The 288,358-nt window shown below is 30.5% G+C and overlaps 11 protein-coding genes and 6 long non-coding RNA genes across 25 annotated transcripts; 9 read left to right on the forward strand and 8 right to left on the reverse strand.

Annotated features, from left to right (window-relative positions):
* Positions 1–22,183: 22,183 nt before the first annotated feature.
* LOC139905186 (uncharacterized) lies at positions 22,184–24,818 on the forward strand. The gene is made up of 2 exons (XR_011779746.1): positions 22,184–23,406; positions 23,490–24,818. It is a non-coding gene; the product is annotated as an uncharacterized lncRNA (long non-coding RNA).
* ENGase (cytosolic endo-beta-N-acetylglucosaminidase) lies at positions 24,816–237,050 on the reverse strand. Of its 3 annotated transcripts, XM_040709689.2 has the most exons (7): positions 237,040–237,050; positions 76,238–76,335; positions 61,694–61,853; positions 45,597–45,781; positions 28,001–28,197; positions 25,699–26,267; positions 24,816–25,215 (listed from the first exon to the last, which is right to left on the reverse strand). In XM_040709689.2, the coding sequence occupies exons 3-7, from the start codon at positions 61,843–61,845 to the stop codon at positions 24,861–24,863; spliced, it is 1,458 nt and encodes a 485-aa protein (XP_040565623.1). In that variant the 5' UTR covers positions 61,846–61,853; positions 76,238–76,335; positions 237,040–237,050; the 3' UTR covers positions 24,816–24,860. The 3 variants fall into 3 exon arrangements, with proteins under 3 accessions (XP_040565623.1, XP_040565625.1, XP_040565624.1); XM_040709691.2 differs by lacking the exons at positions 76,238–76,335; positions 237,040–237,050 and adding an exon at positions 61,936–62,489; XM_040709690.2 differs by lacking the exons at positions 76,238–76,335; positions 237,040–237,050 and adding an exon at positions 61,940–62,175.
* On the forward strand, positions 47,133–47,881 carry LOC139905185 (uncharacterized). Its single transcript, XR_011779745.1, has 2 exons — positions 47,133–47,395; positions 47,702–47,881. It is a non-coding gene; the product is annotated as an uncharacterized lncRNA (long non-coding RNA).
* LOC139905184 (uncharacterized) lies at positions 48,582–49,765 on the forward strand. The gene is made up of 3 exons (XR_011779744.1): positions 48,582–49,172; positions 49,225–49,364; positions 49,427–49,765. It is a non-coding gene; the product is annotated as an uncharacterized lncRNA (long non-coding RNA).
* On the forward strand, positions 63,288–75,586 carry LOC139905187 (uncharacterized). The gene is made up of 2 exons (XR_011779747.1): positions 63,288–67,337; positions 67,413–75,586. It is a non-coding gene; the product is annotated as an uncharacterized lncRNA (long non-coding RNA).
* LOC121115616 (RNA-binding protein 45) lies at positions 77,877–81,219 on the reverse strand. 3 transcript variants are annotated; one of them, XM_071887740.1, is made up of 3 exons: positions 81,052–81,219; positions 78,523–80,214; positions 77,877–78,147 (listed from the first exon to the last, which is right to left on the reverse strand). In XM_071887740.1, exon 2 carries the CDS (start codon positions 80,162–80,164, stop codon positions 78,563–78,565), a length of 1,602 nt encoding a protein of 533 aa, XP_071743841.1. In that variant the 5' UTR covers positions 80,165–80,214; positions 81,052–81,219; the 3' UTR covers positions 77,877–78,147; positions 78,523–78,562. The 3 variants fall into 3 exon arrangements, with proteins under 3 accessions (XP_071743841.1, XP_040565628.1, XP_040565626.1); XM_040709694.2 differs by having other exon boundaries at positions 80,883–81,200; XM_040709692.2 differs by having other exon boundaries at positions 77,877–80,214; positions 80,883–81,219.
* LOC121115618 (uncharacterized) lies at positions 82,024–83,547 on the forward strand. Its single transcript, XR_005863626.2, has 2 exons — positions 82,024–82,594; positions 82,730–83,547. It is a non-coding gene; the product is annotated as an uncharacterized lncRNA (long non-coding RNA).
* Positions 84,260–85,417, forward strand: LOC121115620 (coiled-coil domain-containing protein 124). Its single transcript, XM_040709700.2, has 3 exons — positions 84,260–84,643; positions 84,786–85,078; positions 85,141–85,417. Exons 1-3 carry the CDS (start codon positions 84,494–84,496, stop codon positions 85,340–85,342), a joined length of 645 nt encoding a protein of 214 aa, XP_040565634.1. The 5' UTR covers positions 84,260–84,493; the 3' UTR covers positions 85,343–85,417.
* Positions 85,757–103,036, reverse strand: LOC121115619 (uncharacterized). The gene is made up of 6 exons (XM_040709699.2): positions 102,865–103,036; positions 95,164–95,443; positions 94,925–95,107; positions 93,980–94,123; positions 86,753–86,922; positions 85,757–86,191 (listed from the first exon to the last, which is right to left on the reverse strand). The coding sequence occupies exons 2-6, from the start codon at positions 95,408–95,410 to the stop codon at positions 85,871–85,873; spliced, it is 1,065 nt and encodes a 354-aa protein (XP_040565633.1). The 5' UTR covers positions 95,411–95,443; positions 102,865–103,036; the 3' UTR covers positions 85,757–85,870.
* Positions 120,616–134,243, forward strand: LOC121115621 (uncharacterized). Its single transcript, XM_040709701.2, has 3 exons — positions 120,616–120,786; positions 126,035–126,307; positions 133,709–134,243. Exons 1-3 carry the CDS (start codon positions 120,690–120,692, stop codon positions 133,924–133,926), a joined length of 588 nt encoding a protein of 195 aa, XP_040565635.1. The 5' UTR covers positions 120,616–120,689; the 3' UTR covers positions 133,927–134,243.
* On the reverse strand, positions 139,518–140,671 carry LOC121115623 (uncharacterized). The gene is made up of 2 exons (XM_040709702.2): positions 139,922–140,671; positions 139,518–139,865 (listed from the first exon to the last, which is right to left on the reverse strand). The coding sequence occupies exons 1-2, from the start codon at positions 140,594–140,596 to the stop codon at positions 139,635–139,637; spliced, it is 906 nt and encodes a 301-aa protein (XP_040565636.1). The 5' UTR covers positions 140,597–140,671; the 3' UTR covers positions 139,518–139,634.
* On the forward strand, positions 160,725–161,765 carry LOC121116310 (uncharacterized). Its single transcript, XR_005863814.1, has 2 exons — positions 160,725–160,808; positions 160,866–161,765. It is a non-coding gene; the product is annotated as an uncharacterized lncRNA (long non-coding RNA).
* On the reverse strand, positions 162,531–165,435 carry LOC121115624 (piggyBac transposable element-derived protein 4). 2 transcript variants are annotated; one of them, XM_040709703.2, is made up of 2 exons: positions 165,251–165,435; positions 162,531–164,891 (listed from the first exon to the last, which is right to left on the reverse strand). In XM_040709703.2, the coding sequence occupies exon 2, from the start codon at positions 164,874–164,876 to the stop codon at positions 163,098–163,100; it is 1,779 nt and encodes a 592-aa protein (XP_040565637.1). In that variant the 5' UTR covers positions 164,877–164,891; positions 165,251–165,435; the 3' UTR covers positions 162,531–163,097. The 2 variants fall into 2 exon arrangements, with proteins under 2 accessions (XP_040565637.1, XP_040565638.1); XM_040709704.2 differs by lacking the exon at positions 165,251–165,435 and adding an exon at positions 165,011–165,231.
* Positions 166,386–168,828, reverse strand: waw (Translation factor waclaw). Its single transcript, XM_040709706.2, has 5 exons — positions 168,329–168,828; positions 167,717–168,263; positions 167,314–167,657; positions 166,929–167,261; positions 166,386–166,869 (listed from the first exon to the last, which is right to left on the reverse strand). Exons 1-5 carry the CDS (start codon positions 168,605–168,607, stop codon positions 166,462–166,464), a joined length of 1,911 nt encoding a protein of 636 aa, XP_040565640.1. The 5' UTR covers positions 168,608–168,828; the 3' UTR covers positions 166,386–166,461.
* LOC121115626 (uncharacterized) lies at positions 169,260–172,145 on the reverse strand. The gene is made up of 9 exons (XM_040709707.2): positions 172,127–172,145; positions 171,453–171,547; positions 170,998–171,393; positions 170,591–170,941; positions 170,333–170,517; positions 170,167–170,277; positions 169,870–170,106; positions 169,638–169,807; positions 169,260–169,554 (listed from the first exon to the last, which is right to left on the reverse strand). Exons 2-9 carry the CDS (start codon positions 171,522–171,524, stop codon positions 169,367–169,369), a joined length of 1,710 nt encoding a protein of 569 aa, XP_040565641.1. The 5' UTR covers positions 171,525–171,547; positions 172,127–172,145; the 3' UTR covers positions 169,260–169,366.
* On the forward strand, positions 173,493–194,289 carry LOC121115628 (uncharacterized). Of its 4 annotated transcripts, none has more exons than XR_011779741.1 (5): positions 173,493–174,025; positions 183,968–184,178; positions 190,740–190,849; positions 190,962–191,043; positions 191,109–194,289. XR_011779741.1 is itself a non-coding variant. In XM_040709709.2 (5 exons), exons 1-5 carry the CDS (start codon positions 177,529–177,531, stop codon positions 191,221–191,223), a joined length of 552 nt encoding a protein of 183 aa, XP_040565643.1. In that variant the 5' UTR covers positions 175,693–177,528; the 3' UTR covers positions 191,224–191,389. The 4 variants fall into 4 exon arrangements, 2 of the variants coding, with proteins under 2 accessions (XP_040565643.1, XP_040565642.1); XR_011779742.1 differs by having other exon boundaries at positions 173,493–173,806; positions 191,109–191,389; XM_040709709.2 differs by lacking the exon at positions 173,493–174,025 and adding an exon at positions 175,693–177,562 and having other exon boundaries at positions 191,109–191,389.
* On the reverse strand, positions 214,609–222,996 carry LOC121115630 (uncharacterized). The gene is made up of 6 exons (XM_040709710.2): positions 222,746–222,996; positions 221,635–222,033; positions 221,372–221,579; positions 216,199–216,973; positions 215,654–216,138; positions 214,609–215,588 (listed from the first exon to the last, which is right to left on the reverse strand). Exons 2-6 carry the CDS (start codon positions 222,029–222,031, stop codon positions 215,228–215,230), a joined length of 2,226 nt encoding a protein of 741 aa, XP_040565644.1. The 5' UTR covers positions 222,032–222,033; positions 222,746–222,996; the 3' UTR covers positions 214,609–215,227.
* Positions 237,051–288,358: the final 51,308 nt, after the last annotated feature.

Genomic DNA, 288,358 nt, shown 5'->3' on the forward strand with positions numbered 1-288,358 from the left:
GTGGATTTTTTAAGATATAATTTCCCCATTATTTTAAATTATGTTGATAAATTTTATTCTTAAGAAACTTGCAGGGTATTTGTAACCTATAATAATCAAATTATTCTAGTTTAGCTCTTATTTAGAGGATAAAAATATAGGTTTTACTTATCCAACTATATATTCATTAAAAGTAAAGTAATAATATTTCAAATTTTCTTGCAAAATCATTCTGAATTGTCATCAATAGCTATAAATAATTCAGTTTCATGAAAATTAGTAAGTTTATCTTGACCTTACAAGGAAGGGTTAGTCATCCTCATTGAAGAAATCAATTATAAATGGGAGGCTTTGAAACACACTCTCTCGAGCTAATATTTTACCAAAATTATATTTTATACATATACACAACTTATACCGATAACTTATTTTCAAAATGCGAAAAAGTTTATCAAACGATCCCCTACCCCCTATAGGTTAGTGTGCATAAACAGCGGATTATTACCTTACTACAATATAGTATTTTTTCTTCTTCTCTGAAGCTGATTATGTAACATCATGGAACAGTCATATTTCATTTATTGTTGACACATATTATTTATTGCCTTTATTACTTGGCTTTCTACTTTGTTCTTCAAAACTGGGGACGAGGGAGAGGGGGGGACGACGACGACAATATTGAGTACATATTAAAAAAATATCTAAAATTATATTATAATGGAGGTTAAAGGGCATGTTTCTATGCAATTTTTATTATAGGTTATTAATAAGAAATTGTATCAAAATTTATCTGCTTTCCTACAATATTTTATTGGTTAGATGTCATCTTCTCCAAAAGTAATTACTGTTGGCCACAAGAATCAGCACCTGGGCATAAGACCATAACATGTCAAACTTGATGCTATGAAAACCTCACCGATTTATGCCCTCCAAACTTGTGGCCCCTATTATCCGGACTGCTCGCCAATGGGATATGTGACTACATGGAGAACCTGCAAGGCCCTCTACTGTTCTGAAGGCTTCCGTAGAGAAGGAATGGGTTTATATGTACAATGACTATGTCATCAAAGTGTGCAAAGCCTTCAAATTCAGACTGGAGACTAAATTGGTTGCAGAAGGAGAACAGTTTTAGAAATAATTGTTCTTAATATAGGGTAAAATATAATTTGAAGAATACTCCTTATACTTTGTATGTACATGTTGCTCTTGATGAAGATGATTTAAATCTTACTATCAAAAATGGTACGATTTGCTTACATACACTGTAGGATATCAAACCCATAGTTAATAACACATTACACGCAACAAAAATAGGAGTTTTTGTAAACGGATCTTTACATTCTATAGATTATATTATTGATTTTTTTTTTTTTTTTTTTTTTTGTACTAAGTCACAATAATAGTATTCACATATTTCAGATTCCAAGAAATAATCAAATTTCAATGACTTAATTTGCATTGGTATCGACGATATTTTTTTCTTTTGATTTTTTGTAGCTAGGGGGGGGGGGGGTTAAGTTGGTAAAAATTTTAATTCAATAAATATAGTCTCCATATTCTTAGGAGTACCCTTCAGAACACAACGAAATCAATTCTTTCTTCTTTCCATCAAAAGACGATCATAGTATAGCTGACTTACATCTATAATACAATAAAAACGTAAAGATTTTATGCTTTTTTTATATATTCCTTTCTCAATAAATACAGAAACATATCCTCCAATCTAGTCTTTAATGTACGAGAAATAAATATACTAGCGTTCTTCCATAAAAAATGAATGATTGATGGATAAAAGTTGAGAGACAGAGGGAAGGGAAATAAGCAAATCCAACAAATAATGTAGTAGAAGGGGTTAATTAATATAACCTATTTATAATATGCACCTTATGAATGAGTAGCTATTTGTTTATGCAGGGGAATGTCAATGTTATTTTCTTGAGTTTATGTATTATAGGGGGAGAGAGGGAATTCTTTTGAAGTTGTTACCTGAATGAGGGATGGTACTCCCTGCATTAATATATGTTTTTATTTCCAAAACCTGCCCTTATTAATCCTTTAATCTTTTTTTATTTTCACTACGCAAACACAAAGCCAATCTCCAAAGCAGTATTCTCATAGATTAAGGAATACCTTTTGGGGAAAGAATATCTTGCCTTAGATTAGACTACAGGTACATTTTGACATTCTTTATTTTCCCATTGACCCGGAGCGTGAGGACTTGTACTTGTAACCCGAAAAACCCAGAGCATAAGGGTTTAGACTTTACCTGAAAAATGAAAAGTTGCACTCAAATACAGCTCTGAATATTGGATCTAATTCATCTTGACTCTTTTGTTTTATTATTCTTAGTATTTACTATTTAGAATGAGTAATTACAAATTATATATGGAATGTGAAAAGGATCTAGAATGAAGATACAAAATAATTAATGAAAACTATGAATATAAGTAGATATGAGTATAATATTAAAAATATATCTTAATATTTGGTTTGTTATATTAATTGTACTATGTAGGTTTTATTGATAATAACTTCAACAAAAAAGTGTAGCGGTATCATTAATCAGCACTCATTTAAGTTGTGCGTACAAATTTCGCAGTAAAAAAGGTCTTGTCAGGAATGATTCACATTATGACTGTTGATTTAAACATTGCAATGCTGTTTTCGACCATACCATAAAAAACTGAAGTGAAGTGCCTTATGTAATAATCAACTATTTTTGATCACTAGAATTTAGAAAAAAAACTTTTAATTGAGAGATAAGAGTGTTGGTACTTTCAAAGTGATTTGGACAGAGTGTTGCTATTTTGTGCACACTATGAGTGAGACAAGTGACATGCAATAACAATAGAAAATGTTGTTTAAGGTTTTTGACTGCTTTTACATATTAAGGTGTTCAATCGATAATGAAAACCTTCAGTGTCTCGCCACAGACATCTGAGACAAAAACGTTGATAATTATTTCCATTTCTATAAAAATTTTACTGGGTATATTATAGGTAGCTTAATTATTTTAAGTATATTTATTCCCAGAGTCATTTTATCTACTATGAATTGTTTTATTGTCAGCTTTCTTAACATCCTCCAAATTTATTAAATTATTGCAACCTATCAACACTGCAGTAATAGATTGTAATTTCGTCTAACTCAAGAAGACTGTCATCTCCTAAAAGTCCTTTCTTAATTTTTTACAAAACTACTATACTTTGGGAATCCATTGACTTTGTGATGGCGTAGGAGGAGGAATGGCTTTTCCATTATAAAGTTCCACAAATATCACAAAATTTGGACGACTATCAGTATTGATTTGGACAATGCAGGACACATACATTTTGTTCATAACTGATATAAAATTAATATTTATATAATGAAACATAATTATTATATTTATATGATCTTCTTAAATGCATAATATGCTATTTAAAGTAAGTTAGATTTATTAATAAGAAAAATAAGTAATATTGGAATTGAGGGTATAATATATTTAAATAATTAAACTATATATAATCATGTATACTAAAAATACAAGGAAAATAAGTCTGCCAAGGGTAACTACATAAGAATATCTATTCAGTGTGTAGTGCAAATAAATATATTAGCAGTTTGGTCTTCAAATTGATTGATTAATTGGATGGATCTCCTAGTATATCAACCTGTATCCACCACTTGTTCCTTTGAATTTGATTTATTTGGATCTAGATAATATTATTCTCTAGGCGGTGGATTGGAACCTCTATATTTTTGTACCTAAAGTTTAAAAAAACTATAATACTTAGCAAATTTGAATCGATCATTTAAATCGTCTTTGACATTAAATAACTTTTGAATGTACATCAATCCCCGAACCGGTTTTATTATTGTTATTATCTTCCATTGTACATACATGGAGAGTCAACTAGAAATGACACTTGAGTAAAATCAAGTTATTGAGAAATCCCCCTTTAATTTATTTTCTAAATAAATATTAAGGCCCAATAAGTTTATAGACATATTAGTCCATTATAGGATTTATGTTCAAATTTGAGGGATAAGATGAGATACTTAAGAATATTATCTATAATAAAGAGCCTTCCATTAATTAATATGACTTTAATGGGCCATGTTATGGTTTTTTAAATATAATATGTTTTATTCATAAAATAAAATATTGGTTAAAATTTATTAAAACGGAGTTGTCATAAAAATAAAGCGAGTTGATATGAACTAGCTTTATTATAGGAGTAAAATATTATTATTTATTATTATCTCTGCGTTATACACTATTATTATTGAGTTAAATTATCAGCAACAACATTTTTTCCGCCTCCTATTTGATATTTGAAGGGAAAATATATTTTTTGCAAAATGGGATGCAATTGTAAATTAGGAACTCAAGAAGCTTGTTAAAGAAAAGGTCCCTGCTCTATGTGCTTTCTTTCCTATTGGACATTTTTTTGAGTGAATAAAAAAGATCATAGACTTTATATTGAAGGCAAGTATCTCAAACATGTGTACCAAATCAATTTTTCTTTCTTGATGGGAATGTCCAAATGTAATCTTGGTCGTTTCCCTACTCATTATCTGTAAAATTGCCTTACTTTGAGGACAAATAGATCTATTGAGAATCCATCAAACAACTTTAAAAATATAAGCCACGGGAAGGTATGAAGATATTTCTTGAAAACCTCAAGAATGATCATGGTGTTTTTATTTCTCGAAGGTTACCTTCTCATTCGGACTTCAAGGCTGTTCATTTTCTAATTCATTGGAAATACATCTTATACCGGAAATTATGTTCAATCAAGCCAAGATTTTGGTTATGAAAGATAATGTTGTAAAAATACATTTATTAAGTCGTGGAAGACAGCATGTCCACAATTAGGAAGGCGGATGGACGTTTGCCATATATGATACGAGCATTTGAAAACTTTAGTCAACTTGTTTAGTAAGTCCATCATAAAAAACCTTTAGACAATTTGACATTAAAAATTGATTGTTCGATAAAAATAATTTTGATTTTTGTTCAAATGGAAAGACAAGACAACACCGCACGAGTCAGTGAGGCTAAATATTAAAAAGATGAAGTTCAATTGTTGAAATTTTTTTGGCTAAGTCTATTCCATATTCATCTATTGAAAGAGAAAACACTCTCTTCGTATCTTTATATGAAATTAATTTATTTGCTGCTGAACATGAAGGAGCAGAGACATATACATGGTTGATGAAGCAGAGAAAGTAAAGTCATGTATTGTATTTTTAAATATTTTATATTTTTACTTTCTGTATCCTTATTACAAGAAACTTGGAAGAAAGACTATAATTGTACTGCATCCCTTTTATACCATAACAATAGCATTATAATTTTGCTCCTGAACCTAAAATTCAATGCAACAACTATGGGTATATTTTTCACTGCTTTTCGGAGGTCAAAACAAGAATTTAATTATTATGGACCTTTTATCATTCATTGCAATTCTGGAGAAAGTAGATAAAATCTGTATTTATTTTATTGAAAATAATCATTCCAAATTTGATATCCATTGCAACTTTGGAATGATTTCTATTTTTTTTTTTTTTTTAACCAGCAAAGTATAGATTTCATTAATTACTTAATTGAAGAAGTAAATAATACGTCTTGTAAACCTAAAAAACAAGATTGCGTTAAATGGTTCAATTGGAAAAAATTGTTTTCTCTATAAAGCTATTTTATAAGAGTTGCTTTACAAAATATTACTTTACTAAAGGGTTAGATAAAATGAATGTAAGAATATCACGTATTTATGATCTTGGAATTGTAAGAATAAATGAGAGGTCTAAGAGTATATAAATTAAATTGCTAAGGGTATTAACGAATAGCATTTCATCTAAGTAATTAACAATGTCGATTGTTGGATAACGATCAATATTCCTTTATTGTGTGGGAGCTCAAGCCCCTCCAGCCCACCTCCTGTGAACAACCAGTATTTGTTTATTTATTTTTGGGGCTAAGAGGGTTAATTTGACTTCATGGAAGAAATGTATATTGTAAATGCATTCAATGGCTTACATTCAAAAGCTTATCTCCTTTTTGGGGGTCCTAGATCCCACAAAAGTTTCTGAAGCCACCTAAATTGTTGATAATAAATATGATGAAAATAAACCTATGTACATATATTAGTATTATATTACGGTGGTGATCACTTTTGTAAATAAAAAGCTAGCATCTCATCTGCATAAATATATTATTCAAGGATGGTCTGAAAAGTTTCTTACTTCAACAAGAAGAGGGTATCACTCGTATATAAAAGCTAGTAATATCTATCTATCATCAGTTGACAGTTATCCACTAAAGTTTCAGACATTTTGGACGCACAGTTGTTATGTAACAGTTGTTTGAGTGAGTTGATGTGAGTGTTTTGTGAAAATGGACAAAATTGAGTATCGAGCTGCCATTAAATTTTTGTAAGTGTAACTTATAAATAGATCAAACAATAGCAGACATATCAAGGGCTCTTGTTTTAAAATTTGACGCGTCTAAGTCAATCATCAAACTCTGAGTAATTGAGCCAAAAACAAAAAAATGTCTTGTGAACAATTATTTTGCAGAGAAAAACGCCAACTATTTAGCGGGTTACAGAGATGGGATCATCTCTGGGATAAGTGTGTAGAGCTATGTGGAAAACATTCGGAAAAATTTATTGGATCTTTTTTAGGTTGAACGCTTTTCAACCACCCTTGTACATAGGAGAAAAATATCAAGGACAGAAATTATAAGTAATGGATACAATTTCTACTCTAATTTTTCTTTTCTTCCATCAAAGAATAATAAGTAGTAATCGACAAATTATGTAAACCTATGTATGTACAAAAAAACAACTTTCTAAAATTGCTTTCTAAAAAGAAAAATCTACATGACGTGTACAAGGTAAATTCTCGTATATACATTGTTTGAACCAAGAGAGAAATAGAGTTTGGGGTCGTCTCAAAAACCATAATTATCATTCATGGAAATATGTCAAATATATTTGTTTTTTTACATTTAAAAAGATAGTCTGTATTTTCGTATAATGTTTCTAATTATTTAAAATGAGGATTTCTTTTATTATTAAATTTTGGTAGAAATGCATACATGTTGTTTCAATATATATAGAGAGGAAAATAGTCTCCATTTTTTAGTTTGCCCTTTTTTCTGGAATTGATAATTTGAAGAATGAATTTTATTTTCCTCAGCTGTTGTCATTATTATTTAAATCCTGAGTAGTAAACTTCCTTTTCTAGAATATATATTCAAAATCTGATCAAAAATTCTTGTGTTCTCATAAAAAAAGGATAGTAACCTGGAGAATTTGTTGCGTAATTATAACTGTAAGTCCTTGTTGGACAGAACAAGGCAATTCCGTATCAAAAGTGTACTTCCGTACCGGTATGGACCCAAAAAATGGTACGGACATACAGATAACGAACCGTCTAAAAAAAATCAATATAGCTGCCTTTATTCATTCCTGACTAAGGAAAAAATGTATCCTCTGTTCACATCAGAAAAAAGCACAATCGAAGCGATTTGTAAAGGCTATATATTTTTTTAGTTTAATTAAAAAATACCTGTCTCAAAATTAGTAAATAAATCACCTTGTTATTCTTTTAATATATAGTACTTATAAATAAAAGTATTTCAAAAAAAAAATGTCGTTACATTAAGTTATAATTGTCATCTGGGCCATTTTGAAATTGTTCTTATTAATATAGCTAAGAATATTTAATTTAAAAGAACTTCAAATATAAAAAATGTATTAATGAAAAATTATTTAAATCAGCGTTTCTCAAAGTCGGCGATATAGGGGATGTAATGCAAAGATGGCAACTGAGGAGGGCGGTAATACAAAAAAGAGAAGACTCCATATTAGTACATCAAACAAACGAATTAATTTAATAAATGTCACAATAGAGACTGTTTGATGTATAATAATGGTTACTATTAAATTAATTGGCAAAAACTTGTAAGATTTCAAATTGTAAACACAAAGAAGTTGTCTGAATTTCTGTCAACCGATTCAAATTACTCTGTCATTGTTGAATAAATAAGGGAAATATTTGAATCACTATAACCAGTAGAAAAAGCTACATCAAATAAAGATAATTAATGGATTTACATCTTTTTTTTTTTTTTTTTTTTTTGAGCTGGTTAACATACTTATATATGTTTATAACATATTTATTTGCCCTACATTGAAAATGGTCATCATAAAAAGAGACATTTAGAGCACACAAAAACCCAATGAACTATGCCAGTTTGTGGTGCAATCTACTTCACTTTGGTTCATCCAGAACTTCAGTAGTTATCACTAACACAGTGGAACAGATTTTGTACAAATTAATTGAAGCCAATTATCAAATTTATCTTTGTATGCAGAATCCAAAACTAATCTAAGTTTTTAACTCAGTTGTCTTAATTCTGAAATATCTGGAACAATAGTAATTCGGGACTATTATTGTTCAGAGTTATTTTTTACCCTTAAAACAATCACAAAATTAAAAGTAGAATAAATAAAACTAACGTTAAAGTGTTTCATTGATTTTGTATCTTGAACTCAATATATTTCCATTTTTAAAACTGAAAAATCATGAAAAATAAAACTATCTTATAAAACCTTTTAACATATTCAATATAATATAGTGATTAAGAATATTATTAAAAAAAAAATCAATGTTAAAAAAAGATAACTTTCTAAAAATATGTCACTTCGATTTTGTATTTTTTTAAGTGATGTCATTTTTATTCAAGATGTACTAGCAAATATGCAACATTATCATCATTTTGTTTACGAATTCAATGTTCAATTCATAACATCATTCTCCATAATAAACAATAATGAGTAATACTATTAGTATTAATTGTAATATAAAACATTCATGAACATTGAGTATGTGGACCTTTGTCCTGTGTTCAAGAAACCGCAGCCGAGGCTCAGAGGATTTGGAACACACAGAGCAGGAAAATAGTAACAACAGCGAACATCATGATGGCCCTCAATAGAAACTGATGACTCCGGGCGTTACTAGGTGGAACTCTAGCTACGAGTCCTACAAGTGCCTGGTGACCTAGATAAGGGACTCAGATAAGTAGGTAAAACCTAATCAAATTTGCCAGTGCCAGCAGCCCCACCCCCAACCGTTCATTACAATTAATTATAGTCAGTGTATGTCAAGGTGAGGGTCCCTCTTGCCTTGACAACCTGCAAGCTGAGAATAAGGGTTTATCTTACACCCATCTATAATACCTTAATGACCAACTGTTTTGTCTCAAGTTGGACCCAACTGGGGTATTATATGAAATTAGTCTCAAGTACTTCTCATATCAATTGAAAATACAATTTTGAAGCAAAAATTCATTTAATAAAATTGACATTTGGTAAGACTCAGAGAGAGAGAAACAGAGTAAAAACTGGTACTGGCACTTATCATATCTAGTCATATATTTAGGAGTAAAAACAAACAAACAAAAAGTAGCTATTGAGAAGAAAAAGAAGAAACGAAAACCTTATTTGAAAAGATTAGAAAGCAAATAAAATCTGGATGATTCCAAACAAACGGATCAGATAATTGTACATCAATACGATAGAAAAGCTATTTTTCGGACCTATTCAAGACATAACAGTAAGTAAAAACAAAAGGATGACTATTAGAAATATGAAAAATATTTCTAACATTTCCCTGAGCAGGCTTTACTGGTCTCAGAGACAGCAGAGATCGCAACAGCTACTTGGAATAATATTATCTGATGATGTGATTGATCATACTACGCGTATAGTAAAACGTACGTAGTAAAATCTTGTCAGCAAATTAGAGAAAAAATTTGATGATGAAATATAAGATGAAGGATTTTTTTTTTTTGAAGTTAGGAAAAGGTTGAAATTTGAAAATATTGAAAAGTTGTCCCCTGTCATGTTAAGGAAGAACAATATACATGCTGCAATGATTCAGAAGGAAAGTAATTGTTTCAAGTCTCACTTGAAAAATATGAAAAAAATGCCCTCAGAATTAAAAGCTGATAATATACTCCAATGGCTAAAGAAATAAGTATTGATAATATAGTATGTCCAAAAATTGATGCTGGTATTAAAAATATCCGTTTTCTGGTAAAAAAAATTTTTGGGTGGGAATAAAATGAAATTTGGCTGATGCAATCATTAGGCAATATTGAATTTTTCTCATGCAATAATTTTCGATGATTGTATCATGCATCAATATAAAAGGGCTCAGAATGCACAACAGGATGTTAGTTGAAATTCACGATCTGAATTGGTGAGAAAGTACTCTTTGGAGACCATGGCCAAGGCTGTCCCTGATTTCATTTCAAACTTCTTGAAATGAGACAGCACTTCTTCCAATCTTCGGACAAGCTACAATTCAGAATTAACCTCTGTATGAAATGTTACATTGAAAATAAGCGGTAATTTCATAGCTTAAGGTGGCAATAAAAATTTCTTCCAATTGCGTACAGACCGGTCTTTGAAATATTTCTTGATGTTATCAGAAATAATATTTGTAAAAAAATAATAGAACTTGAAATCTGTCTAAAAAAAACAGTTAGGAAGCACCAGACTCAGAGCTTTTGACTGTTTCTTCTCTTTTACAGAGAAAAGTATGTATCAGGCTTACTTATTTTTCCCACAGTGAAGCACGAGTACGACTGTACAGAATTGTAAAGACGTCCAAATAGGACTTGGATTGTTTTTTTGGCTTTACACCTTCTCTTTCATTCGTCTTATAACTTTCTAAAAGAGAAAATTCGCTTTCTTTTTCCAAATCGTTGGTATATACCTACTCGATAACATCATTTTCCGATCATAGTTCGCTCTAGAAGACTTTTCTTGATATTTTTCTTGTACAATTTGTGCCTCAATAGTTAGTTAGTTAAATATTTATTACTGCTTGCCATACGCACATAAAATAAAATTGTAGAAATAAAAGGCAACGAACACGACCACACAATTAGTATTTGTGCTACTACAGAAGACTCTAAAACCTAGTTTACATTAAAAAAATTCAATAATATTTTTTATTTTTTTACATTTCATAAATTTAAAATACAAAAGTCTTCGTTTTCCTCATTCATAGTTCAAGGTCTCTCGTAACATATGGCGGGGCATCTATTGATGAGATGGTCTGCACTTTGCAATTCTGACAAACAGACATTGCACGTTGAGCTTATGCATTTCCACTTGCTTACATGGACGAGAAAAGGGCCATGTCCAGTGTAGGCCTGATACACATCGACTTCGGCTTATTAAGCATAGTATGTGTATGTTTCATACTTTTATCTTTTTTGTTTCTTCTATCAATATTGATAGAAGAAGTCGTGAATACCCTTCTTCATCTAGCTTGGAAGCGTCCCAAATACTGGTCTTCTCTCCAAGTACCCCTCTTTGCAAGATGGTCTACATTTCTTGTAATGTCAGAATGTCCTTTGCACCATTTTATATGTATATTTTTCTCACTCATTCACTTGATGATGGTTTCTTTACATTTTAAAACTTCTTTACTAGTAATGAGTGGATTAAAGATAGCAACAATTGCTAATTACGAGTCTGATCTGATTATTACATTGTTCTGTGTTTTTTCGAACTTGAGAGGAGTTTCTATAGCTTGTGTTAAGGCAAAAATCTCTGTTTCATTCTCTATCTTGATTTCGTTGTCGTAACACAAGGTATAGAAGCGGAGGAGTAATACACAAAACTGCCTCCATTCCTGCGGTTGTTGTTGATCGAAATGTATGAGTCATTCCTACGGGTGCTTTCCATTGAATGGTGTTAAATATTTACCTTGCTCTTTTCTTTGTAGTGATTGCATGTCCCTATACTAGACACCCATAGGTGATGGTAGGTCTTATCGTAGCTTCATACAACCAATATACCTTGTCTGAGGTCAGTCCCCATTTGCCTTCGCCATATTCCATATCCGAGAACTCTTGGAGGCGTTTTTTTCAAATGCTCTATCCAAGTGAGTCCTTGATCAAAGTCACACCTAGGCACACCATATGTTTGGCATATTCCATCCCATTGCCATCCATTGTGGAAAGTATTTTGATCTAAGTTTATAAGCTTTCGTAAAAACTATAGGCCTTGATTTTGATGGGATAGAGTTAAGAACATTTTCCTTTCCCCATTCAATAACAGTATTGATTGCCCTTTGCTTTGTATTGACAAGGGTGTTGGGATGATTTCCACTAATTAAAAGGAGGACGTCGTCAGCGTTGCAAACGACCTTGATTCCTCCTTTTTAAATTTATTAAGTAAACTATCCATAATCATATTCCAAACGACCTGCAATGGAACACCCCCTTGTGTGCTCCCACGGGTTGGATTGACACAAAAACTTCTTTTCCTTTAAGCATAAAGTTGGAAAGAGTTATCAGGCTGAAGGATTTGGCCATGCTGTAATCTTTTTTAACTGGTTTTGGCAGCAAACTTACTTTCATTTCTCTCCAGCATCTTGGTATAACCAGTGATAAAGATGCCATTATAAAGTTCTGAGATATAGGCAGCGACGTTTTCTGTAAGTTATTGCAGTACAACTGGTTTCAGTTCATCAGGTCCCGAGCTTTTGTATGAGCCAAAGGAGTTAACGGATTCCCTGACCTTGTTGCAATCAAAGAAGTCTATGTTTAAATCATTTACTTTCTGTGTCTACATATTGGGAAATGAGTTTCCATGAGTATTTTTAGTGATTCGACAGCTAATTGTGCTTAGACTTGATCCGTTTTAAAAAGACCAATAGAGTTGTACGTTGTTTTTTGAAATCTTATAAGTCGAGCAATATCTTTTGGACCTTCCGCTTTGCTGCAGAAACTCCTCTATGATTATCTCTGCTCTTTTTTAAGCGCTAAACGATAAGCATTCTGTGTAATAAGGTATTAATCTCAGTGGAAACTACGATGACGCTTTGGTTGGAGTTTACTAAGTGTATACCTTAGGCTGGCAAGATGTTTGGTCCACCAGTGAATTAATTTTGTTGTGATAGTTTTTCTTTTTGGGCACCCAATATCTAATGCAATGTTGATACCCTTGTTAAGCGATTCAGCACACTCATCAATAACATTTGGGTTAGAATATATAACTGGTGCTGATTCTGTGTAGGACCTGAAGAAGTCCCAGTTAGCTTTTCTAAAATTTCTTGATTGCTCCTCGATTGGCATGTATGTGCCAAATCCAAAAACTAGATATCTATGGTCACTGGTAAGACATCGATGGTCTAAGATCTACTTAGTACCCCGTTATCTCGAACTTGTTGAAGGTATGTTGATTCTCAATTGTGATATCGAAGGTTAAACTGGTTCGTTGGGGGATGAAAGTAGGTTCGTTCCTCTGATTTATAACAGTCATATTGTTTTCATCAATGATGTTTTCCAGATACTCTCCTCTCATGTCAGTTTCTCAATTGATTGTGGGCATTTGAGTCCCTACCTAAGAGAAGTTGCTTTTGTTCTTGTTCACAATGCTTAATGAGACGTAACAATGTTTCATTCTCAATATGTTATAATTGTTCAAGGTAAGCACCAGAGATATACGTTACTAGCCAATCTATCTTCATACATATCGTACAGAGCTCTCTTTCTGTGAATTTTGGAACTCACTATGCTTGCAAATGTTTGCAAATCGTATAAAAGCCCTTGGATTTGACCCAAGTGAGTCGTGGATTCTAAATCCTCTAAGAGCGAGACTTTTCCTTATGCCAGTACTGAGATATGGCTCAGTTATTAGGGATACTTATGATGTTTGCCATTTGAGCTCTGAGTTTATTGCTTTAGAGTTTTGAGTGTTAATATACAAACAGCTAATCATCACTATTTTTTGGGTGGTTTTTTTCTGCTTGTCTATTTTGGATTGCTTTTTCAGAATTTTCCTAGTTGGGTTTTTAAATTCCGCCTTTGGGTCCTGATCGATTTTTCCGCAATTGGCTGGGCTGTTGCTTGTTCTCTTGGCGTGTCACCTTCATTGAGATCTTCAATCCCTCAACAATTGGCATCAGTGGCATCATTAACATCTATTGATTTGTTGCCACAACTATCAATCTCAGTTTGTTTATTAACTTCTGTATTATCTTTTTTTCTAGTGGCAGTATAATCTTTAATGCTAATGTTACAAGTTGTTTTTGATTTATTATCATCTTCTTCATTTAGTTTTGTGGTGTCCCCCTCTACTTCTTCTTCCTCTTGTTGGATAATGGGTGCTTTCTTTGGGTCTTGGAAACGTACCTTTCCTGCTGAGGCTATTCTGATAGTGAAGTCTATCAATTACAGGCCTTCAAATGCCAGTGGGTCTACGCATATGTAGATTACATTACCAAAGTTAGTCATTTCAAATTTTGCAAGTTCCACCTTACCTATAATATGAAGAATATTGCATTGGTGTGCTATAATGCGAGCAAAAACGTTGTTTCGAATATTACCAGTCATCTCATGTACAAAACCCGTGAACTATTTTTTCTCTTTTCTGAGTTCCCTCATTCGTTCCTCTTCATCCATATGGTCTCAAGTAGAGGTGTATTTGCAATTATGTATTATCGGACATATTATCCAGAAGCATCATCATTTACGTATAGTGACACCCTTCGTAGTTAAGAATTAGAGCTTCTATAGGTGGAGACAGACGACGTACGTAGTCAGTATCAAGTATTTTAATAACTTTGTTGCATTCAATGATATGGTTCTTATTATGCCAATTTAGATTGCTTCCTCAGCAATGTCAGCGTTTTTATATTCTTTGTTGTCCTTAGCAGCCATTTGAAGAATATGAGTCCTCTTTGAAGGAGGGATTTCTTTTGTTGGGCCCTCTCTCCCTCGTTTCATTATACTAGGGGCTCGCTTTGAATCCTTCTTTTTGTACCAGGATTTTTCTTGTTATTAGCCTCTTTCGAGTTCCTTTTTGATTCCTTCTTAAGGAGATTTTTTTTGGATATAACCCTCTTCCCCCACTTGTTGTAGGAGATGGTTTCCCGTTTCATGTTGAGTCGATGTTAGAATCATCCTCCATATTTATACAAGAAATGAGATATCTAGTTAGTTAGTTATTATTTCTAAGTAGAGAGAGGTTGACCGATATTGAAGTCTGGAAAGTTCCAATATATATATTTATTTTATTACAGTTAGTAGAAGACAAAGGAACAACGTCATATTTAAATCCCTTCATAACTTTCCAACGAAGAAAAGGAGATATCTAGGCAGTCAAAAGTCAGCCAAAGTCCTCAAAAAGTGTAAACAGGATATTTTATCACTATTTAATCGAATGAATAGGTAGAAAAGTACTTATGTTCTCTTCATTTATATTTAATATTACAGATGCCAGAAATGACGTGTTCTTTGTTACACATAGGTTTTGTGAATTTTTTGTGTTTCAATAACCTCTTCATTTGATGGGAGACGTTTTTGCATTCCTTTTTTGAGAGCCCTTTCTTATTTAAAAGTTTTAAGTCGTTTTTCCATGCATTAACGCATCATGTGTCCAAAATTAAAGCATGTTTGACATAGAAGTTCCATTCCAGAAAACTTCAGCTTAATTAAATTTCCTTGCAACGATCTGCTATAATTTCCACAATGTAGTCTTTGTCTCGCCAAATCTCCCCATAATTCTTATATTTTACCCTCTGCTTTATTATCAATTGTTTTTTGGGAGGGGGGATAGGGATTTATAATTTTACATAATTGCTTCAACCATTCATTTAATATATTTGCTTCATTTACTCTTTTGAAAGTATTAATAAGCGTCACAACCAATTTTCTTCTTTTTATTATTATTAACCTTGTCAATTTATTTTACTTTAAAAGTGATCTACTCGATTAAACTATCTATATTTTTTATTTTCATCACATTGTGTTTTTTCAAGTCATCAATTAAACCCCTAACGTATAAAGGGAATTTAGTATAAAAACAAATTTGACCAAGGTGAAATCTAAGATTAGCACACCCAATTTCATGATCATTAAAACCATATTTTGTTGCTATGTTGTAAATGTAAATGTATTTAACATTTTCTCCTCCAAAGCACAAACCTTCTGCATTCTCCATTGTGAGCACTAAAGTTGATTAAAATTCTTTATTAAGCCTCTATTACTTCCTGATATTATCGTCAGGAGGTTTCTCGGGAGGTTTAATGTACATATTTTTGGTAAAAGTTCCAACTATATCTTCATTAAAAAAATAAAGGCAGATATATATTATATGTATACTACTGCGGGCACGCTATCTTAAAGATAGCTAATATATATTATAAAGAGTATTTATGTTAAAATTCTTAACTAAAACTACATATAATTGTTAAATTTCCATTATAAACCCAACATTTTTTTGTTTTCTATACATATAATGTAAATATAATCAAACCTGCACCCCCTTGTGACACATTTGAAACAAGCAACATATAATTCACCATGTGCAAATACTGATTTTGGTAATTATAAAGTAATTTTTTCAAATGTTTGCAATTTATTTATTGTCATTGTCATTGCTAACTTGCCATGTTTCTTCTTCAACCATAGTAAAGATACATACTAAGACTAACTCGCTAATCCTCTTCTTCATTCATTTACATAATTCCCTTTCCAAGACTAATTCCATTAGTAAATAACTAATATCTAATGAAGTATAAATAATTGTATTAATTATACTCAATGCAAATTCTTTTCTTTTTTTAATGTTTCATCTCATTTTTTTAACTTGTACATACAAAATCTCAACTTGTGCACAAAGAATTTATATTATGAATGTACATTTATGCAAAAAGTTATATAAATGACTACTTTAAAATAAAAGGGAATATGAGTGGTAGCACGATTTGTTGATTGCTTCATTTATCAAAACATAATTTTTAAAAAGTTGTACTCTAAATACAAATATGTATGTACATACATTATAATCCATTCTACCATAAAATTATTTGAGTATATGGCATTCATGTACTTTTTCCATATTTGACTTGTGATTATTGAAAATATCAAAAGTATCTAAGTCAGTGTAACAAATATGTAACCTATTTCCGTGTGAAATCCTGCTTATGAAGCTTTTCATAAGATTTATTTGATTATATTCTAACAAAACTTGTTTAAAAATCAGAATCTATAAGTCTTCTAATTAATATGCCAAAACTGTTTGACACTACACGTACACAGTAGATTATAAAATTGTTAAACATGAAATTTATATTAAGTTTTGCTCATTCTTGTCTACAATGGAATTAATAAATTGAATCATCTATTTTATTAAATTCTTTCAATTAAATAATCTTTTTTGTATAAGAATCATCATTAAGAGTAACTAATGCTTTTTTTTTTTTAATGAAAGGAAACAAAATAATATTTTTCAAATATTAGTTACCTTCACGGTTAAGTTTTCTCACGCTGAGTTTTCCTCCAAGTAAATATTACTTACAGTAAACAGAGAGCAGTGAACTTTCTATACTCCTGTTTTAATCCAAGAAGCTTGGTCCTCGTTATTTTTGTTAATGGTGGTCTACGATTAAAAGGTAAAAATTAGAATTCCAGTTTTATAAAATAACCAAAAAACTCGCATCAATAATTACTAAATTTAAGGACCCATCCAAATTGGATGGATAACTTGTTCCAAAGAATAATAACATTATCATAAATATCCATCAGTGACGTCATCATCAATTAATCTTCCTAATTTTTATGAGAATAATAAACCCTTAATTAGGCCGAAATTAAGAAAAATAGCAAACTACTGTATGCATAATTTATACTAAATTATTTCACTTATTGGACTGAGCTCCTTACTATAATATTAGTGAAGATGGTGCCTTTTAGGGGTGTTCTAAGAATTGGGGGTTTTTTCGAGGAAGGGCATGTAAAGAGTTCTTAAAGAAAGTCCAGCCATAATTCATTTATGGAACACTTCTCTTGTCTAGAGGGACACGTCTTTTAAGGGGATGAGACTGATTTTTAGTCCTGTGTTCAGGAAAGATATAAACTTAATTTTTTTGCCAATGCTTCATAACATCTACGAACCAAAGATATGAAGAGTTCTTAAAGAATATCTTAATGTTATGTCTAAGTATAGCATACGTCATTTATGGAGCACTTTTCTTGACTAGAGGGACACGTCTATTACCCATCCCAGTACTTGTGAAGGATTGAGATGGTTTTTAAATATGATAGGCGTAGATTGATACTTTTTGCATTAAAAAAAAATCTTAAATCATCGGTTTTGATCCATTCTTAATCTATGAAAATTATGTTTTCTATCATGCTATGGAAAGGCCACAAGCATTAAAATAAATGTCCCATTGGTTATTGGCCATTTTTCAAGTTTTAAGAAGAATTGAGACCAAACGATGCAATTTGGACACAAAATTTTAAACCCTAACTCTTCTGTAGTGTATTTTCAATTTTGGAACATTTTGCTATTTAATTGTTCCAAAAATTGTTGAAGGAGTTGTCAAGAGTTATTTTTTCGACGGCATTATTTTCCATAACTTTTTTGGTTTTGCAAGTACAAAAAAATGTTGGTATTTTTGTGTTTCTATTCACAATGCGAATAAATGATATTAACTACTTTTTGCAAAATTTGTGCAAAACATTGTTGTGCTGTTTTTCTTTCTTCTTTTTTTGCAAATTTCGATTTGGCAATTTTTTGATAAAAATAAAAGATGGGCTTCCCATCTAGCCAAATTTTTACTTTTATATATGCTGGTATTTTATTTGAAGTTTATAAAACAGTTTATTTTATTTTTAATTCATAATAATACTTATACATATATAATATAAAGGCTCCATATTATAATGCTTGGCCACACCGAAGAGTTATACATATTAACAAGAAATAAAAGCGACGATTGTTAATGTAATTTCCGCTTCTTTCTTGAACCGAGCAATCCCGGGTAACCCTTTGGTAGTATATACATACATATATTACATATACTCTTATTTTTCTCTTTTCTTTGATATGCAAATTTTTTAATAACTCATCATTTCTTTTTCTAGGTGTATTACATATTTTTTATACCACTGGTATTTTTTTTTTTAATATAATATTTTTTTAAGTTGAACAAGGCTATTTTCTTATAGACTATAAATTTCAATACAAACAACCATACGCACGAATTGGCATTCCCCTCGTAAAAAAAATATCAAAATAATAAAGTTAACTAACTGCATAATACATATACATAGATTGTAATAGACATGAATGTGGAGTGGAACAAGTTTGACCCAAAATCTTGCAAAAATCAACCTAATGTGATTAATATGTTGGTTAAATCAAGTTTCAGTAGTTAAAGTGTCAAAATCTCACCGATCTAGTTGTAAATTCTAACCACTTTTGGTGTGTTAAAAAAAGGAAACCAAAAACAAAGCCATATCAAGAATATTTTGGAGGAGAGTAGCTAATTTTCATGGTCAGGGGTGTCCGCAGGGAGTGGGCTGGAAAACACTAAGTCTGTTTCTATAAAATTCTCCAAATTGTTTTTGGCCTTCAACTCTAAACACTTTCAGTGGATTAGGGTAATAAATCTTCAAAAACGTGTTTTTTTGTTTTTTTGCAAAAGTAAAGTCTAATTATAATGTCGGAAATTTAAACCTATAGAATTTTGTATTTTCCTCCTCCCCATAAAAAAAGAAAAATCCTACAGACACTCCTGATGACGTTTCATTACATTAGCTACAAGCAAAAATGAGAGAAAGGAAATGAAAAGAAATATTACTCTGTTTCAAGCAAGGATATCAGAAGGAATTACTCTGACATTGACCATCGATCCTACTCCGAGTCGAGCAAAACTTACCCTTATAAAACCTTAAAAATCTTGATACTCTTTCATGACAATAAATGCAATTCCAATTGTGCAGTTGAAGGAGAATACAATTGAAATTCAAAGCTGAATATTCAAAAAATCCTTTTAAAGTAAACGTTACTCAGAAATCAATATTTTTATACATAAAATAGTTTACATAGAAAAACATAAAGTAAAAAATCCGTTAGCTTTAAGCATTTTCTTTCCTTTTTTTGGTTTCCTTTTCATAGGAATTCATAAGGATGAAAAATATCCCTGTGGCTAGTTTTCCTCCGTACAGTTGAAAATTGTAAGCTGGCGTTAGCATTTTTTTTTACTTTATGTTGTTTTATTTTTTTAATTCATTTACATTGCTTTTCAATCAATACGGATACAATAAGACAGGACCTAATTAAACACTAATTGCCTCGCAATGGGGAGTTTCAAAATTACTTATTTGCATAAGTATCCAAAAATGGTGTTTTTTATATACATATATACTTTGAATAGATTTGACTCTATTTATATTTCATTTCAGAAGCACGTGCCCCAAGTCCCTCCGCACTATCCCAGGCTAGGCTCAGCACATACTTAATTTTTTGTGCTCGATCATATCTACAATTCTGAGATATCTAATTCACTCTTAAATCTAAACATATACTTTTTTATTTTTTGAAAAAACAAAATGAGATTACCACACATTCAAATAAAACTTACTTGGTTTTTTGTGTGTATTTTTAAAAAGAGTTTTATCATGGCCTCCAAGCTTTAGATCTTCAAAGTATTATATTACATTATAAAAAGAAACACAAAGTTTTCGTAAATGTTGTTATACAGTTGTATTACTGAAGTAAATCTGTGTATATAATAATAATATTCCTTCGTTTCTCAGGAGCACGTCACTCTCGTTATCTAATATTTCTTATAAATATATTAGGATCTGTATATTAAGTATATTATTTATTTGAAAAATATTTAGGGGTAACTAAGGTAATATGTGCTCCTGGGTAATATGATACAGCCTAATATACACATTACTATTCCCTCTAAAGCTACTTTGTTTTGACATATAACAGTAAATGACATCATCTTTCAAACATATTGCATTCAGGCTAATTAAGCATGGGAAAAATGTATATATTTGTTATTTTTACCTTTTTTCCGCAAATATTTAATATTTTTTTAAATTCTACTCTATTAGAGGGTTAAATTTGTCATACAAGCAAAGATAAAATGGCAAATATATAATACAATTTCTGTTTAATAAGGATTATTCTCTAAGATGATACATTTTTTTTGTAACATAATAAACTATATATGAAATTGTTCGGTTGACAGTAATTGGACAAAGCTTTATTGATATTTCTGATTTGTTATAAGGCTTCCAAATCCACAATTTGTAGGAGCTGCATCCAGAGGTGCATTCACAAATTTTAATTTTGTCAAAGAGGAGTGTGACCTATATGAAGCCTATCAAACACTTGTTACCCACATTATAGTTTATGTCTGAGTGATTTTATCAATTATGCATTACTACCTAATTTGTAGCTAAATAAAAAAATATAAACTAATTCAGTTTCATTTATACAAATACAACCTTTTTCACCCATATTTCCCGATCATGGAGTTATATGGACCAATTGCAGAGTTTTTAAAAAGTCCTCTAGCTTCAAATATTTTTGTGTGTTCTTGAAATTTTTAATGCAGAACATGAAGGTACTTTTACTATAAATATTCTACCTACATGACTATAATGGATTAAAAAATATAGTTGGTTTTGAAAAAGTGTTATTCCCACTCTATGATATTTTTTTTTTTATAGAATCAAGTTGGGCTTGCAAGATTTATATATTGTGTTATGATGTGATATTGGATATTGAACGATTCTTAATATGTATTATTTTTTATAATTTATGAATTGTGATACATCGATAATAAACACACCTAATTTTTGAAATCTAAAGAAGAATCTGAATAATCTTTCAATATTTAACAAAGCATCGATTACCATATATTAAATGAAGCCTGGCTGTACTTGTTTATCCATTTATTCATCCCTGCCCTCATCTACAGGCATGGAGATGCTCTTTAGTTTGGGTTCAGACATTTTGCGACCAAAAAAGTTGTCTTTAACTCCTACGATTTTCGAAATTGTGTCTTTATGATAGAAAACTTCGACTTGCTTTTGAAAAAGGAGTAGGAAGAGGAGGTTTAAATGGTGTATTTGATATTTTAATTTATAATTTTTCATTTACAGAATTTCTAATTATTATTACCTATATTATTAAGTAATTTTATCATTTAATGTAGTCATAATAAGGATTAAATTCATAGTCTGATCGTAAAATTGGAATTATGAGCCTCTCAAGAAAAAATACCCGTATTCTTATGAAGTTCTATGAATAATAAATAAATTTTGAAAATAGGTCTGAAATATTTCAACATTACACTTTATTATCATTGAGTTTTCAGTCGCGAGAAAAACTTGACCGTGGACCGGACGTACAACAGATACAATGATATGGGGGTGACCAATGAGAAGTCCACTGTTCCTCACTTCTTCAAAACCAAATTTCCGGCATCCATTATGACCTTGGACGTCGGGGGAGAAACGGGTCAGTGAGGCCCCTGTTCTTACATAACTCGAAGGAACGGGTTGAGTCAGATAAATACTATGACGTTTTGAAGACTATTGTCATTACCTGTATGATGAAGGAGTCCAATGGATCCCAGTTCATGTTTTAACAAGAATTTGCTCTTTCACATACGGTCAAGAAGACTTAGAACCTTCTTAACAGCAATAAAATCCCTTTTTGGAACAACAAAACCACCCTCCAAAACCCCTTATTTTAACCCCTTGGACCTCTACTCCTAGGGGAAGTTATAGACAGGTTTGTGCTACCAGACACTACAGTATCCAGGCTCTGAAGGCCTCTATTACCAAACACTGCGCGTGCAAGGCCTTCAGGCCAAGAATCGAGCGAGTGGTTGCCAAAAATAAAGATCACATTAAATAACATTATTGTCAATACAATAAAGAATAAATTGAATAGTTACAATTTTATCTACTTGAAACCTTTATTGATCTGGAAGCAGCTAAATTCAGTCCCAATTTCTCTGCAACACCCTGTATAAGTAATTACTAAATATTTCCTTTTTTAATTATTTATGTGATGAAGGTGCTCTGAGTTAATTATTTTCAGATGGAAGTACATGAAAGTAGTCTCAAGTAATGCTCATATCAACTGCAAATGCAATACTCAAACAAAAATTCAAATAATAAAATTGGCATGTAAGACTCAGAGAGAGAGTTAAAACTAGTAGTATTGGAGCACTTATCATATCTAGTCAAGATATTTAGGAGTAACAAACATACAAAACGCTACGCTCATGATAAAAGATTAAAAATGAAACTAAATGGGGATGATTCCGAACAAACGTATAATACAATTGTGGATCAAGACGAAACAAAAACTACTTTTTCAGACCTATTACATACTGAACAGTACGCAAAAATAAACAGCAGACTATTAAAAATATGAAACATATTTCTAACATAGCCCAAGCCTGCCTCATATTGGTCTCAGAAAAACAGCAGAAATAGCAACAGCTACTTGAAATAATTGTAGATTGACTACACTTGATGATGTTAACTCAGCGATTGATTATGGTATGAGTATATTAAAAAAAGTAAGCAAAATCTTGTCATCAAATTAAAGAAACAATTTGGTGATGAAATAAAAAAAAGTAATAATTTTTTTTTTGTTCTTTAGGCAGGAAAAGTATTGATGAAATGTGAAAATAGTGAGAATTTGTCACCTTGTCACGGTGAAAGAAGAACATTATACTTGTCGCAATGATTCAGGAGAGTAGTACCTGTTTCCTTTATCAACTGAAACACATGGGGAAAAAAACCATCAGAATTAAAAGCCGATAATATACTGCAAGGACCAAAAAAATAAGTATTGATAATATACTTCAGGGTATTGGAAATGAAGGTGTAAAAAGTAAACAAGTTTGGATTGTATATGATGTTTATGAAAATGAGCTTAAATTAAGATTACTTCAATCTGCTTCTGAATAAAAAATATACAACTTTTGAAATTTATTAAACTTAAACAAACAATAACAAAAAAATTTAAGTATTTTTGTAAAATATTTTTCCTTGGGCATTCCCAACTTCATTTTGCAAGTGAAGGAAGTGAACTTTTCATTTATTTTTGGTTAGTTAATTTTATTATCTTTATTTTGTTTTTTCCTTGACCCTTCGATTTGGAGATTTGGATCTGAAGAGTGAGATAACTTTTTAATAACACCTCAATAACAAAGTTATAAAAAATATTGGCCCCCTATTAAAATACACCAATCCTCTCTAATAAATTGTGTTTGGGTTTCATAACTCAATACGTCCACCATTGTCCGGAAACTATTTATTTTTCATTCAAAACTAAAGTTATTCTGAATGTGATTCGGCTAAAGATATACATATTAATAAATCTTAGCATTCATACAAAGAAATATGCCTGACATTCTTCTAACTATTGAACACGATGTGCTCAACTTTTATTGGGTTTAATTTTTTTGCTACACAATCTTAATTATAATTTAAACCAAATAATGCAACTAATTTATTTTATGTTTTGCAAAAATTTATACTTGTATAAGCAAATTATACAAGTTTGAATATAACGTTTTATATAATTATATAAAAATTATAAAAATATCTGTTCGCAATTGTCTGTCAATATGGAAGAAAAGAAGAAGCAAGGGATCAATGTACATTATAAACCAAATAAATAACTAAATTAGCAAATTTTTCTTTGCCCTAGGCTCAACTTATGGTAAAATCGGACCTGCAGTCGGACATCAAATGACAACTTCGGCCTCAAGAAGGATGGGAACAACTAAAAATAGTTTATGATTATGACAGTTACCAAATACGTATATTAAGTGGTGGCAGGAAAAAGGTGAAAGACAGGTTTACAAATTCCACCAAAAGAAGTGAATATACTATTATTACCTTTTCAATACGTATAAAGTGCAACAAAACTCACTTTGCATTCAATTAAAAAAGTTAATTAATAAATAAATACTTCACATCACATTATTTTACTTTATTGTAACATTAGTATATATTTATCAAGCTATGTGGAATAAAGTCTTAAGGACTTTATTCGAATCATATGAACTTCATTTCCATCAATAATTAGCTTAATAAATACATAATCCGATTTCCTCTCACAAGACGCATTCAATATTCCATCAGAAGAGCATAAATTATTATCAAAATCTTCGAAACGAAGTTTAGGATCCTGAGCTATGATTCCTTTAGAGTCAATTGCTTCAAACTGCAACGTAACATGAATGGCACGCACAGAGGTTGGAATTCCTGCAAAAAAGATTGGAATGCTTTTCTTCTTTGTCAAATAAAGGACTAAGCCCCCCTCCATGATATGAGACGTAGTATGAAGTAAATAACTTGGTTGAATTTCCATTCGTCTATCGAAAAGAATAACTTTAAATTAATATAAATAAATCAAAAATATGTTTGTGAAAAAATGACTAACAATGATGCAATTTGTTGCATTAAAATTCACGAATCCTCTCTAATAAATTTATCCTGACTGCGGAAATGTTAACTTTTTACAATAGAAGTATTAAATATTTAGTCATTGTAATTTAGCAATTATCAGTTAATTTTTTTTTTTTTCAAAATCCTCTAAATTTGAACAAATTTATTAAAGAGGAAATGCTATAATAGGTGAACTCTCCATTTAAGGGAGGTTACTACATCTATTGTAATTGTACACGTCTAAGCGTATGTATCTTCTCCTTATATCATTGATATATACATATGTATGAATGATATCGGGAGAAGAGTTTCTCGCACAAAAATATAATTTATTTATATATATATATATATACACTTCGACATGTAGACGCACGATAGAAGTGGCAACCCACTTTTCAAAATGATATTACCTGAGATCAAACCACCATTGGACAAAATCGGATTTTGTAGTTGTATTTAGCTCTCGACCGCAGCCAGAATTGAAACTCATTTCTAATCCACGTTTCAATTCTTGATTACTCATCTGAATCCCTCTAATTCTTAAAAATGGACGCAGCTTATCCCAAAACCTGTACTCCCGATCAAAAAATGTTTCTTCCTGTGAGGAACATTCATAGGTCCAGGCTGGTGCAAATAATGCTAAAGAGAAATTATAGGGAGCAATCATTTCCAAAGCGACATAAGAGTTAAATCCACCTCCTCCAGGACATCCTCTACCAAAGATGTCTACACCCACATAGACATCACTTTCCCTATTTTCATCCCCACGAGAGATGAGAAACTCCTTGGTTTCCCGGAGATGTTTCTCACTCCATCCATAATTGAGGTAGATTCCGTGAGTGGCTTTGAAAAATTCATAATTATGAGAATCGAGTTGATTCCGCCAGTCGAGTTTGCCCTCTATGGTAACGGAGTCGTACCAAATAACAATGGGACAAAGAGAAGTTATCTTATTCGTAAAGGAAAGGAGTCGTGACACCTGTTTGATATAATAAGGGATAAAATAGAATAAAAATAAGGAATATAAGACATGAAATAAATAATCGTCAGCAAAATATAGATATCTAAGTATATAAGTTGTTATTTCAGCATTTTTTAAATTAGATATTTACTTTGAAAAGTTTCCGGAAGAAAGACCATTCAACCATTTTTAAATTAACAAATATCTGGTATCAATTTTCTTTCATTATGGAAGAAAAGAAGAAGCAAGGTGTGAATGTACATTATAAATAACTACATTTGGAAATTATATTATGGCAAAATTTAACCCTAGTTGAAGTGATAGTTGTTCAAAAAAAGAAGAAACATTATTTTTTGATGCAACAGGGAACCTATAGATCATTGATGAAATATTAGACCAATTAAATTATTAAAAACAATCAGTATAATTTTTATACTGATATACCAAGTATTTAAAAAAAAAAGTACAATTTTGTAAGTGTCTAAGAACAAAAGGTCAATATCGACCTTAAAATATCTTGAGATGTCTCAAAAGTCCCCAAATTGTGCTTTTTAACAGTCCCCAGTAGAAAAAGTATAAGGCAGAGTGAAAAATATAATTTTCAAAAACGGGACAATCTAATGTATGTAAATAAAAATAATGATGAGGGAGCCCATCAATTTATAGAGGGAATGAGATTCTATTTTGGAATAAACTCCAAGTCATAAACCTCCTCCCTCATTATCTACGTTATGTATCTATTATATTGCATAGCTAACTAATTTATATGTATGCAAAACTCTCCAATAAATACATAAATATTAATGTCTTTATCTTGTCAAATTAATTGAGCAAATATTCGCAATTATTTAATTAAAATATAAAAGAATATCGTTCCGTCATTTATTGTATAGAATCACTTTTTTAAACTTTATTATATAAATGTATATGCAGATTGAATTTTCTTCCCTTCGACAAATATAGTTCTCCCTGATGCAAGTATTTAAATAGGTACATATCTAAAGAATTTAGTGACAGATGACAGAAATTTTGTCTTACTAAAGAATATTTAGATACATAAATATGACATAGGAAAGGATTGTGTAGGTGGGTATATTATGATTATGTAGAATAGTAGGTGAAAAAATAAAAAAAATAGAGAAAACGGTGTAGTGTATGTACACATACATATATACTTATATTGAAAATCCAATTTACTACAAAGATAGATTTAGTAATTTTCTTTTTACTTTATCTGTTTCCTTATTGAAATCTTTTTCGTTTATTTATTCATTTATTTGTTAAGTAGACTTAACCATATACTTGGGTATGAAGGGAAAAGAGGTTATTTGAATTGAAGGAATGCTAGAAAAAGCGGGATTTGTTGGTACAATTCTATTTTTCGTAGAAGTCTTTTTTGTACACCAAAGCTACTCTTTGGCTTCACACAATAACCTTTTACTAAATACTAAATTGATTAATTACATTCAACTCTTAAATTAAACATATATTATTTTTATTAGTTTTTTCATAAAAAAGAGCTTCAGAGTTTAGTGTAATACTTAAACTTTAGAAGAAAATTAATAAACTGGACTGAGATTGCAAACAGCTGGGGATGGAATGTACTCACGACCCTCAACAAGCTGTAAATGGTTATTCCACGAATGTGCTGTACCACAACTTGTAGAAACTTGCTAGAAATGTTATAAACCTAACATGACCCGTACGCCAACTACTCCTGCTCTCATAATAAGTGTTCATTAATTCCTTACCTGAGTTTGTGTCAACTTATCCATTTCAAAATTAAGGAGCCAGCCCTCGAAGCCCAACAATTTTTGTATAGAGGCACATCTTTCTGCAAAAAGCTCATAGCAGTCTAGAACAGTAGAGAGGAGATCAAATTCATGTCCTTCAATGATAATAGTTCCAAGAACAGCTGATCCATTCTTGTGAGCTGCATTGATCCATCCTAATGTAGAATATATATGTACAGTCAAATCCGAATATAATTAAAATACGCTTATAGTTAATATTCTCTCATCTATCATTTTTAAGTACCTAAAATACTTCGTATAGTAGAAACACAAATTAAAAAATCTGTGTTGTGTTTATATAATGATCATTAACGAACATAATTAATAAAAAAATATTTTTCTACAAAAGCACACTTATTAATTATCTTAATATGACATATCATCAATACCTATTTATCATACTAACATTTGAATTGAATTAAAATATACAGTCATATATAACAATATATTAAGAATCATTTTTCGGTCAATAGTCCGCACACTCTATGGTAGAGACCAATGTGTTAAACCAAAAGTATATTATAGGATATCACTACTTTTTCTTTCAGATATTGATTTTTCAAATATCCTATATTTCTAGCCATAACAGGTATATTCATAAATATATATTTATTTCTCGGGAATTGCTCAAGAAGTGGAACTAATTATAATATTGATAATAATTATTTTTTATTTGTAGGGTATACAATATATACAAAAATAATACAGCTATAGATGTGTAAATATATACATCTATTTCTACTTTTTTTCTCTCTCTCTCTTCTTTGATATACAAAGTTTTAAATAACTCCTCATTTATTTTTCTATGTTTATTATATATTTTTAATACTAGAGACATTTTTTAATATTGGAAAAGGCCATTTTCTTGTAGACTATAAATTTCAAAACAAACAACCCCCACACATATACTCACAAATTGGCATTCCCCTCATAAAAAAAGTATATAAATAATAAAGTTAACTACATATAGATATGAATGCTATATTGGCTCTTCCAATTTTATTTAAAAAAAACATAAAATGCTATTTAAGTACACGCAGTCAGATACATATTTGATGTGTACAAATTAAAAGATTCATTTTGAGTAGAACGAGTTTGATCCGATTCAATTTCAGAATAAGCAAGGACTCACTTTTCCCTTCCCTATGATCTAGAGTGGTTTAATATCATTGGAGTTTCTTGATTTTTCTCAAAACGATTCCGTGGCCTACAAATAATTTTCCCAAAATAAAGCTAATATGATCAATATGTTGGTTATAGTTTCTGCAGTTAAAGTGTAAAATTAATATACAGGTCTGAAAATTCTAAGCACTTTCGGTGTGTTTAAAAAAAACCGGAAAAAATGGTGATATGAAGAATATTTTGGAGGAAAGCAGATAAACTGTCAGGACCAGGGGCGTCCACAGGGATAGAAAACACTTTGATGGTTGTTATCAAAATTCTCCTAAGTGTTTGAAGCCTTCTCCTCTAAGCACTTCGACTCTTCTGTAGCTTCCTTTCGGAGATCCCATCAATCTCTGTTGCTTGTCGTTCGGGGCCACTTCCCTTTTTGCGTCCGAAAAAAAAACAAGAATTTCCTTAATAGAACAGTATTGAGCTGTCCAACCTCGATTTAACCTCTTGAAGAGACACCAACAAATCATTGAATGAATCATTTAAAGATGGAGCCTTGAAGTTTGAAGACTAATAATTCTTAATAGAATAATTAAATAGTAATTTACAAAAAGAAAAAGTTGGTACTTTGGCCCCGATAGAATGGAAATAACCTTTTTGAAGGTCTTTATTTCTTAGGAGTATGAGAGTGCCGCCCTATATACATATATTTTTTTTTTTTTGCGTACAAAGACGACTCGCGTATGTAACGAAACAAACCTTCTTCATCAACTTGATTGTTTAAACACAATTCATCGTCCTTAAGAACCTTCTAGTGAAATTTAGAATGAACTTCCTCTAAAACACTAGACGAGAATTTTCCTGTAGGTATCATGCAACAGTGGGTAGAAAATCCATACAGTTCTTGCAGGGGTCAGTTGACAAACAGAGTTGTAACAACTTTCCTTCTGTTTAAATTCTTAGCTGTTAAAGCATACCATTCTTGGACTCAGCACTAGCTATATATATATTAATACATGAATATATTCTAGTTTCTAGCTAGAAGCTACGCTAGTTATTCTATTGAGGTAGAAATAATAACAAAATAGTGCTTTTAGAGAACAAAAAAAAGTAAACTTTCACCAAAACATTTTTTAGCAGATGATGCCGTGGGTCCTTGTTTCGCAAACTTGGTTTAAACCTTTAGTGCCACCAATGTATGCATTTGCTTTCATTTTTTTACAGATTATATTTTTATTTTTTAATTGCACTCCATTAGTGGATTAAATTTGTTGTGCAAGATAAAATACTTTAAATTTTTTGCTCTAGCTACATGTCAATAATATATTAAAAAATATAAATGGTTTTGAAAAAGTGTGATCCCCACTTTATAATACATATATGTATATTTGATAGAATCAGGTTGGGCTACCAAATATATGAATTGTTTCTGATATTATATTAGGTATTGAACGATTCTTATTATGTATCATTTATTATAATATATTAACTGTGGTATATCGATACAATGTATAAACATCCGACTTATGTACGAGAAAAAAAAGAATCTGAATGATTTTTTAATATTTTAGAAATTATCATATATTCAAATGATATGCTGATCGAATGAAATTGAACCAATATATTTCTTTATAATAATTATAACTTCAACAATTTGGTTATACAAATTACAACATGTACAAATAAGAAGAGGACTTAATTTTTACCAACGGAATGCACTCATTTTCTCTTCTCTAAATTAATACCAGGGATGGGAATGTCGTTTAAATTGCGTTGAGCGTAAAGATAGAATAGTCTGATAGAATATTATAGAGAATACGGTAACATTCTTAGACGACATATCTGCTAACGGATGCTTATAAATTATAGTGATCCTTGCTAACTGATCATGTCGTTACCTTTATTATATCTCGCAACCGTTATTCCAAACAGAAAAAAGGGCTAAAATATTTTATCACAGTTATGCTTCTTTTTATAATGTATATGTATATAATATACATCAGAGAGCACTATGTATATAGTTTTATTATCGGTTTATAAGTGAGTCTCTTATACTTCTCTTGCCCATGTCATACAAAAATATTGTTTATTCAACATACATTCATAAGTTATAAGTTATTTTAACGTTATTATTTATTTCATTTAAATATATATAGCTAGATATATTACTGAAATTTTTTTTCTAATTATACTTACAATACTTTCAAGAACTAGTTCTAAAAATCCAAATTATATGTATTTTTAAAAAATATAAGCAAATAATGCAGGTCTGAATCTTCAACCCATTTACAAATTACTTGTACAAACATTTTCCTTATTTACTAGCGGTACTGCCGGCATTGTATGGAGTTATTAGGCATCGATGAACATACAATCTTTGATTTAATATTATCGAACACAGCTCCCCAAGAAACCCTTAGTGTTTCTCACCGTTTTTCATGGTAGTTACGCAAAACTTAAAAGTTCTTCCCTCAAGAAGGAAAAACTAATAATTACAAGTTGGTAATTTTTTTAATATGAATTTTAGCTAAACACACTCGTCGTAAAATATGAGTACTCAACTCATATTTTTTTCTTAAATGTAGTATCAAAATAGTCCTAAAATACATTCAAAAATGGAAATCATATTTGCAGACAAAAAACTTTACTTTATTAATATAGATATTATATAAAAGATAGCTAATTTCAAACCTTCCACACGCCAAATTTTCCTCACACAATTATTTCACTTATCAAATTATAATTACTTATCAATGAAGCGAACAACAATTTTTTAATGACAAATTTTCAATAGTTTATTAAAAAAATAAGAATTTTTTGACTCAAGATTTTCTTGGCATGCAAAAAATGTTAGGGAGAGTTACAAGTATTCAAGCAAGTAAAAAGTATTCAAACGGGTAACAAGTTTTCAAGCTGTTAATGAGTTTTTATGTGAATAAAGAGTATAGCAGGTAATTCTCGAGTATTTTTTATAAACTCGAAAATACTAAAGCAGCAAAATTCAGGTCACGGCACATTACTAAAACTCAATAGGTTTTTGACCGACTAAAAACATTATGAAATGTGAATAATCAAAGCTCAAAGCAAAGTTTATATCACAAGAAAAAAGGATGTCACGGAGTCATTTAAATTTTTCGACATAAATTTGACTTCCTTTTGGTTCTAAAAACTTGAAATCCTTTCAGTTTTTGATTGGATAGAGTGAGCCCTAGCGACAATTCTTGTACATCAAATAGTCCCTATAGGAATTTTTAACGCCTGGCATGTATTGTCAGCTGATGCAAGGGGATAGTATTGCGTCAAAAACTCACATGATTTTAAACGGTAACTTTTACTAAAAACATAATGAAATATGAAAAACCCAAGATCAAAGCAATGTGTTTTACCACAAGAAAATGATGCTTGCTACAAAATAGCTTACCTGAAGACTCATGGGGAAAGAGTTGTTCATAGATTGATTTATTTTGAATTATTGAATTACGTAAAGAGTCCCATGATAATTGATAAGCAACGGTATAAAATTATCTTAATAATTGCAAATGCTGTAAATTATTTTCCTCACCTTATAAAATGAAAAAAAAAAATGAAAATGACTACAAAATAAATATGACAGATTTTTAAGTTAGTTAAAATTTAATGCTGTTTACCGTAGACATACATGTGAAAAGAATATAATGAAAAAAATACTAAGGTAAAGAACACGACCATACATTCGGTTGTTTGTGCCACAACAACATATCCTGATTACTAGTTAAGGATTGAAATTATTATTAAAAATTATCTTAATTTTTGAACATTTTATAAATTTTAGAAAACGAATTTCTTCACTTTATTCATACATTACTATCATATTTTTCATAGGATAGTGAAAGAAGGATATCTGTTTATAAGATAGTGCTTAATAGTTCGAATGTAAGCCCTAGGTTTTGATCCTTATTGACTGGTAATTGTGTATTCACCTAGATTAAAACTTTATGTTGTGTTGTTACTGAGATATTGTTCGGTTATTAAAGCTATCTGAGAAGTTCTAAGTTTGCGGCTTTACAATGTTGGCTGTAGATTATGATGTCCCAAGAGGTATAACATAATATTTTTTTCTCAAAAATTTGAAATTCATACCCCCCATTTTTTTTCTATTTAATCTCAGCTACTCAAATATGAAAAAATTTATACGAAGCTTAATCAAATTCGATGTCTTGATCGTAGGGTGGACGAGGAAATTTGCATTCGAATCAAGATTACACAAAAAGTAATTATCATAACTATATTTTAACTCATGTCTGTTGTGTAAAACTTTGGTCTGTCTAATTTGAAGTATCTCCAAGTAATTCAGTAAGACGTGTTTCAACTTTATCTGGTCCACCCTATTCTATATAAAATGATGACGTTGAGTTTATCTTTCAGAATTGATTAATAATATCTTTTTTATTCATCATAATAGTAATCCATTAAGTGTTATTATATTTGGAAGACAGTGAGATTTTACATATTACATTTTAAAATTCAAATTAGAGAAATTTTGTGACCTTGTGTGATTTTTAACTTCAAATACAATAACAGACTAGGAGCTCCAATCTGTTTGAACATTTTTCTGATTTATATCTAAACAAGCTGAAACTAATTCCACATGAAAAAACAACCCAAAAAGGATTAAGAAAGATTTTATAACTCCAAACTTAGTAGCTCCATTAAATAGGTGTCAATTAAGTATGAGAGATGAAGTCTTTATTCTTGAAGCAACTATTGATTCATTGGGGTTGAATATTCATGAATTTCCTATTAGTAAATCTTCTATGCAAAGGATATAGAGTGATCGAAGAAAAGATCAGGGAACACCATAAAAATTTATATTAAAGACAGATTTGACCAGATATTGTAGCTTTACTTTGCGATGGAAAATTTACTTCCTACTTTGAATAAATAGAAAATGAAGGAAGAAAGTTTACCGATTGTCTTTACATATAGGAAGCAATCCTAGACTGGGAACACAAACAAAATGTACAAGTTCTCTTCCACAGCTTCAAATACTGCTCGTCTTAATTGCACCGTTATGCTGCTGGAGCAAAAATTTGAAAAATAAATGATTTTATCTACTTGTCGTCATCATCTTCATGAACTGATTTTAAAAAGTGTTTTCGAAGTGAAAATCAAAAATATAACAACAAGTCCAAATATTATTTTCTTTCAAAAATAAAAGATTATTGGAACATATAGATTCCTTCAAAACAGACTCCTTACAATAATTAGTACAAAGTAACTTCTCACTTTCGGAAATTGAAGATTTATTAGAATATTATCGCAGTGAACTATGAAAATAAATTGTGCAAGATGATTACGTGGAGCTTATAAAACTATGCATTATATTTTTAGGTGGAGACAATGATAAAAAAAAATAGACCTCCCGGTACCATGCCCAAAGCTCGTTGGATGGCCAGGGCAATTATACTCTCTGAAAATATCCTTATTAAGTTACCAGTTTAAAATAAAATTGCGTTTATATATATATAAGTTTCTTGATTGTAACAATATACGTTAAGCCTTGCCTTCAATGTATTTTAGCAGTCAAAGAATCATATAATGATTTATGCTTGTTAAAACCATTGAAAACTTAAGAAAAAATAGACGGAACAATATCAAAAGCTGTCTGAAAGAAACTTAGTTTGCTGACACTCCACTAATGAATCCGGTGAGCTGATTTTCTTTTCTTTCCTACTTCATTCTTTCTATAGATCTCGGATTACATCCTTGCCAAGTTTTCTACGACAATCAACTAAAAACTACTGGCATTACAATAATTTAAATACTAGGAATGCTAAACAGGTCCAAAATTTTATATTTAAAGCCAATAACTAACTTTATTATATGTAGCTTTTTCTTCTTATTTAATTAATGCCAATATTTTTACCAATTATTCAACAGTGAAGGAGAAATTTTAATTTTTCAACAAAAATTCCGACTTCGATTGACAATTTGAGATGCTGTGAGTTTTTACAAATTACATTGGATAGAGGGCACCCTAGTGGTCATTCTTGTACATCAAACAGTCCCTATTATGGGAGTACTTCGCTACACATTGGTTATCATAACATTTCCTTTTTATAACTCAATATACTTACTAGCTTAAATGTACTATTCTTGGATAAGTTAGTATATTATCTTTAAGAAATGTTTATCTCTTAAAATGTATTAAATTTTAAATTTGGTGATAACACCATATATTAGCCTAGGATATAAAACAGGTTATCTACGTTATGAAAAAACGGAGATATTATCATAAGTTCCCATCGAATCTCAGGGAGAAATAAATAGATAAATGCCATCAAAAAAGTTAGAACCGATTCAACTTATCCTTCAAGTATCAAGAAACATCCTATATTTAATTCCTTAAAATATGTAATAGAATTGAGTGGGTGGCCTCTCTGCATTACTAGAAATGTTATATAAAGTAGTTTTATTTGTAACTAATTTCTATGAATATATTTGGGGAAACAAAATCCGCAAAAAAAAAAAATTATATAAATTCAGAAAGCAATCGATCTTTACTTACTGCTGCCACTAATCAATAAATGAAGATGGAGACTTAACAAATATAATATCAAAAAAGCTTAGGTTTTCGTAACAAACCAAACATCCTTTCTCGGAAAATGTTCCCTGTATTCATGAAAAAAAGATACAAAAAAGAACGATCATGTTCTGCAATGTAATCACTAATAAGCCAAAAAAAAAAACTTGATAAAAATATAATATCTCTTACATGTGTATATATAGTTCATCATATTGGAAATGTTTTGTTCATGTATTTTTAAGTAGGCCATTTCTAAGTAGCATTGATTTCCTTCCTGATGTTCCATTTAACTGATAATATTTGATTATTTTATCTGAGTTTTCAATTAAAACTTTTATGAGCCAAGTATAAATTGATCTTGTAATGGTTAGTTATAATAATGTCAAAGGATCAAGACCAAACTAATTCAAACCATATCCTAAGATCTATTCAATGACAGCAGATTCAAGTTTTTTTCCTTATTATGTCATGCCCTTGGCATTTGAAAATGGCAATGCTTATTTTTGAAGGTGAGACGGATATACTATGTGATCTACATAGAAAGCGATTGAGTCTCCCTGAAAACTGGAAGAGCAGAATCAAGTCATCGTTGAGAGGAATAAATGACGGGAAAAAATTCACAGTCCAATTACAGATTTCTACTAATTGTATTTTTTTCTCAAGGCCTTGTACGGACTGTGGTAAGATATTCATTGACACAGACCATGCTTTTATCCTTTGCCCGTCTCTAGCCATTCAAAAACCATTTGCAAAATTAAATGTAAAAGGTTTGATGGGTGGAGAAGAAAAATTTCAGAAAGCGATTGTCTGTTTGGACATTCATGAAGGAAAAAAGGAGCCTTACCCGAAACCAAAGCAATTGACTTTGCACTCCTACCCTCAAAAGCTTTTTTTGCAAGTAGCCTGATGTCATAGGAGCCGATTGTTGTGGAAGAAGTAAGGGATATAATTTTGGCTACATCTGCGAGATACATGGCCTTATCGCTAAAAATTCAAAACATAGAAGTGAAGAGTTTTTAACAGAATAATCAAGAATTTTAGGAAAATCTGGTCATAGTATCATATTTTATCGTTTTAATTTTATGTATTGCACATAATTTGGATATTTTAGTTCGTTTTAGTCTGTTCTGCATGTATATTTAAAAAGGTTCAACTCCAGGGTACTAAATTTAGACTACAATATTTTTTATGTATCTGTACGTAATTGCCCTGGACTTTATTATTATTATATTTATATTATCTTTTTTGTTTATATATATATATTAATATGAAGGAACCGAATAAATAAATAGACCATATCAGATAATGAGGTGGAAGACTAAAGATTTTGATGTACATGATTAAAGCTATTAGTTTGCTTTCATTATCAGACCTAGCAATCAGCAAATATATGCTGTAGGAAACACGCAAGCCGTTAGTGGATTGTTGTGAACTGATTAAAAACATATTTTTCCAGTGGACAACCTTTTCAAGGACTTCACCCTTGTTCGTAATGACATAGATCTATTTATACCTACTTTTGTCTTCCAGAAAAGAGGTTTTAAGAAATAAGAACTGACAATGGAGGAGAATACGTTTCAAAGTCATCTGAAGAATGCAAATTTTTAGATAATCATATAGCATCTGGAAGCAAGTTAGTGTAAAATATGGATGAAGATTCAGTGAAACCAGAAGAATTTTGTTCATTGGTTGGAGGTATTTTATTTAGAAACAAGAACAAGGGCTGACATAGCACATCCTTATATGTCAATTGCAAGATTTTGTAATTTATCAAGTTAAGAACATTTGATAGCTTTGAAAATAATTTTAAGATACCTAAAGGGAACTTTAAATTACGGAATTTGTTACGATATTAAAGAAACAGGTCAATTAATTAGATACTAGGATTCTGATTGGGCTGGTGATCTTAGTGATAGAAGATCTAATTCAGGTTATCTGTTTATGATTGGAGGAAGTGCAATCTCATTGAGGAGCCAGAAACAAAAATTGCTTGATTTGTCTTCTGCTGAAGCTGAGTATATGGCTCTTTCTAATGTATGCTTAAGGAATTTATTGGCAAGTGTCGCGAAGAAATTCGAAGGTCCTACAGTAACTATGGAAGATAATCAATCAGCTATTGGAAAAGCAAAGAACCCTTAATTTCATAAATGAGCAAAGCACATCCATATCAGATATCCCTTTACTCGGGAGCAGGTTCTGAGGAAAAATATTTCAATAGAATTTTGTATAGCAGAACGTACAATTGCCAATATGTTCATTAAAGGTTTGACAAAACAAAAATTCGTCACACTTAAAAACTTGAATTGTATTTTTCAATGGAATCTTCAGTGAGGAGGAGTGTTAGAAATGCTCACAGGATATTATTCATTGAGAAGGAGATTAGTTTGTTGATGATGCTCTACTTTTTCACATTTTATCAATATATTTAAAGTATCTACCCTTCTTTTTCACTCTTTTTAATATATGACCGTTTCGTAAGAAAGGCCGTATTTAATTTGTAAGCATAGATTTGAGGCATATCTGCTACATTTTGATCCTTCAAAGGTCATGAATTGGGATATGAGTGTTGCTTCCATACAGTCTGCATGAAGTTTTCTATCCCTTTCTGTTAGGCAATTGACTTATAAATACATAATCCTCGTTATGAATTAATTATATTATCATTCAAAGAACAGTAATAACAAGAATAATAGAGTTTGTGTGTGTGTCCTTTATAGGTGGCCCCCCTTTTGGACCGAAGAGCCTTCTTTGAACCTGGTTAGGGTAAGACGGGGGTCCCAGTTGGTGGGAGGGTTTTTATAAGAGGGGGGAGGGTCTTATTCTATCTATACACAAAAAATGTTTTTTGGAGCTCAAGAAGACTAGGTGAGGGGGGGATTGAGTAATAAATCAAAAAGTGACTAAAAAAACTATATGAGAACGACGTTTTCTTACTTTATTCAAAATGAAAAAACATATGAGCAAAATAAGAAATCAATGAAAATTGCACTTTCGTTTTTTTTTTTTTCATGTTCAAAAAAATAAGTTTTTAATTGAATATTGGATTCCTAAAGTAAATAAAGTTTGTAGAAATTTGTCTGAAAATTCGTTTGCATCTAAACTTGACACATAAAAATTGATGCTTAACTAAAAATATTTGTCATTTTATTTTTTTTCTTCTGTTTTCATCAAACGTCCATTTTCAAATTTTTAAGAAGAAATAACACAAAACGACGTATTGTGGACGTACAACTTTAAGCCTTTGCATTTCCGTTTTGTGTTTTTAATTTCTGGAATATTTTATCATATAATTTTACAATATTTGCAAAAAGGAACTATTTTCGAGGGGTATTTTTTCTACGACATTATTTTCTTTTTTGTTTTTGCAAGTACGAAAAAAATATTAGTAGATTTGTGTTTCTCTTTACAATGCCAACAAATGTTTTTACTACTTTTTTTTTTTTTGCAAAATTAGTGCAAAACAGTTTTTTTACCATTTTCTTTGAAAATGCTTATGCAGCAATTTTTTACAAAAATAAAAAATAGACTTCTGATCTAGACAAATTTTTCATGCATATATGTTTGAATGTTATTTGAATTTTTTATAACACAATTATTTTTTTTAAATATATTGGGAAATTGGCACCCCATATATTTTTTTGTTTTTCCTATGATATTTTGATATATTAATATTTCAAGTTATATGTTGGGTCGAAATAATTATTACTTATTATAAATGCATCTGAAAAAAATACTAAATGTTGTCTTTTAGATAGTTTTTTGTCAAGAGTTATTAGCTTATTTAGATACTAGTATGTACTAGTGTATACTTATGTATTGGCACCTCCAAAAGTTTTGGCTATTTTCATGGTGAGTTCTTAATATTTAATGTATTTTTTTCATCCAATTTTGGAATATCACTTTCAATATATTTTTGCTCAAACATATAGATCAAGAGAGTCGAGATTTTCTTTAATCTGAGAAACTTTAAATCCTCCCTTGAGATTCTATGAACTACCTAAGTATTGTCTAGTATGGCTTAGACCAAAGAACATTGTGTTCAAGTCAGAGGAAGATTGTTCAATTTTTTAAGTAAGCAGTGGATACATATCGATTTCCAAGAAATTGGATGTTCCTAAATCAACTGTTTGCAATATAATCAAGAAATATGAAGAATATGGAAAAGTTTGTTATCGTAAAAGAACTGGTCGGCCATTAAAACTATATTCTTAAATGCAAAAAAAAGTGGTTAGAAAAGATTGTTGTTCAACGAAGAACGATATCTAGAATGCTTCATAAAGAAAGCAATTATAGAAGACGTCCAAGAAAGACCCCATTACTCAAACCTGGTCATCATTAGATCATGATTTCAAAAGAACACTTGGAGAAGGATGTTGAAAATTTTGATCTTCTGGTCAACAATATTGTGATCAAATGAAACATAAATCAAGCTTTTTATTCATAATTTTACACAGTTCGTTTGGAGTAAATCTGGAGAGAGCTTCTCTCCTCATGACACGATACCTAAAGCAAAGCATGGTTCCATTCTTTGTGGTTGATTTTCTTCCAAAGGTACTGAAAGCTTATCAGAGTGAATGAAAAAATGACAAAAGAGGATTATGTCAATATTTTAGACGAAAATTTGAAATCATCCGCAAAAAGTTTAGGCCTTGGTTGTAAGATGTTATTCCAACAGCAAAATGACCCAAAGCAATTCAACAAATTAGTATTCTCATGGCTTTAAAGGAGTAAGATTAAGGTTTTGGACAGCCCTTCGTTCAATCCAGAAACCAATCCTATTGAAAATTTTTGGGGTGAGTTAAAAAACGGGTTTATCCAGGAAAACCCAAAAAATATCCAAGAACTCGAATAATTTAGTATTGAAGAGTGGGAAAATATTCCTTCTACTACTTGCTTGAACTTAATTGTAAGTCATAATAAAAGATTAGTTGAAGTTATCAGAAATAAAGGATACACAATTGACTATTAATTAAAGAGGTGCCAATATTTTTGCCGTGTATTTTTTTTAAATTATTGCCTCTAAAATAAAATACTTAAATTTTTCTATATATCAAAGTAGACAAAGTTTAGATCATTAATTATCAATAAACACGTCTTATTATTATCATTTTATCCTATCGTGTTTTTTTTTTTTCTTTTGTTACGATCATAGAGTATTTAAGTAAAAATGTGGGGTGCCAAAACTTATGCGCATGACTGTATATATTATATAGGTGGCATATTATTATAATTCTCGCCTGCACCGAAGGGCTCTAAACATCAAAAAGAAATTATATTGAACGGTTCTAGGATGTTATGCCCAAGGAAGTTTCGCCTTGGGAAGTTCTACCCTGTAGAGGTTTAGTCCTGCGGAAATTTCCCCCTCATACATATATTATAGCATAAATGTATCTTCCACATATAGTTTCAGATATAAAATGAGTCTCGCCCCCCCCCAATTGAAGCCATTTGTAATACATTTTTGCATTCATTAGTGTAAAATGAGAGCATTTAATTCAATTTTAATATATTTTAAAAATAAAACATATCAAACATCAATATTGCACATTTTTATAAAACCGACTTCTTTCACCGTTAGACTTCTGATGAGAGAAAAGAAGAAGAAACTCTATAAACAAATAATTTAATAAATAATCCTGAGATTAAGTCATAATGTATCATATCACGCAGAAGCTTGCTGATGGGAGGCTTTTCGGGAAGGACCTCAACCAATAAGGAGTACAACAGATATGGCACCAGGAATGGTATCATGACCTTCTTTGTGAACCAACATATCGCTATCAGTTATCAGATCAATGACTCGAACTGGTCCACAGGGCCTCTACAACAGTTCCTGCTGTACAATTTCTACGTGTTAAAGCTGAAGCAGAAAATCCTTGGGGCTCCTCTTATCGCTGAAGCAGACTGTGTCTCTTTTAGGACGAGAAGATCTCCGTGGAAGCCAAAGTGTCACATGAACAACAGATGGCTTGAGTAGGATCCCGAGGACGTGCTTCTCATAGACAAAACTAAGTAACTGGCATCTGTGCACGTCCTGTTCGTCTTCATCCATGAGGGGGCGAGAAGCGTGTCAAGCCACACATAAAGCTCGGATTGTAGATCTTCTCAGCTCATACATCTGCGGCTTCAATAAAAGATCCCGACAAGAGGGCTCACCTTAACGCGGACTCCCTGAGACAACGCAATCAATCTTCCTTTCCTCTTTCTTCATCTATTTTGGACAATCAATATGGTTTTAAAATTGATTCAGAAATAATTCATTTTCATAAAATGCGTCATGTAGGATTGAAATCCAAACACATCTTTTCATTCCATCGTGAAGTCTTGAAATGTAATTGCATCGTTTACATTAGACTCCTATTAGGAAAATGTATTGATTTTTATTTACTTTTTTCTACTCGAATAAGTTATGTTTATTAATAAAATGATTTATTTTTAAATGCTTGTTTTTATTAGTTCGTACAATCCAGTTATAAAATCGTTTAAATAGAACTCACGTTATGATCTGAAAAAAAAGTCAAAAATGCTAGATGACTTAGTCAGGAGTGTGGAGTTTGATTCGAATATTTTTTGTCAAAGATGTTTAACTCCACCTAGTCGGAGTCATTAAATTATCAATAGCCGGAGACACGGAGCTTTAAATTGTTGCTTTAAGAGTCGTAATGAATAAAATGGATATTTCTGTTAAACTCGTAATAAACCTTGTTTTCATTTTCATTGTCTACAATTGCAAAAGATTCCCGTATGTAGGTGTAGTTATTATCTTTTCATTCATAAACTATAATTAAAGTTTCTTCATCTTCCTCATCATCTTCAGATGATTTTTTAGAGCATTTTGACTTGCTTATTGTATAACTGACGTTTTCGTCTGATGGTATTAAGATTTTTTTTTTAAATCTACGAACAAAACATGGTTTTCTTTACTTTAATATTTTCAGTAGTAATGGATTCAGCTATTTTGGGATCCTTTTCCCCTGTCTAGCCAATTATTTAATTGGTATAATAAAATTATGTAAAGTACTTCAATTTAAGGTAGTCAATTATTTGCTTCAGAGATCACAAAGTCAATATTTGACTATAAGTTAGACTTATGTAGTACAGGAACCATCCTAAAGTGGAGTACTTTACAAATACATTATTAATGAAACCCGAACAATTTGGTCAGTTCATGTTTACAATTGGAGAAGAAGCGGTCTAAAGCTTGTAGATGACTACGACAATATCTATAGAGTAGCTATGAAACATCTCACAGGAGTTATAGGAAATGCGAGCGAGATAGTGGAAGAGGTCGAGTTCACATTATTGTTGAAATGAAAATCCCATTATAATAAAGAGGCATGGCAAATTTATAGAATATATATACATTCTTATTCTATCATTTGTGTTCAACGCAACAATAATATGCTAATCTACCTAGGTAATAGTAATAAAAGACTCAAGTGCATGTAAAATTAAAGTCATCCCTATAGCAACAGCAATTCAATCAAAACATTGTTGTAGTAGCAACGACTATTATGAGAGAGATCGGTATACTGAAAGAGGGTTTCCATGATCCCCTTCTTTCGATACGGTACTGATAGTTCACTTTCAAAGATTATGCAAAAAAACAAACATGAAATATGCGATTTTATATTCATATTATATTCTAAAGAGGTATTATTCGTCCCAGTACAAAATCTTAGCCATAGTTGTGAATAGAATGAATTATTCTGGTAGAAATCGTAAAAAAAAACCCTTTACTTCCTCTCCTTGACAGTTTTGGCAAAGCCCGACTATATATTAATATATAAAATCCCTTCCGGTATACTCAAAAACGTCTCTGTTACGTTACCCAATGGCCATTAGAAGCTTAGGGCTATGGTCGACCCCGATCTTAATCCGTCTTGAGATATGATGACTAAAAAAGCTGAAAAAAGGTACCTTTATATAGCTGTAAAATATTAGAAATGGAATATTTTATATTTCTTAACAGGGATAAATAAAAGTGATTATGATGATGATCATTGCAAAAAGTTATTAACAAGCAATAAAGTATTACAAATACTAACAGTATATGTTAAAAAGTGTAACAACTTCTTGAGTAAAAGACTAAGAACATGTAAAATTAAAGTCCTCCCTGTAACAACACTTATTATGTAAATGTTCATTCAAAATTATTTATTTGCATTCCTTCAATGTGATTTTCTACTTCTTCCTTGGCCCGGAGAACGCCGGTTAAGCCTTTGCTAGTTTTTCATATTATTTGAATCAACTTACTATATAATCTCGTACAAACCTAATCTGAAATTGACACATATATTTTTAATGGTAAATTCATTATTTTAAATGATTATCTTTAAAGTATGTTTTTAAAGTTTACTTTCCCTATAACATATATTTACTTTGATTTTCAGTCGTATCCATTACGTCAATCAATCATTTTTTCGCTCAAAAACATTTTTTTAAAGATTACAAATACTATCCCAGGATGGAAGAATTGCTTAAAATACAACATGATGTTGATATAAAATTACAACTACGACAAATATAATATTCTTATGGTTGTACAAGGTTCATATGATTTCGCCAAGTCGAATTTATCATCAAAAATGATGTTTTCACCACAACAGTTTGCGTGATTGAGCTTGTGCTCTTCCAGATAGTAGGTATGTTAACAACCTAGATCGTTCTTAATATTTTTTATGCAAAGGGGGGAAAAAATTTTCTTTAAATTTAAAATAGTAATAGTTATAAAATTCTATCATCTTTTAAAGCACTTTATTTTGGAAAGTTTGGCCAATTACTAAATTTCTTAAATTATCCTTAAATGAATTTCATGAAGCATATATATTTGTTTCAACTTTTGTTAAATAACTTTTCTATTTTTTTTTTATGCTTTATAGGTATTTCGAGACTTATAAAAAAGTAGAAATAATTCGACTATTGGTAACCGTGTTCATTTTCATAACCATACGTCAACCACTATTTGCGATAGTTTGGCTAAATATTAAAATGTTTCAACTATCCTTTAACAGAATTTCAGGAAGCGCATATTAAACATCTATACCATATAAACCTCCCCAAAATTATGGTTAAAAATTAAATTAAATCAAAATTAAATTGTACATATATTATCATATTTATGAAAGAATGGTAGATAATAAGTTTATTTTGTTAAATAACTTTGTAGTTTGATAAATGCACTTCGACTTCTGTTAAATAACTTTTTATATAAGTTGTTTTATAAGTATTTCAGAACATACCTACCAGATAATATTAGGAAACTTAATGTCTATACTTATGCTCAAAATGAGTTGGCCAACTATTCAATCCATTCGACAAAATGATATTCTTAAGAAATATTAGAACAGACAGTGAATAAATAAATATATGCAAGTAGTTATATTTACTAAAAAAATATCCACATTAATGTAGAGCCTAATCTAAAATGAAATAATAAATCCAAGCCTTCAACTAAGAGGATTAAATGCCTCTTTCAATTATGTATTATATTTATATATATGTGTATATTTAAGAAAAAGAAAACAGCGTTATAAAAACCAATTAATTCAAGTTGGATTGAAAATCTAATCCAACGATTTATTTATTTATATATTTTGCCATAAAACACACAAAAAACTACATGGATATATGTATATATATTACATAAATTTAAGAGCCTATGTACTACTAATAAATATGTATTAATAACATACATAAATATACCACTTTACTAGGCTAAGGTAACATATACATGGAAATGATTTGAATTTTAATAAAAGCATAAAGTTAAGGCACATAGTCTAAGAAACAATGAACAATGAATCAATCAAAAAACTTAACTTTTTCTTTCAATTTCAAACTAAAAGATTAAATTAAAAGTATATAAATCCTTACCTAGTGGAGGAATCGTGATAAAACTATGAGAAAAATAAACGAAAATATCAATGAGAGACCAGTGTGAAAATTGATAGGGTTCTTTATTCAAATCCTTGACTCCATTTATGAACCGATCCTCAAGGTATCCACCCTTCATATCGTGGCAAAAAAGGGATTTCTTCTTGGATTCTTGACTTGAGATTCTATAAAATGATTAATAATAATTTTAGATAAAATGCAATAAAAATTGATAATAGTTAGTTAATTATTTTTTAGTTGATTTTGAAAATACACTCAAAAGAAGCTAACTATAATTTTTGCAGACATATTCAAATAACCAAATACCTCTTAGTTAAAGCTGCAATATTACTTTTTTTTAATACAATTTCTGAATTTTATTTATAGAAAAAGGTCATTTGAAAAGCAAAATAAATTGTCCTCCATTTTATTTCCTAAAAAGTAAAATTATTTTAAAAACATACCAGCACAAATTTAAAAAAAAAATAAGAATTTTAGTGTTTCACTTTCGAAAAATGTATAATATATTTCCTCATTTGAGAATTTAAAGTAAATATGTAATTTGTAGTAATAATAATAAAATAAAACAAAGAATTTCTTCAATATCATTTTATTTATAAGAACATCTGAGTTATATTTTTAAACCAATATTTCAGTTACACATAATTTATAAAAAAACGCTGATTCAACCTTTTTTTTTTTTTGTCATATCTTCATTTCAAATATTAAATCGTATCTACAAGTTATTAGTTATAGTTTCCCCCATCAAATAAATATTAACTATTATAAGATAACAAAAAAAAAACAATACCAGTCCTATATCTTTTTTCTTGTCTCTTCCCCCAAGAACCGTCTTTACAAGTAAATACTATTGATAAATAGAAATATTATCAACATGTTAACGTTGTTTGTATAAAAAAAAAACGAAACAAACAATATCGCTCAATATTAATATCTAAAAAAATCGAAAACACCAACGGAACCAATGGTGCATCATCAGTGACAATCATTTATCAATAGATTTTATACGGGTGGGTATCGTTCTAAAAACTAAAATATTATGTAAAAAACTAAAATATTTTTTTCTTGTTCAATAAAACTACGTCATGGTGTTGTCTTAATGCATTAAGTCGATATCGAATCATCGTAGGCAATCTCTTGGAGCTCCTTCGTCGCCGTCGTTACAAATCCTTTGTTTATATTCGTTTTCTTCACCATCGCTGCAATTACCATCATATGCAATTTTACAATGCATTTCATTCAGCTTTTATTTTACTATATTATATTTAAAAAATATTAAAAAAACAAATATAAACAAGATAGCCATATATGGCCGAATGAACCGATTTAGGCTTATAATTAAAAAAGTAGACAAGAAGAAGAGTACTTTTTAAAGATAATTAATAAATCCTTTTAAAAAAGCAAATGATAAAATCTAGTATTGAATCATGAATATGTCTTTTGTGAACTATGCAAAAAGAATTTATATAAGAAAAATTTGAAAAAACATTCAATTGTTATTTTAGAATATTTTACTTTCTAAAATTATTTTTCTTGAGAAAATGAATTATTATTTTTTTTTAAATAGTGAAATTGGTTCATCTAGTTAATGTTGTGTTGGTCAAAATTGTCAAGTCAAAATCGTGAGTTAGACTCTAGATTCCTAAATTTGCCAAAGAAATTCAACAGAACTCTCTGATTAGCTGGGGCTGGGAGTTAGCTACTATGGTTAATATCAAATCGTTCACATATACATTCATCTAAGATGGATTCTGGGTCTTCTTATTAATGTTGTGTTGGTAAGCTGGGAAATTTACTCAAAATCTAAAAAATTTTAAAATAGTATTAAGTGCCATATTTATAAAGGTAGCGATAAATAGGAAGAAAACCTTGTATACAGCTCTTTTTCAATCAAATTGGCTTACCTATCTTAAGATTAATTAATTTACCATTAAATATATACATACAATTATTTTTGTGCTGGGCTATTTTTAGTAGCATGAAGAATACTAGTGTGAAAAATATAATCAAAAGCTATTTTGAAATCATTCCCAATAAGACCACCATTCACCAACCTTTTTTTTTTCTTTCATGAAATCAATTAGAGAAAATTCAAGAACCATCTGATATTACGCTTTGACTTAAAATAGAGTGAATTTGATCCAACCGAACGACGAAAAAAAATGTGTACGCTTAATCAAGACCCGTTATTGGACTTCCAGTTATATCATATTGCTTTAGGAATTAAGGCTATTCTTACATGCAATAAAGATTTTGGCGTTTTACCAAGCTTTTCTGATTTGTATATAATATAGAACAATACAAAGGTTATAAATTCTTATCAACAATACATAGTACTTAAAGTTTTTTTGGTTTTTTTCCAAAACTATTTTAGATATAGACTTATGACGTCAAATATAAAGTAATTATTTGATATAAGATACAGGGAGTGAAAACATATATCTATTTCAGATTTAAAATGTCTTAGATACCTAAAATAAATCAAATAATACATTTTGAAAAAAAAATTTGTACATCCTAGGTAGATATTTGATACTATCAAGGGAAATAAAGAGAAGAATGATAAAACAAAAAAGTTTATGTCAAATACCATTTGATAATGGTTTGATAGAAAGATTCAAAATTCACATCAAGTAAAACTATGCATATATATAGGGTTGATCTTATCTAGTGTTACACATTATTTTTTTTTTTCAATTTTTCATTGAAACAAGAGTTTTTGAGGACATTAATTTTACAAAATCATCTTAAAATAGTACTCGGCACAACTTTTATTCAATATATAGGCCCTTAACTCATCCTCAGGGATTTTGCAACAATGTCATTAGGGAATGAAAATAATAAAATGTTTATCTAGACAAGATCAACCCTATATATATTTAATCAAACAATAAACAAAAAGTCTGTATATACGTACACTCTTGGATAATTATATTAACATCAACTATTGAATCCTTCAATCTAAGAGGATGTTCCATGAAGCAAATTAGGTCAATTGATTATGCAACCTTGATATACAATTTGAGTATTCAATGTGTTCATTCAATTTGACTTTCTTGAGTTCTTTAGTTAAAATCTTACTATTTGTTGCAAAATAGTCTTGAAAAAGTATCATTTATTTAACTTAAGAGCCAAAAATTTGGAAATACTTACCGGATAAGAAACAGATGGCTTATCGGATTTGTTGATATAAATGTGCCTTTAGTCCCTCGTCTAGACTTAAACGCCACTCATTATCCTCATCTCATATCAAGAGCATGGATATTCATCTAAAAAATCAAGTTAATGATGAATACATTAAGTCAGATTTTAACTCTGATCTCACAAAGATACGTATTGCATGTAATATACCCTTATCCATTGCTAAACATCCTACTTTTACAAAAATTATGGAGAAATACACGGGTAAACCCATCCCTTCCCGAGGAACCATCATTAAATTAATGGAGGATGATGTCGTTTATAGAAATTGTGAAGTTAAGATAATTTTCAGTATGTTTAGAGTCATCCACACCAAATTACGAAATTGAACTCTGAATTTTGTACCATCTAACAGTAAGTATTCATTTTTTTTTAAATCTAATCATAAAACATGATTCTATTTTAGCTAAAATTATCAAGAATTATGATACACAACTCATTAAATGGCAAAAACGAGTGCTTAAATGGTCACAAGAACGGGGGTAGTAGCTTTGGATGGTTCGCAACTAGTTTGTCTGGCATTAGTTTCTTCACTTAAATACTTGGGTATGATCATTAGGTTTTCCAATATTACATAGTCAATAAATATTACTTTTTTATCACTTAAGGATTAGCTATGGTTGATAAGCTCCAAGAAATGGTGTTCAGAAAACTCATAAAAGGCAAAAACAACTGCTTAAATGGTCACAACTCGGGGGTAGGTTGGATTGCTGTAGCATTATAATTAGCAATTGTGTGTATCCTTTATCATAATAGTATGTTGTTATACAAGCATAAATAAGGGGGGGGGGAAGAGCATTCGATAGAGATATATCTATCCTGTGCACACTGTGTATATAGCAACTTCCACTTGAGGAAAAAAGGATGATGATTTTTTTAATTAAACTCCACGTATGGCTTGTGTTTTGCATCCTAAAGTTATGACATATTGTCAGAGCAAGAAAATATTATTTAGATCAATCTATTATTTCACTATTCTGTATTTATAATTTATTGTTATTATTAGTTATATGATTCTAATTGTTTAATTTTGTATATTTAACATAAATGTATGATGGTTTCTCCCTTATATATTATATTTAATTTAAACCTTATTCTTTAAACATGGAACTTCAAATATATATTTCGAATGCTGTACTTAGTCGTTTCATTAGTTATTATTCTGAGAGTATGGTTCATAATGAATTACAATTTCATGGAGTGTGACTTTTCAAATCCACTGTAACGAATAAAAAACGTCTAAGTCAATTATACGTAGTATATCTTCATTAAACATTTTGGCTAATAAATACTTTCGTTATACCCTAAAAAATCATAATAAAGCAGGCAGCTGATAATCACATCAGTATTTTAAACAATGAACCATAAGTCTTTCTCTCCCCCCTCCTACTTGTACGCGTTTTTATCTACAAGATTATCAAATTTAGTCATGACTGCTTCAAAAAGGATAATAATTATATATAATAATTTCTTGTTGATCCCTAGTCCTATATATATATTGGCTATTCTATTATTTCTATGAAGATGTTTGGCTATGATATAGAAATGCAAATGTATAGTTGCGCTTTTAAGTAGAATATTACTAGGCAATATCATAATAGATAATGTCTTTAGAGACATTTCTGATGAGGGCCTCCCATAGTAAATGATGACACAAATCATGAATGTATTCCTCGTCAAGGAGACGCTAAACTTCATCTATAATTTCCCGTGGGGGGAAAATCCCGATGAATCCCACAGCATATCAGAATTTTTTTAAATTCTATCTGAAGGTGAGAGACCATATTTCTGTAAAATTGCCTTTTTTGCACAATCATACATGAGTCCTTCTTCTTTTTTTATGGGAACAGACCTAAAAGCTTCACCAGGTAATGTTAAAACCATTAAACAATTTTATTAGGCCTCATCTTCATTGATCTTCCTCATCAAAAAATCCAGCTCAATTCTTCGAAACCAATTTTCTGGATCCATCGCGGAGAATTTTGGAAGACGTAGTTCTGCTACGGCAAGAGTTAAGTTGCTAACTCCTACGTACTTTTGTTCGATCTGAGGGACATTGTCTGCATGGTCTTGACCATCAGAATGAGATTTTTAGGAGGCATGATATCACGTCGGGGTCACCAAGATATTCCGTACTTTTGCATTTATAGCAGAATTCAATTGTAATATCGAACACGTTTCTGGAAAATTAAACCATACTGCAGACATTCTTTCTAGAAGTATAAATAACATCACAATAGGCCCAACCTTCATCGAAGATATAATTGAGGATCAAAAGAAACAGGATCCTAATTTGCTTAAGTTTAAATTAAACCTTCTTTTAAATACATTGTAGGAGCCCTACTTGCTGGTCTTGGCAATGCTGACGCATTCCGTGTGGCTGTTCCATCTCCAGAATTGCGTCAAAGAATCGTGCATTTTATACACAAGGACAATCATCCGGGATTCAAAGAAACATTAAGGAGGGTTTCACTTTTTTATGCTTGGCCTAATTTGCGAGCAGAAGTCAGAAACTTCACTAGAGAGTGTTCAGCGTGTCAGAAAACCAAACCTTTCAGGATATCAAAACTAACGTCGTCTTTCGATCCTCCGTCTGACAGACTTTCCTTTATTCACCTAGAGATAATCAGTCCATTTCCACTAATTCAGGGACAGCGCTATATCGTAACTAAGCTATGTATCCTAAACTAGAACCAATATTTACTAAAAATGTGACCCAGAGTGATGATAAGGTAAATTAATTATGCTGATATCATTTCCCAAAGCTAATCTTGTTGCATGATAGTTTTCATCCCTCTTTGCAGATGAAATTCAACTTTCGAGTGCAGGGTCAACGTTGATATTGGGTGTTTCTTACTTTAAAATTAGAAAGAGGAGGAGCAGCATGCACTACCTGGAAAAAATGTTGTCTTATCCGTATTTAAGGAGCAAAAATGCACTTGAGTCAACTCTATATGTAGAATCAAAGTTGGTTGATTTACTTCATCATTTAAATCATTCGATTTTTTTTACCATGATTTCAATCAACTATATATATTTTTTACCTTGAATGCAAATTGAACATGAATTATATATAATATATTATATTTTAGATTAATTTTGACCATAACTTACCTGTTGACTTCACATATATTCATAAGGATGGGCCAGTTATTTATATATGCTTCGAGACAATGTGTTCCATCGGTTTTCTTGGTTTATGATCAGAAATTGACTACCTTCCTGTGGATATCTTACTCCGCCATAGTCATTATTCCGAAAATGTTCAAAGACATATACTACCTTACTTTTCACAACCTTCAATTTTGAGTTCACGAGCTAAAATGTTTAATAAGTGAGCTATGCATCCATGTGTAAGGACAAAGCTCTCAGTCTATTTTGATTTTCTTAACAAATTTCTCATCCTATTCACATTGGGGACATTGTCGTTACAACACTTCCCATATGACAATTAAAATCCTCTTTAGCTTTCATTAAAATTATTGTGCTAAAAATGTTGCGGACAGAAACGTTGGGGTAATATCTGTAAAGTATTTAAACTTCAAATATCTACAAGATATATTCTAGATTAATAATAAGAAGAAGTGATCAACTTGCTCAAATCAAACTTCGACATATCGTTGCGTACATTATCATTGTGAGACAAAAACGTTGTGGGTAATATCATCGTGAAGTAATATCATTATGAGCAATATAATTGTGAGTAATTTCATTGCAAGACAATATTATTGGGTGCAATTTCTCTGTAATTTATACTATATTCGGACGATAAAACTATTGAAGGATGAAGAAATATGCCAGGATAGAACCCTTCTAATCTATAATAAACCCTGCCTACAGGTTGTGTAAGTGAACTGCTTGGCCCGGGGCAAGTTGAATTTATCTCTCGCCACTTCCTGAGCATCAAGGTACTCTTCTAAAATTGCAGAATACACCCCAGCCCGCAGGTTGTACAGGTGAAGTGCTGGGCCTTAATGCTATTTAAATTACACAACGGCCGCGTTTCTAATCACCAAGCAACTTTTTTAACATGAAAAAATATACCCAGCCCACAGGCTGTGTAGGCGAAGGAGTCGAAATATATGATGTATGAAATTCACCAGAGATCGGGATTTCATTCCTACTGGCTAATTACAATTTGATTAAACATGAAAGGTTTAGAGAAAATTAAAATACTAATTCTTCCGTTCTTATTCTATATTATTTGTATTAAAAAGGTAAATAAATATATTGTCAGTCATAATATCTGGTAAGCACTGACAATGAGTTCTTACACTATTGCAACTATACTGTCTATAATTTATACACTATTAGACGACATTATTATTAATTTTCCAAATACTATAAATCATGTCTGACAACATTTTTTCCTCCTCCTATGTCGATATTCGACCTTTGCATCATGACATGACACTTCTTTGTGAGGATGAGGTAGAGAACGAAATGCTTATTAACTTTTGAGAAATGGGATGCCATTGTAAAATATGACTTCAAAGAGTCCTGTGGAAAAATAGATCCCCGCTCAAAGTGATTTTCTTCTCAAAAAGTTACATTTCGTAGGGATGAGTCCTTGGAGATGGCGACAACATTTGAACATTTTTCTTCAATGGATGAAAAAGACGACAAAGTGAAGCATTATATTAATGGGAAGTATGTGTGCCAAATCATTTTTTCTTTTTTTTATGGGAATATCTAAAAGTACCCTTGGTTGTTAACATACTCACTATCTGGAAAATGGCCTTATATTGAGGACGCATACATCTATTGATAATCCATCAAACAACCCTATGATTATTCATGAGCGACAGGAAGGTGTCAAGATATTTATTGAAAAACAAATGAATGAGTATGGCTTTGTTATTCCTGGAAGATTACCTTCCCATTCCTACTTCAAGGCTGTTCGTTTTCCAAGTCATTGGAGTAAATATATAATATACCAGAAATACGTTCAATCATGCCAGAATTTTGGTTATGAACGATATTGCTGCAAAAATAAATTTTTAAAGCATTGGAAGACCGCATGTCCATAATTAGAAATTATGGGAGGGCGAAGTGACGTTCACTATATATGCCACGATCATTTGGAAACTTTACCCTCTTTGTTCAGGGAGTTCATTTAAAAAAAAAATTATGTATAATTGGACATTAAACATTGATAGTTCTATTAAAAAACATTTGGAATGTGTTCAAAAGAAAATAAAAGACTACAAAACTTGAGTCAGTTATGCTTAATATAATAGGGATGAATTTCAATTGTTTACAATGGACTTTTCGGAGGCTAAGTCCATTCCATATTCATCAATTCAAAGAGGAAAGATTCATTTCCTATCTGTATAAAAAATCATTTTATTTGCCGTTGAAGATGAAGGAGAAGGACATCTCACATATACATGTTTGATGAAGCGGAGAAAGTAAAGTTTTATATTGTAATTTAAATATATATATATAGGTATATTCTCAATTTCTCTATACTTGCATTATAGTTTTGCTCCTTGACTTGGAATTCAATGCGACAACTGTGGGTGGGTGATTTCTTTCAAGAATATTTTTTACTTGTCATGTATTTTTTTAATGCTTTTCAGAGCTCAGAACAAGAACTTCATTGTTATGGGCCTTTTAGCATACACTTTAATGCTCAAGAAAGTGGATAAAATTTTCTGGTAGAGAATCATTCCAATTTTTCTGCCGATCGCAGCTTTGGAATGATTTCTATATCTTTTAAAATCGGCAAAATATAAATTGTATGGATCACTTAATATAAGTAGTAAATAATATGTCTGCAAAATTGCCTGCAAATCCTACAAAACAAGATGGAGTTAAATGGTTTAATTTGAAAAAAAAATACATCTGAATACTTTATTAAGATATGAGAAATAAAAAAATATCACGTATTTATGTTCTCTTCTGATCATCGTGGAATTGTAAAAATGAAGGAGCGGTCCAATAGTAAAGAATTACTTATTTAAGGCTATTAAAGAATCCCATTTCATCTAAGGAATTGATCATTTCGATTCCTGAAAATTATTAATGTGAAGAAGCTCTTTCAACAGAAGAAAGGAAAGAATATCTAGAAAGAAGTATTGCTCCTCTACTCAATTGTGAAAACAAGAGGAAAAATTTCTTAAGGAACTATTGGAGCACTCTTCAAGCCCTCTACCTTCATCAACCTTATCTACCTTGAATCCGATTCCTAACTCGAGCATTAATCCTACCTTAAGTTAATTGCTTACCTCAAACTCCCCTACCCTAAATCTATTTTCTACATCTGGCCATCTTTCTACTCCAAGCTCTACTCCCACCTTTAATATGTTTCCTACCTCAGGTCCTTTTCAATGCTCCTTTCCTACCATAAATCTGGTTGTTTTCTTTTTTTACATCGAGCCCTCTTTCAACCTTAAGTCAATTTCGTACTTCAAACTCTCCTCTTAAGTTAAATCCTTTTTCAACATCAGGCCTTCCTTCTACTCCAAGCTTTCCTCCCACCTTTAATATGTTTCCTACCTCAATCCCATCTCCTATTTTGAATCAGTATCTTACCTCAAGTCCTCGTCCTACCTCATCATCGGCTAGAGTTAAAGAAATGTGCTTCAATTTTATTGGGTGTTCCTTATATAAAAGATATGTAAATTGAAAAGATCTAGAAACATTTAAAACAGTCATGTAAAAAATTTATATGCAAATATATTAATAAATAGTTTAATTACTGTCATCTCAACCTTGATGATTTTTATTTCAAAAATGTATTTTATGTTTAAAAATTAAAACCTGTGGATAGCACATTCAGACGAAAGTTATGGACACAAAATCTCCGAATAATTTGTCAAATTACACATATATATTGAATCACTTTGCGTATATAGGGATATTTTAATGCTCAATAATCATAAACTATATTCCATATTAATTTTCTTCTTTGATTAAGCTAAGATCGATGACTCATAAGTAATACAGATTTAATTGAGTTTATAGTAAAGAACACATCACATCAAAGGGACTATTAAGAAGAGGTATTACCCAATAAGATCTTAATTATCAGCATTAGCTTCTTGAAATTAATTAAATAAAGGAACTCAAAAGTCAATTTCTGGACGTCCCATCTATATTCTTCCTCTCCGTATTTTCAATTCATTCCGTCCTTAATATTGACACGTTATATGTAATTCATATTGCACAGAAGTGAGAAAAAAAACCTTCCGTCAAAAATAAAAATCTAATATAATGAATGATCCAACATTGAGGGTATCAAGTAATTTATGAATGCAGAAAAATCCTTTGTGCTGCTTCAATAAAACTTATTAAATGCTTAGAATGAAAGAATCACTGTCTTCCTCATACTCCAAAGAGCAATTTGTGGTATAGATCCTAACTCATATTTGATATTCCTCTCAATAATAATACAATTATGTTCGTCAAACACAAGAGGAAAAGTTGAAGTGAAGGAATTCAGAGGAAGGCATTGGAAAAAGAGGGACGAAAATATTCAATACTTTCGTTTTAATATTTGTATTTCAAGTTGAATGGAAGTAGGCAATAGTCAAAAGAGCTTCTCACTCTTATATAATATCGACTGCGAACCTCAAATGATCTATTGTCACAAGATGAGTTCCAGTAATAAATATTTCCAAATTAGTGTTTCATTCAAGACTGGCCCCTCAAACTTTCTCTTCATTATTAAAATCCTAGCATTGACTTGCAACGATAGTATAATTACAATATCAAAAGTTATCTTAAATTAAAGTAAAAAACCAATTTTGGTTTTTTTCTTATCTTTATTTATGTTCAATATAACAATATCGCATACATGCAAAGGAAAATTAAACCAGGGACACCATATATTTATTTTATTGTGACCGTAATTTTTTGCAATCTTTAAGTAGCCTCTGTAGGGCTAATCAAAATAATTTATTAAAATAAATGGAAGATAACACTATCCAACAAAGTCACACTTTTTTTTTATGCACAAGAACATCATATGCTCAACTTAGGACAGTTTGATCCCCTGATTCCAAGTATGGCCTTACTTTTTCTCTCATAGCCTCGTGCCTTTCAGAAAAAGGCAATAGGTTTTTTTCTTATTTTTGGCTATTTTCAAGGTTCACAGCTGTTATAAGCCCACAGTGTTGAAGATAGGGATAATTGATGTTAATATATTTTAAAGCCGAATGTTAAAAGCTTTGTAGACAATTTTTAAAATGTCTGCATCATACTTTTAACTCGAATTATCTTTGTTTAAACTGGAAAATAGATGATTTTTATTCAGAAGCTCATAGCTTCCAGATGAATAGATTCAAAGAGTTTAAAAGTATTGTATTAGATAGCTAATAGTATGAACTTTAATTTAAATAAAATAACTTCTCCAAAAACACTCTTTATCGTTGTCAATTTGAGATATGGCCACGACTATATTTCAAGGACAAAACTCATTTTTGAATTGATCTTATAATAAAAGTGCATAAGTAGTCTTCTGCCCCAGCTTTTAGAGATAGAAACAAAGAGAGAGAAGAAGAAACGAGATAAAAACCAAGAGAGAGAAAAAGAAAAAGGAGAAAAAAAGAAAATATATATTATGCAATTTGTTATAACATTAAGCCTCGTGCCTTGGACTGTATAAATAAATTATTTCAAGCTTGATGGGCACAAGATGACTCGTAGCATACCCGTAGTGAGTGAGGAATTCCAAAAAAGTTAAATTCAAGGGAGCCCTCCTAGCAAATCCTTTTTCCTTTTATCTCTCTTTGTTTCTATCTCTTTTCTTCTTTTCTGTCTTTGTTTCTATCTCTTCAAGCTGGGGCATACGAACACTTATGCACTTTTATTATGAAATCAATTCAAAAATGAGCTTTTTCCTTGAAATAAAGCCATATTTGGATTCAGGGGATCTAATTATACTAAGTTGAGCATATACTGTTTTTATACCATTTTTGCTGTTGGACAGTGTAATTAGTTGAAAAATACAAATCCATCCCCCACTTTTTTTGAGAAAAAGTACTTCCAGTGTCCTTTCTAGTTGACTCACCACATGTGTATTAAAAACTGATCTCATTCAAGTAAATATATATTAACCTAAAATAATGTAATTAGACGAACCTAATCAAATTACATCATGGCATAATCGACAGGATACAGAGAAGGAAAAAAGGCCAATCCACTCCTGATTTTTATCTTAAAAACCATATCAATCACAACCACTTCAGTACATAATCCAAATAGAGTTGAATTAGAGGAAAATGGGTGATGTCAGGAACCCCAAAAGAGTGCTAACCACATATAGAACTGCATGTGAAAATAAAGCAAATATAATACATTCCTTTTTAAGTGATTATGAGAGTTCGAATCAGAACTAATAGTACGTTTAAAAATATAGCACTCAGATGTAGAAAATCAATTTTCAAGACCTGAAAATTCATGTCAGACTGTCATGGTAAGCCTCACCGAAGACAGTAAGTTTACATCATTAGAAAATTAAATGGAAGATCTTGGAAATAAAAATCTTAATCCCGCATACAAGACCATAGCAAAGGGCAAGAAGATGTGTCGGGATACAAACTATCGAAAACCCAACTCAATTACAAGTAGTTCTAAAATGGATGATACCTTGAGACCCCAGTCAATATTACCAAGATCATTCACACTCGAGGAAGCCAACCTAATTCTTTCACCGCCTACTTCACGACAACAATTAAAGAGCTCTTCAAAACGCCGGTCCACTTGTATCTCGACAACTATTATATAACTGTATTGAGGCAGGACTGGCTTCAGCACTATACACTGATGATGAAATCCATAAAACCACCTATAATCGGAGATGACAGTTGTCTATCGTCTCACAAAGATATTTTCTTAGAGGAAAATCTTTTCTTCCTTAGAAGACAAATTTTCTAAAAACACCAAACGAATTGGTTGAAGAGTGGAGGATAAGAAAGAACTCAAAATTCTCAAAAAATTAATATAAATCGGTAAGATGTGGAAAAGTACATCAAATGTGGGTAAAAAATTAAACGATGATTCAATCAATGGTTGGAAAGCCTCCAAATACAAGGCCGGTAAAGCTGACAAATGGTCTGAAGATAATAAACGATATAGCTTTTTCTGTCAACACTGCGGCTACTGTGGCTCAAAGGTACGACAAGAAAAGAAAGATGTGCAAATGGTAATACTTGCACCAATTGCAAAAAGAGAGGACATTACGGAAGAGTGTGTTGATCTTCAAAATAGTCTCAAAAACGGGGCCAAGCTCACGGTCGATCTTGTGGTTTTTAGAAAGAAGGAGAACTCTACAAGCTATGTCTATTCAAGTTTCTAAAAACTATGAACAGAGATAATGCCAATTACACACCGTTGATGAATAAGGTTTGCATTACTCCTGAATTAGGAAATCCATTCATATACAAAGTGTTTCCAGATAACAGTTACTATCAATGAGTAACAACAGATGATTTGACCAATACTTACGGTATGATTATCGACAAAAGTCAAAAGAAGTTATTCAAAACAACAACAATCCACTGAATTTTCTATGGTCAGTAAACATTAAGGTTGAATATGAAGGTGAAAGTACCAAAATTCGTGCTCTTGTCATCTCCCCACTCATTAAAAAGGTATTATTAAGTTAAAAGTCACTTCAACGTCTTGGTATTATTCCAAAATGTTTTGCTCATATCTCAATTAATAAAAGAACTGTAAAAGTGGCTCTAAAACAGAGAGTTGAGCAACTTATCAAAAGTTATGAGTCAGTTTTCAATACTAACGGTCAACAAAAAACGATGAAGGGAGGCCCTATGCATATACGTCTCAAGGACAGACCAATAAAGCCATTACACATGAGTTAGATCCGCCTTTGAGGGAGATCACAACTCATTTAGAAATAGATAATGAGTACAAAAGTTATAGACGCTCTACGCGGAAACAAAGCTCTAAATGACTTACCAAAAGATCATACGGTACAATATTATCCCAAAAGCTACCAGAAAACAAATCATCGCAAGAATTCACCTTCAACACAAAGGATCGTTAAGTAACTTATGAAAACTCGTCAGTTATACTTCAGGCCTGGAATGTCAAACGATTTCAAACTTTTGGTATCGAGATGCCAAGAATGCCTTAAATATCTTCCACCTCATCCTTTAGAACCATAAATCCAAACCAATGTATCAATACCGTTTGAATCAGTGATTGTTGACTTCAGAAAACAAAAAGGTCAGCATAACTTCACCTTCATTGATCGGTACTCCTGATGGCCACTCGTTAAGTCTTTTTAGAAAACTTGACATTGAGGCTGTAAATTTTTGACAGCATGAGCAGAGGTGGTCTTAAAAAACAAAGCGATGTTATGTTTCATTTATGTGACCACATATATTCCTTAGTAAATTTTGTTTTTAATCCCGAAGAAATAATCAGTTCTTTACTGTCAATGTCTAATCCAAAGATGGTATTTATCAGAGCCGATAAAGAAGTGTTTTTTTCTTCTCAATATATGACCTGGCTTAATGAAGTATGTTGCAGCCAAAATCACTCCATGGGATCTTATTTTGTAAATGTGTGCTCAATATTTTTTAATTTGTTTGCAAAAAATTTGTTTCTCATGTAATAGGAAAATTTATAGCGCTAAAAGAAGGAAAAATAATATCCATTCAAGTTCCTCAAAAAAGATTAAAAATTAAATTCTAAGTAATTAATACATTCAGTTTGTTTCATAATTTATTTTTATCAAGAAATCACTCAATGTTAAAGATTAAATTTTATTTTCAACATTTTATTTAGAATATATGTAATACACCTATAAAATATAAATGAATCGATTTTTTAATTTTGGGATATTCTTTTAATATCCTATTTATTTATTTAGCCCAGCGTTTAAAAGGAAAAAACGTGCTCGGACAGAAATGCATCATCTTCCATGTAACTCTAGTATTCCTTGTTTATACATACTGTTCTTATGCAACTCTATACATATATATGTAGCTGTTTCTCTCTCTTTTAATAATATGACGCGCCCGGTCGATTGTATTGCTATTTTTAAGAGCAAGTATCTACACTCAAAAATGACTAACGAATAGCATATAATCAAATATATGTATCATTCATAGAGATGACTATATAAGACATACCCTGTTATAGCGTAAGCAGGTCCTCGGGAAAAGATAAATATGTGGGCCCTTATCTTTCTTTCCTTTTTTGAACTAAAAATCTTTTAAAAAATGATACATATTTTGTTAAAAAATAATGTGGTTTTTTTGGGGTTTTTCTTTTTTTTTTAAACATGTGGAATCATCTCAAACGACTTTTTAATCGACTGACTTTTTTTAGAAAATAATATTTTATTATATTTTTAAAATAACTTCTTTTAGAAAATCCTTTTTATTATTTTTATGACTTTTTTCAAACAATTTCTTCGTAGTGTAACACATGGGTTGAAAAGTCTCGGGCTTCACACATAGATGGCACAATAGAAATGTGTCTTTTTTTTTTTATTCATTCACCTCATTTTCAGTTAGTACTTACCTTCAAAAGAATTCATGATTTATTGGAAATAAATTGTTTGACGTTACTTTTGTTATTTTCAAAAGATTGGTTCAAAAACAAATTCACGTTTTAATTTTACACTCCTTCATGATTGGAAAAAATACAATTCAAGCTAAGCAATGGCTTGAAAAGTTTTATGGGGACTCCTTTCTATAAAGCAAATAATAAAATAATAATAACAACCTATAAAATTTTTGTAAAAACGAATTTTGAAAACGAAAAAAAACTTGTTTTCTGTGTTAAGCACATAACTTTTCACACCATGTGTTACATAATTAAAATATAATATATCCAGGACGGGACCTTTGGTAAATACTAACCCTAAAGTAAACCTAATGTAGGACTGTATATACCTTTTTCCTTCTGAGTCTAATTGAAAATCGGCTCGACATGCCTTAGGGGCAACATTGGCTTTCCATTCCTTGACGTTGTACATATCTTCCCATTCGAGTAAGTCCTTCCATGTCTTGAGAGGAAAACATTCTTTTTGAGAAAGGGGAGCCATGATTTATCCTGTCAATATATAATGAATGTATATATTATATTATTTCATTATTTAATTTATTTAGAAAATTTATATCAATATAATATGTACCTACAAAATATGTATGCGTGTGTGATTAGAAGATGGATGATTTTTCAATAATTCAATAAATTTTCTATACAAAAAATCTTTAGACAAAAATAAATAGAATTAAATGCACCAATGTGAATGAATTCATTGAAAGAAAAGTGCTCAAATTAAAATGTACGAGTACAATAAGTGATCCTTTCTCCCATCAAATTCAATGGAAACTGAGAGTAGCCAAAAGTCACGAAATGGAATTATGAACAACAACTGATAAGGAATAAAATTTAAAAGCTATTTTGATTCATATGTAATTTGTACATACTTTTAAGTATTATATAGTATAAGGGCCATAACAGGGCCAATTTTAGGAGGAAAGCGACTCAGGCCTACTATGGATTGGAGTACCGAGCTAGATACAATTAATTAAAAAATACATACTTTTTTTAGGAAATGGAATAATTTAGGTTTCATTATTTCATAGTACAATTTTTTTTAAACTCAAATTCGTGTCTTAATATCACCTTTTTAGTTCATATTTATTATTTTTCCCCCACTGTAATAGTGCAGCTGTTGTTACTCACTTATTTCATGTACGAGTATCTTCTTTATACATAAAAAAACTTTGTATCTGACTCTTATGATACTTTTTTAACCTAATTGTCTGAATAAATTTGGGTTATATAGACCTTTAATTTTTCTCGTGGTATAAGCAATCTCAATGCAAGGGCAAAAATTTCTTGATTAGTATTAAGTGTATTCCAATCAGTAATGCAGGGATTGTGATTGTTTTCTTTAAGTTGGAGAAAATTCATAAAAATTATATTATTACTGAAATACTTAAAGTAGTCTGAAGCGACTTTGATAAATAATTATCACAGCTTTATTCCTCCAGAAAGTATTAAGAGGAGAACATTTTACATTTAAAATAGCATAAGTAAAGTAAAAATATTATGATTATACTAGCGCGAACGCGTTATCTTAAATATAACCAATGAAAAATTAAAAAGATTTCATTTATATTTACTTTTTTTATATTAAAATTCTATACTAAAACGATCTACTATAAATATATAATCGGTAAATTTATATTGTAAACCCTCCTTTTTTGTTATTTTCTGTCCATTTGATGTAAATATAATCAGACCTTTGCCTCCTTTTGACACTCTTGAAAATGCAACAACATATGTGAACCATGTGAAATTACTGATTTTTTTTAAATATAAAGCAATTTTTTCAAACGTTTGACCTTCCGATTTATTTATTGTCATTGTCATTGCTAACTTGTCGTACTCCTTCTTCAACTACAATGAAGATACATAATAAGACTAGCTCACTAATCATCTAATCATTCCTTTATTTACCTAATTCTCTTTTTTCATTCGTATTTAGTATAAGTTCTCCCTTTTTCCGATAATTCAATAATTTGTTTTTTGGCTTGTTAATTTCTGTTGATGCATTTTCGAAACTACAACCCATAGCTTTAAAAAAGACTTTGAGACACAGGGAATTGATCTTGATTCATAAAAAAATCAATATATTAGCGAAATTTTTTATTTATGAAGGAAGTTCATTTCTAGTTGAAGTTATTATAATTACTTTTGATAACTAACGGTACTTGAGTATTTACTTTTACAACTTTACTAGATTTAAGGTCTAATAATAGTTATATATTTTGAGAGATGTACAGACATAGCAAGTTTTTGAATAATGATTGTGATATATATATAACAATATAAATACTATTACTTGGTGGTGTTGATGTTATATAAATTTCCACATAATGTTCTCAGTTTGCATATTATATTGATCTCCTATCAGGAATAAGATTTTAGAAAATATTATTTTATTGGCTTTTTATGTAACTACTTGAACGAGTTGAATTGTGTCAAATAAGGAAACTATTTACGTTTAAGCAATATGCTTAAGATTTTTGTTAAATAAAAAGTTTTTCACTGAATTACAACTAAGTATATTCACTAAATTCTTTGTGTTGGTAGGATCATCACAATTAATAAGACAATGACGAATTCACTAATAATTTTGGTTTTGTTTTTTATTCTACAATAACTAGAATCATTTTATTATTTTACAGACATATATTCTCAATTGATGCATGTACTATGCAAACTATTTCTTGATAACTACTAGTCATTGCTGTTATCGTAAATCATACAACCGTTTTAGAAGTTTAACTTTTATTCCCGTAGAATTTTCAGTTGAAGTATTAACAACAATTGCGATATATATCAATCAATATAAAATACTATTCCTTGCTATTGTTGAAGATCCTGGAAAAAAAGTTTTATATTTAGGAGATTTTCCATAATAGTCGGAAATGACAATTTGCATGACATATTGATCTACTTTTGGAGATAAGATTTAAGATATTATCGTTTTTTTTTGTCTTTGTATTGATGGACTTGAACGAGATGTCAAATAAGGAAACAATTTATGTTTAAGTAGTAGCCTTTGGATTTTTGTTAAATATTAAGTTTTTTATTCCTTTACAACTTAGTACATTCACTTAATTCCTATTGTTAGTATAGACATCACAGATAGATAAGACAAGAAGAATTCACTTCATTCATTTTTAGCGATGTAAATCATATGTCTTTTTTAGCAAATACGTTTTTGTTTTTTACTTGTTTACCTGAAGAATGAATTTTCTTTTCCTTAGCAGTTATCATAATTATTTCATTCATGAGTAATGAACATCTCCTTTCCTAAATAGATTCCATTATATTCCAAACTTGATTGAACATTCGTGTGTGCTCATAAAAGAGGAGGGTAACCCTGAGGATTTGTTGCGGATTTATAATTTTAAGTCCTTGTTGGACTCAGAGTAGAATTGGGGATCAGCATCAGAGTAATTACTGCCAATGTCTTTGTTTATTGCCTTCTCTGCTCCTTCCTCGTCACAGCTCATTGTAGCTAATCTAATGAAACGTCATGAGAGCTAGATGCACTCCTCGAAAATATTCTCCAAATTGTCATGGTTGTCATATTGACTTTCGGTTTCTTTTTTTTAACTTGTCCAAAATACATACAATTTTCATGACTACATGTATAGATTTTTATTTTTATTTTTGATAAGACGCACACGCTCGATTGTATTACTATTCCTTAGATCAAATATTTATATAGTCCTTAGATACACTCAAAAATGACTTTACAAAAAAGATACATATGCATTTACAAGTGTTGGGTTTCGGTCTGGAAATCCTAGACCAGTCTGTGACCGTTATACTTTTTTTGTTGGACCAAATTAGTTCGGCCCAACAAAAAATCTCGGTCTGGACTGGTCTCATAGAAAAGTTCGGTCTAGATCGGTCCAAAGGAACAATTCGGTCTAGTTCGGTGCCAAAAAATCGGTCTAGACCGATTTTACAGATAAATTATTTATAGTATGACATCATATGTATTTTCAAGTACAATGACGTCATACGAAGTTTAAACAGAGATAGCTCACATGAATAAATTTATGTTATATGTATACAGTATTTGTTCTAAAACAATAAGACCGAAAAAAATCGGTCCACAAAGTGAGACCGAACAAAATTGGCCCACGGTCTGAGACCGCGGTTTGGACCAAAATATCGGTGCAGATTGGTCTAGAAAAAATTACTTAAGACCGAACCAAAGAAAAAAATTTGGTGCTCGACCGAGTCTCAACACATTACATACAGACAATTACAATTTACATACAGACAAACTGATGAAAATAGTTCACAGCGGTTATTGCTTTTGAGTTTCTGCAATTGTATCGCTGAAAGCCTTGTTCATTTCCATCCAACATAATCGATGCAGTGAGTCGCAATGTAACTTCCATATCTCTGGGAACTTCATCAACGACTCCTTGCAAGTGGGCAAGTGGTTAAATTGCGTAACCCGTGGGCTGGAGTGTATTATAATATATTCTAAATGGTCCTTGATACTCAGGATAGTGGTGGCAATGATTTTGATCCACCTGCAAAACCTGTTGCCCGAGGTATATTTTGCAAAATAAAATGGAGTCTCCTGTGACAAATTCTTATCATACTATAGTTTGATTGTTTGAATACAATATAAACTTTAATCAATATCTAATAGATCAGGGATGCCTAACCTTTTAATATAATGGGATGCATTCCCATTTGAAATGTTTAAATGGTCTGCAGTACTTATTAAGTTAAATTTCTTGAAAAATGGCTACATAAAACAAGCTATAACATAAAAATTTATCTTAATTTGAGACCAAGTATAAAGGACAAATTTAATTTTTCAAGGCCATACTGCTTTAAAAAAGCTAAACTGCCTACTAGATTGATGGAGTTACCGCTAAAATTAGAAATCCTTTTAAGAATCAGCGCAACCTAATTTTGGTACTGCAGCTAGGTAAGTAGAACAAAAATACAAATCTGTAGCAAATTTGGTTGTTCTCTAGCAAAATTGCAATTTCTTAACACGTATGAAGGAAAAACTTTTTGTGTTGCTTTATTTTGAAAAGATGTATTTAAATAAAATATTTCTATGAACAATAACAGATTATTGTTTTTTTATAAATATTTTTTAACTCTAGTTAATTTGATTTTAGAGAGTAATCAGTTATCGCACGTAAGTGCGATAACTGATAACACCCTTTATTAAATAAAGAAGACATTATTTAACTTCAGTACAGAAAATAAAGAAAGGACAACCTATCTCCCTTTTTTTCTTACTAATTATCTTTTTAATATAGTATCAATATAAATTTATAATGTAAATATTGTATTTATATTCTAACATGCACACAGTTATAAGTAAATCCGTCTAATTCTACTACGTAGTTTATAAAACTGTATTTCTTTGTTTGAAATATGTATTACTGATTGACAAATTTGATACACAGTACCATGGATTGTTCATTAGTAGGATTAGTCAATATTTGAGGATTGGGTTAAACTAGTCTTTAGCCTTTCTCATTATTTTGTTGTGTATTGTATTAGTTACTTAATATGTGCACTAGAGGTTCAGATTCTCGTTTAGATTTTTTACTTGAGACGCTAAGGCCTGAACATATCAAGATAACTTGTTCTAGACTCCCAACATGGAATTAAGTTCTCCTACCTTATATGGGAAACTTGGAGAAATTAAGGAGGGAGGATGTAAGAAAATCTACCAAAATATCACGAATAGCTGCAAATTTTGTTGTCGAAGAAGTGATGCTACATTACCAAAACGCTCCAATTATTACAATAGCTAAGATAAAGATGGCTGAAAAGGTTGAACTTCTGTACCAAGAATATGTTCATTTAAGAAAATTTACATCAAAAGGAGAATTAACACACTAAAAATGGTGGTACCTAACTAAACAACCTAGCACTGTTTTGTGATCAAATTGGAAACGACATCAAAACAAAGATGATTTCAAAATTACTGACTTTTGAACAAAGACTCTGTAGAAAAAGGTATGGCTCAAAATATGGCAAACTAACTTTCCTACAGATTCCAAAAGATACACTGATGACCTGGATTTATTGCAGTTTGTTGGCGAAAATGGTCTTCTTCTTTTTTTTTTTTTTTTTTTTTTCATCAGCTTCTTGCAGAAACCATTTGAAAAATGGGAATCCGATCTTGACTTTTGCATAAGCAAAGAGAAAATCTATAACTTGTAAGTGGTTAACGATGGAGCAGAAAGAGGAGTGAAGATAGTGCAAGACTTATTGGGACAATCCTTAAAAAAGTAAAACTTACAGAAAATCCTTCAAGTGTTTGAGAAAGATAGATATTCCCTTCCAAATCAAAGAAATCGAAAGAGAGAAACAAGTAGTTGGTACTTAGGAATTGTCGAATGGTCTATTTATATGTGTAAAATAGTTATTAATCTAATTATAAAATTATATCATCATATGAAGATGATAATTAGTAAAAAAAGTAACAAAAAAGGAAAAAAAAAATTTCTTCTTCTCTCAACTGAAATTTAATATTTGTCCTCTTTATTTAATAAACGGTCTATGTGTGATAACTTATTACTCTCTACAATCAAGGAAACTAGAGTCACAAAAAAATTTATAAAACACGATAATCTTTAATTCTTCAAATACACTTTTTATTTAAATACATATTTTTAAAATAAAAGACAACAAAAGATTCTTGCTTCATACGTGTTTATAAATTGGCAATTGTGCTAGTGGTAAACATTAACCAAATTTGCTAAAATTTTATATTTGTGTTCTACTTACCTAGCCGCAGCACTAAAATTAGGATTCTGATAATGTGGGGCAACTGTATCACCTACTGCCTACTCTGTTAGAGTTCAGAGAATACAAGATACCATCAAATATTTTTGAATGTTTATACGTATCATGACCCATGAGTGACACAAATACCCCATTGTGTGGTTGTGTTCTTCACTTTTATGTTTATTATTATTTTTTTAATGCTAATTGTGAACAGTAAATAAAATTTTAACTAAAGTATCGTGAGTGTTTTGATGATATTGCAACAATTTTGCTAAAAAATACTACTTGAAGTGAGAATGAGTTGTGGGTCATACCTAAACATTCGGCGAGCCGCAATGTTGTCCTTGATCCACATAATGGAAATCCCTACACTAGATTATCAAATTGTATAGAATGCAATTGTATCTTAATCAAATCTATAATGATTAAATTGCTTGCAATGAATTGTTTAATAATCAAATTACTCACAATCAGTATACCTGACAATGTAAATTGAGTTAAAATTACCATTGACCACTTTATTGGAAATTTTATAGATTGTCCGGGCATTTTGCAAATTAAAAATATATAAAGGGTAGGCAGCAAAAAGCGGACTCGAGAGATGGATTTAGAAATATATCAATAATTTTATATTTTCAGTAATAGGCATAAAAAATAATATTAACAAAACATGTAGACAAGGTATTTTCTAAACTTTTTCTTACTCAATATGGGCATTGGCCACCTTCATTATCATTCACAGTTATTACTCGTCACCTGAAGGCCTTACAGGAGTTGATGACGAACTTCTTTAACAAGTTGTTCCATACAGCCACCATGGAGGACTTCAGTGAGTCTACATCTGGGTTTGAGGTCCTGCTGGCTTCCTTCTCCAAAATGTATTATAAAGAAAAGACCAGGGGGCTCAAGTCTGGTGAGAGAAGAGTCCATATCTCTTTACACCAGAATCGAGCCATGTTATCTGCAAACAAAGTTTGGCACTTGGCGGACGTGTGAGAAATGGTGCCGTCCTGAATCCACACGTTATTACCCTCCAGGTAGTTTGTCTTCAGCCATGGCAAGATGGTACACCTAAGCACCGTATAGTAGGCCTCCTGGACGATTTTCTATCCAGCCTTGAAAAAGAATGGAGGAATTTTCTTTCCATCAGAGGCCACAACCCCGAAGACTATTGTTTGAACCGGATATTTGGTGGCGTGAACCCCTAGAACCTCAGCGATCTTTTCGGTGGTTGTGGAATTGATCAACTGTAAAAATCTTCTTATCCGATAAAATTTTTAACAATTTACCCATTTGCCTTGATCCATGTGAGGATTTTCTTGCACCTCTCGAGCCTCCTCCCTTTCATCCCTCTATCAAAAGGTGGCGTAGTGTACTTGTGAAAAAAAAAAAATCCAAGTAGTGTTTTATGGGCCTTCTGATCGTCCTCAGAGGAGCCACAGAGAAGTCCTTGGCGAGGCGATTCATCGACTTAGTGGGATCATCCTTTATATTATTCTCTAAAATTAACAAGAACTTCGTGTTCATCTTTAAATTATACTCTCCACTTCCTAATACCCTGGAAAGGTCATCTCCCTTTCTTTTCATCTTGCCCAACTTAAAAACGAGGCTCCTAGAACACTTAACAATGTTCTCAATCTTCATCACAGCATCTAAAAAATCTTAGTTGCATTGCATTTTCGCTTGTTGCTCGCTCATGATAATGAAACGACTAAATGATTATAATAGTTTGTTTATGTAAAAAGGACAGCAGAAACAAAATATCAAAAAATAATCGCTAAAACTTTTAATAGCAATAAGAAAATAAATATTAATTAACATTCCACGTTTTGCTGCCCTACCCTGTATATTTTCTGGAAGGGGGGGAGGGTGACAGTCTGTAGCTTAATATTTCAGAAAAAGGATCATAACCAGAAGAATTTTTATAACGCGATCTATGTGAGTAGCATACGTTATTTTATTTTTTAAATTATGTTAAATTTTATGGAGTTGTATTATTTAACCACAAGAAGGTGCCTGTTTCTGTCGTGTTTACGAACGAATATAAATAAACAACAATTCTAGGAAACTTTGCCGAAAACATGATTGCCTAATGCAATTTTGCCGAACTGATACTGTGCCGAAAATAATAATAAATATATTTTATGATTATTTATGCTACAATACTTTGTATTTATGATTCCCATTTATGCTACACCAATTTTAAAAGATAGAATTTTTAATTATTATCCACAAATTGTAGTGATGAAGTGTTAATTAATCAATTATTGATTAATTAAATTATGAGGATGTTTTCAAAGTTGTCTCGAACCGCTATTAGAACAATTATTACAAAAATCATGACAACCGCTTAATAAATAAAACAGAAAGATAAAAGATGTTCAAAAAAGATAGGCCAGAAAATATCTCTTAATCAATGGTTATGTATTGAGATTCAATGGTCAATACAAATGAATCAATTTTCAGAGGTCATACGGAAAAGTGTCGGTTCGGCAATATTTCCACGCACGCTAAAAAAACACTCAAACCCCAGCTTTCAGATACCATAATATGAATGAAAATAAATAATTCTCTAAAAATTGCAAATGTCCTTTCATTTATGAAAAAGGAAATTTAAAATAAAAGTCACAAAAAATATAATTATTTATATCATGCGCTCTTCGTCACTCCCCATAAACATGTCTCAATGACTATCTATCTACAGGAGACATTACTTGAATCCAAATCCTTATATTTTTGCTCTTTTAATTATGGGAAAGCCTGCTGAGAAAGGAGAGGCGTGATTAAACATTAAAAAATAGATAAAAATATAACCCTTCATTTTCAACACAATCTAATGAGACAAAAAAATATTAAAAAATCGTGGCATTCAATTATTATTTATTTGGTGTACAAGTTGCGATTTTGTACAAGTTACAACATGTATAAGTTTCAATTTATTTTATTTTCAATCCATTATTTAGTAGCCAAATTGGTCATTCTAACTACCAACTATTAATTGAAACTATGACTTCATTTTTATTTATTAAAATTACAGGTTTATTATATATTTATGAATAATATAACTTTGAGCATTTGAACTTTATAACGGCCCACAAAATACTATTATTTTAGTAATTTATATGAAAATAATCAAAAATTACAGCATTAATATATTGAGCATTCATGGAATATTCAAGTATTACATTATCCTCATCCCAAGTACTTTAAACATTTCATTTAAAATTAATCATCTCATTTTTGGTTGGAACTTGTACAATTTTTTTATACTAGTTTCAACTTCTACAAATTGGCAATTTGTACACAACATTTATATAGACTATGTGGAGTAGTATAAGCTACAATCACGCAACCTGCCGCAGAGAAAACATTATTTTTGATGAGCAATTCTACTTGATAAACTCATAATTAATAAGGCTATAAATTGTGATGAAAATCCTGTGTACAATGGGCATGTAAAAAAAAACCCCGAAAATCAATCAGGTTAATAAAAATATAGGATTATACCATAACGAATGAACGACTGATGTTTTAATTCCACCACGTCTTTTAATATTGACGTCATGGTGTATGAGGGATAGTTTTTTATCATGACACAACTATAACCAAAGAAAAATTTGAAAATATATATCAATTTGAGAAAATCGAAACTCTTTTACATTTAGGGAAATTTACTTGAATCAAAGCTTGAACAATTTATAACAATTCTAAATAACAAAAAAAAACTTGAAAAACAAGTTGTGTAAAATTTTGAAGAATGCTTGAAATGATATCACACTTGAAAAACAGCAAGAATGCCAAAAGTTTGTAAAACAATTATAGCAGGATATTTTATGAAGCTATAATTTAAGCAAAATACCTTAATTTTTCTTCATTTTAATACCCTAATTACTGCGTCACCTGATGATAAAGTCATAGGTAGCTATAAAAATAAGTGAAATTCCATTTTTTTTCCTAACTTTTTCTTGCCAGTCTAAATATAATCATAAAAGTTTTTGTCTTCAAGCAATCCTTGTATATTATTATATATTTGTCGGTATTTGAATCTATTTATGTCTCCTTATCACTTAAAACGCTCACTATATGTCTAGTGGAATGAAACTCAAGGAATGTTTACAATTAATTATTCGTAATCACTACATATATGTAATTATGTTGCATTTTATCACAATGACCTATTCTTTAATGCAGCGAGTGACGAAGTTACAAGATATTTTCATTAATATTCAATTCCACACATTCGCGAAGAAGTATCAATCTAGTATCTCCTATTTTTCTGCTATCTTCTATATTTCTTATAATAATTGAATGCCATCATTACAAATGACGTCAATACAAATAAGTATTTAAAATATATATGGATTGACGATATTTGGTCTTGGATTGAATGATAGAATTGATGATGATAAGCCTAAAGAGAATGGAACACCTTCATTTTATTTCGCTAATGGAGTTGAATGAAATCAAACAATTTTATTCGTTCCTCAATGAGTCAACAGTGGCAAAGTCTCTTGAGAAATTGAGAATTAGCTTTATATGCTCCACTACGACGGGGGAGATCCTCAATGTGTTTGAATGTCGTTAATAGAATGAAAGCCTTGTCAAATTGTAGAATCAAGAATGTAGATTATTGAGAGTGACTGAAAGAGAGGGGCTAACGACTCCAATATTTTGAAATAAAGGAGTATTGAATGAGTTGTTAGATGAAAGTCTAATCCAGGAGACGAATTTCCTTAACTTTAATAGCGAAAATAAGGATTCCTAATGCCCCGAAACATGAAGTAGATGAGGAAGATGGATGAAATGGTTGACTGAACTATAGAAGTAGACATCGACAGTTGCCATGTACTATTCAGAGAGCACTATATACATAGAGAGTACACTTCTTTTCAGGAAATACATAAGTTGACACAAATAATCATATTTAGTATATCTACGTATAATATTTTATCCAATCAAACCCAAAGTAGATATACTAAAGATGATAAGTTTGTCAACCTATTTACTTTCTGAAAAGAAGTGCACTCTACATGTACATAGTGCTCCCTGCACTATGGTAGAGCTCACATCGTTGCCTTTATTGTATCACGCAACCTTTCGCCAAATAATAAACAGAAAAAAGGCCAAAATAAGTCAATCATATCAACTTTCATTTATCTCTTATGTACTCCCAGACTCGAGACAAAACAAAATCATACACTATTTTTGTGTACTTTAATCATACTTATTTATTACTAGCAGAGGGTGTTTCCGTTGCAGGGCTAAATGAAGCATTGCTTTATTATAATTTATAAGAGAGAGTGAGGATGGCGTATAGAGAGAGAGAGAGAGAGGGGGGGGGAAGCACAGCTGTACAGAAATAGAAATATTGAGGGAAAACATCTTGTAACTAAAACAAAATAAGTTTAATTGCTACCACATTTAAATTACTGTCAAGTTATTCACAAAAATTTGTTAACAAAACTAATATAACTAAGCTGAATTTTATATTCACTGAGCAATTCAGTTTCATTTTTCTAAAAAGTATGCGAGTCTTCCTATAACCTCCTATAAGGATGGTTTGACCAGCTTGGCATCAATGCCCCCTTGACAACTCAAAAAATAGAGTTATGGTTGAAACACTGGAGCGGTGCCACTGAGAAACAGAGGGAAAGAGGTTACAAAGAAAAAAAAACAAAGGCTCCCCAAAAATTCCGTCAGTATATGGAATAATACATCCTAATGGGATTCATGTTCACAGCCTGTAGTTGGAATGAGGACAACTTATCTCCAGCGTCATCTCAAGACAAAAAACTTTTTCAAAGTTTTTCAAAAGAAAACTGTCATAACTCAGATAATCTAAAGACACAATTCGGAAAGCCTCCATAACATCATCCAAAGCCCAAGCTGCCTCTTTTGCCATATTTTTGCTAATTACTAAAGCGTAGAAACTGTTTACTATCGGGGAAGACTTGCTAATTTTAGCTGCTATTGTGCTGGCTGAGACAGTGCTGGATAAAAACCCAGCGGAAAAATTCAAGAATGTACTTCTGTTAAATGACTCCGTTTGCAACCGAGTACAAAAGATAGTAACAGATGTATATCGTCGATCAAGTTGTAGCGAAACTAAGCAACTCTTTTTTCCTCCAGCTGGATGAGTCCACAGATGTAAGTAGAAATGCACAAATTGTTCTTCTGACACATACGTCGATACTGATGACATTTATGAGTACATACTTTTCTGCAAAACTCTCGATGAGAAAAAAACAGGAGGGGATATTTTTAATTTAGCTAATAACTTTTTCTAGGAAAACGATCTCAGCTGGAAATTCTGCTGCAGCATATGCCCGGATGCAGAAGATTCAATGACAGGCCGCACAAGAGGACTCATCACGCGGATTAAAGAAGAAAATCCCGATGTGAAGTGGATTCACTATGTGTTACAAGGGAGGTATTGATGTCGAAGAAAATTAGCCCGGAGTTACACGACGTCTTAAATGACACTATCAAAGTGATAAACTTTATCAAGTCGAAGCCACTTAATGCACACCCTTTTTGTCACCTTTGTGAAATAATGAGAGCTGAACGAACAGAGCTGCTGCTCCATACAGAAGTGTGCTGACTCTCTTGAGGAAAAATACTCATCCGGTGAGCGGATGTGAACAGAGTTCCAATCAAGTCAATCATGCTGGTACATTTGATCAATTTGATTCAAGATTTCCATTCTTACTTTCTGACTTAGAGAAGAAATCTGCACAGCTGGATTGGGTTGGAGAACCATTTCTCTTGTCTGAGGAAAAGGGAAGCAAACTACCTGTCACTATTCAGGAAGAACTCTTGGTAGTGTCTTCAAACTGTGGCCTCCAGTTGAAGTTAGCCAAATCCATACTCACACAGTTTTGGGAGTACGATAAGCAGGAGTACCCTGACATGGGGCAGAAAGCTTTAAAGCAGCTACTGCTCTTTCCCCAACATATTTATGTGAGGCCTCCTCTCTGCAATGACTGTGAAAAAGACAAAACAGAGAAACAGACTGAGCCTGGAGAAGAGCAGGATTACAGCAGTTGCCTCCCTGCCACCAAGACTAAACAAGAACAACAAGCACAAGTTTCTCACTAAAAAATACAATTTATATTCAGTTACAATGTTTAATAAAACAGGCAGTGTTAACACTGTTTATTAAATATACTTTGCGTTGGTTAAGGGGTACATGGTTGAAAAAATAAAATTTACAAGTAGTACATCTCTAAAAAAAAAGTTGAGAATCCATGACGTAAAACATATTTTACAAAAGCTAAATTTAAGCATATTTACAACGATAAGATGAGTCAAAGTTACAAGTCAATGATATACAATGATTATGACAAAATTCTCCTAACTGCATCCCATTTTATACATTTACAAATTACAACAATGTATTTTTTTGGACATATTATGAACATCCTCATAATCGAGTGATTAATAAAACAATTCTATCATATTTCAATACAAAGAAATAGATTATTATGAGGGAAAAGGTATTTGATCTTTTCCAATAAAAAGTAAAATATAAAATGTTTGCATGTCATTATGAATGATTCAATGAGTGACTAAACAATATATCAACTAGAATACATCTTAAAAATACCATAATGTTCATAATCTGTATAAATGGAAATATTAAATTACTATAAATTTATTGAATTATTAATAATGGCTTCAACGCATCCGATTTTTTACAAATGAAATTGTGGCTCATAGGTCATCATTAATTAAATTATGATGATAAGAGTAACAAATTATTTTCCGTCGTTATGAATCCGCAGTCCTCTCTCTCAAAAAAGAAGATAAAACATCAAGGGAACTCGTCGACAGACCGCTCAGGAAAATAAATATTTTTATGAAATATGTACGTGGACTAGTATATTTTTATTCACTCATATGAACTAGGTCATTAGTGTACTAATATTACACAATATATGTATATGATATGACAGAAAGGGGAGATAATATATCAATTTATATTAAGCCAAACTTTCTATTTATGTTTTGATATCAAGGAATCCTTGTTGAAACATAGCCAAATTAATGTCAGAAATTATTTTGTGAGTGATGCTACTATAATTTTATAATCGAAGTTCACTTAATGAAAAGAAGTTTGAACTTACCAATAATGATGATCCCAGATCGGCCCATCGGTGATATGAATTACGTATTTATAACACGTAACGTACCATATTGATATTTACAAAAAGTTATATTATGATTTATGAATGGCTATTGAGTAATATTTAATGTACGTAAACTAAATATATATTGTGAGTGATGTGATGAGTGATGACAGTAACGTAAAGCTGGAAACTATACGCTTGTAGGTATGAAAAAAACGCGAACATCTATCAATAGTACAAATATGTAGCTACTTTTATTTATACAGTAGACTATAAATTACTTTGTAAAATTGAACGACTACATATTATATAAGTATTTTTCAATATATTTCGATTAGTTAGGGGATATACATACATCATTGTTTTAGTATTAAGTATATTTTTGAGGTTTAAATTTTTCATTATTTGTCCGATCCTTTGTAGATCCTTGAGGGTAATGATAATCAATTTAGTTGTTTAGTAGGGGATTCCTGACTCAATAACTTTGGAAATAGCAAGGACATTCAGATATTCCAATATAATTATACAGAAGTTAAGATGTCACTTATAAATATATTTTTTAAAACAGCATAATCAATCAACAGTTCTATATGCAACAACTATTTATATGTAATAGCGGAATAGAATATTTTATTAATATTTATTTTAAAAGTATAAGATGATTTATAGAATTCTGGATCAATTTATGTATTCTTGAGAATGGAGACAATGATTAACGAGGTCAGAAGTCACTATCACAGGCCTTGATGTTATGGGACATCTGCACAATACTTCCATTAAAGGAGATGAGATCCAACGAGTCGGGTACCAAAAGAAGAGATTCCTTAAACATAACATGAAGAAAGGATCAAAAGGCGTGTAGCTAGGATTTCTAAATGAAAAAATATGAATTCTAAGGAACGAGTATGATGGGTAGATACAAATCCATATATATAAAATCCATCCAAATGAAAATGAATTAAATGTCTTTCTAACTCTTCCTTCATCTCCGTGCTACTATGTCTATGAATTCGAAATTCATACCTACACGTATCCTAAGGTTTTGTGAATCCAAAAATGTCTCTTTATACATGAATACTATACTAAGGCTCCATCGTAAGGACGTGACGCCATGACTGGGAAACACTAACACATTTTGGTAATGTATGTAAGTAACTACTTAATAAAAGCAACTCAATCTCAAATTGATATTTGGTAAATATGAGCCGTTAATACAAAAGCGAGTAGAATGATTCTCCTAAATATTAAGTTGAGATTAAATTTAAAATGTTCCGATGAATTATCAGCCAATTTTATCACCAATGTATTCTGATTCATCCTTAAGGAGGAACCATAAGTTTCACACATAATAAGCCAAAATTTATTAATAATTAAATAATTTGAATTTGAAATATTTAATTTTAAAGATCTTAAATATGTTGGAACCTTTTAGGACATCTGAATTTATCAAAGAAATTTAAAAACCTAACCTATGATTGACCAAAATATGTCTATGAAATGTTGAGATGCTGATTTTCTCCTTTTCTTGATTTTGTTTAAGATAGTTTTTTTTGTCACCTCACCTCATATGTATTTAATTATTGAATCCAAAAAAGCATTCCAGTACAATTTACGATGATAATAACAACACAGAATATTAAACAACAAGATGACTTTATTTTGATTCATTATTAAATTAAAAAATATATTATTGATAATAATATAATTAACAATGGATATAAATAATAATATGAACCTATGTATTTGAGTAACCAAAACTATGTACAAATACTTTTAAATTTATGATGCAATTAAAAAAAAATTAAAATTCACTTTTGCATTGACATTTAAAAATAAATACTTATTAATGTTAATAAATTCAATTATTTACCTCAAGAGTATTTACGCGATGGACTGAAGTATCCAAACTGAGTTCAAAATTTATACATAGAAATCTTATAAGAATAATAAGAAAATTGGTTTTTTCTGTGTTCTAGCAAGTTTAGCAATGCTAATACAACACAATGATGTTAAATTTGAAGTGGGCGAATCATTTAAGAGAAAAAACTTATATTGTTGATTTGAATCTATTACTGGAATACATATTAAACTGCAACTCATACCATAAGCTGATCATTATACATTTTTTAAATGATTTATAAATTTTTTAATAAAAAAACACGTTTTATCCTGCGTGAAATTACAGATAGTCAAATGTGAGGAAATTTATACCCTGTCAAAATTTTGTAACCAATTCTGTATTCTTATAAGAAAAAAAGCGCATCCCAGCGTTTGGTAGTGACCTAACAAGCAATAGAAATAATAAGAATATGACTAAAAAAATCAATCAGTTCCAATATCATCAGGCGATGAGAGTAGCTTGGCCCTCTTTCTTTTAATGTTATTATCAGATGACAAATCTTTTTGGGGATCCGCTTGAACTACTTTCAGTCGAGAGCCACAAATACCCTGCCCATGAAGAGTTGACATGGCAGCCATAGCGGAGGCCTTGGATGCATATTTTGCATAACCACACGTCTTTCCGCTGAGCATATAAACATCTATAAGATTACCGAATCGGCCAAATACATCTTTAAGTGCATATAATTGAGGTGGCGTAGGCGAACAAACAATAAAAAGTCGCTCCTCGACAAAAGAATCTATAGCAGCTAGCGGTTGAGGGGATGGTAACTTCACAGAGCAATAAGAGGGATCATATGTTTCATTGGATGATGGATTTGGCCCACTTTGAGTATTAGATGAGTATCCAGCTGCTTGAAGAAGAGCAGTTGCATTGGCTATGGTCTCAGTCAAGTGAGCTAAATCGTTTTGGATATTAGCTCCGTTATTATTATTACTACTGTTGTTATTATTTGAGGGAATCCTATTATTAGGAGGGGAGGCATAGTTATTAAATGGTTTCATGTTACTAACTCCACTCCCTTCAAATTTGACAACCATGCGATGCCCAGGAGGATACTCAAATCCATGAAGCTTTTCTTTAGCATAGGTTGCACTTTGTGGGTTATTATAAACTACAGTGAAATGACCAGAACGAGGTTTCCTTTGATCACAGTAATCAAGACCAGGAATAAGGTCAAAGAGTTTCCATAACTGATCTTGATTAATGGTAGGTGAAGCCAAAACGTTTAAACGACACAGATTATCAGGGTTTGTTTGAGAAGTATCCATATAATTCAAAAGATCACACCCACTCCCTCTGGACCTACCACCTCCATGATGTTCTTCGTGACCATGATTACAATTGGAAGATGGAGCAGAAGATGGGGCACCTCTTTGAGGTCGAGGTTCGGCAAAAACAGGTTTAAAAGATCTATCACATTCTTCAAAAGCCTTAGCAGCATGACTCATACGATGATATTTGACATAACCAAACCCTTTAGACTCTCTAGTTGAACGATCTCGAACAAGTGATACATAGTCAATGTCACCATATTCAGAGAAATGATCCTTCAAGTCAGATTCTGTCATTGCCTTTGGGACAACAATGAATAGTCTAAGAAGTCTTTCTTCCTCATTCATGTCTCTTCGGGATCCTTGTTCACGAGAATGGGCAATGAGAACCTTAAGAGGACGGGGACTATTACCAATAACTTTTCCGTTCATTTCTTCCATAGCTAAAGCAGCCTCCGACGTTTTCGAAAACTTAATATACGTCACACCTTTTGGGTCCCCAGTGATTTTATCCCTAACCATCCATATTTCCTCAATACTTCCAAAATCTTGAAAGACCTCACGGAATTGCTCTTCCGTAATGCTTTTTCCACAAACGATAAAGAGTCTTGAATTGGGAGGGTCCTCATATTTATTATTATTGTTCATACTGTTGTTGGATGATGAAGAGTATTTTCGATCGTTAAAATGATCGTCTGTTCTGTCGTATGATCGTTTTCGAACATGTGAAGTCGAATGGTCAAATTCCATTTCAAATGTCACAGAATTTTTTGATGTTGTTCAGGTCATGTCCAGTACGTCTACATAATATAAAAAAAAAGTCACGTCATTACATTTGCCAAAGCGATAAATTTGTCAACTTTGAACCAATTGAGAATTTAAAAAAAGTTATGGAGAGGTCAGTGGCAAGTCCTCAAAGACGAGTGTAATAAATAAATATATGAATAGATTTGCTTAAAAAGAAAGTGTAATGAGTAATGACACTATTGAATCCAATAGAAAAACTTTCGATGATATGAAATTACAATAAAAAGCTTGAAACGTAATAAATAACATGATAGTTTAGTTCATATCAAATATGGCATTTGGAGATCAATTATACAAGGAATTAAATATTCGCTTAAATAAAGAGGACAAATCTCATGCATCAAACCCCAACAAACCCTTTCATAAAAGCAGAAAAAAAAACAATATGATCCATTGTCATATTTTTGAGTGATTACAGGGATTTTGCATGCAAGTTAAAAACATGAGCAAGTCGCATTCAGCTAAAGTTAAGAGGATCCCTTTAGTAATATGCAATAGCAGCAACTGCAATGGGACTCTTGGGAGTTCCAAGAATGCACGAAATAAGCCATTAGATTATGAAAATGATTCAGTAGCAAGGGAGAGATTTTATGTTGCTTTTGGTGGTGGTGTCCTTGAGCCCACATTTCCGTGCTTTAAATGATTTATGAAATCCTCTTACTCGATCCTGCTTTTGTGACTTTTTCTCGCGTCTCTTGGTCTTCCAAACCAAACCAAATCAAACCAATGTAAAGCTCAGTAATTAGTACTGAGTCAATATCCTGTCCTTATACTGAGTTTTGGAATAGGGAGGAAGAGGAAGGATAAAGGGGAAAGTTGGATGCGATTACCTTTAGTAGTAACTAGTAGTAGTAAGAAAACCCTCGTTGACATTTACCATCCATTACTAGTTAAGGTACTCACTACTCAGTAACTCAGCCTAGTGTATTACTCGTACAGCAAACTTATCATTAATGAGTATTCACGTCTATGTTAGGACTGAGAGGGAAGCAAAAAAAGAAGCGAAGAGAGAATTAAGAGAAGCAAGAGAAAGAAGGGAAAAGGAGAGAGAGAGAAACAAAAAGAAAGAGAAAAACCCTTTAACTACTATAGCTGCCTAGAAGTAGAATCAACTTTCATGAAAGCGTGGTTGTGATGGGATGAATAGGAGATGAAGGACAAACAAGCCCGATCCAATTCCATTAAAATTGAAAATCTCTATTTTTAGACCTGTTCTTATTCCATTACACAGCACTCACAGAAGTGAGCAGATAAAAAGAGAAGAGGAAAGAGGCGACATATTGCTTAAAATAATAATGAATCCTAAAACAGGTACCTCAAATGAATGACTACGGATGGAACATATGTCGTTCGCGAACGTAAAGGTCCTATGCGCCGGCTCTTTCAAGAAAACGACGGGAGCCAATTCTTTACCAATCAGGAGTTGCCTCACCACAAATGATGAATTCCTTTTTTATTTTAAAATTTAAAGCTAAAATAGAGTTGCTTTTTTGGGGGTGGGGGGGATTTATTTTCTAAAAAAAAAGTCATTCCGTCAAATTATGCAGCAGAGTAAAAAAATTTGAAACTTTTTCTAAAAATCTGAAGAGTTGTCTTGTGAGACGGAATTCCCATCACTATGTGACATATTTGTAAAATGCCTAAGCAATGAAACTTTAATACTTATGTAATTAAAATTCCATCCCTAATAATAACGCGAGTAAAAAGATATTCATCGCAGTAGTAGGCATATTTAAGTATTCAAGGAAATATTTTTTTATTTAACATTGATATCTTGGTCACCTCTTTCATTGATAAATTGTCTTAAGGACTGTGCAGTTAACCACAATTGTCAATTCCCTGGAAATAATGAAAGAGAGAAAAAGGAACAACATAAGTTGTACTTGAACATTTAATAGTTTAGAGCGAGGTAGAAACAATGGGCATCTCTATGCTCTGGACTACCCTAAGCGGGGAAAACGGACGCTGGCTCCAAATTGTGGCTTTAATTTTTAATGTTCTACTTGTTTTTAATTATGCAAAAGAATATAAAGTATAAACTCCAAAGTTTTGATCGTCGTGACTTCGTAGAGGATGGGATGGAAGTGTTGTGTCCCACATGCCGGCAGGGCTATGACGGTACACCCAAGAACCCTGACATCAGCTATCACAGATTCCCAGGCTTCAATATATCCCCAATAAATAGCTTGAATCCAAGTGGGAGAAGGCTTTTCCAAGATCCAAAGTTGACAAGAAAAAGAAAGAGACTGTCACGACAATAACAAAGAATTCAAGAATATGCAGCCTGCATTTCACAGAATATGACTCCATTACCAAGTCAGTTGACAGGAGAAATGGCAGTGGGCACCAACTCAACAGAATGCTGAAACAAAGGTATGACTATGAGTAGTGATGTGGCATTCCTTATTTAGGACTGAAACCTGGAGTCCCGTCCAGTTCAGTCCTAAAACTTTAAAGTTCGGTCCTTCATGACGACAATCTACTATATATTTTTCTTTTTTTTATCAGTTTTAGTACTGACTGTCCGAATGACCGATAGTCCTAAAGACTGAATGGACCGTTCCTAAGACTCAACTGGACTGGACAGAATAAATAAGGACTGACAAATGACTAACTTTAAGTGGCAGGGCAAGAATTATGATGCATGAAAAAATTAATTAATAATTTACAGGCGGTTGATAGATGATGCTGTTCTATCAGTGTGGTCAAAACTCACAGATAACCTTTCCTTGCCACCGCCAAGATCCAGCCAAACATCAAAAAGGAGGGAAAGACTCCAACTCGAAAATGAGCTTCTAGAGACCATGGAGCTTGATATATTCTTGGAAGAAAATGTACAAACAGCACAAGAACTATATAAAAAGTTGTCACAAGAGACACTCCCATCAGGATATAATCTTATTAATTCACCTAAATTGTCTCTTGTTAGGGTTGAAGCTACTGAGGACAAGGGCCTTGAAATCGAAGACAAACTCACCTTCAAAGGTTTTCAAGGACATCATAAGATCAGCAACAGTGTGGTTTCCCATTATCTATGCTCAAAATTACGGGATAAGATCAAATCTGTAACTGAAGTAATCAACATAGCTGCATATCTTGGATCGAAGGAGCAGTTGAGAACTATGAAGTCATCATGAACCTCTTGCACAGGATACTGGAATCCCCAGAATTAGAGACAGCTCAATTAACAAGGCTACCTTTTATCACAAAACAGAAATCTTGAATTATTCTTGAACTTTATCAAATTAAAATATACTTATAATTTCCAATAAAATTTATCTTTGTTGATGAAAAATAATGTTTAATATAAAGTTTAAATTATGTCACATTGTATATGGCAAGAAAAAAAAAGAGTTTATGTATATCAATCACCGAGCTATAAGTCGGTAATATCAATATTAGCCATAAATTGGGGCACACCTTTTTTTAGTCCGCTGTCCATGTATAGAGACAGCCTTGAGTAAAGGTTTAAAACAGAAGCAAAACGGAGACCGCGTGATCAATATTTGGACTAAGTAGTTGTAGTGACACTTATTTTTGTCCGCAAGGATCGTTTATTAATCAGAATATTACTCCATATGTAACTTAATAGGTTTAATTAATAACATGAATTACATTATATTTGGATCTAATCAGACATGTTTTACTTCAGGACTTTTTCTTTATTCTATATTAATGATTTACGTTTGCCAAGAAGATAGTTTCTAATTTTAATGGATAAAACATTAGATCAAAAATTTATTTTCGGTAATTTTTTTATACTTTACTCGTATAAAAATGTAGAAGATAATAATACTTGTAGCACTCCCAGGTTGAAACACTCACTCTATGCAAGTATTTTTGATCAAAAACTTTTTTATTTCAGTTCAAAAAAGTTATCCTCGTGGAAGATATATTAATTGTACCACGTGACTTGAGATATATTCTGACCCTTGGATATGCTGATGAAATAAAAAGGAAAAAATATTGTACAAAGTCAATAACGATTGCCATTTGCATAAAAAATACACTTCTCCCCTACATGAGGTTAAGTGATTGAGCCTTGGTCCACTCCAGATATAAGGAGAACTCATTGTAACTGATAAGTGAGATAATAATAATTAAATAACAATAGCCATTAGGTTAAATACTTTAGCCAAATTGAATTAGAACGCTTCGCAATAGCTTTACTAGCTAGTTATTTATTTTGATATTTAGACCCGCTGTCGGTGAGAGGGGAAACTCCATCAGCTCCATGATTAATAGGTATTACGTATTTTCTCAAGAGTTGTAATGCCTAAAAAGTTTCCAGCAGAGAATTCGAAAGCTTCGGCTGCAAAGGCCAAGAAGAACGAACGGGCGCAGGAGGAGAAACAACGGAAGGATAAGGAATTGGAGGATGCGAAATGGAAAGATGATGACAAACAGTTGTCCAAGAAACTTGTAATGCTCAAAATCACTTGCTTGTTATACTCATTCAAATTTACTTTAAATTTGGAAAAAATTCATATCATAATCACTAAAATATCAAATTAATTTAGCACTTGAAATGCTTGGTCTTTTATTATTTCAAGCATAATTCCAGGCCCGTAAGGAAGAAGCAGAGCGAAAACGAATTGAGAATTTAGAGAAGAAGAAAGAAAGAGCCCTTTTGGCTGAAGAAGAAGAAAAAGTTCTCGTGAATTCCAAAAAAGGACCCCATTCCAAACTAACTCAGGCCCAGATTCGTCAAGAAAAAGAGCGTCTAGATGCCATTGCCAGAGCATCGGCCAAAGGAGAAAAAACTCACATTGAAAAACCCATTGAGGAAAATATCAATGTTAAAATGGCAGAAGAAGTCCAAGCTAGAAACTTGGACGAGGCTATTTCAGCCCTCAGGTATCTACTTATTTAAGGTTAATGTTATTTTTATCTATAACTAAAATCATTGTTATACATAGTGTTAAAAATACGTTGGATAAGCATCCTGAGAAGCGACTGAAGGCTGCATATGACGAATTTGAGGGTGAGAGATTGCCACAACTTAAAACTGAGTTCTCTAACCTTCGTCTTTCCCAACTGAAACAAATGCTTCGTAAGGAATGGATGAAACATCCAGATAATCCACTCAATCAAAGATTTAAATCTTATAATGAGAAATAGTGTTAATATAATGTCTGCCTTCAACATACTTTCTGTTCTACATAAAGTCTATGCCAAATAAACTAATTCATTTAATTTGTGGTATATAATTTAATAAGTATAGGAACTTTTATAATCGTATTGCACCGTTTTGTGAATAATTAGTTGAAGGTCAATTAATATTAACATATTATTCCTCAAAAAAAGAAAAGAAAATCTTACTCATTTTCATTTTTAGTTAAAGTTGTAAACACTTCCCTTGATTTCTATTAATTTGCCCATTCGTGGGGCTAAGAGTAAGAAATATGTATTTGATGGATTAAATTTGTTTGAAATAACGTGTTTATTTGTTAAAATAAATTAGCTCTTTTCAATCTAAATTGTTAGCCAAATGTTGAGATACAATTATATGCTGACGCCGAATGAAGGAACTGATTTGGAATTCTAGAAATGTACATTTTCGTAATATTTCCACATTTATTGATCTTAACTAACTCTGTTTAATACAATTATAATTATTTTTACGTAGCTTCAAGCATACCCGCTCTATCAATCCTTTTTATCCTTAAAAACGTGGACTGCGGTATTATTTTTAATTATTTCTTGACGATTAAATCTTATACATCCTTTAAAATATGATGAAACGATGGGATTGGTGTTACAACGAATAAGGTTAGGATATTTTTGTCGGAACACGCGTGTGGCTTCTTCTAGATGATAATGAGGTATTTGAGGGAATAAGTGATGGATCTGATGAGTACCTATGGAATGGAGGATGTCATGAGCCCAACCATAGTGTCGGTCAATGGAACATAATTGTCCCTTGACATATGACCATTCTTCATTCGAAAACCATGGTACTCCATCATCCTAAGAAGAGCAAATTAAATGTATTAATTTCTACCATAAGCGTAAGAGATTTAAGTTTTTAGATGGGCATCTTCGATATACAATGCCTAATATTGCTAGGTTTGCCTAAATTTAGTGTGGTTGGAAATGAATTCCCCCCCCCCCCGTCTAAAATGCAAATGATTATTACAATTTTTTGAAAGGGGTTCTTACCCTATTATTTGACCAGATAAAATTATGAAAGATCATTTACAGGCAATTATGTTTTTGTCTTATTTTTAGATGCATTGAAGCTTTTTCATTGTGTAATTTTAAGGTGAAACTCATAAATGGCAAGTTCTTTTAAAGTGTGAAATAAAACTAAAAATTAAAGGAATTTCAATTAGATTTTGTTCAGTGGTGGCAATTCATCCATAGCTGATGTGTGGCAAGTTTCATGTACCTACCTAATTGAAATAAGTAAAAAAGTTTTCCATCAGTCTAACTTATAGAAAAAAAAATTAGAGGGCAAAGTACGGTAGTTATCATATCCATAGCCATTTATAACTAATACTACTGATTTTTTAACAGTCGAAAACATACATGATGGTGCAAAAATGTAATCAAAACTATCCAACATCCAAATCCAAAAACAGGCATTAGGTAATGACAAAGTAGACTTCTGATTCCAAATGCAATGTAATATTGTCTTAAAGGTCCTACTGTCCAGAGTATCATAAGTATAAGAGAAATAAAACATTCTGTATAATGACCTGAAATGAATTGATATGGAAAAAGTTCAGATATATTAAAATTTGTACTATATAACAATTTATGATTTATGAAATTGTTTAATTGAAATGAACCATAATGAAAAGTTTAAATAAATTCAATGAGACTTAAACGTGTTTTTTTTTTTTTAATCTTGGAAACTTATATGATAGATCAAATATTCAAATTTCTCAATTAAATTCTAGGCGATTGTTTTTAATATTAAATATCTTAATCTAAATATATATTTTGTAAAAAAATAGTATTTAACAATAAAAATGTGAATTTTATCTTCTTTTTTTTTATAAATTTCATATACCTATATAATAAAAATAACTACACAGATATGTTAATAGCCAGCCCATACACAATATCAAAAAAAGTTATGCTTTTTTGCATAATGTTAGGTCATCAGTCTTGCCATAATATACATCTACAGTTATTTGCGTTCTTATTTTAAATATATAATTACACAATATTCGCAGATTTTGTTAATATGTACATACATTAAAAATTTGGTTTCAAGGAATTACATCGAAACCGATATCAATAATTTATGATTCTGCGGGTTAAAATGTTTGAAAAGTTGAAGGGCTCTTCCTAAAAGGTCTCAACATATATATTTATTTATTCTTTCAAAGGTAGGAAAAAAAGATGATCGATTAGAACCCTAATATGGAGCGATCCAAATAAGGTCTAATCCTATTGATACATACCTCCATGGAGCAATATCAATTTATTTTTCAAAAAATTAGAAACAAAAAATAAAATTATTAAATATGTGTTATTTTTGTATGTTACTTGCCTGTTACACAGTATGTATATTTTGAATGTATAACTTGTATAAGCAAATTGTACAAGTTGCAACCAAAAAATGAGAGGAATAATTTTAAATGAAGGATTTATAGTACTTGGGATGATGATAATGCAATAATTGAATATTCCATGGATGATCGATTAAGTAATGATGCCATTTTTGACCATTTTAATACAAATTACTAAAATAGAAGTAAATATTCTGTTGCCCAGTATAAATTTCAAATGCTCACAGTTATATTACGCATAAATACATAATAACCATGTAATTTTAGTAGATCAAAATGATAGGATAGCATCAATTAATGGTTGGTAATTTGAATGATCAATGTTTTAATTAAGGAATACATTTAAAATGAAGAATTTGAAACTTGTGCAATTTTCTTATATAAGTTGCAACTTGTACACAACATATAGAAACAATTTAAAAAGGAAATATATGTATTCACATACTTTTATTTAAACATAATTTTAGTTGTGACCATGTAGTACTAATTTTATGAAGCCCAAGAATGCAGCACTACCATAAATTGATATTGTTTTAATTTAAAAGCTAATAAGCTAGGTTAAAGTACCTTAACTGGATTTAAATTGTACAATGCAAGATACTTAGACAGTATCTTGGTACAATGTACATTATGCATACATTAGACATGGACTGATATCAAAATATTTTCCGATTGAATATAATTAAAAAAAAATATTTTTCGATCCAATATTTTACAAATGATAAGGTGTACCCGTATGTATTGAAGCATTCATTTTTTTTTGGTCAAAATTGGTTTGTTTTGTTTGCCAATAGATTCAATTCCTAAGAGCACAATATTTAAAATAAGGGGGCATCCATAAACTACGTCGGCAGGTAGGGGGAAGAAGGGCGTACATTAAAAGAAGATTTTTGTCGCCTAAGGGAAGGGGTTGAAAAATAACGATGTCTCATTAGCATTATAGATATAATTAGTGGTAGAGTTAAATGAAAAGGAGCGTGCGTTAAAAACGCCTGGTTAGTTATAATTTATAACTTATAAACAAGTTTTGGACCGTATTAAAACTATAAAAGTATAAAACATAAAAGTACATGAAATAGCAATTGATTTTGTTTACAGGCCTTCAATATGATGCCATCATGAATAAGAGAGGCGACAGTTATGAAGAATAAAATAAATTTTGCAAAGCCTTACAAAGACATACATGCCCATCCGGACCAAAGTAAGAAAGCACAATTTGAAGTTCCTCAGGCGTTGTAGAATGAAGTCTAGGATGATCCTGAAATTGTGGCACAGAAAATGTCCAAGAGTTTCAAATTCAATCTGCTTGGAAGCAAAGAAAATGAATTTTTGGTCTCAATTTCGTGCTAATTCATCATTGTTGTCTATACCTAGTGTTCAAGAAGATAAAAGTATAGAATTGAAATCTGTTCAACGATCTGATGAGGTAATGGATTTCAAGCCTAATTGTAGTATTTTCAAAGAGCCACCCCTGTTCAAGAAAATTAAAAATCTGAAATAAATCGGTTTAAAGAACAAATTTCTAAGTTTAAACGATTAAGATATTCAGGATTATTGATGGTCAATAAAAAACAAATGAAAGAGCTATATTGTGAAAATGAAAAAAAGAAGAAAAAATTGAAGAGACTACTACAATCAGATGCTCAATAGCAAAGAAACTGAAGGATAAAAGTAAAAAAATGATATTAAAAATCTCTGTGAGAGTAACTCAGAAGCTGCTGCCACTCTAAAATCCATTAATAGAGGAATTCAAGGTAGACTAAGATTGGAAATAGTTCAACCTCAGTTATTATCGACGATATTGGGTATAGTCAGTTCTTCATTTTCAGCTGAAGAGAAACGGAGAGCGAAAATGATTCGAAACGTTCAAACTCTTGATGATTTGAATAATGAACTTCAGTCAATGGGCTTTCATTTTTCAAGAAGTTCTACTTATTTCAGAATATTATCTCGAAGAACGAATACACTAAAGGGTAAGCGTCATGTTCAAACAGTGCCAGTGAAACTTTTGAGCAAATCTTATATTCATTAATTAAATAAAATAATTATTTTTTTTAGAATTAAGACACTCAGTATTAGAACTATCATTCAAATGCACTTAATTTCAGACGATTTTTTCAAATAACTCGACTTATCATTATTATTACTATTTTAGACCTGAGAACAGCTTGAGGAAGAGCAATACTGACAGAATGTTCGCAAAATCTTTCACTGATGATATGAAGGACCTTGATCTACTATTTGGACCTGACGCTATTAATTATTTATCTAACGATGATAAAGCTAGGGTACCAGTAGGACTTGCAGGATCAAATCTTCAGGCTCCGGTTTTAATAAGTCGTAAATATAAAGTCAGACTCCTAGATCATAACTTTGCAGTTGGTACAAGACATAAACTAACTCCATCGGTTTATGCTAAGTGTAAGGTCTTAGAAAATGGAAAAGTGTCCTATTCGGGGAAAAACTTTATTAGAGTCAGAAGTGGAAAACATGATGACTTAAGGAACCTTTTCATATCGGGATCAATAAAAAGAAAACCTATTTTGGTTCTTGAAACTGATGGGGCTCAGGATGCTAGTCGAAACTTGTACCTAATAAACTCTTTATTTCTGTTGACTTTATGTCTCAGAATCACAAAATATCGACAAAAAAAAAAAAGAAGTGATTCTAAATAATATTTTTAAAGTATTTTTTTTTTTTTTTTTTTTCAAATTAGACGTTACCAAATATAACTATTCCAACGAATAATCTACACATGATGTCTATTACCATTTGAAGATGCTTGATCATTGATATTTTTCTATTTATTTCTATATTTTATCTCATCTATGTATTTATTATACCAAAAAAAATATCATTAAAATAAAATATTCATAAAAAGACCAGAGGCATCATATAAAATATTTATAAAGAACCAAATTTAAAATAAAAGTCCTAATGAACTTTTAATTACGCAATTTATGATGAAAATATTTTAAGTTAGATTAAAATATAAATTATTCGTTATCCTCTAAAATTTATTATCCTTTGTATATATTTCCAATCAACTTGGAAATCTAGATTTTGATATTCTATCCTATATCTTATCAATGATTTTATGCGTTCAAAGTTCTTAAGGTTCGAAAAATATTTAATGATAATGAGGGGGAGGTTAAAAATGGAAAAAAAAGAAAAATGCCGACATAGTTTGTGGATGGGCCCTAATTAAAACTAAATATTTGTTAGTTGTATTTAAGTAACAAGTCGTTTATAAGGTAATTTGACTGGTTATTTTGTAATTGTAATTATTTAGAATATATTGTGCCCTCATCGGTTAAGCGGGTTTGTACAATTGCAGCGTCTTCCAATGTTGTTGTTTTTTACTTTGCCAGGATGCTATAGTTGTATCTGAAATCCAAATAGCTAAGGGCTTTTATGGATCTGGAAAAACACCAGATGGTGTAAATAAAAGAGGGAAGGGGTGGAGTAGATTATGGATCTAGGTCCTCTACTAAGCTTGTCGGGGCCAGTGTTAACTTCGTCAGCTATTTTCATCTCGTCTTCGTCAGTCATTAGTATTTATCATCATTTCGTCAGCTTTCGTCTTCTTCATAATATTGTCTTTGACAGACATCGTTATAATTATCTTTTATTTCGTCTCGTTTTTGTCATGGTTTCTGTTACATTTTCGTCTTTGTCAGAGTTTCTTCTGCATTGGAAACAATTTTTCTAGTTTGATTTATACTTTCTTAGTAATAAATAACGGTTGAAAAATAGGGGGTTTAAGTACAAAAAAATGTGTCAATATGACCCGGAGTAGGTTCATAACTCACAACCAAATAATTGTAATTGGCAAAGGAACCCCCTAATTTGATACTCCATTCACTTTTTCTGCCCACAAGTTGGACTCATAACCCAAGGCCAATTTACTGTTTTTTTTATGACTTCTAGAGTATGACCATTTTTTTTATCCATTTGACTTTATACTGGGTTTGCAAAGGCGGGTACAGGTGTGTCCTCAAGAGGTGCGCTGGAGGGTCTGTAGACGTCGCAAAATTAAGGATTGTTTGTCTCTTATTAGAAATTTGTTTTCGTCATTCTGGCAAATTATGTAGAAGAGCAAAAAATTTAATATTTACATTTTTTTTTTCGACAAAATTTAATTCTCTCTGCTATGAAAGGACTTTCATACTTTAAAAGTATGTTCAGGGTCTTAAAACCATACATGATTTGTTTATCCTGTTACAAAGTTGCCAGGGAGTCAGGCAAGTTTCACTTGTATAGAACATGATGGACATGATATATTTAATAAAAAGCTTCATTTCTCAATAGTATACTTTGTGTTCTTTGATTAAACTATGCTAGGGGTCGGCATCCCAAATTATTAAATGAGTCATTTTTGATCAAGATTCATATATATATATATATATATCACATCTATCCGGAGAGGCAAAAAATTAAAAGAAAATCTTTGAAGCCAATTAATTAGTCACTTATTTTTTTTTACAAATAATATGAATTTAATATTTATACCAAGAAAGGAGATGTAGCCTTTCTTGATTTACACACTATAGGTAGTAGCCAGTAAAGATGCTACGATACAATACTTTTATGGTATAGTGCAGAATATGAAGGTAAACGATACGATACAGAATTCACTATTAAGATTTCTGATTTCCGGTGAAATTGTCTTTTGGAGAGATTTCAGGAAATTTCGCAAAGAAATATTGAATAAAAACATTGTTGAATTTAAGTTAAAGATTTTATAATTTAAGACTAAAAAATAAAGGCCATGATTGACAATTTTACACACATGTCATTTTTTCTCTTTTCATCTCAAAATCGGAGACATCACCAATAATTGAATTTGGAAAGTTAAAATTCAATTATTGCAACTTTTTATTAATAAGGGGTACGATGCAAATTATACATTACTATTGGAGTAGAGGGGTCTGGACTCTTTCGAGTTAATCAGACAATTTGGAGGATCTTGAAAATAGATGAAAACCCTCATAATGTGGAGGATGGGGTAAGTTTGTCTCTTATAAAGTATCAGATTCGGAGTCAATCTGTGAACTGAGAGATTGACAGCTCTTTCTTAGATCTATAAAGAACCTTGTCAATATTATTAATTTTAAAAATATCTCGTACAGGAGTCTTAGCGTATTAATCAGGCTAATATATAATTGGTTTCGCTTAGCGAATTTCTTTCTTTATTATGAACATGTTGCAAGAATTATTTTTAAATTTTCGTTTTTGCTGTCTTCAATTTTGAGATAGAAAGATAAAATATGACGAATCGGCAAAATTGTAACTATACCCAAAATAAATTTTAAAGTAGTTTTACCTTGTATATTCGTAAACGATCCTAAATAAATCTGTGTTTCCTACATTAGAAGGTGGAGTTATAACTTTGAATTCATTTGTAGGTTTGTTGAAAGTGCTTCATTTGAGATTATTTTTGTCATTTGTGTGTCATAAATCGTTAATAACTTAATTTCAAGTGAATCTTAAATAGGTATTCATTCAACTTATCAGTGTATGCATCACATAGATAAAGGAAACTTTTACATATTATAGAATAATTAAATGCAAGATTTCAGAGAATTTAGTAAAACTCCCGGAAGATAAACCCTTGTAAGGGGCTGTGTAAAAATTATGTGTACAGGTAGGAGGGGGCCCCTAAAAAAATATGAAATCAAGCTATAATTAGTGATGTAAATTGTGTGTATTTTTTAACTCGACCATTTTTTTTTAATAGTTAATCTCGTGAATGAATTTTATTTTCCTTAGATGTTGTCATAATTGTTGACTCAGTCTTTATTTAGAAATAAAGACTACATTCCCGTCCAATTCAGTTTTGTCCAGTTCAGTATTGCATATCAGTCCCAAAATTTATAAAATTATGTCCTTGATGACAACATTGAAGTTTATTTCTTCTTTTTTTTTTGTCAGTTCTAGTACTGATAGTCCGAAGGACCGACAGTTTTTAAGGACAAGTCACAAAGACTGATAGGTCCGGCTCTATGACTGGAAGGGACTGAATAAATAAGCACTCACACAACACTAGTAGTTGCCATTATTATTTAACTCGTGAGAAGTTTTCAATTATATTTAAAACCTGATTGAACATTCGTTTGTGTTCATAAAAGGGGAGAGTAATCTTGTGGATTGGTTGAGTAGTTATAACTGTAAGTCCTTGTAGGAAATGATCTATTTTATTCCCTCTTTTCTTACAAGTCAAATCCAACTATACCTTTAAAATGTTTATTAATTGGATTCAAATGTGATATATTTCGTCCATTTGGTCCGTATCCTTTCACTACATATCCAAACCATCCAAATCCAAATGCAAAAAATGGTAGATTCTTTAAGAGGCTATCTTTTTTTCTAGGATTATCTGTAAGTATACGTCATATTTATTATGCAATAATTTTAAAACTACAAAGAAAAGTTAAATTTTTAAAGTTAAACAGATATAAATAATTAGTAATTCTACATACATATGTAATATACTATGTTCGAAGAAATTCAATTTGAAAGTTCTTATATATAATTAAATACAAAATTTAAATTTTCGAATCAACAACATCGACATTCAATGATTTTAAAATTTCAAGATTTAAGTATGTTAAAATAATTATATACCACCCATTTTTTTTTGTAATGCAATGTAACTAAGCCTAAGACTAAACTTTTTGAAATAAAATATAAATACTGAAGCCTGGATCTGATAGAGTATTGACTGATTGGCAAGACTACTCAATAGAATGTGGGCCAAATTCTGAATCTGGACCTTTTGAGTATTGATCTTGAGCCACTTTCATTCTCAGGTCTGACCCATGGTATCGACAAATAATAAGGGTACCAGACAAATTGGGGAGATGCCAAAAAAGTGTATTTTCTAAATAAAAAAAGGCTATCAAATTAGGGTGGTGAGACGTAAGCCTTTAATCAAATTGGCCAAGACTACCTTCGTTAATCGTCTCATGTAATGTCAATTACTGGACTTATACATATATTGAAACTTGTCTAACTGGAGCTTTACTATTAATATTTGAGTAGCCTGCATTTAGGCTATGAGTGACTTGATTTTTGTGTACAAGGCTCAATTTATCTGCGCCATCTTGCGACAATGAATTTTAGGTTAATTTGCCCATGTTCTATTGATAGAGCCTTATCTAATTTTCAAAATATTTACCTTGATTTTCCCTTATGGGATAGAAAACTTCATCCTTGTCAATATTATTTGTGTTTTTATGATGAACTCGATGAGAAAGCTTCCATGGATAGTAGGGTGCCAAAATGAAAGTATGAAGAATATTTCCTACTGTGTCATTCAATATCCCATTATTACTAAATGACCCATGTCCACAGTCATGACCTATGAATGTAAGGATAATTGTACTTCATAAGTTATATTAAACAAGAATTTAATACCTAGGCAAAAGATACCAGCAAATATCGTGCCTTGAAGAATCCAATATCCAATATAAACTCCAGCCTTTATCAAAACATACGAGTTTTCAATGCAGCCTTCCAATCCAAGTAAAATCATGTATGAGGAAAAGGCGTACGAAATGTCTCTTAGGACATAGTAAAATGAAAGGTTCATACTTTTCTCAAAACACCTTTTTGGTATGGCCTTTTTTATTTCAACTATAGTTGGAACATTCTCTAAAATCATTATTTTACTTTTTGTTCTTCTAAATATGGAGATCTAGTAAAAATAAATAAAATTACATATGCACTATCCATTAGTAGAAAAATTTAATCTTAATCGCAAATTATTTATATAATTATAATAATAACTTAATTTTGTCCTTTGAGCCTAAAAGTCTAAGCATGTGTCTTTTACATTGGTATTTTTATAATTCTAATAATATAACACTATGAAAAAAATTTTAACTTTTGTGTCCAAAAACGTTTTTTTGAGGCCAACAGTTTGATTTTTTGTAGGTAAATTATCTCTCTAAAAAAAACTACTTCAGTTTTTTTTTAAATATTCATATTTTTATAACGGATCTTAGAAAAAAAAAAAAAATATATATATTTTTTTTTTTGGGGGATTAGAGATTGGTAAATAAAAATAATTTTACATGTTATAAGCCCAGGCCTGAATATGGGCTTTGTTTAAAATGATCCAAACCTATTAATCACTTTTTAATATTCAAATACCTCTGAAGGACTATCACCTTTTAACTAATCTATTGATTTTTGTTTTTATTCTCCTTTTCTATTGAAGCTTTTTTCTCCAAATGCAACTCGAGTCAAAAAATATAAGAGAACCCAAGTCTGCCATATCATTTTGGACAATTTATTCTATTCCATGCGATCATTTTACTCTTCACCCATGGAAATGAGAAATACTTGCAAAAGTTGTCGATTCGAGAGATAATTTTCATAATGAAACGTCTTATTCAAAATAAGCATGTCATTTTGGGCAAAACTAAAGTGTTCCAAACATGTATTCTTATAGGAAGATTATCTCCTAATAAGTATGATAATCTTGATGATTGTCTACTTATTTTATTCAACCTCTTTTCTTCATTTCTTTCCAAATATTTGTCGACCATGGTTAAAACAGAACCCAACATTTTAATCTCGTTTACTTTTTCCATTTCTTGTGCATAATTTTCGCAGAATTATGAAAATCCATCCGAAACTGTGGATTTTTTTTATATTACTCTTTATATAATTTTCTATTTCTCTGTTAGATATGTCCTTTTCTAAAAATGTTTTCATCTCCTCTTTTGTTTAAGACCGATGAGAATGAAAACAACTGTAAATATCACTGAAGTAATCTATTTTTTATCATCGGCAAACCTCAATGATACTTCTGTTCTTTCGTAAAAAAACTCTCGCAACTGTTTTGTTTTATACAACGTTCCATTTTTTGGATTTGATTAAATATTACATGTTCTTTTGGTAAAAGTAGTTAGTCCAGTTTTTATAACATAGCCAGCTTAGTTAGAATAGATTAAATTTTGGAAGCTTTCTTTCACATCTAGATCTACTTTTTGTAATACTTGCTTTGCGATATATAAAGCTTATTTGTTGTTGTCACAGACTCCAATCTAATAAATAATGGATTATTATCTGATTTAAGAGTTGGATATGGTTTCATAGTAGATGGTATTGCAAATTAATCTGACGACAAAAAAATACATGGTCATGTTTTGAACTTTTTATAACTTCCCCATTCTTTTTCATCATGAAGGTATATTCAGGAGGGTTTTGAAATTTCAAAGTGTCATTACTGAAACATATTTTACAAATAATTCTATTTAACATCGTGGTCGTCTTTTGACTGCATTCATAAATTTAATTCCAAGTATCTCTATCGTGGTATAAGACTAGGCCATCTCTCCTAGCATTATAACCTTTTTATAATTTTTTGTATCCATAGATTCGAAGAACTTTTGCCTCATAAATTGAGATAATTTTTACCTTTTTTCATCCCAAAAGTATTGATACGACCCCCAAATTTCCATTATTGTCTTCTCCAATATGTGTTAAAAATAATGATTTCTTAAAAGCCAAAAAAATCTTCTAAAAGAGTACTTTTTTATTTGAAATGTACAAAACTTAAGTATTTTATATTCATTTGGAAGGAAATTTCTTAAGCTACCTTAAGTAAATATGGTACTACAGATAGAGAGAATGTCAGGTTTGAGTGTAAGAAAGTAACTCAGAACAGTTCCACATTTTTTTTAAATTGACATTTGAAGATATAACTTTAAATTTCATTGATTACATTGGTTATAGAGAATATTAATTATTATTATTATTAAGTGCACATCAGCACAAAAATCAATTTAATTTGTTGATCTTGTCTTTTAATATCGAATTAACATTACTAGAAATCAATTTTAAAATAATTAAATTAAATTATTTCTCTTGAGAAGGCTCCTCTTCAGGATACAGGTGATTGATTTTCCTCGATCTATTCATAGTTTCCTCTTTTGGGCTCTACAAAGATATTTTTACTTACATTTTTTTTATTGGACTTTCAATTTTTATCCCAATTTTACACTTGTCTTCTTCTCAATACTAATTTTCAATCCTCTCACAAACGAAGTTCATTTGGTTTAATTTGTTCTCATTTGACTTTAACCATTTCGGTTCCTCAATTGCCATTGTATTCATTTACATTTGTGGTTTGACTCAAAATACGATTATTTAGATCTAGTGGTGCAACCATCTTTCTTCTAGTTCTTCTTGGTGTGTACTTCTCTCAGCCATCAGTCTCTCTTACACTTCCCCAACCCCTAGCCTTAGTCCCAATTGTTTCCTAGAATATTTTTCTATGTCATTGAAAGTATTTCTACTAATTACTTAGATTTGGTATACGCTGCTTAAGACACCTAAATATCGTTTAACCTCTCTCTATATAGATATAATATATAACTACATATTTTATTTTATGTATAAATATGGAGGATGATTCTAATATCGATCCAGCAATGGGTATGAAATGGGAAATCATCACCTACAACAATTGGGGAAGAGGGTTGTTTCCAAATTCAATGTCCTAAAGAAGGAATCAAGAAGGGACTCGAAAGAGACCAATAACTAGAAAAATCCTGAAATAAAAAAGAAGCTCCTAGCATTATGAAATGAAGGAGAGAGGACCCAACTAATGAAACCCCTCCTTCAAAGAGGACTGATATTCATCAAATGCCTGCTGAGGACAATAAAGAATATATAAAAGAAACTAGGGCCAAAAAGAAGTTTCTTTAGCCGACATTGCTAAGAAGGCAAACGAAATTGTTATTTTAAGAAAGAACGGTGACCATATTTCCATCATTGAATGGAACAAAGTTATTAAAACACTTGACACAGACTACATACGTCGTCTGTCTGCACCAATAGGATACCTAATTCCTGACTTCAAAGCTCGTCGCCATACGAATAAAAGAGCGGTCATTTGTGTAAATGATGATGCTTCTGGACAATATGTCCGAAAAAACATAATTGCAAATACACTTCTCCTTATGACCTCATGGGATGAAGCGGAGGGAATTAGAGAACTCAGAAAAGAGAAAATATACTTCACGTGTTTCGTTTGGGGGGGTGACAGGTAATAGTGGAGACGAGGTTCTTGCTCGCATTATAGCACACCAATGTAATACCCTTCAGATTAAAGGTAAGGTGAAACTTGCAAAATCTGAAATTACTAACTATGGTAAGGTACTCTACATATACATAGACCCTCTAGCATTTGAAGCCCTGCAATTGATAGACTTCAATATCAGAATAGCATCAGCAGGAAAGGTACGTTTCCAAGAGGCAAGGTAAGCACCCATTATCGAACAAGAGGAAGAAGAAGTAGAGGGACACCAAAAAACCAAATCAAGGTGATGATAAACAACAAGTTCAAGATAACAGGGCGGCATGTAGAACTTTGACAATCAATGTCTGACCATAGATATATAGTTTTTGGATTTGGCAAATACATGCCAATCGCGGAGAAATCAAGATGTTTTAGAAAAGCTAACTGGGACATCTTCAGGTCTCACACAGAATCTGAATCATTACCGGTTATAGGTTAAAAACCAAATGTTATTTATTAATGCGCTGAATCGCTTAACAAGGCCATCAAGCCGGCATTAGTTATTGGTGTCCAAAAATAAAAACTATCACAGCCAAATCAATTCCCTGGTAGATCAATCATCTTGCCAGCCTAAGGTATAAGCTCAGCAAACTCGAACCAAAGCGTCATCGTAGTTCCCAGAGAGAGGAATACTTTATCACAATGAATGCTTATTTCAGCACTTAGAAAAGAGCAGAGAGAATCATGGAGGAATTTCTGCAGTACAGCGGAAGGTTTTCTGCCCAAAACCACGTAAAAAAAGATTACAGGCTGGCCAAATCCTTCAGACCAATAACTCTTTCCAACTTTAGGCTTATAGGACTTGAGCAGATTTCACACTGGGAAGTTGAAGAAGTTATTCCAACACTCCACTCACAACATGCCTATGCAAGGGGTTTATCAACTGAGACGTCTCTTTCATATGTGACCAATACCATAGAAAGATCCATCTATCAACAACAATGCACACTTGTTGCCAGTTTTGAAGTACTCCTACGGTAACAGTCTACCTTAATGGCGAAGAAGTTTCTGTCAATCCAACCCGTGGGGAGCCCACAAGTGGGTGTTTTATCGCCGGTTGTTTGGAACATGATTATGGATAGTTTACTTTATAAATTTAAAAAAGGAGCAATCAAGGTTGTTGGCTACACTGATGACATCCTCCTTTTAATTTATGGAAAACATCTCGCACTTTTGTCCATGCAATGCAAAGGGTAATCAATACTGTCATTGAACGGGGGGAAAGAAAATTGTCTTACCTTTAACACATCAAAATCAATCTTTTCGAAAGCATATAAACTGAGATCAAAATACTTTCCACAATTAGAAATGGATGACAAAGTGATGGAATATGCCACACATATGATGTACCTAGGTGTCACTTTTGATCAAGGACTCACCTGGACAGAGTATTTGAAAATAAATAGAACCTCCAAGTGTTCTCGGACATGGAATATAGCCAAGGAAATGATAGGACAAAAATGGGGACTAAATCTTGGTCAAGTTTATATGAAGCTATGATCTAACCTATCATCTCCTATAGGTATCTAGTATGGGGATATGCAATCACAACAAAGAAAAATGCAAGGAAAATATTAAGCGCCATTCAAAGGAAATCAATCTTGGCAATGACTCATACATTTGATCGACACCTACCGCAGGAATGGAGGCCGTTTTGGGCATTGCTCCTCTCAACATATACATTAAGGGACAAACAAGGAAATCAAGATGGAGAAGGAAGCATTTCTTATGTGATACCTGGCATGGAATCGGTAATCTGCAAAAACGTCGTGGGCATCGGTTCCATAGTGATAAAATACTTACACAAGCTGGAATGGATCAACCAAGTGACTATATAAAAAGTAATTGCATTTGGATAGATAATAGTCATATTAAGAATCCTGACACGATCATCTATACAGACGGGTCTAAAGACGAATACAGAGACACTGGAGCTCGATGGGCCATCACCAAAGGTGATACATCAATTTGTCTTTAAATGGTTTCATTGAATAAAGAGGGTTCTGTATTTCAAGCAGAGATTTTTGCCATAACAAAAGGTGAAGAAGATCTTCTCAAGTACTAAAAAAACACTGTACAATGTAATAATCAGATCGGACTCCCAAATATATTGCTTTGAAAATGTGAAATAAAATAAATATATATCAATTTAAATGTAATAAAAATATTATCCCTGCATTCATACTATTTGAAATAAAGAAGGTTCTCCTCTTTATTCCAAAAATTACTATTCTCCTCCTAAAATCATATAGCAGGCAGATTATTAACAACGGCCTTAATTCAGTAATACCATATGTCTAGCTCCCTCCTTTTCCTCGTGCACCATTTTCATTACAAACTACTCAACTCTTTGTATTTTTTAACAAATGGTTTTTTCCATAACGACAACAGGACGAAGACGAAATTAAACAATTTTTTTGAATGATTAAATAAAAACAAAACTAAATTTGATGAAGACTGGACATAATTATGAAATTAACAGTGTTTCGAAATTTTATCATTATTTTTTTAGTCAAATTTGATTTGAGATTTGGTTTGAAATATCCTTTCAACAAAATTGTTTTTTGATAAATTGAACTATATAGTACTACCGTTCAAATTTTTTTTGAGCATATAGAGTAAAAATCAATTAATAAAGAAATAAAGTAATATAATCGGTAGGAAATGAGAGACAACAGTCAAAAAGGGTCCCGTGTAATTTAAACTATTTTGTATCAAGCCATTTTGCCTCAATAATAATTCACCTTAATATATAAATAAACAACGTTTATACGTCGTTATTGTATAATTTTGGTTTAAAATGATGTTCCCTTTGAATTTTCTAAATCAAAATCTGTAATATTTATTACTATAAAATGGATTAAATGTTTTTTTTTTTTTTTCAAATAGTGATGTAATTATGATTTTGCCTCATATTATGCATGTTTGTCAATCAATGAGTATTTTCTAGTATGAATAATGCATCATGATAATTACTAACGGAGAAGTGATTAGCAATTCTTTCATTCGAATCGTTGGCTTGTTTATTTACTTTTATTATTACACAAATTTTATTACATACATTATCGCTGGTTCAAATTGATTACATAGTGAGATTTTATGGCTGCATACATTAAAATTTTGGGGCATTATTTCATCTTTTTCCAATATAAAAAAACCAGTTAATGCGCTTTATAGTAGTACACACTATATATTTTGTTTAAAAAATTCTAAAGAAGTGTCAATTTTGACCAAAAATAACAAAAGGGCCTATAAATCTCATTTATTTATATATGAAAGCAAAATATCCTTGAGGAAAAATGTCCTCTGGCGAAATGGTTGAAGGCAAAATTACCTTGCGCCGTCTAAAAGCATTTGTACTAAATTATATAACATAGATTTATTTGATCCCTTCTCAAGGACTTCTAACTTTATCTAAATAATGTTTTATTTATTTTTAATTCAAGAACTTGTGTACTTAATAATTCAAAGAAAAGAGAGCTCTTCTTCAAGTGTTTTATAACTTTGTTTAAGAGAATCTTACATCAAAAAAACCATGGCTAATCGTCTCTTATCTTGAAATAAATATTAAAAAAATCATCATGGAATGGAAAATTTAAGATAACAAAACATCATTATTGATTTTTCTTGGAGTTTATCTCAATTTAAGTAACACAAGATGCACTTGTGTTAATTAAGGTTGTTCTAGTCCTTATTATGCGACATAAAATTGATAGTTATCCACGTTTTGTCCCATCCGTGTAATAGAACCTTAAAATACCTCCCAAATTTTTAAACGCATTCCAGAATGCAATTATTTTTTTTTGCAAACAAGAATCAATTTGACCAATCAACGTTCAGAACATAGATCAGGGGAAAGAAGCAACAAAATTGACAACTGATAACAAAAGACGTCGTACATTTTTATTTCGTGAGGTAATACTGTGTTCTACGAATAATTGTAAACTCATTTACAAAATGATGTACATTTATGAGTCTTGACCTAATAATTATCTGATTTAATATTACAAAAGCAGTTCTCTTACCGTTAAAGGATGTGTTGACTTCAATTAGAGTTTTTTGAATAGTGGTTTTGTAGGTAGATCATACTTCTTGTTCATTTGTAAGTCTTCTTTGTACATTATTGATCGTTGGCGTTTATATAACAGTAACAGCTTATGTCAATCCTACATTTTCACTTATTATGTCTATTTATGTATGTACCATGATTGCACAAAAGTAATAAATTGTCATACTTTTAGCTGATTATATGTATTTTATTTATTAAGAAAAACAGAGTACATAATTCAAATTCATGTATGTACTCAGAGTGTTAAAAAAAATATTTATGTAGCTAGAGTAGATAATACGCTAAGAGCTTTTTTTTTAATGTCATTCAAAGAGATTTTGAGTCTTTTTTTGAGTATATTATCTCCAGAATATAAAAAGCCGAATTTAAAAAGTAATATTTTGATTAGGGTAAGGATCCTTAATCTGATTTAATATTACAAAAGCTGTTCTCTTACCGTTAAAGGAAGTGTTAACTTCAATTAGAGTTTTAAGGATTAAGATTTGAGGATTAAGGATTGAAACAATATGATGATGCCATTTATTCAGGATTATACTTATCAAATCCATTTTTACGTACATATGCAATAAGTGTTTTATAACTGAAAATTTATATATCTGATAATTTTATAAAGTACGTAGGTTTGTATAGCACATGTACAATACAAATAAGAGGCTCTTAAATAATAATTTTAAAATTATTTGTACAACGAACATTCCAATACTCAATACTATCATAAAGCTAGTTTAAGTATGCCGAGCTTTTGAAAGATAGTTAGTTGATATCTAATCACTACTTCAAACTTGATACTGAGACCACAAAAAAGCACGTAAAGAAACTGGCTAAGAAGAAGCCCATGTGTCCCGCCACCGTGCAAAAAATTATGTCAAAGCTGTCGGGCTTAAGTTCTTAATATACTTGGAGAACCCCAACCCGTCTCAAAGTCACAAGAAACTCCATTTTGTATGTGGTCTCTACCTATTTAATTTTATTAGGAAAAATATAAATTTGCTTACTTTTTCCCTCACGATATTTTTAATATTGATCCGGTCATAAATCGGCAAAATAATGAGGTCAAGGATAGCCCTGGTAAAATTTGCTACTTATACAGAACGAGCATCAGTAATGATGCCACCAAGTGTCAAATTCCTTGTGTCTTTGGAGAAAAAAGTTATCAGATAGATCTATGAAATAACTAAGCATTCTTGAAAGTCTAGTTGGGTATTCTCATACTGCAAATATTGTTCAAAAGTGAATAGTAAGAAGACTAAACTTTCATTGAAATAATTTTGGCCTCCACAGAGGTAAACAGTGGGAAATATAGCCAAGAGACAGCCAAATCCGCAATAATAATATTGAAAACCTGAAGTCATCTGTCAACAAAGGATGGAGAAAATAATTAATTATATTTTTAAAGTTTGTCAGGAAGGCATTATTAAGGTCAATAAGATTAATCTTCTTTGTGATTTACATCTCGTATGTCAAATAAATTTATATAAAATCTTTACAAATTTGAGTTAGGATTAGAAACTTACTTTGAACCAAATATAATATTAGAAGTGATATGGTGAAGTGTTAAAAGACCTTTTAATTATTAAATAATTGGAAACATTTACATATTTGCTACCAACTGATTTTGATATGTTTACGCTAAGCAGGGTTCCAGTAATTTTTAAATTTCTATGTATAACTATTTCTGTACATACTTGAAAAAAAAAGATGAATAGCCAAAGATTCATGACAAAGAAACAGAAAGTCTAGATATTATTACATGACTAATGAAAGCAACAAGAATATTGTGCCTTCATCAAAATTTTGTCATAATAAATTTTAATAACTATAGCTAACTCAGTAAATAATAGAAAATGACCCTAAAAATGATTTAGTTACTAACCAAACTATTTCTGATAGTTCAATACAGATCTAAAATTTAAGAAAAATTTGTGAAAAAAATAGAAAAACTATTGAAGAAACCAAAACAAACTCCTATCAATTTGAAAAATTCTGCAATAAAAAAGAAATATTTTTTTCTTAATTGTAGTAATCGAATGTAAGTTCTTCCATCCCCTTGGCCATTATAATTATTAATATGCTCCTCCTTCAACAATAATGTAAAATACTTAAAGACAATGTAGGTAAGAGACACTATTTTCATAAAAAATTTATTGATACACGCACCCAATTCTGTGAAAGCATATATATAAAATATGTCAATCTTATAAACATTAACAGTCATCTTTAATATTTCTCGAAGCGAATTTAATTTCTTAATTATAATATGAACATAATAAATACTTATACCGAGGTGCTCTTATTTACATAGTATACGCTGTGAGAATGAGTTCCTAAAACTTCTAAAAAAATGTCATGGAGACTGAAATTCCATTTACTCCATTTTCCAATTTTTTTTCCTTGATTAACACTTTACGGACAATAATTATTTAGGACAGTTAGAAACAACTCTGGGACAAAGTTTTTATGACTCAAATATATTTATTAAAAAAATCTGAAAAGGTCCTTGGAGCCCTGATAGTATCTAAGCTAATTAATAAACTTATCGTGAGAATCAGTAGCATTTATGTTTTAGAAGAAATGTTTGATTTGAATACATTTTTGTTATTAAATTATTGGATTCAATTTAAGAAATAATTGAACATATTTATATATCTTCACTTTGTATTAACATTAACAAAATTTCAAGAAAAAAACCCGGTATAATTTATATTATTTGTGATAATTATAGAAGTAATGTGGATGTTACTCAATGTTGCATATGAATCACCCAAATTTTATCTTTCCTTAACATATTTTACCTTTGGAACGTCTTAACCGTGGGTAGACCTAATAAGAGAAATAATATTGTCACTTCTTCGGCTTTTGCTAGCTGTTTTTCTAAAAAATAGATAGAACCGGATCTACATAACGGATAAATCATGAATAAGATTTACATTTGTTCCAGCTTTCATAAGTTGCCATGCTTGAACAATATAAGCACTACTGACCCTTCAAATATAGGTCACAACTCCTTCCTTCATCTAATTCTCCCTCCATAGACAGCTATTATTGCATCCAAGATATAAACTCTGCCTATACCCTTGCAATAGTTCGAAATGCTATCTGGAAATGTCATGTTAATATACTTTGGTCAACTTTATTCTACTCTCTTGCCTTAGAAAATGAAATACATTTGAAATTGTCTCTAAACAGTAAGATATTTCCTATGACAACGATATATTCTTATAACTCACTATGCTTACCATACATGCAAGAGTTTAATTTTTTAACCACCTAATTTCAAAATGAAATAAAAACTTAAAAATAAATGAAAATGATTAAAAATTGACTCCGAGCAACATTAAAGATAAAAAATAACATTTCCCAATGAAATTTAATACGTAGAACTTATCTTTCACAAGAAGCCTTTTTCTAGAAGACATAATTTCCATTTGTACAACACTCTTGATTTGAGCTATACTCTCGAATAATGTGGCGCCCCAGTAAATAATTTATAATTTTCTTTTTTCATAATATTAAGTAAAGTATTCCAGACAACAGATAAACAAAAATTAATTGATAATTTTTCGATGTATATTGACAAATTCATACTTATATGTAGTGGTAAATTAATTAACCTACCGTCTGGAATAGGTTAATTATAGATATAATTATTATCTTTAAGAGTGCCTAAAATAAAAACTATTATACCCGTATATTGAAGAATTATCAATTGTGTACATTATTATTTTCTATGAAATGTCTCACAGCATATCATTTGCAAATCTCTAGACTATGGAATAGTCGTGTATCAAATAGGTGTTTTAGGTTAGGTAAAAGTGCAATTTTCTAATTGATTTCTCATTTCTATTGATATTATTCCATTAATATCTGGATTTCATTTCAGACGAGTATTTTATAGAGTAAAATCAACAAAATTAAAGGGGATGCATGTAAACATGTAATTTATTGTGGCCCGAAGTGATTGTTCTCAGATTATGCACCACTAGGACAGTGATGTAAAGAGCAATGAGAGATCAATAATTAAGGTTTCCACATTCTTAAATAATGTATTAATATATTTTTGTTTCCTCCACTTCCCATCTAATTCAAGGGCCTCTCAACTAAAATGTATAGACAATTTTCTGTTATAAGAGCTTTATGCTCATGTCATCCAAATAGTTGCAAAACCGTGAGAACATTCATTGCTGCTGTTCCCATAAAAATGTTATTCTTTTACTATTTTTTTAAAGCATTATTGCCTCAATTTTACTGTTTTATGTAGTTTTAGTGACAAATTATAAAATGCCTCATTTTTGGCAAATAACTAATTTAAAACATTGAATGTTTGTGTCAAAATTAATAAAAACTTTTTCAAATCATGACAAACACCTTTTTTAATTAAATGCTACGCTTGAACTCGACACTATTTAAATTATTTCAAAGTGGCGTGTAGATTCTAATAATATACGTAGCAGAATTAATATAGTGTCATTATCAGGATAAAAATAAACTGTAAAGCAAAATAACACTTTTCTTTAGAGGACTAAGTATGTTTTGATCCCCTAATTCAAAATATGGCTTTATTTTTTATCTGTTTGAAATAAGCATGCATGAAATCAAGTCCTTTCTAGATGAGAGATGTTCATCTTCATTATTCTTTGGAATAGTCATTCTATAATTTCCTTAAACTACTTTTTTTTTCCGAATGTATCACTAGTCTCAGATATTGATGAATCAAATAATATATTTTTAGCTAATGACGAAAGTGGTAATGGTGGAATGTTTCATGCCATTGAGTTGGAAAAGTGTTTATTTTATGTTTTAGATTTCTATGAATTGTATGTAATAGTTTTAATGAAAATATATGTATATTGTCTAATTTGTTATAACATTAAGGTTCATGTCTCCACCACGATTGGTGGTCTCAATATGTATAAATAAATCAATATTAAAGTAACTCTTTTGTCACACCAAAAATGTTGCTCTTTTCTAAAGTGAGAAAATTTTATTTTTCAGGAACTATTTAATATACTTTTACCTACATAAATTGTTTTAATATATTTTTTAGTCAAATTCATTAACAGTGTGAAAGTTGAACCTAGTTTATTGTATGAATTTTGTTCATCGTATTAAGCAAATTGGGTCATAGTGTTTGTGGAATGTTCGTGTTAATACGGTTCTGCGAGTTATTATTCTTTGTGATGAATTTGGTGGAAAATAAATATAGTAACAATAATGAGGGTTGACACAACCAGTTGAGATGTGAACTTTAAAAAGCCAGCTCAGAATTCACAAGCAAATTACATTAATTAGTTATAATATGTAAAAATACTTAAACGTCAATGACATATCAAGTTTACATAATTTATTTTCTAATTAAATTCAAGCCAATTCGTATGGCCTGCAAGATAATCTCTTTATTTCTTTTTGGATAACACCCCAAGACTCTTGAAAATCCTGACATGAACCTTACTGTCTATCAAAAATATGTCCCTCTATTCCCTAGTTCTATTATATATTATTAAATGTATTACAATGTTATTACATCGTTAATTATATGTTCGTATTTCTGTTTTGAAGATAAAAATTAATTATTATAATAGAAGGAATAATATATTTTTATCTAATATCAGACTTTTTTTAGTCCCTTATCGCTCAAAAAGAGTTATTATTGTACAAATTTAGACATTTCATAGAGACTTTCAATACATTTTAGTATTATCTTGATTATATTCAAATATCAGTGTTTATCATTGGCTTCAAGGAGTATTCAATGAAAGTGTTAATTATTTTTATTATGCATAAAGCCATTTGTTTGAGTTGAATCAATATTTATTCGAAGTTAATCCGTTTTATGATGTAAAAATATCAACTTTGAGCCCCAAAAATGACGTCTCCTGCAAATATGAAATTGATATTCGAAGTGGATCTTCCAACTTTATAATCTTCGTGAGTAAGAGGCGTTATCCTGAAATTTTGGTATCACATGTCAAGGGTTCCTTCTCCCATGATGTATAGATGCCTTCACATTGATCATGTACAGAAATGTTACGGTACAATTTCTTCAGCCCACCTCCATCCATCAACACTGATAGCGATCCAAGATTCAACTCCGAAAAAAATTATATATATACTACTTATGCATCCTTATTTTAAGCTCCATGATGACTCGTTGCAGACCTGTAGTGGGTGAGAGATTCCAAAAACCAGACATTCTAGGGAGTTTTTGGAGCTAATCCTCACAAAATTAAATCCTAGAGATGAGGAACAGTTCAACGCGGATTTTGTTACCAGGGATTCCTCTTCACAGATCCACTCTTTTCCATTGACGAACACAGATCCTTAATTCGAGATCTGACTCTCAAGATTTCTCACTTTTTAAATTCTAGCGCCTTTTTTCTTCTCTCTTTCTTTATCTTTGTTTCTATCATTTCTTCTCTTTTCTTAAGCTATGGATTGCAAATATATGAACATTTCTTATGAGCTCTGTGGTTTTCTTTACAAAACTTGTCGCCAGGGCAGGGTCCAGGAAGATAAGAACGTTGGGAATACAGAATGAGGCTGGATTGAGATTTAACAAAAGGGGTAATATATTCTATATAAAGATATAATAGACACGAGGACTGGCAACATCCTCGTGGAAATTCACACACTGAAATTGCATATGTAAAATAAGATAAAAGTATGATAAGGTAGATATAATCAAATAAATAAAAGAGTCAATTCATATTAAGGGGTCAAGCGGGTTGAGTGCGTAGACACTACAAGCTGAATTCCAAAATGAGTTTTTTCCTTGAAATATTGTCGTACCTTAGTTCAAATTGACAATTGAGAATTTCAGCTATCTAATGATATACTCTTAAATTTTTTGAATATATTCGTTTTTAAAGCTATGAGCCTTTGAATAAAAATAACTTATTTTCAACTTTAAACAAAGACAACTAGAGTAAAGAGTCAGACATTTTAAAAATAGTTTTAGAATTTTTTAATATTGGGTTTTAAAATATCTTCACATACTTTATCTCTATCTTCAATACTTAAAAAAGCTTTGAACTTTAAAAAAAAAAAAAAAAAAGCTTCTTCATGGCATTTTTCTGATGGCCATGATGTAAGAAGAGAAAAAATAAAACCATATTTGGAATCAAAATCTACAAAGAAGAGCATATACTGTTTTTGTACCATTCTTGCTTTTGACAGTGTAATTTTAATGCACTCAAAATGGACGGCGAACTTTTTATCAACTTGCAACGTCGATTCTCAAAAGGGGGGAGGAAACACTAGGAATAACATAATGAATTTGTATCTAAACTACTTCCATTTTCTCGATTACTTCATTATTAATCGATCAGGTGACAATGCTTTTGGTCCAAATTTGAAAATCACTGAAGCGATTACTCAACAAATGTATTGAGGCTATTTTGTTAAAACATTTTTGGATAAAGGACCTTAGCAGATCAGTTTCACCTAAATTATTTAAAAAATTCATCTAACTTTGACTCTGGGTAGATTGAGAATAAGTGGTTTGACATGAATGGAACTTATATTTCTCAAATATATTTATTTTCCCCTACAAACAATTAATGAAGTTACATAATCTATTTCTTAACGTTTTTATCACAAGAGTTATGTCTTTGCTTCGAACTAGAACACACTGTAGACGTTGCTAATGGTAGAGTGGTTGGAGTAGGAAGTTTCTATGTTTGTTATCTTTGACATGTTTTGCAAAAATAATGTCGATGACTTGTATGATGTCAAAAAGTTTGAATATATTTTGAATTTTGACAAAGATATTTAAATATCAAAGATTTATAGAACATAATTTAAAAAAGTTTATTAAAAGTTTGGACAACAGCATTTACACAAAATATTCGAAAACTGAGTCCTTTTATTCATAATATGTGCTAGAATCATTTTTTTAAATATTAAAGTGCAGCGCCATAGGATAAGAGCCTCCAATAGTCCTCCTAAAATTGGCACTGATCTTCTATTCAATTGTATTCTAAAACAGCTAAATTACATACTAATATCATAAATGAATTATATGAAGAATTAAGTTCATGATTAATTATCCTATACAATTAAAATAATTTATGTGTGTGATGTATGTCTCACTTAGTAACAGAAAAAGGAAGAACGTATATTAAATACGAATTAAAAAAGGGAATTAGGAAGAAGATGAGCAAATAAATCTTACTATGTATTTTCAATCTTCATTATATTTATGGTTGGAGAAGAAACATGGCAAGTGAGCAATGGCTATGACAATAAATAAATCACAGGGTCAAACATTTAAAAAATTGCTTTATATTTACCAAAATGAGTATTTTCACATGGTATGTGATATGTCACACATATGTATAAACATATATACATTACAAAATACATATGTTGCATTTTTAAGAGTGTCAATAGAAAGTGCAGATTTGATTATATTTACATCAAATGGACAAAAGCAACCAAAAATGTTGTATACAAGGAGGTTTTACAATAGAAATTCCCCTATTATATAATTATAGAATATTGTAAATCATTTTAGTTTAAAACTTTAACATATAGAAGCTATTTTTCATAGGCTATCTTTTAAATAGCGTGCTCGTCCCAGTCATTATTAAGTTTTTTTATTATTCGCATATATATTACTCAAATAAAAAATAAAGAATAAACAGTCATTGAATAAATATTTGCCTAAGTTGGTTACCCCGTATTCATTTTCATTATTTCGTATGTACTCATTTATAAAAACAAAATAAATAAGGATTTTTATAACTTATGAATGAACATGAGGATAGTAATTCAAAACAGAAGGAAAATATGCAATAAAAGTTATGTTCTAGAAAAAACTGTTTAGAGTAATTTAGTTCTAATTATGTTCAAATACAATATTTATTTCCTCTGGCTTTATAAAATTAAAATTATAAGTTTTTTTTAATTAACATAATGTTTTTTATGTTTTTTTCAAAAAATATGTTGGCCATATAATTTCAACTAAATAAATGGCTCTGCGAGTCACCATAAATCAATGCCTCCTGATATGAGTATTTTAAAGGGGCACATATTATAGAACTGTGGTATTCAAATGGGGGTTCGCGTACCCCTTGGGTACTTGGAGTCAATCCAAGGGTACTTGAAGCATTGAAAAAAAATTTCTAGTGGTATATCATTGAAAAAAGGTTAGAATCCCTTTTCTGGAAAACAAAGAGATATTCAATTTCTTCTGTAAAAATATTTTTTTTTTTTGCAAAAAAAAAAACTATTCAATTTTCTTTTTTTTAAATTTTCTTATAAATACCCTTCGGTAAATATGTAGCTTAGGGACGGTAAAATTTCCAATGGCTTCCCCTGTGAAATACATGCTAGTTTCTGGGCAAATGTTAGAAATTATTACCAAAGGTTGCTTGATGTTATTTATTGTTATTTTTAATTTTGAAAAAACGAGAATCACTTTGTCATACCCTGTCCAGTCCCACATGTCGATCACAAAAAGCATAGAAAAAACTGTCCTTGATAGTATTTCCCCCTTATTTTTAGTATTAAATTTAATAATTTTTTATAAATTAACTAAATCCAAATGATTACAACACTATGATTTGATGGATTTTGATATTATTTATACTTGCTTTCCTTTAAAAAAAAATTATATTTTTACATGAATTACACTATTTGATAAAATTTTGGGATTTTTAAAAAAAGAGTGATGCAAAAACTATCACTTTAATTAGGATATGAAAATATATAAATTTATTTCTTAATTAAGTGATTTATCCAAATTCTCCAATGTAGATGTCGAATTTTCAAATAAATTAGGTGAAAAAGACCAATAGTACGGATTTTTATAGACTACACCGGACTTGATAAAAAAACAGAATATAAACAACACTACTTGATCATAGAACAATCTTTTTAATAGTAATTTTTTTAATGAAAAAACTGGTTACTGTAAAACTAATATTTTACGGATCATTTTAATTAATTATGTTAGAAAGTATCCGAAAAATCTAAATAATTACCAAATAACGAAAAAGCTTCGTTAGTTTATGGTACGTCAGTACAACAATCTTGAACAAATAGAAGGAAAATATTATTTTACTTCTACTTTATAAATTTTTGGTATATGCCGAGTTATAGATTCAAATGGGATGAAGTGAATACCTAATAATGTTTCCTATAGTTAGGAACATTCATTTAATTTATGACACTTTATTTGTTTTTAATATTGCCTTTCAAATCGAACCTGAGTTAACTAATATTTGTCAAAATTACTGATGGCGAAAATGTTCGCAGTAATGTTACCTAGAACCATTCACTATATAACAACAATTATAATACATATTTATTATCTTTATTTAAGCTGTACAACATGAAAATGACCAATAAAATCTTCAATAAATCTAGGGGTTGTCTTTAGATACTAATAATTTTTTAGATTCTATTAAATTCAATATTATACCTTATATTATGCTAAAGAAAATATATATATATATATTTCTACATAAATTAACTCATTACAGGCGAGATATATTTAGCCGAGTTTGAAAAAATTCAGGGATAAAGTTTATTTAATTATGATTCAAGTTTTTTATATTAATAACAAATCTCAAAAGATCCTGGGACTTTTATAAGTGTTGATTAATTAATTAATAGTAGTACTTAGATGTAAGAAGATATATTTGATTTGTAAAGAAATTTATTATTAAATGATTCGATTCAATCTTCACAAGTTATATAAATATATTCAGATACGTTCATTTTGTATATATATGGAAAAAAAAAATCAAGGAAAAATATCATAGAAGCTATTATTTTTAATAACTATAGACCCAATGTGGATGTAGCCCAATATTGTATCTGGAACCCTCAAATTTCGCCTTTACATTTCACATTAGACCTTTTCAAGATCCTAACTTAGAGGTTGAACTAATAAGGGGAATTCATTTTCACTTTTCAAGCTTTAGATAGCTGCTCCTCTCAAAAATAGATAGAAACTGAGTCAGTACGACTTGGGACATATTTGATTATAACTTTCTTCTAGCTAGGACTTTTTTAAGCCACGAAAAAGAATGGAATGACATTAAAAGGCTTTGACTTATTTTATATATCTTCAAGTATCCTATTAACTGTGTTAAAAAAACTACGTTAAGGAAATGTAATGCTACGTAAAGTACAGATAATATTTTTTAATATTTTCTTGTATTAGCAAAATTTGTCTAGCAACACATCTTGTCGCGGATGGCAAAATACAACTCTATAAAACTCCCTCTGTACATGGGACCCAAGTCCTTCATGTTGTACATTCCTGCATTAGTGCTTATAGCATACCTTGGACTTGAATGATAAGTTTTGATATTAACGACTTTTGAAGCTAATTGACTTTAATTTTCTCCAAACCTTGGCAAATTGGGCATTTCTCTAGATCAAATTGGCTACAACATTTAGTATTTGCATACTTATAATGATTATAAAAATGACTTAAAATAAAAATATAAAGAGCCTTTATCATTTGAAATGATGTGTATCAATTGTGGCTTACAACTGTAAGTATGAACTTCAACAGTAAAAATTTAAGACAGGATTCCAACTTTCAAACCAATTATGATTGATTATTGTATATATAGTGGGTTGGTTCTAGAACAAATAAAGAAGTTAAAACTTTATTATACTGGATTTGTTAATATTTGGAAGACATCTAATTATTAGCTTCTTTAACGAGGAAAAATAGTATTCAAGTTTAAAAAAATATACATAATTGTATGATATTTTATATAAATATTCATTAAGTATTGAGCTTACTAGTAATGCAAATAATAATAAAATATCGTTAAAGGCAGTTCACAAAATTTTCACATGGGATGGTGGGAAAGGGTTAACACAGAAATTTGATAATATTATTAAAAAAAAAAAAATCATTATTGCTTTCTTCTATAAAGTTCAATTTGCTAGCTAAGAGTTTTGAAGGTTGTTTTATGGGCGGAACATTTTTTTATTATTTTTTATAACATAATGACGCTGCAAATACTGGCTCCATGATCAATTTAGTATAGTACCACTTAAAATGCATCAGATCCCTAGTGCCACTAAAGTACCGGTACACTAAATAAAACTAATACCTAGCTTTCCAGTCATTTAAAAATACTTAAAGCGTTCTAAAGAAGATAATAATTATCTTAGATCCATCTTAAACACTTTCCCAGAAAGTAACTTTTTAAGCTACTTTTGGATGTTAGCATATTTATGAAAAATGATGTTTGTTTAATTCAATTTAAAGAATAAATAATAAAACTAATACTGTTTTCATAGATTTACCTAATCTGAGCAAATATATGTTAAATAAATCATAGTTAGGTCAATATCGATACAATTTCACAAAGTAAAACAATATCTAAAGTGGGACATGTTTCTCTTCACAGAAGTAAGAAGGTGACACCTTATTTATGAGCAGAACTTCAAGTCTAGGTCGTGCTTGATGTCCCTGGCCATTGTCCTCCTCCTCCGAGGATGAGAAGCCAGACTTTGATATAACTCTTAAGCACAGCCAGGAAGTGGACAGTTCCTTGTTGGCTTTGTGTGAGCCCCATGATGAATGGGTAAGATCCTTAACCGTTTTCAGTCACTTGCAGACGTCATAGACGGTGCTCCTGGCATATTTTGTGACTTTTATGATTGCCGTAGTATGGTTGCCGGCCTCAAAAAAAATTATTCAATAACTTTACGTTTGTTCTTTTGCAGTGAAATTGAACAGATCAAGTATAAAAACAGAAGTTGTTCTCTATGGACAGTACCTTCAGGTGAAGTTAAAGCTTAGCAAGATAAACGCACCAAATTTAAAAAAAACCAAAACAATTTAGAAATGTTTCCAGATACTTCTGTTCACCACTGTAGAATTGAAATTATTTCAAAGTAAATACAAAGTCATATTTTTAGAAAATATAAAAAAACCTATTTAATCTGCAAAATATTTATTACTCCACGAAATTTTTCTTCAATCTAATGTGCCACTTTGTCTTAAATACAGAGTCTGCTCCATTAGTAATATATAAATCTAAGACAGATATACATACTATATTCATATATGTTCCATGAAGATAATTATTGAAGAATATGTAAATGTCTGTATAGAACCAACATATCAGCTTATTAGACGTATTATTTAAAAATGCACTAAGGGCAGATTTACAGAAAAATAGGTAATTGTATTTCAAGAATACATTTTATGTGTTTTACTCAAAATTGATTACATTATGCACTCAAATAACCCGTAGAAACATTATTGTACTCATTTATCCGTAATTTCAAAGTATTTTAAGACTGATTTCTTATAATTCTTAAATTTACTCTATAAAATGTTCGCTGTATTTCCACTTATGCAGAGTCTTTCCTCTAAATTAACCTTTCAATACAGAGAAAAATCAACTAGGTACGTTGTTTTCAACTTCAAAGAGTAATTTTAACAAATTAACCAGTACTTTTTCTTAAATGGACAATTGTAATAATGCCTACACTAAAAAGAGTTTTTATACTGTTTTCGTCATTCCACAATTGATTTTTCACAGAGTATCAATAGTTTGAGACAATATCCAAAATATCCAGGCTTTATATTGATGTAAGTATAACCAGCTACTAACAATGTGAAAGTCTTAAGTACAGTATCATGCAATCCAATACACATATTTTTGAATAAATACATAGGCAAAAGGAGTGTTCTTTTTAGCATCAAATTTATTGGAGCGAACTAAGTTAGCTTCGTCACTTACTATTTATGTTTTATTGTTTTAGGTCTGATTGGGCTATGGAGTTTAAAAAACTGAAGCCACACATAATTAGTGATAATTATCAAAAATGGAGAAAATGGTAAGTGAGGGTTGGTTGCTACTAATATTTAAATTTCATTCCAAGGATCCTGTGATGTAAAACTGTTGCATGGAATAATAAAAATCATTACGAAAAGAAAATAAAACATGTGACAAATTGAATGGTCAATAAATTCACAATTATTATCATTCTCTAGATCATAATGGCGAGGTGTCACTTCTTATAAGTAACTATTGCTATTCAGTATTCATAAAGTTTAAAAAAAAGTTTTTATAGCTAATAATCATTTAATGGAAAACTTTATTAAAACATTTTTTATTCATCTAAAATATTAATTTTTTTACATATTGCTAAACTTGGACTTGTATTAATTCTTCATTTATTCAAATTATGACATTTAGAAACTTGAATAGTTTGATGACGTCTCTTTTACGTGGTAGAAACGTTGTACTGAATTTTTGGGGATCATGGCGACAGCTGCTCCAGTTATAAGGAAGATTTAATTAACAGAGGAGGAATGGTGTTGCCCCGTGACGATAGTTTTTGTCACAACGACGTGGAAATTTCATATCAGGAGGTCTCAAATGTGACTGGCGTCCTAATCCAGACCGTGAAACCAGACTTTGCACCTTGTCATATATCCGACAACCTACAGAAGTAACTGAGTGAGCACTGCTATTACTTCATTGGGAAGGAAATATGGTCTCCCAGCAGTCTAGATCTTAATTTGATGTATTATTTTGTCTGGAGTTACGTTGAATCTTAAAAAAATCGAATATATCATACCCTCAATGACTCTCTGATTGCTTCTATCAAGGGGACAATGACCGACATGCCAAGGACCTAACTTGTCAAGGATTCTGGCACATATTACAGGTAACTTTATTGCTGAAAGCAACTTAGTATCCGAAAGTATCTATTAGGCAAAGTAGTCATTGTGTAAAGTGTCCATTCAGCAAAATGTCCTTTCGGCAAAAAGTCATTCTGCAAAATGGCTTTCTGTTGTAATTTGTTCGGCAATGTATCCGTGCAAGCTCATAAACGCCTACTTCTCCTTCCAGGCACGGATCCAGGCATTTATTGATGTTGGAGGAGGATACATCAAATTAGTTTTTTGTTTAAGACTATGTTAACAATTCAAACTAATTTTCAAGTAAATCTGTTGAAAAATATAGGCTCAGTGACAGTTTAAAGATTCTTGAAAAATGCAACGATTTGATCTTAACAACTTTTATGTGTCTATTCTGTCGTACAGGATAAGAAATAGGCAAAACGGAACATTTCGTCTCTTCATTGCCATAAAAAAATATCCGTCGTTAACAAATACATTTATTTTATCCATTTGAAGAAATAAATTTAATAAACTTTTATTTAAATTGTAAAAAGCTTAATTTTATCCAGTCTAACTTGGATGGTTAAGAGAAATTAAATAGATTAGAATCCGTATATAATTAATTATTTATTGTGTGTTTTTTTTTTTTTTTTTTTAATTCAAAGTAATATTCATACATGTATGGTCTGGGAGATTAATGAGCCATGTCATTGCTTCAAAAATAAAAGTATTTTTATACATTCATTTCTTTGTATGCTTGACATTTAAAAAAAAAGCAGTGTTTAAAAAGACAAGTTCTGGAAGAGTATCTTTAATTTTGAGAGGTTATATAAACAGCGAATTGGAAAATAAGAAGATTAATGTATTTTTGTTTAATTCAATTATTATCGTTTCTCCTAATAAAAAAAGTGTCCTGATTTATGTTTATTAAATATTTAGTTGTGAAATAACATTTTATTTTTTATCCTGATAAGTGTCACATTATATTATTTTTTTTAGATGGGAAAAGTCTAAAAATAACATCTTTTGATAAAAATTGTTTAGAAATATGTAGATGTGTATGAAACTGTGCGATTTTGTGATGGATGATAAAAAATTGTATCTAATAAAATAATGGGATGAAATTGACGCTACTTGGATCCCCCCTTCCTACATTCATTGAACCATTTATACAAAAAAGAAGGATTTTGTGTTCTGATATGTGTCATATTATATATAAATCAACATGAATGAACTAACACATGGGCTGAAAAGTACTGGAATTTCCACACGGAAGTCTATTTTTTTTTTTTATTCACATAATTTCCAGTTAGTACCAAACTTAAAAAGACATCTATCAAAATTTCATCACAATCTGTACTTTTGTTTGTTAGTTATTGTACTAAGTGAGACTCTATTTTTGTTATTTCTAAAATAATGAATCAAAAACAATTTTTTGTCTTAATTATACACTTCTCCTTGATGTTAAAAAATACCATTCACGCTAAACAATGCCTTAAAATGTGCTATTGGCACCCCGATCCATAAAGCGAATAAAAAAAAAAAAGAATAAAAAAACTATTTTGAACAAAAAAAAACACGTTTTTTCTTTGTTAAACTCGAGTATTTTCAACCAATGTGTTGAAACAAACTTATGTTGAAATATAAATCTGAAGAAAGTAGTGTTCTGGAACACATATATTTTTTTGATCCAGACCAGTCGTTCTCAATTACAAAGGAAGTACTTTTATTTCTTCTCATCAGAATTGTATTAATTAAGACGAGTTATTTCACTTTTTGAAAAATATAATTACCGAGCAATTTGAAGTCTAACTCAAAAAACATTATCGAATTATGTAAATATTTTCTTTAAGCAGGCTAATTAATGTCACAGAGTCTAAATTTGAATCCTAGGAAACTTTCACCAATAAATAAAACATATATATATTATAAGGAGAGAGTTGTAAAAAATATGCCCTTCTCATATATAAAAAAACCCTCAAAAATTAATAATTTTTAGAACATTTTAAAGGAGAGCAGCTTAGCTGTCAAGAAGCTTTATTAGATTAGTTACAAGATGCTGGGTCAATTCTTGTCAAATTACATAGCTTGTGAACAAGTATCTATAATTTTAATTTTTTATATTTTTGAGATCGAACTAAAACAAGGAATCATGTGAATTTTGGAATAATTCTGATTAGTGATTGCAGATATATATTGGTTTTTGTTCTTTACCTTTTTCCTTTTTGAGGCAAATTTTACTATATTTAATGTTAATAATTTGGCAATGAATATTTAATGACTAAAAATAGCCTTATTTCATCAAATTTGAATGGATAATCTATAAATATGCATAATATACATCATAAACTAAGGCAAATGCTTCATATACTATTTACAATTCATTCTTTTTTTGGATCGCTCATTTCAACGACCTCTCTTTTAAAACACACACATTTATTTCATTTTTTTATTTATTAGCCCTAAGCCTTGTTCTTAAAGCTAAAGCGCTGGAAAGTTTCATCAAGGAAAATTTTGTATTCATCTAAATATTTACTGACTTAAGTTAGACTAAAATCTTTTTATAATGTTATGAAACATCAATTCGCCCAAACGTTTTCACTTAAATAGCTGTGAGTTCGATGAAATTTATTTTTCATGTAAATTTTTTGTTGCGAACTTCATTTCTGATTTATTTTAACAATCAAATCATTAGTTTCCGGCGTATGGACCCCAATATTTTGGAATTTTAGCAAAATTGTGGCCTACACTGAATTTGAAATAGTCATATTTTCTTAGCTTGTTGTTCCATTTGAACAAATTCCTCGATGAAAAGAAGGAAATAAAAACAAATACAACTCAGTATCGAGCAAGGACATGGGCTGGGATTTTCAATTTTTCTCTGAGTCTAAAAATGATTTACAATTATTAATCCCCATCAGTTCCTCCATTTTACTATATGTAAAACCCTTTTTTTAGTATGCTTTAAAGTGAATAAAAGAAAAGCAACAAAATTCTAAAAGGAACTAGATGACGCGGAGAGAAGAAAACAACGAGTAGAAAAAAAAGCACGATCTATTTTTTATGGTATATCAACAATATTTTTCTTTTTTCACTTAAATTTCTACCCTGAAGAACAAAGGACATCAGGAAATTAATCAGCCTCAACCACAACAAAAAATTCAAGCATGACAATTAAAAAAATATTCCTCAGTTTACTTATTTCCCTTCTTTACTTTGAAACCTCAAATGGAAACTATTTCAATGGAGAAGGCTACATAAACGGTTCGTTTGCCAAGTCTATAAATCTTTTTTATTCGCCTGTTCTTTATTGGTTATAAATTTAATGTTCTTGATTATTTTGCAAGGAAATTAAACTAATTATAATAATAAGAGATCCATTCAGGTAATAGTTAATTAATCATATTCATTTTACATACAATGGAAAAATGGGGGTTTGCGATTCCTTTTACACTATAGTAGACTGGAATAGAATACAATTCCAGAATCCAGTCACAATTTGAGACTCAACCAGGGCCCGTTTTAGGGGGCATGCCAGATATTTGCCACTGTCAAATAGGCCCTTGGTTATACTAACATACCATATCTCTATTACTATCATATGTAAAGCTATCATTTAGACATGATAATTTCCGATTTATTACATGATTTTTAATATGTCTATTTCCCCCTTCTTCTCAGAAAATAGAAAGAAAAATAAACTAGTCATCAGTGGAAAGTCCATTGAGTTTTAAACTTTTTGTAAAAGGGGTCGCGGATGGATAAACGGTTGGGAATTACTTATGTAGACGATTATGTTGCTTCAGTGATTTTATTTACTTAAAAAATGTACATTCGTGTTTTTTGCATTGTCGTCATTGTTCCATAAAAAATATATTTACAATAGTTACAGAATCGAATTTTAAGAATTGTGTTGCAAATTAACTCCAAATCTGTAATAAATTATCACCTTATAGTTCAAAAAAAGGCAATTTTGACTTCAAATAGGATCATTGGGGGAGAGTGCTGGTTGGATAGTACTTACTATCAATAGGGCCCTTCCCCGATGATTAGGTCCCTGTATCAATAAATTAGAGAAGAGATACGTCTGTCAGCTTTATTATATTTTGTTGCCTTATTTATAACGCACGGTATCCCATAATTATACATTTCATTATAATTGAAAGAAATCCCACCTTGGAGGCTGAAAGTGAGATTTTACCACAAAAAATGTACCAATTTACAATAAATCTTGATTAAACTCAATGAATTTGGATACATTTTATGAATAAGCAAGACTTAACATCTGCATTGAATGCTACTTTACACTAATCATGAATACTGGTATTTGAATATCATCAAAGTAATATGCACTGAAGATCCCTATGAAGTGGCAAAATTTTTACAATTAGGTTTTTGTGATCGATCAGGTACGATAAAATTGGATAATTAGGGAAAAGTATCTTATTTATTGCATTGTAATAGTTAAATTGTATGGAAATAAGATTTTATAACGATGTGTTAACATATGTTTAATAGGTATAAGTGTCTGATATATAATAAAACGAGGTATTACAGGGATAGATTTTTGATAAGTTTAATTCCTTTTATTTGTGGGTCCCATTTTGACACCCAATAGACGACTATTTTTCTTAATATTTACTAAAAATAGGGGTTTCATTGTTATGAAACTTGGTTATTTAGGCCTCCTTCCCCCCAAAAAAAAAAAAAAACATGGCTGACATCACGTCAAGTGAAAACGCTCTATATTTAGATACGTTACTAAAACAGATCATAATATTTTATTACTTTTCTTCGCAATGAAAGCAATTTTGTCTTCCCTTCGCAGAATTTCCCTTGTTATTAATTCAATTAAAATGGTGAATTCATGAAGGTTGCATAGACATCACAATGTAAAAAATTTAATGTCAAATGAAACTTAAATAGTTTAAAGATATAATTGAAATTTTTTTGTCATAAATTATTCATCAATTGTCAACAAAGTTTTCTTAAAACATTTGTTGGGTAACATTAATTTACAAAAGAAAGTAGAATAAAGAGAACCAATAAATTTCTCAATTTGCTAATGTCTGGCACACTTAACAACATTTTTTTTAAGTTATACTAAAGCTTTTTTCTGTTGAGGCTCTATGCATTCTAACAAAATGATTTGATTTTGATAAAAAAAGGATCTATTGGAAGAAAAAAATCAGAGTTAGTTACAGTATAGCTGGTCCGGTAAGGTGTTTCTTATCTTTTTCCTCCTGGTTAAAATGACCAAAGTTGAGTACGGTAGCACCGTCCTGGAGGAAAGCCTACTTCGATGTGCCTATTTTCATTCCAAAGAAGATAAGTATACCTTTTAATATGTGGATTTTGAAATATGGTCGATTTGAGGAAGAAATTGTATACAAGAGGCTCCATCCTAAGTTGGATACACTAAAAGCCTCCATAATAAGGGAATGTGGAAAAAATTCCAAGGAGGTGGCGCATGCCTACTGTGGTGCCTTGCTTAACAGACTCAAGGGTGTAATTTTTGAAAAAGGCGACCATTTAGAATAATTTTTATGTCACCTAGAGATATGACATTCAGTAGTATTTTGCAAAGTTTTAGGTTACTAATTATACATAAAAAATTTATATACAATTAGTTATTCACAGTATTTAAGGTCCTCCCTAAATAATTATCAACTCTTACAATTTAGAATTATATCCCACAAATTATGACTTATTTTGAATTAGGAGTGTTCAAATATGATTTGAAGGCACACAGGGTTTTTTAAAAGGGTTTTTTATCCTTAAAAAATACAATGAGGGAAATAATTAATTTAAATAGTTTACTTTGGTGTTTTTACCTAGGAAATTAGAGATCTGAAGGAAAAAAAACAACAACATATAATTGAAAAGCATTTACATTTGTTTATATCTAAATCAGCATAAAGTATTTTTTTTAAACTTGTTCAAAGATGGTATATTTTAATCAATTATGAAACAAATTAAAATGGGGTTTTCAGGAGAAATTTTAAGCAAATCAATTTGTTTATTTACTTAGATATAACTGTTGATTATATGTGTCTGTATATTTTCAATTTATAAAAGTTTAGAATGCCATTTTGCATTCTTGAATTAATTTGAAAAGTCATTTAAAATGTGCATCAAGTTATGTGAGCAAATAAATTTAAATATCTTTATATTATTACTTATTTTTGTTTGTTTTTACCACGAATGACAACTCTTTTTCGAAATAGACCATGAAATATTGCTTAAAAGAAAACCTCAATGGATATAAATATATTGTATATACCCTGGTTTAATGGAAATTAATCAAATTGAGGTTTTTTTGATCCATTGATAGTTATCTTTTTTTTCCATATCCCTTAGTTTTTAGGAGAAATAGATAGAAACCCTCTTAAACAACCATTTTTTATTAATGTCATTATTCATACTACGTATAAAATGAGACAATTGATTAATTTACATTAAGGGTATTTTGCAAAAGATTATTATGAGAATCTATACAAAAAATAATTATTATAGTAGTAGCTGTATTGCAATTACAGTGCACTAGACTGTATACAATAATAAAAAATTCTTTATTTTTGAATACTTTTATGGCAATCGCAATTTATTCTAACATACTCTATTTTCTTCTTAGAATTTTTTTGTTAATTTTAATGTATCATACAATTTAATGAATGATATGTAATTCTTCATTAATTGGATGTTTACTGAATAGATTTTATAAGTTAAATAAAGGAATATTGTTGTATAATTGGGGAGAAGAGGTTGAAGAGTCACTGCTTGTGAGCAAGCCTGGACTAAGAGCATGGCTATGTCTGTTACATTAGGCAAATTTTCCCATACATGTTTTTTATGTTTTTGACTGCTATTTTGTGGAATATAAAATTGATATTAAGTATAATTAAAAATAAAGAAAGAGTAAATAAAACCAAATATATTTTTACAAAATTAATCAAAACCCTGAAATTAATCTATTTCAAATATTACCACCTTTCCTCTACTCCAAAAACCGACACTGATCAGACCAGGTGTCACCTTTTTTAGACTATTGAAAAAAATGTTGTAACTAAAAAAATATATGTGCTCTAATTAATAATTATTTCCTATTTTAAAGATTAAAAGGTCATCAGTAGTCCCAAAATTATTTTTTTATGACTCTGATCTCAGGCGTGGTTTTGACGCTTACCAGTGCTTCAGCAACTTTCATACCTTTAACGCTGAGCTGATCATCCCTATATTCACAGTTCACATTCTGTAAAATTATAAGTATTTATTTATATAAAGTCAAATCTGGATAAGGGAAACTAGATTTTTTTATACACGATATATATAGAAAAATCCACTATTTTGGGATACTTATGTAAATAAGAAATTTTGAGACTTCCTATTTTGAGGTAACCAGTGTCTGCTTTTGACAGATCGATGAAGATTTTTAGCTTATAAAAAGGTTTTTTTTAGAGGGGAAACGATTGTGAAATTAATTTGAAAATAAACATGCATTAAATAAATGTTGGCGCCAGCTTCAATTTTTGTACCCATAAAAAAGGATAAATCTCCTCATCAATTCCATTAAAAAAAGAAAAAAAAGTTGACTTTATGTAGATTTTTTACTTCATGTTTCTTCTATGCGAAGTATTTTAAAAGTAGAAAAAAATTAGTATCTGAGAGAACGTTGGCTATAAGTGTAGTTTTATTATATCCGAATGTATTATGATTGTTTGGTTTTTCTACTGGCAAGTAATAATATATTAATCATGAAATAAAATGGAACATAAGTTCAGGGAAAATGAACTCTCTAGCTTCCTTGATATCAAAAATAGGTAACACAGATCTAGGGTGTGTATTTATTTATATTAAATATATTCACGATGTATCTTCACTTTTTCAAGTATGTGAAATGTATGAGTTCCCCTCTGACCGATCAACCACCAACATCTATAATTTATTTTTCTTTATAAGTTTTGAATTTTATTACATAGCTTAGGTGGGGACTAGGAATTGAGAATTACGACTTGAGTCTATATTTTGAAGACTTGCAGCTCAACTCGGACTCAAAAGCTAGATTATAGTTAACTGAAGAATTGCCTTTACTTTGTCTCCTCTTTTATAATTATGAACTTGAAATAATATTCAAGGACTCAAATTGGACTGAATAAAAATATTTGAAAGTATAGACTTGACATGGAATTGTGAACAAAGACATATAATAACTATTTTCCACTTCTATTAATAAATATTTTACTTTGTTAGTATTTTTAATTGGAATTATACAAAATATCTAGTAAGACAGGTAATTATTTTAAGAACAAGTCTGTTTATATAGATGAATGACTCGGTATTAAAAAAAATGGATTTTCTTATTAATGTTATTAATCAAACGATGAACGGATCAAATAAGTTAATATAATTATGCATATACTATGTTAGTAATGAAACAAACAGCTTATTCATAAGTAATGCATGCAACATCAAAGATAAAGCTATAATCTCCATGCTCATTTTATATTTCTAGGTGGTGACTTGACACAAATGAAAAATCGATTCCGACGTTCTGCTGATGAAATGCTTCTTCAGCATCCCCTTCGCTTCAAATCTCGTTACGAAGATCGAAAATTTCTATTAAAACCTCAAATGCATGTGAGAAGAACACTTCCATTTCAACTCGTGACTCAGCCCAAGACCTCTGCTTTCATTTCAAACACAGAGGGTAGATCCTTTCCTATTCATTTCCCTAGCATGGATAGCTCATATCAAAGAGCTCGTAATTTGTATCAAGGTGGGGGAAGTAAGTAAAAGTTTCAAAGTTAGTCAATAACGTATATTCAATTGGTGTAAAGATTTGATTTAAATATTATGTAAACATAATAGTTAGTATCATTATCCAAGAAGATCTATAAATTAGAATACTTTTATGTTAAAAAAACTGTACATGCAAACAAGGAAATTTATGTAGGTAGCTCTTTTTAAAGTTATAAAATAAAGTAACGAAACGGATCTCTTGGCTAGTGGTAATTTCTTAGGCTTCAAGAAAACTTTTTCTCACAAGATATCACTTTTGAGAAACATATCTTTCATACTTTATTAACACAGATCATAATACTTTATAATTTTTTTCCCAGAACGTATGCTATTTTTTTCCCTTCACAGAGTTTACTTTTCTATTAATTAAAATTGAACAAATGAACCTCATGAAGATCGCATAGTAGTAATTCATAACACCTTTAGTACTACTTGCACACAAAATGTAGAATTGTAGTCAACTAAATGTAAATAAAGTTGATCAAGCGGTCGGTGTTTTGGAACATGGCAATACCGGGGGGTCCATTGAAATCTGAACACTTCCCAGGGCTAATTCAGCACATTTAATTTGATTTGAATCTATAGCTAGATTGGAACTATTACTTTAAGTGAAGTCTATTATGAATTAGGATATAAAACTCTTTTATCTCCCAAAAAAATTATAATTTATTTTCATGATATGTTAATAAATTAATAATCTAATTCATTTATTAAGATTATTTACGTGAGAAAACCGAAGGTATCTGGTAAAAAATTATATTCATTTTAGTTAAATCTCTCTAAATTACCAACTATGATTTATATTAAGTGCCATATATGTCATCAGGACTCGCGCCAGTAGTTTATGACTAAGAATGCAAATAAGTAAACTTAAGAGGCAATAAGTGATAATTTAAAATTTTCTTTAAAAAATCTGGATCTCGGTAAAGGCACATTAACGGCCAATTTGAACATGATCTTAAATTTAGGATGGTAAATCAAAATTTGTAGATAAATACATCCCTAGTATGAACAAGCAAACTTCGACATCTTATATCTAGAGTTGACATGCTTGTAAGGAAAAGAAAAGCGTGAGGCGAAGGCGGGAGCGAGATATATGGTACTATTAAATTAAGTTCATTATCAGATGGTTGTTATATTATTTTGGGGGGAGGTATGAATGTATGGACGCTATAATGAGGAGATCCTTCTACATTTAAAATAGCATTAGTGTAGTGGGAGTATTGTTATTATGTTTAAATTCATAGGGCAGCAAAATGTGTAATCAAGAGATGGATTAAGAATACATCAATAATTTTATATTTTCAATGACAGGAAAAATAATATTGTTAACAAAACATGTCTACAAGATTTTTGGAAAACTTTTTCACTCAATATGGCAACATTCGTTATCAATCATAGCCTTTGCACATCGCCTGAAGACCATGCAGGAGCTGATGACAAAATCCTCTAAAAAGTTGTGCCATGTAGCCACTATGGAGGACTTCAGTGATTCCACATTTGGATGTGATGTCCTTTTGGTTTCCTTCTCCAAAGTGGCCCATATAGAAAAGTCTAGTGGGTTCGAATCTGATGAGGAAGGGGTCATATCTCGTTGGAAGCCATGTTATCTGCACATACATTTTGGTACTTGTCGGGGGTTAGAGGGGGGGCACATGAACATACCCTCTGGGTAGTTGGTCTTCAGCCATGGCACCTTATAGTAGGCCTCTTGGCCAATTTTCTGTCAAGCCTTGAAAAAGAACAGAGGCTTCTTCTTTCCATCGATGGATCCTATGAACAATGTGCCTTGGGATCTCCTCTTGAAGGAATTTTGTTACTTAGTGCTTCCTATATTCCCCGAAAAACAATCAAATAACTTGACGTTTAATAAATCTATTTACCCATTTTCATTAACTCATTTAAAATCGAATTAACACGTTCTTTCACTTACAGTGCGCATCAAATACGCAATAAGATGGCTGTAGATCGCATTGTTAAGTGATAATGCAATAACAAAGATACTAAAGGTGCATATTTAGTATTCTTTGAGTTGGTATCAAACCCCACATGTGAGATTATATACCAATTCTAAGAGCTGAGATTGATATCTACAAGATAAGGTTATAATATACGAAAAAATATTTAATCATATGGGGACCAGAAGCTTGAAGAAATTGGAAAAATCCTTTTGTAGGTAGTTTAAAGTCATATTTTGAAATGAAAGGAATAAATGATTAGTGTAGTTTGTTTATGTAAAAAGGATGACGGCAATATAATTTTTAAAAAAATTGGCTAAACTTTTTCATAATAATAAGAAAATAAACATTAAGTAACAGTCTACGCCTTGCTACCCTACCCACTATAAATATTTTATCATACATTTTTAACACAATTTACACCAAAGATTGGTAAGAATGCATACTTTAGAGGGAAATGTTAACGCCACGACGATCTATTAAATAATAAAAAAGAAAGGTGGAAGTGCATACCTATAAACCGTTTTTCCTTTTCTAATTTTTAATGGTACAAGTAGTTATTATATTACAAACATCTCAACTCTACTTATACCGTAATAAAAGAATAGCATAATTTTTTATTATAAAGTAGGGTTCAGTAAACATTGAGGCAAGGGGTGGCCTAAGACGGGAACGTGTACGGAAATTTCACTGGAATTTTTTCACCCTCATAATGTTCAATAAAAAAGTAAATACTAATCTGTATATATATAAAAGAGAATGTTTGTGTGTTTGTCCTTTATAGGTGCCCACATCGTTGAACCTAAGAGGCTGAAATTTTGAATGACGCCTTCTTTTGAAACTGGTCAGGCTAAGACGGGGGGGGGATCATATAATTTTGACTTATGCTATACCCAAAACAAAAAAAACCATTTTTTTGCACATTAAGGAGACTAAATAGGGGATTGGGTTATAACTCCAAAAGCGATTGGTGTTTCAAATTACAGCTCTACGAATAACTACGTTTTCTAAATTTAATCAAAAAAGTAATGGGTAAAAAATAAATTGCCGAAAATTGCAATTTTGTTTATTCAGGTAAAAAAAATGCACTTACAATAAAATATCGGATTTGTAAATAAAACAAAGTTTGTAGAAATTTGTCTGGATATTCGTTTGCATATAAATTTAACTAAAAAAATGGATTTTTAACTAGAATATCTGTCATTTTCTGAGTAATGTTTCAATTTGTTTCTTTTTTCTTCTTCTCATTTTTTTATCAAACGTCAATTTTCATTTTTTTTAAATGCCACAAGACGATACAATGGAGTTTTCATCGAGACAACTTTTTTGATGCATATATGTTGGTATGTTATTTGAATAGTATAAAAGAACATTTTTTTATATTCATAATAATAATACTAAGGGTACAAGAGCCAATAGTAAGAGTACTTTTTTTGGGGAGGGAGTTGCTATGATGATGAGACTTTGTGGATTATCTTACTTAACCGGATTGTTATAGTCTGAAAAATCCAAGAGAATTAAAATTAAAATTAGTAGGATATTTTTCGACAACAGCGAAACATTCCTATTATAATTATTAGTAAATGTATTTTCTGTGTTTTTTTTTAATTTCTTAATTAATTTATTAATTTGACCATTTTCAATGTGATTTACCTTTCCCTCCTTAGCCTAAGCAACGCTGAGTAATCCTTAGCTAGTCTATTTATAAATGTAACCTCTAATGATAAATTCGATTAATTACATTCAATCATAAATATTAATCAATATTTCGAACTGATTGTTGGGAATGAGTGTAAATGTTGATTTCTATCCAAAAAATCATTACCCAATAAATAAAAAAAAATGAGATAAAAATAAAAAATTTATGTTACTAACAAAAATAATCCATAAACTTACCTTAATCGATACAATTAATCTTTATGGATATTAATTGATATATTTAAACTAATGCAAAGTATTCATTTCTTTGTTTTCTAATCTTATTTAAGTTATAAAGAATAACCGTATGTAACAATACTTAATGACTGCATTTGTAAACAAAGGTTATTACCAATATTTTATAATGTACATTTTATATGGCTTATTATGCACCTACATATTTTTTTCACGTTTAAGATTTAATCTTGTGCTATTTGTGCGATGTAAGTAGATAGAAGAAAGGGGGGCTAGTCGACACATTATTTACTTTTTGGCATTCCCTCATATTAATAAATCTTTCTAGATGGAAGTATGTTGAAAGTAAGTCATTTTAGAGTGTAGATACTTGATCTAAAAAATAACAATAAAATCAACCGTCCAATTTGTACATTAGTGTGTTTATGAAAAACGGAAAGAAACACTAAGGATTTGATGGGGAGTTATCATTTATATTATCAAAGCAGAGTATGTCTGTTTGTCGGTGCCTTAAAACTCAAAGCAATGCTGGATACTACCCTTAGTATATGACATTGAAGTGATATTGAGATCAGATTTCTTTTTTTTTTTACAAAGTTCTTTACAATATTCCCCTTTTGGCACAAATTTCATAGCATAGTAAGTTTTAATGTTTCATTTTAGTTGTAATATAAGTTATAATATTAAAAACTTTTTTGAAGCACCATTAGGTTTTGTCCAATTGATTATTCCAGTTTATTCGACCTTCTATATCTCCTGTGAACTTAATTTATAATTATAACGCTATGTTTATTGGAGCTGGAAATCGTTGCTAAACTCGGGGCCTCAGGTTGTCTAATTAATACGTCACCAGAGTTATGGTGAAACATTATTTTCCATCACATTTATCATCGATCCAGTTTTTAGGCAAATTAATTTCAGTTATAATAGCGTATTTTCTTCTCTTTTTTATGTCTCATTTTGCCCCTACTATTGTGTGTCAAATGCGCCCAGCTTTAACTTTAACCACTAATATTTGACGGAATACTTTAATGATGAAGTCAATTTAACTTTAAATTAGCCAAAATTAATTATATTTTTACAAAGTCAAAAGGGTTCAAACATTTATCATTAGGAAAAAATTACTCTGTGGTTGTAAATTCAGAAAATGATTGACTGGTGATTGGGTGTACTTACTACCTTCAAAGAATATTTTTCAATTATAATGCTAAAAATGCGGGTTTCTATAAAGATATTGGTCTCCACTTGTTCTAGACTCCTTTCTGGTGTTAAAACACTAGATCATAGTAATTAAAACTTTACTTTTCTATAATTTTAAAAAACCCATTTTTTTCTAGTCATGATTTCATAATGTCTTAATTTAGGTGGGGAAATGGTCTTGATATTAGATTAAATTAAAAGATGCACTGTAGAACATATTTTTAATCATGTTTTCATATATAATTTGTGTACAAGTTGCATTGACAAGCAGATTATACAAATTGCAATTTGTTATTGTATAAAATATCATTTAACTATCATCCATTTTAATTGTCAACTATTAATTGATGTCAAAGGCTCATTTATATCTATAAAATTTACCTACTTATCATAGTAATTAAGTGTGATAGAACTGTGGTCTTCAAAATACTCGAAAATGCCACAAAAAGTTATATACACTTGATGTATCGATCATTCAAAAGAAATTCAATCATGGCATAAAAATGATCACAAGTAATGTTAATTATTCATTTCATTTTTTGATTACAACTTCTACAAGGTCCAAATTTTCAAACAATAGATTTAAATCAATATATTAAAATTATGGGGAGGTATTCTTTAGGTTTTGGTATCCCAAAATGAAATGAACTTGCCCATTGTTAGTTATGGAAGCGATGATACATTTTAACCTTTTAAACTTTTCGTGCTTGTATTTATCTCTTTCATCTCATTGCTAATTACATCCCATTTAATGAAACTTCATAACAGCTAAGCTACTCTTTTCCCAGACATTCTTCAAATGGTCAGGGTGACCATGTTAAATGTCGGTTTCTTTTTTTTTAGAGCCACCGTATAATAATATTACATCTATGCTAATCATCTTCCGACATTTATTATTGAGTAATAGTTTCCTATTCGCTATTAAGTGTTTTTCCTGTTTTGCGTATGATATGTCTTGTGGTCTAAAATTCAGAAATGAATTGATGTCGCAGGTTTCTTGTCATTCTCAGCCAGAAGATATATTGGTTATAACTATGAAGGCCGTCGTGCATGCAGCGTAAAATTTTAGCAGTAGAGTGAAAAAGTATTTATCCCCAGATATTCAGACTTGTGATTTTGCTAGCATTGTGTTGTTATTTTTTTTAAAAGAAACAAAAAATGTGCATGGTAAATTTGACAACTTGAATAATGTTTTAAATGAGAGAAGCTTATGTATCACGCCACTTAATTAAATTACCTATGGAAAGAAGGAAATAAACTCAAATCCCACCTCGTATGTAGAAGCAAAGACATAGGCAGAAATTACTCCCATATCGATCATCAATTCTACTCTGAGTCCAATAAGGACTTACTCTTATCATTCGGCAGCAAATAATTAGTATTACTCTTGCTCTTACATTAGCACAGACACACTTATTACCTTATACTTAGATGTTCTCTCCTCTTTTCAGATTAACAATTACATAAAATATCGCACGGTTTTTATGCTATATTTTTACAAATAGAAATGTACACACACTGCCGAGCATATAAATATTCTCTGAAGTATCAATTACGCTTCAGAGCACAATTTGAGAAACACTGGTCTTGTTAACATTGTATTTAATTACTGATAATAAAAAAAAACCTCTAAAATAGGTGAATGAATGATTCAATAGCTGATGCAGTAATACTTATGTTATATACTTTATAGCTGTTGCCACTTTAAACTGTAGGATACTAATTATTACCCTTTCTTTTTTATGGGAAGGGCTTAAAAGCCTCTTTTTGTTTCTTTCAAACCCCATTAGTGGTTTATTACATCCACCATTCATGAAACTATAAGTGGCTTGCTATTAGAACGATTTTATATAAAAACTGAAATGGTAAATGATAGAAAATTTATGACAGAATGCGATACACAGTTGTTATAACTATCATTTTATTGGTTTTTTTAAACTATCTGTAAATGGATTAGTAGTAATATGTAGTTACATCGAAAAAAATAAAATTTCGATTTTGAAAAAGCTTTTCTGTAAGGTTATTTTGAATATAATATGAATTATTTTTAGAAGTAATTGTTAAGAATTTTATTGTAAAATTTAATATTATTTATGGTATTAGTCCCAAAGAATACAAATACTTCAAAGCAGGAGTTTTCCTGAGATAATTTATTCGTCAAAATCATGTACTAATTAGTTGTTTTAACTTTAAACTGTTCTCATCTTGGTCATAACACCAAAACTGATATTTCTAAGGATACATTGCTCTCACTTTTTATTAGGCAAATATTAATTTTCAAAATTATATTTTAAATAAAAGTAAACACAACTAAGATTTTAAAACTTTTCTTTCAGTTTCTGAGTTAACCAAAGACAACACGATGGATGACTTTACAATGCGGCTGCAAGAAAAAGAGAAAAACGAGGAAGGTTTACCCCCAATCCCAACTTCAAGTGCTGTTACATTCAAAAACAATTTAACTCCAAGCGATCTTCTTAGTATGCTTCGTGGATACTCCTCCGAAATGAATGATGAGAATCAACAAAATAGAATGAGATTTGGATTGTTTTAAAACAATGAAAGTTCATTTTCCAAAACTTAAATGAATTTTTATCTAACGTATATCAAACCACTCAAGCATGACTCAAAAATTTTATATAGTTAGCAATTTAGAGTTACTTTTGTTTACAGTATCTTTTATCATTAGTACGACTAAATTGAAAATATCAAATCCTATGAATCCATGAGATTTAAAATATTGATTTATATATGAAATATCCAACTCATACCCTCATTGTAAATGTATTAATGATTTTTGTTCCATTGATCGATTCTTAATAATTAAAAAAATTGAAGCTCCTAAGTTACACATTTGACTTTAACTATTAATTTCAATTGTTTGGTTATTCCTTTATTTCTCTATTTTATTTACTGAGATGACATTCACAGATTTCATGAGTAAATATTTTCAAATCGAATAATAAATTTCATGATTTCAAAACCCATCCACGTAAAAAATTTGATCAAATAAAAAATATAGTATTGCTACAAATTAGTGACGTTCTATTTGGGCTTAATTGTCATTCATATATCGTGGGCCATAGGAAAAGTGTAAATTGTATGTAAGGGCAATATTACTGTATTGAAATTATATCAGCGAATAAACTTTCCCAAATCAGAATATTTCATGACTGTGTTATATTTTCTTGATTTAAATTTTGCAGTGAGTATGGAATATTTCCTCACAGTGTTTACCAAATAATAAGGCTGATTAAAGTACGTTCAAGCAAGGCCTTGATAAATGAGATCAAACTTAACATAGATCTCCAGAGGAAGATGATAAGAAGTAGGTCATGAAAATTTATTATTTTTTTTAGTGGGTAAAGATAGGATGCAGAAATGTAAGCTCCATATACAATATTACAATTTTATACCCCTTATTTTTAACTGCAAAGTTTCATTACGCAACCAAAAGACAGCTGAAACAAAAATAAACAAGTTTTGTTTTTATTCCATGTCTCTCATTGTAAAAATATCGGAGCAACAACAAAAAGAGAACGCGTTTGCAATCTACAGTTCCATACAGGGAATAAGAACCCAAACTTCTACAACAATCTGTTTACTAGCGTGTCGAGGCTGGCATTACTTGTGAAGGAGGACATATTGAATAAAATATAACTAAATATGTGTATATAAACATATCACAAATTGGCTTGAAGTTGTCTCTTCTTGATTGCATAAAAAATACGTTTTTGATCATTTAGTCACTCTTTTGCAAATTTTGGCTTCTCAATCTACACAGCGTCACATTGACAAGAAATTTTAAAATAATTAATAAAGTTATTTATGTAAAGCTAATCAGCTAAGATCATTTGGCCGATGATGTTCTTACTGAAAACTAATTACACATTTCTTGAGTAATTGCCCAAGTTATTTCCCATTTGAACCAAACAAATTGTCAACAGGTGAACGAAAGTTAATGCAATCGAAATATCCTATTAGTGGGAGAAGTAGCAAATATTGAAAATGGATTTAATATGAAAGAAAAAACTAAAATATAAAAACACAAAATAAAATTAAAAAATAAATAAAAAATGAGATAAAAATTCTAAAAAAACAAAAAAATCCCAGAATTATTAATTTATTTGTAAATTTAATCATTTCAAATTATTAACTACCTATTTTCTTCTTAAAACAAACAATGATTAGTGTCTTCTTTTTTGAAATTAGAACAATGTTCATCCTAAGTTAGAACTTGTATACAACATATACATTATGCATAGCAATTGGCACAATATCATCTCTCCTTATTTATTTTGCAAATGAAATAGTATACGATTACTAAATTATCTGATACTTTATCCAGAGGCTACCAGTTCATTTCCAATTATCTCCAGTATTACTTTTCTATTCCATGTTTTCTGACTATATATATTTATTTGTATATGTATCATTCCAAGTATATTGACACTTTTTTTTCCGTCTGACTTGATTAAAATTTAGTACATCAAATAAACTATTATTTGGACTTCATAAAAAAATCGGATCTGTAACAGTAACTAATATTACCCACGAGTTTGTTTAAAATCCCAGGATTAAAATAACGTTATCTGTATAACATCTCGAAAAACCATTAAATGTGAAAGTTGATTTTATAATTTTATTTATTTAAAAAAATTAAACCCCTCATATCTCCCAAGCCCAAAGATCTTTAATCGTTTTTCAAAAATGATGCACTGATTTTATATTGTTTTATTGATATCGCAGGATATTATGTTTGAGATATTTAATGTAAAAAAATATGATCAAGGTCACACCATACTTTTTATAACAGAATAGAAAAAAAATTAAATAGATATTTTGTTAAATAACTAAATAGCTATCACATGATATACGAATCCATGAGATGAGTGGGTTACAAGGGAGAAGTTAACTCCATAACGACCTATTAAATAATGAACACAAAAGAAGAAAAACACACGCAACAACCCTTTTTCCTTTTCTAATCACTAAGCTTAGTTTTTCCTTTTCTAATCACTAAGCTTAGTTTTTCCTTACACAGATCACTTCTTTACTATACTTAGGGGCACTGTATTAATGCTCTATGGCCGATTTTACTGTGAGTGGTACCTGAGATAAAGCTAAAATTTGGGGGCCTTTCAGGACCATTATTCGTATTTTTCTCTGATGGGTTGACTAGCTCATAAATTTTTTTACAAGCATTTTTGGAGGACTTTTTTTTATTAATGTCAATTTAATTTTTTAGGGAAACAAATTTGACAATATTAATTTCGCTTGAAGACATTTATTATTTGTGTACCTCTATTCTGTACGTTAAAACATGGAGCTCTCCAGAGCGTCCCTTACTTTATTGGGTTAGTGAGATAACATCGCTGAGAGAAATGTTAAAAAATAATTACACGAAGGACCAATAACAAAAAGGTCCGAACTAATTTATTCCTTTAAAGAAGTTTGGTGAGAGCCAGTCTGATTTAAAATTTGGTATTGACTCATTCTATTGACGAATTGTTGATAACGTCATGTGTGATTTTAAAATTGTCAACATCATCACAGCACTTCAAATGAAGTTAAATGTGTTGTATAAATCATAATTGTACATAAATCAGGATAGGGGGAAATCGGTCCATAGATTGAGATAAAAAATCAGTTAATATATTGAGACTGAAAAAATCGTTTCACAATTGGAAAACGATTAAATTTTGGTCTGCACTCTGAAATCGTGGTCTGGACCTAAATATTGGTCCAAATCGGTATAGAAAAAATTACGTTGGAGCAAACTAGAAGATAAAAAATTGGTCCTGGACCAAGTAATACCATTAGTACATACAAAAGTATGAATGACACTTTCTGATTTGATATCTTAAAAATAACTCTCGTAACTAAATAAAATAGAAATAAAAAAACTAATAAATGATCAACTAAAAAAAAGTATATATAGTGGAAACAAGATAGTCGAGAACTATAACCTCAAGTGTAATAATCTAATTATTTGTTTAAGTTATAGATTTAAACATAATTTGCATCAATGATTATTTTTAAATATGTTTTGAATGATTAATATGTATGTATGTTCATTGTACACATATAACTGTTAGGCATGTGGAATCTTTACCAAGCTAAAACTGAAATAGAAAACTTTGAATGAAATTTTTTAACAGTTGAGTACTTAAGTATATTGAACAGATTCAAAAATCCATTAAGTTTTCCATATATTAATAGGATAATTTATGACTTTTCTGAGGAATTTGTAATGTTGTTGTTTGTATTCTGAATGCTATTTAAACATTTGAAAATTCAAAAATTCAATTTTGTATCACTCATAAACATATATAAGTATACAAACTGAATAATACTAGGTAAAAATTCAGAAATAATGAAGAGTGCTCCCCGAAACTGATACCAATTTTGATTTGTTAAGAGAAATCGTACTTTAAAAATGATATAATGATATCATAAAACTGTGTGACCGCTATGTTTGTTGTATAGCCGTCCACGGGAACTACATTGAATAAATAAAAAGAATTAGATCAAATAAATGTGTTTTATTATGTTAGCCAACAAAGGTTTCAGTCGAAAATGGGAATATATTATCATATTTAATTGATGTTAACGGTGTTTTAATTGAATTATACATAAATAGTCATTTGGATATTTGTAGAAAATACCAACTTTTGTTCAGCACATTTACAGAAAAGAAGCCACTTGAGGATTTCGAGGCTCGTTATGTCGTTACTTATATCGTATCTCGTAATCTTTCCTCCAAAAAATTTCAAAATCAGTTGACAGTTAGATGGAACTATTATTTAATCATTGTTGTTCACAGCTTAAAAAGAGATCATTCAAATTCCAGCAGTTAATGTTCCGAATAATAAAGGGGGGGGGGCAGAAACATCGACAGCTGACAACAAAATTGCATAGTTAGTAGAGTGATGCTAAGTAATTGAAGTGGAGTACAATGTGAATTGTAGTATTTGTTTCAATTGAGGTTAAATTTCATGATGTAAGTAGATATTTCAATATCTCTTCATGGTATGTTGACAAAGAAACGAGTAGATTTATTTATATAATCCACTCAAAATATCGCAAGATGGGATTAAGCCCTTTTTAAAAAAAAATTAACTGCCGATTTTCATTAATTGAATATATCTTATAATGAAATATTATAGAAAGGGGACCCAGAAATATAAGTAATATTCATTCAATTATTATCCTAGGCAAAAATGTTAAGCCAAAATAGTACAAGGAAGACACGTTTGAGGAATCCTCCTAACAGGTAATAAAATATATTCTTAACAAAAATCTTTTCCTTTTTGTTATTATTATTCTTTTTGCGTAATTTAATGTAACTTTTAAGGGTACTTCTCTTATATTATGATTAAGTAGCTGAAATGAAGGAAAAATATGTGCGGAGTGTAATGGAAAATAATTTGAAATTGTCCGGTAATGTGAGTTTTGTTGTACGAAAATGGTTAAACTAATCAAAAAAATATAATTTTTTTTTTGCTCTTTGATTGAAATGACATTTGTAACAAAAAAAAATCTGGTTTGTGGACTACATAGTGTTTTTTGAGAAATATTTTATACCAACATATACTAAATTAGTGTTATTTCTCAGGTTAAAATTTTCTATTTTAATAAAGCAAAGTATGTCTTCATATTCCTATCTACCAGATACACTGCTAGAATATCTACGTCTTGAATGCAATCGCTAAAAAATATTTTTACAGCCAAAAGCCAGACTGTAGCAAACATTCGCAATCTGAGACGCACAAAGAAAGCGAATCGGGAATTGAGAGTTGTTATTGTAGATTTGCAGCAAAATATTTTATTATATTCAGAGTGAAAGTAGTCTTGACTCATTTTGATGTTCGGTTGATAGACATCAGACAGTGAAGGAGAAAATCTCAACACTATTCCGCCATGGTTAATCATGGTAATATCTCAAATATCAGTCCATTTTTAGATGCACATCGTACATATAGACATACGAATATTACCTAGTATATACTCGTACTTAAACCGAATTGACTTCCTATATAAGAATGACATGAAAATGATTATTTTATCTATAGATCATACTGCATAGTATATAAAGTGGTTGTCTAAGTATTTTTGAGTATTGAGAACATATTTGTTAATATCTTAATAGAATATAGATTTATTGTAGACATATGAAATCAATCATAAATATATTTAATAAATTAATTTTTTTGAAAAGAGTAACAAACACATTTTTAGTAATAAACAGACTTAAATAAATTAGCTGATTATGTAGGGTTGACCGGAAGATGAGGAATACGTAGTTTTGATAGTGTTAGAGGTAGATATTCCATTACTGCAAGAGGCTTGAATTCTGCATGTATTGACGTCTCCTTGAAGAGGACAAATGATGTTACACAGAATAACGCTAATCAATGAAGAGGTAACTTCCCCTGCTGTTGAAGCAATACCAGCTAAAGCTTGGATGAACGTTGGCCCAATTGTCAAAGCCTAACAATAATAGGTGTGCATAAAAAGAAATTTCTAAATAATGACAAATAACTTACAGTTCGAGCTGCATTCAATTTGACATCAGCTATGGTTTGTAGCGTTTCTGATGTTGCAATGTTCTTTAAAACATCCATAATGCCCATGATAATAGGAATAACAATGTCTCTTTTGATCTCGAGAGCCGTTTTTACTCCTCCTGAAGCTGCACCGATCACTCCTGTCACACCTCCTAAAAGTCCAGAACCTCCACTTTTGACATTATTGGGAGATTTGGGTGTAAGAAGAGCAAGAATTCCACTCAAAGGATTCGGCGGTTGTGCAGAGATAGCAGAGGCTGATGGAGTGACAGAATTCGAAGCATATGAAGTATAAAGGGGTTGACTCCCGGATGTTGAAATGTAACCATTATTTGCGAATGGTGCAGAATAAGTTTGGGATTGTCTAACGACTCGACTATCCCCGTTATTTTCATATGAATCATTAGAGTTGTAAGCTGACGCATCATTATTCCGGCTTGATGATTCTGAAGATGAAGAGGATTCCGAGTATGAGGGGCCAGTATTTCCCAGGTTCGATGTTGTAACATATCTTTTTACAATGCTATCTTCGCTGCTATAAGATGGAGTACTGTCATAAGTAAGTCTTTCATAAGAGGAGTCTCTTTTGACAATTCTACAATTATGGGAGTGAATTGCTATGGCACACAAGATTAAAGCACGTAGTTTAAACATCTTGATGATAAGGATATAAAATGTTATTTAGTAACTGAAACTAGACTTCAAACACAAAGCAAAGTGAACTATCATTCTTAATGTTAGCACTCGTATTTATATCCATATATTTTTGAACCAAACAAAAAAATCTCAGGAAATATTACAGAAGTAATCAAATCGGGCCGAAAGGGTGATTATATCCTTAAATTGATAATAATACAAATATTATTTTGTACGCGTTATTCCGTTATGGATTGTTAGAGAATAAGCTTTTTGCTTATACGGAAGTTCGAAAAATTTAAGATATTTTTAGTATAAGTGTTATGATATTGATTATCATGTTTATATCCCCTGAGAAAATTGGAAGACTACATTATTACCCTTTGAAGAAAAATGTAATTGAACTTTAAAAAAAAAATATCGGGAAAAAAATATATCAATAAGGATAAAAAGTTTTTATTCAACAAATACCTTCATTACACATAATATATGTACTGTAATTGGAGTAATATTCAATTCTAAATAAGCAAATAGTAGTAGAATAGAAATTATGAGCTCCAATATATCCATTGATTCTACTTCATTTGTTGTAAGAATGAACTTACAACTATATTTTATTTTTCCTTTTGTATGTTGAAGATCAACAAATGAATGACAAAAGTATCTTTGAATATTTACTCTAATTTATGTAAATTCAATAATTAATTAAGATATTAATTAATTTAAAGTTAAATTATATGAAAAAATTAGTAAGTACATGTAAAGTAATTTAATAATGATCCCTTTGAAAATTTGTGGTCAAATATTTGACTCTAATGTACATATGATTTATTTTATTTTCAAACTAACTTGTTAGAACATGTATAAATACAAGTCATAAATAAAGATTATTTGATTAAAGATTGCTTGTGAGATTCTAGTGTTGTGGTTAAGAACAACTTAACCGAGATCATAACAAGCCCAGGAATATGAGGATTAAGACCAAAATAAGAAAATAATAATAATTTCTAAAACTCATTGTGTTTTTTCTTCGTTATGACAACAAGACCATTACATTCAAAGGTGAAGACCAGTATTGTGCGAGTCTTTATTTATTTGGTGCAGTGCAGTCCAGTCATATAACCGGTTCTATCGATCCCAAGGACTTTGAGTTACAAAAAAGCAAATTTATGCATTGCCTCTAGGGATAAGCAGCATGTCCACAGGGCATGATTAGTGGAAGCACCCTTCGTCAATTTATGTATTATAGTCAGGGACGCCATCCACTAATAGAAATGGTTGATATCTCAAACCACGGGTTGTTTTGTGCGTGCCAACGCGACTAACAAACAGGATGGAACCCACCGCCAATTCATGAAATATCATCAGAAACAGCATCCACTATAACCTCGGTGATATCCCTGCCCATGGGTTGTGTTACGTGCCAATAAACATATTTGGACTTGGTGGTAGGTTCCAACACCTTTGTTACTTGTGTTGAGACTCAATACAGCCCGTGGGACGGTATATCAACGGGGACTATAGTGAACCCGTCTCTCCTGACATTTTATGAATTGGCGGCGGGTTCCAACCAGTTGGCCAGTTCTTCTGACATGCAAAACCACCCGTCGGTTTGGGATATCAACCATGTCTATAGTGGATGGCATCTTTGATGATATTACATGAATTGGTGGTGGTTTACAGCCGCTTTTAGTCGTATAGGCACACAAAAAAAAACCGTGGGTTGGGATAGCTTCTCTGATGATATTACATGATTAGCAGTGGGTTCCAACCCGCTTGTTAGTCGTGTTGGCACGCAAGACAACCTATGGGCCGGAATATCAACCGGGGTTACAGTAGATGGCGTCGCTGATTGTAATACATGAATTGACAAAGGGTGTTTACTGTAAATCAAGCCCTGTGGACATGCTGCATATCCCATGGGCCGAGCATCAATTTGTATCCCAAGAAAAGGCTTCGGAAGATAATGTGAATTTTATGATTTCAATAATTTTGCACATTAACGACTTTTTTCAGTTATTATGCACATTAACAGTCTTGTTAAGTTATTTTGGACATTAACGGATTTCTTACTTTAACTACAATACACATATATATATATATATTAGCTCTTTTATAATTTATATAAAGAAATTTTGTCCATCATATAGAAATATAAATTTATAGCTACGCTTTTAATAGAATATCATTACTAAACAATATTATAATACAGTATTGACTATATACTATGTATATTTTAATATTATGAAACATATATAATTCATTTTAAAAATGGGGAAGACGGTGATAGTCTGCGAATAATAAGAGATATGTAGCAGTTAGTATTTTTGATTTATTTGTCTAACTACCATATGATTTTGGGCCTTTTTTTCTGTTTCTTTTCGGAAGAAAGGTTGCTTGATACAATAAAGGTAACAACGTGTTGAGTACCAAAAGTAGGACTTAATGGGACCGCACGGGATTGTACCACGGTCCTTGGTCATAAATAAGCACCGGTACAGCACTAGTTAACACAGATCTCGACAAATTGATAGTTCGTTGATCGTACAATAATCATGTATAGTTTTTCAGCACATGCCAATATCTAGTGTTTTTTTTATAAATATAAGGTAAGAGTATGCAGAAGGGATGTAATGGCCCAATTTTTTGAAAATCCGGCCGGGTTTTAAATCGTATGGTCATTTTCAAATCGACGCATAATCCGTTTCATAGATCAATCCTTTTTCGCCATACTGATCAGATGGAGTTGAATCGATTAAGTAGACATTTTAGTATTACAATTAATCCATCTGACCTAGGAAATTGAAGTCAGTTTACAATTATTTCCTACTGAACCGTGTATCGAACTCACACTCATTGATTTCAAGGGAAAAACTCCTCTCGTGCGCGTAAAATCTGAGAGACGTCGCCCGCTTCAACAATCTTTGCTAAATGCATAATCATTAATCATTAGCTATGAAAATCAGGTGTACTTTTTAGCTCACCTATTTTTGTTTTTTTTAATTGGTAATCTGAAGATTGAATTTTTATTATTTTATTCCGGAGTAGTAAATTTACTACATTTCTACCACATTCAATTATATACAATACCAGCTGGAAAATTTGTATAAGCTCGTACAAGACCTAGAGTTATCCTGAGGATTTTTTTGCAGAGTTATAATTTTAAGTCCTTGTTGGACTAAGATTGGAATTGAAGAACGACATTGGAGTAAGCTGCTCTACTCCAAAACATTCTTCAAATTGTTAGGGTTACCATGTTTATTTCAGTTTCTTTTTTTTAACATACCCTAAATTCACACAATTTTTATCATTAATCATCATATGTATACCCCTGCTACGTCATCATAAAGGGCATTGAAATATGCGATTTTTCCCTGGACTAAAAATAATGCAATAGGACCGATTTTAAGTCCCCATAATAAGGAACAATAATAATAAATGTAATGTTTGGAAGTAATCGTAAAATTCTCTTAATAATTGCATGTCGGACGGAGGAGATTTCACAATATGTACGTATACAAAGTAACTTATTCAGAGAGTAGATACACGATAGAGGAGGAAAATGATAGTTTGATCATAAAATTATGTATTTCATTTTGAAAGGATTGAATGTAAAATTAATTGTATTTGTTAATCCGGCCATATTTAAGATTACAATGCTTCTGCAGATACACGGGTACATACATAATATGATGTACTGCTTAAAGTTTATTTAATCGTTCAAAATCATGTTGTTGTGCATACTTAATAGATAACTACCAAGTATTTCCAATCTACATCCATATTTGCTGTCATAATTTACTTATCATGACTTGCAAAAGTTCGTACAACATGAATGATTAAATTATATTACTTTTTTAAACGATTAGACCCATATTCATTTTTTTACAGAACTTGTATAAAATAGAAAAATGTCCTCAACATTTTTATAAAAATTATTTTTAGCGATACAATCCATTTTGAGTCGCTATGTACATATATACAAATATGTAATTGGATCTGGATCATTTTAGCAAGAGATAGATATTTAAATGTATCAATTATAATGTCTTGAAATATGTGTACAATAGTGATTTATGGGTTGACTTTTAGCCTGTGGGCGGGGTCCAGCTATGAACTTTCAACTCCCAATTCTAACAAAAATCAGCTCAAAGTTATAATTTGAGGCAAGAAACTTTTTTTTCCAAAAAATAATTTAATTAATGGCCGATTTCGTGGATAAAACTTTTAGATTTTAATTTAATATATTGAATTAATATTTGATTTAAGGCTTGAAAAATGTTAAATTTTAATTTTTTTGTTCAAGAAATGTCCAACTTTAATTCTTTTTGATCAAAAGTTTCAAAATTTGTATTAGAGGAAAGAGATCATTCAAAGTTTATCTTAAACAAATTACATACAAATGTCATCTAGATTTTAAAATTTATTTTAGTTATTTAAAATTTTATTAATTAATTAAGTAGTACTTAAATATAACAAACATAACATATATCAGAGAATACACAATTGTTAAAAGAATATCCCCCAAAATACGAAATTAAATTCTTTATAAGTAGGTTTTGTATATTCTATTGCAATTTTAAATGATTTTATGATGAAAATTATAACTATTATTCAGGTAGATAATGTTTTAGTATAGTTTAATCACATAGATAAATTAATGAGTATTGTTCTACAGATTCAGAACAATTCAATTACATTCATTATATCACAGTAACATATAGTTGGGATTGTATATTGCCAAATAATAGAAAATATATAGGACCTCATACCTTTTTTTAGTATAATAATACAGACAATTTGCCAACTGTTATTTATTAAAATTAAACTCTATCAATTGTGTTTTTGGGAAATTGTCCGAAAACCATATAATATGTATGACTGGTAACACACCAATAAATAAATTGTCTAAGATTTCCTAATTAATTTTTACAACATTTTTTAAACAAAGTTTTAGGCCCAGTATATTTGTACTAAAATAATGGTACAGAGATACTCATACTTTCAAAACGAGAATGTACTACATTGGTTTTGGGACCAGTCCTTCCAGAAGCATTACGTTATAAAAATATTAAACGTCCATTACGTAACCCCAAATTTATGTGTTCTGATAAATTTTCCACTTGATTCAAATTTTGAGTCGATTTTCAAATTGAAATATCCTGTGAGTACTTGTGTCCTAAAATTCAATTAATTTTATAAAGACTTTACATAGTAGTTATTTTTCTGACAAAAAGTTAGAATAGAAATAAACTCATATTTGTACAAATGATAGAATCTAATTGATTGATTGATCTACGGACTGAAATACAGTAGGAACACACGATCGTGATGTACTAAAATATTATCATTTCTTAACACGCCAGATTAATTCAGGGGTCCTCAAACTTTTTACAGTATGTATCACGACTCATTAGTGAAACGTGTACCCCACTGCAAGAGCCAGTGGTTTAATTGAATAATAAAAATGACACAGAATATAGGTGTCTCTTTTAAATAAGCTAATTTTGCAATGTTTGTAAATTGAAACAATTTAAACTGGTTGAGGAAATAATCCATATCGATAAATTTTATAAGTTTGTCAAATATTTTACGTAAAATATAAGATTATAGTCTATCAGTGCCCTTCAATCAGTACAAGGCTGATACTATTAATAGTTTTCTGAAATTTTATATTGTCATTGTCTAGTAAAAGACAAAGTTTTAATTTGTTCAAAAAGATATAGAGTGACTTCATAAATTGCATGATAATTGAAGACGACGCCCTCTTGGAGGCTCACAGTTAATATTATTACTCCATAAAATTAGAAAATTTCTAAAATATCTTGATCACATATTAAAAAAAAGATGAAGACTAAACGATTCTACTGGTAATTGGTACTAAAAATCCAACTCAATTTGACATCCAATAGTTATATATATTATGTATGCAATTCTTTCTTCCCTTCAAAGAATTTCTCTTGTTATTAATCCAATTAAAAAGGTGAATTCAGGGAGATTACACAGTTAGGTATACAGTAATTAACTTTCTAAAATGTTTAATTATATCATACAAATTATGACCTATTCTAATTTCATAGTGCTCAATTATGATTTGCAGGCACACATGGACTTTTAAAAGTTTTCTTTATCTCTAAAAAAGCACAATGAAGGAAACAATAAATTTAAATTGTTTACTTTGGTGTTTTTACCTATGAAATTAGAGATCTCGATGGAAAAACAGCATACATTGTGCATTGTAGATTTACTTATAATTTGTTGAATACTGTATGGAAATAATATTGTATTACGATGTAATAAGATATTTTTTTATACATAACATAGGTATATGATAAATTAATAAATTAAAGGGATTGATTTTTGATAGAAAATAAGGTTTGAGTTCCGTCTTTTGTTGGTCCGATTTTAACATCCAAATACACAACAATAGTTTGCTACTTTTGTTAATATTAATGGAAAAAAGTATTTTTTTATCGAAATATATTAATGGATTAAAGAAATAATATGTAGTTAACTTTGCTAGGTATGGAAATTTTTGCAATCGTTATTATTGCTTGTAAAATTCGGAGAAATACATTCGATCCATGTTGATATTAATGATTTACACAATATAAAAATAAAAGTTAATTTTTTTTCACTTAAATATATAACTTAAGTTACTTAATACTCAACTTCACAAGTTTCTTATTGTAAAAAAATTAATTAACTTTCTCTGAATAATTTTATAAAACAGTCCATAAACTTTAGAAAATCCATTTTTTATTCAGACATTTTATGAAAGTGACACACATTTTGTAGTTGTATCTATTCAACTGCCTCGTTCACTTTAATTTTTATTTTTGTAAATACAGGATGCGACCTCCACTTAAAAAGCAAATTAAATAAAAATGGCTTTTCATCTAAACTAATCATCCGATTTTAATAAAAACCAATGCCAAATAAAGCTAAAAAAAAAAAAAAATTATTTAATATAATCCCTATTGGTGTAAATAACGGCCTCGACTCGACTTCAGAAATGGGGAAGGTCTTAATGACAATTTACCTTGGCAGGTTCCAGAATTCCTCCCAGATCAAAACCCGTAAAGTTTAATTAAAAATTTGATTTAAAAACTTAAGACTTTGCTATGCCGTTCTGATGAAAGGATGCGCTCATAAAGTAATATAGTGGCTTAATAACAAATGACCAAGGTTGTGCCTTTATCGGTCTAGCAGTGTAAGCGATTCCGGTTCTTGAACTGCTAGAACCGAAACTGGCAAAGTCGAACCGAGATTGCATTATATTGCTTATCGGTCTCGATTCTTGTACTTTTGTTCTTATATAGAATAAAGAAAATACAATATATAGTATAAAAAGTAAATCAGCTTTAATCAATAAGTCCATTTTCTGAGTTTTTTTTTTTTTTTTTTTTTTTGCAATTGTAGTATTTTCCAATGATTTGTTTACGTTGCCAGGAAATACAGTTGTATCTGAGTTCCAAATAGCTAAGGGTTTCCTATGGATCTGGAAAAGTAGTTTTAGGTACCAGACGGGGGAGGCGGGGTAGATTATGGATCCAGGCCCGCTACAAAGCTTGATGGGGAGCTATAATATGATAATTATAATATTTCTTAAGCCAGGGTTTCCCAAACTTTACTATTCCAAGGCCCCCCAACATTAAAATTTTTTTACATCAGGTATTACACTATACAAAACATGTGTACTATGTATAACCAGACTGAAAGCAATCCTCAATTCTCCATTTTCTTTCCCCCCTCCCTAGCCTTCCATCACAGCCCCACATTGACAACCATAATCTTAACTAACATTAGTTTTCGGACCCCCTACATATAAGGTAGCTCTGGGCCTGTTTGTCTCTAATATCATTTCCTGGTACCAAATTTTCTAGTGTTTTAAGTCCCTATTACCAAAATAAACCAGTATAATATAGAATAGAGAGAGAGAAGACTGAAACCGTGACTGAAACTGTTGAAATGAAAGAACTTGACCGATAGATCCACTGAACCTGAACGGGACACAACCTTGTGAATGACTAATCAAATTTACAATTATAAATACAATTGGTAGAAGAAGACCATTGAAGATTGTATCCTAACTCAAAGGTGAACACTTTATCAAAATACATTAGCCTTTGCAAAAGAATTGCAAATTGTTGATTAGTTAATAGATCATTAAATTTAAAACAATGTGTTTCATTGCTTTAATGATTATATTATAACAAAAAACAAAAGAAATTTTAATTTTCTAAACTTTACCTCTAAATATTCATAGAGATTATTCAAACTTTCTTAATCATATTTTTTTATCAAAAAGCACCTCAATTTGAACTTGACACCATAGTCTACATCTATTGAATTTTTACATCCGAGCCAAAAAGTACCAGGATCTATTTCTAGATGTTATGTTATGTTATAGTGATAGTACTTCCATCTTTTTTATTTATCCCTAAGTGTTCATCATTATATCAAATATTATATTTTGGCTCTACATTTTTCAATCCAAAAATAAAAAATAGATGTTATCATCTATTTGAATTTAAAATGTAGTCAAGATGAACTTACATAGATCAGGAGTAGATATTTTTTGATTAATTGAAAGGAAAGAATAAAAATAAATGTTGCTGACATTGCATTGAGTTTAAATTTATTCTTTAAATATTAGTAATATTGGATTTGAGTATTATTCAAACTTGAAAAAGACTTGATTTTCTGAAAAAATGTTTGAACTTGTCCGAAATATTATTTGAAAAACTCAACTAAGCTTGAATGATCGAAACTCGATATATTCGAGTATAGAATAATCTTATCTCCAGTTTTTTGAACAATTTTATTTCTTAATTTCTTATGGATGAACAGTAAGCAGGAACGCTTAATGGCAGGAAAAAATAGAAAAGTTTTGGCCCTTAGAGTTACCGACACTTTTTGATTAATAATTGACTGCCTTATGAAAGTTGTCCAACTGAGTTCATTTTTCAACTTAGATCTTATCAATTCAATGCACATTTTTCTCTTAAAACCTTTCCTTTAACTCAACTAGGCGCAATGCTCAAAAACTCATACTTGTGTCAATATTAAATTACTTGAACTAGAAAGTACTTAATAGGTAACTTTTATGTTTGAATTAAAATCTGGAAACATCCATATGTTCTAAAAATATGGAAGAATGCAAACATCGTGCTGCCATTGTTTTATCAGAGTACCATGCAAAGACTCTGTACAGATTAAGACAAATGTTGATAACTTTGAATACATTGTTTTCGTTACATACATAATAAAGTTTTAACAAAAGAATATTAAAACCAAAAACTCATTTTAATAGAATTTATAAGTCTTTTCCCAAATAAGAATTTATAAAAAACAAAATTATCATTACAATCGGTATATTTAATAATGTTTAATAATTTTAGAGACAAAACTAAATAGTCTCCATCAAAAAACTTCAAAGCAGGATATTTTTCTATTTCCCTAATGTTAATAATTCCAAATCATGACTATATTCTCAAAAAATCTACCTTTTGTCTGTAGTGTTCGACCATAAAGGCGTTAGAAAAAAGTATAAAGGCCAAAATGTCGAAGGATAAAACATCGAACGTGCTAAACGTAGAATAAACAGAACAAATCGTTGAACCTACAAAACGTCAAACAGTTATCAAAAATGTAAATAATACGAGTGCGAAGTATGGGGGCCAGAGGGATTTTCATTACTTTGATGAATTTTTTGTTCAAAATTGCAGTTTTGGGTCTTGTATTATCAAACTTATAGATTTTTTTAAGGGCCTGTGGATATGAAGGGCTTTTAAACCTTGTGTGGTATTTACTTTGTATAAAACCCCTTGCCTTACGGTTCAAAATCACCCGCTCTTAAATACTCACTATAAAACAGCCTTTTTGTTTTAAATTCAAGATAGATTATGTTTCATAAGATGAATTAAAATTATAATAACTAACTTTTGCTTAATTAATTAATTTTTCTACATTAATTTGTTAAATCTAAAACTAACATGTTTATTAATAATGAGTTAGAAAATTCGCATAGTTTATTAAACTTTAAAAAATAAAAAGAAAATACGTGTTAAGTAGGACCTAGACCTGGACCTGTCATCGATCCTTTGATTCTCCCTACTGTATTAGGGAGATGGGGACCGCCTTTATCCTCCCAACGATATCCCCTTTCCCAGTAGCTATAAAAAGTAGGTGTCCCTTGTACAGCCCAGGCATGAGGGTTGGAATAATCCTCTAATATCCGATGTCTATAGATCTCCTGATACGTCCAGTCCTCCAAAGACTCAAATACACAAAGGCAAATCCTCGAAATCTTCCAGTCTTTCCCTCCAGCACCACAGTCACCTTCTTTAAAAAACTCCTCTAATTTTTAATTTAAATATTTATCAATTCTATAGTAACAATTACTATAACAAAAACTTAGTTGGATAAAATGTTTCCTATATTTATACAGTATAAAAAAACAATTGAAAATATACGAAAAATCCATAAAGAGCTTGAATATGTTAGACAAAAAAATATCAATCTTAGGTTTGTCTTTACAGATGTAGGTATTTTGTTCATTTTGTACTTGAAGAAATTATTTTTACGGTCTTTTTTGACGGGTAAAATTGATATCATGCAAATGTCTGGAAGTCTTTCAATGACATTTTATCCCTAAAAACTGTCTGCGTCCTAAAGAACAGGAGTAGTCTCACCACGAGATCGATAGATACCTTCCAATATAAATTTCTTCTAAAAGCTTCCAAATTCGTCATTTTCAATATAGTTCGTTCAACATTTAGAGTGAAAAATGGGCAAAATGTTGAAAGGATATCCTTTGAATAGTCCATGATATATCTTGCGGGCCCAGGAGTCAATGTTATAATGTTATGAGTAGAATTCCTACCCTCAGTTCAATTTTTTGCCAAGGAGGACCATTCAATCCTAACATTTTTTTTAAAAAGTATCGCATCCTTGAAAAAAATGAATTCTCCATCTGAGAATGAGTCAAGTCTTATATTTTATTCATCCACATCATCTTCAATCTCCGGATCTTGCATTTCTTCCTCATCAAGGACCTTTAGACAGGTTACTTGTAAGCCATTTTTTCGGACAAACTAATTATAAATTCGATCTGCAATTTCAATAAATATATGTAATTTCTCATCAATTAAAACATTTCCTCACTGCTTTATCCATAATTTTTATTATTTTGCAATTATATAGCTACTAAACTAGTGCGTATGCATTTCTTTGTCATTGTATCAAGAGGTACTTTTGGGTAACGTTCATGTACATACATATTGCACTTCAAATATATTTGTAGTTATAAATTTACTGATTCTACAATCTCTTTACTCTCTATCCAAAAGGATCATCTTTGGTCTTTACAAGAATATATATGAACACTCTTATACAAATAAACTCTAAATCAATATTTTTAGACTAGTCATTTTCAGGATAAATGAAATTATAAAACATGGTTTTTTAAAACTTTTTCTAATGGTGGGGTCTATTTAGGAAAAATCACGAAATTTCAAGTCTAAGAAATGACAAAAAGATGTATTTTTCGTAGGTTAAAGTTGAAAACAGATCATTTTGACTTGTAAGACGAAAAAAGGTTATAAAGTTGGTTAAGAATCCAATATAATAGTTGCTATTAATATTTGTGGCATTGGGTACACAGGTCAATTTGATTAGGCCCTGAGAGTCGAACAACGGGATCACCTAATCTAATCTTATGATTTTTGGGTGTTCGTGGGCGTTTTTTAATGCATAGGCAGGACTGTTCTTTAATATCTGACATTATAATGAATAACCAGGTCTCATCAGTGGTAATTCATATTCTCAACTCTGCAATGAACAACTTTGCTCATGTTGCTCAGCTCTAAGTCTTAGTATTCATAGAGATATAAAGCTCTTAATGGAGCACTGTACTAATGGTTCCAATTGACTTTTTTTAGGTCAAAAGCAAACTCCCTATCTATCAGCCTCCTGTCGTTGTTGTTCTTGGTCTCCTTAGCCTTGAACAAATATGTTGTTTTGACCTGTGTTTGGATGTCTTTGGAGTCCGTGTTCCAACCCCCTTCTTGGTCATGATCTGTATCACCTGATTGATACTGTAAGATAAATATTTTCCCCTGTAGGATTAATCCAATATGATATTTATTTCGTTGTCTTCTTTGGTTGTTCAAGTCATGGTGATTACTAAGTCTTGTCTTAAAGCCATTCTATAAAAATTACAAAATTTGTAGAGGATAAGCAGATTATGGTAAATACCATAACTTTTGATAATTAGGTTTGCAACTAAATCAATAAATGTTTCAGTCAAAAGTTTAAGCGAATAAAATTTCTTGAATTGTCAATCCTGGATCAAGGTACAAAAGCAAGTGTATATACTGACGTGAACAAGTCGAGTACGACCTTCAAAATAAAAAAAAAGTATGAGAAAACAATTTTTATCATTATATTTATAGAACAACGAAAATACAAAGAAAAAAAAAAGAGATCTAAGTTGGCCTTATAAATTTCATTATATTATTTCTAGTATATGGTATGAAATAATTTGAATAAATTGAATTTAAAAATACATTAAAATAAGCGTTTTTCTAATCAATAAAAAAAAATGAGTCATAAAAAAATATTTTTTAAAGTCATTAAAATTTTATATTTCTTTAAAAAATGTAACTGAAAAAATGAAGGGGCCCTGCTTTTATTCGATTATGCTTCAATACAACTTTCTCATTCTGTCTTTCGACGTTTTTTCATAGTTTATTTTTTTGCAGTAAATCCCCATATTTTCAGGACATTTTTCTTTCAACACAAAAGAAAAAAAATTCATTTACGTTTCTTATCCCTCGATTTATACATTATATGATTGCCCTATAAGTTAAAAAACCACCATCAGTAAATTGTAAGAAGTTGATGCGTAACAATAGAAAAAAGTGGATTTTGTTTTCCATGCATAATGAGAACAAATTTATTTCAGAGTTATTCTTGTGTGCAAAGGGATTATAATATCGAACAGTTACAGCAATAACTTAAGCTTTCACCAGTTAATCTTAAAAAAAGAAAAGAAATGCAATGACTTAGCAGTCTTGTTACAAAGGATATGAGGGGGGAGTAATTGTTATACATATTTATAACACAAAGACTTTGATACCAGAAATAACCCACATGACAAACATCATTCAAAAAAATACATCGAAGTATTATATTTTCATCAATCTCTGTTCCAATGATCTAAATATTTGATATTACATGCCTATGTAGTATTTTTGTAAACTGTATAATGTACATGTAGCGATACGACGTGTTGTTTATACATTTCAGAAAACAAAAAACAGAGAATTATTATATTTTTTCTATTGAGATAGGACTCAACAACGAAATTATTGTAATTTATATATAAAATGTACAGAATAGATTTATGGCTGTTGAAATTATTGTATGCGGATGAATGATCCACAATCATCATTCTTTATAACTACTCCTCCAAATCCAAGTTCTTCCGCGTTATACATCATTTCTACAAATAGTAATAATAATAATAATGGCCCTTAAAGTTGTAGAGCTGTGAGATTCAAAATTAATGGTTAATGAAGACTCTGTTGTTGTTCATTTGGTATGCCTCTTCCTTCAGTTAGATTATAATATGTAATTTATAGACTGCGTGCGAAAATTGAGTATATACCTATATTTGATCAATCATTATTTCTAAGTTCAACATCCTTTTAATGTTATTTTGTATGTTAGTCAATCATAAGCTTATAAAATATGTATGTACATTTACAATGTAAATAATCATTTTTGAATTGTTCATACTAGATATTATTGGTATGAATAACAATATTTTATAAACGAATGTCATTTTTTAAATTTGCTGGACCCGGAAACTTTAGTCAAGTGCCTACTAGGCATAAAAAGGTATTAACACTCATTACAATGAAGAACTACGTATTAAACATAAGGTATACATGATGTATTTTGTTCTATCCAATTTTACAAATCATTTTTTCTTCCTTTTAAGAAGTGGATGTTGACTTGAGGAACTTTTTTTTGACATTTACTTGATAATATATTTTTTTAATTCTATCATCACGTCGATTTATTATTATTTACGTTCTACATAGACAATTAAGTTAATAATATGTCTTGAGGAAATTTGTTTATTTATATATGACTGTGGATAATAAACTATAATGGCTGTGTGTGTTTTTTTTTTTTTTTTTTTAATTAGCACATTTGTAAGTAAGTTCCTATATTTATAATATGTATTTATTGCTTTTTGCAGATTTTTACATGGATTTTGAAGTAACTTGAATATTATCAGAATTAGTCGCACAATATTTTTTTTTATCAATTATTTTTGGTTAAAGCCAGGGTTATGAACAGAACACGAAATGTACCGGCGTTCAGCAGAGCGTACGTTCATTGAACGGAACGATAATGTTGAGCTCTGAAAATGCATTTTAGCGTTCTGTTCCATTAATTCTCACGGCAAAAACTCCTAAATTGTTATCCCTCGTACAATAAGTGTTTCCACTCGTCAAAAATAAAAAAAAAAATAAAAAAATTGGTGTCTTTCAAGGATCCCTTCGGAACTTCTTTTGAAATTTACTCCAAAATTAAATATTGATAAAACTCTAACAACTAGAATTTTATTGCCAATACTTGTCAATATGATCCTAAAACATTAAATCTGACTGTACACAATTCTTTATTTATTTAGATAATGCCTTCTATAGGATTTATTTGTATATTTATTAATTTTTAGGTCCAGTTTATTTAACGATTTTGCTTAAAAATCGTTTTTTTTTTTAAATTCCTTTTGATTTCTTGGATTCTTCTTTTTTGTAATGTGAGGCTGAGGTGTACAACGGCTGCTACAAGCATTTTATATTGAAGCTAGTATTATTCAAAATACATTTAAAAGCAGATGAATACAAGTTTGATTCCCAAAATTCGCATAAAGTAATGAATATTTCATTAAAATTTTAATCAAAAATTAAATATAATGTTTTTACTATAAGAAAAGCAAATGATATGTTGTTAAAACCTCAAACCCACGTTGCTAAGTTTATTTTAAAATAGGGATTTTTTTATATTCATACAAGTATTTTTAGCATATTATAATTAATAGTAGCATTAAATAGTTAGGAAAATGGTACAAAATTTAAATGACATAATTATTATTATCATTCAAAAGTTTACCATGAATATGTTATATTCTGTTGTTGTTTTTTTCACAGTTCACTAACCAAGTTATAAAAAGAATGTTCATCAACAGAGGATCAAGAACTATTTTATTTTTTTAAATAGCCCTTAATTGGTCACAAAAAAAAGCGGGGGGGCGCATTTGATATATACAAAGAGTACCTTAGATTATCAAGTTGTTTTCCCCCTTTTTTATAAGCAATATAGTTGACAATAATATAGGCAATTATATTATTTTTTTTATTATACATTATATAAACAACGTCAATATCTTTCAAAACATTCATCCCTATAATTTAAGGAAATCTTCTACATATAGTTCTTATAAAAATTTGAACCCGTACCTCTCGTGCAATAAAATTAATAGAAATCTATATATTAACTTTAGATACAATGCTTTCTTTTCATCGTTTACAAGACATCTACCCCCTGGATAATTACAGCGTTTTTTATCTTGGTCCCGAGTCCAAGTAAAGTTTGAGTCTCATAGTATCGAGTCCGTGGGAAAACATAATTTTTACAGACTTTAATCAATATTTACTTTAGTCTTTATGATAGAATCTAAACTCTCGAGAAATTAATATCATGATTACCAATTTCATTTCTTAATTATATTTTAGTAGATCCTAACCGAGCCGATGGAAGCTAAATAGTCAACACGATTATTTATTAGGCTCGGAGAGAACAAATCTCTTCCACAACAATTAATTATGTAATTAGAAGTAGTTCAGAGGAAAGAAGGCGATGCTTAAGGAAAGGGAGACGTCATGAAAAAAAAAAAAAATCAGCAAATAAGTGATGTGAAGGAAGATTTGTCCATTATTATATGTAGTAAAATATCAACTTTGAACCTCCAAGATAACGTCTTCTTCAATTTATGACGTCAGTGAAAACGTTCTTTATAGAGTTGGATTTTTGTATATTTCTTTCCTCCCATAGCTACTTGCAGCTAATCTAATGAAACGTCATGAAAGCTAAGCTGCTCTTCAACTAAACTTTCTTCAAATTGTCAGAGTTAATATGTCATCTTTCGGTTTATTGTATTTCACATACTGCCAGCTCATATTTTATACAACTCTAAGCATGGAATACTAAAAATACTGGAAATAAAATAAAAATATTGCACTCACATAGAAAAACTTACCTCTCCTTTTTCCTGCAACTACAAAAATGAGAAAAATGAAATATTAACCAATCTTGTAATATTTAGACATAGGTTGATAAAGTTACTCGTAAAAATTTATCAAGACTTTAAATTAATATAACTCTTAACTTATCTTAAAATATATTTATTCAAACTTATAATGTTCATGCCCAAACCAATTACAAAAATTATGACCTTCACCAACAAAGTTGAATGGAGGTTATGTAATCGCCTCTGTGTGTTTATTTGTAGGCAAGACTACGGAAAAAGTAACTGACTAATTTCAGAAAAACTTTGTATGAAGATTATATATGTAAACAGTAAGAGGCCATTAAACTTTGAGATTTCAAGGTCACACAAAATGATATGAGATGGAGGTTTATGCTCTACCGAGTTCCTATTCTAGCTTATACTACTTTTGTTACTACATGTTTAGCATATTTTTATTGAATCACTTATTTTAAAGAATAGTTTTAATTTATGATGTAATTGGAAAAATATTATTGGAAGGATAATAATCATCTGTCAAGTTGAATAAATATAGGAAATGCAAATATATTTTCCATAATATGAATATGTTATAGAAAAAGTTAAGAATCTATTTGGTATTTCTACACAAGATTGGGAGTTCCTATTAGATATTTTCCGTGTTAATTAAATGATTTCCTCTAGTCTGTGATTCGATAAAACTGTCAGGTTTCAATCACCTTTTGTCTCCCCTACTAATATGAATCCCTTCATAAGCTAAAAATATAAAAAAAATTCGGAATAGATAACCATCCTTATTACTTACATACAATTATCATATATATTTATTATATTATTAATTTTTAAAACATTTTCACCAAAGATAGGCAATAATGTATAGTTCAGAAGAACAAATTATTGCCACAACGACCGATTAAACAATAAACAAAAAAGAAGAAAGAGCATACATAACAACCGTTTTTCCTTTTCTAATTTTTACAGGGATTTTTTTCATTACAAACTACTCAACTCTAGGTACTGTTTACCAGCTACCTGAGTTGGAGTTATTTATCTACATCACGGGATGAATGCAGTGATGCAGTCATTCGCTTAAGAAGAGTACTTAAATCGCTGTCGGTATCTAGTTACATCAATTTGGCCACTTTTGCAGAGTCTTTGATTAGAAACCTGAGAAAACTCACATCAGGGTCATTTGAAATTCAGCATTTAGGGGTAGTACTCTATAACATGATATACGATGTGTATATAACTTAAACTTCAATACGAAGTTATCTTTATCATATCACAAACCTTCCATACTAAAATAAATCGAAAAAAGGCACAAAATAAGTTGGTCAATTCTTCCCAAATATGGAATTATTCTTCAATCATTGTTAGGAATTGTTCAGAGCTAAGCATTTATCAAAACTAATTCAACCAATCAAAGTTAAGAACACGGATTAGAGGAAAAGAAGCACAAACATTGACAACTGACAACAAAATACAGTTATAATTTTCATAAATTAAAATATTATTATAATTGAAGAGTCCGGCTTTTTGTAGTTGCTGCATGAATATATATTTTTTTTATTCACCAAAGCTGTCACGATTATTTTATATTCTGGAAAAGAGAAAATAAGTATAAAGTAATCACTAGTGCTTGACAGGGTAATTCCTTGTTGGACTCAGAGTAGAATTAAGGCTCAACATCGAAAAATTCCTGCCTATATCATAGCTAGATACGGAGTGTGGGTTTGTGTTTATTTCTTTGAACTCATAGGTGTTAATATAGCGCCATGACAGACAGCTAAGCTGCTCTTTTCTCAAATATTCTTCAAATTGTCGGGACTACCACCTTCATTTTGGATTTCTTTTTTTAAACATAGTGGGGGATAATGTTATGGTAATCTACGGTGATTTTTATATTAATACCAAGATCATAGCCATACAGATGACACTTGTGCATTCGGGCGCTTTAGAAGAGGTTTACTAGTTGCTGTCCAGTAGTCAGATGATTATCGTTTTAATTCCGGAGTGAAGTGATGGATCCATATTTTATCCGTTGTCACATACCGAGATAAGAAGTACAGTTCGCCCCGTTCAAACATGGCCAAACACTTCTCAGAATCATCAGCCCGTTTTTGTTTTAGGTCAACATTAAGCAAACGGGGCACTTACATTGAACATTGAACTTCAACTTCCAATCATTTAAAACGATTTTATGGATTTTTTATTTTATTTTTCTGTTGTCACCACCTCATTTGGGTGTGCAATGCACTCTGCATCATTTGTGTCTCTACAACCATGTTTGAAGTCAGAAAACCAACGTTTAATTATTGTTTCTGTTAGAGCAGAGCCCCTATAACACTTTTCAACCAATTGTTTTTGTTTCTTTTTTTCATCAAGAAGCAGTGTAAAATTAAATCACGTTCATGTTTTACTAAAATCCATGGATTTAGCTTGGTGAATATATTACATTGTAATTAATTAAAAATCAAGTTACGTACAAACTGTTTTGTTTTTATTAACTCAGAAGTCTCTGAAAGGGTGGAATGATGATTTTATATACACTACCCCCCCCCCCAGTTAAAATACATGAGGAGGATGTATCAGCCACTTATCCCTCCACTATCTAAACGTATGGTTAAGATTTATTTACAATAAATAGTTCCACAAAGTCTCCATATAAAAAAAATTAAAATGATTTAATCTGCTATTGCAATATAAAGCAATGACTAATGAGCAAAAAGTTAAATAAAGAATATACAAATTGAAATAAAAACAGACTAACCTATTAATAAATATGTAATATTAATATAAAAAGGGTCAATTGACGAATTATATCATTCGTACCTCTCACGTATAAATACTTGTCATGGCTTCCCTCTTTTATTCATATTTAAGCAGCACAATGTGTATCCTGTATCCAAATATTATATAACAAAGTATATTTTTACTAAAATAAATATATATTATACTACGAACCGCCGGCAACACACTCAGAGAAGGAAAAATACATGCCCTAAAAAAGGATTCTTTTGCAAAAAAAAAAAAAAAAAAAAAAAAAAAAAAAAATGCGAAAAGAAAGAGGGATTATCGTGTAATAGAAGGAGAAAGAAGCTCTGTGAATGTTCTGAGATCACGTTGAATGAAAGTGTTATTTAAGGCCCAAATGAAACATTTGCAAAGATCCTTTTTTAAATAATCATTTAATGATCAAATTATAACAACTTTGTTTACAAATTAAAAACGAACAAACCCCGGAAGTCCCTTCTCCCGTAGAAGGGCCCTCCTATAGGAAGTCAATCAGGATGAGAGACGATAAGACAGAGTTAGAAGAAGGAAAATAACCTGTATATTTGTAGCTCCTCCTCTTCTTCTCATAATAATAATAATCATTCACTCTTCATTTCAGATAAGGTAACTATATTGACATATTGGCGAATGATGTGTACATTGCATAGTATACAAGAGTTTTTAAATGGGGTTTAGGTAAGTCAATATACACTGCACACTTTAGGTATTGCTATGAGTATTAACTTCAAAGTTAGATTTTAAAATTATTTACCCATAAATAGCGTTTGAAAGCTTTAGGTATTTAAAAATGATAAATAATTATTTTACAGGTACATTTAAAAATTGTTGAGTTATTATAAGACATTTCTCATGAAGCGCAACAATTATATTGATATACTCGCAACCTTCAATATCCATTCAGATAACTACATTTAATAAGTAGTGAGCGACTTGCGGCTCTCAAAACCTTCATATGTGGCTCAGTCACCTCAAAATAAATAAGCTATAGTGTTTTTGATCCTAATAAGTAACATATAAGGTCCTCCATATCAACGAAGTAGTGACTAGTAATGGCCCTTGGGAAAAAAACTAGTTGCGTTAGACTGTTTCAAAAATAGTTGTAGGGTAAATGATTTTTCTATATATATTCTAATAAAAAAATTATTTCATTTTATTGTTCAGTTTGAAATTTAGTTTAGTAATTTACGGGAAAGGACATACGAAAATAAAACTCAAAATTAGCAAACCGAGTACAATAATTCCCCCTCCATGAGCTCAGTCAACATTTCAGATTTTTTTTTTTTTTTCATTTTCCTAAGCATAAATAATGAGGAAATTCTGGTTTTTCCTAACAATTCCGTTGTGACTACAATAAAGAAAGAATCTAGTTTATACAGTTTAAATCATTTAGAGTTCCACATCTAATATTATTTAAATTAAATTATTGTAAAAATAGTATTTTAAAAATGTTGAAAAATATGTGAGAAAATATAAATAAATTATCCAAGTAGGTATGTTTCTATTTTTTATATCACTCAACTATGAAGAACCGCCGAATGAAACAAGTTCACGAATTTATGAATTTCTTCAAAAATTATTTGGAGACTTTTCAACAGATATATACATTTCAACAAATAGAATCTACTTCAGTTTGGTGAGAAACATCGAAGAAGAGTTGAAGCGTTATTTTTTCTCCATGATTCAAGCCTGTATCTCTTCGATCCTTAGTATCCTTTGTGAGCTTTATAGAACTGAAATTCTACAGCCTTTGAGCAAAAAACTTTATTCCAATGCTGAAAAGGCAGAAGCTATTATGTTTATGTCGACAAAATTATCTTTTGCCATACTAGTCATGATTACGTTTGCTTTTTTTATTCATAAATATTGAATTAAGTATTTTTTTACCTTGCATATATGTATACATTTGTACTTACAATTGGATAATTAATTAATAGATACTGAATTTAATCTTCTCATTCGAAATTGTATACAGTGTAAAAAAAATTGAGATTATTTATCATACGAAATACAAAATGTTGAAAACATTAATCTTGATTTAGATAAATAGTAATATCAATAGAGTCCTTTATGTTTATCATGATTTTTTTATTCTATGATTGTAAACCCTTGAATTACGGGCAAAGTTCGTGTGAAAAGAAGTGTTCACTAATCAAAACTAATTCGTTTCTTAATAGATTAACAATTGTGCTTTTATCCAGTGTGAAATGAATGGATCTTTTCGGGAGTTAATGGAGTAAGAAAACAACTTACCAATTACTCGAAACATATTAAGTCATCCTAATTAAAAACACTATTCGAGTGGCTTATTTACTCACGTTATGAGATCCAATTAGATATAAGCTGTTTGAGTCTAATTTATCCGATCGTTTAATAAATAATTTGGAATACAAGCTCAATTATTGCACCAAAGGAGTTTAGAAATAATATAAGATAATATACTGGCCATAAGGACATTGATTTTATTATATATACATTTTCATAATATCTCATGAGTAAGGTACTACTTCCAATATGTATTGTAAAATCACGTAAATCTAACTATGCACCTATATAAATATGAATTTATATATATTTAATCGTCTTAACAGTTAAAAAAAGATTTATTTAATGAAGTAGCATGTACAATTTTTGTCATTCAAAATGTATGCCAAAAAGAGTATATAAATAAAATCAACAACTTAACTTCGATAAAAATTTTTTATTAGAAAGTCAACTTCTCTCCCAAAGATAAATCCAAGATAAGGTCTTTATCTAAAATAGATTTCCTAACTGAGTTATGTGTAGAATACCATAACATTTGTAAATTTTATTTATAAAAAACAAGCCTAATATAATACTTTTACTAATGCACATTTATTGATGAAAATAATAATTTGTATAATATAAAAGATAGTTCATAAATAATAATCATAATCACTTTGAAATATGAAATTATAAATATATTAAGTTAGACACAAATAGAATAGTTAAGATCTTTCCACCAAAGAATAATAAATCAGATGACTAAATCAATATATTTTCAATTAAACAGATTATTTTGTATTCAATTTTGTGTTTATATTTTCATCAAGTAGTAAGACAATCAATAATAAACTGATTCATTAATTATTTTGGAAAAGCCACAATAATCAGTAGATTCAAAGATCTACTTTTAAAACTATCTATAGATATTCAGATACAATTTATGTCAAATGAGCAATTTCACCAAGTATATCTATATTTTCACTAAATATATCTATTTTGACATATAAGGCATTTCCTTTGGTTGCATCATGAAAAATATTGGACATTTTAAGGCAAGTATACACTCAAGTTAAACGACACAGGTCGAAGATTATTTCGATAAAACATTTAAATATTATGGCATGAAACTTAAGGTACAAAATGAAATCATTAACTGATATCCTTACAAATGTTGCACTTTAAGGTTGTTTGACTATGTTCACTACAAACATAATCATAACACGAATTGCATCTAGTCTTAACTTTTCGATCTTTTGATCGTCCGCAGAGAGTACATCTTTTGAGTGAAACAATAGTTAAATTTTCTGGAGATGAAGATGGTATATCCACGTTGAGGATTTCTGATATTCTCTTTCTTATTTTTGTGGGAACATGTACATTGTGCAATCTTTTTAGTAAATTGTCCTTTATCAATTCATAGGCCACTTCTTTAATAAACAAACGGCGTTTTAATTTCTTTTCATTTTTGTGAAGATACAGGACATAAGAATTTACACTTGCAATATTGATTAAAGAAAAAAAAATCGTAAGAGGCCAACGACGACTACTTCGAGATGAACTATAGTTGCTTACCATCTGGTCTACGATATCAACTCCAACTTTTGTTGAATTATAAAAAGATATTATTTCAGTCTTTTTAATGACGTCGGTATCTAAATCACTATTCGATTCATGATGCATACTACTGACTAAAATAACATGTTTCTTTTTGTTTTTGCAATTTTGAATAAACGGTACCAATGTCAATTTACCATTAAATCCAAACATGCTTCCAAAATTTTGTTTATTTTTTACATTCAAAAATTCCGGAGGGATTTCTTTTTGGTTGTTCCGTAAAGTTCCAACAGAGGTTATGTTGTGATTTTCTAAAAGTTCTTTAACTAATAAAATACTAGTATACCAATAATCGTTAAATGTAATGTTTCGACCAGATCCAGATATATCTGAAATTAGTCGCAAGACCACGGCTTTGGATGAATTAAATTCCATATCTGCTTCAACAGGGCCTTCAGGCTGTAAACCGGCATATATCTCCATGTTATATACGTAAAAAGTTTTTGAATCACAAAGGGCATGGACTTTAACTCCATAACGAGCTGGTTTACTTGGTACATACTGTCTAAAGGAACAACTACCTCTAAAGGGAACCAACATTTCATCTATGGTCATGTGTTCGGTTGGAATGTAATTATTTTTGCAGTTATCCACAAATTTTTCAAACACTTGCCGAATGGGAGCAAGTTTATCATGTTTTTTCTGTTCGTTTTGACACTCCTTTTCCCCAAAACGTAAACAGCTCAAAAGAAATCGAAAACGATCTAGAGGCATTGTGAGTTTAAATATTTCGATTCCAGATCCATCAGATTTCCAAATATCGTTTAAATGAAGCCGATAAGAATGATAGGTTCCAGTTAAGAGAAGAAGCCCTATAACAGCTTTGATTTCCTTAGCATCCGTATTCGTCCGAGGAGACTTTATACACTCACTCCTATCTTCGGCAATTAATGAGTTTGTATGCTTAACAATAAGATCAATAATGTCTGGAGTGAAGAAGACGTCCCATAAGTCGCACGAAGACTTGGCATTGAGTGATGGTCCTTTTAATCCGGGTATGAAATGAAGAATGTTACTTGAGAGATAACGAATCTTGAAAGATCTGTCATCATCGTTATACCAAAAAGTTTGACCATCCTTTCCCCTCTGACATTCTAATTTAGACCTTTTAGCTTGAACTGGATCTGACTCATTTTGATTTTCTGATTCATTACAATCATAACCAAAAATATGAATGTCTTCTTCCACAAAATCATCATCTTCACTCAGAACAAGAGGAGTCTCTTCAATGTTACTTAATTCGTCCTCAGATGAACAAGACTCCACTTCATTAAACATCTGCTGCATCCATTTCACTTTTTCTTCTATGTTCATCTTATGAACGAATTACTAGAGTAGACAAATTAAAAAGGTTTTGCCCCTTTTGGTCACTTATACATTTAGAAAATTCATATAAACCAAGGTTAATCAATATTAACCTTGATAAAAACAAATATATTATAATTTACTATTTAGTTCTTATAGAATTTTCCAATTTAATGATATTTTCAATGTAGGTTTTAATCTAAATTATGAAGGAATTATAATTAATGCTATTGATCAGACAAATTGCCATCCCCCTAACATTCACAAATCCATTAATGTCAACAGCCACCAATAACTAACTAATAAGGTTACTTGCATTTAAGACAAAATTTAAAGTCCTATGAAATTTGAAATATCTGTATAATTAGTCTAACTGAGCGTACCTTGGATACTTAATTATTAGTTATTTGATGTTAAATAATTATCCGATTCAGAAGTAGTGATAGTTTATGGTCAATTTTACTGATAATTGATTAAACTTGATAGAATCAAAATGCCGCTTTTTGATTTTTATAAAATTATGTATAGCCTTTTTATTCTCCCTTTTATTCTTTTGTTGTGATAGTTTATTTATCATAAACTCGTTCCTAGAAATTTGGAAAAAAAGTTAACGCAACCTTTTCCTTTCTTATGATTTTCCCGGCCATAGGGGTAAAAATAAAATAGAGGAGTTCATCAATATATTATCATAAAAATCTGATCAATTAAATCGCCAAGATAGTAAAAAAACAAAAATTTAGGTTAAACGAATTTCTAGGACAGTTTAACATATAAAAATAACCACAAAAAACGAGCATAAATTTTTAGAAAATTGTCAAAATCTGATTGTCATAATGAAAAAAAGTCAATTTAATTATATTCTATCATAAGATATTTTTTCTTCCATTTTGCTAGAACTTTGATCAAACAAACTCAATACAAATTTGCGAGTAGGTTTTTTTTTAAAGAATTTTTTTTTCTTTAAGATATTTTTGTTATTACATTATTTTTACGATTCACCATATATATATGCTTGAATATGTGTAAAATGCAAACCATACAAGATATTATCAAATTTGTGTTTTTTGACATTTTTCAAGGGATTTTTGGTGAAAATAAATGATTAATGCATCACATGAAATATTTTTCTGCGTATTGTGAACAACTTTGTATGTTCCTTACAATTAACCAGAATATAATAATTATTTTTTTAAAACGTCAATAAATCGATACCACTTTCATATAATTGGAGTTTAATTTTCCAAAAGGGCATCCAAAAAACCAACCGTGATGCTTGACGACAAGGGAAGGGGGGTTTAAAAATTGCCAATGTTGTTTCCAAATAAAATTATTTCTCTATCGAAACAACGGGTATCAGTGCTATTAATCTAAATGTGAATTACAAGTTACTAAACGGATAGAATGCTAATTATGGAGAGGGAAAATAACCAATTACAAGCGACATGTCCAAAAATCTTAGCTACTCACATTTTGCTCTTATTGTGGATATAAAAATGAAGAGTAAAATTTAAAAAAAAGTGATATTACAGATTTTTTATTTTATTATTTGACTAACAAGCAACTGAATGAATTCAAATTCGGCAATTTGATTTGCCTATTTCGATAACAACTTTATAAGAGTGTCTTTTGAAATCTTCACCTTCCCAGATTCCTTTAGCTTCTTTTTCCCTTCAGCTTGATTCTTAAGAAGCTTTCGCTGTCGAGACAAATCTCCTCCGTAGCATTTAGCAGTGACATCTTTTTTAAGAGCTTTAACATTCTCACGGGCAATTATACGGCCATTCAGTCTAGCTTGTATAGTCACAAGGAACTGCCTTCGTGGCATTAATTCTTTGAGGGTTTCACAAGTTTTCCTTGCAATTTCGTCACTTTTAGAAATATGGCATATCCTGGCCAATTCATTCATAGGCTCTCCATTGATTAGTATTTCGACTTTAGTGAGAGTAGTTCGTTTATATCCGTCATCACTGTAATCAAAGGAACCAAAACCAGATGTTCTTAACTAAAGTAAATGTCCTATAATTAGCTACACTCAGTTATGTATCTTAATTAGGAGCATACCTTGAGCTCATTGAAAAATTCAGTCAAAATCTCATTGAGAGGTATAGATAAATCAATTTTAACTCTAGTATCATCAATATATTCCGTATCAACTTCTTTACCACGGTATTCTTGTATAAGTCCGTAACATGCCCGCAAGTAGTCCGACGGTGCTAAAATGATACCTCTAACCATTGGTTCATGATATTCCTCGATATTTTTGTCAGGCCAATTACTAGTATTTAAAATTAAAACAAGATCTGATTGACCTGTGACTTTGAGCTTGTAAGGGACAGACGGAGAAGTAATCACGACCTGAGCACCATATTCATCATCCAATCTTTGAGAAAATACCTATAGTTAGAGATGTTTTCAAAACCATACACTTTTAAAAGTACAAACATACTTCTAAATGAAGAATCCCCAAAAAACCTAAACGATAACCTTGACCAAGAGAGACACAACACTCGGGTGTAACTGAAACACTTGCATCATTAAGACAGACTTTTTCAATAGCACTTTTTAATTTGACATATTCATTTTGATCTATGGGATAAAATCCAGCAAAAACCATGGGTTTACATGGGATAACATCAACTACGGGCTCAATGTCTGACCCTGAGCCTTGAGATTTATCAAAAAAAGTGTCACCGATTATTGCATCCTTAGGTGATCTCATATTACATGCCATGTATCCCATTTGTCCAGGATATATTTTTGCTACAGGAAATTCGTCAGGAGTGAGCAAGCCTGAAATAATAAATTATATTTGTTAAAGTAAAAGCAATAGAGCGTCTTCGATATAATACCCAAGGATTTAATGCTATAAGACTTATCAGTCATTTTTGAAGCGATGGTCATGCCAATAGATAATACACCCTCAGTTACTTGAACAAGATTGGTTGCTCCCTTAAATCGATCATACCACGAATCTTGAAGGAAACATCTAAATTTATGATCAGAACGACCAACAGGTGGAGGAGGTACATCGCTTATTACCCTATTAAGAATATCAACAATACCAATACCAAATTTTGCAGAGGCATGAATTACTGTATTAGGGTCAATTTCAAAAAGTTTAAGCATTTGCTTCTTTACTTCTTCAGGATCAGCTTTAGGAAGATCCACTTTATTTAATACGGGAATAATAGCTTTATCTTCGGAAAAGGCTGCAAAAAAATTGGACATGGTCTGAGCCTGAACGCCCTGATTTGCATCAACGAGAAGAACAACTCCTTGACATGCTTTAAGTGAGCGAGTCACTTCGGATGCAAAATCTACGTGTCCAGGGGTATCGATCAAATTGATCAAGTATTCCATATTGCCCTTGGAGTAAATGATCGAAGCAGTTTGTGCCTGCAAAGTTGGAATATAATGAAATCAAATTATTCAGTAAAAATCCTGTATAAATTTGTATTTACTTTGACAGTAATGCCTCGTTCTCGCTCAACTCGAAGTTTATCAAGCACTTGCTTATTGTCGACAGACTTGTCGATGGCTCCAACATATTCCAGGATTCTATCTGCAAGAGTTGATTTTCCATGGTCCACATGGGCAATTATACTTATATTACGAATATAATCTGGAGGTATTTTGGAGAGATCCACCTCTTTTATGCGGATTTTACTATCCAAGAAACATCTTCTCTTGAAAAATACTTTAGAGTTCGTTTTAACGAGGAAAGATCGGCAAAAAAACATTTAAGAAATTAATAATTGATATTTTTCTGAAGGGAGTCTAAAAAAATGTAAATATTCCCATAGAAATTCTGGAACACATCACTAGGAATATAATAATGATAATTAATATATAATGCCAACTCAGAGGGACCTAAGTAATTAGTTAATTTTAACTATAATAAATTAAATAACATTAGGATTTACAAATTAGAGATTGTTTATTTTTTAAGTAAACAAATGTAGTTTTGTAAAGAGGAATTTATTAACAAAGACCTTTGTTACTATTCCCCGCAACCTCATTTTTATGATTGCTCTTTCACACCAATTATCTCTAATTGGAGATTGACCACATATTATCAAGAAGTTAACAAATTCTTTGGAAGTGAAATTTTTTAAATAAGTAGAAGATTGAATATAATATTAAGATTCAGTGATTTTATAATGATTGAGTATAAATAATAGGTTTTCTAGCTTAGAAATGAATGTGATCATTCCTGCTAAATTTTGACACCCTTATCTTAGTGACTAATGAAGGAAATTTACTTTAAAATTTTGGACATTTTATAAATAATTTTTTATAGTTATATGAATAAAATAAAAAATACATTCGAATACTTTGGTGGGGATTGCAGAATGAACCATAGCACTTGGAATGGATATCTAAAGGTCTAAATGATTTTAAAAAGCAAATTTAATATATTTCAATAAAAAAAAAAATAGAATTTAATTACATAACGGATATACATAATATGTATATAAAGTTAAATAAATAATAAGATATCAATTTTTCTCCAACATTTCTTGAATGTATCTATTTACTTCAGCTTCAACAATATCCAGGGGACCAGCAGACATTAAAACAATTTCGTGGAAGTCTCGTATATCAAACTTTTCTTTCAAAGCAGCTTCTGCAATCTCACGCAGAGCTCTTATTTTAAGCTGACCAATTTTGTAACCCGTTGCCTGTCCTGAAAATAAGCATAATATGTTAATCATAAGAGACCTTGTAATTTACAAAACATATATTATGGAGTATGAACAGACAACTCACCAGGCCAAGTGATGTATCTTTTAACTTCGCTCTCAATATTTTCCAGACTAGCAGCAGTATGATCGTGCATATACTGAATAGCATTTTCTTGACTCCATCCGAGGGCATGCATTCCTGTATCAACAACCAGCCGACATGCACGAAAAGCAGCCTCCGATAAGTGGCCATATCTATTGAGATGTTGTCATTTATCGAAATTAAAGAGAATGAACTCCATATGATAATGTCTTACCTTTCATAAGGATTGTCGTACAAATCTAAATCAAATCCAAGTTCCTCACAATAAAGAGCCCAACCTTCAACATAAGCAGTATCAATGGGAAAACGAGAGGGCGCTTGAGTGTAGATGCGATCTTCCATAGCAGAACGAAATTGAGGGAGGTCAGGTTGTTCTAAAAGATATGAACTTTGTAGGTGATGTCCAGGATTACCTTCGTGTAACGATAAAGAAATGGATTCATATATAGGCCTAAAAAATATAGCTTAATTGATGTACTGAAAATCATAAATAATTAGATTATATACTAACTGGGATTTATAATTATGAGTATTCACATAGAATCTTCCTGGTCTTTTCCCATCCTTTGTCCCCTGAATGTAAAAGGCTGCAGGACTATCGGCCTCAGTACTCTCTACAATTCTGCAAGCCAAAATATTTTTAATGACAATAGAAAATATGATTCTGTAATAGTTACTCTAATTTGGTCTTGGGAGTTTTCCAAAATAATTTACTCAATCTGGGATTGATCTCTTCACTAATTGTTCTATCAAAAATTGACAATAATTCTTGAGATGAATTAGCAAAAAATTCCGGAGCATTACGTAATTTATTAGCAAATTCTTTTAAATTTGTCGAGCCGTTTCCTGTTTCATTTACAATCTATACATATAATGGATTTGAAGAACTGTATTAACTTTTCAAATAATAAACATTTAATTAACCTACTATTTACCTTTTTCATTTGATTTTCTATTTTTTCAACTTCTTTGAGACCTATATTGTGGATCTCTTCGGCTGTGTAATTGGTGGACGTATGGAATTTAAGCAGAGCAGCGTAGTATTTTTTACCGTTAGGCAATGTAGTACAACCAATTTCTGATCTCGTATTGTTCAAATACTCATTTTTGATGTAGGCGTGTAGTTTTTTAAAACCAGACTGGACGGAATCAGTGATTGCCTGTTCAGCTTTTGGAAGTAAGTCACTCATTTCTAAGGGGAATGAACTTTCAAATGGTTTCCAAAAAACTGTCTCCTTGGGAGAGGTAGGAGTAATATGGCGTTCAATTTGACTCAAAACTCCATCCTAAAATGATCATTGTCTTTAGTGTGACAAAATATAAATAGGAATCAACTCCTTACCATAGAAATTTTATGATACACTTTGCCTTCTAGTACAGCAAGTTTCAACATCTCGATGATCTGTTCTGAATATTTGTCGAATTTTTGATATCTTTTTATTAAATCCTCAAAGTCTTTTCGGCTTTTTGGACTTGCCCATTCAGCGAGTCTTTGAAAGTCGATTTGAACTCCTTCCAAGTAGCAAACTGGATAAAAATATCCTTGAAACTCGGAACCATCAATGAAAGTCTCTAACTGATTTGCAAAGATTTTCAATGTAACCCTGTCATTATCATTTTCTATGGTTGACGAGAGTTCCTCGGCCTTGATCAAAAACTTTTTGCATTGTTGTACATTTTCTTCGAATCGCGTCAGAGTGAAATCCTCCAAACCATCGTTATACTTGGATTCACCAACCTAATTAGAAAAAATGTAGACATAGAATAGACCTACACCCTCGACGTGAAATAACTTACAAGTGAAGCATACTCTGGACTTTGTAAGAGTCTCCATTCCCAAAAATCTTGAAACAATTTATCCATGTCCATGCTAACTATTGGTCAAAGTTGTTCTGTGGATGATAAGATAAGACTACTTTTATCAAAGAGAATATGGGATTACCATAAGATCAATTAAACAATGTAAAATGTTATCTTATAATATATAATTTTATTCTTCTTAATTTCTCAAACATGTTCTCTATATCAGTGATATAGATAATATTATATTATGTGATATAAAATGATATCACATAATACAATATAAACGTAATACTGAGAGATGTTCTCTGACGTCAGAGCGTCGTAAGATTAGGAATGAGGCTATAGCTCACGAGCCGAGCTCTTCACGTCTATCCTCACAGAAAATGAATTTTATACAAAATATTTGAAACCTATTCAAACTTTGTAATTTCAATATCATGACTGAATGTGAGATATCGATCAAATACAAACTAAAAATCATTCAAAGTTGTAACTACGTTGAAATATGCATTACAATTATGATAATACTATATTTATTCTGTTCAAAATCAGATAAAAATTAATTGAAGTTCATACAAAAATGTTAAAATATTGATAAGGCAAGATTATAAATGTAGAAATTGTCCTAGCTTATGTCAACTTAAATTAATGATAAATATATAATTCACCAATTATACTTAAGTATAGCCGTGAGATAAAGTATAAATATTCTTCTTAGGTATCAATAAAAATTATAAACGTTCGTTTCTTCTAATTAGATTTAGAAAGGAAATATTTTAACAATTTTTTAATATTAATGAAAATCAACTTGACAGAGTTGAAAAAGGAATGTTATTAATTAAGGTAAATAGAAACATTAATTTATTTCGTTGGTGCATTTGGTGGAACTTTATGTTTATATAGCTAGATGCCACATCCAACACTGACGGGTATCTGTTTACGTTTAGGTTAGACTGTATATATTTTCTCACACATCATATTTTCTCTTTCTATCTCGAAATTGGCGACAGCGACAGAGGATAGTTGAAATTCAATTCTCGCAGCCTTTGAATAATAAGGAAATAACTTCGTACTGAAGTTATTATAGGCTATAATAACTTCAAACTAGTTTCTTCACTTAAAGACTTGGGTATGATAATTAAGTTTTCCAATATTACATAGTCAATAAATATTACTGTTTTTATCACTTAAGGCTTAGTTAGCTATGGTTGATAGGCTCCAAGAAATGGTCTTCAGAAAACTCATAAAAGGCAAAAACAACTACTTAAATGGGCACAACAACGGGGGTAGTTACATTGCGTGTATCATTATAATTAGCAATTGTGTAAATCCTTCATGATAATATTATGTTGTTATATAAGCAGAAATAACGGGGAAAATATCTTTTTTGATGCTCTTAATAAGGAGTAATATCACCGGACATTACTACATAATTAGCTTTTGCACTAAATCTTTAAGATGGATTTATTTCTAACATTTTTGTATTAGTATATTTATTGTCTAATTTTATGATTTTGACATTTACTTTATTATTAATAATTAGTTAGATCTCATCGGTAGAGGTATATCTATCCTGTGCACAATTGTATATATCAACTTCCACTTGAAGAAGAGGGGTGATTATCTTTTTGATTAAACTCCATTTCTCGCTTGTTTTTTGCAACCTAAAGTTATGACATATTTAACTGGATTCCGGTGTCAGAAGAAGAAAATATTATTTGGATCAATCTATAATTTCAATATTCTGTATATATAATTTGTTGTTATTAGTTATATGATTCCAATTGTTTAATTTTGTATATTTAACATAAATGTATGATGGTATATTTTTTTATTATGTAGATTATATTTAATTAAAGCCTTCTTTTTTAAATCTGGAACTTCAAATATATTTCGAAATACTCTACTTTGTCGTTTCATTAGCTATTATTCTGAGAAAAGGGTTAAAATAAATTACAATTTCATGGAGGGTGACGTTTTCAAATCTACTGTAACGTATAAAAAAACGTCTAAGTCAATTATACGTAGTATATCTTCATTAAACATTTTGCTAATAAATACTTTCGTTATACCCTCAAAAATCATAATAAAGCAGGCAGATGATAATCACATCAGTATTTTAAACAATGATACCATATGTATTTTCCCCCCCTTCTCCTTGCACGCGTTTTTCTCTACAATATTATCAACTATAATTATAGCGTAGGGACGCAAAGTGAAGGAAGAATATTATTGACTGAGGAAGAGAAGACGCGAAGTTAAACGGAAGGACTTTTCAACTTTTCTGAGTTGTTCGGTTAATTAGCACTTCGAAGGGTCACGGAATTAATTTCAGGAATACTTTGCATGTAAGTCGTAGTTTGCAAATTCGTACTGGCGCTTTTCTTCTTGTACATCGATGAACTCGGATAGGAGTGAACTCAAAGCATAATTGAATTATTAATTAATAAATAATCATGGACTTTATTCAAACTTAATTATTTTTTACCTAATAATAAGTCTTGATATTATATTACATTAATTATCATTTGATTTTATCGATCCTAATTTTTGGAATAAGTTTACAGGTAGGATTATACAATCATAATAGTTTGTACTGTAATATTATGATAATAATAAATAAACAAGAACTAAAAAATAAACATATCTATTATTAATAATATAATTTAGATTAAATAATAACTCGGAAAAGTCGAGATCCTTCTGCTTCATTTTGGGTCTTCTCTTCCTCATCCAAACTTAATTATTTGTTTGTTTCCTATATGAAGTAATTATATAATTAATTATAACTAAATTGTGTTATAATTTTATCGATCACAATTGTTCGAATAAGTTTTTACGTGGGATTATACTATTTTTGGAATTCGTATTGTATATTTGCATCTATGTATGTTACAAAAGACAAACGGAAAGAAGGCCTTTGATGTTTGGGATGTCTCCAAATCTTGGGATTCTTTCAATCTAGGAAGCAAGCTCATAATGACTTCACACGTGTCATATTGAGTCAATTGCTCCTTTGATCCAATATATGTAACAATATTGATAGCTTCAGTGACAGAATTGATCTTATCCGATTTTAATCCAAGACAGTGACAAAATGAAGTATTGCTGATCCTCTGATATCCTAGGAAGACTTTGAATGTGAGGTTGTCCTGGATTGCCAATTTGATTTCGAGGACCTTGTCCTCAGTAGCTTCAAGTTTTACGAGTAACAATTTGGGTGCTTTTAGAAGAAGAAATCTTGATGGTAATGTCTCCCGTCATAACTTATCAAACATATCAGTTGACGTGTGCACTTCTATCTCCTTGAACATTTCAGACTCCTGACGTTGGTGTTCAAGTTGAAGTCTTTGACTGCCAGTGGAAGCTCTAATTGGCTTTGGTGGTGATGATAAGAAGGAAAGGTAGTCCAAAGGCTTGAGGGAGGCATTGTTTTGATTTGGCCAAACTGAGGGGACGGCATCATTTTTCAAGCGTGTGCAATTCATAAATTAATAAATAATACATCAATTACTAGAAATTTGAGCTGCTTTGCCGACTACGAAGTTGCCTTTTATACATCCAGCCTTTGCCATGTCACTTGTCTACAGAATTAGTAATGAAGTCCTCCTCTTTAAAATATAGGGCAAATATACATAAATTTTCTGTTATTGCCTCGATCAGTGGTTCTTAACCTGGGTTCGATAGAACCCCGGGGGTTCGGTAAGACGCTGTCAGGGAGTCGGCAAGTCCCTAGCATCCACTGACACGACTGTCGATTGGGGCGACCTACTTTCAGTGCGAGTATGCCGCAACAGTGAAGCATCGCTCAGAGCGGGGGGATACCAAAAAAAAACAAAAAAAAACAAAAACAATGGAGTGGACCCGCTGTGGGATTCAAAAAAGCTTATTCTCCTTGTTAGATTACAAATATTTTGTTGATTAGTACAAATGCGTTACACAAAATAAATACAGGCCATTCGTGTTATTTGTGAAGTTACGCTCCGCTTGTCACACCATTGGCTGCAAGTGATCAAGCCATATTGCTAAGATTTGATTTGTGGCCATTAGTAGTGAACTTATGGCTGTAGTGATTGTACGTTATTTTTTCTTTTCTTTTGATCCTTCAATGTCTTTTTATTATGTCGAGCAAAAAAATAGTGTAGTTTGACAAATTCGCGCAATATGAATTCACGTGTATAAAGGGAACGTGATGGGAGATAGTGTTTTCAATATATGATTTGCACTGCCAAGTTGAGCAATGACAGATTGGCTTAAGTAGTTGCAGATCTGATTTCAAGCCATGTAAATTTCAGCTTCTATCTCGATGAGACCACTGACATTTCAAATCTAAGCCGTCTTGTTGTATTTGTACACTATATGAAAGAAGACATGATAATGGAATATTTTTTATTTTGTAAGCCTCTTATAACAACAACCAAGGGAGACGATGTGAAGAAACTCGTGGATTACTTCTTCAAAGATAACATTTATTTTTTTTGGGAATATGGTTTCAGCAGTTTATTTGAATGGAGCTCCAGCAATGCTGGGACAACCCTCTACTTTTGGAGTACTAGTGAAATCCGATGCACTACATAGCAGTGTTACGCACTGTGTTCTGCATAGGCCTTCGTTGGCAACAAAATCTTTGACACCAAAAGTGGTAAAAGTATTAAAAGTTGCGGTTGAATGTGTGAACTATGTACGAAATAGTGCTATACATTTTCAAAAGCTATGTAATGAAATGGGCTCGGAATTCCAGGTACTTCTGTACTATTCTAATGGTCGTTGGTCATCAAAAGGTTCTGAATCGTGTTTTTGCCATGCGCATAATTAATAAGATCGGTTTATGCGAGAGTACGGACATTATTACGTAGATTACATCGACACTTCTGAGTTAATTCTCCCTTTGATGTACATGGAAGATATTTTCTACGCTCTCAATCGACAGATGCAGGTCGGTGGAGTCAACATCATCGAAGAAGAAGAAAATTTGGATGTATTTAAAAAAAGCTACCTCAATGGAAACGACGAACAGAGAATCATAACTTCGCAAACTTTCCCTGCTGGATGATCGTATTAGTAAGATCGAAGAATGTGAGACATTTTTGTACCGGGAGAGCTAAAGCAAGCAATTGCCATGTACTTAGAAGAGCTAGCAAAGTCTCTCGTTGGATACTTCCACACCACAGAGTCATATACAGCATGGGTGAGACATGATTTCACGTTTAGTATTGCGACATCAGACATGAACGATGAATATATTGATGAAACCATTGAACCTCAGTAGAGACAGCTTCAATAGCAACCCTTCGGAACAGTAATGCTCTCAGCGTTTTGGTGTCAGCAAATTGTACCATAGCCTTCTATTGTAAAGAAAGTCATACAGATACTCATACCGTTTATAACAACATATCTTCTTGAGAAATCTTTGAATTATCGACGTAAAAACGAAGAAAAGGAACTCTGTTGCGAAAACGATTTGTGAGTGGCACTTGCCAAGGTAAAGCCACACATTTTTGAACTTGTGTCTGAAAGGCAACAGTAAAAGACACATTCATTAGCAGTAAATATTCATTGAATCATGAATTTGTGTGAAATTTACGTTTTGTTGGTTTTGTTCTTTGAACACAGTGGTTTTTGGTTGTAACTGATGCATGGTTCATTTTGTGCACTAATAAAATATATACCTATGTTCTGAAGAAACCATACTTTATTTTTCCAATCACGAAGAGGTTTGTTGAATGCACTGATGAAGCCTTCAGGGCTCAGTACCTCCAATACGGTTAAAAACCAATGGTCTAGATGGTTATTTTCGTTTTAAGATCTGCGATTGATCTTGGTATTCCCTTACAAAAAATCACTGAAGATGAGGATTAGGAGGTACATTGAAAGCAGGAAATTTGCGGTAAATAATGTCAGTGTTCCTGGGGGTACCGTCATACCCCTGAGAATATCCTGGGACACAGCATTTCCATCCCATTCTTTTCGAAGAAGATAGAACAACAATTTTAATAATACTTAGCAAAACATCCAGCCACTTCAGGGAACCGGCGTGCGTCTCTTCCTCTGAAGAAGGCATTCTAAAAGCATGGAATTAAAAATAATACTTACACATGTCCAAGGTAAAGTTCGAGAAAAGAGGGCTGTTGCAACCATCCAGCATTGTAACTGCCACCGATTTCTCCTATAAATAAAAATATAATTATTCTTTTTTAGATATCTATTCTCGAACATATTTTTTAAGAAAAGAGCTCTAAAAAGTATTAACATTTTTTTCTTCGGGATTAAATGGTTTCAATTAAAGTATACATACACTCCCAAAATTAATAGTAAAATTTGCAAGAAATTATATGTATATATTTTCATAAGTGTTTCTTCATTCTCAAACTTACAAAATGAGTAAGTCAAAAATGTCCCATAACTAAATTTAATAAGGGAAAATTGGTTATAGAGATGGAACGATTCCGTTAAATCCCATTAGAATTGAGCATAAAATTATATTGATTTTTTCTTATTAATGATAGCTTTTCTTAATTTGAGCGCTAGTTTTAGAAGGGAGTCACAAAAGGTTACATACTTTGAATTCCTTCATCTGAATAAGCAGTGATGAAAATCCGGTGTATTTTTTAGCTGGGGCGGTTTTTTTTCGTTTTTTTTTTAATTCGTAGTCTGAGAAATGAATTTTCTTTTGCTTAGCAGTTGTTATTATTATTTAATTCCTGAGTAGTGAACATCCATTCCAAAATAGATCCAATTTTATTCAAAACCTGATTACACATTCGTGTGCTCTTAAAAGACGAAGCGTAACACAGATGCTTTGTTGCAAACTTATAACTGTAATTCCTTGTTGGACCCAGAGTAAAATTGGGCATCAACATAGGAGTAATTCTAGCAAATGTTCTTGTTTGTATCCTTTATACCATCCTCCCTGGTCATAGCTGATTGTAGCTAATCTAATGAAGCGTCATGAGCATTATTCCTTCTTTCCACCTAAACCTTCTTCAAATTGTCAGGGTTACCATGTTGATTTTCGTTGTTTTTTTTTGCATGCCCATTCTACACTGGATTTTTATCATTGTAAATAAATGTTAATAAGACTTTTCATTATTTTAATACTAATGGGTAAAAAAAAATATATAAAAAAATATTTACTAGCTGCAGTTACATTAAAAAATGAGATGAGGAAATGAGTCAAAAATATGATTGTATACGAGACGAATATCTCCTTAAAATGTACTCGTTACTAAATAATATAGATGAACTTGATTTTTGTTTATTTTTTGTGATGGAGAAATAAAAAATAATCAGGAAAAACTTTTTTATGGATGACTTGTGTACTTTCTCGAATTACCACAAAAAAAAAAAAAAAAAAAAGATAGAAGAGGTAAAATTTATTTTCGTGTGTTTTGTCCATTGAATGAGTGAAGGATCATAATTCTTATTATCCTTCAGAATCTTACATCTACATTTGAAAAATTATTGATAACCTTCCATTTTTATTTTTTCGACGGAAATAATTTTATTTCAATTTTTTTAATATTAAATTAATCCTTTTTTTATCATTGTTTTTAAATGATGCGATTCTTTCAAATAATTTCATGATATGATCTCCTGCAATGGTGATACAAACATTACCACTATGTAAAAACTAGTGGGGGCACAGTAACCTCACTTTTGTATGTTTTTGTATTGGTAACAAAATGTTAGTACACTTATTTATTAGTTCTACAGGAAATATCATTTTCAACATGGTCACTGACCTTTTTAAATCTGTTCCTAGAATGAACTATTCTTGTATTTATAATACATTTCCATATGAATTTTTTGAGGATGAATAATTTATAAAAATTCGACTGACAGAATGAAGGTATTTTTAAGAAGTGTGCCAATGATACCTCTGGCTTTGAATAGTATGTACATTAGCATTAAAACTAGTTAAAACTATCATTAATTGGGCTATCGTTTAAAAAAACGAAGTTTTCCATAGATTTTGGTAAAAAAAAAAGATGTCTAAATTTGACCAGTAGGAATATTGATCCCGAAGAACTATATTTTGGAGTAAAAAAATATGAACTTTTACCCTATGGTCATTGTTGTAGATAAACGTTATGTTCTGTTGAATGATCAAAGAACAAAAAAACATGATAAGAATCTTAACATGACTTGATTTGTTTTTAAGGGACAATAGTTAATTCAAGGTTGCTCTATGATTTAATTTTTACATTAAAAGCCCTAATTTCCCCCTAGTATGACTAAAGAGGAAATTTATCAAGGAAATATTGTACATACATATAATATATCAATTAAAATGGTAATTATAAGAAAAAATAATATATAGAAATGGTTCGGAGCGCATATGATACAGCTCTCGTCCTCGTGATACATGTTTAAATATGAAAATACGTGTAGAAATAAGGATACAGTTGATGAATAGACGTAAATGGAAGTAGTGAACAGGGACTTTTCACATCATGAGATATTTTTTTGTATTATTTTTTTTCTTGGTGCTTGATAGTGAGTATTATTTGCATTTAATTTCGAACAAACATTCAATTTAAGCAATTATAGCATTTTTTTTTGTGGATATTTTTACACTATTTACAGATATATATATTATTTTGGATTAATTTGTCTTATGATTTATGTACATATGTTTTGTGAGCTCTAAATACTTATCAAAAGTTCTTATAAATACTGAAAAAAGTGTCAACAAAGTGTGTTATTTAATTTACAATATGAATTGCATATTTTAAATTTTATTTTATATATTTTTTGATCAAATTTTCGTTAAAAATAGATTTGGCAATTAATTTTCTTTATACACTAATTTCAATAGTTCTAAATGAATTACTTTTATGGATAACATCTCTATTAATAGTTTGGAAATTCTGATTGATTTGTAATCAATGTACTCAATGACAATTTTGTGCATGAATATTAATACCCTCTTCCTACATAATTTCATCAATTTTAATGTAATTTAAACTGATTTTGAATAGATTGAATTTAATTTTCTTTAATTTACATTAAATAGGTATTAACTATATGACGTTTCTTTGAGGAAGTAGAAATGGTTAATACAAGTTTTTTTATTTAATTAAGTAAAAATAATCAAAGTGAAAATTTTTTGTACATGTTAATTATTAAAAATAAACATATATAATTATATATATTCAAAAATACAAACGGATGTAAAGAATAACATCGTCATATGGTGTAAAAATAAACTTTCGCTATGATGCTGAGATATACAGACAAAACCACAGTGTAGATTTTTATTCTGATTATATGTACTTAATAGAAGGATTTTGGTTATTAATGAAAATGGTAGTACTGTCAACGTATTTTCATAAGTATATTATAACGATTGTAAGATAAATCTAAGCATGAGAAGGAAATCTGCTCCGTTAAATCCCTATCAAATCTCCAATGATAATTGTTTGTTTCTGTTTGTTAATTTTTTTAAAGAAAAGACCTTGAAACGTTTTGCAAATCTATAGATTTCATAAAACCATGGAAAGTCATTCAATGTTTCACAATGATGATCATTTATATTCATATACATAAATTATAATTATTCACATAATTAGTAAAACCTTGATAATATACATTTATAAATTATTATATTGATTGACACGTTGAAATAACTTTTTTCATGAACGAGCATTCATGAGTTAAATTGCAAAGTTATAATCTATTAATAATAAAAATAAAATTTATTGCCTGATTTAAGGGTAAGCAAATATTGAGCCACGGCCCACGAAACACATTGGTTCTAAATACTGTTTTTTTTGGATATTCATGCATTTAACTTTTTAATCTGAAATTATTTTGTCATTTAGTTTTTGACTGATTAATCTTGAAATTGTGGATAAAAAAACATTCCTTACAAAATTTTTCATGTACACTTTTTGTAAAACAAAACAAACTTTGATTATATCTAAATTTTGCTGAATTTATCATTCTGACTAATATTATTTCGATAAAAATATTGTATTTCATAATGTTTGATGCACTTTAAACCAAACATAGTTCATCATTCATAGAAAAAAAATACATTTTTACATAATAGAAGATTTTCACATGACGTCAGGATTTGTTAATGAGAGCCATTTAGAGGTCTAAATAACCGTTTTATAATAATGAAGAGTTTTTTTTTTTTTATTAATGTTAAGAAAACAAGTGAGCAATGAAATGCCAAAATGGTACTAACAATTAAAACCTTATAGGCAATACGTTTTTTATTCTTCTATTGCCTAGTTTACCCTAAAAGGTATTAAAAATATCTTATTACATTGTTATACAATCTTATTTGTAATATGTAGATAAAAATTAAGCATTACAATTGAAAGAGTAAAATATTTTTATATAATTCTCCTAATTTTCTCGTTCTTAATCCTTTAAAAAAATGGTAAAATCTATATATTTTCAAGGATTTTTAGTACATGTTAATTTAATTTAATAATAATATGAGTATTTATCATTTTAAATAAAAAGCATTCAATGTAGACCTCTAAGGCATGATTTATTCTTAATGCCATTTGATGAAGTTTCATCTATATTTATTGGGAATTTGTCCATCAAATGTAGTAAAAATATCAACTTTGAATCCCCAAAATGCGTCTCCTTCAATTATAATGCAATTTATGACGTCAATATTAATTTTTTTAGACAATGTATCAATATGTTATTTAAAAAATAGTATATACTTGTAGCTTCAAATAATAATTTTGTATAATACTTATTAAGAAAAAATAATGTAAAATAAAAAATGTAATTATATTAAAAATTTTATAAGATAGACACTTATCTAAAATTTGCATAGAAAAAACTTATTTTCAAACAATACTCCAATTAATCATGACTCAAAAACCAGTGGTTTCCCTTCTAATAAAATTTTTAATTTATAACATAATAAAGTGATATAATATCAATAAGATAATACTATAGATTTAGCTAATTTAGGATTATAATCAAAAGAACGAATAAAAGCGATATTAAAAAAAAAAAAACTTATTTAATTTAAAATAAGGTCTTAGTTTTAAAAAATAAAACGGGGAAATTTATATTGAATTAAATACGTTTTTTTTTTAAATATTTAAAAAGAATTTACAAAAGAAAAAGGATATTAGGATGTTTTGAAGGAATATAATTTTTCTTGCAAATTTTAATTATTTATTTTTGAGAATGTAATCAAATTTTGAGTACCATATCTTTTAATTTACCATGAAAAAAAATGCAATGAAACACTTAAAAAAAGAAATTATTTTTAGGGTTTGTTGGAAAAGAAATTACACTTCGGGTTTTCGATTGTTTTAACGGCAATAAAGTTCATTTGAAGTGTAAATAATTAAAATTTTAGGAAAAAAAACCCAGATACTATGGTTTTAAGACTTTTGGCTCATTCAATCAATGAGATATTGATATAAATATTTTTGCACCATTCTATGAGAAATATGCACGAAAAAAAGGATTGGACTTAAATTTGGTATCTGGTACTGTTGTCAGTAGACAGGCTTCAAAATGAAATTTTGGATTTGTAACACAATCTAATTTTGAGTTCTAAAATATCAAAGTTATAGAATTTAGTACACTAATGAATTTTTGTTTTGCGCAATTTCGTAAACTAGAGCAATGACAAGCAAACATAATTAAAAACTACAAAATAGATAAATTAAATTATGTCATTTTTTTTTGTTATGAAAGAAACAAAAAACATCACCTTAGTTTCTGATCTTAAATTTTTCAAGGTTTATGGTTTCTGATATTTGAAATTTTAATCATCCATTGTAAAGTGGAAAATTAGGAGTAATTGTGTTATTTATAAACATCTTAATTTAATTTATAGAGTTTTTTTTGTACATTTATTATATTTTACTTTAAAGGGCCATTTTTGATTAAACATTATATCTAATTTTACTATATAAATTAAGTTTTTAGTTTTTAAAATCACAGCATCACTCCTTATTCCATTCATTTTCCTCACAAACTTTTTTTTGAAAGATTTATAAGTGTTATTTTAAAACTATAAAAAGACTAATAACACTAAAAAGTTCAAATCGAAATTTCACAGAAACCAGATTTACTACACAAAAGAAAAAAAACATTACATATTTGTCAGCAGCTAGTCATGTAGGTACTACTAGAATTGAATATCTAGCTGAAGATATTTTTTTTGTTAGCTTGTCTTATAAATCAGAACGGTAATTAGGGGGGTAAAAATCAAAAATCGACGGCTGACACAAACATCAAACGTGTTGTTGATGGTGGGTCCATACCATTGTAAAAAGTAAATTGGTTTTTGCCTATATAGCCTATTTTTACATATAATATTTAGTATTTTATTTAATATAATGTAACAATAGAAAATATGTTTCTCTAAATAAGGGTCTTCAAAAATTATGATTACCTTAATGTAATGTTTATCATTATAAAGTTTGTCTACCCTTGATCTAATTGCTAACATTTTGTACGTTTTTTTAACTTATAAATTATGATTTTATAATCGATGACTCTTTATTCAATAGAAGTATTTCATGGAGACTGCTGTCAATCGAGGAACAGTCTTTTCTCGCGCGAGAGATTAAGCTTACCCCAAAAAACAAAGCTTCAAGGATCTCCTAAATCCTCAGAGCTCTATCAAAAGACACAACAAATCATTTTACTAAATTCTCCTGGAGATAGGTTTACAGCCACACATGGAATATCAGCTGTAGCTGGGCAGCACCAATACTTTGAGTAAGTGTTTTATATTATATAAATTCACTCAGTTACCCTATGTATAGTTAAAAAGTTTTATACTAGTAGTAGCCTCTTTTTAGATAAATAGGGGAGATAGTTGACACTTATGCTATATTACTTAGCTAGTAGAAGTGATATTGCGACTTAATTTATTTTCACAGTTATATCAATTTTACTGCTGGGATATTTATTCTTAACTAATCTCATCGATGAAGCAAGTTGACATAGCTCTAGGAGATGTTTAGGAAGTGGAAGCTATCGATATCTTATAATAGAAAATAATAATTGATACATACCTCAAATAAATCATTAAACTATTGCTTCTCAAGCTTTTTGATTTTTCACTTCTCTCCTTTTACAGATATCATTTAATTATCTGTACACCATTCTACCTGTAATTCTAACAAAGGTATTTCCACTTCCTCTAGATTTCTTCAACGCCTAACCCTTTTTTGAGGCAAGTGCTATAGTTTGATAAGTTTTGCATTAAGCTTGCAGAAAAATATCCATGGCAAGAATAATGAATATACTTGTTTTTTTTTTTATTTCTTGAAATATAATCACAATTTTGTTGAAAGACTTTTTTCTTCATGATTTATGGGGGGATTATTCTACAAATAAACACATATTCCTCGTTGAATTAGCCATAAATAATGGAATTAGTTGTTTGTTCAATTTTTTTTAAAACTTTTCATTAATGATATTAAAACATGCAATAAAAATTAATCAAATTGCAATTTTCGTACTTTCCAACAGAACTTAACACCGACTATTTTCAGTTTCGTCTCGACTTTGTCTTGTCTCGTCTTGTCTTTGTCAGTCATTAGTCTTTGTCATCAGTTAGTCAACTTTCGTCTTCGTCATCGTTTTGTAAGTGTCATAATATTGTCTTCGTCAGACATCGTCATTGTTTTGTCATTTATCTTTTATTTCTTCTTCGTCTGAGTTTCGTCTTTGTCAAAGTTTCGTCTTCGTCACAGTTTTGTCTTCATCAGAGTTTTGTCTTCATTAGAGTTTTGTTTTTGTCTTGTCAAGATTTTTGTCAGATTTTCGTGTTTGTCAGATTTTCCTCTGCATTGGAAACAGTTTTTCTATTTTGATTTATATTTTCTTATTAATAAATAAAGTTTGAAAAATCTGGTTTCAAGATACAAAAAAATATGTCAATATGGCCTGGAGTAGGTTCATAACCCACAACCGAATCATTGTAAATGGTAAAGGAAGCCCTTAATTGAAACTCTATTTACTTTTTCTATCCACAAGTCGGGCTCATAACCCAACAACAATTCACATTTTTTATATGACATCTAGAGTATAAACAAATGCGTCCGCAAGGCGTGGGCTGGAGCGTCTGTAGCCCTCCCCAAAATAATTATTTGTCTTTTATTAGATAATTGTTTTCTTTATTCTGGCAAATTATGTAGTACAGCAAAAAATTTAATATTTAAAAATTAATTCACTGTGTGTAGCTATGGGTTTTTGGAATTTTTTCAAAAATTTCCAAAAACCAGTCCCTATCAAAATATAATCCTGCAGACGCCCTTAGGTCATCATCAAGAATGAGGGCTCAGGCCTAGAAACTTTTAAAGGCTAAATACCATTTATTTAAGTTAAAAAGTAAAATATTCAATATCGGTTAAATTTAAGTACAGATTGTGAATCCTTCATTAATCTGTTAGAATTTTTTTTTTTTACAGACATTCTCATTCTTTGTGGCCATTGTTCCATTTTATTTGTATTTGTAGTCGTGATAGGCGAATATTTACGTATTTAATTTGTTTGGTTTTCCATAATTTATTAATTAAACTGTCCAATAGCAAAAATGGTACACAAACAATATATGCTCAATTTAAAAGAATTTGATCCCCTGATTCAAAATATGGCCTTATATTTCTCTCAGAGCCTCGTAGCCTTCGGGAAGAGGCTATATTTTGTTTTTGTTTTTTTGTGCTATTTTTAAGGTTGAAAGCTGTTTTAAGCACTCGGCGTGGAATATAAGTTATGTTAATATATTTTAAAATCGAATGTTAAAAAATTCTAAAATTAGTCATTGTACCAAGAAAATGGTAGAAAAGAGTCTACCCAAAAACGCTCTATTGTCAATTTGAGCTATCCAATGAGAGACTTATAAACTTTTTGAATCTATTCGTCTTGAAGGTATTTTGAATAAAAAGAACCTATTTTCCATTTTATACAAAGATAACTCGAGTTATAAGTAGCATGGAGACATTTAAAAAATGTTTTTAGAATTTTGTAACGTTCAGTTTTAAAATATATTAACAAAACCTATCCCAATCTTCACACTGAGGGCTTAAAACTTCTTTGAACCTTAAAAATAGCAAAGTTATGGCCGTTTTCTGAAGGCCACGAGGCTATGATAGAAAAAATAAGGCCTTATTTGGAATCAGGGGATCAAACTAAACTAAGTTGAGCATATGCTGTTCTAATGCATACAAAAGTATGATTTTGTCGGATATTTTTATTTAAAATTTAGTACAAAACGTTATTTTACAAAAAAGCGAAAAAAGAACATAAAAATATCGATGCCAGTGATTTGAAAAACTCTGTTATGAATATTCATTTTCTTTTTTCACCTGCTAATTTATACAAAAATCATTACATACACATGAATTGACTTTCGTAGTTTGCCATCTTCAAGTTCGAATCCATGGGATGTCTAACTTGAAAAAAATACGTACAAAAAAATTTCATTATAATTAATATTGTTATATTCATGACTTTTTCTTCAGATTCCCTTCAGAAAAATATTTTTTCTCACAGATTCATGAATGATTCACAAGAGACTAATATTTATCAGATTTTATATATTTTTACTTTATAAATATAACAAATGCTATTTTGCAATTTATAGTTATGGCTCTTAAACGTTTCTAAACCTGAGCCCCCATTCTTGATGCTGACCGCCTTTGCAAACACACTAGGAAGTCAAATGGATCATATAATTAATATTTTTTCTTAAACTCTAGAGGTCATATGAAAAAACAGTGAATTAGCTTTGGGTTATAAGCCCACTACGTACTCCGCTGAAAAAGTAAATATAGTTTCTCATAAGGGGGTCATTTGCCAATTACATCGATTCGGCGATGGGTTATGAACCTACTCCGGTAATACTGATATATTGCACAGCTTGTGGGCTTATGAAATACATATGTTACGAGCAATGTGGAAGTTAAAGTGGGCTAGAGCAAAATTCCGATCATTAAGGATTTTATTAAGATACAATTTCATTTCAAGCAATTTAATAATCCAGTGCAGGTATCCCCAACCTGTGAATTGCGGCCCGCCTAATGTTTAGTTGTAGCCTACTACTCATTCTCACTTCAACTAGTATTTTTAAGCAAAATTGTTGGAATATCATCAAAACGCGTAGAACACTCATAATACGTAAAAACAATGCAAAATATTTGACGATATCTTTTATGTTTTGGGATTCTAACAGAGTTGCCGGTTTAGCTTTTTTTAAGCAGTTTGGTCTTGAAGAATTAGATTTGGCTTTTTTTTATATTTGATCTCAAATTGAAATAAATTTGGATATAATAGTTGTTTTCTTTAGACAATTTTTCAAAAACAAACAAACAACAACTTAATAGGTTCTGAGGCCCAATAAAATATTTTTGGTGGCAATGCGGCCCATTACATTAAAATTTTAGACATCTCTGATCTAGTACATTTTCATTGAAAGTTATATTGTATTCAGACAATCAAATTATAGTATGATAAGAAATTATGAGAAGATACTCAATTTTATTTTAAAAATATACTTCGGCAGATGAACAGCTGGTCCCTAAGGTGGATCAAAACCTATCCCCTCTACTATGCTGAGTATCAAGGACCCCCTTTTAATATATTATAATACACCCCGTACTGTACAAGTGAACCACTGGTTCAAAAGTTGGGTCATTACCTACTGGCCTCCACTTCCCTGAGCATCAAGGAACCCTTTCGATATCCTATAATTCACCCTAACCCATGGCTTGTGCAAGTGAACCACTGGTCGAAAAGGTGGGTCATTAGCCACCGCCACCGCTCCATAGCTTATTAATAATCCCTTCTAATAGTCTATTATCACCCTAGGACCACGGGTTGTGCATGTGAAATTTTGCATGAAATCTCCATCACTCACAATCTCAAAAATCATATGAGAAAGCAAATGGAGACGTCCAAGACATTCTTTTGATGTATCAACGATAAAATAAGACAAGTGAGTTGGCTTATGGACAGTATGGTTCAGTATGCCAAGTTCCAAGTATCGACTGTGGAAAAACAGATCCCCACTACGTCTAAGCTATTGCGATCTATGTAGGAGGGAACATATATTATAGATTAAGGACAAAAAATGATGTATTAAAACACCTCAATGTAAGAAAGCAGTCTGAACTTTGCAAAGAGTCATTTCTCAGTGTTGATGGTAGGTCCAGAGAGAAGGAAGTTACATTCCGACTTACCATATCAATTATATTGGATGATAATGAACAAGGCTTTAAGAGGTGGAATTGCACAGACTCCAAACAAATAAGTTCAGTTGCAAAAAAAGGGACACCTTTGTAAATGCAAATGACATAATAGAACAACATGCAGCAACAGTAGTTTATTTAGTGAATGTGTTTATGTTTGGGATATATTTAGGTAGCATTAGTTATGGTAGGTGATTTTTTGAAATTATTACATTTTATGTTGAAAAGTATAGTCAAATAAGTTTTTTGTTTATGTATACTTTGAACAAACTAATAATATTTATATGAAATATATAATTGGGTAGTTCGAATATTATGAAATAGGTTCAACAATTTTAATGTAAATTTTTATTAGATCTTTACTTGTTGCTATAATCATCCTAATATGCCCAAGTTTTATCACGTCCATTCAAATTGCTCACCTTTTTTTGCATACATTTTAGTATTATAAAACACCTGAACCTCTGGCTGCAGAGGAAAGGTATGCCGGTCATAAATCACCCCCAAAGTTGCACATACCTTTACAGAGACTACTAAGTATAGTACCAAAAAAAAGTTCAAGAGTTCTACGAATAACGACCCATTTTTTTGACCAGCATTCACTTGCACAATCCATGAGCTTAGGCTTATTATAGAATATTGAAAGGGATCCTTAATGCTCAGAGAAGTGGTGGGTAATGATCCACTTTTTGACCAGTGGTTCACTTGTACAACCAGGTTGTTTTAAAATATATTAGAAGGGGTTGTTAATACTAAGGATAGTTATGGAAATAGGTTTTGATCCCTCTTGGAGACCAGCTGTCCACCTGCACAACATGTTGCCCTAGGTATATTTTGCAAAATAGAGTTAAGTCTCTCGTGAAAGTTTCTTATCATACAATAGTTTGTTTATGTGAATCCTATATCTAATTGAATGGAAATATACCAGAGTATCAAATTGATAGCGATTATATTGTATAGTAATCAGTTCCTTAACGACCAAATATTTTAGCATTGAACTGTTTAATAATCAAATTACCCATAATAATTTCACCTGACACTATAAATGAAGTTAAAATGACCATTGCCCACTGTATTTGAAATGTGGTAAATTGATCGGGCATTTTGCACAATGCCCGCATTGATGGGATTTTGCACAATGCCCACTCTGACGTGCATTTTGCACATTGCCAGTAACACATACATACACATTACGCAGGCACTTAATTATTAATTAAATCTAATACGCTTTAAGAAAGTTTAGTGTTATGAGTTTGTTGTAAGAACATGGGGACATGTTGCACGAACCATCAGCATCATTAATTACACTGATATTTTTTGGGTTCGTAATCGTAAATCATTAGTTTTTGTGGGAATTTGTCAGTGTCACAGTATGATGTTCGTAAGACATTGTTATTGTTTCGTCGTAGTTTTCTTCGATTTCGTTTTTTTAGAGTATCGTCTTCATCAGTTTCGTCTTCGTCAGTTTCGTCTTCGTCTAGTCTTTGTCAGATTTTCGTCTTTATCTCGTCTTCTTCATGATTTTTGTTAGAATTTTGTCTTCGTCTTGTCTTCATCATGAAAAAAAGTTTTGTTAACAAAATGATTTGGTCCAGTCAGGCTTGACGAAGTTAACACTGCTTAATACTTTAAATGGTTCAACACTTTCCTTTTGGGTTTAATTTGATAAATAAAATGATAAACTCAGAAGGTCACTTTTTCTTATAACATCACATTAACGTAATTATGCAAATTAAGCAAGGTGCACCGTAAAGAACAAATTAAATACATTTTACTTCGCTCATCTCCTTCATAAATATCTATTTATGGTCAATATATGTAATGTATATTTTAATGTGTATCGTTAATGGCACACTTCATTTTTTTTCTAAATATGCAAAAACCTTAGAAGTAGGTGTAGTAATATAACAAGACATGACAAGACTTTTCGTCGATGAAAAAAAGAAAAGAATAATAAAAACATACTTTTTACCAAAAAATTGATACAGTTAGGAATTCTACTTGTATGTATGTACATCTTATTCCATGTTACATATTATATTTATGATATGCAAATGGTATTAAATAGTAAATTTTTTCACAGGGTCGAAGTTTCAGCTAATAACTTAAACTACTTTGAAGTTACAGCAAACATCGCTAGAGGAAGAGGCTCTAACGGAGGAGTACATAAGTTTGAACTCTACATGTCAAGAGGTAATGTTCCTTTATACCTATTTTTTAAATTAAATAATTTAATATGGATTCTTAAAGGATTTCTTTGACCCATGCAATTACTAATTAGTTAATTATTATCCACAACGTTTAGATTATCTTCCAACTCCTGATGAATTCGATATGAAAAGTGAAGTCTCTGCAACATCCAGTTATATTGCTCAAAAGCTTTATAGGTAATTTACAACAATAGTATGTTTTTTATTTCAAATATAATATAATGACAAATGATATCTTATAGCAAAAACATTCATGTGGATCAACCAGGAATCGGGCGCTATTACATTCTTCTTGTGTCTCAACAAGACTTTAATGATCTCCTCATAACAACGATAACGGATTTCCGGCAATATTAGTTATTTTAATTGTAGTTTTGATTTAGACTGTCTCTCTCTCTCTATATATATATACAAATCTTTGTATATAAAAAGATTTCCTGATAACTCATATTGAATATTCTTCCAAGTGAATATTTCCCAATTTTGCTAGCTGATTTTAAATAATACATAATGCGTTGGTAAATCAATATTTTATTTATGAAAGTTGATAGGTAAGATTTAAATTCATTGTTGTATAAATTATAACTTTAAAAAAAATGATATTGTTAAAACATTAACTATATTATAAGTGGAAAAGGTGTCACTGACTGCATTATTATTGATGAAGATATTTTAAATGATTGAAGTTCTTAAGAAACAAGTCTTACGTTTTCACCGATATGAAAATGTACTGATATAATATTATGTAGTTAGTACCTACGTGCATATAGGAGAAAATTAGAAGAACTGCTTCGTATTTTGTTGTTTTTAAAATTACTCGAGGTTAAGTGAGAAATGTTAGTATGGTTCCGTCGGAATATATACTACCTTATAAAAGGAATTGCATTAAAAAAATGTCCTACCTATTTATCGACAAGTCATTGAAATTGAAAGATTATAATTAGTTTTCAAGCTATTTTTATAGAAAATTAAATACAGCGGATATGATACATGAAACTTGAAAGTAATTGGAGGATTAATATCCCAAATCGGCATATTATAACGTGAGGAGGCTCCACGGATAAAAATGACATTCTAAAATTAGATTTTTTTTTTTTTGTACAGAAATAAAGCCTTACATCAAGTAGCAATAATAATAAACAAGTGAAAAGTGTCTTGGTCAGAATTTTTTTTTGTCAGTTAGAGGCAGTATTTCGTTATTATTAATACCTTCCAGAAAATAACAAATCTAGCTATTAGCTAAAATATATTCGTGTATTAATAAAAAAAATAGCTATAGTTGAGTCACAAGTATAGAAAGTAGAATAAAATATATTTTAATAATTCTAGTATGAATAAATAACTATTAAATATAGTTTAGTTAATTTAGTGAAGAATTATGTGAGATGATAATATGAATTTTTGGGAGACTTCCGAGGATGGTCTACTTTGAAAGCTATGCAACTTGTCCTTCAAGGGAGCAGATTAGCTTTTTTGGCCATATCAAGAGTAATTACTAACTTTAGAGAGGAACTCGGCTAGTCAACTAATTCTAATAAGTATTGCCCTTTCCGATGATATCTACTGTAACATTCTTGTCTCGATATTTTGGAGAAATTACATTCTAAAATTCACCAGGAGGTTCTTTAGGAGGATGAATCAATTTTTTTCTCTGACGAGGCTTCAAACTTCAAGGCTCCATCTTTAGATCCTTCATGCAATAATTTGTTGGGATCTCTCCGGAGGTGGAGAAATTAACGGAAACTCATAAGGTTAAATCTGAATTTTGGACAGCTCAGTACTGATCTGCAACGGGAATGTACGTTTTTTTAGACGCAAAAGGACCTCGGACAACAGGTGACAGATATTGATGGAATCTTCAAGAGGAGGCTACATAAGATGATCTTCTCATGAAGAATCCGCCTACTATGTATAAGATGTAAAACTAATTAGTCTCGAATGAAAATATAAAATATTTATAACAATATATCGATAATGGGCAATTTAAATTTATTTCTTAAGTGGTTTGCTATTAATGGTGTGTTCCTTTACTTTTTATTAACTTGGATATATAGTTCATAACTATTTACTGTATTTATTAGTAATTTGAATTTATGTTTAAACATTATACAGTCACACCATGTATCGCAAGATCCTTGTATAAGAACACATTTAAGGTCAATTTTCTCTGGAAAAATTATTTATTTGTAGATTATAAGAGGATCTCCGTGTATGCCACCTATCAAAACCCATGGGTAAAGTTGGTACCGAAAACGAAGATGCAGAAGATATATTGGCAAACAATGGGAGCAAGTGGATCACTTCAAGGAAACACGGAGGTCAAACTTCACTAATCTAAGGATATACAAAGGAATTGGGTTTTAATAATTTTGAAACTGCTCACTCTGAAATAATTATCCTGAAAAGATGCTTTTAGCTCTCTTGATTTCATGTCTATAGGTAAACAATTGTTTTCTTGAAATAGGGAATACGCAAATTTGCTAAAAATTTGAGCAAAAAGTTATGCCTTTAGGCATATTGATGCGTAATTTCATTCCTTTTGGAGAGCATTCTTCGTCCTCGAACCTCTTATCTTAAAAAGAGACGCCAAATCCCTACAAACTTTATATTCATCCGAGAAGGAGACATTCAGTTCCTATACTCCACCAGAATAGAAAGATTTATTGACTTGATGTGAAGGTATTTTATTCTTAGATAAAATGAAAAGTTTCTCACTCTTATTTTTGGTCATATAAAGGACAACTACGATGGAAAAGAGGCTTATGATATACCTTCTTCCTCAACTTCTTTTATCCATCTTCCTCAGGAACCTCCTCATATGAATTAAACTCCTACCAAAACATGAAGACAAGAATGTTCAAATAGGTCACCGACAGTCAGCAGTAAACCCTTACAATCCTTTCAGGGGAAATGATCAGAAGAGATTGACGAAGCTTTTGAAGAATTTTTATTGCATTCAAAGTGAGTCTTCGCGTGATCAAAAAGCTCCTCTGCTCTTTTAAAGGACAGGTTGCAAAGCTTACAGACTAGATCATCATCAAAAGACATCTAACATAATTAATTTCTAATTTAAAAGTAAAATAATTAACTTGACTTTACGGTATAAATATTTATAAAGACAGGAATATAGATAAACACTTGTTATCGTCTTCAGTATATATAAATGAAAGACGTCGTAGAAAAAGCGACATCTTGCAAAAAAAATGAAAAATACTTAACATACCTCAGGCTAACCAAAATCTAGGCACAAGAAAAAGGGAATGTTAATTTCTAGGGGCACAACTGGAGTGACGTCATTTGAGTACTAACTTAATACAATTATAAAATAAAAGATATTACCTGATATTGATAAAAAAAATTTTAAAATGTATGTAAAGTACTGAAAATTAAGTCTGTAAAAGATTAAAAAACTTTATTCATAAATAACGTTTTTCTACATTTGTTATCAAGAAAATTATCAATGAAGGCAATATTATTACAGACTCTCGGGAGATATTGAATCTTTTTCTGTTGCACTTCCAAAAGACTGTATGCGGTAAGAGAGTTAATTTTCCTCGGCCAAAATTAGATAAGTACTCGATTTTTACTGAGGAAGTTATTAGTTCTTTTATAAAAAAGAGCTTTAAATACGGGAAAGCTTCGGGGCCTGATGGTATTGCCGACAAAATTTACATTCGGTGCGTTCGTGGTGTTTTTTCTTATCTGGTTAAGATAGGGAAGTCCATGGTAATATATGGGCATCTTCCAAAGTTCTTGACAAAAGGTAGGATAGCCTTGATTTCCAAGAAAGGCTCACCTACGGAAGTCAATAACTGGAGACCAATTACTGTTATTAATGAATATAATCAGTTCTGGTATTCTGGCAGCCTAAGTGGAGCCAATTTTAAATTATAAGCTTGGTCTGGGACAGAAAGGATTCCGGAAGGGGGGGGGGGAGGATTTCCGACATATCAAGAAATATTCAAACTGGAATTGAGAGTGTACAAAATAATTGGAGCTTTGGTGCAATAATTGTAAGAGACTTCTGCAAGGCCTTTAATGCCATTTTACATAGACATATTTTGAGACCAATAGATAAATTCCTTTCTAGAAGATTTTTTAACCCAATTAGAGCTCTTCTATTCAATGATGCGTCGACTATTGCATCAATCAATTAGGAAAGGGATCCAACAGTTTTAAAGAAAAGTTGTCGCCAAGGCTGTCCTTCAGCTTCACTACTTTTTGCTGCAGGGATTAAAGATCTTGGAAATGACATAAGAATTAAGGTTGGGGGTTTTGGAGTTGATTTTAGAACGTCATAACATATTATTGATTTGTATACTGACGATATTACATTGATATTTGAGGCAAGATCAGAAAAACAATTAAAAAGGAGTATGAACTATTTCAAGAAAAATGAAAACAGGTCTGGACATATATTCTCACCCTGGATAAACGGGATCCCTTTGAAGGACTTAGAATAGCTGATTGCTCTTTCTATATTTTTAGGAATGAAGCGGGAAAGTAAAGTAGCCTCGTATATAAACTGGACTGATCTAAAAAAAAATTCATTTATTCTTGGAAATACAAATGGAAGAAATTTAATCTCCAAAAAATAATTGACCTCTTTAATTACCAAATTGTTCCTGCGACTCTTTATAAGGCAATGTCTATTCCATGGTTAACCAAAGAGGTAATTGACGAAGATAGTAAAAGCTTTTTCATTGAAGCTACAATTATTCCATAAAAAGACCCAAAAGTCATTTAGGATGAGGGTTGTCTTTAATCTCTAGAATTATTCAGAAAACTTATCAAAAGATTACAATTGAGTTTAAAAGAAACTCAGAGTCCTTGTGGCGTGCATCTATTTTGTTCCATCCTGCCCACAATTGGTTAATTCTAGGAACTGATTTTATTAATGACAAAGTCGATGAATTCTCTCATTCTTAGGGAGAATTCCAGAAGATCATTTGGAAAGAGACGCCAGTCTTTTTACCCTCCTCTACTATTAACATTGTGCGTCAGAATAGTAATGAAAAGTTTTTCTTTAAAAACCTCATAGACACAAAAACGTTGGAATGGACAGCGTTATGTAAGAATATTACCATAATTCTTTCTTCAATAGTGGAAAGTTTTTCTTTCTACTGAAAAGAGTTGCAATTATTCATCTCACTCCTTTTTGTGGCACATAAGGATGAATTTTCCCTCCACCTAGAGAAATAACGGAGATAAAATATATTATGTGTATTTAAATTTGTATGAATTTACCTAAAACCTAGAAGAAGAGGATTACGAGTTCCATATCTAAAATCAGGGATAGAAAGCAATTTACTGCCCACTTTCAAATATCTTCGGTTATCTATTTTTTCATACTCACTGTAAGGTCAGTGGAAAATATTCAACACAGTTATGCATGCGTTTGCGAGTTGTCCGGCACTCCAGATATTGAGAGATTTTATCATACTGAACGTTACGGAAAATACAGAAAAATTTATAACGCCTTTAATTTAAATTTAATCTTTAACTTTAATCTCCTAAAAAATTCAAAGTCCTGCTACAAAAACAAAAGCTATGGAGTTTTCCTTATCAAGCTGTAAAAGCATGATTACAAAGAAGTTGGTAGTAGTACCCATCAAAGCCAAAGAAATCAGAGCTATTCTGATTGCAGCCGCAGCACGTTATTCTTTCTTCGCCGTTAGGATTCCAAGGGCATATTAGTCTTCATAGAACTATGCTGGGCACATTTATACTAATACCACTCCTTGTCAGATAAAAACTTAAACTTCTTGCGCCGTTTAATAGATAATTATGAGAAATTTAAAAGATATTCCGGATCTACAGAATAATTTTTTTAAATCCTTTCATTTAAATATTCATTTTGTTCATTTTTTTATTTATAATTTTTCAGGATGTTTCACTTTGGTCTAGGGAATCAATTTTAAAATAGAATGTTTAGTTATATATATTTTTGTATTAAACTCTCTAAATAAATAAAGTCATAAAAAAAATATGTATCACATTTACTTAGATTAATTTCTGATCTCCATGGAAGTAAGATATAGCTTCGAGAGAAGTTGACAAGCCTTACAGACTTGTTGCCGTCCGCTTGCAGTGATACGAAGATGCTCTATGAATAACTTATGATAGATCTTAAAATCTACCTCATCCCGGCCCAAAATGTCTCTAAAGCCATGCTCAATGAAGAAAAGTGTCCGTTTTCATCAGGAAATTTAAAACTTTTGTTTAACTTAGGTACTCAAAAGCCCGAGGGATTATGGACCTAAAACATATTCTTTACATAATCATAAAACCACTTTTCGAACATAAATAATAGTTGCCTAAGTACGAGACACATAGTTATATCATTTTTATTATATAACTGATAATACTTGGATTGGGGCTCATATTTTTATTAACATGTGTATCAGTATGATTAATTCGGAGAAACTTTTTAATCTTTTATGGTTTATCCTTATTTTATTCCAGTCATGTATTTATTTTTTCTTGCAACCCTAAAATACATAATTTTTATTTAATTGAATGATAATAATTTATTTTGGTAATATTACCTCAAGTCCTGGTGCCATTGTCTGTAGGATCGTTTCAATTTCTTATGAAAGGTTACAAGAAGACGAAATTTTTAGTTCCAGTTCTTTTCTTTATTTACCAAATTTATATTCAACTCCATTTGACCCGAGCTTGGCATAATAGCTACAAAGCAAATAACTAACATGGTGCTTTCAAGAACTTCGTTCTTGCGTTTTTTATGTTCTTCTTGTGGAGATTTAATTGCAGAGTTTATTTTTAATGCATGACTAGGTATATTAATAGAAGGACTATTGAAATCTTTTGACAAGTGAAAGATCGAGTAGCTCATTTTGGAGGTCTCTCAGATAATCATCTAGAGAAAAACGGGGCTCACATATCTGTGCTGTATTTGGATTGACTGTATCTTCCCTTTTTAATTTTTGCACGCATATTTTTCCCCTTGGGGAAGCGATGGCATGAAATATTCACAGAATTGAAACATGTTACACTTACACATTCTTGAGTTCCACCTGGACATTTTGTATTCGCAGAAATAGATGATTACAAAATTTTAAATTAAAAGAAATATGGAATGATGATGTCTTTTTCTTACCATGCCTAATTCTGAAGTATTTTTTTTTCCTCAAATATCATAAAAATTGCCCCAAAATTGACTTAGATAAATTTTACCTTTGATTTTTAAGCAAATACAGCTACAATCAAAATCAATTGTGTATTTCAATGATGCCACTTGTTGCAGCACGCTTCTTTTCCTTTTTATTTTCAGTTGCCTAGAACTTGTTATATAAACTTTGAGGCTAACGAAGTAGTTTAAAGCTTTAAGTTGAACTAAGGAGGAACAAATTTCTAACTAATGTGTTGTTTTCAACAAGTTTGACTAACTTCTGGAGTTAAATAAAGAATTAATAAAATAATTATTATAATATATAATACGGGTACGTCCTAGTTATTACCTATATATAATTATATGATATTTAATAAATAAATGAATGACGTCATATGAAAAGCGACATCTTGCGAAAAAATATGATAAATACTGTCTATACTATTTCCTCAGGCTAACAGTTGTATTTACTATTTGGTTTAGAGCTTTATAAAGAACCACATAGTTCCCATTATTGTACCACGTAACGTTTAAGCGGACGTCACAAACATATATATGACCCCAAACAGAAAAAAACTAAGTCTGACAACTAATTTGAGTAATTATGGTAAATTCCCTTTAACCGGTATGATTAATCTTTGAACAAACTGAACTTGATGCATATACATTATACATAAATTAAGTTTTGCTATATCACTTGACATCACTAAAATATGTACAAAATCGTAGAAACTGAAAATATATTTAGTCCTTAAAAATTTCTAATAATATGTAAAATGGTTGTTTTTATTGATATATAATTGCTCTCTTGAAGTTTCCTTTATATTCTTTTTATTTTCTATATAACATGTACAAACTACAAACGTAGTTACTTTTGTGGATAAATTGATGTTGATGGTGTATTTTAGGATGAATTTACATATTAACAAAAAAATTACCTTGGTTTTTTACATGGTTCATTTTGTTATAAGTATACTCCTAGGTACAATAACTATATATGTATTAGAGTGGGTCATTTAAAAAAAAAATGAAATTTTCCTTTAAGTGGGATCTCAAAAGTCTTGCATCAAAAATTCCATGTTATCTTTAAAATTCATACTAAGAAATATTTATATATCTATTCATACTACCAATTTAAATTATAAAATGAAGAAAGTGATGCTTCTTGTTTTCTACCTATTTCAGCTAATTAGGTTGAAGCTTGGGATTTGTTCCATTAAGCAGTATCCACCTTCTATGATGAGAATAACATGAACAGGCCCATTAATAAAGTTTTAGCTTCCAACTGCCTATTAAGGTGTGTCAATTTTGTCCTTTAAACAACGTTTTAAGCGAGAGGTATTTCAAAACTACGCAGCCTCTATCGGTTATTTAAGCAAGACTTTCATCTTAAATGCACGTAGTTAAATATTATGTGATATTAATTTTAAAGGTATTTTTGAAATCTTTGGCATAAACGACTTCTTTTAAGACGTCATTCAAAGGAAAATTTCATTTCTTTAAATGATACACTCTAATAACACTATGCAACAAAATTCAGATTATGGAATGCCAAACGGCTTAAACCCACATTTATTATTGTTATTTGAGTCATAATCCCAGTTTTAATTTCGATTCAGAGCCATATTTCGAAATGAAATATAGATTAAAATTATTTGTAATAACATAAATAATGGATTTAAAAAACAAAAATTACTTATGTGAAAACGAATTTAAATTCTATTAAAGTTTAGGCATGAGCTTTTTATTCGATAAACCTACAAAGTGTCATTTTTAGTATGAAGCTTTTTTTTATAAATAACTCAAATTCTATATAATATGATGTAGTTAGTTGTTCGATATGAATGCAATACGTAAGACTTATGCAAATGTAAAAAAATCAGAAACTAAGTTATTTCATTAAGTAAATTAATTTAAAATATATAAATTTTAGAGTTAATAGCTTTTTTTTTTGCTTGTCAAGTATTTTATGTAAAATCTGTTTATTTTATAAGTAACTTTGAGATTCATTCAAAGACAAAGAAATTTTTTATAATCCAGTAAATCAACATGTGTTCTTCCTACTATTATTACTATCGTTGTTCTATTACAAGTGATATCTTTGTTTGATGCATAAAAGTGTGTTTCTATAAGCTGTGGTAGTACCTACCTATTCAACTAGGTATTTTATCACCAATTGTTCAAAAATATACTCGTATGTAAACCTCAAATAATTATTAGTGCGTACAATAGATCATTTTCTTCTTCTATTGATACAAAGTACATTGAAATCCATATATAATACATTCTCACAGATTTGTCATAATTCATAGAATATTATTATTGGTCTAATAATATTATATTTCTTTGCCATTGTTTATCCAAACTCATTCATCACAACTACATATTAAAGTGATAGTTTTTATTCCCCAAAGCACGTGTTATAATGTATGTTATATATATGTTTTTAATTATGGACACGTCGTTACCTTTATTGTATCACGCAACCTTGATTAAAAAACAAATAGAGCTAAATAAGTCAATCAGATCAACTCCAATCAATCTTTAAATTAATTCATTAGCAGAGAAAGAGAAAATAAACTCCTTTTTTTATCGTTGGATGCCGCTTGGATATTTCTTATTAATATTTATTGATTTCTAAAGGAGTTTACCCTTGACTTAACCTTTAAGTAAATAACAAAATATTTGAAGAAATAGATACTTTAAATAGTGATATTACGCTACGCTTATTTTACTTATTATTATTGACCTTAAATTTTACAATCCCAGACTATCATTGTCATATTATTTCTCTACAATTTTTAAAATGAAAGACATATCTATATCAAAGTGTTTCTTATTTTGTGATGTCTAAATCGCTGTGTCAAAATCCGCTTTTATTTCAGGAAAATACAATAGGCAAAGTTTGAGGAAAATTGAACAATGTTTAAAGGTAGTTCAAGTGCCTGAAGTGACTTCTTTCTCGATTATCAGGGAAACAGTTCATACTTCAGCTTTATATGTTCCATAATTTTTAAATATGATTTAATTTACTCTAAGAAATATCAATGTTGTTTTGAGAAAAAAATACTTTTTATGCGAATTACAAGGAAAAATAGTTGAAAAAAAAGACTAATATACCTAAAAATGTTGCGTGAAATGTTTTTGCATTTTCCTCTTGCAAAAAAAGGCTCTTTATTTTGGTTGGATCGGTCCTTAATTTGGGTGTAAAATCAATCCCATTTAGTGGACCTTCATTTGTGTGCTAAATTTCAAATCGTTTTGTATTAAGCATCATTGCTCATATGCACACCTGGAGTACTTCTGTTAACAATTTAAATCGATTATGTATAGAATTATTCTCGTATTACAATTATTTATTATAATAGTTGAAGAATATTTAGTAAAAAATAGTACTGCACAACACTCTGTAGCTTGCTTAAAAGTAAATCACCACCAGGCTTGTCCCCGTTCCCTCTTTTTCCGTTCAATCGTTCATTTTGTCAGCCTGATGGGTCTTGCCTCCAGCCCTTCTTGAATTTATAGTTTATTTCAATACATAAAGTAAACAGACAAGAATTGCATCAACGTCAAGGCATTTTAAAAAACCAAGACTGACAACAAATTTTTGTTCTGGAAAATTAAGTCAGAAGCCCTAAAAAGTAATCCCTTTAAATTAAAACAATAAGTGGGGAATGCTTTAACAGGACATTATGACAATCCCAATCTCATCATATTTTCATTTACACATTGAACTATAAACTTTATTGATACATATTTAAATAAAAATTACAAAGCCATTTGCCTTGGATATTGTGAATTTAAAATTTCCTCGTCACTATCTTTACTTTCTTCACTAGTATCATCACCTTCATCAACATGCACTTAATGAAAAACACAAAAGTCATAGAATTTCATGAAGATCATTTTCTAAACCATTTACCAGTTTTAAAATTGAGGTAAAATGTAATTTTGAAGTATGCAGCATTATTAGGAAATTTAGTCGGACATAATTCAGGCATGTCCATTTTCAGTTTTTAAACTGAATTCGCTCTGTTTATCCAATATATGAACTACACCAACTGGTAGCAATCATTTACATTCTTCCATCCATACTCCTGGGGAGATAATTCTGCTTGGGTCGATCTAGTATCAGTAAGCCACAGTTTTGCAACTAAATGAGTGCGACGTATCTTTTGGAGTAGTAATCTTGAACAGGGTGGTAGAGAACTGCCATCCAACTTCAGCAAATATGTGATTCGTTCCTCAGCTTTCTTTGGTTTGTACTTGTTCAAAAACAACTGGAACAGTCATTTTCTTCTTTTGTACATCTCACACAAAAACTTTTCAATAGTGGATGTGTTGATTTCAGAAGCTGGCTAAAAAACTGACTGGGCTTCTTTGTTTTTCTGGAGGATTTTTAGTGGTCTTATTTTCTCCTTTCCATTGAATGACGATGTATTGTCTTATGATAGGCAGGTAGGGATTTGTAGAGTTAATCATCAAGTGTTGCATACATCTGAGTTATGCGTATATCGCTAAGTGTTGTATGTTTATAATCCGGCATTTATCCATATCTATAAGGGTCGTAAGAGAAACAGCAGCCCAGGTCAATTACAATACAATCGGTGTCGGATGTACGGATAATAATGTTGCTTGAAGACGGTATGTTTGCAAGATGATAAAACATACAACTATCAGCTTCGTCATGATCGCTGCACAGCCCAGCTTCTACACTTCTAACGGCTCCTCCATTGACTACTTTGTATCTGTAACATGTACTTCCTGAATTATTAAAGATTGGTTTCTGTTACAACACACAAGCCAAACTATCATCCTCCAATCTGTTGACAAGAAACTTGATCAATGACTCTTTAAAACTGGTATTTAGAAGGGATTGAATCCAGTTACTTGGGCGTTTCTGTGATGGTCCAGTAATATGATATGCAACAAAAGATGAAGCTCTTGAATCTCTCTCGCAGTCCTTGATTGATGGATATAGTCATTTGTCAGAAAAAAAGTGAATAATGTCCCCTCTGATGAAAGCATCTTCTTGAGAATAAAATGGGATACTTCACCAAATCTGGACAGAATAGCAGAGTTTATCTGAACATGTAAGAAGTACGAAGCAATTGATACTAGAGGGGTTGTTGAAACTTGAGACTCGAGATGTTTCATAAGTACCGCTTTTGGAGTTTTCTGCATTGTTCCATCTTCATGTAAATAACTGTGGAACTGGTGTAAGTGGATACTTTAAAACTTAAATTAACAACATCCATGGCAAATATCTTTGTAATTTTCATTTAAATAAGTTTTATAATACAATGTATGAATGAAAATATGGTGAGATTGGGATTGTTATAATGTCCTGATAAAGCAGAATTTTGTTTTAATGTAGAGGGGAGTAATACTTTTTGTGGGTTCTAACATAATTTTCTCGGACATAAACTGGTTATAAATCTTTCTTTTTTATAATGCCCTGAGATAGTACTATACATTGATGTAAGTTTTGTCTATGTACTTTATATGGTGAAATAAACCGTAAATTTAACGTTTTGTAGGCGACTTTTTTTTTTTTGGGGGGCACTGATTTTTTTTGTCAGTCTAGTTTTTTCTTGATGTCCTGATGTAGTACTATACATTGGTGCAAATTTTTTTCCATGTATCTTATGATTCCAAAAATCCACCCATAGGCTATTTTCAGGGGGGGTATGGAGGCCAGACCCTAGGGGGGTCAGGCTTACAAAAAAAAAGAAAAAAAATCAATGTTCTAGGTGACATAAGTCATTTCAGGGGATCAAACCTTCTGTACCTTATGGGTTGAAATCTTCCTTGGCAGGCTCTCGGACTATTTATAATTTATTTTGTAACACTTGTCTACTGTTTTTGTTTTGTACATAGAAGTAGTAATCTTCGGAAAAAATAGTCCAAAAACAATCCCTATAACCAATAAGAAAATGAACGCCGTTCATATATTTTCCCCTATGATGGTTCATTTTTTTCCCGTTCTTTGTTCAAAAAATGAACAGAAAGTTAGTTTTTCCGTTTAATGTCAAAGCCTGATTACGACAGATGCTAATTAGAAAAAAAAGATATGAAGGATAGTTCTTTTCAACGTTCGCAATTTTCTCTTGTTTCATCCCTACCGGTGTTTATACAAACACACACTAGTAGAGAGTACGTGCCGTACAAATGCCACTGTACCATGCCAGTTGTTTATTATGCTTCCTTACGAGAACATGTCCCCACTTTCTTATAATAAGGAACAAAAACGTTTTGTGCAATTGAAATGGTAAAATAGACAACGTGTTGTTAGCTAAGCACTACTGGATGCATCCTAATATTCAGAAAATGGGTCAAGCATAATGATGAGGACCGACTCACAATTCTTTTCCATAAGCCTTGGGATCCGGAAGGGGCCTAAATCGTCCAAAGTCCTTCTTTGTTGAGAAGCATTAACACAAAAATTGAGAAGAATCCCGGCCAATTGATTAATGTGATTGCTGACAGCATCGCCATAGCGTCTTGTTCAACTTTCAAACGTATTATTAATGAAAACCTACAGTACCAAAGATATGTACGTCCCAAGGGGCAGCCTCTAATCCTGTCAAAAGGGAAAAAAGTGTCAACCGAATCAGGGCTTTAATCAAGCTAAAACAAAAGCCTCCCATGAAAAATCTTATCTGGTTCTTCTGAGATAATAAAAATTTATGTTAAACTCCGAAGCATAACTCAAGGAACAATAGGTTCTTGTCGGTGTTAGAAGCAAGGAAGGCTCTGAAGATCAAAATCAAGGTTCAGTGTTCTGCACACTAAAGTATTTCTTCGGTTCTGCAGCATAAGTTGGACCAATTTTAGATTTGGAAGCAAAACAGGACAGCCTGTCACACCAGCAAAAGATCACTCGCTCTTATTGATTCTGAGAATATGATGTACGTATCACAGAGTTCTTGGCCTCCTAACTAGCTAGAATTGAACTCTTTAAACTATTTTGACTGATACAATGTTTAATGGGTTTCCAATGAAGGTCCCCACATCACCACAGGATCCATGCGAGCTGGAATATGAAGGTCATTACAGACTTTACCATGTGGGACGGTCAAGAAGGAAGTGGACAATGTAGTGACTCAAAGGCTTTAGTCTTTTATTTTTTTTATATAATTTTGAGTACTTATATTTATATGTCAACCTTAGATCTTCTTCTTGAGGATGTACTAAGAAAATATAATTATTTCCTAACCAACATCCTAAGAGAGTACAACGTTAGTTACTTACTCTCAACAAACACGCTATAGACGTTTCCGGGGACGTTGTGAACTTGTAGTCCGAGCTAACCACGATCTTTTGATTTAATGTCAAATTTATGCTATGATGTTGATTTTCGTGAAAATTATAATAAAATCGACTCAGAAATAAAGTAGTATACCTTTTTTTATTGGCTCGCGAACCCTTAAATATTGGAATATATTTAAAAAAAAGAAAAGATAAGTAGTATAATAGTTTATTCATCACAAGTAGTGTAATTATCAAAGTGCAAAGACGGAGACTATGAAGATATCAAAATGATATTAAAAAAAAGTTATATTTTAATGGTGTATTTTTACCAAATTGACTGGAAATAAACCGCCTTCATCCCGAATGACTTTGGTATTTTTCCTATATCTTCAAATATATTAAAGAAATGTCAAGTTTTGGAGAAAAATATATATGGGAGATAACTCTTCTACCGAGGTTCTACTCTTTAAAAACTCTTGAAATAGCAGGGCACACTGTAGATCAACGACAAGAAATAATTATCAATTTAGTCAACGAATTTCTTCAACGTATTCTTCCAAGAAGTGATAATAAAGAATTTTTGGAACCCACAATAATATTTCTTGATGGAACTACAAAATGTAGAATAAAATTTATATCACCCGGTCCGGCTCGTTGGTTTGTTTAAAGGGTTGTATAGTTTAAAAATTTAGTTATTTATGTAGTATATTGTCTAAATTAACTTCTAAAGAGGAACAAGTATTCCAAAATATTTGTATATTTATCGTGCGAACTTATTTAAAAGCATAAATCTCTGCTCCCACAGCCTCAGATGTTTTAATTAATTATTTGAATTTGATGAAATCACTACATAATTATTCAAAGTCAAAAATTTAAAAAACTTTCTAAGCATGTATCTGATGAGCTTGTTGGTTTGGCTCTATTTGATAATGATAATCGAGTCATGTTGGCATTCAAAAAGAAAAAAAATATTTGAAATAAAAAATACGCAAAAACAGTACTAAAATTCATTTGTAAAAAATTGGAAGACTTTACAAAAAAGACAAAAAGTTTCATTCAGATGCTGAAACTCCCATAAACTTAGTATTTCATTTTTACACAGAAAAGAAGGTAACCATTTATTAATATTTATATTGTATAATAACTCTTATTCAATATGATAAGCTATATTGTGAACCCTTTTCACGATAATCGAGGAAGAAGTCAGTTTTTCTAAAAAAATTAAGAATTTTCAAAACTTTGAGGGGCTTGAATTACCTCTAAACATTGTTCAATTTTGGTCAAACTTTGTCAATTGTATTTTATTATCAAAAGCAACGGGGTTTGACCCGGTGGATTGGAGTAATATAACTTTGCCCATTTGAATTGATAATGTGTTCCACAGAATACTTATATTTTAGTAATTAGTATTGAAATAGTCAAAAATGACACCCTTAATGTATCATTCATTCATAGAATATTCAATTATTGCGTTATACTTATCCCATGGTTACAGTACATGGGATTTTAAAGTTCATTTAAAATTATTCATCTCATGTTGTACAATCTTCATGATATACTTAGACAATATCCTATATGTTTACAAGAGTTCAATATGACAACACCTTCAAGTTAATTTGATTAAATATGTATATGCATGTTTGAAATAAAATGCACTCTCTGAAAAATACGAGTTACTTGTGCAATATTTATGTATTGTCTTGGTATATATATTACAGTTTCTAGGTATTCCATGCCCCTGGTTTTGCCCTGGGGCATCTTCTTATCAAAAATATGAACCTTATATTATGACACATGCGCTAAGTGGATTTGGGTATATTTACGGGGTTCTAGGTGAATTAGCCAAAGGGCAATTTGCCCAATAGCATTTAGCCGAACAGAAATATTGCCCGAATGTACATTTACCAAAGGATAATTTGCCGAACGTACATTTAGTCGGAAAATGATATATAATTTTTGATATATTTTAATTCAATTTAAAATGATATTATGATAAATAGGTTTAAAGACTAAAGAAACAGTTCCCAAAAAATATATTTGACATTTCATGTAAGTTTAATGTTTGATTAATTGCAGTACATATGGTTGTGAATGGAACAATGTAGCTGAATGGACAACGAGCCTAGGAGAAATTATTCTCTTGAACTCATTGTGTGTTGGTTCGTGCCTGGTCGTTTCTAGAGAAATAAATATACTATATGTATTTGGTAGTTAAAGAAGATTTCTAGGTCAGATGGAATAAATACAATACCATAATGTTTAATAATACTTAATCAATACACGGAATTCTAGACACATGGAAGACTCACACTTTTAAGTTTTCTTTTTTTTTTTCCTTACAGCTCTTTGTTTTTTATTTAGTTTATTATATTTTTCTTATACATAAGAACGAAATTTGTTGTTATTCCTCAATTGTATAATTTGGATTGAATTCTTGGTTATTCCCTCCATATCTTGTTACATTCTAATAAACGTTAAGCCAATATTGTCGAAACTGGAATTAAGGGCCACTTGTAAGAAAATTGATGTAAATTTAGTTACTTTTTTGAGCGATTATTATTACATTAATGATAATAATTAATAGAAGATACAATTATTTGGTCATACTTATATAATATATGTACCAAATGAATTTGAAATCATGTTTCAGATCTTTTTTCTTAATTCTTAATTTTTTTTTTTCATTCTGCTGTGTACCAAATCGTCGCAGTGGATATAAAAATGTACTATGTCTCTACACTCGCTACTTTATGATGAATGCATCGAAAGTGCTACCTTAGATCGATTCCTAGGCAAGCTGGTGGAGTCTAGGCACCTTCTAAGAATTCAAGAGATTGCTTTCAGAAAGTCAAGATAAGCTCTGGAAGAGTCGAAGAAAAAAACAGTTAAAATCGTCGGAACACATCTCCTGTAATGGAGGAATCCTTCATTATGCAGATGACATCTATGTCTGTGATAGTGAATTCTGACTTCGTGAATAATTGTATCTATGCTCAAGAAAACATAAATTCCTCCAGATCTTACACGGAAACATAGTATACTTCTATATATATGAACTATGGAGATCAATAAAACGACATAATAATCTACTGAAATATCTAATGAGGAACAGATGACCTCTAATCCACGAACCACTACTTTTTCATTGAAGTTTTTGAGTATTTTTCTCCTTAAGTCCACTCTGTTTCGTCTCCTACTCTAAGAACTCTATTTCATTGATAAGTGTTCATGATGTATATAACGCTGAAATAACTCATCTTAATCACATTGATATCAATCCAATTTATTGGGTGAAGTTTGATATGTATGGTCTCTATGGATAATTATATAACCTGGACAATTTAAGCCTCATCCCTAATTAGTGATTTCATTAATAGTTGTGAGTCTCTTTTGTGATTGGAAAACAAGTGGAAGATTATTCTAGTCTCGCCTCTCTTTTCTCGATAGTTTTGTATGGAAAGCATATTCTATTATACTATTACATATAATCTTGCATCAAATCATCTTATATTTATATTATTGAAGTGAAGAGTTATACAAAGAAAAATAGAATCGAAAATACAATGAGGAACAAAGAAATTTATCATTCTGCATCAACAAATCCTTCATTGTAACTCTTGTGTTCAAACCTCCATAGTCAACTCAGCTTCAACTCCTACTTTAAGTAATTTTTTTCCTTGATAAGAGTCCTTTAGTGTCCTTAATACCTATAACGCACGAATCACAACTAAATAGTCTTTATCTGAAATATCAATTCCATCTATAATTTTTAATTCGCACTGTACTACAAATATGGACACTTCAACACTTCAAACCTCAATTCCTATTTCATAAATAATCGTAAGACTTTTTTGTCTTTGGAAAACTAGTGGAAGATTATCTTAAACTCTAAAAGATAATATGCTCCTCTTTTCTCCATACTTTAGTATGCAATGCATTATTCATTTATGCTACTACATATAAATAGTTATTAGAAAATTTTAAGTGACTATTTTCTTTATAAAATATAAGAGACTTCTTAACTTTAACAGATTTCTATTGGAATATCTCAATGTCGTTGCAATTTCCAAACTTATTGACTCAGGAATCTGCTTTTAAACAGTTAAATTGATTTTGAGCATATTTGAATATTACTCTCTTGAAGATCTTGGGTCTTTACAAAAATAAATAAATACGATTTAATTTTAAGTTGTTTGATAGAAGACAATATAGTTAAAATGTATAGAAAAAACAATACGATTGTTTGAGTATTAATTAAACAAATAAAAATAATGGGAACATACATTGTATTCTCTAAATTTAAATTCCCTGTTTATGAGTTCACTGTTATTTCATTTTTTTATCTTATTGATTCATTCGGTTTTATTTTGGAAATGGAAATGCTATTTCGTTATTGAAATTGAGAAGACAGGGAAGTCTTGCACTATATCGCCAGATGTCCATTGACGGTCTAACTTTACCTTCAGCCCATTAATCTTAATAAATTTACTTTTTCATTTACAATCAGTGTAAGGTTATCATCTTCATCAAGAGAACAATTGTATGCAAGATCTGAGTCATTATTAGATGTCCAAAAGAGAGTTGTTCTCTTAGTGGATGAAGTTATTACTGCTCTAAGAGTTAAGCTATTTGGAGGTAAATTGACGGGACAAGAAGGATGTCAAATATCAAAAACTCTGCTTGTGTTCATGTAAAAAGACTAAAAAAATTATTATCTTATTACTATCTTCTAATCAATAAAATTTAGAATAATATAAAATACTTAATTATTTATTTTATTCTACAGAGGCAACAAAACAAATCATCTTTATTTTAAATTACATAGAAGGTTGATTGTTGTCATAAATAAATCATTGTTTATTATATATATATATTCCCCCCATCTTGCAACGTGAAAAAACCGTGAGTCTTGCATGAGTCTAGAATTCCGAGATCAGTGCAACCTCATCTATCCTGAAAGGAACATAAAAAAACACCTCTTAAAGAACAAAAAACTCTTCCTGAAAGTTACTGCTCTGGCAAGATATCATTACTGTTCGTCAATCCATGAACAATTCATCATGTCGAATGATAATTAATTGATAACGGAGAAGTGATTAAGAATTCTTCACTAAAATTGCTGTCATGTTTATTTGATATTTAATTTACTTAAAGTACTACTACGGTAAAGATACGAACTACATTCGGACCACATACTAGTGTGTTGTGTTTATATAAAGAACATTAATGATTATAATTAATAATAAAAAATTCTCCAAAACAACACTCATTAATTTACCTATATGACATATACAGCATATAAACAATACATATGATCATAGAACCATTTTAAATTGAAAGAAAATATGCAAAAGCATATGTCATTATATTAAATAACATTTTTTGGTCAAATATACTAATGGGTTCTATGGGGAAATATCATTTCTGTCAATTGGGAGTTGGTTTATAGGGCCAATTGCATTTTTTGAACCAAATTGTGAAGGAGATATTGGCATTTGTATTCATATTCCAGTTGATAATATGTCTAATCGAGTCACTATTCAGTTTTTTTGGGCCAATACTAAATAATGACTGAAATTTGTACATTAAATATAACACAAGGATTCATTAATCAGCAAATAAATCACCTATGTAGTTAGCATGGAAAACATTGTAAATCATATTTCTCAAGGCCTCAGTTTTCTATCTGATGGCCTCCTGGGACAATTCCGCACAAAGGAGCGGAGCTATCTCAATCTTCTTATGGATGCTCATAGTGGCGACTAAGACAATGTTTTTCTTAGCAATCGACAGCTAATTGTGTATTCTACAATATTGTTCATAAAAAATGACTTTTAACCTTTCTAAATATATATATAATATTGGTTGGCCTGGTATAAGTAAGGTAAAATTGAATAAACATTCATTAAACATGGCTTAAAAAATTGGATAATTTAAACGTTGTTTAAAATGAACTTTTAAAGTTGATAATTGATTCATATCGATTTGACAGTATTTCAAATGGAACAAGTCGTTTTTTTTTTAAGGAGAAAAAAATAAATTTCAATCCATATTTGGAAACAAGAAGAAATCAAAGCGGAGCCAGATTAGGAGAATATAGTGGATGGATAAGCAACTCTTGGCGTAACTCCATAAGTTTGACTGTTGCAATGGTGATAGAGTGCACAATATCGTGATGAAACAAAACAATAAGTAATTTTTTCTTTTTGTTTCTATATTCAACTAGTCCAAGAATGAAGTGTAGTATTTTCCATTTAGCGCCTTCTCAATGAATCGCTTGTGAATCATCTTAAGTGATGTAATACTTCTCAATATATTTTTTTCGTTTCCGTTATGGATATTTAGTGAAAGAATTAATGTTTTATAAAAACTCGAAAGCCGCTTTTTTAATTCAATTTCACCTGACTTATTAATCAGCCCTCCTGTACTAGAAAGTTGACATTTGGCAAAATATGTAAGAACATGTATACAAATGAATTAGTTTGGAATCCCTTTTGGAGCTGCAAATATTTTTATATTATGTAAAACATTATTTTTATTGCTGTAATGTATACATTTTTATCTTATTTCAATATACAAATATTAACATTTTCTTGAATATATTTTTTCAGAACAATTTTCCCTCTTTTTAAGCGCGAAAAAATATATTTTGATTTTATTTACTGCATAAGATTTTCTTTATTACTTTTTATACAGAAACGTCTGCCTCCCAAAAAAGGAATTCCCAACCATCATGATGTTTAGACTCGTGAAATTTCATTTGGATTTCCTTGATGCTCCCTATAATTATGTTGTCACAACATGTCTCATAGCTATTGTTCAAATCAAGCCAAGAAAAAATATCAGATTCTAAACAGTGAAAACAATAAGAAATTGTACAATAAATATTAATAGTGGTACCCCAAAAATATGAATGTAAAATATTTCGTGAAATATATATTTTTAAAAAAACGACCGTTAGGATAATCCATCAGAATATTGAGTAGACTTAGGTTTTCGGAGAGATCCCTTAATCGCTCAAAAATTGCTCACTTTTACCTATTTTTGCCCCTTTCTTATGTGAAAAAGCTTATTTTTCTGTACTACTATGAAATAAATATGGAAAGTGTCCGTTCTAGTAAAATTACATGACAACTTTTGATGATTATTTGATCATATTTTTCAAGGAAAAATATACCTGAAAATACCTTCCTTCGTTAGGTTTTCTTTTTGGAGGTAAAATATGTATACGATGAAATCAGGGTATGATTACATGATCGGATTAGTGAGGGAGATGACAACAGCCAATAAGAGGAATGATAAATTTGGTGCAAAATTGAAGGTTAAATAATCCTCATAGAATTTTCCAACAAATGAGAAATACTTTTGCACGAAATTTACTTGAACCACTAATGTGGACGTCTTTTAATATATTTTAAACTACCAATATTGATCTAAGGCCAAAATTGACGGGAGAAAATATTTATAAAATCTTGATTTGTCTATGTAATACAGCAAAAAAAAAAAAAAAAAAGAAGTATGAGTAAATGACTTTTAATTGAAATGTTACGGACTGAAATAAACTTAAAGCTCAATTTTAAATCTCTACTGACTGAGAGAATAAATAATAGCATCTAAAGAAAGGTATTGGGCGCTGATTTTTTTTTTAATAAGTGTAATATACAGATAGCCGATGAACTTTTGGATAAAAATGCCCAATCGTGAAAAACTATATGGAAGCAATGGATAAATTTTAGATTTGAAGTAAAAAAGACACGAAGCGTAAAGTATCAGGTATTAGAGACAAGAAGCTGATTCAAGAATAAATATAATCATATTTTATACTCGTATAAGTAAAAATGATACCTATTGCAAATATGCATCTTATAAAAATTACACAGTTGATACACAATATATACATATTTGGACTTATATTTAATGAAATATAAGATTATGTCTAGATAATGTCTTCCTTTAATATCTAATAAATTAGCTCTACACTTTTCATTATATATGTAAACTTTAATTCTTTTTCATGTCAATTCTGCTCAAATTAACCAATGTAGGAAAATAATTTTGCATAAAATGTCAATAATGGTTTTAAAATAATTAATTTAAAAAAAAAACCCGTACTATTTACTATTGAGATATCATAGTTTTTCACAGCTCTCACTCTGATAAGGCCTAAAGTAGAGAGGGGATACAAATATTAAAAGTCAAAAGGTAGAGCCTCTTGTATAAACTCATTAAATAAATTAAGTCATAAGGTTTAAGGAGTTATAAAGATTTTTTCTCATCTAAATTAGGTTAGTGGTGTATTTGACTTTCTGTCTATGTAAAGTTGATAACTAAGAAATGTATTGCTATCACAGAAATATAAATTATTTGAAAAGGGTTTTTCCTACAAAAACAGTATAACTCTAAGTATTTTATATCTATGGTATTTTTACTTCATTATTTTCTCTATGTTGACAGTTTTATGTAATAAATATCATACAAGAGGTCAGGAAAACCTTTTTGTCGAATATAATGGATGATCCAACATTGGGGGCATCGAATAAATTATAAATGCAGAAACATAGTCTTAGCTACAACAAGAAAGACATAACACTGATTCTAAGCTTAAAGTAAGTAATTATTATCCTCCTTATTATTTAAAAAGTAATCTGTGGCATAGATCTTAATTTATGTTCTTTTCAATAATAAAAGCATTATGTTCGTAAAAGGGTGGAGTAGAAGTTGGTTTGATTCAGAGCACTCATTGATAGAGAAGGGATCTCTGTAAAGAAAAAACTAAGTATACCGATTAGAAAAAGAAAAAGGGTTGATGTGTGTGGTCTTTCTTATTTTTTGTTTACTTTTTTATAGGTCACTACAGTTTTAACGTATACCTCTAAAAGAATAATTGCCCCCTATCTTTGATGTAAATTGATTTGAAAATGCATATTAAAATAAAAATATACGAATTTAAGTATAACTATGAATTTTTTACTGCACTAAAGATATTTTAAATGTAGAAGGTTCTCTATAATTCCTTTTTCTCCCCCAAAAATTTTAATACAGGTAGCTAATATTTTCAAAGCTCTCAATTTATGTTAAACCATACGTCTCGCTTCCACATTCTGCTTGCACTCTTATAAAAATCCCATCCCTAACTATAAATGCAACATAACAAGAATATTAATAAAAGGTCATTCTAATGATGCTGATAAGACTAATATTTCAATACAATTACTCAGGAAACGCCAGACATTAAATGTCTCATGTAGGTATACTAGTAGATTTACATTCTAGATTGCATAATATGCATAAGTAAAAATGATATATATACGTAGGCATGATGTGAAATTATAATCTAAAACATATTCTTGTAGACGTTTTAAAAATAGAATAACAGATATTTATTTATATTTTGGATACAAATATAATTTTCTATATTGGGAAAAACACTCTAAATTCTACAAAAAAAAATAATAGATATATTGAGATAGATATTTATGAAAATATAAAAATGTTACCAACACCAATCCAAAAAAATTTTAATGTTGAACAACATTAAAAAAAAATGTAAAAAAATAATAATACTATATAAGGGAAATGCGCTATGACAGTGGATTATTAACCGGATGCCAATGTTGATATACCTACAAAGTATACCAAAAAAATGGATTTTTTTTTTTTTATTTGGAGGTTCATTCCCCATTTTTTTTTAGAAGAGATCGAAGAACAAATTTACAATAAATTTTAAATATTGAGAGTACAAGACAAACTAAATATTAAAGCTTTCAGCTAAGTGGTGCTCATTTTTTTTCTTTTCTTTTTTAAATAAAAGCAAATGTCATGGAATGCCACTATTTTAAATTTCTTTTCTTTTTTTGTTACTGAATTTGATTTATAAAATTTTTATTTTGTCATTCCTTTTCTGTAGAAAAGATTTTTTAGGTATTGAATTCAGAAAATTTAGCACCAAGATTTCGCTTGATTCATTTCTTGAACTTAATGATTTCTTCTAACATGTGGGATCCTTGATTCATAGAGATAACTTAGACTATCTGAAGAAGCTGTGTACCCACTCTCAGATCCCCCAAAGCTAGGAACCAATACTTCTTTTGCAAGGAGAGCCCTTTTCCTCTTCCAAAGGAAAGTCCAGAGAAGAAGAAGACACAATTGAACGACAATGAAAATAATGGCACCTACAATGAGGCTAGCCTCTTCAAAGCATGAGGAAGTAGAGGCACTTGAAATATCTTCAGAGGAAAATAAGTCATCTTCAAGGAATCGGAGATTATTTTTGTCTTTTTGTTGTCTATTCTTGGAATCGGATTTCTTTGTGGACTTTCCATAACGATCAACGATTCTAAAAATAAAAAACATTAAATAAATGCAATTTACTAATTCCCTGAATAAAATAAAAAATTTTACCGTAAACTCTCAACAACAAGAACTTCTGTAGGGTCGACAGATCTCTTTACTCTTTGAGAAACCAAAGGATTATGATTGGCAGAAATATCTCTACGTCTTCTTCTCTTTCCAAATGAGTCAACAGTTAATGATTGACCGGTATAATCAATGATATCACATTGAACTGGTGGGCAAATTGGAATACATGGAGTAACCATTGCTCTGAATTGAACCATGTCACTTGTTGGAAATCGGAAAGCATCAAATAAACTGACCAAAGTCTTTTCTCCTAAATCTGATTGTCGTACTTCTGACATAATAGACGTATCAACAGGGCATCCTCGTGAATCAATCAACTCAAGTTCGTTGGTGGTAGCCCCATCAAGAGCAACTAAATCACGAATAAAGATCTCATAGGGGGACTCGGGATCAATGACCTCAAAGATAAGAGAAAGAGGATCTCCAACCACAGCTGTTTTTGTATTCTGACCTGTTTGATCTGCTACCTGTTATTTCAAAAGCTCAAAATATAAAGAAGAAACAATTGGAAAAAAGTTAATCCTTACCCTCATAATAACATTTGGACTCTCCACAACAGCTTCTTCATATAATGCAGGTGATATTTCTCCTGTGATGGTCATGTCAACTGCGTTAGCCACGGATTTATTTGTTAAGTCATATTGACAACTCAAGCTCAATCCCAAATCAGAGCTTGTAACAATACGATCATGATGTTGAATAATGACTTCATTGGAGTATGATCCAGGCCCTTCTTTGACAACTCCACACTCGAGATCATTATAGGCCATAGTTATAGTGAAATTCATACTTTCCTTAATGTCCACGACACAAGTGGATGGACTTCCCTTTGCATAGACTTTACCATTAAAAACAGTAGAGGTGATAACTGTTGCCGTCATGTCCGATGCGTGACAATTGATACTTACGTCATAGCAAGCATTTAATCCATAGGTCGTGGCTTCTTCAATGGCTAAATAAGGTTCTTCAATTTGAGTGAGGGTGAATACACTATGATGTGAGAGTCGACAAACATTATCTCCAGTGTCATTGAAATCAAAAGAATGACAACGGAATGGAGCATTATTACAAAGGTCTTGGCAGTCTTCCTTTGAAGCTATCGCTTGATACACAGAGTCTACTGTCTTGAGTATTTTCCCTTTTGTTTGATCATAGACACAGAGTTTATTTGGATCTGAGACACAGTTGATTTCTAAATAGTCAGTTCCTTCTGCAGTATTGAAACCAGGGAAGCCGGCTTGAGCATGTCGATCGCGAGAAGAGAGAGAACAACTCTTACTAGAAGCCTTATAGTTTGCAGATCTAAGAAAGAAAAAAAAAACGAATAAGTGAATTTTCAATGTAAATTTTTGCAAATTAATGCTTTGTCAATTAAATTGAAACCAAAACTGTTTCTTAATGAACCTTTAAAATAAGGAAACTGGGTGGAGTAATAGTTATATCAAAGAGTCAATAATTATAATACTGTGATGTGTTTACACTTACAGACATTAAAAAAATCTATCATTGTTCATTCAATGTATCTGTGTGAAAATCAAATTTCATTTTCTCCAAATGGAATGAGGCATTGAGTCCCTATATATATGTACATAATATATATTTAAAAGGTTTTCATGTTTGATTGATTACTTCTCATTATATTTTGAAGAGATCGTAGCATAATTACTATTACATACTATCTATTACAGTCTATATAACAGAACATATATAAATTGTTCAACAAAACCACAGTTTAGCAGCAATAAAGAAGAAATTGACAAGGATCATTAGCAACAATGACAAGAGGAGGACGTGGTGCTGAAACAATAAATTATTTTTTACGTGTGTAAGTAAAGAATATTGCCTTCAATGAAGATTTATCTCTCCCGTGCGTGTGCTATGATGAATTATTGTTAATACATTCTATTATCAACATTAATACAATTCTCATCTAAAGACGCTCTAGGAATGGTTTGAGTGTGTCTGCTCTTCTCGTAATTTGAAGTCAAAAAGGGGGGGAAGAAAAAGAGGAAGCATGGCTCTGAGTTAATTCGTCACGGAAGTTCTTGACTGTCCAAAAAATTTCTCTTTCTTCATTCAACCCCTTTGGAAAAAAGACAACAACAGCATAGATTCACATAAATTACAAGAAACAGAGTGTGAAAAAAGTATAAGAATAATAATAACAAAAAAATGTATTTTTAGTATCAACATTTATAATATTAGATATTATTCTCTGTATGCTATTGCTAGGGAAACCCCTGATTACGTTTAGCTCAGTCAAGCAAATCTATATGTAGTCTATGAAGTGATATAATAATAAATATATACATGTTATTTGTATAGAGAAATCGTATCTACCTTTTAGCTACATATCAGGTAAGCAAACATGTAAAAAATATATTTTTTATTTCACTGTAGAGTCTAGGGCCGGAAGTACACCCCCGGCATTTTGCCCAAAATTTGGTCTTCAAATTTGAAATATTTTGTTCTAAAGACAGCGTTATAATTATTTTATTTTATTTTTAATATAGTCAGAAATTAGAATAAATTGCCGTGAGTATTGATATTAATTTTTTTTCTTCTTAAATAACGCTATAATAAGGTCTTTTTTTAAAAACATTTTGTAACAAACTGTCAAAGTTTTTTCATTTGACAATTATTGTCATGGCCCTGAATGTGTAAAATTACAAATTGAAGATGAAAACTTCATGTCCACTATCATTACCCTTCTCTTTGTATTGTAAAGAGAATAAGAGATTAAATATATTTAGATCTTTTTTAGAAGAAGAAAAATCTAGATATAAGTACATAATTTTACAAAACTATTTACGTATTACTTGTTAATAATTAATTCCCTTCATCAAGAAATCAATGAGGATTTTTATTTTATTATTACAGGTGGAAAATAATAATTAAATAATTTATAGAAAATATGAAAATGTGTCTCGTCAAGACAAATAATGATTTTTCTCAAGATTGACCCTTGATTATATTTGTATTCTTCGATAAATTATACTCAATTTCTATCAAAAAATTATTTTCGCTAATTCTTTGTTGGTACCGCCAATTGCATGAATGTAGAAACTATTCATTGTTACAATGAAAAAATGAGGGCCATATCAGGACTAAATTAAGTATCATAAATCAAAGTAAGGATCTAAAGTATCAATAACATTCACCTGTATCTCAACTTATCAGATAACTTAGAATGCAAATCCTATAATTGACTGACCTATATTCAAGATTGGTTCTGTGTCAACTTGCTATAAGTTATTGAGCCAAATTGTTGATATCGATGGGGTTGTCAAGTTCTTGAATTATAAATGTTTGAATGTTAAAAAAGCAGTCACAGGGTGAACTGTATATATTGCTTCCTGATGTATAAGATATACCAGTACAATATAACGGAGAAAAAGGGAGTCTCATATACAGGAAGCTTTGTATAAAATAAATGAAATTTTGAAGGTGTAAAGTTCAACTCATATTAAAAAAGAAAACAAAGGAAGTACTTTATTTAAAAATTTAAAAAAATGAAAGTGACTTTAGATGATGTTTAGCTAAAACTCCCTTACTCATCAAATCAAATTAACTTTTTTCATTATTTTTTATTCTTGAGAAGAGAACGTCTTAGTATTGAGTGAGTAGCTACGTGGGAGTCTACTGATGAAAAATTTAGAGTAACATGAATGATATGTTGGGGAGTTATCTTCTATATTATTAAAGCAAAATTTGTTTGTTGGTCCATCACTAATAACTCCGGGCAAATTAACTAGTTAATAATAAATAGAATACTATTATACAAAATAGAGTATGTAGTTATTATCAATATGTCTATATTTCAAGAAGCTGGAACGTTCACACATCAAGTTCAATTGAGTGGATAGATGTTTTGAAGTAGTTAAAATTGGCTATCAATCCAAAAGATATTTATAGTTGGTAACAAAGTGTCTCGCAATCCGAGGTTTTGCTCTTGATATATTGGTATTAGGGTTTCTTGTCCGAGAATTATCAAGGTTTTACACCAACAAAAAATAACGAGAAAACATGATTTCACTTGAGATTTGTTCGTTATTAATATATAAAATAAACGACTTAAGTTTCAAAATATTTATTATTTCATTTCAAAATGTCCTGGGATCTCTTTCAAGGAAAATTTCCTGGTAATTGAGAAGCCTCTAATAGGTGTGCTACAGAAGTGAAGATATGATTTCTAAATTGGGAGACGGAGCAATATGTAAACATATTGGTATATATATAGTTCCATATATGTAGTAAAACTGGGGAGGGAAAACGAATTGGGTCCTCTGCCTACTGTGCCCATGGTACTTTATGCATGAAAGTAGGTAGGTTTTTCAAATACTTATATTTAAACTTTCGTTTGTGTCCAAGTTCTAATAACTTCTTACGAACTGCTGATGTAATCAAAAACAAAATATGAGCATTATAACCAAACAGATTCATCTATAAAAGCTATACATTTACATATGTTACATTCTGCAACATTCTATCCCTCAAGAAATGAAGCACTTATTTCATTACTTAAAAGCCTTAAAAATGGTTAAAAATCCATTCTACATTCATGTCTATTCAAATGTCAAATATTTAATTGTATCCAGTTTCATCATCATCAGATACTTTATATACATTTAAGTATATAAAATATAATATATATAGTTTATTCTTCATTGTTGACCACATTGCCATCATTTTTTTTTTTGCTACAGAAACAAAAAAACAAAAACTAACCACATACCAAAATAAATAAATGAATGCTTGTACTCTAATAAGTAATTAATGACAACCGTCTATCTACTATATATATCTCCCATATTGCATGAGGTAACTTCTTGTTGTTAAAGAAAGGGGGTAAAATGACCATTCTTCAGTCATTTTTAACGCCTTGTTCATAATCATTTATTATTTACAAAAGAAATTGTTATGGTTTTACATTGTATATGCAATTACAACAGGGAGGAGAAGAGTACCGTTGGTTGGTTGTTGAAGTAAGTAAAACTTTTTCCACGGTACAAGAAACACGGAAGGAAAAAATCTCACTTAAAGAACAGTAGTCTAAGAAAATACCTACATATTCATATATCAACAAGGGGGAAATGTATTCATTATGTATAATAAATATAATTACATAACTAACTAATACTGGGGTGGAATAAAGAATATTTTTGTAAAAGGAAATAATTTTTGTTGTTTTTATAAAGTGTTGAAGATTTCCTGTATATATATGTAATAGAGGGGGATTACTTTTAAATGGTAAATATGACAAATAATATTCATAGTCTGTGACCTTTCAATATTGAGAGGATACATACAAAAAAAAAATGTATCGGATCACATTACAATCCATTGATTCTCAAACAAACAGATAATATTGAAGTACCAATACTTTTTATTCATATTTTAAAACTTAAATCAAAAGCTTACAAAAAATGTTTTATTTTTTTTTCTGCCAGGATGATGTTACATCAATTATTCAAAGCTAATTTATCATGAAAATTTCTGGTTTTATTATTATTATTATTGCATATTTGTGCCTAACTAACCTGATCCTTTAAGATATTATTGCACGTTTGGACTTCTTTGGTACAAATAACAATAATGACAAGCTAAAAGTATTACATAGGTAATGTCAAAGGGGTAGATGGGGAAAAAGAAAGAAAGAATTTACTTCCTGAAAGTTAATGAACCTAAGACATTCCTCACCTGCATTCAAATTCCGTCTCACTCAAACAAAGGTCCATACAATCCTCGCGATCCTCTGCTTCAGAACTTTTTTCGGGCTCAAATCCTGTCAGTTCATGATTCATGACTCGCTCGAAAGACCAAGCATTCTTACATTGAGCCGCATGTTTCAAACATGTCTTTTGAACATAGATTGTGAAAACGGGGAATTGACTTGGAGTTAATTGACCTGAAAAAAGGAAGAGTGTTAAAAAAACCATAAAATCCCTGCCAGATTGACGCACCTCCATTTCCACTCGCACTAGAAGAGAATATGACACAGAGACCCGTTTCATAGTTAATGGATAGACAAGAAGAGTTCCTTGCACAGGTGTCTATACATTTTGTCAACATAAGTGTACCGGGTTGTGAGTCCAACATGTCCTGAGGAGCGGTGTAGACAAAGCCGGTTACCATTTCAAAGGAAACATACTCTGGCTCACATTCAAATAATTTATCCGCAGACTCTGTTGGAGCACTCTCATCGTTGTTTAATGACTCCGGGAGAGTGGGGATAGGAGGGAGTGTTGTTGAGAGATCTTCTTGAGCATGGAGAGGTGATAGGAAGATAAGGAGTGCAAAATATGAAAGTGTGGTTGGTGATAGAGAGAACAAGGATGCTGGTACTGCAAGAGGATTCATCCCTGAAAATTAAATGCAGAATATTTTGTTAATGAGATATTGTTATTGATTGATGTATGCATGAAATATAATGCAGAGACCAAGGTCATCCATGAAGTTACCCTTTTGCTTTAAATAAATGCAGTGAAAAACTCCGTTCATGTCAATATAGTATTGAGTTTGCACACATTGCTATTCCAAGAAGAAGAAAAACTATAAATGTGCTTAGTCATACACATTGTCAAACTACCTATCATTAATGATAGTACAAGATGTCAAAAACTCTATGTGTGAAGGAATATGTATATGAATATATGTATAATGATAAAAATGGATTAAAAAAATACATTTGAAAAAACAACACTTGTGTTGTGTGTGGTGTTTTTAATAACAATTATAATGTTTTCATTCATAGAAAGCAATTATAATACAACCCCAATAAAATCTACAGGTGTTATTTATCTCTCATATATGTATATGGAGTCATTTTTTGACAACTTAACACGTGAATGTTAGTCGATAGAGAATCACCCGCAAAAAAAAAGTAACATAGTATGCAATTTTGAAAGTTACGTAGGAGGCTTATGTATGTATGAGTATCTATACCTATACTATATAGTATATAATATATGAACTATCTTAAAATAAAAATAACATTCAACGATAAACATACAAACATACTTATTTGGTCAGTTTCTAACCTCAAGGAAAACCTGTTACGGTTAATTAACTTACCTATTTATGAGTGTTGTATAATTATAAATGTGCTATATATTATGATTATAGTGAATCCAAAATATGTAATTGAAGAAAAAAATCACTCTTTTTGAAGATTTCTTGCCAAAAAAAATAATCTAATCACTTAACACTACTTTGATCTAATGATATATATATATATTAAAAAAGGATTTTTTGTATGTGAATATGTAGTATCAAAGACTCCTGTGTTACTGATTCAAGATTCAATTTTGGAATGAAATTTCTTCTTCATCAATGAAAATTTTTACGGCAACATGACTTTTACGTTTACAACAGTTCCTTATTTTTTCGTCTACATATGCACCATTTTAGCGCACGCGGGGTTTTGTGTGTAAATAAGTACATACCTTAGATTTGCTTTGACAAGAGCCGTTCTTCATGATTTTGTTGTTCCTTCTACCACATAGTTGTGCTACTTGTTACTTGCTGGTGTTGTCCCTTATGGCATGGAAAGGACGGAGAATATATAAATCTCTCTATAGATTTGTCAAAAAGATGAGATGAACCTTTTCCCTATTTCTTACAAAATCAACTTTAGATAAAATCCTAATCATTTATCCGAGGATTAAATAAATAATAATGTGTTGTGATAAAAGCTTTTAATTATTTTTGGAGTTTTTGGTCTAAAAATCAATCCTACACATGTCTGAGACCATATATTTTTTTTTTTTGACGAAACTAATTTGCTCCCAAAGAAGAACATCGGTCTGGACCGGTTTCACGAAAAAAACCAATCTTAATCGATCTCAAATAAAATTAGGTCTAAAACTATATTTCAGACGAATTATTGATAATTTCATATTTGTTTCCAAAACTGTGGCCATCGGGTCAATGACATCATATGAAGTTTAAAGGATTTCATATCTGTACAACTCTTATAAAAGGTATAAGGAGAAACCCGATCTATAGAGCATGTCGGAAAAAAGAATCAGTCTATTGGGTCAGACCGAATAAATTGGTCTACAATTTGAAAACGATTAAATTTATGTCCACGATCTGAGATTGCGTTCTCGACCGAAATATAGGTATAAGAAAAATTAATTAAATCCGAACCATTAGAAAAATCGGTATCGGATCGAGTCTCAACACTACATCCAAAACAAAGTTTTATTGTGTAAATGTGAGTTGAGCACTCTATGGAAAATTTACACTCAATTTTATTTTTCACCCGATTTGAATGAAATTTTGAGTGTCAAATTAGTCATTACCTAGTATTGAAAAACTCAAAAATGTAGTTTCACATCTTTAATTTAATCCAGCTCTCAGTCATTTATGAATTTTTTTCATTTAACCAAAAATTGCGTTTTGGATTGTAGTTTGTAAACCACTTAATTGATATATACAAATAATACATTATTTGATAGATATTTCTATTAAAAAAAAATTGTTGATCACAAAACATATTTGTTGACTTTCAAATCCAAAACATAACCTCTGATTTTTATTAAAAAAATATCAGAAAAAGAGAAAAAAATATCTCATTATAGAAAAAAAGATTCCCGTTGATGGTATATTAGCTTAACAGATATTAGAGGCTTAATTTGTTCATATATGTAAAAGGGTGTGATTTTAATTTTAAATTCAATGGTTTCTACGTGTTTAATAATGATCAAGTTAGGCAAGTCTAGTCATTTTGACCAATCAACGCATTAAAGATAATAAAGACGGCATTTTTCAATAATGTAGGGCTTAATATATTATCTTTAACATTTTTAAATGTAAAACTACAAATTTCAATAGAAAATAGGCTACCGCACATTTTTTTATTTACCAATTTTAATCTTAACAATTATTTTAAATTTTAAAACTTTATTAAGGAACTCATTATTTAACAAGGATATCGTTTAATATGTTTATTTCTACATAATTGCAAAAAAAAAAAAAAAAAAAAAAAAAAAAAAAAAAAATGTTTGTCTCAATACACTCAACCACTAAAAACTGTATGTTTTTTAACTAAATATAAGGATCTATGCTTCAAGTGGAAAGAAAAGATGGAAAAATGACTTGATATCTAGAATTTATGGAACAAAAAAATAAACATAGAATGGGCACTCATCTGCCTAAAATCTAATTGAGTTATTTATCTCAATTTGTTCCAAAGTTATGGTCGATTATGTTTTTTTTAATAGTTTGTGCTACTTTGACATGTCAAAATTTAATGGCCTCTTACTGTGACCATTTATAATTTTCGAACAACGTTTGCTCCAAATTGATTTGTAACTTTTGATGCAATCCTGGTGACTGACAAAGCAAAATAATCAACAAATATAGGCAAAAACAAATTTTTTTTTCAACTTCCTTGGCGGAGGTAATGAAATTAAGCAATAATGTTAATAACTAATCAATTTATGCACAATAACTTAAAGATTGAAGGTGATATATAAGCGATATGCGAAGATAAATGTAATTTTTTTTGGAAGAGGCATGCTTATACGAGTATATCTAGTATCGTCAATCTTCAAATTATACTGCATGAATTATTTAGTCTCTAAAATGGTAGTTTACTTTCATTATTTATGGGCTTTGTAATATTAAAAATTATTTTCGTGGTCAAACATATTTTATAATAACATAACTAAAAAAAGTAGTTTCATAACTTAATAGCTATCAACTGATCTGCATTCATCAATTAAGTGGTTTACCTACTCAAGTCAAAAATGTAAGAATTTTCAAAACTAAATTCCATTAAATTCATCATGAAAAGGATATCAGACCTTAGAGCTGTATTGATTTATGGCCTATAGTTCATACATATGAAATTTGATTTCCGTGTTTTCAAAAACAGTTGATTTGAATGACCAAATTTTATTCCAATCGGTAGAAAAAATAAAATCGGGTGTAAATTTCCCATGTTAATTACCCAAATATTTGGAAAAATTATTTGATTTTCAAGTCCATAATCCTTTGTTCCTCAAGGGGGGAGACATGACCTTTTGTTTTCGAATTAAACAGTAGGCTCAAGCATGAATGTTAATTGAAATTTGTATTCTTTGATGAAGATTGAATTTTATCAAATTATCTTTTGGTTCATCAACATTGAGAGTTCGTAGTAATTATAATCATAAAAACGCCCCCCTTTCAATAATTTATGAGTTTTTTCCTTTATTTTTCATAAATTTCACCCATGCTATGCCACAATGTAACTTAAAAAGTAAGGGAAATTTACCCTAAAGTACATTCATACATATATTACAAAGTTACGTTGAGATTTATAACCCTTATAATTGGACCTTCCTTGTTCAAACATATTTCTTGCAATTACATTGTAATATTCTCAAAACTAGAGCATAGTATATTGGATCTTGGATTGAATTGAGAAAATATGAAAAACAATATACTATGTATTTCAACTGCTATTCTTGATTGTCATTCTGTCTTCATTATCATGATAAAAATATGACTAAAACGTTTACTGCCTTGAAAACCTTAATATTAGCATATCCAGATAAGAAAAACCTTTTCTAATAATAATTAATATTTTTTACTTCATTAACAACATTTGCATAAGGGCAAGATTTTATAATAGATTCTTAGTATAAAATAAACTAAATTTACTTTATACTAAGTGCAAAAATATCTGCAATCCCTTTTGTGTTATTTAATGGAATGAGGTTATCAAGTTCACGGATTAACCATTCACCAAACAAATTAATTTTCTGATTTACGTCCTAAATAAATAATATTATTTAATCTTTCATTATTTTATGACAATGCTATCTTAATTGTAATTATCAATTTCTTCTCTAAAAGAGGGTGAGAGAAAAGGCTCAAAATATGCGGATCAATTATTCCCCAACTATTGGACAATTATTCAATGATCGTTACATACTTTTCAAAAGTATTTAAAAATTCTTCTAATACTTCACTATGATAAAAATTTTTTAATCCTTCAGCTTGATGAAGTTAAACAAAGTTTTTTTTAACGTAATAATATTTTTAACATATGTAAAACATCCTTAATTATTAATAGGATTTCTATAGCCCTCAATAATGACATCTAGTCGAGACGGGAAACTTTAGGAATTAGTTCTTATCAATTTTCTTCATTCTTAGATGACAAATAACTTAAGAGCTTGAATATTGCTACGTCGTATTTTCTAGCCTCTACACTATATTTGTACCATATACCAATAGTTTGAGTTTGAGACTCTGTGAAGGTCTAAGTTCTTAGAAACAAAAGTTGGTACTTTTTGCCATTCACTCTTGAACAATATTTGAAGTATCGAAAATACTACAATCGCAAGTTTTCTGTGCCGTTTAAGACAGGAAGGGCTTCTCTAAATTATCGAAGACTTAATGCCGGCAGCTGTGACAGAATTTTATACGGTGGTGAATACACGGCTTCTTTTGGGCAAGTTCAGCTATGGATAGCTTTCATTACGTCAATTTTTGTGGTCTCTGGACAAGTTTAAGCGTCTGTTCTGAGTGAGGAAGAACCTTAAAGCCCTTTTCTAAGCGTTTATGGAACTGAAAAACGGTTGATCTCCAGAAGTTCGATAATGTCAAGCAGGATAAAATTAACAGCTTGTTAACTTTCTGCGTATATCTTTTTTTTCTAAGTTAGCTAGAAATATGTTTAAGGTCAATTTTGAAGCTAAATACACTTGTTCTGTTCATTATTCAACAAATAAATCTCATATAAGATCTATAAAACCTAAAAAAAAAAGTAATTTAATAGGTATTAAAAGACTTTTTAAACGTCTGGTGGTAGGGAATGGTTCTAAGTTTAATTTGAGTTCCATCAATCAACGCTTAGAACACAAATAAGTATTTGAAAAATCGATGACTCAAAAAAAAATTATTCAAATAATGGTAAATTCAATTTTAAAACATCATTAAAATTATTTATCATGAATTACCAAAAATAAATAAACATAGATGAATCTTTTGTGATGCAACACCAACCATCAATTTAATCAAACTTAATTGATAATTTAAAAATTCTTAAAATAAAAGTGATAGGATATAATTTCTTAAAATCTTGCGAATGACCTTGCTTTGTTACAGTTATGAGGAAAATTATGCAATGCTTAGAGTGGTTATAACTGACCAAACTTTTGTAACTCTTCCGTGTTAAAAACTGCATACTACGATTCTGCATTTAACTTTTTTCAAGATTTAAAAAAAAATGTTTGCAATTATATTTTTTTAAACTAATGAAAGTAATATAATTTAATTCACAATATAGGTATATATTGATAATAAATTTTAAAACTATTTAATATACAATTATTATTATATAATAGTTTAAAAGTAGTTTATTTTATACATACTGATGATAAATATTAAGGTGGGGCCATTGGGTACACTTACTGACACTACATTTCATCATAAAAATGAAGATTCGAAATTATTATATTAAAAAATAATAATTGAATTTTCTCTTCAAAAAAAAAAAAAAAATAACAATAATAATAATTGTTAAAAAAAGGGCTGCACATTTATCTTAAAGCTTAAATTTGAGATATTGACATATACCTACATCCAAAATATTTATTATTGCTTAATATTACATTTTTCCACTAAAAATCAATATAAATCCAAAGATTTAAAAATTAGGAAAAAGGAGGAAGATTCATTTTTTGAGGTGGAACTCATGGTTCATTAACTAAATACTATTACCATGAACATAAAAAAAAATCTATGACACCTTAAAAAGATCCCTTTCATGAATTTACACATTTTTAGGAGAAGGTTTAATCATTCGTTTAAATGCTTTGACCCTGCAAAATAGAAGACTTCAAAATAAAAACTTTAGTAGTAAATCCATTGAATTACTGGGAAATTATTACTCTTTTAATATACTTCATGCATCTATCTACCAAGATATAGTCTATTCATACATAAATGTACCTAAAATAAATGAGCAAGTGCTCTTTTTCTCCCGAACAAAACCTTTTTTACCATTTTGTCAGGAAACTTTTTAATAAATTCGTTGCACTCGGGATAAATTATACTCTTGAACTCAATGGGCTTAGGTTTGCGTCCAGGTCGTTCCAAGAAAAGGAAACATACTTCATTTATATGGACTTCAAAAAAGATTCCTAGATCAGAAGGACTAAATTTATTATTATAATGTTTACTTATACATATGATCAATTAAAGAAATATCAAAATAATAAAAATCATAGAATGTCTGTTTTAATTAATGACAAATGGCACTTACTAGAGGGTATGTAAGAATAACTTTGCTAGGTGACGCGAAGAATGTATGTATCATTCATATAGGAACAGAGGGATCTCGATACACACGAAGTATTATGCTGGTTCCCTCACAACCGTAAAGGAGTTCGTTTGTAGAGGGACTCCTTCAAATCCTCTCCCCTATCCGTTCTCGACGGCTTCCATGATTTTATTCAACAGCTAGAAGTCTCGGAATACGAGTGGGATTGTTTTTGTTATGTTGCATTCTACATTATTAGAGCGTGAGTCTTTAAAGTGTTTCCCTGTAAAGAGACCCCCTGATGATATTCCATATTTTAGATACATCTGTCTTGGACTAAGAATAGGGTCCCAGACGACTTTAATTAGTGTAAAATACTGTTTTGTTCCTTTGTTACTTCCACAAACTTATCCTTAAAATCTTCTTTTGCAAGGTAACTCCTCATTCTCGAATTAGAAATCCTCGGTTCACTCTTGGTTTGAAGGAGTATTGTTGAAGGGAACTTTTCAGCATTTTCACTACTGGATGAGTTTCTCGAGTTTCAAAGACGTCACCCAACGTATTTAATCCTATTAAGTACCCCCCCATCCTTTCAGTTACTTTAATTTTGATGAACTTACTCTCAACATGTGGGGCATCCTTGCCACTGCAAGCCAATTGGTTTTTCTGGTCTCCTCAGGTGTATTTTGCATTTCTCTATAGGGCGAATATACAACATCTTTTACCACTCTACTTCGATTGGCAACGTGCATAATCGATCTTAATGAAAATGCACTGGATGATTCCCTCTTTTTCTATGAAAGAAGTAGAAGATGCCATTGTGTCCCGATGTCGATCATACCAAGATTTTTTTCTTTCTTTATTCTTTTAAATTGATCCATATGGCAAAAAAAAGAAAAATCAGCGGGTCAAATTTTATATTTCAATTTAAACTGAAATAGATCTTAAAAAAAAATACTCTTGGAACATAATCAAGTTTTTTTGTAAGGGATTAAATCATTAAGTTTCTGTAAATATATATTGAAATCGAAAGACTCATCATAAAACACTATCATAAATCAATTAGAAGAATGGTTATTATTGAACAGAGTAAACCTTGTATTGATGGTGTTATCTCTCAAGCACTAAGGTTTACAATTGAGTCCAGCTATCGATTTTTCTTCTTCTCTTGTTCATTATAAGTATTTTAACGCTAATCATATGATTGTCTCATTAACATAAAAATTAACAATGAATTTTATTGTCAAATACCGATTTTTCTGCTTCCTTTCTCCTTATCAGTGTTTTAAACGTTGATAGGTTAGAATTGAATTAGCTCTTGTTAAGCTGTGAACAATTCCCTATAATTATTTATTGATTCTATAGTTAGGAAGAATTGGATATGTACTAACTGATTTTGGGCCTTTCTTTTGTATATTTATTTTGGAAGAAAGGTTTTGAGATACAATAAAGGTAACAACTTGTGATTGATTGAACTCGAATTACTTCTTGGTAAGAGACGAACAATCCATACAATTAAATATTGAATAGTCCCGAAAAATGACTAACAAGCAATTAATATTGGTCACTTTCCGTCTACTGTTTTGTAGACGGAAATATTACGAGATACAATTATTTCAAAATTATGAACTACAAAAGGAATTTGTCTTAGCGAATTCTAGGTCATTATTCAAAACTGATCCAAAGTGTGCTTGTTACAAATAAGTTTGCACCCCTTGGATTATAAGGAAAAACAAGATGATTAGTCACAAATTAACTCAATGGTTCTTGCGTCAGCATTCATGTCTAATAGGGTGACAATAAAATCAATTTTTGTTAGAAGAGTAAATGGCTTAGGTTAAAAAATTATTGGACTGATAAATATGAAAATTTGCAATTAAGTTTAACTTAAATTAAATTCAACGGAAAAATTTAAATTTGTTATTACCTTGGCCTTAGTGACATTTTTATGACCTTTTCACAGAAAGGTACATTTTAAATTCAATTTTAATACATCAAAACCGCAATTAAAATTAGCTCATCCTTATCGAAAATTATCAGTTTAATAATTTTTTGTTATTTTTTCTTGATGTATCAAATAAATTATGACTTCTACCTCCGTGTCGCAAGAAGACAAAGACTTCCTCTTAACCCAGCGAGAAAACGGACGAAAAGGGTCTATGTTTGGAGTTGATAAAAACCAATAGATCAGCTCTTAAAAAAAGCAAGAGAGGAAGCATGGTAGAACTTAATCATGCAATCTTCTTCATTAACCTCTGAAGATCAAACTAATGAAAATATAGATGACGAAAGTAAAGATGAAATATCAACGAATACTCTAAAAGATAACAAAAGAAAAAAAAGCTCTATTACTTCTGATCTTTTACCTGCCTTGATCGAACCAACGAAAATTAGTTTTTATATTATCATAAACAGCTCAAAGTCTGGGCCACAATGTGAAAGAACTTCTCACTTAAAAGAGAAACAATTCGTCAAAACAGGGCAAAGCACAGACTCAAAAAGTTATGATATCAAAACAAATTTCAGTCAAGAAGTTCCTCTTGTTCATTGGAACGGAAAAATGATTCCAAATCTTAATAGAACCGAAAAAAATGATCGATTACCTGTGTTAGTTTACGGACAAGGAATTCCAAAACTATTATCAGTGAACAAGCTTTCATCTGGGACAGGAGAAGAACTAGCGAATGCTGTATTTTAAGCAATTAAAGAATGAGATATTGGAAACAACATCAAAGCAATGTGTTTTGAAACTACAAGTTTAAATACCGTAAAGAATAATGGAACTTGTGTTATACTTGAAAAATTACATTCAAGAGATGGAAATTGAGAATTATTACAACTATTAATTATATTTTTTGGGAATGCCCCTAAGCGTGGAGTTAAATATAGGTCACCTGGTACTATGTGCCATGTCTGGTGGCGTTCAAAAGTGATGTATAGTCTCAAGATTTAGATTATAATTCGAATTGACTCCAAGGGAAGGAAAGTTTAGGGGATGTTTGTGTTTTCATTGTAAGAGTATTTATCAAATCTTAGGTCAATGTATCTCAAGTATCCAATACTCCTTTGGACAACCTCAGTCTAATAAAAATGTTAATCATTTTCACTTTCGTCCTCTATAATTTCATTTGGTTGCGCATCAAAAGTATAAACTTCATAGGTTAATGAATAAAATTGCATGATAAAGAACAAAATATATCCAAATGATATATTCTTTTGTAATTACCATTTTCGTCTAGGATAACCTAGATTTTTATTCCTGTATTTATGTGTTAAAATATAATTAAAAAAGTAACTTTCTGTGAAAATGTTATATAAAGGTCACTAGGGTCATGTTTATTAAAAAATTAAATTTTTTCGTTGAGTTTAATGTAAATAAAACGTAAGTGCAAATTTTCACATTTATCAGTCCAATAATTAAGTTGCAATATGCTAAAGAAATTAAAAAAGGGTTATGAGCTAAATTTCAATCAACTTCAATTGATATTATTTTGAACATTATATTTTTGTAAACAAGTATAAATTATATATTTTATTGTAAATTTAGTTAGTTCAAATTATTATTTTTCAAAAAAAGCTTTAATTTAAGGTATATGGACAGTATTAAAGAAATACTCAGTTTTTTCTTCACAAATTTAAATTTTCAAAACTTTAGGGGCGTTGAGCTACCTCTAAATATTTTTAAAAACTGTTCAAACTTTTCTTTAATGTTTTTTGTACAATTAGGAACTATTTTTTGATTGTCAGCTAATGTTTAACCATTTTAGAACTATTAAGTCTCTTGCTTTTGTCATGAGACAGCACACATTTCAAATCAAGTTTACAATCTCACACAACAAATTGTTCATTTCTCACGCATGAGCAAGTAAAACAGATCAGGTATGTGTTTTAGAACCACAACGTATCAAATTAAAGTATTCTATCCTTGCCATAAAGGCCTCTATCTCTGTTACCCGTCCTAATAGTACTCGGCGTTTTTCTCTGCAAATAATCGTTCATACAAGTGATTGCCCCTTCTCTTGACGAAAATCTTTGCAGTTCACAGTACTTTTGTTTCGGGCGTAAAATAGTGTATCCAAATTTTATCTACAGTTAATAATCGGCACCAAAGCTACAATTTATTACGCCTAAGCTGTACCAACAGAGCAATACACGATTTTGTCCATTTTAACAAAAAAAAACTCACATCATCTCGCTCAAACGATTGTTACATAACAATTGCTCGTCCAAAATGGGCAAAACTTTTATGAATAACTTTCACCAGATACTAGATATATGTGACTAGCTTTTATTTACGATTTCTGTTATCTTCACGTTGAAGTCAGAAACTTTTCAGACCACTCTAGTACAAGTAGTAGCTTAAAGCTTTTACTTAGAAAATTATTTTTTTGTTTTTTCCATCAGATAGGGACTCATGACAGGAACATGCATGTACTCGTACCTAAGTATATTGTTTTTATAATCATCCCTGCACGTACATGTTATTTCTAAAGAGAAAATAGATATTGGAGAATCATCCTCGACTTCCGTATGATATATGTATGTAAGTAGAACCTTTTTTTACTCTGTTATTTCTCTACATACATAGATAGAAGAAACAGGATGAAAACAACAATGATTCAAATTGCAAAATACAAAAGAAAAGTCGGTAAAGAAGGATTTTTCATTCTTTCAAACATATGTGGATTTAGATAGGTATGTTTTATATTTTATACAGTATAATTTGTATGTATACCTAGATAGGTACAAAATATTAAATTGATTTTATTCTTTCAACAAAATATATATGCCTTGAGGGTGACGAATTTTATTTATCATTATTTATAATATTTCTATTATGTGTGCACTATCATTATATGTACATATTATTGCCATGTTCTGGCGAATACGTTTATTAGTGGTGGGACCAATAGTGAAAGTGAAATTTTGATTTGGGTATATATGTACCTTGTTTATTGTATGTTACATACGAGTGTTATAAACATTAGTATTTCATATATAGATGAATATTTGTCCAATAATAGAACAAAGTGATAACTTAGTCTTATATAATTATTATGATATAATTGATGGATCACTGGATTGAATTTTGTGTTTCTAACATAAATGTAGCATAATTTTTATATTTTTTACTACTTATTATAAGCCTGAAATCAATGACTACAAACACTTCGCAGACACTTTTAGTACAAATGCACTCACATGATTGATTCACTTGATCAGTCATTTTAATTTCTCAATTTGCCACCCTATTGAAATATTCAGGAGAAGATAAATACGGACCCTCTCATTTTCTCCTTCCAGACCAAACTTGCTCTTCATAAACGAATAATCTTCTTAATTAGAAGTAAGGCGATTCAGAATTCCTAAAAATCGTGATTCGATTCCATAGTTTGAGTAAATTTTTCACGCCATAATTTAAGAACGATTTGAATGTCAAAGGAATCAATTCCGCGACTATTTTAAGTTTATTTTCGCATGCAACAATGGCAGGAATCTTATTTGTCTAACAAAGAACATAAAAATTATTTTATTTCTTTATCATATTTTGAAACAAAAAAAACTATATACATAAATGTAAGTAATGTCAATTAAATTGATTAAAATATTCCTTCATTTGAAGGATGTCTTGAATTCAATTCGTACAAAGTCAATCTAATCATACAAAAATGAAGGGTTTTATTTAAGAAATAAATATTTTTTTCAAATCTCATTATATTATAGCTAAAATGAAAGAATAAACATGATATTACAGCTTAAATGATTTTTACGTCATAATGAAGTTTGAATTTGATTGATTTTTTTCCTTTCAACTTTTCATTTTCTTACGGAATATTTAATAAATATGTAATGTAAGATTGCGTGAACTTTTTTTGAAATTATATATTATTGAGTCAACTATTTGACTAACTGTAATATAAATATTTAAGAAGCGGAAAAAGCTCAGAAATCACAAGTAAATAAGATTGCTTACATCTAGTAAATAAATACAAATAAAATAAATAGGATATGAAACATATTTAAATTGGGGTAAATCATCCTGTTTCTAAAATTACTTATTCCAATTAGTCAAAATTGACTTTACTATATTAAATTTTGAAGCATTTTCATGCAACTTTAATTGCTTATTGCTTAACAAAATATTCTATAAAAAAATAAAAAATTAAACTGAAAAGTCAATCAAAATCGATCTTTTTTATGGGCAATATTTTTAAGTTGTAATAGAAGGTTTATTACTAAGATAACTTTAACTTTCGAATGCAGAAATATTTTTTTATCAATTTTTATTACTTTTAACTTTCAGCTATACAGTTATTTCATTTCAAAATATGGTTCTGAATCGATATTATTTTCTTAAAACGGTATTTAAAAGAAAAAAAGGTTCTAAAGGGATAATCTACTGCACCTTGAAAATTTTAAAGATCATTTAGTGTTTCATGGCTTAAATACTAATAACAAATGTGTGTTTTAGCCGGAGTGCGAAAATACTGTTGCACAATTGATAATAATTGTTTCGGGAAAAGTAATTCGTATTTCCCGCCCGTTTTTAACTAAGTATATTTTGTTCATTATTGGTCATATCGGATCGTACGATAAAACATTGTAAAGGTGTGAGTGTATACCACTAACACATATCGGACTGTATTGCTTTTCGCCGATTCAGTTGTGAATTATCTTGCGTCAAAGGGGTTAGGGTTGCATTAGGGGGTCTCAAAGGAAAAAAATTGCCATATTTTACATTTTAACTGCTTGAAAGAAAAAATGCGTCGGAAGCGACCAAGTAAATTTGTGATGTATCAGGGCAGCTTTCGGTTTGTGTTGCACAACAGTGATTCGAGCGATTTTGTTCTGGTGTAGTGTAGGTGAATGATTTGTCACGCACTAGCACTAGCAGTCCTATACCGTGATGTTAGCATTCATAGCATAACTCAGGAGCTAAATATCGGTCATAAAACCGTTTTGAATCATTTTGAGAAAGCTGAATACAAAAAGAAACTCAAATAGGAGAGGAATCGTGTTTCATCAAGACAGCTCCAGGCCGCACACTTCTTTGATGATGTGCCAGAAGCTCCAAGAGCTCGGATATGAAGTTATTATGTATCTACATTGCAGTCTGGACCTGGCACCAAGTGACTGTCGCCTGTTCTGATAAGGACAATGCGCTTGAGGGTACAAATTTGTCTCGATAGAGGCCATTAAAAATTGGTTGTCTGAGTTTTTTGCCAATAAGGACAAGGGTTTCTACAAGAAGGGCATTATGAAGTTGAATTATCTTCCCAACAAGTTATCAAACAGAACAGGGTATAATTTGCTTCAACTGGATGATTGTATCACTTCTTATGAAACATTGAAATAAAGCAAAAATTACGAAATTACTTTTTCCCCAAACCTTATATATGTATTTTAATTGTCAGTGAGATTTCTGTGAACAAAGAAATTAATCAAATATGTGGTATTCCTCAGCACTAATATATATCAGAATAAAGTTAAATCTTATTTGATATTTCTTCTTGAAGTTTGTTATAAAGGAAAAACTATTCTTACAGGCACAGGAGGTAAATATTCAACATTGTAGCCTATCCAAAGTTTCCTTAGAGGCTGTCTTTTATACATACTCTTCCTCAAAGAGCCCATTATTGATTCTATGAGTGATCCTCCTGTATGGTTGTTTAATACTTCATTCATTCTTGTTATCAAATAAGAAGCTCTGTAAACGCTAAGGTTACCTGCAAGAAAACGAATTAATTAACTAAATAAATTAAAATGTAATATTTTATGAAACAAGTATTATTCTATATATTTTTTTATTTTAATTGTTTTGGCCCACCCTCTAGAATATCACTAGTCCATATGATAACTTTTGTCTATCTCTAGGATGAAAATTTGCCAATGAGGTATATGTAGTAATAAAGCATTTGATTGGGAAAGATTGATGAATTACTATGTTAAAAAAAAGGGTTAACTGTGATTCCTTATATTCCAAATTGGTCTCAGCCATACTTTTAATCTATGGTATTATTATACAACACAACGTTACCTCGATAATGCAAAAATACCAATGTTTTTTGTTATAAGCTGTCTATTACCTCGTCTCACTTGATACGTCATGGCTATTGATTTTTTTTTTTTTTTTTTTTGATAAATAAATGAAGTAAAAAGTTATAACATACTTATGCTCCGTTTTCAAAAGGACTGGAATACAATTTCTTGTTTATCCTTCGTCTTATATATATACAGGGAGCGGGGATCAAATTGTCGCCTACTTTAAACCTTGATAACTTGAAGACGACATTATCAAATAAAAAACTGGTTACCAAATAGGAAAGCTATTCTTGTCAGCTGACGATACGTAGTTCAGTTAGCATCATGCCGTCATCATATGAGGAGATAAAGAGCTATAAGTGGAACGAGGAGCTTTCGAGGTCCGCCGTAGTCATGGCATTGGTTAATAATGGAGGTGAAATCTCCAATTCAATGATTGCTTCAACCTTAGGAGTGAATTTACGGACTGTTCAGTGTATCCGTAAGAAGCTAGAGAACCCCTGGGATGTTGATGCCACCATAAAGAAGGCACCCAAGGAGGAGGGCGCCGACAGGAAGGTCAGGGACACCAACTTTGTCGACAAGGCGAAGAAGATGGTTGAGGATGACCCTACCAGGTCCATGAAGGCCATGGCGAGGGATCTGGGCTGCCATGATAAAACAATAAGGGACTGTGTATCTGAGGATTTAAGGTGTAGGAGCTACAAGATGCAGGTGGGCCAGATCTTGAACAAGCTCAAGCACCCAAAGCAGCCTGGGATGCTTTGGTTTTTCTCTGATGAAAATAATTTCTGTAAAGATCAGAAGGTCAACAATCAGAACAACAGGTGGATAGCCACCTGCACCAGCCATGTGAGGAAGGTAATGAAGACCAAGTTCCCTGCAACGGTCATGGTGTTCGGGGTGGTCAGCAGTGAAGGTCATGTTATGCCTCCCCACATGTTTGAAACGGATCTAAAGGTCAATACAGAGGTCTACCTGGATGTTATGGAGAAGTTGGTTCTGTCCTGGATCCAAGGGATGGCTGGAGACAGGCCCTGGGTGTGGCAACAGGACTCAGCACCCTACCATGTGTCCAAAATCTCCATGCAGTGGTTAACCGAGAACTGTTATGACGTCGTAACCAAGGATTTGTGGCCTCCTAACTCTCCCGACCTCAATCCTTTGGACTATTTTGTCTGGGGCTATGTCGAGAGACATACCAACAGACATCCCCATAGCACCAAGGCCAGCCTGATTGACTCCATCAAGGAGGTATTCAGCAACATGGACAATGAGATGGTCAGAAGAGCCTGCGGCCGGTTGAGAGGCCGTATTGAGGCCGCCATTGATGCCAACGGTGATTATATCGAATAAATGGCTACTCTATACCTATATGCTCGTCACATTTTTTATTTTCAATAAAAAAGTTAAAAATGTATATTTTGTGTTGTTTTTTGTAGAAAAATATTTTGGCGACAATTTGAACTCCACTCCCTGTATATATATATATATATTAGGAAGGGCCGTTTTGAAGGAGTAAAACCACTTTTTTGGAAAGTGATAAAAAGTTTATACGTACTATTGAAGAACAGTATGCAATATATTACTTACAATACTGCAGGCTCCTGCATACGAAGACAAATATTTTATTTTGTCATCGAAATTACTACTTGGACCTTCTTTTTTATCAGGTGTTATCCTCTTAAGAGTCGCTCTTGGTGGTAAAAATCTTCTTTACTAATATTACATATGATAAAAATGTATAATCTGAATTTGGTTTATGAGTACAACGCAGATTTTGGAATGCTTGGGAAGTTAATTGCTATATTCTTTATTTTTTTTATTTCTTTTTCTTGTAGGACAACAGCTGCTTTCTTGTCTAGGACACCAATAAACATTTATTTTTCATTTCTTTGATCAGATTAAATTTTTTTGGAAATTTTATTCCATAACAGGAATTTTCTTAGTTAATGGACATTTTCATGATAAAAAAATTATACATGGACAAGATGAAATATCAAATAAAGAGTGCGAATCATCCATAAATGAATCAATATAATCTTGGTAACTTATTGGTAAAAGATTTCATCAAATTTCTATATTTTTTAGCTTATAATACTATCTGATTTGACACTTTTTTTGCACAGACAGTAGGGATTGAAGCTGTTTGGTAAATATCTATGATTTTTATAGGTGAAATTCTACTCATTTTTTTTACAGTAGGTTCTTTTTTTAGTGAAGGGTTTAGATTCTACCTTATACCATAAAACACACTTGATCATATCTTGGCAGTTGAGTTTCCCTAAAGTCACAAGTATATTCAAAAAAAAAAAAATTGTATTTTTAACGAGTCGTTGAAGCCATTATAGCTTTTGAAACTTATACAAATCTTAAAAAGAAATATCACTTGAAGGCCAATTTTTTAATTGTAACTGATTTGAAAAAAATGTTGCATCAGGTATTCAGAAGATATAATGTATTATCTTGATAATGAATTGTATGTTTATTGTTCAATTTTTAAATCATAAAATGTGCACTGGGTTGGGAATTAGTGGCCAAAAACATATTTCGAATGGCTAAGTCAATTAAAAAAATTTGGGAACGACTGGCTTATACTTTTGAAATTATTTTACGTACGACATCAAATGAATGATATAATAATTCATTCCATATTAATTTTGAATTTTCCAAATTACCATGCTATTTATGCTAAAAAATTAGTAATAATAAAATAATATGAGACATTGATATTTCAATCTAGTTTTGGCAGCTAAAAATGTTTTCCTACTCATCCAAAATTTGGCATGTATTTTTATTTTTATACATAACATTGAATTATAACTTGCCATATTCGATTTTCTAAGTTTTTGGTTTTCAGCCCACCCTAATATATTTTTATAAAATATACCTTTATTTATCAGCTTATTATTTCTAATACTATTGCCATTATGAAATATATATTTGTAATTCATTTTAAAAATTGTGGAGAAAAATGGCAAATGATATTCTGGGAGTACTTAAGATATAACTTCGTAAGATTAACTTACTAACAAATGATTTCGGGCCTTCTTTCAATTTCTTTTTGGATGGTAGGTTGCGTGATGTAATTAAGATAACGATTTGACATATAACCAAGCTGATTATATAGTTGGTTTTGTACCGACACAATTCCCTTTTCGTCAAACAAAGTACTTCTTGCAATTTTTTGTATTTGCGCTCCGAAAACAAAGGCCTATTTGCTTCCTCATACTACACTCCTTTTTCGAATTTGTAAACGTGAATCTGAGTGATTTGCGTCATGGTCAAATGCTCTTGTTGGAACTCAGTTATCCCGCTACAAATTTCCATGACCCCTTCATTATCAGTCTCGATTTCAGAGTCCATTCTGGTTTCCTGGACCTTACTTGCTTCCAATATTTTTTTCAGCAGCTCTTTCCTTTTGCAAGTTTCCTTACGAACATCTCTGGAGAATTTGGGTTCATCTGAACTGAGAGAAGCAAAGGGAATATGGAGTGAGGGGACAACATCACTTTTAAATTTCTTCCCGGTCTTTAAGTCAAGAAGCTCAGCCTGGAGATTCCGTTCAAAATAATTGGATGTAAAATACTTATCACAAATCATGGCATTCTTAATAGTAATTGGGTCTTTTATCCTGCAGAATGAGATCCAACGACGCTTGAGCATTAAATTTTTCTGAGGAAATGTGAAATACTTTTTATTGGGAGAGCAAGCCATGGCACAAACACGCTTTGAACCTCGAGATTATGCCTTTTTTGCTAAACAAAACCAAGTTAGTGCACTTCACTTCAATTAAATTATCTGAACTGCCGCAACAGTGTCGTCACTATGTTTGCTGAGTCAGCATATGCAAACTGGATTGCCTTAGAAAATCTTTGTTGCCTTACCTTTATATATAGTCACCTTGGATATAACAGTATAAAGGAAGTTGGTAAGTGTCTATAGATATAATTAGCTTCTACATGTGGTGTTGGGACTTCTTGTTATTTTTCTTGATCAATATTTTGTTTGATACCCTGGTTTGAAGCTGTGAACCGAAATTTAATTTCCTAAGGAAAGGTAAATTTTCAAACCTCAATTTTTTATGGGAACGCTCCGGACCGATCTTTTTCGGAGATTGAACATAAATACGACTGATACAGAACAAAAACTTATAATTGGCTCAGACCGGTCTAGGTCTTTCAGACTAAAAGACATCCCTATATATGTGTACTCAGACTATTAGAAACTTAGAAATGTATAGTTAGTACAATGTACATACATGTAAGTAGAATCAAAATTTATTTAACAATAATTATTTTGTATGTGTTTATTTTATTTTATACAATTACTGATTTGTATTGAGTTTTTTTTATTTTTTTGTGATATATTTTTTAAAGAGTCACGATTTACAAATTAAGTGAATTTCTCTTAACAATTTTTTAGGGTTATTTCCTTTTTTATAAATATATTTATATTGTAATACGTACTACATTTAAAAAAAAATTAATTAATCTTCTTTTTGTGCCCTACATATCATATAGGATATAGCATTTAGCATTTAAAAATACTCATAACGTATGTGTAAGTCTGATTCCAATTGGTCATTAAATAACGTTATGCAGTTGTCGGATGCATTTATTCTTTTTTCTACTGTTGATTATTTCATTTGTACTTTATTTAATTTTTTTAATGTGCAATTATTTATTTAAAGGAATGAAAGGACTGACCATAAATTTCCTACTGTGTTAAAGATGATGACTAGGCTAATATTGGAGTACATACATCAGTGCATGACCTGGAAATGAATTTGAAATTTATGCTAGGGTGGTCAAACTGTATTTATTTACGTACAAAGTGTGTAAAATATACATGTTAATATTATAAGTCTTGAGGCTCAAGGGCCTGATCTATGGCCCTCCTCAAACTCCACCTATACCTGTCATAATGGACGGCTACAAATCCAACCTGATTGCATATTTTTGTCAAATTTATAATATTTGGGTTGTCAAAAAATGATAAAATGTAGTCAAAAATGGATATATTTAATAACATTACTTAAATAATTTTGTGCAATATTTTAATCCAACACTAGTTATAAGTGGGAAATAACTATATATATTTTCTTCAGAAATCACACAAGTGTCAAATATGTGCTTTGAACCCCAAAAACCCATTGTTCATCAGATGATATTTTCAATTTTTAGTAAAGTTCCCAATAATTAACACAATTCAAAAACTTTTTGCATTAGAAGTATGTTTACTAGTTGTAATCCTCTAGTAAAACAACATCTCATATCACCTTAGACTGGAACCAAAGGTAGTTAAGGTCGATTTTAACAGATGGTCTTAGTTTAAATAATACATCTCTAATACTAACTAATTTCGTTTTTGTAGAAGTGATCCTCTAAAATATGTCACTTATTCAGAAAAGGGCGTAGGACATGCCGCTTTTGATTGGAACTCTGATACTCTGAAACCCCATTTTTCTTCTTATTACAACATCAACACTGATTGCATATTATACATAAAGTTACCCCAATTAGAGAGGCATATACATATTTGATTAATATCCACATATTTATGTATGTAGGTTAAATAAGATGAATATCTTTCCAAACATCATTTAATGGCATTAAATATGTGTGAAGATATAACAAGTGCATAGAATATAACTTAATGTCAAAGAAAAACTATGATATTGAATAAAAAATCCAATTAATGGGTGTTGAAAATCCCTATGAAATAGTTACATTTGTAGAATTACATTTTTCAAAAATATTTAAATTGTCACTAAGGCCACATTTTTCATGGATTTACTTGAATTATACATATGCATGTTGAAAAAGAGTTTATATGATTTATTCGCCTCCAGAAGTTTCTTACCATGTTGGTCAGTGTCACCTTACGTGATGGATTTTTTTAATTTAAAGTAGCCCCAGATATAATAATCCATTGTATTCAGATTCCTGACTGGTGGGGCTATATTTCCTTCCCAATTAAGCCATAGCAGTGCTCACTTAGCCAATTGTCTGAGAAATGACAAGGTCCTTAGTCTTGTTAACAGACCCAAGGACCGTTCCTCCTCTGTAAATTAATTCTTCTTTAATCTGGAGTAGCTATCACTATGATGCCAAAATTTTACAAAAGTTTTTTGATACAAAAACTTTCTGCTGAAAAAAAAGACACCATTAGACAGCTACGTTATAACAAAATCGCCGGCGTATGCAAGTGCTGATTTGATCTGAACGCCTTCTAATATATCTTTCCTTTAATACATAGAGTTTGACTCGCAACAAGAGTGGTTTATTCATTACATCTTTGAGGAGGTTTGTTTTACTTTGATTCAATTTCCTCGCTTTCCCTTAAATTACAGTCCTCTTGCAAATACATTATAAATCTAGCACCAGGACCTTCCTGGTTTCGCAGCCATATTTTTCCCTGTAGAAGCCTAAAATCCAACTACAACACTTAAAATAAGATGACTGGACTGTGAGGGCTAGTTGAGTAACTTTGCTCTATAGATATGTTGACCATAATCATCAAAATGTATGCTTAAGCATAAGGACTTTTTACCTCATTTTTGATTAAAAGTCATACTAATCTGCTATATGGCATGACTATGATTTTTTTTTTTTTTTTTTTGGGGGGGGAGGGAAGAGGAGAGGTAGAACAAAATTTATAAAATTGGAAAATGATTGACTAAACGTAAAGCAAAAATTAATAAAACTAATGACCTTTTTTTATACATTAAAGATGTTTTTTTTTAAGAATAAATTTTAACAGCATTGTTTTGACTTTACTAAAGTCGACAATCCTCTAAAAATCACTCGAACTCAACTTTATTGGAACTCTAATAGTCAAAATGTAAAACATTGGAGTTTACAATTGGATTATTCCAATTTCTAGTATAAGTTGAAATGACTATAAAAAAATACAGACGCTTTTTTCTTATTACAAAAATAGTTGATCATATATTAAAGTGGAAAGATGGGGAAATTCACAAAAATCTCGAACTCAAAAACTGGTATGTTGTCCTAACACGAACTGGAATCGACGCAGAACTCCAAAAATTGACAGAATTCGAAAATTTCACTCTAATCCAACACTACTCATAACTCATTCACATTGTAAAGCTGTACATAGGGGAGCTATTAAAGGACAGTTATTAGGAATGAGATAGTACCTCACAACAGATGGTGTCAGTAGTTATTTTTATTAAGTCCCTTATGAGACATTTTCATTATTTTCCTCAATGACGACCAGATGGACTAGACTTTAAAGTGATTCCCTATCTATGTATCCAACAACAACATCTACATTCTGTGAATCATTTCTTCAAAAATTTTTTCCCACACAGGTTTATTTCTTTCTTTTATGTTGTCTTCATTATGTTTTGTAAGTAGAGAAAATTAGTATAAACTAAGTCAATAGTACTGTAGGAGTGGACGGAATTTTCTTTAATAATTAAAAGGGCCTAATTCCATGGTCTTAAAAAGTTTTTAAGAGTATTTGTGGCTTTGGACAAAAAAGAACAGCTTAAACAACGTAATGTATGCTTCGTTTGCAAGAAGAAAGAAACCAAAGCTACATAGATAGATAATTAGAAGGTCAAATTACCTTACCATTATATAACTTACCTCCCCCCTTTTTCAAATACATTCCGGTACTGATGTTTTGAATTGTTCTATACATAAATATTTTTTCTAAAAGATCTAAAAGAAATCTCTTTTAACCGTATCTAAATAAAACCAATTTTAAATGGAGTCTCATCTATATTTAACATATCTTTAACAAAATGTTTACATTTTTTGACATTAAAAGTTAATAACGTCATTTTTTAGAAAAAATATCAATTATTTCGTGGCTTTGTTTGAATCTCAAATCTTCTCAGAATAGCAAAAAACATAAAATATTTTTTTTAGTGCAATAATTACTGTCAAAAACGTATTTATCAAAAAGAATAATGCCCAAAAATATGTTTAATCTATTCATGCGTAATAAAAATGCACTCAATAGGACATTAGAATTGCTTACTTAATAGCAATTTGTTGCTCTTCAGAATCTCAGAATTATTGCGCCATCTTTAGGCTGTGAAATTGAAATAAAATATTTATTAGTTGTTTATATTGTTAATTATACCGGGTGCGGCGAAAAAATCTTTAAACTTCGTTTTTGCTACATAAATAAAGGTTTTTGTGGCTGTGGTAAAATTGTTCCAGTCAAAAAAAAAAAAAGGAAAAAAAGAAGTGTCTTAGAAGACGAGGAAATGCCATCGGAACGTGACCAACGAATTTCGGTCGGTGCACTTTTGGACGTTGACAAGAAACCAACGGAGATTGCAAAGCAGCTGGGGATCCAGACTAACTACCTGGACATTAATGTGGTGTTCCAACAGGATGATGCGCCTGCACACACGTCTAAAAAGGCCCAGAAGTGGTTGGAGGACAACTTATCTTCTTTAATTTGCTCATATTCAATTATAAAATCATTTTAGGGTGATTATGATTGGAATGACATTTTTGACTAAAGAGTAAATATAATATATATTAATAAAGGAAAGTAAATTTCTATCTATACATAAAAATGAGTTACTGGGTGCACTACATGATTTATATCATAAACATTTTTTGATCTAAGAAATAACAATGATGTCGTATTAATAAAATATTGCAGGAGTGTACATATAGCATTGAACGTGTATACATGAAGCAGTGGCGCACTGTATATAATGCTCCCTGATGTAAATCATCTAAATATTTTAGATATAAGAAATAATAATGTAGTCCTATTAATGGAGTATTGCATTTGTTTGTATGTATAAATATATAAATGTATGTATGCACTCTTTATGTTTTTGTTTTTTTTTAAATTATCGACTCTTATTATATTTGAATTCATTTAAGTATTGAGTCGTTACGTGTAAGTATGCTCATGAAAATGGTAGAATATCACTGAGGATTTCTCATATTCTATATTATTCTACTAAAATTTGTCGTTAAGCCGACGCCTAGTTACTCTGGGCAGTGCCAGTGATCTATTAAATCCTTTTCCACTAGGGATCTTATAGAAAACTTTCAACGAATTCACTTCATAGGTAGTTACTGTATATGTAGACAATTAATCAAAAACTGTAGCATAGCATGTTACAAGGAAAACTAACGGAGCTTCCTTCTAAACTTTCTTCAATTCCTTCGTATGGATCGTATCATCATGTATGTTGTCAAATGCACTGCAAAGAAAGACACAGTTGATAGTTACGATATATTTAAATACCTCCGTAAACATAAATACAGACATATACTAGTATAAATATAAACATACGTACTATGTAGATTTAGAGGGAAGTAACAACACTACGACAACGACAACAGTTAGCCTACTTTATGCTTCGTTGCTCAAAAAGATTAATCAAAGAAATTGTTTTCTTTTATTCTTTCTGTTAGATGTCGTTTTATGTTATGTAGTTTTAATATGATTCAATATTTTCACTCTTTATTGATGCATCTCTAAGCAACATTGTAGGTATAGTCTTTATTTTTATTTATATACTTCAAGCGAATTATTGTTTCATGAGTAATTACGTATATATTGAATAGAGGAACAGAGAGATTATAACTTTTTTGACTTTTAAGTATTAAAGTAATACCTCGAAATTCAAATACCCAATGCATTTTGACCACAAGATCCTAATAGTTAGTGATGTAAATTGTGTGCATTTTTTTATCTGGCCCGCTTTTTTGGAATTGGTAATATGAAGAATGATTTTTCTTTGCGTCAGCTGTTGTCATTATTATTTAACTACTTTCCTACTTATAAGGAAATTATTATTCAATTAAATTCAAAACTTCATGGAACTTTCGTTTGTGGTCATAAAAGACGAAGAGTAACCTTGAAAATTTGTTTTGGAGTTACAATTGTAAGTCCTAGTCGGACTCCGAGTAGAATTGAGGATTGACATCGAAGTAACTCTTGCCAATGTCCTCGTGTATTTCATCTCTCCCTCTTCTTTTTAACATCCCCAAAATACACACAATCTTCATCATTAATAATAATGAGTGACATCAGTGATTAAAAGAATTGTTTCTCTCACTCTTAATGTCATCTCACATTAGAGAATATTTATGCAACCAAGTTGAATGTTTTAGCCTCTTGCGATTAAATAGATTGATGACCATTCCCTCCAAATGGTTTTGAATTTGTTTATATGAAATAAAAGCGTTCTCTGTTTACGATCACGTAACTAGTATGAATGTTTCTCGTAAATAATATTGGATTGCAATTAAATTGCCTTTTATATTCATTTCAAAGATGTCGATCAGTCTATTGCTAGGTTTATTAACAATTTCTGAACTAAGTATGTTAAAGTATCTATATTAATACCGATTATTTCCTTAACATCAATACGGATATTGATATTACAAATGATAACATTTTTAATTAAGTTGTACATAAAATCACTAATAAATACACAAAAATTAAAAACAAAAATTTTAAATTTCTGAATGACTAGTGAAAAAGTACATATACATACATATATCACTGATGTTAAAGCTTAGTAACGTTCCATTTGAAATTTATTAAAAATAAAAGTGAGATGCAAATTATACAAATGGTTAATTAAGTTGGTACAATAAATGTATCAGTTATGAAAATAGTATTTTTTGTAGAAAGTAAATTCAGTACATAACCATTTCAATAATGATATTATTTTTATTGAAAATAAAAAATTAAGGTATTCTTTTTTGTTTTGAAGTAATGAATTTAGAAAACATTGATTGCTCAGAAAGTTTTAGATCATTGGATCCAATTTTGCAAGGTACAACCCCGCTGAAAAAAAACCTATTTATTTCAAGCATTCCATAGCTGATGGATGGTAGTCAATTTATTTTTTAAAAAACAGTTATGTGGCAGTTGTACATAAAATACTAGTGCTTCTTAGTTACTAAATATTCAAATTATCAACGTATGTACTTTCTAATATGACGATTAAATCAATTAAGTAATTTAAGCCTGAAACTAAAAGTCGGTTATTTTTGATTTTTTTGCCGGGGATATAATCGAATGGATGAAATTAAAATTAAAACTATACCAATAAATACTTGATTATTATATAATTATATATTTATTACTAAATAAATTAATTCAGTGGTAACCATGTACACATACTAACAATTTCTTAATGACTAATCTCTGTTACGTTCTTGAAATGAATTTATAAATATGAAATATTTAAATCAAATTCCCAACCCGTACAATTATTTCAAAACAATCATAGTAATTTTAAAAAAATTATAAATAATTTAGTGTAAATATTGAAAAAAAAAATCAATATCTTAAATAAATAAGACCTTGGTTTCTATTTCGTGGTTATTAATTTTGAAAGAACCATATGAAAGGCTAATTTACAGAAAAAAGTTCTAATTTCCGTTTTGTATATTCAAATCTTGTCAAATAACAAATCTACTTTTCCTGTTAGAAATTTTGAGTTATTTACTACAAGAAGATGCTTGTGGCTCACTTTCTCATATTAAAGGGAAAGTAAGACTTATTATAGAGGTATTGTTTTTCTTTTATAATTTTACTTGTACCACTCATAGGTCAAAAAAAGAAGCAAAGATTAACTCACTGATTTCCAATTGACATGAAAGGGAGAAATCTCATACTTCCGCAAATTACATACATATGAGACTCCTTACTACTCATATTATCATGATCCATCAAACATAGCTAGCTTCAGGAAGAGAAAACAAAACAACTGTCAATGAGTACGTATTGAATATCTTCTTGGTCATAATTTTATTGATATTGATTTTTTTTTGTCTCTTATATAAAAAAAAATAAAAAAAATAAAAAATGAGATCAGACTTTGGGCATACCTTCCGAAATGAATCTATTCAGACACAATATTGAAAGAGAAATAACACATCACCTACATACTTTCATTTTATCGCTAAGTATAAAAAATAACTGTTTCCAATGCCAAAAACTAATACAAGTTCCTCATCTTAATTTATGTATTTTCATATCTCTTCATTTCTCTATTGACTTTACTTATTTTTTGTTTAAAGTTTCTTCACACAATTGTTTACAATCAGTTATTAGTGTTAAAGATTGACATATAAAAAATAGAACAAAGAAGGGGCATTTAAAAACTGTTGCATTTTAAACGGAGGGACATGTAGATATATACTGCTACAAGATAAAAATATATGCATTTTGTACAAATTTATAAATTTTAGTTGATAACAGGGAAAACCAATCTCCTCTGCACACAAAAAATAATATAAAATCCTGCTAAGAAGTATACCTATATAAGTTTCTTGAGACAAAAAATTTCTTATTGTCAACTTATTTTCACAAATATTTTTTAGATTTTGTCCTATTTCGTCAGATTTCTCTGGATATTGTAATAAAAAAATACATTATTTAATGCGTACAGTTTGTATAGTCCACCATGTCAAAATTAACTCTAGTCAGATTACTAGTCGTAGTAAATGATATTTTTTACGGGGGAAACTTCAATTTCACTCAAGTATTTGGGAATAGTATTTAGTTTGATGATGAAGTTTTTTTATAAAATACATTTTGATGATTTTTTTCAATTTTTATATTATTGCTGGATTTGTCTAAGTTGTGATCAAGAGCCACATATATACATAGTAGATTCATTTTGAAGCTATGCTTTAAAATAAATTAAGTCATATATTCTAACACTTTTTTTTTTGCAATTACAGAATAAAAAAACAAGAACAACTTTTCCTTCCTTGACTTTTTTATAGGGAGTGCAGCTCTTTTTGTAGGCGAATTTGCAATTCATTACTGCATTTGTTATAAATATAAGTAATTAATTATTTTTAATTAGAGTGATATACATGCAAATTTAAAATTACTCTAAAAAAACACACCAAAGGAACACTTTGATTGTTTTAAAAAGAGCCAAGGAGTTTGTACATATAAGTTAAGTTTTATGTCAAGAAAATTGTGTTAAAAAAGAAAATTTAGAAAATTGACTGATTATACTTGATGTCAATGCACTGATATTTTTTGGATTGCATTAGTCCTTGATACAGGAATATTAAGTTTTTAATCAGTCATGTCCCACATTTCATCTCTGTTATCATTCTTTGAAAAACGTCCCAAATTAAAAGGGTTGATACAAAATACAAAAGTATTCATATTTAGTTTTTTTATTAACCGATCATTCAAATTCAAAATAGGGTTCAAACTTAACACTAAATCCAATAGTCCTTTTATTTGCAAGAACCTTATCAAAAAGATCAAATTTTCACTACAAAAAGTCCATAAAATTTAGCCATTAAGTTACTTTAATAATTAAAAATACTAGTTTGATTATTTTTTTTTAAATTTTAAATAACGATTATCCAGTTTGAATGTAAGATTTTTACTATTTAAAATGTTTAGGTGAATTGCTCGATGGAAATCCAACAAACAAAAAATGAAAAGTTATAAACATACAAGTATTTAATTTATGCATAAAGAACCAAAAAATATGTCCTCCCATTATTTTATAGAAAGAATGGAGTCTTGAAAGGGACTCTTTGATCATGTCGTTACCTCTATAGTATTTGCAATTTTTTCTTTAAAAAAAAAGACTCAAAATACCGTTTTATAACTCGAAGATAACAAGGTTTTTTAAAGATGATCTTGTAACCTGTTGATATCAATGATAATGACGTTATGAAAAAAAGAGTGGGTCGGATTTTCCGTCTGATTTGGATACATCCTTAAAATGAAGGACGTCAATATTTTGGGATCGATACTTATGTACATTGATATGTATGAAATATCAAGATACTGATTAATGAGCTCTCTTAATAAAACAAGATTTGCTATGGGCAGGAAATTAAAACATATCATAAGCAATGTATTGTGTCCATAAAAAAAGCTTGTATGCATGATACAAAACAAATAACATACGTCACACAGCAGTAGTTCTTCTGCGTTAATATATTATAGGTATCACCCACGTTACATCTACAAGGCCTTAGGAAAACGCAATTGTTTTTATAACTATTTATTGGATAATCATATTAAGGCAATCACTCGTTTACTTATTGATTATAATTCTGAAATGAATAGTCCCATGTGATTAATAAATTTCTTAATTTATCAGATGAATGTTCGAAGTTTTGATCAAATACTAGAATTTGTCAAAGAAACAGTATGCCAATGGCATAGGAACCGGGGAGAATCTTGATTGAGTCCACTTCTTTATGGCAAATCATTAATATTCGACAACAAACTTGAGTCATTTTTTTCAATTAGACACAAAACAAATTATACTCGGACTTGAATACAGCTCTGTATTCAAAAATATGTTTGAATGTTTTTCAAATATATACTCATATCATCAAATAAGGTACCGTAAAATTCATTTATTTTTGTTTGCATTGATTATGCATAAGATTATGGATTTATACGGGTTCTTCCCCAACACTTATCACAAGGAGACAGATTTGAATTCTAAAAAGATTAAGAAATTCGGATTTTGATCATTTTTCAATAGAAATATTTTGTAAAGTAAAGTAATGATAGGAAATTATAATATATCATTATAAAATAGCTTAAAAGATAAATTTTAGACAAATCCATTTCTTCGTGAAAATATGTCATGGAATGACCCATATAATATATGCATAAATGTCCATATTCATTGCAATGAAAGCAATACGAATCGGAAGGTTTAAAACTATGAACGGGCAAGTTCCATTGATAAAGGCATATTTTGACCCTAAATAGAGGGTATATTGGCATCATTGAAGGAACAAATGCTTTATTGTCCCTCCCCATAAACTCTCTCCCCCTATGATATTGATAGTGAAGAAATATCATCAATATTCATTCAAAGTAATTTTGACTCCTTAGAAAAATGAAGCTTGATCTGATAAGATGAAGATGATAGATTGTGGAGTACATGATTTAGATATAAATTTGACAAGAGTAACAAGAAGCAAATGTTATTATTTCATCATGATCTTCATCCATTCCAAATGCTCTTCTTCGTGATGTTTGCATTAAATATTTAACTATTTATGAGTCAATAATATTAAAATACTGATGATGATTTCATATGTGTGTATGATTTTTTGAATATACATAATAAAAACAGTTTTTCCAAAACAACTGCATGCACCTCGTTCTAACATTTCTACAACATTTTCCCCGAGGAGGTAAAAATGTATAGACATTTGAAGAAGGAAGGAAGAGAAAAAAAAAAACTTCCGAAGGAAGATATAACTGTAATCGTTACATGAAAATAGTACATATAACTCCTATATAAAGAATATTTATTCATCTTTTTTTTCTATGCAGTAGTCCAAGAAATTCATAAAATCTGTATGAATTAACGTCATATTACTTTAGCATACGGGGTCAGAGTATGTATATAAATTGGAAATAGGAAATTGTTCAATGGCAAATATTTTACTAAATTTTGGAATCCAAGGAAATCCAGTAGGAGATCAGTTAAAAAGGAATACTGGGAAATTTTTTGCAAATTTTATATAATTATATTAAGAATAAACCATAAATGTTAAGATAGTCTTACACTGGTCATACTAACATTCGCGAAGTATCCAAAATTAGATCAGGGTGAATAATTGTTTATTAGTACTTATTCCCCCCCCCCATTTTGTACCGTGTTCGTCACATTGATTCTAGTCTTTATTTCGTTAATAAAGGAAAATATTTGTTTTAGATAGACTAAATATTTTTTTTTAAATGTTTCGTTTCGACTTTGTCTTGTCTTCGTTATGTAATATATATATAGGGGGTACCCAAAACTTGCAGTAGCATTAAATTGCAATTTTAAACCGATATTTTTAATTACGAAGTTTCATACCCCAATCAAACGATAGCTGAAACAAAAATACACAATTTATCTAAGTGTAAAAATGTCGGATTAACAACAAAAACGGCAACACGTGTGCAATCTCCTCAACAGCGGTGTCAGCCCCAAAAAGGCTGCAAATACCGTTGGAATTTCCATTCAGACTTCCTGCAACATTCAAGAAGTCTATTATAGCCTCATACAACCAAGAATTACCAATCTGCAGCAACAATATGGCTGACTTCTGCCTTCCTACATGTGACCCTCCTCCAGCCCTCACCTCAACACCCTAAACTATGCAGTTTTGGACGTATTAGAGAAAAATGTTGCCTTAGTCTAATACAACTTTAAATTCAATTTAAAGATATCACAAGTTGGTTATAAATTGGCTTTTTTAGATGACATAAAAATCACATTTTTCATAATTTAGTCATGCTTTGAGTACACATTTTTTATTCGTTCACAAATATATTTTATGTAGTCATAATTGACGAAATTAACAATGAGGTCAATTTATAATTAGATATTCATTTGTAGTGTTGTTGTAGGTGTTTCGTTGGACATACACAATATTGAGAGAATGTATCCTTAAATAATGTATCTCAAGGGAATCTTGAGTCAGTATTCATCTTTTTGTTTAATGGCAGCTGAAATTATGAAAATAGCTAATTGTCCAAGATTTCTTGAGCATTTCTAGTAGGTATAAAACCCAGAGAAATTCGGATGAAACGAGATCCTGAAAGAGAGAAATACTAGTATTTACTAAAGAGTTTTTTTAGTGTACACATCTTAGAGTCTATTTAGTATAGAGTTCAACTCAAGATATATAGTAAAGATGACCTATATAGTAAAGAAACACTAATAGGGTTATAAAAAAATACTCTTTATTTTTTATAAACGCAGTATTCAGGCAAAGGAACTTTTTTTTAATTGATTGACTTAAATGCATGATAAGTCAGTGTTCAATCAATTGAAATCCTTTCAATAATCCAATTAGTACGACTTATATAATAATACTTTGATCACACTGCATTATTATTCTCCTATGCCTGCATCATACTATTAGAATCATTTTCAATCGTTTCAGTGATATTATTTGGAAAACACATATATGTCATCAACAAATATAGATGACTTTATGTGGTCAACCATAAAATTAACATTTATCAGTGTATTCACTGACCTTATTTGCTAGTCAGTGAAAATATATTTCCTGTACATGTTATGGTTGTACAATTACAGTGTTTGACATTTGTATGTACTTGTTGATCTTAATTTACACATATGTAGTATCAAAGTAGGTATATAATATGAATACAGTTCTGTACGCATATGTTACCTACTATTTAATTAGCTACATATGATGATATACATAGGCTTTAATTAAACTGTTAAATCCATGCAACCTTAAAGAGAATTGGAAAATATTTGAGAATTCTTTCATAGACGAAAATGAACTTTTCCGTAAAAGCTAGGTGAAAATATATAGTTTGTGTTTATAAAATCAAATGATTTTGGATGTTACTATACAATATTTTCAATGATCATACAATACAAGGCAATGTATATCCAACAAGTAAAGTGTAGAAAAAACTAAGTTTAGCGAGTAGAAAAGAAAAAGAACAGTTGTTCCGTCTGTTCCTTCTTATTTTTTGTTCATTATTTAATAGGTCGTCGGGGTGTTAACTTCTGGCTCTGAAGTAAGTATTCTAGCCTATTTTTGCTACAATTTAAAAAATATATATATATATTTGAATTTAAACAAAATTATAATATTTTCCTAACACTAATGCTCTTTTAAATGTAGAATGTATATTTATAACAGTATTTTATTTTCTCCCACTTGAGCATATAACAAGGAGCTGATATTAATAAGGGTCTTACTTTTTTTGTAACATAGGTATCGCTCCTGCCTTCTCCTTGTACTCTTATAAAAGAATCCCATGTCTACCAATAAGACAAGACTTCTCAATTGTTATGAATGATCAAAGGTCCAGTTAGACAGGTTCCAATAGATATATAGTTTCGAAAATTTGCTACCAGAACCTTCATGTTGTTTAAATATATTTTCTCCTCCTGTGGCCTGAGTTCCAATTAAAACAAACAAAAGGTCTGAATTTGTACTGAAGGTACCAGATAAGTAGCCCTGTAGTAGTCAAATGTCAGTAAGGTCTATTTATAATTTTATTTCCTATTTTGTTGGACAGGTTTGGTATGATCACATGGACTATACTACATACTGGATCAGACACATTCTATTGACTAAATTGGAGTGTTTTTATTTTTAGGTATTTATATGTAGTGAACGGCGCAAACGTTAATCATCGTAAATTCTTAAAATTTGTTGAATGATAATCAAATAATTTCGAATAAAGGCAAGGCCCTTTTATTTTTTAAATGAACTTTTGTTAGCAAACATAATCTCCTGACATTTGTGCAAAGCTAAAGTAAAACTTTAACAGATAATTAGTTATCATATTTATTCATACTCGAATATAACCCCAAATGTAATCATTCTAAATTATTCAAACTATTGAGGCTTGAGACAGCTAAAAAAGAATATTATCTGCAAGGTGTTAGATTGTTATTTTTTTTTTAAATATGGCACATGCTGAGAAGAATATTCACAACACCCTCTATGTATGTAGAATACTCTCATATTTTATATTAATTAGTAGTATTATCAGGTAGATGTACTATCAATGTCTATTTGTTTATAAACTAATATAAGTAAACAACGCTCACAACTCATTTTAGTATAATTAAATCTTGTATAAAAAATTTTTTTTTGTAAAAACTAAATGTAGTAAAATAATTATTTTAATTCGTCAAAACTTTATGGTTCTAGCTATTTATGATTATTCAAACCCCTTCTATTTCTGAATTTCAAATGTTGTTGAACATGTAATTTAAGGAGAAATTTATTTCAAATACTCACATGTACCCCATAGATATTACACAGATATTGAAACGATTAAAAAAAAAGTACGAACACAATCTATGTAGGTATATGCAATTACTTAAAACGTGTCATAATACTAAGTAAGAAAAAAAAACAACACACACACACATAAAAATTTATGAGCTCCCATCTTACACGTGACTATAAAACACCTAACAGCCTCAGAAACCTACTAATGGGATAGATATTGACCCTAAATCTATGTACATAATAACCATAATAAAAAACATGAAGTGTAAATATGGGAACGGATATGAAACGACTTTTAAGCGTTTACAAGAATTTTAAATGAATTTTTTTTATACCGTGGGATTCATAAAAGTTTCTCTTATACTTGTACATGCAAAACCACGTCCCTAAGATTCTAAGGGAAGGTGAGCTTAAAAACTATTAAAATTTGGGATTAATTTTGTATCTTCCTCATTGACATTTCTTTGAATAACCTCAAACATAAAAAAAATGACCCTGTTTTAAGAAAAGACATTTACCTTTTTCATGTTATTAAATACAGGAATACTTGACATACGAGTTAAACTTGCTCCTAAATAAAGTTCGTAAGTCAAAGCAATTTATCTTATAAGAAGATTTGAGTAGTTTGGAATGAAAAAAAAAAAAAAAAAAAAAACGTTTAAAAATTAGAAAAGGAAAAAAGATGATCGCCTATTCTCTTTAGTCGTGTTGTTAACTTCTCTCTCTCTGATGTAAGCATTCTAGCCTATGTTTGGGATAAATTGTTTTACAAATGCATAAGAAAATAAATATTTGTAAATTTACATATAATTATGATATTTAAAGTGTAGAAGTTATATCAGTAATTCCTTTTCTCGCCCAAAATAACACACAAATGACATTAACAAGGGTTTTAATTCATGTCTACCATTTGTCTTACTCTGGCCTTCTCCTCGTGCTCTTTTTCTTCAATAAAAGCTACTAAACTCTACGCATAAAAACTAAAAAATTACGCTCGAAGCGGCTCTAGCGTCACGTCACCAACTCTTGACAATTTATGTATAAAAACATCTTATGTTTATGCAATTTTTTGCTCAGAATTCAGCAAAGTATTTCAAAAAAAGTTCTATGTTGGAGCACATACTCTCGTATTTCAAGTTATTACACTATGATAAACTTTTTGCTACGACCACTGTCTTTTGCACAAAATATTAAAAAAAAATTCTTTCATACATCAAATTTTACAACTGGTATCCCACATACACTACAATCGCAACGGAACTTATATCTGGGTGTACATAATATGTGGGTGTGCTTGATACTTATTGTGGAAGATATTTTTGTCTTAATTTTGATCATATAATAGATAATTCAAAATGTTTCTCTATTAATGTTTTTTCTATTAATTATATTTCTATTTTTTCTAAATTTTGTCGAAAATATCAAAGAGTTTATTAAATCATAAATGGTATGATATATATTTTTTACGTACATCAATGAATGAATTTTGAAATCTCTATTGATAATCTTTGATATACTTAGTAGTTATATATCCCTACCAACTTTAAAAGTTCTGATTGAAAGAGAGTATCAATTTATAAATATATATTATATGATTCAAATGAATGATTTTTTAATGTAACTTTTATCTCAAATCCGTTAAAAAATCAAAACTACACATAATATGATATAATATGTACGTAGTTTTTCATAAATAATTAACTACCTTGGAACTCCCCCCTTCCATGTCAATCAAATTTTAATGAGGGATAACTCAAGTGTTATATGACCCCCCAAAAAAAAAAAAAAAAAAAAAAAAACAACAACTTTATATCGGTGTTTGGTTGACCAGATTCGAAAGAGGCATCAAATTTCAGTATCCTATGTTCAACGGTGTGGGCACGCATAAAGGACACACACACACAAACTCTACTTATATATATAAAGATTTACATTAGAGACATGTAAGTTTATATGCACTAATTAAAAACTCCACCAAAGACAAGAAAGATTGCATTCATGACTACTTTATTGAAGTATAATCCCATGCTCAACTATGTACAACATAAAATTCTTATTTCTATAGATTTGATTTTCTACTCAGAAAACAAAATATTTAATTCATTAAATACGAACCCATTTTGTTTCTAAAAAAAATAAATCTATTTTTTATTATGACTTTTGATCAGAGTTCTAATTGAAATAAGAGATGCAAATCTATGTTCGTGTAATAAAAATGTATGTAACTATACAACAAAGAACATACATATGATAATAATTATGATTAATTTCTATGACCTATTTCAATGAAACTTTTAATGAAATACTAACTGTTAAAATATTTTTTTTTGCTCCATTCAATAGCAGAAAGCTTTTTATTCACTTAAAAATGGTTAACGAAATTAAATATGTATCCTTTGAAATAATCTGTTGAAGGAGGTTGTATATATTTGATGTGTGACAAAATGAGGAACCTTTCCATCAAGGCTTCCACATCGTTACATTTATTGTATCATCATTTATTTCTTCAGCAAAGAAATAGCAAAAAGGCCCAAAATCAGTTTGTTTTAGCCCATTTTCCGATCTATGGAATATTTATTCAATTATTGTTAAAAGTTGATCACATTTTAAGAAGAGTTTATTCCAAATTCAAAGAAAAACGACAACTGACAACAAATATTTGTGAAGTACTGCAGTGCTTTATCTCCAATGGAACAAGAGGAACAAAATGCAAGGAAGCATACGTCCCTCGGAAGTTGTTAAAAAATTAAATACTATTTAATAAAGGGATCTACTCTTATGTGTGGAATTCCATATAATATACCTACTACATAGATAGATTCATTGGTTTAATTGTGTGTGTGTATATATAATTACTGTATTAAAAATTCCGGTGGTTGACAGTGGAATATCCATAGTTGAGATATGATTTGTCTTGAGAAAATGGTTAACTTTTGAAAAAGTGGTTAAAGCATCATCATTTTCTAATGTATATCGACCATACGTTTTTGACGTGAAAAGTATAATGGTCAATGGAATATGACTAAATAATACAAGACTTTATTTTATAACTTTCCCCACTTACTGTTTCAAATTAACAAGTATACTTTATGTTATTATCTGAAATACCTATTAATAATCCTTATAATAACAAAGCATGGCGATAAATGCTTTCTGTTCATTTTTGAGCATCTGAACTTAAAAAAAAATCTATAAACGATGTACTTTTCTATGCTCCTTTTGTATTTATTTTCAAAAAACCAAAGCTAAAACTGACACTATGTAATCAAAGTTTGTTCAAATTTAATTTACGACAAAATTACATTTTGTCTACTAGAGTTTGTCATAAATTACTCTACAATTAACTACACAACCTCTTCGGAGGGGTAAAAATTTACATAAACCACGAGTTTTTTTGTAGCCAACTAAATTAGGACAAAAATTGATGACGCTGTTGTCGTTTTGCTTAAAAAAGGAACGAATAAACAGAAACAAAAATGAATAGATTAACGGAAATAAATTAACAAATGAGTGGCTCAACGGATTTTTTTCAGGAAAAAACAGATGCACAAATGAACGTAAAAAGTGTGAAGGGATCCAAGCCTGATAATAACACAAAAGCAACACATGTTTTCTTTTCATAACCAACTGTCAACATACATACAATAGATACAGAACAGCATTTCTTCCGATGGTTTTTGTGACATTAACTCATAGTTGAAGATTTCTTTCTTTTTCTAAATATATATAAATAATTGAAAACAATGACATTATTCTATTTACCTATGTAGTTATGACAATGGAACAATCATACCATGTCTTTTTACTTTGATTGCTCGCGTCTTTGTTTATTCTCCCTTCAATTAAGAATTAATAAGAAATAAGCTATGAGCTTATCTGATCGATCCCGCAACTTCATTTCTAAACTTATAACTGAACAACAACAGATCAGTTATATCAGACCTCTACCACATTCATTTGAACCCTAGGCATTAGTTATGCATTCATTTCCGTTCAAGCAGATTGATTGCATTTTATTCAATAAATCACACACATCCAAAAATACATTTCCATTTGTCAAAATCCAGAATTTTCCCATAGAAGAAACGAAATAAGTAGGTTTAAAATTATTAGAACAGATTCTCTATGCTTAATGAGATGAATCATGTGAGAAATTCAAGTGGGATTTGGAAGAACAAAGCAACAACTCTAATAAGTACATATTACATACAATTGTGATTGGTATATAATTGTGAGTTGCACATATACAGTTAAATGTTTCATAGACTTTTCTTCACTTGCGAATAACAGTAACCGTTATTACAGATTTGACATACAGATATAGGGATTGTTAAACGTCCTGCTCCTCTTTTTTGATACACTGTTTTTATTGTGTCAAAACTCACAGGATTTGAAACAATAATTATGACTAACAGCATAATGAAATGTGAAAAATCCAAGCTTAAAGTAAAGTTTAGATCACAAGAAAAGTATGCCTACCATCAAAACTGAAGATTCATTTAAAAATGAGTTTCAAAAATAGATTTTTTTTCTCCAAATATGAAATATCCTAGAGAACTAAACAAGATCATAATACAATGACCAAGTTATAGTAGATATTCCACTGAAAACCATTGACATTTTAGTATATTTGAAGCACTGTTTACTAATAACTACCAGGGGGAGGGGGGAACTTGAAACTTACAAACTTAAAAAGAAAAAAAAACTTTTTCTGATATATACATAGCAAATGTCAAATTGATTTATTATATTCGGCCGTCATTGGCCTCACAGATGGGGACAAGCTTTTTACAAAAACGGTAGAAGTATTGCAAATAGGTTGGGGTCCATCATGACAGGCCAAATAGCCCTTCTTACATTGAAGATGGTCTCACGAGCCCTTTCTGTTGGTCTGGACACCTCTGTTAGAATGTGACCCCCTCGAAGAAATGTTCATACCCTAAGACTTGAATCTTGCTGCGATTATATTTCATGTACGATTTAAAAATTCAAATATGAGATATACATATGGCTGCCTATACAATTACAGACAGTTCTAATTTCCACACAAAACCTATCAAATCAATATAATACCAGTGGGTTAGTTTCAAATTTCCACCCGGTATAATAGTTTTTTCTCCTGATTTCAGTGATGCCAATATTTTTCCATCTTTATTTGATCGCATTTAAAATTCAGTCAAGACCGATTTCAGAAATGAATTGAATTGCTCATGACTTTTTTTGTGTTTCCAATAGTAAATATTGGAAATACTTAGTAACTAATTTGTGTTCAACTAATAAAGGTTCAAAACACAAATATGGAACAAAAGAAGTAGTAAATCGACAGCTGACAAATTTATATATATATGTAGGAGCTACCAATGTTGTGGATATATGTACAATTATAATTACTAAATATCATTATTTCTAAATATATATGGTATTAATAATAAGTTTCAAATACGAGTCTACAGGGTGGACCAGAAATTTGGAAAAATCTTTAAAGGTTTAAAACAGACGAACTAGATGGGATAGAACGAATTTTTTTTTTTTTTTTTTTTTTTTTTTTTTTTTGAAAGCTACATTTAATGACATTAAATTATTTATAATCGACCTCTCTTGATAACCTCGCCCACTCAGCGCCGAAAGCTTTAGTAGGTCACAGGCAACCCTGTGAAGATCCAGAAATACCATTGTAAGGGTAATGTTTTTCTTGAGGGCTTCCACAGACGAATGATACTTAGTACAGGCCTCATACTCGACCGTCGCTCCATAAATCGCATGGGTTCAGGTCAAGAGTGTTTGCAGCCCAAAAATCCGTGCTCGAAAAGTGAGGACATTTTTTTGCCAAAACATCCTGTACTTTTTTAGCCTTTTGGGGAGGTGCACTATCTTGTTGGAAGGTCTAATTTCTTCTCAGGGTACTCTATCTATCCAAGGAATGATCACGTCCTCACTGGAGATACCACCTAGGATCATGGTCCGGCTGGCTTCTTTGTCCTCATGATAGTGTGGACCTCAAAAGGGTCTGAATAGATTCATCTTTCGTTTTTGAGGTTGATGGAGTGGTCAAATGTGAAAATTTTCTTCATTGAAAAAAATCTCAAGAATCCCCCGTTGAGTGAAGAGATATTTGATAGCCCTGGCCTTAAATATATATCCTAGGTCAATACTGATGGCTTTATTGACGGGAGTTCCTCGTCCTGGTCTTTGCAAGGTTGGTAGTGGTGGGATTTGCATCGACGGAATTTTTGAGCCCCGCCATAAACCTGGGGGATCATTTTTTGTCAGCCCTCACCTTCTGATGTTTCATTTGGGTGTTCCCCTCGGCGTCAAATTCATCACAAATTATGTAAATTGTACTCTTGGACTACTTGAAACGCGTCTTAATCTCATGCAGAGTGAATACCGTACGAATCAATAGACCGACTGCAGTCAACATGCACACTCCTTTTTATGAAAACAAAAATAAAAACATTATATATATATATGCTAAAAAAAATTGCATCCCTACAATTTCTGTGGATCTTCGACTCATAGAGAATTTTAATTGAAGACTCAGTCATGTTACCCTATCCAAAGCCAAGGAAGGGCGTTACAATTTACAGGAGGGGACAGGACAGTGGCTAGTACATTTCATTTCCAGATTGAGTAGTCTGAGACGATATTTAAAAAAAAAAATGCTATTGTTTCCTTATTTATTCGTCCAGTCCAGTAATGTCTTAGGAAGGTCCTATCAGTCCTTGGGGCTGTTGGTCCTTCTTCTGACTATCAGTACTATAATTGATTAAAAAAAAATATATATATTTGAGTGACATCATCACGGACCGAACTTTATAAGTTTTAAGACAGATATGCAGGACTAAACTGGACCGGACGAAGATTGAACTGGACGGGACTGAAGTCTTCTGTTCTAAATAAGAACAACACTAAGAAATACATTATATTTAACATTTTTATTTTTATTGCACTCCTTAAGGAGGCGATATTTCACTTGGGGGAACAAACATTGCTTGGAGGGATTCGGCCCCCTTATCCTTCCTGTAAGGGTAACAGCATTGCCCGGACTAAAAAACCTGTTCTAGAGCTATTAAATGAAGAAAACAAAGCTCATATCATCCGTCGTAATCTAAAACACCTGCAAATCAAATGTATAGCAGTTTGAGGGGTATTACTGAGTTAAGTTTACACACCATTTAGTAGATAATGAACACATATTTTTTCAAGGTAGTAATTACGCACATACATACATTTATATGTGTGTATATACTCATACTTTTAGATATATGAAAGGAAATGGGTAATTGACAATCGAAGATACGATTAATCATAACATATCGCATCAGCAACAAGCAAAAAAAAAAAAAACATTCCCTCTGATTCATCTTATCTTTTTGAAAGAAATTCATGTTTTAAGTTGATTTTATTCAATGAAATTAAACTATGATGAATCAATGTATTAGATTTCGTCTATATAACGATACATTTTCTTCATCCCAGTTCAGGGAAAATTGAATTCTTCCTAATATATATATTTTTTAAACCTTGAGTTTTTTTTAATATTTATGATCCATTCTAAAAATAACTGATCAAAGTATCCATATGTTTAATTTATTATATTGTATTCTTCATCAGGCCGTTCGCACCTGTGCATATGTTGACTGACTGCAACACCATAAAATTTCATTATTTGCAAAAAAAGTGCAATAAAATTTATAATCCAGTAGCTAGCAATGACATCATTTTCTTTTAAAGTATGTATCTGAAGGAGAATTAGATGATCTATCGCTAAATAATTGCCTTATAACGGTCAAAATGTTAGTTTTTCTTTAAATCCTAAAGTGAGTAATTCTCTGTGGTGTTTAATCCCCTTAATATAAAAATGGATATTTTTGAAAAATGAAGCTTTATTTTCCTTAGTTTTTGCTACGTATCGTTAACATCTTTGAGCAGCTGAGAAAAAATTTAAAATTTTTTTATATTATATTTTATGCCTGGGATTCATAATCTAAAATAGTAGTTGGAAAAAAAAATATTGCATTCTTTAGACTGCAGATTATAAGATATCAAGTAGTTACTAGTCAACAAATGGTTGCTGTTGGATTGACATAATGGGTTTTTGATTGCTTTTATCTCAAGAAACATTAAAATAACCTTTATAACACTTTTTGTTTTGTTTTTGTGACCTACAGAGAGCAACGTTATAAATACCGTCAATAAGCCTTGACAGCTTAATAAATATAAAAAAATATCATTGTAATGAACAAATCTCCACTTAAAGAGAAATTATGGTTTTTGTGTTTGTTATGAAAAATTAGGACTTTTTAATTTTTTACTTATTTAGATTTTCAAAAAAGGAGTCAATTTTTCACCTTTTTTGTACTTACAGGCATTTTCTCCAAATTGGAAAAGATACATAGATTACTAAGGTCTTTTTTGAATCTGGAAACATGTACCCATCAACTTTAATTTTTTTTCCTATTATTTAGATCGTTTAAGGAGAAAATAACACAAAATCATGCAAATGCTTAAAAAAATATTTTTGAAAAAATCACTCTGTAGGCCAAAAACCCAGAAATTTGGAGTTATAAAGGTCATTTTTTAGGTAAAGGTTATCAAGAACATGCCATGGCAATCGAAGGTTTAAAAAAAAGTTGAATATTGTGGTCATTTGTCATATAAATTAGTAAATTATTATCAATCAAGACATGCCCTATATTTACAGATTAAGACATCTTCCACCTTTAATTTCCCTTTTCATGTTCATCGTTAGGGTTGATAAATAATAAGAATGCATAAAAAAACATTCCTTGAAACCCTAAATAAAATTTATTTCCGAATTAATAAATAACTCAGAAATGTATGAACTATATTCCCAAATGTAGTATGAAACAAGAAAAGACGAAAAACTCAAATTACTCCATCATTGTCGAATAAACATAGAAAACTATTGGCATCGCCGAAATTAGGAGAAATATTTACATCAAATGAAGTTGTTTATTGACTTCAAATCTAAGTTTTTTAATGGTTTAACATACTTAGTAGTAAACAATGCTTAAAATATATTAAAAATACCTGTGGGGTTCAGTAGATTATCTGTTATAAAATGAACAAAGTCAAGATATTAGAAGAATATTTCAGTTTCTAGGGTAATAAACACTCCTGGGAAGATGTGGGGAGTTAAAACTTTTCTAAATTGTTTATTAAAACATAATCATTTGATCAAGTTCTTTAGTAGTTTTAGTATTCAATATAGTAAATATTGAATTTGTTATTGTATACATCTATTTTGTAGCGCTTCCGTAATCACTAACTACGTACATACTTATATTGTGTTACATAAAAATATACGTATACATCCAACTAAGTATAATAATATCGTTTAAGAGAACAATGAACTGAAAGACTAACTTCTGGAAAATCAATAATAATAATAAAATATCTAACGGTGCATCACGAGGGAAAAAAAATCTTTTGATACATGATGTGATAGGAAAATTGAAATGACCACGTAATCAAAATAATAATAACAGAGATGTTGTTGTAATCAAGCATTAATTAAACATAATTAACACCTCTGAATGATATTACAACTTATCTTTCTTTTCAAAAAGAAGATGAATTCCATTTCAATAGGCTAAAAACAAATTTATATACATTGTACAAGGTGATGATACATCTATGTATATAAATTGTTAAGTTAATATTTCAATATTCTTTTGCTTTCCTGTAAATTAAATATTAAAACTTCATAGCTGCAATAAATTACATATTTTGTTTTTAAATCACTTACCTACCAACAGATTAAATGTAAAGCTTGTGCACATTACAGAAATTAGCTGAGTCTCATAAAATGATAGTTAAAAATAGGGGCCACCTTTTTGCAGCAGTTACCTGATTAATATATGTTTTTATATTACAAAAGCTGTCATCATTATTCTTGTTTTCTTTTTTATCATCACTACACCATTATAAAGTAAATGGAGTTAAAGGTAAAATAGTGTATTCAAAGATTAAGGAAGAATTTGTGGGACAGGATATCTTGCCTTAGACGAGACTACAGGTAGACCCAGAAATTACACATTCTTCCATGAACACGGAGCATGAGGACTTGTACTCGGAACCTGAAAAACTCACAGCTTGATGACTCGGGACCAGAAAGACTCCGATCATGTTGACTCAGACTTTCCTCCTATACCTTATGATTTGATGAAAATAGTAGTAGAAAAAATATACTATGACTTCAATGACGATGAAGGATTCTTACCATGTGCTTTGTGTAACAGTTACTAAACAGTCCTGAGTTCTCAAAACTCTGATAAGCCAAGAAAGCTTCCAGGTATAATAGTTGTTTCTTGGGTAGCTCTTGAATTTTGTTTTAAGTGTACTTGTTTCATAATCTTTTCCAAGCTTCAAAGAGTTGGCTGATTACTTGAGATCAATTCCACCATCCACAAGAACCAAAGAGTGAATGTTAAATTTACAGAATGTTGGCAAAGAAGACTTAAAGGTTGCCAGGGACTTCAAAAACTCTATACATGAAGCTCTAATTGGACAAGTGAATCATGTAGTCATTTTGGATTTAGCTCCCCCACCAAAACTATATATATTTTTGGGTAATGTCAATAGGATTTTGATAGCCTCAATAATACACTTACTGACAACAAGGTTTTTAAATGGGCTTTCAAAAATAGAATAGTTCGGGAAGGCTATCATGGAGCCCAATTAATCGGCCCTAGTTGTGAACTTTTGCTCTCCAAGCTGGATACTCTTGAGAAAATTTTATCCAAAGATTTATTTGAACATATTGATGCCCTTCACTCGTCCGACAAATTAAGACAGGGGTGTTGTGACAAGAATCTTGATTCAAATGATGACAAACTAATTGAAAACTATAAGAGAGCTTATTTCAAACTTGCAATTATAATTAGACCCTAAGTTCACTGTAGCATTGTCCATATCTAGTAATTTATTGAACGATACCAAGAGCCACTAGAATTTTACAGCGAGCAAGCTGTTGAATCTCTCCACAGGGATTTCAAGGATACCTGGATGAAGTACACAAGGAAGAGTAACCACTGTGATTATACCGACCAGTTGTGAAAAGCAGTAGTTCATTATAATTCCTATCACATTTGAACATAAAATCCAGTAAAAGTCCAGTTGATTTGCTTTTGTTTTCTTTGCTTTTGGAAAAGCTTTGAAAATGATCCAGTGTTATTGTTAAACTTTTTTTACATTAAAAAATTATGCAAAAGTATTATAAATCAATGTAGTCTAGTGAAAAATTAGTGCTGTTTCCTAAATATTATTGCTTGTTACGATTCAATTTGTTGAATTTTTTTAAAATTGATCGTAACTTTGTCAAATCGGACTACAATTTGTGCACTTTGTTGTCTAAATGGGTAAAAACCCTATACTTTTTAGTTAAAATAGTTATACGACCCAAATATAAAGCAAAATTTTCTTGAAAAGTCCTTTTTATTAAACTATCCTTCTTTTAAATTAGACTACCTCTGTCGAAAAAGTCCAAGCCCATATCTCGGATGGATATAGAGCCCTGATTTTAAATTTGCATTTTTGTATACCTATGGGTATGCAGATATCAAAAATGTATATGAAATATTTTTCATTTCTGTAAGAACTAATCCTTATTTTGGAACACCGTGTATTACATCGACAATGAAAACTTTTAGTCTCTTGCCATAGAAATCTGTCATCCTTTACACAATCTTTCAAGTTTATTAAATATGGGCAACCTAACAATGAACATACAGAGTACCAATCAAAACTGCCGTCGTTGATCATAGTTTCGTCCTAGACAAGAAAATATCATGTCCCACAAGTTCTTTTGTAATCTTTGACAACATTTCTTTACTTAGGGTCTCCAACTACTCTGTAAAGGTGTACCGAGAAGGAATGGCTTTGTCAGTATCAAGTTTCATAAATGCTATAAGATTTGGATGGCTATCAATAGGGAGTGAGGCATTGCAGAAGACATGCATCTAATTCATATCTGATTTAAAATTAGAAGCATCCGGACTTGAATAAACTTTGAATAAAGCTTCAAATTATTTTTGTCTATACACTTTTTCTTATGCTGTTGAAATGCAAATTTTCTAAAGGTTTGTATCCCAAAACCACAAAGGCCGTGTGATAAAAATATTGAAGCCTTGCCATAAATCTTTATTTTTTCTCCTTCTTTATTCGCGAAAAATAAATTACTTATAACAATTATAAAATGAAAATCAAACTTTTTATCTTAAAAAATTAAATATAATTGTTATTTATTTTTTCCCTTGTTACATGCATAATATTATATTTAAACATGTTAGAATTCTTCATGAGAAAAGTATGTAATATTGAAATTTTAGGTACAATGCTTTTGAGAATAAATACACTTAAAAAAATTAAACTACCAATAATATACGCGTTATATTTTATACAAACGGAAATGTGTATAAATACTATCTTACATTAAGGAAATTATGCTATAAAGTTAACATAACTTTTTATTTTTAAATTTATATCATTTTTTAAATCAAACTTCGGTAATATCCATCTCAAATAAGCATTTAAACAATTTGAGTTTTCTCTTTTTGGGTTTTGATGATGACGATGGAATTTTTCTTTGACGTCCTACGTAATATTGAATCCGATTCTTGGCAATAATAATTTTTTAATTAAGAAGATAATATGATTTCAATTTTTAGAGGACATGGCAGCTTAATATTGTAATATCGTCTACTCTTCTCATACCTATATTGAGAGTTTTGCCATTTTAGGACACAAAGGATCTAAGACTGTATCCTTTTCATTCAACCTTGATAAAAAATGAGTGAGATAATGGATCAATATTGTAACCATTCATAACGATACAAAATTGGTTGTAATGTAATAATTATGGTTATGACAAGAAGTCCTTGTTGAACTAAGGCTATAATTTAGGTTCGACTCCGAAGTAATTCTTGGCAATGTTTTTACAATAGATACAGAGTACCATTAGTGTTTCTGTTCCACTCTCTCAGGGCCGTTGACAGCTAATCCAATTTATGTCATGACAGCTAATGTGCTCTTCTTCTAAACATTCTTCAACTATCAGGGATACCCGTTAATTTTTGGTTTCATATTTTTAGCATACCGGTGGATAGCATTATTTTATCCTCTGGTAAATAGCTTGACATACAACTTGTATTAAAAGTCATTCATTAGTAGACGGAGTTCGTAAGTAGAGCAATTCATCCCATAAGAAATAACCAAAAAATTCTCGTCGCCGATTAACTCGTATCTAGAAAAAAAGCACCATTCGTATGCTCTTGTAAATTTTTGTTCAGAATATAGCTTGTATCTCAAAAACATTGTAGGTACGTCGTATATCAAAGTTATTACTGTATCAGTATTATTTATACGACATATAATCTACACTATATGCATTGATAAAATCTGCCTTAATGTTCATGAATGCTTGTAACCACAAAATTATATTTCAATAGAACATTTTTACATGACGTCTTCATTTTGGAATAATTAAGGAATTGGGGTATCTTTGAAAAGGAATAAACAACCAAATTTTATAAAAATCAAATCCCTTCCTAATGTTGTATAATAATTTAGCTTTTTAATTTTTTAAAGTATTTATAAAGATTTCCTAATTTATCCTTTGAATGCTGGAATGTTTTTTATCAATTGTGATTACTTTAAATTTTGATCGACGAAATATGGCTCTGAATCGAAATTATAATCAGAAACGTCATTAAAAAACCATCTCAAGGTTGGTATTCCAAGACCTGAACTTTGTTGCATAGTCTTATTATATAAGATATGGACTAGATGAATCACCAAATAAAATGGATGCAGCGAACTCTAAATATACTGGAACCAAAGTATATTTTGGCCTCAAAATTGTTTATACTATGTTTGTTTACCCTATCAGTCCAGACAATAAACTTCATCTTTTATATGATAGAAATTTTATTATAAATTATAATACTGAGAAAATTTGTCAAATCCCTATTATATTTTTTGATTTGAAATCAGGACTCAGAGTAAAGCCCTTATTCGCCGTGTAATATAAAAAACATTGGGAAATATAAGAATTATTTGAGAAACAAGTTTCCTAAAATATATACAAAAAAAAGTTCCCTATCCATAGTCGATGACACTCATATCTTAAAGCATGGTTCAAAATTCAGATACCACTAACATTAGTTAATCTGTTCATTAGTTTTTCACATGCATAATGCACATGAGGGTAATTGAAAAATGGATACCAATTGAATTATAATTACATTATTTATGATGAATTGGCTAACTACCAACTGATTTTAGGCCTTTTTAATGTTTATATTTCGTGGAAAGGTAGCGAGATACAATAAAAACAACGACATGATATATCAATATCTATGCCTTCAACTTTTGGCAGTTTATAATGCAATAATTGACGTTAGGGAAATTTCTCCATTAATATTGCAAATATCTCATCAAGTGCAGCTTCATAGAATATTTCTTATTTTGAGATGTTTTATTGACTTGAAAGGATGATTGTTACTGGGATAGACAGATTAAGACAGTGCTTCTCAGACTGTGGAGTATAAGGGGCCGCTCAAATGGTTTCTGAGGGAGAAGACGAGAAACCTGAAAGGGGTTGAGAAGAAGCACTCAATTAAAAAGTCTTGATTTTTGCTAAAATATTTGCTCACATGAACTCTTTGATTATAAATGTAAATACAACTTGAGATACGGTACAAGTTTCCAATTAATTTTTACATGGATCGATTAGCACGTAGTAAGTGTATTAATCATCTTCAATTAAATACTGTATTCATAAATATTATATTTACAGTAATACCTTGGACCACAAGCGTAGTCTGTTGATTAAATCAACCAAACCTAACGTATAAATTGACTACCCTTAAATAGTAAAAATAAATGAGTCAAGTTAAAAGAAACTAAATGACATAATCAAAACTGTCACTAAGACCTTTTTTATATAGAAAATACCTTTAAAATCAAATGACTTACACTTTTATTTTCCGATTTAAATCTTCTATTATGGGGTGATATCTCCCACCTCGTTGTCTAGTGAGAGTAGTGTGATAATCTGTCGATTCTTTAGGACTTCCGTGAGTCTATTTATTTATGTGTTGTTGATCTAGTTTACATTAAAATTAGGGACCCCAAAGCTAGAAATTAGTATTTAATCACGATTAATTTGACATCACTTTATTTTTTAACAAGGTTTCACTATGAAATCAAACAAAAGTTACGACAAAATAAATAAGTTTTGTTTGTATCTCGGGTATATATGTGTAAAATGTAGGAGCAATAACAAGAAAGGCAACGCGATCTCCTCCCTGTTGGTGTCAGTACCGAGTAGGCTGAAGAAACTGTTGACATATCCATCCAGACTGCCTACCACATCAAGAAGTCCATTACAGCTTCATACAGCTAAGAAAAACCAAAAGCCCTGCAAAAGGGGTTGCACATGCCTCCAATATTCCTAACCCTAAAACAGTACTGAGTTGATAGTCATAGGCACTAGAAAATAGTAGCGAATAAGTCATTGCCCAAATGATACATATATTATGTATGTACTTTATAGTAGACCAAATGTCTCGCAATTTGAGGTATTACTGTTTAATAAAAGGATGACAAAAAAGACTTTTAAACTATGTAAGTACAATCAAAGATGACTGTACTTTGTCATTTTCTACGGAAAGATGAAGAATTATGCATGATTATTATTAAGTTGTTGTTGTCGTTAGTATTCATGAGAAAACAGTCAAGTAATTTTCTTGGCCATCAACTCATTAAAAATGCATACGTTCCTTCATAATAGAAGAAGAAAAAATATATATTATATGAAAAGAAGGGTGTTGACGTTGAGGAATGCGTGTGGCAATTAAATGTACATATATAATATCACAGACAAATTTCTTGACAAAATTAATTTGTTGGTTTGCTTGCTTGCTTGCATAGTTTATGTAGAGAGAGAGAAACGTGGGAGTTTGTTACTTAAGAGAGTTGTAAGTGGGCTCAAATTTTATTATCCCATTTTTCTTGAGTGAATGACTAATAACATAAATGTAATCATGAATTACTCCATTGTTACTTCTTAATTTCTTTTTAGTATACATCAGTGCGGTGAAGTTTTTGATGTCCCTCCCAATTAAAAAAAAAAAAATTTCTCATATACAAGTCTGTTTTTGGTATCAACCATCACACGCGCAATCAAAAAAGTTCGAACAGATCAGTCTGAAATTTAGTAAGTAGACATATCAAATAACCAAGCATGTTGCTATGATATTTTTTTCCTCTGTGATGTTATTAAGAGCCTGTTTTTGACCGAAATAAAGCTCATTTTCCTTATCTCTCCTCCTTTCTGTATCTTTCCTCTACTCTTCTCTCTTTGTATTTTTCTACACCCCCTTCTCTGTCTCTTTTCTTCTAACTTCATTCTCTGTTTCTATTCCCTCTGCTCACTTCTTCAATGGGGGCACCCTCTGCTAGTGTATAGATAAAATTATATATTGTTGATAATTTTGGGGGCTAAGTCCCACCCCCAAATGATGAGAGAAACCTGGTATACATATATACACTGGACAGACTTTATGCAATTATTAAAATATAGAAAAATAGTAAAGCACTAGAAATCAGCGCTCAATATTCATGTGCTCAATAAAATTTTAAAGAAAATATATTTTCTATAAAACAAAGCAAAAACCAAATGGGGATAAAATGAGCGTCCTATTGAGCAAGAGTGGGAGGGTGCTCACAAAATGGGGTAGAGAGCAAGAGAGCTCTTGTGATTTATTGAACTTTAGTATCGGTGTAACAGACAAAAATACTTTTTAATAAGAACTACGGCTTTAGAATGAGCATAAAGTTGCATATCTTTGTCTCAAAATGAGTAAATAAAATGTAAATTAGATTTGGAAATGAGTTACAAAATGGGAAAATTGACAAATGAAGATGTATTTACATACATACATGGTTAAGTATCTCATAATAGACTTTTATGCTTCTCCAATTTTAGTTATTTTGCATAATTATGTAATTAACTATGCATATTTATTATTTTGCCTGTAAGTTGCCAGCTAAGATTTGTTCTCCCTTTTTTAATCTAGCTGTTCTTGTTAGAAAAATTTCCATTCAGGGATGTATTTTTTAGTTTCGTTCGGTTCATTTTTTTAAACGACGATCACATGATCAATTTTTGTACAAACTTACGTGGATACAAAAAAACTTTTTCCTTCTCGAAATTTCTCACTTGAGGAACTACAAATGAAGTAATAATATTCTTTTTTTCTGAAAAATATGCAACTTTTTCTTCCCTTTGTAGAATTTACCACATGGAGGCTGTTTTGTCTGTTGATCATGTTTTCCTCGTTTCATCACTTGGTTTTAGCTTTTGTCCTAGTGTAAAATTTTTCTTTGAAGAATAGAAAAAAAAAAAAAAAATGTTGTAGCAGCTGCAACAAAACAAATGAGTTAAAGTTAGGAATTTATCGATCTGTAACCTTAATCTTAACTACTCGTTCAAGCTAGACGTAAAGGTAATTTCATGTCACAATTTTTTTTTCGATTACACACTCATCCTATCTATGAGTGACAAGTTTTATCAAACGAATTCAATGGGGCATAAACGTTGTTTACTTAATAGTAGTTTTTTTACATAGCCAATAATCGTGGCGCCGTCTTACAGCTAACAGGCTGAAACAAAATCCATCACATAAGTTGTTTCGTTTATTGGTAGTTTGTTTATTATTATAGCTAAGGACACAGTCACACCATCGTCCAGATAAGATTTTTTTTGTTTTTTGTTTTTAATGATTGATGATACGGAGGAGGAACTGATTATAAGTCCCTTTTTAAGAACTAATACATCCATTTATGAAATATTGTAAATGAAAATTTTCAATAATTATTATTACATTGCAATGATCTAAGTTCGATTGGATATATTAGGATTATCATTATTTACCTTTCTGATTAAAAATACACATAAATAAGCGCCATGTAGTACATTATAAAATTTTAGTGCGTACATAAAAATTAAACAATATTTAAGGACGGAAATAAAATTGTAAAAGCAATTTATGATTATTCATTAAAATACCTGGTGAGTGGTGTTACAATTAAATCAGACATTATGAATACAAATTTCCGGGGAGAGAAAAATTGTGATTGGACTCACATATAATGAATTTTTCTCTTTTTCGAGTCTCAAGTCTATGTTTACAAGTTCAAGTCCTTGAATATTTCTAACAAGTTCAGTTTGAATCGATTAAATTTTTATTGAGTCCAGTTGAAATCCTTAAATACTTTAACTGACTCATGATATTTGTTTGAGTCCATAATTATAATATAGGATCCATAGTATTGAGTCTTTTCTTGAATAAAGTATAAAATAGCTTTCGAGTTAAGTCAACTCAATTTTTTTCTAAAAACACAGACTCTATTCCAAGTTTAGTCCAAGTCCCGCCTCTGTAGATTTCAACATGTACACAATATACATACATTTTTGTGTTGATGTTAACATGTCTATGACTCTATCGATATTCCTACTTAATTGCTATGAACAATATTTTTGTATTGTGTGTTTGTACGGAAGTCTTTATCATAAAAAAAACAAAACACATTTGTAATCAGATAATATTGACATGCGATTTTTTTAATTATAATATATTTGTTAAAAGAATTTCCATTTTTTTTGTCTAATGTCTTAATTACATAGGTATAAAGACAAATCAATAATTTAGTTCTTAAAAAGTGCTGTACTAGGTGGTTCTACGTAGGAAGAAAGTGAGATTCGCATTTCCTCGAATAATTAGAGTACATTTCTTTACTTAAAGTATAAGCGTACATTCCTCACTCAAAGCTTTATCAATAGATTTTTAGTTTATACTTATATTGTGATTTGCATAGTTTGCAATACACAGTTATTAGAGCAAAAGAGGGAGAGAGACCGTGAAAAATTGGATTGTCTTAGGTATACATTGTATATGGATCTATGGATCGTTCTTGTACATACATCATAACAATAACCATTTTACCTCTAAAACAAAGGAATAAGCGTGTCATAATAGGGCAAATATTTTGCAACGTAACTTCAAAGATTTTTTTTCATTTTATTTACGCGATTCATTCTTTGGGCGTTGCTCCCTTAGTCATCATTAGCCGATTAAAATAAGCTAATTTGGCGCTGTTGTGTGTACTCGTAGGTACATTTAGAAATTTTGCAATGATGTGAACATTTTGTTTTAGTGTGCTTTAAATACGAGATCATGCATAGTCATATGGCTGATGAGGATGTTTGTAATATTATTACAGAGTAGCCCAGAGCCTTTTGTTTTTCTTCCCTTAATTCCCTTCTAGATAATATTATGTATGTATTTACTTTCTTCCCTTTATGGACGATGTCTTAGTAACTGTACCATCAGTTGGTTCATCAACATCCCCTAATGAACTTATGACGATTAATTATAGTGGAGTTCTCTACTCACATAATTAGGATTATTTAATAAATGTGTTTTATATGTATATATTTTTTTAGTGGTTATGGACGACTGCTAGAGATATTGTCTATACGTAATTTCTCCTTCATTTGAGATTTAACCAAGTAATTATCATCATTATCAGACGAACGAAAGTAACTTGAATATAAGTATGATTATATAACAGTACATCCATCAATGGGTAAACATAATATATTTCATTTGTATCAGAATGTGGAAGTAACAGTATTCGACTCAGATTTAACTGTTGTTTAACTCTCACATGTTTGCATTTGGTGGTTATAATGAGAGGGTAAGAAATGAAAGGAATAATATCACTCTCTGACTTTCTATCACCACCATTGAAATATGGGTCATCTAAACGTAATTACTTATGCCAACAAATAAGGTTAACTTAACTATGTATTTGTTGTTTTTTGTTATTATCAATGAAACTAAAAAATAAATAAATAATAAATACATGGTATACTCTTCAACAATATGTCTGTCAATGGCCTACAAACTACACTCAATGAGAGTTGGTGGTAGCAAATGAGAAGGAGACAGGCGGTTGTTCAAATCTTCGACTACTTGGGATAAAATTTCTAAAATGAGAAGAAAAGTTAAAACATAAAAATAATTTTGTTTAGGAAAACCCAAATCATTTTGGTTGTCGTAAAATCCTTTAAGTATATCAATAGTCCATCGCCCGACTAGAAAACAAATCGCTGGTTTATACTTAAATATATATATCAAATACATTTCTAGATTTTAAAAATTGAGAAAGTTTTCACATAAGATTCTATCTCACTTATTCTTAGTAACGAGGTTTCATTATGCAATCAAACGACAGCTGAAATAAAAATAAACAAATTTTGTTTTAATCCCATGTCTCTATGTATAAAGATGTTGGAGCAACAACACAAAAGATAAAGTTTGTTTGATCTCCTCCGTGCCGGTGTCAGTCTCAAGAAGGCTACAGAGACCGTTAGCATTTCCATCGGGACTACCAACAACATGAATAAGTCCATAAAACTAAGAAACCTATCCAGCAACAATACGGCTGACTTCTGCCCTACCTCCATGTGGCCCTCAATCCCCTGGACTTTGTAATTTGTGGTTGTCTTACATTAAAATGGCTGCCATACCTCTCATCCAATTTTGGATTCGCTTCAAGCTGTCATCATGACAAGGTGGTTCGCCATGCACACGGCCTTCATCGTCAAGAGCTGCCAATCTGTTAGTTGGCGTACGGAGGCTCTTATCGCTTGTGAAGGAGGACATATTGAATAAAAATATTGCTAAATATATTATTTAAACATATCACAATTTGGTTTTCAGTTGTTTGTTCTTGATTTCATAAAAATCACGTTTATCGTAGCTTAGTCATGCTGCTGAAATTTTTGTTTCCCCACTCTAAAATTTCATGTATATTATATATTTTCATAATTTGTGGAGAGACAATTATTATGGATAAGTGACTAATATTTGCTAAAAATGATCGTGATAAACATAAATAGATTTTTAAATTCTAAGCACTTTCAGTATGTATGACAAACCAAGAAAATGAACATGGTTATGACATTTTTGTAGCTGTTATGACTATTCATTAGCTGCAACAAGAAGAAAATACACACAAATCCTAGCCAGTATCTAGCAAATACATAGGGAGAAATTACTGCGTTGTTGATCTTAAATTATATTTTGAGTCCAACTAGTATTTACAGTTAGACATTTTTAACAAATCCTCAGTCTTACACTTTGCCTTTTCATGACCACTAGTTATTATTTAATACTTAGATGCTCTCTCTCTCTTCAAGAAAGAAAGAATAATGTTAACAGCTTTGGAATATAAAAAACACTGTTCCGATTGCCAACTACAAGAAAATTCTCACGCGGCAAAAAAGGCTTTGAATTTTCAACTCTATACATAGAATTGATGGAAATGAATCTGAATAATAATTAGACCATGATATTTTTCTCGTACATTTGTTATCATCCTATCTGAAATAGAGCATTATTTCCTTCTAAAATACAATCCATTCTGAGTACATATCAGTAATGACATTATAAATAATAATATCATTCGTAAACATTAACTACTCCCCCTGATTCATACCTCAGCACTAATTTACATTATTCGCTTCCTTTAAATAGGAATGTATATATGATACATATGTACGTGCAAAATTTTGTAAATATGCAGTAAAGAAATGTTTTTTAGTGCTGGAGTAATTTTTTTAACAATTTAAAAAAATAAAATAACATACTCATTAACTACAATGACTTTTCAAAGAGTACCTATACAAATTATTCACAAAATTTGTTCTGGTTAATCGCTGTACCGAGTAAAGCGAACATGTAATAGTGAATATTGAGGTATTTTTTGAATACTCACTTAACCTCATCTAAATCACTTGAATTTTCTATATGAACAAAAAAAAATTTTAAATCATTTTCAATGTTTTATTTTATTTTATAAAAATATGATTCACTCCATAATTTTAATGTGAAGGTTGGTTTTCTAATGGGAGAAAAATGACGTTATTTTCTTTTTTTCGACACCTTTTATGTTATCATTACAAATATATCATAAAAATATAAATAAAAAAACGGAAAAGACATAGCAGCAGTAGGCTATTTGCTCCCTTAAATTAACCGAAATTTAAACTGTTACAAGTAAGAGCGACCCTTTAGTTCCAACTAAAATGTTGATTATTTCCTAAGTGAATCCAGAGCTGGATTTACAAAAATATGATGAATGTACAATGTATATATAAGTTTTAAGGATATTCATCGAATTATAAAACACTAGAATAATCACACAAAATGTGATTCACAAATGAGGGGAATACAAAAGGAGAGATTGGTTAAAAAAAAGGAAAAAAGAGTCAATATAATTTTTTGCTCAATTCCTTCAAGTGGAGAAATAAAAAAAAGCAATTTAAGCAGCTGCATGCGTAAATATTCCATGTGTTTAGAATTCCATGAAATATTTGATATATAACTATAAATTATTATTGTAATGCAAAAGAGTAAAAATTATTTGCCGTCCTGATTTTTTTAAAAGTAATAACAATCAATGGAAAATTGTGTTGTGATTGTAGGAATAATATGTAGTGATGTCATTTTTATAAAGCTCGAACTTCAAAAATAAGAATATATTTTCCTTATTTTTTTTTTTTTGTTGGTTAACGACGTTTATATTCACAATTAACTTTCTTTTGATATTAGGGTCTCCCAAGACCTACTATGGATTTCAAATGATTATGGTTTATTTACTAGTTATTGAACTTTGATTTATATCCTGATTTGTTTGATATAAGACTAACATATACTAAATTTATAAGCTTAAATTTGGTGTGGATGACAACTATTGCATGCACCTGCGTAAGTAGAGGTAATTGTATTTTCTACCCAGAGTTGTCGCCACCCACTCACGGTATAAAGGAACAAGGGATTGGAATGCTTAAGAGAGATTGATCCTTATTAAATTTATTAGCACATTGACCAGGTTGAAGAGATGTCCAATATTGATATTAAATAATACATTGAAGACGAACAAATTGCAGCTTGCACAATTTGTTTATACTAGTTTAACTTGTACAGACATATATGTTTATAGAAATAAACATTTTTTTTAAATAAATAATTATATTAAGTTGTTAATAATTGTTGGGGCTAAACCCCTGTCAAATAATGGAAGTCCCTGGGTGTGATCAAATGTCAACAATAGAAGAAAGTTAATTCCTCCGGTTTGCCCCCCAGATTAAAAAATGCGTATATATACGATTTGCAAAAATCCAATTTTTAAAATTGGAATATTGAGATGGGAATAGTTTTATAAAAAGAAGAAAAATTGTACTGATGTGACTATTTTGGACTAGCAAACATTACGCAGCCTTATTTGAAAGGATTCGTATTGGAACGAAAAATCAAGTTTTATAGCTATTAAGCTTTTTAAATTTAATAATGAGTAAAAGCTTTATTTGTAACGATAGATAAAAAGTGTTTTGAATCGGATCGTCGTGGGGCTCTGAAGTATTATTATTTAAGAAGATGACGATGATGCATTTATGTCAAACATATATTATTATTCAAAGCGGCTTAGGGGCAATAAACAATTCATTCCACCCCCTTGGGTTGACCTACATCAAATAGTGATCCATTATTATTTTGTTATCATGGAGATAAATATCTCTGTAGTTATTGTTGAAGAGATCTGCTGTGTTGTGGTCGTGAGTAGCAATAAAAAGTAATTAGTTTTTTTGCATCAACTTTCTTTTTGGTTTTTCTATTGCTACTGATAAGAGCAGAACTAATTATCTAATGTTGTTGTTTACAAGATGATGAAATAGAATCTCTTTAATTTTTTCTTAATTTCACGGTAACTTCTTCATAATAGTAACAATAGTTATCTTTTTACAACCCTTTAAAAATCTTGGGAAATTTCATTTTTGTAGAAAAAAATATGAAATTAATAAAACAACGTCTAAATTATTCATAATATAATCAACATTTTTTTTGTTCTTTATCCATGTTTTTGTTATTGTTGTTTCATGAGGTGGCAGGTGTTGCTGACTTACAAAATATAACCCTTCTTGAAGATACTTTCATCATTGTCGTTTCTTTTTTGTCGATCGTCAATACTAAAGCATGCTAGAATGATTTTTCTCAAAAATTGAGACTGAATTACAAAAAATAATTATTGTGCATGGTAAAGAACAAACCCCAATTGAGCGTTCATGGGATCTCAGCAGAGCTTTTCCTACTATCCATTGCGGTTTTTAGAATTCTGACTGATGGATATCCGCTTCAAAAGCTTCCACAGCGTGTGGGGATACCCCAATCTCTCAGTAAGGGCAACAATGATGAGCGTGGAAGTGAATGGTGTGAAGTTGAATTAATCGGGGATCTAGCCCTGATTAAGCTCTTCCAGCACCACTGCAAGCAGTTTTTTGGAGTCCCACCTGTTTTTACAGGACGAGTCCTGATTCTTCTGTACATCAACAAGAAGAGGGATGTCTTGGTGGACGCCAAGGACAAACAACCCTAGCTCGACTTCTCGTCCAAAAAAAGAAGATGATCCTGATAGTCTTTACGATTTTCGGTCCAAGCCCTGCCTGCAGGGAAACCAACCAGGTGAGAGACGATGATAGAGTACCTGCAGACTACAGGAAAGTGATTTTCCACCCTAAAGAAACAAAGAAGAACAAAATTCACCTTAAGGAACTTCTACTCATATGGGACAACGCATGTTCCCACATAGCCAACGGCACCAGGTAGTTCTTTACACGTAGTAAGGTGGAAACGATCAAACAGAGTCCCTACAGCCCGGATCTTAATTTCTGTGACCGATTTTTCTTCCCTAAGTTGAAGCACCTACTCTGGAATTACGTTTTTGATAGCCATGAATATCTCACACGCGGTATTCAGCGGGTGATGAAGTTAAGAAACGAAGATGAACTCTCCAGGCAATTGTTGGAGCTGAAGAACCATTGCCATAACTTTATCCAAGCGCGATGAGACTATGTGACATAATTGAGTAATTTTTAAACTTTTGAATGTAATTTCTTGTCCTATTGGGCAGTCTCTATAATTTTGGGACGGTCTAATACATAATCCTAGTTAAATAAAATCTTTCTCGTTAATCGTCATTCCTATTCGTTCCTATTTTCCTATTATTCATAGAGTAGTTAGAAGTACCCGTTACCCGGCTAGAGTACGCGTACACCGAAAACACAAATATGAATATAAAATCTTTTCTTTTTCTTTATTTATTTCTGGATTGTTTTTGTGTTAACGCCTCACATATACAACAAACATAAATATAAGTTTTTGTATGATTCACTAAATAATATGTTATATGTGAATAACTACATACTATTAGATACACCTTAGGCAACCTGTTATTTATTGATGGTTTTTCTTGTAATATTAATAACCACCATCATCCAGAAGTACACAGAAGAAGGGAGGTTTAGGGGGGTTACAAATTAACCTTCTTTACTCATTCGTCTCAACTCATTTTTTTTTTTTTTTTCGTATCTTCTTCAATATAATTTCTGTTACTTTCTTTCTCTTTTTTATTGTTTGTTTTATTTTTCGTTTGTTGTTGAATGTATGTATAATTGCAGGTATCTACGCACATTTCCCCCCTCCCTGCCACCCAAAACATAAGAGGCATTGTAATTATTTTCTACTTAGACAAGTCAATGAATAACAGAAGCAAAGAAAAGAGAGTGAAACGACGGGAGACACAAACACGACATGTTAGAGCCTATTTCTCATGCCTAGTAAAATATAATAAAGGGTGAAATGATGAGATACCTACGTACCTATGTGTGTGTGTATGTACATTGTACTTACAAACAATAAGACCCTTCATCATGGAGTCAATTTTATGCAAAGGTGTTTTTTTTTTTCTTTTTTCGAATTTCGATTATGACTAGCGAGGAAAAATTGTGATATAGTATCCAAAATTACATAGTCTTACAAAGCCATCTTTAAGTTATATCCCTCGATCAAATTATGAAAAAAAGACCAAAATAATCAACTTAATAAATGCAGGAGCTCCCTGCATAAAGTAGTTTGAAACACCGCAAATTTCGCATAACGCAGTGTTTGGAATTATTCTGACTCCCTCCCCTTAACTACAGTATATTCCCCTCTTTTATTATGATAATAAATTATAAAAACGATTAATAAAAGTGTATAATTTTATTTAGGGGATTAGGAGGGTGAGTGTCCTGTAAGTATTTGATTTGATACCTAGACTGAAATCTTTTGGTTATTACTTATAATACATACTTGTGATCAAAAAGGTTGCTGAATAAATATTGGTTAATTTCCCATTATTTAAATTTATAGTATTAAAATGAATGGATTAAAAAATAAATAAATACCCGGTTCAGATTAAATTTTCCAAGTATTTTGTCAGGCAATTATTAATAATTTATGATGAATAAAATGTTTTTATTGTCTAAAAAAAAAAAATAAAGTGGACTTTGAAAAATATTTTTTCCCATTTTACTGGCTTTAGTACTAAAAAAGTTTACTGACAACACAGATTTCATATAAGAAGATTTTTGTGTTCCCAAAAACTGCAATAAGGAGGGACATTTTTAGTTAATTTGCAAAAAATGTGTTTATAATTATAATTTTTTGTAATTCTTTTAGAAAAAATTTAGGAAAATTTGATGATCTGCGTATAGGTTGCATTTTTTTTTACAGTTTCGGATAGTAAAAATCAAAATTTTCTTATGTCTTTCTCTCTTTTTGGTCCATAGTGTAGCTTTATTAATATTTTTATAGGTTAAAATAATATCTATCATAATAAAGGGTAGGGCAGCAAAACATGGACTGTTAATTAATGTTTATTTTTTTATGACTATGAAAATGACTAGTGATTCTTTTTTGATATTCTGTTTTCACCGTCCTTTTTGCATAAACAAACTATACTAAACATTTAATTATTTCATGATCATGAGCGAGCAACAAGCAAAAAGGCAGCCCATCTCAAATCTCCTAGATGCTGAAATTAATGTTATGAAGATTACTGACATTGTAAAGTGTTCAAGGAGCCTGGCTTTTAAGTTAGCCAACCTGAAAAAAAATTGGAGAAGATATCCCCAGGATATCAGGAAGTGGGATACGAATTTCAAGTTATGTTTGGAGAAGAATATAAAAGAGTATCACACTGAGTCGATGAATCACCTCGCTAAAGTCTTCTCTGTGGCTGCCAGGGCCATCAGAAGGGCTATAAAGTACAACTAGGTATTAGTTTCTTTCAAAAGGGTCCCACACCACCTTCTGACAGAGGATATGAAAACCAGGAGGCGCAAGATGGGAAACAAAATCCTTACATGGATCGCGGCAAACAGGTGAATTGTGAAAATTTTATTGGACAAGAAGATTTTCACAGTTGATCAATTCCACAAATGCTGGAACGACCACTGGCTTGTGGCAACAAAAGAAAAGGCCCAAGGGGTGTACCACACCAAATATTCAGCCCAAACAATGGTCTTCGTTGTTGTTACCTCTGATGGAAAGAAGATGCCTCCGTTCTTTTTCAAGCTGGACAGAAAATCGGTCATAGGGCATTTTGGAGAGGGAAACCAGCAGGACCTCATACCCAAATGTAAACTAACTGAAGTCCTCCATAGTGGCTCCGTGGAACAACTTGTCAGAGAAGTTTGTCATTTACACCTGCATGGCCTTCAGGCGACGTGTAAAGGATGTTATTGATAAAGAAGGTGGCCTTATTGAGTGAAAAAAGTTTTCCAAAAACCTTGTTTACATGTTTTGTTAACATTATTTTTTTTTCTATTATTGAAAATATATTATGATTGATGTAATTCTAAATCCATCCCTCGAGTTTTATCTTTTGCTGCCCTACCCTGTACACTAATGCAAAATAATGATTAATGTTTATTGACGAAATAAAGAATTTGTGTTTTCTTTCAAACTTTAAATGAGATGTGCTACCTAAAGATGACATCGTAGAAAAATGACATTTTCCATAGCTTATTATCTGTCCATATTACAACATTTTCGAATTAGCCGTAATCGAAATTCGAAGAAGATGAAAAACAAACCACCCTATTAGACACCCCCTTAAATAAGTTTTCTTTTTTAGCTACCTTTTATATTTCTATACGTCACTCTCCCCTCATTGATACACTTTTTTTGTTTATTCACGCATAATCACATTAATATATTATCTACACAAATACAAGATACAGTACACCTTTGAATTGCGAGGTATAAAAAATAAAAAGATGAGTATATTGAGTGAACATGTAAATTTTAACAATATGTCTTTGATATTCATCAAGAATATAGCCTTTTTCAATTACGCATATTCAAATAACCTCATGAATTTAATGGGTTAAACCTGTAAAAGCTATTAGTATATATTCTAATACAACCCTTAATCCGGGAGTATTTACATTTTCCGTTTTTCGGGAAATAGACCATCAGTGGGATATAGGAAACTCATTTTCTAAATCTTTGGAGATACTCAATAACAAATAGCGTGAAATTTAAGTAATTTTCTTTATATACATTTTAAACTAGTGTTATCCATTCGGGAAAGATCCGTAATTAATCAATCCATGTTTTCTACATTAAAAGGTGAAGATATTATTAAATATTTATCTGTAGCTTTGATAAAGTAACTTATGATTTGGAATCACTTGTTGGGAATGCACGTAGCATATCATTTCTGCAGCAATTAATACAATTTATTTCAAGTGAATATTCAATATCTATTCAACTTTTCATTTAAGGAGTTACTTAAAGGAGTTATTAAAGGTAATATTTTTCAAGATTTTCTTAGAGGTGTAAAACCCGAGTAAATCTGTCTTCCCAAAGGTGAGAATGGTTGTAAGTTGTATAAATAGATCGTACAAGTTACACTTATTACATTTCATAACACCTTGATTACAAAATTAGTCGTTTAATTAGTAGCCAATTAGTTTAACATCATCATAAAATCTTATTTAAGGCATACTTATTTTGCTCATGCCCTATAATTGAATTACCTTCATCACAGGTAACTGTGAATTATTATTCATCTCATTTTGTGGTTCAATTTGCACAAAATTCCAACTTTAGTAAAGTATATTTACAATTATTAAAGGACTCCTTGCCAAAATAAATATTACTTATTCCATTTTAATATTCTAAACAGATTTATTACGGGTTTTTTTCTATGTCACTTTGTAAAATTTAAAATGGTTATCCGCTTATCTTCCTTCATTAGTTTTCCTTTTTCTGGAGGAACATTTAAAGAAATAATAACCAGAGTAGAAAAGGATTCAACTACTCATTAGGCAATTAGAGGTAACTTGGGGGTAATGTTACTCCTAAATAACCACCGACCAATTAATTTTCATGATATGTAGCCATTAACACTTAGAAAAACTACTAAATCATTTTACTAACCTTCTCAAACATTAATTTTCATTGTCTATTATAATAAAATTGTTTTGTTTTATTTTTTTTCTCCTATTTTTCATGCCCAAAAAAAATAAAAACTGATTTTTCCAAAATAAAAAAAGTTCAATAACCTTTTCCTATCACTCAAAATGATTATCTAAGTAGACTCAACCTTTTTCTAACCTTTAGAAAAAGTCAATGTTGTTTATTTTCTAAAGAGGGAAATTATTTTTTGTTATTTAATTATTACCTATGAGATACTGTTTTTACATGGAATTGCCAATAATTGTTAAACAACTATCTCAGACCCCAATAACTCACCTATTTATATGTTGTAGATCCATGTTAAGGCACCTTTGGATGTGTTAAAAGGCATAGGACCTTTACTACTACTGCAAAGCCCAATCTATCTGTTTACCATATAGATCCAAATTCTGTAATCCCGGACCACTTTTCCATCATCTTCTTTTTTTGAGTTGTTTAATAAGATCATTAAAAAGAGTGATTTTTGTTATGGTTTGAAGTAAGAAAAAGAAAATAGGTGTTATTTATGTTGTGTTTTGTTCCCCCACCCCCCCATATTTTTTCATTTTGTGTGAGGAAATAGTATTGTTCACACCACTTTTTCTAACAGTTGTATCGTAATAAATATATACACTCATATTTCATTTTACACAGGTTAACTGTGAAGTTTGAGTTGTCTTTGAACATATATGTAATATTACATTTTCTCCATCTATAAAATTTTATAGCCATCAATGGGAATGTTTTTTGCTTCTTCCTAATTATTTTGCACAAAAAGTCGTAGAATGTACTAAGAAATTCATTAAAAATTATTTTTATTATAAAAATTGTTTTTAAAACGTATTTTATTTATTACCAAGAAAACATAGCATCGTTTTATTATCAATTATGTAAGTCCAAAAATTGATGGTGGTATTAAAAATATCCATTTTATAGTAAAAATAAATATTGAAATTTGGTTGATACAATCATTAGGGAATATTGAATTTTTCTGATGCAATAATTTTCGATGATTGCATCATACATCAGTATAAAAGGGCTCAGAAACACCACAGGATGTTAGTTGAAATTCAATATCCGAAATGGTGGGAGAGCACTGTTGGCATGATAGAGGGGGATCAAGCCAGAGAGACGTTGCTCAAAGGTAACAGATTCATCTCGGGACCATAGAGAATTGGTGTAAGAAAAATAAGGATGGACAAACCCTTCAAATCAGAAGGGTCGAGGGAGAAGAAAAATATTGGAAAAGTTCCAAAAACTGGTGATTTCAAAATCTTTGATCGAAAAAAGACTGACGCGTATCAAGGTTATGTTTAGTTAGTAGCATCTCTTAGAAGATCACACCCCAACTTGCAGTCAGATGAGTTTATTTCTTTTTGTTTGGCATTCGTTTGAATGGAAGAACGGTCTTCCCTTTCTTAGCACAGATTCCCCCTTGATAAGCAATTGTTTATACTGTTCTTTGGTTTTAAGAGTGTAGTGATGTATCAATGTTTCATCCTCAGTTACGAATCAACGCTTAAATGTCAGCAGATTCTTCTGGAATAGCTGCAAACTGTCTTTGCCAAGACCTTTCCCGAGAAAGATAATAAAAATATTCGATTATCTATCAAAAACAGGATCTAATAAAACCCTGGCTGCCTCTAAATGTGAAGTTTCAAAAAAGTTTATTTACATAGGTATCCGAAAACTTTAATTATCTTTTATAAAAATATGATTTAATGCAAAATAAAGAACATTGATTTATTTTAATTTTAAATGAATAAACAAATAACATTTTCCCTTTATTTTTTTCAAGTTAAGATTAAGATATGTAATGAAATTTTTCATAGGTTATTTTATTTCTACTTGACAACTTTTCTACTACCTTAAAAACCATTTCTAAAAGGTTTATAATAAACCTCCCTAATATGAGTACCTTTCAAAACCAATTACTCCGGCCCTCACCAACATCATTATATCTTTAAAACTCTTAACAAAGCCAATTGGGATAAGTGAAAAAAATAAATAATATAATAATACTAAGTAAGCTGTTATCTAATTTTCCTTTTGATCTTGTCTTTTTTACATACTTATACCATAATTTTTATTTTTTTGAGAGCCAGCCCCAATATTCTGAGAAATCACCCTCCAACATATTTCTACTCATCATCATCGACAACAACCCTTGATGCTGTTGTTATTATCATCATCATCATGAAAAAACATTTTTCTTTATTCCAAAATAAAAAATAATTTTTTTACAGCATTCGTTTGTTAGTTTTCGAAGGAAAAATAAAGAAAGGAAATGTTAAGTCACTCACATATTATGTAGGTTAGTAAATTCAGTGGCTTAAAAAAATAAAATATAAATGAGGATAATGTCTATTTAATGCCAAATTACAGTCTTTAGGTCGAATGCGTTCTGGTAAATATAATTATTGGCTCACCAAAAAGCTTCTGTATGTAATGTTGTCTTGGTCCTTATTTATTTGGTCTAATCCAGTCCAGTCTTAGGAACGGTCCTTGGGACAAATTTTTAACTTTTTGATAATGAAATTAGATTTATAAAAATGTTTCTAATTCCTTTGAATCTACATTTTCCTCAAAAACTTTTCAGTATGCTTCTGAAACATTAAATCAGAATAAATGAAATCATTTATTTATCTTGATAGTGTATTGTTCATAATTTATTCGTATATTTAGCCATTTTTAATCGAGGTTTAGTTAATTTATTTAATTGTTTCTTCCTTTTGATTTCTTGGATTCTTCTTTTGTTCAATGTGAGGATATTGTAATTATAATATTACATAATATAGGCAACCTCATCAAAAATGGTTGGTTACTAAATTAATTCGTAATTCTAAATAAAGTAGAAAATAGATCAGAGAAATTTTTATCAAGAAATAAAGTAGACAATTTATTCTATAAAAATAAAAAATTACATCTTATTGAAACCCCAAAATAATGTAAATAAGATTATTTAACATAAAATATATTTTTTCTCGATTATTTATATTTTTATAAGTATTTTTAGTATTTTAATTGAAATTTATAAGTGCACAATTGATAGAATTATACAAAATTTAAATTACGTAATTATTATATGTTTATTATATATTTATATACGTTTTGTTTATACCCAGTTATACCTGTGTTATAAAAGGATGTTGACTAAAGGGGGGATAAAACTAGTACT

This window comes from Lepeophtheirus salmonis, chromosome 4 (genome assembly GCF_016086655.4).
Source record: "Lepeophtheirus salmonis chromosome 4, UVic_Lsal_1.4, whole genome shotgun sequence".
NCBI lineage: Eukaryota > Metazoa > Arthropoda > Copepoda > Siphonostomatoida > Caligidae > Lepeophtheirus > Lepeophtheirus salmonis.

What these genes read in the sequence shown, in the direction of transcription:
- LOC121115619 (XM_040709699.2), bottom strand. Translation starts at nt 95,410, where the DNA reads ATGATTTTAGAGAATGTTCCAACTATAGTTGAAATAAAAAAGGCCATA. An exon ending in TGCTGGTATCTTTTGCCTAG is followed by an intron (nt 95,108 to 95,163) that starts GTATTAAATTCT and finishes TTACATTCATAG; the next exon opens with GTCATGACTGTGGACATGGG. An exon ending in TCCCATAAGGGAAAATCAAG is followed by an intron (nt 94,124 to 94,924) that starts GTAAATATTTTG and finishes GTATACTTACAG; the next exon opens with ATAATCCTAGAAAAAAAGAT.
- waw (XM_040709706.2), bottom strand. Translation starts at nt 168,607, where the DNA reads ATGTTTTTTTGCCGATCTTTCCTCGTTAAAACGAACTCTAAAGTATTT. An exon ending in TTATAGCATTAAATCCTTGG is followed by an intron (nt 167,658 to 167,716) that starts GTATTATATCGA and finishes TTATTATTTCAG; the next exon opens with GCTTGCTCACTCCTGACGAA. An exon ending in TGGGGATTCTTCATTTAGAA is followed by an intron (nt 167,262 to 167,313) that starts GTATGTTTGTAC and finishes CTCTAACTATAG; the next exon opens with GTATTTTCTCAAAGATTGGA.
- LOC121115624 (XM_040709703.2), bottom strand. Translation starts at nt 164,876, where the DNA reads ATGAACATAGAAGAAAAAGTGAAATGGATGCAGCAGATGTTTAATGAA.
- LOC121115616 (XM_071887740.1), bottom strand. Translation starts at nt 80,164, where the DNA reads ATGGAATTTGACCATTCGACTTCACATGTTCGAAAACGATCATACGAC.
- ENGase (XM_040709689.2), bottom strand. Translation starts at nt 61,845, where the DNA reads ATGGCTCCCCTTTCTCAAAAAGAATGTTTTCCTCTCAAGACATGGAAG. An exon ending in TATCACGATTCCTCCACTAG is followed by an intron (nt 28,198 to 45,596) that starts GTAAGGATTTAT and finishes ATTCTACATTAG; the next exon opens with GATGGATCAATGCAGCTCAC. An exon ending in CAATGGTGGTTTGATCTCAG is followed by an intron (nt 25,216 to 25,698) that starts GTAATATCATTT and finishes TCTTTTCGATAG; the next exon opens with ACGAATGGAAATTCAACCAA.
- LOC121115623 (XM_040709702.2), bottom strand. Translation starts at nt 140,596, where the DNA reads ATGTTTAAACTACGTGCTTTAATCTTGTGTGCCATAGCAATTCACTCC. An exon ending in AATTGAATGCAGCTCGAACT is followed by an intron (nt 139,866 to 139,921) that starts GTAAGTTATTTG and finishes TATTATTGTTAG; the next exon opens with GCTTTGACAATTGGGCCAAC.
- LOC121115628 (XM_040709708.2), top strand. Translation starts at nt 179,912, where the DNA reads ATGAGATATTTTTTTGTATTATTTTTTTTCTTGGTGCTTGATA. An exon ending in TTTTTTCTTGGTGCTTGATA is followed by an intron (nt 179,955 to 183,967) that starts GTGAGTATTATT and finishes TTTATTCAATAG; the next exon opens with AAGTATTTCATGGAGACTGC. An exon ending in ATTGCTCAAAAGCTTTATAG is followed by an intron (nt 191,044 to 191,108) that starts GTAATTTACAAC and finishes GATATCTTATAG; the next exon opens with CAAAAACATTCATGTGGATC.
- LOC121115620 (XM_040709700.2), top strand. Translation starts at nt 84,494, where the DNA reads ATGCCTAAAAAGTTTCCAGCAGAGAATTCGAAAGCTTCGGCTGCAAAG. An exon ending in AACAGTTGTCCAAGAAACTT is followed by an intron (nt 84,644 to 84,785) that starts GTAATGCTCAAA and finishes GCATAATTCCAG; the next exon opens with GCCCGTAAGGAAGAAGCAGA. An exon ending in GAGGCTATTTCAGCCCTCAG is followed by an intron (nt 85,079 to 85,140) that starts GTATCTACTTAT and finishes TGTTATACATAG; the next exon opens with TGTTAAAAATACGTTGGATA.
- LOC121115626 (XM_040709707.2), bottom strand. Translation starts at nt 171,524, where the DNA reads ATGGACATGGATAAATTGTTTCAAGATTTTTGGGAATGGAGACTCTTA. An exon ending in GTCCAGAGTATGCTTCACTT is followed by an intron (nt 171,394 to 171,452) that starts GTAAGTTATTTC and finishes TTTTCTAATTAG; the next exon opens with GTTGGTGAATCCAAGTATAA. An exon ending in AAGATACATCACTTGGCCTG is followed by an intron (nt 169,555 to 169,637) that starts GTGAGTTGTCTG and finishes GCTTATTTTCAG; the next exon opens with GACAGGCAACGGGTTACAAA.
- LOC121115630 (XM_040709710.2), bottom strand. Translation starts at nt 222,031, where the DNA reads ATGAATCCTCTTGCAGTACCAGCATCCTTGTTCTCTCTATCACCAACC. An exon ending in GAGACGGAATTTGAATGCAG is followed by an intron (nt 216,974 to 221,371) that starts GTGAGGAATGTC and finishes TTTCTTTCTTAG; the next exon opens with ATCTGCAAACTATAAGGCTT. An exon ending in CTTGTTGTTGAGAGTTTACG is followed by an intron (nt 215,589 to 215,653) that starts GTAAAATTTTTT and finishes TTTTATTTTTAG; the next exon opens with AATCGTTGATCGTTATGGAA.
- LOC121115621 (XM_040709701.2), top strand. Translation starts at nt 120,690, where the DNA reads ATGACAATTAAAAAAATATTCCTCAGTTTACTTATTTCCCTTCTTTAC. An exon ending in TGGAGAAGGCTACATAAACG is followed by an intron (nt 120,787 to 126,034) that starts GTTCGTTTGCCA and finishes TTATATTTCTAG; the next exon opens with GTGGTGACTTGACACAAATG. An exon ending in TTTGTATCAAGGTGGGGGAA is followed by an intron (nt 126,308 to 133,708) that starts GTAAGTAAAAGT and finishes CTTTTCTTTCAG; the next exon opens with TTTCTGAGTTAACCAAAGAC.